Genomic DNA, 288,358 nt, shown 5'->3' on the forward strand with positions numbered 1-288,358 from the left:
ATCAATTTTTCATTTTTAAAAGAATGGAACAATATTTAAAAATTTTAATTTATCGTTTTAACTATTTTCAAGTATATAGTTTAAAAAGTGTTAAAGAGAGTCATGTTGATTACCACATTGATTTACCAATTGGTGTGGTAATCAACCTTCAGGATCTTTTTCAACTTGCAAAACTGCAAGAACCTCCAGGAAACAACTGCCCACTTCTCCCTCTCTGCAACCCCTGGCAAGCACTCTTTCTTTCTTTCTTTCTTTCTTTCTTTCTTTCTTTCTTTCTTTCTTTCTTTTCTTTCTTTCTTTCTTTCTTTTTCTTTCTTTTTTTTTTTTTTTTGAGGTACTAGGGATGGAACCCAGGGGCATTCTACCTCTGAGCTACACCCCCAGCCCTATATATATTTTTGTTGTACTGGGTGTGGAACCCAGAGGTTTTTCTACCTCCAGGCTATCCTTCCAGCCCTATTTTATACTTTATTTGGAAACAGGGTCTCACTAAGTAGCTGAGGCTGGCTTCGAACCTGTGTGATCCTCCTGTCTCAGCCTCCTAAGCGCTGGGATTAAAAGCATGTGCTACCATGCCCAGCTACTGTTTTTTTATTTTTATTTTTTATTTTATTTTTGCCAGTTTGGGGATGGAACCCAGGGGTATTTGACCTCCGAGCTACACCCTCTGTTCTATTTTTTATTCTTTTTGTGTGTGTGGGGGGGGGTCTGGGGATGGAACCCAGGGGCATTTGACCTCCAAGCTATACCCCCTGCCCTATTTTTTTATTCTTTATTTTGAAACAGGGTCTCACTGAGTTGCAAAGGGCCTCACTAAGTAGGAGCTGAGCCTGTCCTTGAACCGCGATCCTCCGGTCTCAGCCTCCCAAATGCTGGAATTACAAGCGTGCGCCACCATGCCCAGCTTATTCTTAATTTTTGAAACAGGGTCTCACTAAGTTGAGGAGAGCCTTACTAAGTAGCTGAGGCTGTCCACGAACCACGATCCTCCCATCGCAGCCTCCCAAATGCTGAGATTACAAGCTGTGATTACATGCCCCGCTACCCTCTAATTTCTGTGTCCATGAGTTTGACTGCTCTAGATACCTCATATAATTTCAAACAATATGTGTGTTCTTTGGCGACTGGCTTGTTTGACTTAGTTTAGTGTCTGCAAGGTTCACCCCCGTTACAGCAGTGTCAGAATTTCCCTCCTTTTAAAGTCTGCGCAGAATCCCATGATACTGCGTGTACCACACTCATTCTGCTTGCCCGTTCGAGTTCTGAAGGACACTGGGGTGGCTTCCACCTTTTTGTTAACGTGAATAAGGCTGCTATGAACATGGGCGTGCAAATAGCTTTTTAATAATGTTAAACTAAACGAGTCCCCGGTGAACACTTTGGTACATATACCACTTTGTACACGGGCGAGGGTTTCAAATGCAGGATAATTACTAAAAGTAAAATAGTGGGTCACAGAAAATGTGCAGTGCATAATTTAATCAACATTACCTCAGTGTTCTCTACAGAGGCTGGGCCCTCTCCTTTGCCTCACCAACACTGAAACTCTTCAGTCTTTGTCAGCATAATAGACCCAAAGTGGAATTTCCATCAATAAGAATGAAATGAACCATGTGAAACAGCTTTAAATCTATGAGTTTGCAGTAGTAGTAATAATAATTATTATTATTATAATAAAACAAAACAAAACTAAAACTAAATAAAGAATACAAAATAGGGCTGGTAGTGTAGCTCAGAGGTAGAGTACCCTTGGGTTCAATCCCCAGTACCGGAAAGAAAGAAAGAAAGAAAGAAAGAAAGAAAGAAAGAAAGAAAGAAAGAAAGAAAGAAAGAAAGAAAGAAAGAAAACCATCTTCCCCATTCAGATAGTAGCTCCAGGATTACACAGGGAGAAGACGGAGGCGTCGAGCCCAGCTCTGCACACACAGAGCACTCCAGGCCAGGATTGGGCTCCTCCAGCCACAGGATGCCCCACATGGACACTTTCCTTTGGGGACAGCTTCCTCCCTCAGCATGGGTGTCCCCGACCCCAGGGAAGAAAAGCAGCTTAAAGACCAGGTTAGGACAAAAGGGAGTGGCTCGGGACAGTGCCTGGGTGCTTCTTTACACGCCCCCATTTTAAAGGAGCTTCGTTTCCTCCTCTGAAGCAGGCACTGCAGTTGGCTTCCTTTCTCAGAAGACACGGAGGCTCAGGGAGGTGAGGACTCTGCCTGGAAAGGACGGAAGTGGGAATTCCAATCCAGGACCCCGACTCTAAAGATGGGGTGCGGAGGATGTTGGGAAGGCCTCAGCCACCACTGTGGTACTTCTGCTTTTAGGGGCAATTGAACCTCAGTATGGCCTGACCGCTCCTTCCTGTTTTCACTTAGACATCACTTCCTCCTTCCCTAAGTCCTCTTTGGGCTCGTGCTGCACTATGGGGCTTCTTCCCTGAAACACTTGTTCATTCACTTAACAAGTATGCACTGGGCACCTACGTGTGCAGAGCTCTCTGTAGCGGTGAGCACACAGGGACTGGCGCCTTGTGCACACAGCGCCCGGGGCCTGTTACGGAGCTTTGGGGTGAAGGCCTGGGCTCCGGGATCCCGCAGACCAGGCCTGGCCTCCTGTCCCAATGGCTCAAGAGGACAAGTGGTGGGTTGCAAAGGGCAGGAAAGAAATTTTAATCAGGGTGGCCACGCTCAGAAGTGCAGACGCAGAGGCTCAGTGACCACAGATCTGCCTTCCAGGTTTTGCGGGAACTGTGAGGTTCTATAGAAAAGGAGAGCAAAGAAAAAGGTCGGGTGTGGCCCGGTCTGGCTGGCCGTTATCAGGACTGGTACTGCCAAGCTCCAGCCTCGAGGGTGGCCTCCGTCCCTTCATGGGTAGCTAGCTGTCGTGGCTCTGCGGGCGTGGTTGTCGTGGGTGATCAGCCATTGCTTAGGTAGTTTCAGTCCCTTGCCATAAAGAGGCTTATCAGTCAGACCTGTTCTGGACTTCAAGGTAACTGCAAAAGTGAGTGGCTCAGAAGGAGAAGGGCAAGGCAAAGGGGGTCAGAGAGGACAACAAGGAGTTGATTTGGGCTCAGAGGCAGAACACCCCTGGGTTTAATCCCTAGTAACAGAGAGGGAGAGGGAGAGGGAGAGGGAGAGGGAGAGGGAGAGAGAGAGAGAGAGAGAAGGAGAGAGAGAGAGTTGCCTTTTAAGATTTTAAATTTTCCCTCTTCAGAATCTTCAAAATGGGGCTGAGGTCTAGCTCAGTATAGCCTACCATGTGTTTAAACCCTTAGTTTGCCGGGCGTGGTGGCGCACGCTTGTAATCCCAGCATTCGGGAGGCTGAGAACAGAGAATCACGGTTCATGGACAGTCTCAACTACTTAGTGAAGCCCTCGGCAACTCAGTGAGACCCTGTTTCAAAATAAGGACTAGCTGGGCGTAGTGGTGCATGCTTGTAATCCCAGCGCTTGGGAGGCTGAGACAGGAGGATCGCTTCGAACAGCCAGCCTCAGCTACTTAGTGAGGCTCTTAGCAATTTAGTGAGACCCTGTTTCCAAATAAAATATAAAATAGGCCTCGGAGTATAGCCCAGAAGTATAAAAAGGCCCTGGGTTCCACCCCAGTACCGTAAAAAAAAAAAAAAAAAAAAAAATAGGGCATGGGGTGTAGCTCGGAGATCAAAACCCCAGACCCACAATAAATAAATAAATAAACCCTTAGTTTAATCCCCAACAAAAAGAAGAAAAAAAAACCCCGCACCTTAAAATATGGGCTGTGCGTCCTTTCTTTTAACTCGCATTCTGTAGCTCCTGGGCCTCCAAGGGCCCAGAGTTTCCATATCCAGAGGGGCTTTCCCGCATCACAGTTTTCCTTTGGACACACCTAGTTGAGTTCCGGGGTGAGTCATTCTGGGTGACTCTTCTCCACCCTCACGGCCGAGAGAGAAGCTTTGACTGACTCCAGTTTCACAGTGAAGCCCAGGAGGCAGGAGGAAACGAGGCCTCACCTCCAGCCCTCCCGCGGCGCCAGCCCTGAGCAGCATCACTGAGTCGCAGGCAGTAGGAGGCTGGGGAGCAATCCAGGGCCCCCCCTTCCCTGGTTGCACCGTCAGTCATCAAGTAGAAACTCCTTATCAGCTGACAGTTCTCACCCAGCATTGGCAAAGAGTATTGAAACCTCCACCTGCCGGCATCTGCCCCGTCGCACCTCTATCTGTGTCTCCTGGAACAGCAACATGCCAGTCAGCGCAGAGTGGTGCCAATGGTGGCCACTGTTTAATGTGCACCTGTTACCTGCAGACGCCGGGCATCAAACCCCTGAGTCCTCACAACTGCCCCCTGAGACGGACAAGCCCACTTTGCTGAGGGTCAACTGGCTGATCCCACAGCCAGAGCAATTTTCATATCCACGGCCCACTTGTGCCAGGGCAGTGGGACAGGTTGCCGAGAGACCCAAGAAAAGACTTGGAAACCGTGTACAAAACATGATTGATCACGGAAAGCTTCTAAGAGATCATGTCTGCCCCCAGAAGTGCTCGGTGGTGACAGACCGACAGTCCTCCTCACACAGGATCATGTCCTGTGGTGGCTGCACCCCGAGGGCACCGGGCACTGACGGGCAAGGATGCGATGGCGTGTCTGCTTCCTACGGTGGCCTCAACTCCACCCTGGGCACCACTGACAGGGGGTTTTAAATGTTGGGCTGCAGAAGCGACATTGCCAACCATTGCTTGGGCTGCCCGTATGAACAGCATCCCAAGAAGCACCCGTCCTGCCACGTGTGCAAGAAAGTAGCTCTCTACAGGTAACACCAACTTTCCCTGGTTCTCAGCACGTGAGAGAAAGCTGGGTCCTTCCAGACAATACGTGTCCACACACTCCAGTCCACCTTCGCCCCTGCTCTTACTTTAACTGGGCTATGTTTGGGGGGATAGAAAGAGGTCATTCAGGGTCACAATGTTTTACTATCCGGGTGTGTGTGTGTGTGTGTGTGTGTGTGTGTGTGTGTTACTGGGGATTGAACCCGGGGGCATTCCGCCTCTGAGCTACATTCCCAGTCCTTTTATTTTTTTATTTTGAAATAGCATCTTGCTAAGTTGCCGAGAGGCTGGCTTTGAACGTATGGCCTGCCTTCCTCAGTCTCCCAAGTAACTGGGATTACAGGTGTACACCACTAGGCCCAGCCGTTATTACACTTTTTGTGTGTGCGATACTGGGGATGGAACCCAGGAGCATTCTACCTCCTAGCTAAACCCCCAGCCCTATTTTTTATTCTTTATTTGAAATAGGATCTCACTAAGTTGTGGAGGGCCTCACTAAGTAGCTGAGGCTGTCCTTGAACCATGATCCTCCTGTCTCAGCCTCCCAAGTACTGGGATTACAAGCGTGTACCACTAAGCCCAGCTCATTATTATACTTTTAAACTTCCCAACACCAAAAGAGAGAAGCCAGGAGTGATGGAGCACACCTGTAATCCCAGTAATTGGAAGGCTGAAACAAGAGGATTGCAAGTTAGGGGACAGCCTCAGTAGTGTAGTAAGACCCTGTTTAAAAATAAATAAATAGGCTGGGCGTGGTGGCGCACGCTTGTAATCCCCGCGCTTGGGAGGTGGAGACAGGAGGATCGCGCTGGTTCAAAGCCAGCCTCGCTGGTTTAAGAGACCCTGTTTCCAAATAAAAAATATAAAATAGGTCTGGGAGTGTAGCCCGGAGGTAGAAGGGTTTCCAGGAACCCCAGTACCACCAAAATAAATAAATAAATAGGACTTGTAATGTAGTTTGGAGATAGAATGCCCTGGGTTTAATCCCCAGTACCAAAAAAGAAAGTGAGCACATGAGAAAGAAAATTCTAAAATAAGTGTTGGTTGTGAGTATCCCTCTCCCACCCACCCACCCACTCCTCCTGTCTCCTGTTCCAACTCTAGGGTGACCGGTTCCTTCCATTTTGCTTGGGACTTGTTCTGACTTAGTACTCAAAAACCTGGCATCCTAGAAGCCCACCTCCAGGCTGGGGCAAACCAGCGTGGGCAACCGCCCTTCCCAATACTATAGTCAGAGAAGTCATAGCAGCTCAGACCAGATGGTATCCACTGGTGCTCAAGATGGGTTGAGCTCAAAATTTACACAGATGATTCAAACTTGTGAACTTTTTGTGGACATTGGATACAGATAGCTCAGAGGCATAGAAAACTCGGGGAAACCAAAGGTGAGTCCCATAATGACTTAATTTTGAGTCCTCAATGACAGAAGCTGTCTTAATCATCTTTGTGTCACCCTCTATCTTCGTTTATTTTCTGTTGCTGTAACAGAATGCCTAAGATGGGATAACTCACAAACAAATGAGATTTATTTTGGCTCACGTCCAAGATCAGGCTCTTGCTAGAACAAACTCATTTGCAGAGAAAGACATTAATTCCCATTAGCTGCCCAGTCACCTCTTAAGGGCCCCGCCACGTCTCGATCCCTTCACATGGAAATCACATTTCAACATGAGTTTGTGGAAGACAAACCGTATTCACACCTTAGCACCCTCCACCCTCAGAAAGGTGAACTGTTCAATGCCTAAATACCACATCTAAAATTCTACCATGCAAAATGACCCCTGGTCCAGGCCTAGGAGCTTCTTGTTTCCGTGAATCTCCAGGGCTGACTTTTTACAGCCATATGTTATGAAGGACACCAGCCTGCATCTAAATCTGGTTTGGGGATGACTTTTCATCAAGCTCTGCCTTGAAGGGGAACCATCCTGGGAAAGGATGCCTGCCTGGAGGATCCGCCATGAGTCACTGTTAAGGACTGACACCTGCTCAAACCCGCTGTCCTCACCCTGCCTTCGGACTGGTGTGGATTCCAGTCAATTGATAGGTCAGTGGCTGAAGCGTGATGGCCCAGGGGGCTCTGCTCCCAGGAAACTCCATGCAATCCACTGGGACCCTATTCACAACCAGGTGTCGCCCAAACTCTCATGCTCCTGACGTATGTGAAAGGCGTCAAATTCAAAATGGAGTTGCTTACCCTAACACAAAACGAAGCCAGGAAGTTAGGAAGGAAGGATTCTCCCACACCATTGCCAAGGGTTACCATCACAAACGACTGCCAGAACCACAGCCTTGCACAAAGGCTACTGCAACGTACACAGCAAATACTCTGCAAGGATGTCTGAGGTCTATTCAAGCTCAGACAGGTGCCACCCTCGTTATCCTTGTGGCCAAGGATCATTGCTTCAAGAGATCTTGCTTAATCCTCATTTTACCTTTAATAACTTCCCTTGTCTCTGCCTCTTCGAACATGCCCACGGTTTACTATGACACAAGAACTCCCACTCCGCTCTGGTGTTCCCGAATAAACATCAGTGTTCTTTAGAGAACCTCTCTCCGGTTGTGATTTAGGTTGACAGGTGTGAGTCAAGCAGGGAGTTCCAGAACACAGGCAGAAGTCCCCGTCTCTGGGAGCCTGAGGGCAGGGCCAGGCATTGTTCTCTGTGTTCTGAGCTAGAATGGTGCCAGGCTGTTCCTTCTCCAGCCACGTGGAGAAGTGCTATAGGAGCTTGACCAGGCGCCACTCGGTGGTGTCCAGCAGCCCTGGCTGTGCCTCTCACCTGCTGAGACTTGGGCAGGTGACTTACCCTCTCTGAAGCTCGGTTGTCTCGTCTGTAAAAGGAAGCGATAATAAGGGGTTTGTGGCTTTAAGGACCCAGTGCACAGAAAGGGGATGTGGAACGTGAGGCCTGATAGAACTCAGCACCCGCAACCACACTCTTGTTTTATAACTGTTGTGATGCAACAGAAGCACCCACACAGCCCCGTTCCAAGAGAAACATACACCTTTCCAAGTCATGAAACACGGAGTTTTCATGACACGTAATAAGTTTCAGCTACTGTTATTAAAAGCTTTCAAGTTATAATCCCCTCCCTGTGTCTCCGAGTCACCCAGCTGTCCTGGAAGACACTCTTGATGAAATGCCACGAGACACATTAGCAACGTTTCTGCCCCATGAGACACATCTCATTAGCAACGTACTGGGATTACAGATGTGTGCCACCTGGCCATGGTTTTGACAAATGTGTGTCCTGAGTTCATTTGCCAGGAACCTCAGACAAATGCAGATTGGGGGAGATTCAGCCAAATAACTGGCCTGTACACTTATAAAATGTCAACGTCATAAGAGACCAAAGCGAGTCAGCTGCAGTGGCACACGCTTCTAATCCCAATATTTGCGAGGCTGAGATAGGAGGATCACAGGTGTGTGGTTCAGCTACTTAGTGAGGCCCTCTGCAACTTAGTGAGACGCTGTTCTTTTTTTGTTTTGTTTTGTTTGTTTGTTTTTGGTGTTACCGGGGTTCTTGGAAACCCTTCTACCTCCAGGATACACTCCCAGACCTATTTTTTATATTTTTATTCGGAAACAGGGTCTCTTAAGCCAGCGCGGCTGGCTTTGAACCTGTGCGATCCTCCTGTCTCCACCTCCCAAGTGCAGGGAATACAAGCATGCGCCACCACGCCCGGCTGAGACGCTGTTTTAAAATAAAGAATAAAAAAGAGGGCTGGGGGTGTGGCTCAAAGGTCGAATGCCCCTGGGTTCCATCCCCAGTACTGAAGGGAATAAAAAAGAAAGACCAAAGAGTTAACTGAAGAACTGTTCAGACTGAAGGAGCCAGAGACAGGATGGCCAAGCCAACGCAGAGTCTTGGATTGGGTCCTAGACCAGAAAGAAGAAAACCGCCGTAAAGGATATTATTACACAGTAGTAAACCCGGCGTGGTGTGCGCGCCTGTAATCCCGGTACTTGGGAGGCTACGACAGGAAGATCACAGGTTTGAGGCCAGCCTCAGCAGTGTAGGGAGGCCTTCTACAGCTTAGTGAGACTCTGTTTCAAAATAAAATATAAAATAAGACTGGGAGTGTAGCACAGAAGTAGGATGGCTCTGGGTTCAATCCCAACTACCAAACTAAACCAAACTAAAACCCAAAAAACCAATCAAACAAACATTTGGTAAAACTGGAACAAGATTTGTAGATTAGATTAATATCATCATTGTTAATCCTTCTGGGGATTTATTTTTTTGGGGGGGGAGGTACTGGGGATTGAACCCAGGAGCATTCTGACCCTGAGCTACACCCCCTGCCCTATTTTATTTTTTATTTTGAAACATGGCCTCACTAAATTACTGAGGGTGATCTTGAACTTGCTATCCTCCTGCCTCAGCCTTCTAAGTACTGGGATTACAGATAAGTGCCACCAGGCCTGGCTTAACCCTTCTGGTTTTGACAAATGTCCCATGATTATGTAGGAAAATGTACTTGAAAAACACATCCTGAAGTAAGGGTAGCGTCACAATGTCTCCAACTTACTCCTGAATGGGAAAAAAAATATGTATGTGTAGTAAACCAATGATGGGGGCCACGGAGATGAACCCAGAGCCTCGCCCATGCTCTGCAAGGGCTCTACCCTGCGCTACACCCAGCCCTATGGCGAACTAATATAAATAAGCCAACGTGCCAAAAATGTCCCTTGAGGAGTCTGGGTAGAGAGTATATAAAAATTGTGTGTACTGTTCTTGTGATTTTTATGCACATCTGAGATCAACTCGAAATAAAAAGTTAAATGTGAAAGGTAAGTGCGGTCAAGAAGCTAACAAGCCTTTATAAGAACAAGGGACCGGTCGGTGGGCGAGCAGCTCCTGCTGGGAGCAGGTGCCCCAGCCCCCGGCTGGGGGAAGCCCAGGCCTCAGGCCCGGCTCCTCGCCACGCCCCCTGGTGGTCAGCCTGGAAACGCCGGCTTGACAGATACTAACAGGCCGCTTTGCAATCGCCAGGCAGCAGGGAGGCGTGCACCAAAAGCTCCCAGAAAGGCAGGGATCCAGTGGGGTGCAGCCAGTGGAAGGGGGTGAGGCGGGCCCCGATGGCATTTGTGCCCTCTAACCTGACTGCCCCACGATGGAGTCAGGAGGAAAAGTGTTTTAGCACTGAGGAAGGAGCCTCCCACCACGGACAGTGTTCCTCGACGGCCAGAAGAGGGCGCTGCCCCTCCCGTGTCCGCCTCTGACCCCCACCGGCCAGCTTTACCCGGGCTGAGGGGCTAGTTGTACGTCTCGGGCAGGATTCTTGTGAGGTGAATGAGCCAGGCTCAGGTCCAAGGGCAGGTCGATTGTGTATTTGTCTAAGATGCTTGTGGATTTATTTCTGCACACTAAGTTTTTATTTATTTTTATTTATTTTTGATACTGGAGACTGAACCCAGGGGTGTTGTACCTCCAAGCTACATGCCCAGCCTTATTTTATTTTTATTTTGAAATACTAGGATCTCACTAGGTGGATGAAAGTCTCACTACTTGCTGAGGCTGTCCTCAAACTTGCGATCCTCCTGTCTCAGCCTCCTAAGCACTGGGATTACAAGTACTGGGATTACATGCACCACCATGCTTGGCTAACGTTTTGATTTTTGCTGCACTAGGGATGGAACCCAGGGGCATTCTACCTCTAAGCTACACCCCCAGCCCTATTTTTTTCTCTTTTTTTTTTCTTTTTTTTAGTCTTTTTAAATTTTGAAACAGGGTCTCACTGAGTTCCAAAAGGCCTCACTAAATAGCTGAGGCTGTCTGTGAACAGTGATCCTCCTATCTCAGCCTCCTGAATGCTGGGATTACAAGCATGCACCACCACGTCCGGCTTGATCTTTATAAAATGTGGCATTCAGTTTTTACCTGAATTCCTGGTTTGTTTGCTGCTCCCCTGGGCCTGCAGACCTGCCCGCCCACTCATTGCAACAGCACCAGTTCAGCCTGCAGTTGGCGGGACAAGGTCTAGAGACACCTGGGCCCTTTGGTACCGGTGAGGAGAGGCCTGGGAAAGGGACTAGTCCTGGGAACCCAAATGCCAACCTCTGATGTTGCTTCACAGCCTGATTCCTTGGTTGCCAAGCTCCATTTCCTCATCTGTAAAGTGGAGATAGAACAGTTATATTCCTGAGACAAAATATCAGCCCAGCTGATTGCCCTGAAGGGCCAGGCATCATGTGGAATCTGCCCTCCAGCTATCAACTCACCAAATCTTCAAAGCTCTACCCTGTACGAGCATTGTTATCCTCAGTTTAAAGGTAAGGAAGTAGGCACGGACAGGGTTATTTTTCCAAGGCAAAATAGCCAGTAAGTTCATATGCTTTAACCTCCAAACCAAGTCATTCCAACCCTCCTGGGATCACATTTGACCATGTCTGAAGACAGTTTGGCTTGTCACAACTGGAAGGTGTATTGGCAACTAGTGGATAGGGCCCAGGGATACCACTAAGCATCCTGTCCTAGGGGCACAGGACAGCCCCCTAACAACAAAGAATATCCAGCCCAGCACTATAACAAACACCTGAGCTGGTCAGCTTATAGAGAAACGGTCTTTTGGCTCACAGTTTGACGGATTCAGCCCATGGTTGGTTGGTTGCGTTGCTTTTGGGCCTGTGCCGAGGTGGTCCATTATGGCGGGAACATATAATGAAGCAAGGCTGAGACACCGGCTCAGGGCTGTGGCAAGAAAAGAAAGAAAGCTAGTAATTGTGATCCCACAGTCCCCTCCTGAGCCATGCCCCCAGTGCCCTAAGACCTCCCACCAGTCCCCACCTCCTCAAGTTCCCACCACCTACCTGTACTGTCACACTGGGGACTAAGCCTCTAACACATGGGCCTTTGGGGACATCCAGATGCAAGCCTCAGCAGGACCTGCAATGTCAGTGGTACCAAGGCAGAGGAGCCTGCCCTATGCTTTGCTCCTAGGCAGGCGTAACAGAGTAGTTAGCACTGAGCACTCCATAAGGAGATGCCCAGCGGCTGTTATTGGTACCTTTTGTCCTGTGGCCAGGGGCTCTCTACAGTTACACTAGGAGGCTGAGTCCTCTGGTGTGGCACCCACACAGTGATGCAGAACCAGGCTCTGAAGTCAGTCAGAACATTACATCTCACACCCAACAAGAGGCACCTGCTCCATGCCCATCCCATCATGGGCAGGGCAGACACGTGGATGTGTGAGCCATGTAGCAGGGAGACAGACATTAAATGAAAACACACACACTCACAGATAATAATGCATCATGATACAGAGGCCCCGGGTGCCATGAAAGAGAATAAGAGGGAAGACCCCAATGGGGTGAGGAGGGCCAGGAAGGCGCCCCTGAGGCAGTGCCTAGAGCTGAGAGCTGGAGGTGGAAGGAAGAGCGTTGCAGGTGGAGGGGACAGCCATGCAAAGGCCCTGAGGTGGCAAATGAACACCAGACAGTGTGGGGGGAGTAGAACTCATGATCCTGAAAATGTGAGTGGGTAGAGAGCCAATAGGAAACTTGGGTCTTTCTGTCAAATAAGAGCCTTTGAATAATTTTAACTGGAGCAGCAACACAGTCCGGTGCCCCTCTTGAGATCCAGGCACAGTCTCATGTGGAGGATGCCGTGCGGGGCTGAAGCCCGAGCCCAGCTGATCTCATCAGCTGGAACCCATAGTAAAAGGCGAGGTTGTCACAATTACACAACCTTAAATAATGCATCTTCCTCGCCCAACCCCAAGCCGGTTGTGAAACGTGATGAGGGAGCCCTTGCACGCATTACAGGTCATTACTGGGGCTCGTCCCTTGTCAGACAGCAGCAGTCGCTGGGGACACGTGTTTTGGCCACGAGGCTATCCTGGCCAGCAGCGGAGACTTTCCCACAGGCCCCTTGTTTCTTCTTGCTCAAGAGTGACTCAGCCTGTGACACCTTTGCTCCTCTTAGAATCTCCATCCTGCCTTCCTCAGATACCTTCCAAGGTGTTCACACCAGGGCGGTGTGAACGGCTGGGGCTGCTGTGATGTTTGGCCCCGTGTGCCTGAGACTTCAATCTCCATTTCTGCCCCTTAAATACAACATTCAGGGGGCTCGTTGGTGGGAACGTACTGGCCAGGATGAGAGCTTGGGCTCCAAGGGGATCTGACTCGTCTTGCAGTCAGGGACCTATTTCCCAGGGTGGATGTTGCATAGTCATAGGAAACATGTATGGAAAAGGGCTTAGTGCACAACTGTATTGTCCTTAAATAAGAGAAAGCTGGGTGTAATGGCTTGTCTTTGTAATCCCAGTGCCACGAAGGCTGAGACCGAAGGATCACAGGTTCAGGGCCACTCTCAGCTACTTAGTGAGGCCCTGTTTCAAAATAAAGAACAAAACATAGGGCTGGGGGGGTGTAGCTCGGATGTAGAATGCCCCTGGTTCAACCCCCAGTTCTGCAAAAAAAAAAAAAAAAGGAAAGAAAGGAAGGAAGGAAGGAAGGGAAAAGGAAAAAACCCCACCCCGAATGACCCCTTTCTGTCCCCCAAAACCTAGCCAAGTTAAGGGAACAATAGGAACCGACCTGGACCAGGGTGTACAGAGCCTCGTTGTTTGAAGAACCCTGGCTTCTCTCTGCACGCTGAGAACCAGGGCAAGGTGGTGTCATCCGTGGAGAGCTACTTTCTCACATGTAGTCAGGTGGTTGTTCCCTGCACTGGTCTTGCAGGTGAATGCAGGTGATGCCCCTGCGCTGGCAGCCCAACTTACAAACCCTCTGTCAGCGGTGACGAGGGTGGATCTGAGGGCGCTGTGAGGACACCCGCCACTCGTCCAGCGGGTCAGCCTGGACACAGCGCCTGGAGGGAGGGAGGTGCTGCTCATAGAGCGCCTTGAGGGACAGAGGTGGCATCTGTCCAGAGCATCGCCACTGGGCCTCCCCTGTGCGCATTTCAGTAAAGCCTTTGCCTCGTAAACCATCTCCAGGTTCCTGTCCTGGCACTGGGTGGTGCACATGACAACAGTCTCTCTTCTCTCCTCCTCCTCCTCCTCCTCCTCCTCCTCCTCCTCCTCCTCCTCCTCCTCCTCCTCCTCTTCTTCTTCTTCTTCTTCTTCTTCTTCTTCTTCTTCTTCTTTTCTCTCTCTCTCTCTCTCTCTCTCTGGTTCTGGGGATTTAGCCCAAGGGCATTCTACCTCTGAGCTACACCCTCAGCCCTTTTTATTTTTTATTTTGAAACAGGGTCTTGCTAGGTTGCGGGGAATCCTGCTAAATGGCTGAGGCTGTCCACAAAGCTGTGATCACAGGTGTGTGACACCATGCCTGGCTTCCCTTTCTCTCACAGAAGAATTGTCTTTGCCAAAGTCCACAACTATAACCTGATTGGATTTCACATTTCTTTTGTTTTTCAGAACTTTGTATCAGCCTTCTTAAGTCTCTAAAAGTCATCTTACTTGGGCTGTAATTCTACAATTTTTGCAGAACTTTCCTTTTTTGGGGAGCGGAGAGGAGTCACAGGACTATCACAAACGTTAGAATAATACCAAATTGAACCAGGGGCTGGTGCCGGCCAGCTCCTGACTACAGCTGGCTTATGCAAAAGTAGCACAAGTAGCTACTTTTTACCCCTTACATCCCAAAGGCAATCCCTGGCCCATCCTAGCAGATCGACGATCACCCTCCCTGCCTAAAAAATTATGTAATTCAAACTAAACTTGGCCTTAATTTAGGCCCATCAGGGTGGTTAGAGGATTGCTGCCTGGCTGTGTGCGGATACAGCTGGCCACCAAATCCCAGTGACTTAGACAAAACCCAGCAGGATTTCCCACTGCCCTCTGCTTCATTGTCTTCCAGCAAAGGTCCCGCCCCAGGTGCCCTCAGGGTGGACCACTTCCGAGTTGACCAGCATCAGGAAAAGGCCCGGAGTTTGCAATCTCAGCAGAGATGACCTGAGGTCAGAGCTGGCTCCGGTGGGGATGTCAATGGCTTTGGAGAGGATGCTGCCTAAATTAGGCATGCCAGTCTCCTCGGCAGGGCGCCAAACACAGGGGCTCCTACAAGCCTCGCGCAGTGTCTTCATTTCCTTGGGGATTAAAACCCATGATCTTTGGTTCCTCGGAGAAGTGAAAGTAGCTAAGAGGAATCCAGTAATTCCTGTTATCTGCAAGCTTCATAAGTCACTTGAGCCGGGAGGTGGCAGGAGCCTACACGCCCGCTGCTGTCTCTTCTCCCGTCCATCCCAAGCCCGAACAGCGCCAGGATGTCCCGGAGCCTGGGCACCCTGATGCTTCTCCTCGCCCTCCCTGGCACCCTGGCCCTGAAGCTCTGCTCCTTCAACGTGAGGTCCTTTGGGGAAAGCAAGACGGGAAACAGCAAGGCCATGGACATCATCATGAAGGTAAGCTGTCCTTCGGCGGGGCTCGGGAGGACTCTAACTCAACATTGCCCTTGGGCTGAAGGCAGCAGCTGGCTTGGCATTGGGTATCGATAGGAAAGGAAATGATTACAAGAGCCGTGGCCCCTCTTGGGGACTCCTGCCCTATTCTAAAACTGGGGTGATAGCTGTGCCTCCCACAGGAGTGTTCTGAGGGCTCCCCAGATAGGGGGAGGTAAAGCTCTTAACACCAGCATCTGGACGGTAGTAAATTCCAGGTAAGGACCTCGAGGCTGTTTGGGTGATTTCATGACTGCCGGGCACCATAATTACCTGATTCTGTTTCATCATCCTTTTGATCAAGGATCATTATCCCCTATGCAGAGATGCTGAGCAAAGCAAGATGAAGTAGCCGGGCACAGTGGCACACCTGCAATGCCAATTCTTGAGAGTCTGAGACAGAAGGATTGCAGGAGCGAGGCCCTCAGCCATTTAGTGAGACCCTGGCTCAAAATAAAAATTAAGCTTTCCCCCGACTCCATCTCTAAGTGCATAACTTCCTCTGCACTTAGATAATGCTGTCCTTGGGTGACGTGGCCGGTGACTGGGGACACCGCTCACATTTCTCTGGAGTCCGTCGACCCTCTTGGTCCCATAGGTTAACTTACTTAGGATGCTGGCAGTGGGGTTATTGCCTTAAAAACCCCAGAGGCCCCATGGTGGGGTGGACATGACAGGAGCCCTGGCACCGTGAGAGCCAGGGGTCGCTTCACTGCCATCTGTCTACATCCTCCCACAAAATGGGGGGCATTGCCTCCAGCAGGGGCAAGAAGGCGGAGGGCCCAGTGAGTAGGACCCGGCACCCCTGGCACAAGGCAGGAATTGGTGTTGCTAGGCAGAGGACTCAGTGCTTTCTTCCTCAGCAGTCCTGAGCCCTGTCGACCCTGCCCGTTGGACGGTACCCAGGGCCTCTAGATGCCGTTGTTTAACCAGGTCGGCTGTGCCAAGCGTGTGGGTGCCGGACATGTGGCTCCGTGGGGAGCTCTGCCATGCAGGGAAACTATGTCCTCACATCTTCACCCATGGCCGTGTGGAGCCTGGGAAGCTGCCACGTTCCCATCACCCCGCACCTGTCCATCCCAGGAGACATCAGCGCAATCTCAGCACCTGTCTCTTTGTTCTGTGATGATTCCATTCTTACACACAGCGCCTCTTTTGTGCTGCCAGAGCCTACCAAGCGTGTCTGAAGTCTTTGTCAAGAATTATTCTCTCTGTGGGGTGTGGTGGCACACACTTGTAATCCCAGAACTTAGGCGCCTGAAACAGGAGGATCCCAGGTTCAAGGACAGCCTCCGCAACTTAGTAAGACTCTCAGCAACCTAATGAGACCCTGTTTTCAAATAAAATAAAATAGGCATGTAGCTAAGAGGTAGAATTCCGCTGAATTCAATCCCCAGCACCACATTAAAAGAAAAAAAAAAAAAAAAGAATTACCTTCACCACCAATGCCACAAAAGCATCCTTCCCGCCAACAGAGCTGTCATAAAACCCTGCCAGAGGTGCCCTACAGAGCAGTTACAGTTAAGCCCAAAATGCCAAGCTTTCAAAAATGAACTTTTGGGAGTTTAAGACAAGAGGATCATGGGCTTGAGGTCAGCCTCAGCAATTAATTAATTAATTAATTAATTAATTTGTGGTACTGGGGATGGAACCCAGGAGCATTCTACCTCTGGGCTACACCCCCAGCCCTATTTTTTTATTCTTTATTTTGAAACACGATCTCACTGAGTTGCAAAGGGCCTTACTAAGTAGTAGCTGAGGCTGTCCACAAACTGCGATCCTCCTGTCTCAGCCTCCCGAATGCTGGGATTGCAAGTGTGTGGCACCACACCTGGCTACCCTCACCAATTTAATGAGACCTTCAGAGACTTAGCGAGACCCTGTTTCAAAATAAAAAATTAAGCCAGGCGTGGTGGCGCATGCTCGTAATCCCAGCATTTGGGAAGCTGAAACTGGAGGATCGCGGTTTGTAGACAGCCTCAGCTACTACTTAGTGAGGCCCTTTGCAACTCAGTGAGATCCTGTTTCAAAATAAAGAATTAAAAAAAAAAAAAAAACTAGGGCAGGGGGTGTAGCTCAGAGATTGACTGCCTCTGGGTTTCATCTCCAGACCCTCAATTAAAATAGAAATAAAAATAAAAATAAATTTAAAAATAAATAAATAATTAAATAGGGCTGGGGGTGTGCCTCAGAAGTAGGATATCCCTGGGTACAATCACCAGTACCACAAAATAATAATAATAAGGCCAGGCGTGGTGGCGCACGCTTGTAATCCCCACGCTTGGGAGGCAGAGACAGGAGGATCGCGCAGTTTCGAAGCCAGCCGCGCTGGTGTAAGAGACTCTGTTTCAGATATATAAAATAGGTCTGGGAGTGTAGCCTGGAGGTAGAAGGGCTTCCAGGAACCCCAGTACCACCAAAAAAATAAAAATAAAAAAAAAATAATAATAATAATGGAATTGATTCCAGGGTCCAATGACTGAGCACTATTATAATCCAAAGCTTTTATAGTCTTATTTAATATAAGGAGGTGGGCAGTATATCCTCCAGTTGAAAAAGGAGAAAACTGGGGCTGATAGGGGTAGGCGACTCCTCCGGGTTTCAGGAACCATGGGCACCCAGCCATTCCCTCTGGGATGGCTCCTCCTCTTTTCCCCATTGGATTGGTCCCTTGGGGGGCAAACATGAGAAGGTTGTGTCATTCTGCCTCCGCGGGGGAGGCTGGAAGGCAAGGAGGCTGCCTTCTGCCCTGGGCTTGCCCTCCCTGCCAGGGCCAGGTGTCCCGGTGCCGTCCCTGCCGGGTGTCTCCTGCTGATTCTTCAGTTTCCACCCTCAGAGCAGAGCCTGTGTACCAGGCCTGCTGTACGCTATCCAGCCTGACTTCTGCTTCCCAAGATGGCGCCACGGGAGGTGGAGGTATTGGTATTTTCTCAGGTTACAGCTAAGGAATGTGGGGGACCCAGGGAGGTTAAGCGGCCTTCTTAGGGTCACATGGCTGATGAAGGATAGAATCGAGATACAAACCCCAATGCCACTTGATTCAAAGTCCATAGTTAGAACCACTGGGCTAATCATTCCAATGCCAATTTTGTAAGTAAATATATAAATCACTTGGGAAAACATCTGGGAGGCAGCCAGACACGGTGGCGCACGCTTTTAATCCCCGCACTTGGGAGGCTGAAACAGGAGGATCACACAGGTTCAAAGCCAGCCTCAGCTACGTAGTGAGGCTCTCAGCAACTTAGTGAGACCCTGTTTCCAAATAAAGTATAAAATAGGTCTGGGAGTACAGCCTGGAGGTAGAAAAGCCCCTGGGTTCCACCCCCAGTACCACACACAAAAAAAAGTCTGGGTGGTGGGGCTGGTTTTTTTTTTTAATTGTCTTCTCTGTCTTTTCAGGACTTTCCAGATGTTTCACAACAAGCAACATTATTTTTATAATTAGAAAATTACAACCAAAACTTTTTGGGGTGTGGTGCTGATGAGTGAACCAGCTAAGCATTGTGTATTCTACCACCCAGGTTTATCCTCAGCCCAACAAAATCAGTTTTTAAAGAACTGAATAGGAGCTGGGTGTGGTGGCACATACTTATAACCCCAGCACTCAGGAGACTTAGCCAGTAGGATTTCAGGAATTTAGTGAGACCTTGTTCCAAAATAAAAAATTAAAAGGGTAGGGGGTGTAGCTCAGAGGTAGAATGCCCCTGGGTTCAATTCCCAGTACCAAAAAATGAACAAAAGAATGTCTTATTATTACAGGATTAAATAGGAAAGTGAGTAAAGTGATTCCCCTGCTTTCTTACAATGCAATAAGAAAAATTAAAAACAAGAAGACAGATCAGCGATGGTGGCACAGGTCTATAATTCCAGGACTTAGGAGGGGAGAAGGGAAATCACAGGTCTAAGGGCAGGCTCAGCAAGTCCTGAGACTCAGCAACCTAGAAATCCTGTTTCAAAATAGGGCTGGGAGTGTATCTTGGAGGTAGAATGCCCCTGAGTTTAAACCCCAGAAACACACACACACACACACACACACACACACACACACACACTATATATATATATATATATATATATATATATATATATATATACACACACATATTTGTGCCCAGCTGGCTCTAGAATGTTTCTCGCTCCCTTCTCCCTTTCTTTCACTCGTATCAGATGCTATGGCAGCAGCGGGGCATCAAGTTATACATAAAGCCGAGTCTAGCTGTGGCCTGGCATGCAGTAGGCCCACAATGAAATTTAGTTGGATGGATGGACCAGTGGATGAGTAGGTGGGTGGAAGGAAGGAAGGAAGGAAGGATGGATGGATGGATGGATGGATGGGTAGGTAGATGGGTAGGTGGGTAGGTGGGTGGGTGGGTGGCAATCAGCTACAGTTACAGGAGAATTCCGACAACGGAATCTTGAGCCATTGCTCATTGCAGTGCAGGTTCTTGTCTATAGGAAATCTTTCCAGAGATACCAAGAGAACAGGCCAGGGGAAGTGGACATCAGTCACAGCTGGAGATACGGGGCTCAGAAGTGCGTGGTAGACAAGGAAGGGGTTGTAAACAGGAACCCAGAGGCCGAGCTTTCCCAGCAAAGGGAGCCTGAACCCATGGCCTATATTTGCTTTGCGCCAATGGGTCACACAAAAAAAGGGCCCTTGGTCCTTGAAGAGGCGCGATCACAAGCACATGCAGATCTTCTTGGCTGGCCAGTGTAGTGGTCAGGAGGGCTCTGGTAGGGCGAGACCCACACCTGTCATTCCAGTACTTAGGAGGCTAACACAGGAGGATCTCAAGTTAGAGGCCAGTGTGTGGAAACTTAATGAGACCCTGTTTCAAAATAACAAATAAAGCGGGGTGTGGTAGTGCATTTTGTAATCCCAGACTCAGCTCCTTAGTGAGGCCCTCCACAACTTAGTGAGAGCCTGTTTCAAAATAAAGAGTAAAAAATAGAGTTGGGGTGTAGCTCGGAGGTAGAATGCCCCTGGGTTCCATCCCCCAGTACCGTAAAATAAAAAAAGAAGTATTGGGGTGAGCTCAGTGGTAGAGCGTTCCTAGGTTCAATCACAATACCATAAAAGGAGGAGGACTTTGGGGTGCAGGGGTCCTATTATCCCACTTTCTCTTAGTGTTCAGATTATTAATGTTCACTGTGAGCCTCAGAATAACCACCTGTATGTTAGGAATATTAAGAAGAAATATTGCTGGGTCTGGTGGCGCAGCTTGTGATCCCAGCATTCAGGAGGCTGAGACCGGAGGATTGCGGTTCACGGCCAGCCTCAGCTACTTAGTGAGACCCTCTGCAACTCAGTGAGACCCTGTTTCAAAATAAAGAATGAAAAATAGGGCTGGGGGTGTAGCTCGGAGGTAGAATGCACCTGGGTTCTATCCCCAGTAATGCCAAAAAAAAAAAAAAACATAACTTCTACTGTTTCATAATGCCCTGTCCTTTTTTTTCTTCAGCACATTAGATTGATGTTTTCCCATTGGGGAGACTTGGGTTGTTTCCACTGTTACTGTTGCAATGCATCTTCCTCTTTTTTATTTCTTATTTTTTGTGGTACTGAGAATAGTACCCAGGGGCATTTTACATCTGACCTACACCCCAGCCCCCAACCCTATTTTATTTTTTTATTTGGAAACAGGGCCTTACTAAATTGCAGAGGACCTCACTAAGTTGCTGAGGCTGACCTCGAACCTGGGATCCTCTCGTCTCAGCCTCCCAAGTACTGAGATTGCAAGCGTGCACCACCATGCCCAGCTGCGTCTTCCTCTTTGATCTGTACAAGTGATAATAATGATAATCAGCATCGTCTACTCTATGTTTTTACATGGCCGGCACTGTTTAAGTAGCCACTTAATCCTCCAGCAACCCTGCAAGACCCCACGAGGGATGGACTATTATCATCTAATTTATAGATGAGGAACGGAGGTGCAGAGAAATAGACAGTCTTCAAAGTAGGAAAACGGAATCAAAGAGTGTGTACATTTTTACAACTCTTCCAGAAAGATCTGTGACTAACGCAACAGGCGGAGCGTTCCATGATCCTCTGGGCGGAAGCAATTCCTTCCCCAACACGTCAGGCCCGTGACCCTTAGGCAAATTCTGTTTGTCTCTCTAGTTGTAGCCAGTCGCTGCCGTTGCCTCCCTCCCTGGACTCGAGCCTGTGAGAGCCGGGGCTGGTCCTTACCAGGTGGGCACCGTGGGCTTTTCAGTCTCCATCTGAGCTCAGAGCCCGACTCCCGCCCATCCTGGCAGTTCGACTGTAGGTGGTCACTGCGCCGCCCTGAGCTTGGCTTCCCCCTGTGTTCAATGAGCTGATGACCACGGTCATCTCGCGGGGCGTTGTGAGGCTCCGAGTAAGTTCATAATAAACGTTAGCGCTGGCCCGGCGTGGTGGCGCACGCTAGTAATCCCGAGGATCCCGAGGATCGCGCAGGTTCGAAGCCAGCCGCGCTGGTGTAAAAGACCCTGTTTCCAAGTAAAAAAAAAATATATATATAATAGGTCTGGGAGTGTAGCCTGGAGGTAGAAGGGTTTCCAGGAACCCCAGTGCCACCAAAAAACGAAACAACAAAAGAACAAAAAAGTCAGCTCTGATCATTCTACCTTTTGACGGCTGTAGAATCCAGCTTTGTCCTTTTAATTGTGAAGGCCTTTACTGCGTGTTATTGTTGCTGTTAGGAAGTTATTTAAGTAAACCACAGCTAGGGTATGTGAGGGTCTGATTCTAGGCTCTGGGCCTGCATTGTTGGGTTCAGATTCCACTATGGCTACTTTCTAGCTGGGTTACTGTGTAGTTGACTTGATTTTCCCTTGTATCTGCCCTCTCTTTTTATTTATTTATTTATTTATTTATTTATTTATTTATTTATTTATTTTGCAATACAGGAAATAGAACCCAGGGGCATTCTACCTCCGAGCTACACCCCCAGCCCTATTTTTTATTTTTTATTTTTTGTGGTACTGGGGTTCCTGAAAGCCCTTCTACCTCCAGGCTACACTCCCAGACCTATTTTTTACATTTTTATTTGGAAACAGGGTCTCCTAAGCCAGCGCGCACGGCTGGCTTCGAACCTGCACGATCCTCCTGTCTCTGCCTCCCAAGCGCGGGGATTACAAGTGTGCGCCACCATGCCCGGCCTCCCAGCCCTATTTTTTATTCTTTATTTTGAAATAGGGTTTCACTGAGTTGCAAAGGGCCTAAGTAGTTGAGGTTGTCCATCAACTGCGATCTTCCTGTCTCAGCCTCCCCAATGCTGGGATTACAAGCGTGCATCACCACACTCGGCTTAATAAAAAGTCTTATAATTTCTCTTTTTTCCCCTTGTACAGGAGATTGAACCCAAGGTCATTCTACCTCTGAGCTATACCCTCCAACCCTTTTTATTTTTTTGTTTAAAAGAGAATCTCGGCTGGGCATGGTGGCACAAGCTTATAATCCCCGTGCTTGGGAAGCTGAGACAGGAGGATCGCACAGGTTCGAAGCCAGCCTCAGCTACTTAGTGAGGCTTTCAGCAACTTAGTGAGACCTTGTTTCCAAATATAAATATAAAGTAGGTCTGGGAGTATAGCCCGGAGGTAGAAAGCCCCTGGGTTCCACCCCCAGCAACACCAAAAAACAAAACAAAAAAAAACCAGAGTCTTGATAGGTTGCTGAGGCTGCCCTCAAGCCTGTGATCTTCCTGTCTCAGCCTCCCAAGGACTAGGGTTACAGGTGTGTGCCACCAGACCTGACTATCACAAGGCTTCATACTTTGCAGAAAATGGCCTCACCCTCCTGGGAATTCTCTGTCTGCAGGTCATCAAGCGCTGTGACGTCATGCTCCTGATGGAGATCAAGGACAGCAACAACATGATCTGTCCCCAGCTGATGGAGAAGCTGAATGGGTACGTGGGGCCGGCCAGGGCAGCCAGACCCGGGAACTGAAGGCGATGTGGGAGCCGGGGCTTACCGCGAGCACCGGCTCACAGGGCCAGGCTCCCCTCCCTTAGGCTGGGCCTGGGAACCGTCAGCTGCTGGGTTGGAAATGAGAACATAAATAGAGCGGAAACAGGCGAGGGGATGGGGCCGATGGAGAAATGAAAGCAGCTGACAAAAAGATGAGCTAAGTCCTGTTATTCATTTCTTTTGTGGTTCTGGGATGGAACCCAAGGGACTTCTGCCTCCAGGCTATACCCCCAGCCCTTTTTATTTTAAAGCAGGGTCTCACTAAGTTGCCAAAGTTCTCGCTAAGTCTCTGGGGCTGGCGTCATACCTGTGATCCTCTGTCTCTGCCTCCCAAGTACTGGGATTAGAGATGTACCACTCCATCTGGCCCCTTATTACTTTTTGTTTTGAAACAGGGTTGCACTAAGTTGCTGAGGCTGGCCTTGAACCTGCGGTCCTCTTATCAGAGCCTCCCAAGTACAGGGCTTACAAGTATATGCCACCTTGCCCAGAAGAAGTCCTGTTTGTTTTTGTTTTTGTTTTGTTTTTGTTTGCAGGTCTGGGGATGGAACCCAGGGGCATTCGACCTCCGAGCTACACCCCCTGCCCTATTTTTTAATTCTTTATTTTGAAACCAGGTCTCACTGAGTTGCAGAGGGCCTCACTAAGTAGCTGAGGCGGTCTGCGAACTGCCATCCTCCAGTCTCAGCCTCCTGAATGCTAGGATTACAAAGAAATTCTGTTATAAAAAGAAAAGAAAAAAAATGTTGGGATGCCAAAGATGTTGGGGTGAGTTCTTGGCTCAGGAACTCGGGGTCTGCAGGGTCCTTGGCTGACGTGATGGAAAAGAATTTGACATAGAGGTTTATTGGGGAAAAGGGGAGGAAATACACATTCAAGAGAGAATGCGGGCCCCTCAAGATGAGGAAGGCATTTTGGGGAGTTCAGGGTTCTCTTCTTATAGGGGACTTTCGTGAGGGGTGGGCTAGAGAAGGTATGTGAGGATGAGCTCAGTTCGGTAGTCCCTAGGCGGTTTATGGTGGGCAGGTGGTCTGGCAGCCTTAGGGTGGGTGAGCTCAGTCCAGTAGTCCCGAGGCGCTTCCTGATGGTCTGTGGTCTGGTCAGCCTTAGGGTGGATGATCTTGGGTTGATTGGGGTCCTCATTAGTTGATTGACGGATAAGCTGGGATATCCTAAATTATAGGGGTTTTTTTGAAATATTGTTAACTCTAGGATCTACAGGTTTCCCAAGAATTTATGGGAGAGTCAGGCCTGGGAAAGAGAACTGGTTTGTGGACTAGAGGCTGAAGCATTTCAGCTCCAGGTTCTTATATCAAAGTTATACTTTTCCTTCCTGTCTCCTTTCTACCTACTTATTCCTTCTATCCTACAACAAAAAGACTGAGCCAGGCATGGTGACGCATGCTTGTAATCCCAGTACTTGGGAGGCTCAGACAGGAGGATGGCAGGTTCAAAGCCAGCCTCAGCTACTTAGACTCTCAGCAACTTAGTAAGACCCTGTTTCCAAATAAACAATAAAAAAGAGGTAGACAACCCCTAAGTTCCATCTCCAGTACCACACACAAAAAAGAAAGAATTGAATGTTAATAAGAGAAGAAAGGGTCAATCAAATTATGGCATGTCCACAAGCTGGGATATTATGTTGCTGTTAAAAAAGCATGCATACTACAAGCCAGGTACAGTGAGCCATGCTGCAATCCCAGATACTCAAGATGATGAGGCAGGAGAACTGCAAGTTCCAGGCCAGCCTGGGCAAGACCCTGTCTCAAAATAAACTAAAAAGGGCTAGGGGCGTAGTTCGGTGGTAGATGGTTATATAACATGTGTGAAGGCCTGTGCTCAACCCCCAGTGTTGCAAAAAGAAATGTCGATTTTATTTTTATTTATTTTATTTATTTATTTATTTATTTATTTATTTATTTATTTTTGCGGGTCTGGGGATGGAACCCAGGGACATTTGACCTCCCGAGCTACACCCCCTGCCCTATTTTTTTTTTTATTCTTTATTTTGAAACCGGGTCTCACTGAGTTGCAGAGGGCTTCACTAAGTAGCTGAGGCTGTCCGCGAACCACGATCCTCCAGTCTCAGCCTCCCGAATGCTGGGATTATAAGCGTGCACCACCACGCCAGGCCTAAGAAATGCCTATTACAAAATAATTTAGAGCTAAATGTTTCATTATGGAAGCACAGCTACAATATGTGATCATTTGACCTGATAAGGTTGACTTCGCCCGGAAGGATGAGCTGTAGCCCCTCAGAAGGGTTTCTGAAAAAATAAGAGCAGGGCTGCGCTGGGGACGTCGCTCAGCTCAGTGATAAAGTGCTTGCCTAGCATGCTCAAGGCCGTGGGTTCAATCCCTAGTGCTGCAAAAATAACAAGTGAATAAGCCGGGCGTGGTGGCGCACGCTTGTGGTCCCAGCATTCAGGAGGCTGAGACAGGAGGAGCACGGTCCACGGCCAGCCTCAGCTACTTCATGAGGCTCTCTGCAATTCAGTGAGACCCTGTGTCAAAATACAGAATAAAAAAATAGGGCTGAGGGTGTAGCTCAGAGGTAGAATGGCCCTGGGTTCCATCCCCAGTACTGCAAAAATAAATAAATAAAAGTAAATAAACAACAAATAAAGGTCTGTCAGATGTCCCAGTTCCAGTCAACAGTGGCCCTTCTTACTGGATTCAGAAGTTATGATGGAAGCCGGGCGTGGTGGCTCACGCTTGTAATCCCAGAGCTTGGGAGGCTGAGACAGGAGGATCGCATAGGTTAGAAGCCAGCCTCAGCTGGTTTAAGAAACCCTGTTTCCAAATAAAATATAAAATAGGTCTGGGAGTATAGCCCGGAGGTAGAAGCCCCTGGGTTCCATTCCCAGTACCACCAAAAACAAAAAACAAACAACAACAACAAAAAGGTTAAGATGGAAATAGCTGCTCCACACATTGCTACTGGGGATGCGAAGGTGGCTTAGAGCTAGGGGCGTGTGCAGCAGGGCTCTGTCCATCCTCTAAGACTCAGCATGAAATCCTCATGTTTCCTAGAAACTCAAGGAGAAGCATAACGTACACCTATGTGGTCAGCTCTCGGCTCGGAAGAAACACGTATAAAGAGCAGTACGCCTTTTTCTATAAGTAAGTATAATCTCTGCTCCATGGATCAGGATCCACCTAAAACTGTGACCCTGAATGGAATCAACTACCTATCTTGTCCTCAAAATAGGATTTTGATCTCTACCCAGTTCTCAGTATCAATCAAAACAATGGATGTCAAAATTGAAACTAACACGGCCTGACGTGGTGGCGCCCGCTTGTAATCCCAGCATTCGGGAGGCTGAGATCGGAGGATCGCAGTTTGCGGACAGCCTCAGCTACTTAGTGAGGCCCTCTGCAACTCAGTGAGACCCTGTTTGAAAAAGAAAGAATAAAAAAATAGGGCAGAGGGTATAACTTGGAGGTCAAATGCCCCTGGGTTCCATCCCCATACCTGCAAAAAATAAATAAAAATAAAAATAAATAAAAACAGACTAAAAAATAGAGCTGGGGGTATAGCTTGGAGGTGCAATGCCACAAAAAAAAAAAAAAAATTGGGACTAATGCAAGGTACTCAATCTTTAACCAAGGAAACACCAGCCTCTTCGTAGCATCTAATTTGTCGGTTGCCCCATGGTTTCCTGGGTCAGTTCTTAATTCTTCACTGTCAAGTCCTGGCCCCGGGCTGGAAGCCCACGCCGTCCAGCAGGACTGACTCCTGAACTCCATGGTCTCGTTGCCTCTCACTAGTAACCCAAGTCTGACCCTTCGCTTGTGGGTCGGCTTGGGCCCTGCCGACTTGGCCTTGTTCTCAGACACAAGATCCTCCCAGCTCCAGAGCCCAATCTGGAGGCTAATAGGGATGCAGGGATCTGAGCCTCTACTTCTTAAAAAAAAAAAAAAAAAAAAAAAGGAGGCTCAGCACAGACGACTTCCTTTATTCTCTTGTAGGGAAAAGATGGTATCTGTGAAGGCAAAATACCTCTACCATGACGACCAAGATGGGGACAGAGACGTATTTTCCCGGGAGCCCTTTGTGGTCTGGTTCCAGTCTCCACACACCGGTGAGACCCACAGGCCTCTTGTCTGTGACCTCCCTGGAGCCCGGGAATGCGCAGCCGGCTGAGCACCTGTGTGCAGTGCTCCGGCTCCCGCAGACCTCCAGGAGGGCGGGGGTCCAGGTGCCAGCGTGGGGCTCCCCTAGTGCCTGAAGGGAGAGCACGCGCTGCGGTCCAGTGGCGCCGGCGGGCTTCCCAGATCACCAAGACTGGAGGCCGCGCCAGCCCGATCCCCGCTTCTAGGGCCAGTGATAACTACACTCTCATTGGAGCATTTAGGCTCATGGAAATGATTTGCCACAATCCCTTGGTTCCTGCCAAGTACACTAGGCCACCATCTCCTCCTCCTCCTCCTCTTCCTTCTCCTCCTCCTCCTCTTCCTTCTTCTCCTTCTTCTTTTTGCGGTACTGGGGATGGAACCCAGGGGCATTCTGCCTCTGAGCGACACCTCCAGCCCTATTATTATTTTTAGTCTTTATTTTGAAATAGGGTCTCACTGAGTTGCAAAGGGCCTCACCAAGTAGTAGCTGAGACTGTCTGCGAACCTTGATCCTCCTGTCTCAGCCTCCCAAATGCTGGGATAACAGCGTGCACCACCACACCTAGCAGTCCTTCATTTTTAAAAGCCCCAGTGATGGCCACCAAAGGTGAATGCCAGCCGAGCGTCTCTCTCCCTGCAGTCCCTGGGTAGCATCTTGTCACAGACTGCCAGGAGGGAGGGGATCCGAGGCAGTGCACTCTGAGCTCTGGCAGCCATGCTATTGACCTCTGATAAAGTACCTGTTTCCCGTAATCCTTGCAACACACTACAGGTAGTAACCAGGATTATCCCCTCTTTACATGCAAGGCAACTTGAGATTCAAAATGGTGCAGTCACCTATCTGGGGCCTGGCACAGTGGTGCACGCCTGTAATCCCAGTACTTGGGAGGCTGAGACAAGAGGATCACAGGTTCCAGGACAGCCACAGCAACTTAGTGAGACGCTCAGCAACCTAGCGAGGCCCTGTTTCAAAATAAAAAGGACTGGGGATGTATTTTGGAGATAGGATAGCCTGGGTTAAATCCCCAGTACCAAGACAAAAAAATAAAAATAAAAAGGTACTACATTTGTTTTATAAATTGCAGCTGCATAGAATCAAATATGTTTTTAGTACCTACTGTGTGCCAGGCTCTGCTGAGGCCACCAGATAAAACAGACAAGGTCCCTGCTCTTGTGAAGTCGTATTGCAGTAAAGGAGATAGATCATGACCAAATAAAGAATGCTGAGCTGGGATAAATAGCTCAATAGTGGGGTGCACGCTCAAAATGCACAAGACCCAGCAGGGCGGAGTGGCTCGTGCCTGTTATCCCAGTACTTAGGAGGCTGAGACAGGAGGATAGAAGGCTCGAGGCCAGCCTCAGCAACTTAGCGAGATCCTGTTTCAAAATAAAAATATAAAATGGGCCATAGGTGGCACTCAGAGGTAGAAAGCCCCTAGGCTCAATCCTCAACACCAAATAAATAAAGATATTCAGAGTTACATGTACACCTTTATTCATACACACCAGTATAAACATCTGAATCATGGAGTTAACTATTTCTGCCCAGAGTTAATTAGCTGGGGAGGAGCACTTTAAAAAAACAACCTGGGGAGAAGAAAGGGGCCACCGAAGGTAAGAAGTGCCTTCAGAAGGTGTGCGCAATGGCCTCTTTGTCATACACACCACTGACATTCAGCTGGCTAGGAAGACAGCCTCCCCACCCCAGTAATTAGTCCTCAGAGAGTCCCGAGCCTTTGTGGACTGCTCAGTGAACCTGTTTGTTCTAAGCCTCCAGCCTCCCTCTGCCCTCCCCCCCTCCACTATTATCTGGGACAGCACCGCCTCTTTGGAGATTTTAATTCTCGTGCCAGGACAGCTGCGTCCCATTGATCTGGGATTAAAGACAAAGGAGTTAGCTATTTTACTCATTAATTTATCCATCTACCACTCACCCACCCTCCCACTCATTCATTCATGTGTTCAGTCAGCAAACTTTGTGTGTGTTGGGGGAGTGGGTGCTGAGGGTTGAATCCAGGGGCATTCTACCCCCAAGCCACACCCCCAGCCCTTTTTATTTTTTGTTTGGAAACAAGGTCTCACTAGATTGCTGAGAGTCTTCTAAGCTGCTGAGGCTGGTCTCAGACCTGGGATCCTCCGATCTCAGCCTCCCAAGTGCTGGGTTTACAGGTGTGTGCCACCAGGCCTGGCTGACAGACATTTGTGAGCGCCTCCAATGTGCTGGGCACCATGCTGGGTTCTGAGGCCAAGAGAGTGAACTCAGGTGCGAGTGGGCTAAACGCTAAAGCAAAGGAAGTGACTTTAGAGCATTAGGCGCACCGATTAGGGGCGTCAGGGTCCTAATCATCCCCCCCACCTCACATGGGGGGATGAGGAGGGTGTTACGGTTTGGGGGAACCATTCCCGGGGACCTCTGTTAGGCTCCTGGAAACTTCCCCGTAGCCGCGGGTCCTTGTCCAGAACTAGAATCAGTGTAACACTAGTCCAGACTCTCGCTGAAAACTTAAATGAGTTTATTATTATAAAGACATAAATACAGGAGACAGTTACAGCCCCATACTATCCATACTATCCAGGGATAGTATGGGGGGGGGGTGGCCCGAAACGAAGTCACCGACAATTCTGTTATGGTTGTAACTTATGACGCCATTAGAAAGAGGGAAAGATAGGGCTTAAAGCACTGCGCCACAGAGTGACAGAGTGGGAAGACCCAAAATGGAGTCACTGAAGATTCCTGGACACAGGGTATTTTTATAACCAGTCTTCTGACTCGGCGAGATCTGCACTTTCTCCGAGGCAGGGGGTCAGGTCTTTTGATAGACCAACTCCGTCTCTGGCACAGACCCCCACACCTTTTGATACACTCCAAAATGTGTTAAGTTGCTTATGGAAGTCTGGGATTCCCCGACATCCTTGAGAAAGTCGGCTTCTCTTAGAGATGTAAAAAGACCCTAGGCTTTCGGGCTCCTTCTATTCTCTTGCTAATTGCCCGTGGCGCCTGGAAATCTGCAGCCCTTTCCTTGAAGCTCCTGGCTTTTTACTACTGGAGATATATTTTGAAAATTGGAAATATTTCCCAATACTGATATATTAATACATTTTGACGCCTTTTCCCAGTACTGGTACAGAGGGGACGCTGAGCTGTGACCTGAAAGAGCCAGCCCTGCAGAGGCCTGGGAGAGGCTTTTTTTTTTTTTTTTTTTTTTGTGTGTGTGTGTGTGTGTGTGTGTGTGTGTGTGTGTGGCACTGGGGATGGAACCCAGGAGTCTTCTACCTCCAGACCTATTTTATATTTTATTTGGAAACAGGGTCTCACTAAATTGCTGAGAGCCTCACTAAGCTTCTGAGGCTGGCTTCGAACCTGCGATCCTCTTGTCTCAGCCTCACAGTCCTGGGATTACAAGTGTGCACCACCATGCCCAGCTCTGAGAGACTTATTTGAAGGGGGGGAGGCACCAAGATCACAAAGCTGAGAGGCAGGGAGGGATCAGAAAGAAGCTGAGGAGCAAGGCAGAGGCACAAGGAGAAGAGCTGGAGGGGAGGCTGGAGCCGGAGCCTGTGCCCTGGGGAGGAGACACCCCACAGATCCCCGTGAGGTGAGAGAGGGTGGGCGTTATGGTTGTAGTGGTGCTGTGGGCCCTTTTTCCTCTATTCAACTCAAATTTGTTGAATAGGGAAATTAAAACTAATAGGTTGGTGTAGCTTCAACAAGTCTTTATTACAATATTGGTAGGAAATAGAAAAAGAAGAGATGTAAAAGCAAGTGTGCCTGGGCCTGCTGGAGAGCCCGGCAGCGGAACTGGCCCCCTCTCCATCCCCAGCCCATAAATAGATTTTGTGTTGATACGTTCTTGTCATCATTACCAAAGCACTGGGCTAGTAACTTTTTTTTTTTTTTTTGGTGGTACTGGGGTTCGTGGAAGCCCTTCTACCTCTGGGCTACACTCCCAGGCCTATTTTATTTTTGGAAACAGGGTCTCTTATGCCAGTGCAGCTGGCTTCGAACCTGCGATCCTCCTGTCTCCGCCTCCCAAGCGCGGGGATTACAAGCGTGCCCGGCGCTGGGCTAGTAATTTTTTTTTTTTTTTTTTTTTTTTTTTTGCCAGGTTTAGCCTCTTTTCCTCTGGGCAGTGCGCTTACCGAGTGCAGAGCTCCATAATCTACCTTGTTTCTGTCTCTATTAATTTAGCAGGATTGGTTGCTCATCAACTACAGGGGCTTTGAAGCAGCAAATGGAGTTTCCCTTTCCTATAAGCAGTCCAGGTCACAAAGAAAAGGAGATAAACAGAGGCCCTGGCTGTCTCTACATATTTTCAGGGCTAAAGGCTTCATTTGTCTCTAGGGCTTTTAGAGGCTAAACGCCTTAATTTCCTTTGCGTTCTTACTATAGGTTAGGCATTAGGACAACGTCAGAGAGGGGAGCTCTGCAGTGAAGCGCCACCGCCCTCCCTGCCTGGGCGCTTACATAGCACCCAGGCTCTCACAGCTTTTTACATTTTGGAAATTAATACCAGAGCAATTTTCCAATACTGGCACAAAAGGACCCAGGCAGAGAATCGGGAGCGCCCAGGAGGAGGTGTCAGGTCACAGGCAGGTTCCCAGGTAACAAGGGCAGGTCCGCACCTGCCACTCAGGCTCTCTCAACTCCAACTGGTGGGGGTTCTGTTCAGACGCTCCACAAAAGCCATTTTATTTTTGAAATAGCTTTTGTGGAATCTATTCTTGATTCCAAAAGGAGTATGAACTGGCAAGCCTTAGTTTTTTAAAATTAGAAAAATGTTTCCCTTAGTGTAAAAATCCAAAAGAATTGCAATTTTAAAAAAGTAGAGCCGGGCGTGGTGGGTGGCGCATGCTTGTGATCCCAGCATTCAGGAGTCTGAGAGCAGAGGATCGCTTTTCACAGACAGTCTCAGCTACTTTGTGAGGCCCTCCACAACTTAGTGAGACCCTGTTTCAAAATAAAGAATAAAAATAGGGCAGGGGTGTAGCTCGGAGGTCAGATGCCTCTGGGTTCCATCCCCAGACCTGCCAAAAAAAAAAAAAAAAAAAGTAGAACCACGTGGTGTCCCAAGGTTGTAATCCCAGTACTTGGGGAGGCTGAGACAGGAGGATCACAGGTTCACAGCCAGCTTCAGCAGCTCGTGAGACCCTCTTCAACTTAATGAGACCCTGTTTCAAAATAAAATAAGGATGGGGGTATAGCTCAGAGGTAGAATGCAATCCTTTGTACCACAAAAAAAGTAGAAAACACAACTATAAATATATGTTTTTAAGAATTTACCAATTAAAAAAAGAAAAAGCAAGAAGCCAGGCATCATGGTGCACACCTCTGCAACTTGGAAAGCTGAGACAGGAAGAACACAGGTTTGAGGGGGCCTCAGTGACTTAGACCCTTAGCAACTTAGTGAGACTCTGTTTCAAAAATAAAAAGGGCCGGGGTGTTGCTGAGAGGTAGAATGCCCCTAGATTCAATTCCTAGTACCCCCAAACTAAGGAGGAGGAGGAGGAGGAGGAGGAAGATGAGGAGGAGGAAGATGAGGAGGAGGAAGAGGAGGAGAAAGGTAAAGCAGAAGAAAAACAGACTTGCAAAGAGAGAGCTAGAGGGGAGCCCTTAGCGCAGGCCAGAACCTCTGTCTGTGAGCACCGTCTTAGCTGTTAAGGGTAACTAGGAGCAGAGTCTTTCATGCACTCAAAATAAGCAGCCCAGTGACCCCAAGATCATCGGGGTCTCCGCACTGCTGACACAGGCAGCCACTCACGTGGCCTGGCTTCCTAGCAGAGCCAGTGGGTGCCGGGCAGGGAAGGTGTGACCCGTTACTCTCCTGTCCCCCAGCTGTCAAGGACTTCGTGGTCGTCCCCCTGCACACCACCCCAGAGACATCCGTGAGAGAGATCGATGAGCTGGCCGATGTCTACCTGGATGTGAAACGCAGGTGGAAGGCGGAGGTGAGGGCCTGTGGGTGTGCCAGTCCCCAGGGGCAGAACCCCAGGCGGGCGGGCCGGGCACGGCGTGCCACTCCACAGCATCTCAGGCTTTCCCTCAGCCCTAGACGTGCCTCTTGTGGACACAAGGGGCCAGGGAATTCATGCTTCGCACTGTTGACAGTGGCTGTCAGCAGGTGCCAGTGACGGCAGCGCAGGGCGCTGGGCTGAGGCTGCACGCGGATGAGCCCATCTCATCCTCCCAGCGATCCCACCAGGTGGCCACTTCCATCGGCCCACTGCGCACCCCGAGGGAGTGAGGTGGAGAGAGGCCGGGTGTTTTATTTTTAATTAATTAATTAATTTATTTATTTATTTATTTTGTGGGTCTGAGTATGGAACCCAGGGGCATGCGACCTCCAAGCTACACCCCCTGCCCTATTTTTTATTCTTTATTTTGAAACAGGGTCTCACTAAGTTGCAGAGGGCCTCACTAAGTAGCTGAGGCTGTCCGCAAAGCACGATCCTCCGGGTCTCAGCCTCCCAAATGCTGGGATTACAAGCGTGCGCCACCACGCCTGGCTTCTAGGCCAGGTGTTTTAGTCCCAGGGACAGGCTCTCCAGATGGCTCTGAGGAGAGGCAGTTTTGCCTGCCATCCGGCCGTGGCACCTGTAGCTGTGTGCCTGGAGGCTTCCCTATCCCTCCTTCCTCCTCTCGCCAGGATGTAAGTCCTGCCAACCCCCTCCCTCCCACCATTCAAGGTGCCAGGTGAATGAAGGTGGATACCCCTGGGGCACACTGCAAAGAATGAGGGCCGAATCCCATTGCTTGTGTGCAAACAGGACAAGAGAAAGGCTTCATTCATTCATTCATTCATTCAACAAGAGTATATTGAACATCTACTGAGCCGCGTCGCTGGGGGCATCAGTGCCCAGACGTGAACAGGGGGACTCATGATGAGGGGTCTCCTGCGAGGACAAGAGAGAGGTCCTTGGCTTCACTGCTGAGAATGCCCGGCCGCGATGGCTGGGGTAGAGCACAGTCCTGCCACCCGCTTCTCCAGGACTTACTGTTGCCTCTGCCCCCTGCCCCAGTGCTCTTGGGAGATGCGGGGTTGTTTGTTTGTTTGTTTGGGGTGTTGGAGACTGAACTCAGGGGCATTCTGCCTCCCAGCTGCACCCCAACTTTTTGTTGTTTTTGAAACAGGGTCTTGCTAGGTTGCTGAAGCTGGTCTCAAACCTGCCATCCTCCTGTCTCAGCCTCCAAATTTCTGGGATTACCAGTGTGCACCACCACACTCAGCTAAGATGCAATTTAAACTTAATGCAATTTAAACTTTATAAAACACTGCACACTGTCCTGGTGCGTAGTGAAGGCTCTGCAAATCACGCCCAAAGATCACTCAGGTCAGGGCTAACACCCTGTCCTCAACCGCGCCCATTAATCTCAGGGGAAATGTGATCGCTGAGGTCGCGATGAAATGTTCTGGAAGAAAACTCATAGTCAGCAACCACCGCAAATAGCAGCACCGACAGGGAAATCGGACACTTCCTGTCTATCGTGGAATGATAAACTTCTGTTCCAAGAGCCTCCCAGGGAAAAATACTTCCAACACAGCAAGTTGCCGTTGGTGCTGGGGTGGGGAGGAGCAGCTCACCCTGGGGCTCCTCCGCTTTCTCCAAGGGCTGAAATTGCACAGGAATAAGTTTCCAACCACAAAACAATAGGGGGAGAGAGAGTGGTGCCAACGCGTCAGCTTGGCGCCCAAGGACACCTTTCCTGCTTGGAAACCAAGCTGTTGACTCACTCCTGTGCCTGCGTGTTTCTGCGGTACTTGGAGCCAGAAACAAACCTCCTAGTTAGCTGAATCCTTCCATCCTGCCACCTCTGCTCCCTGAATTACAGAGTCAAGGTGACGAGGCACAGGCCGGAGTGGTGAGGAAAACCTCCTCCTTCCCCTGCAGAACACCCGCCTTAGCTGGGCAAGGTGCCCGGGCCTGTAATCGCAGTACATGGGGGACTGAGACAGGAGGATCGCAGGACACGCTGAGGAGAGCCCAGCTACTTAGTGAAACCCTTGGCAACTAGGTAGCTTGGAGGTAGAATGCCCTGGGGTTCAATCCCGAGACCCAAAAACAACAACAAAAAGAACCCACATATAGAAGACCAGGTGGGTTAAAGAACACAAAGTTGCTAGCTCGCCGTTCTTTAGGCTAGAAAGGTCTGTGAGCAGGGCTGTTTCTCCTGCTGGGCCCTCCGTTTGCCTGCGGATGGCCCTCTTCTCTCTCCACAGCATCCCTGTCTCCCTCCCTCCTCTCTTCTCGTCTCGTCTTCTCTTCTCTTCTCTTCTCTTCTCTTCTCTTCTCTTCTCTCTCTCTCTCTCTCTCTCTCTCTCTCTCTCTCTCTCTCTCTCTCTCTCTGTCCTAATCTCCTTTTCTGTTTGTTTGTTTTGGTTTTGTGTGGTGCTGGGGATGAATCCAGGGCCATGTGCTTGTTTATGCTCTACCACTGAGTGGACCCCATCTCCTCCCCTGTTTAGAAAAGCGCCAGTCCTATTGGGTTAGGGCCTGCACACGTGACCACATTTTACCTTAACTACCTTTTTTTTTTTTTTTTTTTTTTGCAGGTCTGGGGATGGAACCTAGGGCATTCGACCTCCAAGCTACACCCTCTGCCCTAATTTTTATTCTTTTATTCTGAAACCGAGTCTCACTAAGTTGAGGAGGGCCTCACTATGTAGCTGAGGCTGTCCACAAACCCCGATCCTCCGATCTCAGCCTCCCAAATGCTGGAATTACAAGCGTGTGCCACCACGCCCGGCTCCCTTAACTACCTTTTTAAAGATCCTATCTCAGCTAGGTGAGTACACACCTGTAATCCCAGCATTTGGGAGGCTGAGACAGGCAAGTCTCTCAGTAACCTAATGAGACCTTGTTTCAAATCAAAACATAAGAAAGGCTAGGCGTGAAGCTCAGAGGTAGAATGCCCCTAAGTTCAATCCCCAACAACACATGCACACGCGCACCCTGTCTCCACATACAATCGCAGTCCACCACCCTGGGCTCAGGACTTTAGCATGAGAAGGGGCTCAGCCCACAGCAGCCCCCGCTGTCTATCGTGTATGAGAGCGGAGTGGCTGCTGCCAGTGCCAGGCACAGCCTGAGCAGCCGCGTCCACCTAATGATGGGTCTGAAACATGCCTTTCAGAATTTCGTTTTCATGGGTGACTTCAACGCTGGCTGCAGCTACGTCTCCAAGAAGGCCTGGAAGAACATCCGCTTGAGGACCGACCCCAGGTTCGTTTGGCTGATCGGGGACCAAGAGGACACCACGGTCAAGAGGAGCACCCACTGCTCATACGACAGGTAGAGCTCGTGGGCCCGCAGTCGCTATAGCGCCTGCAGCGTGCCAGCCTGCTCCGGGAGGGCCGAGGGCGCGCCAGGCTGGGGAGCGGGCCCTTCCACTTCAGGCTCCGCGCCGGGCTCCTGCAGCGTGAGCTGAACAGCCCGAGCCGCAGCCCTGGGCCCTGGAGCTTAGCAGTGCCAGCGTTGACGCCAGGCAGGCCCCAGTTCAAATCCTGATTCTACCACTTAAGGTATCTATGACTAAGAGGCTTTTAAGTCTTCCGTGTCCTTGTTTGTGAAAGGGAGAGTGCGGCGGCGTCTCACTCGGGGAGCCATGACAAGGACTAAGTGAAGGGACATATATAAAGCTGCCGGCACCGAGCCTGCGGTGTGCAGTGCTCGGGCTTCCCCACGCCACCACAAGGATGCTGTACAGCTCCGTCCCCTCGCTGGCCATTAGATTATAACCAAGGGTTGCGATCATAAACACTGCAGAATGGACGCCCCATGCAGATATTTTGTGCAAATATTGATGATCCCTCAGGGTGCAGCCATAAAGATGAGAGCAGCTAGTGCGCTTTCATAGCTGCTGCTGCTCATTCTAAATGCAAATGCACATGTTTGAACGCTGGCCTTCCTTTGCACTTTTATAGTCCAACCGGGCTGGGCGTGGTGGCGCACGCTGGTAATCCCAGTACTTGGGAGGTGGAGACAGGAGGATCCAGGTTCGCAGACAGTCTCAGCTACTTAAGCCCTTTGCAACTCAGTGAGACCCTGTTCCAAAATAAAGAATAAAAAATCGGGCTAGGGGTAGAGCTTGGATGTAGAATGCCCTTGGGCTCCATCCGCAATACCACCAAAAAGAAAGAAGAAAGAAAGAAAGAAAGAAAGAAAGAAAGAAAGAAAGAAAGAAAGAAAGAAGAAAGAAACAGAAAAAAGTCCATCTGGGGGTTTTCCGGCGCTGTCACTTTTGCTTCTTTAATCTGGAGGGAAGTGGGAGCGCCCAAGCCTGTGAACATCAGCTGTCTGCAGCAGAGACCACAGCAGGGAAGCCCCTGGGAGTTTGGCCCGCGGTGACCACAGTTCCCAGAGCTCAGCCAGCTGCTGGGGAGCACGAGGTGGCACAAGGTGACCCCTGCAGCAGAACCGCCCCGTGCCTTCGCTTCCCAGGCCCTGGGGCCAGGCTTCCGCTTCCATCCCCAGGGCTCCTCTGTTCCTCTTGAGGCTTTCAGGGCTGCTGATTTCTTTTCTTTTCTTTTCCTTTCCTTTTTCCTTTCTTTCTTTCTTTCTTTCTTTCTTCCTTCCTTCCTTCCTTCCTTCCTTTTCTTTTTTTTTTTTTGCAATACTGGAGATGGAACCCAGGGGCATTTTACCTCCCAGCTACACCCCCTGCCCTATTTTTTATTCTTTATTTTGAAACAGGGTCTCACTGAATTGCAAAGGGCCTCCCTAAGTAGCTGAGGCTGGCCTCCAACTCCAATCCTCCCATCTCAGCCTCCCGAATGCTGGGATTACAGGCCCGGCTTGCTGCTTCCTTTGAAGATGGCATTGCTTCAGCTTGCCAAAATGGAAACCCAGGCCAGAGGCGGTGATGCACGGTGGTAATCCCAGTACTTGGGAGGGTCACAGGTTCAAGGCTGAACTCAGCAATTTACCCAAGATCCTGTTTCAAAATTAAAAGCAGGGCATCAATCACCAGTTTATAAAAGAGAGTGGGGATAGAAAAGAAAAGAGGAGAAACCCAGGTGGGAAGCTGCAGTGTGAGTCCCTGCTCACCCTGAAGGGCCTCCAGCCAGGCTGGGAGGGGCCCTTGATCACTCACATGTGCAGCTCTGGGACCTTGGGCCAAGTCCCTTCTCTAGGGAGCTGTTCTCCCTGGCCAAAACGGGAGCGACTGAAAAGAATGACGCAGAAAAGCAGTCACGGGACGGAGGTCCATGACAGATGGGGGTGGGGAAGGAGACTAAGAAAGGAAAGGACCCTGCTCACATACATGCGCGCCAAAGGATGTGAGGTGACACAGGGTGTGTGTGTGTGTGTGTGTGTGTGTGTGTGTCTGTGTGTGTGTGGTGCTGGGGATGGTTCCCAGGGGCATTCCACCTCTGAGCTACACCTCCAGCCTAATTTATTATTGTATTTTGAAACAGGGCCCAAGTTGCTGAGGCTGCCCATGAACTTGTGATCCTCCTGTCTCAGCATCCCAAGTACTGGGATTACAAGGGTGTGCCACCATGTCCAGCTTAGAGAGGATTTGATAGAGAATATATGCATATATATTTATATTTATATACACATTTATATTCTTTATGTAGAATATACACATATTCTGTATGTTTAAAAACATATATATATGTGTGTGTATATATGTGTGTGTATATATATGTATGTATGTATGTATGTATGTATTACTGGGGATTAAATTCAGGGAATTCTACATCACCAGTCCCAGCTTGAGTAGTTTCTTATTTTGGTGCTCTAAAATTTCTGGGTTTCATAATTATATATATCAAATATAATTATAAAATTATATATATTATATATTAAAGTTATATATATTATATATAATTATATATATAACTTTTATGTTTTACAAATGATATTTTTAAAATGGGCTTAGGCCAGGCACCGTGGAGCATGCCTGTAATCCCAGTGACTAAGGAGGCTGGGGCAGGAGGATCACAAGTCGGGGGCCATCCTGGGTAACTAGTGAGACCCTATCTCAAAATAGAGAATAAGAAGGTCTGGGGTGTAGTTCAAGGTAGAATGCCCCTGGGTTCAATCCCCAGTACTATACACGCACCAAAAATTTTTGACTTATACATACTCATCTCAATTCCAGTCTTTGTTCTGTGTTCAAATATTTGTTGGGCACCCCCATGTGCCACACGCTGGGGAGCACACAAAAATGGCCAAGGCCAACTGGGTGCGGTGGTATATGCTTGTAATCCCAGCACTTGGGAGGCTGAGACAGGAAGATCACAGGTTTATGGCCAGCCTCAGCTACTTGGTGAGACTCTATTTTAAAATAAAGAATAAAAACTAGAGCTGGCGGTAAAGCTCGGAGGTAGAATGCCCCTGGGTTCCATCCCCAGTACCACACACGCACCAAAGAAAAAAAGTGACTTAGACACAATTATCTCAATTCCAGTCTTTGTTCTGTGTTCACATGTTTGTTGGGGACCCCCGTGTGCCACACGCTGGTGGACACGTCCAGACGCCCAAGGCCTGCCTGGGCCCTGCAAAAGCAACATGCACAGCACCCCTGCGCACGTCCCTGCACCCATGGCACCCCTGCGCACGTCCCTGCACACACAGCACCCCTGCGCACGTCCCTGCATCCACGGCACCCCTGCGCACGTCCCTGCACACACAGCACCCCTGCGCACGTCCCTGCACCCACGGCACCCCTGCGCACATCCCTGCACACACAGCACCCCTGCGCACGTCCCTGCATCCACGGCACCCCTGCGCACGTCCCTGCACACACAGCACCCCTGCGCACGTCCCTGCATCCACGGCACCCCTGCGCACGTCCCTGCACACACAGCACCCCTGCGCACGTCCCTGCATCCACGGCACCCCTGCGCACGTCCCTGCACACACAGCACCCCTGCGCACGTCCCTGCACCCATGGCACCCCTGCGCACGTCCCTGCAGACATCAGAAACAGGAGAGCCTCGAGTATGCTCTGGTTTCTCCTTGCTCTGAGTCTTAAACAAATGGCTTTCACAAATCTCTGACTTGCCATGAAAAGTGTACATTTGGGTAGAGTCAGAAGTGTGGTTAACAATCTAAGAAACTCAAACCACCAGAGAACAGGAAGGGCTCAGAGGAGGGACCATGTGGACCCTGCTGGCTTCACCCGCTTGGGCCAAGCTGGAGTCCGGTCCCAAAACCCTTTGGACTCCCACACCCGATTGTGTCATCAGTACACAGCACCTGTGCTGTGAGCTCTCTCTAGCTGCTTCTTTAATTCCATTCATTTAGCCCGGCATGGGGCTCATGCCTGCAATTCCAGTACTTGAGAGGCTGAGGGAGGAGGATCACAGGTTCAAAGACAGACTCTGCAACGTAGCGAGACTCCCGGCAACCTAGTGATACCCTGTCTCAAAACAAACAGAAAAGCAGCCAGGTACTGTGACACATGCCTGTAATCTCATTACTTGGGAGGCTGAGACAGGAGGAACGCTGGTTTGGGGCTAGCCTCAGCTACCTAGCAAGTCCCTCGGCAATTTAGCAATACCCTGTTTCAAGATTAAAAAAAAAAGATAAACTGGGCGTGGTGGCACACGCTTGTAATCCCAGCATTTGGGAGGCTGAGACTGGAGGATCGCGTTTCGTGGACAGCCTCAGCTACTTAGTGAGGCGCTCGGCAACCCAGTGAGACCTTGTTTCAAAATAAAGAATAAAAAATACAAGGCTGAGATAGAATACCCCTAAGTTGCATCCCTAGTACAGCAAACATAAATAAAATAAGTTGGGCTGGGAGTGTGGCTCAGAGGTAGAATGCTCTTGGGGTCGATCCCCAATACCAATAAATAAATAAACCCATTGCCAGGCGTGGTGGCGCACGCTTGTAATCCCAGCACTTGGGAGGCTGAGACAGGAGGATCACACAGGTTCGAAGCCAGCCTCAGCTACTTAGTGAGGCTCTCAGCAACTCAGTGAGACCCTGTTTTCAAATAAAGAATAAAATAGGTCTGGGAGTATAGCCCAGAGGTAGAAAACCCTCTGGGTTCCATCCCCAGTACCACACACACACACACACACACACACACACACACACACAAATCTATTAACTTCTTACTGAAATTAATTTGTAAAGGAAATGTACTTCTACGGTAAGAAAACAGCATCGTTTGCCATAGGTTGAAGACATCAAGACAGAGGCCCAGTGGACCCTACCTGTCTAGTGTTAAATTTTGACTTAGTGAGTTTGCCTATAGAATGCCGGGAGGTAGAAGCGTACTCTCTGTCCAAACTCGGGCTTAAGGAGGTATTAAGGCTAAGCCAGCAGCTGCCTGAGAATTTTTCAATAATCTCATCAGGAAACAGAAAATGAAACACATTTCTCAGCATGCAAGTCAGTGCTGCATGGCGGAGCGTCCACGTGTCATATAAAAGCTGTTCTCACAAGCCAGGTTCAGTGGTGCAGACCTGGAAGCCTAGCTACGTGGCGGCTAAGGCGAGGGGTTTGCAAGTTGGGCAATCCAGCAAGACCCTGTCTCAAAAAGAAAAAAAAAAAATAGAAAGGCCTGGGATGTAGCTCAGTGAAAGAATGACCTTGGGTTCAATCCCCTGATACAAAACAAACAAACACAGAAAACCATTTTTACACCACCAGGGACACCTGCCAATAACGGGAGACACTGTCCTGGGCTCACAGGGCCGCGGCAGGCACAGATTCTATTTAGCCGTCGCTGCCACTGTCTGCTGGGGTGACAGGGTAGAGGCAGCTGTGAACTTGAGGCACCTTCGAAGGGTCGGGCTGCCCAGTCAGCTCCAGAGGTCAAGCGCAGACCTCGGTCTCAGCTCAGAAATCAACAGTGTGGATTAATGTGACGGTCTTCCCTTCCCTGGCTCCAGGATCGTGCTTAGAGGAGAAGAGATCGTCAGCTCTGTGGTTCCCAAGTCCAATGGCACCTTTGACTTCCAGAAAGCCTACCAGCTATCTGAAGAGGCGGTAAGGCTGCCATCTCCTCTGTCTGTGGGCTGGTATCATTCTTTGACACCACATTGGGCCATTTGGACCTTAGTCTCTCAACCTACAAGTCCATGATTTGGGGACTTGATGTTTCTGATGGGGCTGGACCAAGGCCAGTGCTCACCAGCGCTGCTGGGCGGCGGTGGGCATTTCATCTTCCCTCTCTCTTCTTAAATTTGCTCATCACTAGAACGACAGTATGTCCCAGGCATCGTCTACTCCCCAGATCTAACTCCCTTTTCTCCTTTCAGGCCCTGGAAGTCAGCGATCACTTTCCAGTTGAATTTAAACTACAGTTTTCAAGGGCTGTTACCACCACCAGAAAAAAATCTGTTCCTCTGAAGAAGAGAAAAAAAGCCAGTCGCTCCTAGATACAAGGGCACCACTTCCTTAACCATTTCTTGCCTCTAAATAAAATGACTCAAACAGGCACGAATCACTCCCTGTACACTCAAGAAATAACGCTGGTCCAGTGGCTTTCATTTTCCTCTCGAGTTAATTCTGCCTTGAGCCAAATTGGGAGGAGTGTCTTCTGTTATCCCTCCTGGCACAGGCCTCCCCTGAATGGCCTGAAAGGAAACCTCCGAGTTTGGCATGGTGGCACACACCGGCAATCCCAGTGCATGGTGTGCTGAGACTGGAGGACCACAGGTGTGAGGACAGCCTCAGCAATGTAGTGAGGCTTCCAGCAGTCTAGCAAGACCCTGTCTCCAAAAAAAATTTTTTTATGCCAAGCATGGTGGCACACACTTGAAATCCCAGCATTTGGGAGGCTGAGACAGGAGGATTGCGAGTCACAGACAGCCTCAGCTACTTAGTGAGGCCCTTTGCAACTCAGTGAGACCCGGTTTCAAAATAAAGAATTAAAAAATAATAGAGCTGGGGGTGTAGCTCGGAGGTAGGATGCCCCTGGGATCAGCCAGCACCACAAAAATAAAAAAGAAAAGGAAAGGAAAGGAAAGAAAAGAAAAGAAAAAAGAAAGGAAGACCTTCCACTTGGAGCTAGAGCCCCATCCACCCTCACTGGTCCCTGCTTATACCTCCCAGTGGGAGGCTGCAGGGGGACAAACGTCAGCTTTCTGTCCTCACAAGGGACTCTACTCCCAGGAGGTGAGCAGAAATGCCAGGGGCTCCGCATCACCCTGACTTGGGCACTTCCCTGTTTTAAGACTCGGCCCCTCCCACCTGAGGTCCTGCCATCTCATCAGGATGGAGGCCACTCCCAGCTGGCCTCCCTGCCTCCAAAATGCCCTCCTCCACCTCCGTGGCTCAAGCTCCAGTGTCACCCTTCACTGTACCCGCCCCGCCCCCTCGGGGCCCTTGTCCTGAGCACCACGGTGCAGGGTGAGCTCAGCGCTGGGCACCTGCGGGTCTCTGTTCCCTGGCCTCTCACCCTGTCGGCCTTGCTTTGTCCTTGTGCTCCAGCAGGACGGGCCTCCTGCCTGCCCCATGCTCTCCCTCCCTCGGCACTTGGCCCCTCGGGGTAGCTGCTCTGGGCAAGCCTGGGCTCCGTGCCGGCCCAGGGCTCTGGGTCTCCACCGCAGCTCGCCACCTTGTGTTTTTTGCCAGGGCTGCTATCAGCACTCCTTGGGGCATAACAAGGGCCCTGGAGCTGACTGGGGCTCAGATTTTTTCCTGCAAGGACGTGCCTTTGTTCCTGCCCCACAACAGGGGACACACAGAGGCACAGACACCTGCCAGCTGTCATTCTGGCAAATTCTTCCAGGCAAGAGGCGGGAAACAGGGATTGTCCTCACAGCCCCTAAGGTCGCCAGACCTCCCGGACATGAAACCCTGGTGGTTTGGGACGGGGGTGCGCCCTGGTCACTCTTGTCCTTCCAGCTGAAACCTGGTGTGCACCAGCACCCCAGAGAGCCAGGGACCATGCCCATTCACAGCCCAGCTGCCAGAGTCTGTCTCCACAGAGCGGGAAACCCGCATTTTAACAAGCGCCTGCCCCCTGGCGGTAATCATCTGAAGAGCTGATTTTGACTTTTAAATCCTATGACGGGCATAAAGCGTTGAGTGTGGGCCTGACACCTAGGAAGCGCTCCATAAATGGAAGCTAAATGTTTATTAACAGGTCTTTCTCTGCCAGGGGAGGCAGCAGTGTCTCCATTATTTACTCCGAATGAAGTTTCGCCATAGACGGAATCACGCCAAGCTTCTAGTCGTTTGTCGTTGCCACGGCCGGTATGTTGGCACCTGAGTCTTGAGGAGGGGGCTGCCCCCACTTCTAGTCCTTGGTCCATCCTCTTCCTGGTCAACATCCCTTTCCTGCCTCAACCACAGTGACCTTCGCCCTGTCCCTGCACGGGTGGGACGCAGCAAGTTGACAAACCAGGAAAGGGTGAGGAACTGGAGGTCAAGTCCCTCCTCCCTCCCGGGCCGGGCGGGGCGTGGGTGTAAGCAGGTCCCGGGGCGCGCACCTGCGTCTGCGGCCGTGTCTCCTGGTCGTGTCCTGAAAGGCTCAGCATTCTGAGCCCCCCCCCCCCCCCAGGTCTCCCTGAACCATCCTGAAGGAGCAGCTGAGCCGCAGGACGGGCACCCGTGGCTTCGAGCTTTAGGATTCAGGAAAGCTACCGAGAACAAGTCAAACTAAGGGAACAGAAGATAGGTTATAAGTGCATACATATGCGCGCATGCGCCTCTCCCAAGGACCCCTTCCCCGGCACATTTCAGTAGCCTGCGTGGCCCCGCTGCATGGTTGAGCCCCATGGAAGTGGAGCTCTCTGGTAGCAGGAGGGAGGATGTGTTTGTCATCTGCAAAAACTTCCATCGCTCCTCCGGTCTCTAGGAAGCCTTTACTTCAGCCGTTGAAAACCTGGGAGCTTCGTTTTATTTGTCTGAGCTATTTGCTTTGAGATTCCTGCCTGTTCTGAGGTCTCGACAAGACAAAAGTAACAAATAATAGAAGGTCCACTTTGTTCCAGGCGAGCTCCAAGGAGGTCTGCGCTGTCTCATTGAATTCCAACCCGGCACCAAGCGGGGAGGCCTGATGCCCTGCACCTTCTGTGGACGAGGAAAGCGAGGGCCAGAGAAGTCAACAACGTGCCGGTGGTCACTCAGCTAGGGGGCAGCAGAGCCCAGGGCTAACTCATCCATAGGCACAGGCCTGGGACCCACAGTAATTTGGGGGGGACACAGAATGATAAAGTTGTAGTTGACGAAAACTTCTAATATGCAATATGAATATGTTTTATTTATACCAATATGGTTCTAAAATATGATTTTTAATATTTTTTGATGAAAGAAAGGACCTATGAAAAGAAAAGTATCTGGGGATCCAAAAAGTCATATTGAGGTGCTGGTGGACCCAGAATTCAAATCCAGGGCTTTTTGCCTCCAAAATTCACGTTCTCACTAGTCTAGTCTAATCCTTTTTTATAGGTAAGGAAATTGAAATCCAAAACCACACAGCAGAGAATGAAGTCCAGCGGGCCACAGTGCGGCCCGATGGCTCCCTCTGGTGGCCTTTCAGGGAACTTCCCTTCAGCTGCAAGGGAGCCAAGGACTAGAAGACCGGAGCCGGCTGGAAGCCGCTCCAGGCTCAGCAGTGCAGGGCCGGGCCTGGGAGCTCTCTAGACTCACCGGAATCCCACATCCAGATACACACACCCCTCCCCCAGAGTAAAGCGCTTAGATTAACTCTGTCCAGTACCAACATATGGTCAGCTAATATGCCATGTGAACTCTTCTAGAAGCCACCTTAAAAAAAGGAACAAGTAGCCGGGCGTGGTAGCGCACGCTTGTAATCCCTGTGCTTGGGAGGCAGAGACAGGAGGATCGCGCAGGTTCGAAGCCAGCCGCGCTGGCTTAAGAGACCCTGTTTCAAAAAAAAAAAAAAAAAAAAGCATAAAATAGGTCTGGGAGTGTAGCCCTGGAGGTAGAAGGGCTTTCAGGAACCCCAGTACCACCAAAAAAAAAAAAAAAAAAAAAGGAACAAGTGACATTAGTTTTTAAAATTTAACCCAGGAATCATCAAACTACAGTCTGTGGGTCAAATCGAGTCCAAGATCTGTTTTCCTTTTTTCAAATGAGGTTTTATGGGAACACGGCCATTCCCACTTGGTCGTTATATCATTCATTACCCATGGTCGCTTTCCCACCACAAGGGCTTTTGTGCAGAGGTGGGGACGGAGGGTCCCGCAGAGCCCTGATGAAACCAGGGGACCTGCCTACCCATGAGCGCTTTGGTTTTGCAAAGAGCTATGCGCAGGGATGGCTATTTGGGTTTCCTACATGCTCAAGGCCACCATCCTCCCCCTTCTCTTCTCTCTTCTCTCTTCTTCCAGTACTAGGGATTGAACCCAGGGGAGCTCTACCACTTAGCCACACCCCAACTGTTATATTTTTTTTTTTTTTTGAGACAAGTTCTAAGTTGCCCAGGCTGACCTTGAGATCCTCTTGCCTCAACCTTCCCAGTAGCTGGAATTACAGATGTGTGCCGCTGCACCCAGCTAGGCCAGAGCCTTCTGAACCATGAGATGCTGTGGGCACCAATCCCCTGCGGACCTTTATGGGCCTTTACATGTTCTGAGATTCTGAGAACACTTCCTAAGAAAAGGAGGAAGTTCCATCAAGATGGTCCCTGTAGCCCAGGCGTAGATGTCAGAAGGAAGGTGTTAGCTGAGTGTGTTGACACTCACCTATCATCCCAGTGCTTGGGAGGCCAAAAGGAGAATAACAGTTTTGAGGCCAGCACGCAATAATAGAGTGAGGCCTTGTTTCAAAAAAAAAAAAAAAAAAAAGAAAGAAAGAAAAGGTCTGGGGGCATAGCTCAGTGGTAGAGAGCCCCTGGGCTTAACCCCAGCGCCACACAGAGGGGAGATGTTGTGAGTTGAATTGTGTCCTGCCAAAACAGATATTTTGCTATTACTTCTGAATGTGACCTTACTTGAAGACAGGGTCATTTCAGAATTTGGTAGTACAGACAAGATCATACTGGAGCGGGTGGGCCCTAATCCAACATGACCGATGTCCTTATGAAACAGCCGTGTAGAGACAAACCTCAGGAGGACCTTTTTGACAACTGGACAGAGTTTAGAGTGATACAGTGGTGAGCCGAGGGAGAGTGAGGGCACCGGCAAAGCCCTGGAGGCCAGGAAGAGGCAAGGCAGGCTCTCCCGCTGAACCTCGATGCTTGGGCCTCCTGTTTAAGCCACCTGGTTTGAAGAGGCCTGGGGAAACTAATACAGGAGGGGACCTTGAGTTTAGCATGGTGGCCGTGCCTCCAATCCAGCCCCAGGGCAGTCACAGAACACATCAGGCCCTGTGGCCAGGATGGGCTAGGTGTTACAGAATCCCTTCTCTTCTTCCAGGGCACATGGTATTATAGTTCAGATCTGGAATGTCCTGTAGAAGCTCTTGTGCTGATGACTGGTCCCCAGTGCAGCAGTGTCCAGAGGCCCCGGGGCTTTGGGGAAGCCAGGGCTGTGAGGACTGTAACCTGCTGGCTGAATTTTCCATTTGGTGGATTAATAATTCGAGTAGTGTCCTGGGAGGAGGTGGAACCACAGGCTGTGGGTCACAGTTGGAGGAAGTGGGCCCTGGGGGCCTGCTCTTGGGGGCTGTATCTTTTCCCTGGATTCTTCCCTGCTCTTTCTCTCTGCTGCCGTGAGTGGAACAGCTTTCCTCTGCTGTGCCTTTCTGCCATGATCTGCCTGCCTCAGAACTGCTGGCCATGGACCGACACCTCTGAACCTGTGAGCCCAATTAAACCTTTCCTCCTGTAGGTGGCCCTTCTCAGATGTGTCTCACAGCCACAAGAAGCTGACTAGTACACACGGTTCTAGGAGCAAGCTATCTTCTGGTCCTAGAAGTCACGTGACTTGTTCCTGCCAGTAAAATGAGAGCGCGTCGTTCAGCTCCAGGTGAAGGCTGAGGCGGTTAAGAATAGGTGTTTTCTTCATGCTCTCTGTCTCTCTTCCCTCGTTCCCCAGTTGGTTGTAGAGGGCTCCAGGGAGGACTCTGAGGCCCTAAGCAGTGGCTGGGCCACCGATGGGAGACGCCTTCCCCCTGATCAGCGTATGGAGGGCTTTAAACTGTACATCAGATCAGACTGTGATGTCAAAAATACGTCTTTATTGGTGCAAGCGACTAGTATTCAGGACCTTTTTGTTATAGCAGCGAGGCAACCCTGACTGATGCAGGCTTTGGGGGTGAGAAGAACTGTAAACTCCTTCTCCCCTAAACTGTGGCATACACTGGGAACAAGCAACTCTGCTGTGGGTCCTCCAACAGAATGTAGAGATATAGAAATCAGGGAGACACGTACCTCCCTCAGCACCTTAGGGCCTCCCTCAGCACGCCCTCCCCTGCCCAGGTGTGCAGGTAGAGGCTCTGCTGTTTCCCCAGGAAAGAACAGCCTGTGCCTTGCTCTGTTGGTGACAGTGGAACAGGGGCAGCTCTGCAAGGACGCAGGTCCCCAGGCACAGACAAGACACTGGGGTGGGTGGCAGGGATGTCCTGCAGGTGTGCCTGCCCTAGAGGCATGCTCGCAGCCCTGTACGGTCAGCCTAGGAGTTAGGGCTCAGCCAAACATGAAGAACGATGTCCCAGGATCCAGATAGGGTGCGAAGAAAGAATGCTGACAGCCCTTCCCCGCCAAGGTCACATGACCCGGTCCGTTCGCCGTGGAAAGTGGAAGATGCCATTTTTGTCATAAAAAGACTTTGCGATGGGCTGGATCCTGGCATGAGTTGGCACCCTGGAGTCCTTCATGGCATCCCCTGGAAGACAGCAGAGGCCCGGGTGACCAGGGGACACCACCCCCTGCCAGCGCCACCACACCCAAAGAGTTAGGACACATTGCTTCAACTGTTAGAGCGGGCGAACACTTCTATCACTTACCACTGCCCTTTTCTGCCCCCACCTTAGGACCCCCAGACGTCCCTCTGCTCCAGTTCTGATGGCTCACACCAGTTCAGCTGGGGCTCTAGACCCTGCTTTGGTGCCTACGCAGGATCTGTCCCGATGGGTGACATTCACGTCACCCCAGTTGTTAACTGTGTGGACCCCATCCCCTCCCCACACTCACTCCCCCTTCATCACATCTCTCTTGATGACTGGGGAGCCCTGCCACCCACCACTGCACACCAAGACCTCCAGGGTCTGCCCGAGGCCAGACTATCTCCCCCAATGCCCCAGGCGGCAGATCCTGCCTGTTGAGTCAGTAATAACAAGAGCAATAGCAATAGCACTGATTGAGCCCTCACCCTGTGTCAGGTGCCAGACTCTGTTTCTACATGTATAAAAGGGCATGTGGGAGCCGGGCGTGGTGGCGCACGCGTGGAATCCCAGCATTCGGGAGGCTGAGGCAGGAGGATTGCGGTCTGCAGACAGCCTCAGCTACTCAGTGAGGCCCTTTGCAACTCACTGAGACCCTGTTTCAAAATAAAGAATAAAAACTAGGGCTGAGGGTACAGCTCGGAGGTGGAATGCCCCTGGGTTCCATCCCCAGTACCGCAAAAAAGAAAAGAAAAGTGCATGGGCTGCCTTGGCTGCCCAGACAGTGCCTCCAACCTGTCTTCCCCTTGTCCTTCAGCACCCACTTGGGTAATGAAGCCCCTGCCTGTAACCACTGGGAAGAGGAGAAGTGGTCAACGGAAGGTCTGTTCCCCAGCTGACCCCTGGGCTGGGTTTGGGTTTGGGACTTAGACTTAAGAGACTTAGAGAATGTTCCAGAAATTCTGGGAGCAACTACAAGCCTAAGCAGACCCTGCTTCAAAATGAAAAATAAAATAGGTCTGGGAGTGTAGCTCAGAGGTAAAATGTCCCTGAGTTCAACCTCCAGTACCAATAAACAAATAAATAAATAAAATGTGTATGTGTGGAGGAAAAGTCTCCCTGTCTCACCGAGAAGCTGACACGGCCCCCGTAGCCAGGGGCAGCCTTCCTGACATGGGCACTGATGCGCCAGGGTCTGGGTTGCTGGATGAACACAGGCTGCCCAGTTACACTTAAATTGCAGATAAGCCGGGCAAGGTGGTACATGTCTGTAATCCCAGTACTTGGGAGGTTGAGACAGGAGGATTGCAGGTTTGGGGACAGCCTCAACAATTTAGCAAGTCCCTCAGCAACTTAGTGAGACCCTATTTCAAAATAAAATAAAATAAAATAGGGTTGAGGCTGTAGCTCAGAGGTAAAATGTCCCTGAATTAAATCCCAAGTATATACGATACACACCACCACCACCACTTCAGATAAACACAATTTTTTTTTTTTTTTGGTGGGTCTGGGGATGGAACCCAGGGGCATTCAACCTCTGAGCTACACCCCCTGCCTTATTATTATTATTATTTTTTTTTATTTTTTTTTTTTTTATTATTATTATTTTTTTTTGGTGGCACTAGGGGTGGAACCCAGAGGCTTTCTACCTCCGGGCTATACTCCCAGACCTGTTTTATACTTTATTTGGAAACAGGGTCTCACTAAGTTGCTGAGAGCCTCACTAAGTAGCTGAGCCTGGCTTCGAACCTGAGCGATCCTCCTGTCTCAGCCTCCCAAGAGTGGGGATTACAAGCGTGCGCCACCACGCCCGGCTCCCCTACCCTATTTTTTTTTTTTTTTTGGCACTGGGGTTCCTGGAAGTCCTTCTACCTCTGGGCTACACTCCCAGGCCTATTTTTATATTTTTATTTGGAAACAGGGTCTCCTAAGGCAGCACGCACGGCTGGCTTCGAACCTGTGTGATCCTCCTGTCTCCGCCTCCCAAACTCAGGATTTACAAGCGTGCGCCACCACGCCCGACCCCTACCCTATTTATTTTTTATTATTATTATTATTATTATTATTATTATTATTATTATTATTAGTGGTGTGGTACTGGGGTTCCTGGAAGCCCTTCTACCTCCGGGCTACACTCCCAGACCTATTTTTACATTTTTATTTGGAAACAGGGTCTCTAAGGCAGCGGGCGGCTGGCTTCGAACCTGCGCGATCCTCCTGTCTCCGCCTCCCAAGCGCGGGGATGACAAGCGTGCGCCACCACGCCCAGCTTAGTCTTTATTTTGAAACAGAGTCTCACTGAGTTGCAGAGGGCCAAAGTAGCTAAGGCTGTCCGCAAACCATGATCCTCCAGTCTCAGCCTCCTGAATTCTAGGATTACAAGCATGTATCACGACACCTACTTTTATTTATTATTTATTTATTTATTTATTTATTTTGGTGCTGGAGGTTGAACTCAGGGACATTCTACTTCTGAGCTACACTCCCAGACCTATTTTATTTTTCATTTTGAAGCAGGGCCTCATTAGGTTGCTGAGGTCCTCACTACATTTTGAGGCTGCCCGCGATCCTGTGACCCTCCTGTCTCCGTCACCCAAGAACTGGGATTACAGGCATGTGCCACTGTGCCTGGCTTCACAATTTTTTATTATATGTTCCATGCAGTATTGGGGAGACACCTACTCTAAAAAAACGATCAGTTATGTGTTTGTGGTGTATCCCCAGGAACACGTCTCAGGTGCTCAATAAACACTTGTTAAATGGATGAATGAACTAGAATCCAAACCCAGGCCTCCGGATTTCAAAGCAGGCCTCTCTTCAGAGTTAGTTTTAAGGGCAGAGCTGGAATTCAGGGACTGGCTCTCCCTTTCTGGGCTGTCCCAAACAAAGCATCACGTGCTGATCCTGCTCGCAGGGGTTTTGTGAAGGTTAATTCCTATCCCGGTGCCTTTTCATTCGATTTCCCCCAAACGCTGTGACCTAGAAAGGAAAGTACTAGAAACAGAGTCTCACTGAGTTGCAGAAAGCCAAAGTAGCTAAGGCTGTCTGCAAACTGTGATCCTCTGGTCTCAGCCTCCTGAATTCTAGGATTACAAGCATGTATCACCACGCCTACTTTTATTTATTATTTATTTATTTATTTATTTATTTATTTTGGTACTGGAGGTTGAATCTGAAAAAAATGATTCCCATTTTTTCAGATATAGAAACTGAGGCTCAGAAATGCCACGTTTCTGGCCTGAGATCACACAACTCAAAAGTAGCAGAACCAGGATTTTTTTTTTCGGGTCTGGGGACGGAACCCAAGGGCATTCAGCCTTCGAGCTACACCCCCTGCCCTATTTTTTATTCTTTATTTTGAAGCAGGATCTCACTGAGTTGCAGAGAGCCTCACTAGGTGGCTGAGGCTGTCCACGAACTGCGATCCTTCACTCTCAGCCTCCCCGATGCTGGGATTACAAGCGTGAGCCACCACGCCCAGCCTCCCTGCTCTATTTTTTATTCTTTATTTTGAAGCAGGATCTCACTGAGTTGCAGAGGGCCTCACTAGGTGGCTGAGGCTGTCTGCGAACCGCAATCCTCCACTCTCAGCCTCCCCAATGCTGGGATTACAAACATGCGCCACCACGCCCGGCTCAGAACCAGGATTTGATCTCAGACCCCTGATTCCAAATGGGGTGTTCATTCTTAGTCCATGTTCACTCAGTTGTTCGTTCGTGGTACAGACAGCGAGGACCAGCCCTGAGCTGGGGCTGAGGGGCTTCATAAAGTGAACCAAGGGGCCTGGGAACACGCAGGGCTCTCCAGGCCCGATGGACAAGCAAGGACCGCGGGCGGCACAGCGGCTCAGGGCCACTGTCATGGGCTCAGCGCCTCTCCCCCGAGGACTCCTGGGGGAGGTGATGTGAAACCCGGACAGGTGGAGGGAGGGGTGGGGGGCACTCCAGGCCAGAGACCAGGGCGCACACAGGTGGGAAGGGCCCCGGTCTGCTGGGGGATGGCGAGCCAGTTCCACAGGCCCAGGAGAGAGGTTGGTGAAGGTTGAGACCAGGGAAGGAGGCTGGACCTGCCTGCCAAAGGCTTGGAATGACAAGAGGATGGTGGCCTTACCCACGTGCCAGCCATACTCCCAGGATGACAGGATAGGGTACCGGAACTTCTCCTGCGGTGCCTGCCGATGCCGCTCCTGGAGGTACAGGGCCCGGCCCTGGCCATCGTGAGAGATGCCTCGGAAGAGCAGCTTCAGGGTGTCTGGAGGGGGCCGCCTCATCGCAAAGCCCTCCGGTCCACTGTAGCCTGCTGGGCTCTGCGTGGCTCCTCCGGCCTCCCACGATCTGGCTGCGTTGGGGGGAGCACCCTGGACACCCGCTGCCCTGGACGCCGGGGTCTGGGCCCCCCAAGGCTCTGGCCTTCGCACCTGCACCTCCTTGCTGACAAGAGAGCCCGTGGCAGGTGCTGGGTCCACTACCGCGGCTGACCGGGAGGGGGCCTGCTGGGGCTGCTTTCTGGACCTGGTCCGCTCTTTCAGGTACTGGTGGCCATAGCGGATGTGCCAGGCGACCCGGGCTGCGAACTCCTTGTGGATCTGTTCCTGCCAGCAGGCCTGGCTCTGGGAGGCGGGCATCTCCCGCATGGCTGGGGGGCAGCGGGGAGGGGAGAGAGAAGAATTCTTCCCATGGCTCTGCAGCCTGTGTTTGGATGACTGGTGTCTGTCTCCAAGGAAACGAGCAACCAGTGAGGAGCCGGGTTGCCAAGGCCCTGCTGGGGGAGAGAAGGGGTTGGGCTGCAGAGGGGACTCTGGCCACCCACTGGCAGAAGGACGACTAGTCTGGAAAAGGGAGTGGAGCCTGGCCACAGCCCACCTGGGGTGTTCGGCAGGGCGCCTGCTCTTCCCCAGAGGGATTCAGGGCCCTTGGTAGTACCTGGGGAGCCGTAACCCCCATTCCATACAGCAAACCCCTACACCCCTACATACATCCGCTATGTGCCAGGCACCCCTGGGTCCAAAGAGAGGCCCAGCCTCCACTGCAGGGAGCCCTGGACACAGTGAGGGCTTCGCCACGGCAACTGTGCAGACTCTGCCACCTGCAGGTTGGGGGCCTCATCTGGATGTGGGGAGCGCAGAGGGAACTCCCCTTATTGGAGGACTTTTGACAGTGTGTAAACTGCTTGAGGCTGGTTAGCTTGGAGGATGTACTGCTCACACCAGCTGTGGATTTTCAAGCACCTGTGGCTGTCACACTGTGGCACCTGGAACATCTGGAAGCACCGCCTTGCTCCTCCAGGCTCCTGGCCTCCCTGCATGGCCCGTGCAGCCTGTGGAGGAGGCAGGGCTCCACGCCTGGCCCAGGCTGGTGGCTTTCCTACTTCATCTCACTGATCTCACAGTGATTTGCAAACAGGCTGTCCAGCCTCGCTCCCCACGGGGAAAGTGAGGCCCAGCAGTGTTACGTGGTTGTGCTGGAATCTGCTGTAAAATCCGAGTCCTTGTGTCACAGACACAGATTCCCCTGAGAGCACCCGGGCTCTGAGCTGGACAGAGGTGGGTGAGGACAAGTGGAGCCCACAGCCCTCCACCCCAAGGTCCCGCAGTCCTGGGGAGGGTGGGCCTGGGCAGCGGTGGGGGAAAGTAAGGCTTCCTGGAGACAGTGACCTGGAACAGGCCTGTTTGGGAGGAGTGAGACCGGGCTGGGAGGAGACTTGGGGAACTGGGAAGATGTAGGGCAGACGCCTAGCTCCTGTGAGCACGGAGGCTGGGCCTTGGCTCCAGGCTCCTCCCTTCCTTCCTTTCCTGACTGAGGGCCTACTCTCCCTGCACCTATAGGCCAGCCAGCTCAGCGGCCCCTGCCCTCCTGCACATCTCCAGGGTATTTCCAGGGGGTGCCCGGCACACAGTAGGTGCACAAAATGTGTGCCTAAGGAAACGTTAGATAGACATGTTCCACCCTGGCCCAGTGCAGGGGACTGGTGGGCTGAGGGATGGAGCCAAGAGTTCGGAGGGAGTGGCAGGGCTGAGCAGGATGAGATTAAATAATCATGGCAGGAGGATGGGGGATCCTAGGACCCTAGAAAGCTGGCCCAGGCCTCCCAGTCCCTGCCGAACACACCAGTGTTCATTCATTCAAGTATATTTGTTTGCTCTTCTCTGGGATTCAGGAACCCAGCCTTCCCCTCTGCAGGAACTGACTCTTGTTCAAGGCAAACCTTGGTCTCTGGGGCAGAGATAACCCTGGTGGGTCTGGTGCACAACTCCAAAGGGTAAGGGATTTAGGTGGGTGCAGAGGTGTCCCCAAAGTGCTGCCTTCCAAAGCGGGCCCAAAGACAGGGGTGCCCACCAGGAGAACTGGCTCGGATTCTGTTTCCTGTGACTGCAAGTACCACAAACGTCCTGACCCTTTCCTAAATTCAGTTGTGAGTCAGGTGACCTCAGGCAAGTCACTCAATTTCTCTGAGCCCCAACATACTCCTCTTTAAAAAGAAAAATCCAGCCAGGCGTGGTGGCGCACGCATGTAATCCCAGCATTCGGGAGGCTGAGACCGGAGGATCGTGGTTCGCAGACAGTCTCAGCTACTTACTGAGGCCCTTTGCAACTCAGTGAGACCCTGTTTCAAAATAAAGAATAAAAACTAGGGCTGGGGGGTGTAGCTCGGAGGTTGAATGTCCCTGGGTTCCATCCCCAGACCCGCAAAAAAAAAAAAAAAAAAAAAAAAAAAAAAAAATCCATACATCCATATATATGGATAGTAAGACTCAGAGCCTAGATTTAGTGTTGTGATGCTTTTCTTACTCTAGAAAATGAACTCATTTAAAACACCTCTAACAACCACTGCCCCTGGTGTGCTAAGGAAAAAGGTGTCAGCTCTCAAACCAGGGGACAGGGCCAGGGGCTGGAGCTCCGAGTCATCCGAGTCATCCAACCACGCGATTCCCACCCATCAGGGGCCACTTTGCCAAGCCAGAGCTCAGAGCTCTGTGGTCAGCCCACCCGTCCACTCCATGTGGACCTTAGTCACGGGCACCACGTGCAGCCCTGAGCCGGCACCTTCACTGTCAGTGAGCCTGAGAACGCTCCATGGGGTCCTGCTTCCCCCTTGCCTTGCAGAGGAAACCGAGGTGCAGCTTTCTGTAAGGGGCCTTCTGGAGGTTGTGGAAGCCAGAAGGGGAACCCTGGCCTGTGCCGATAGGCGCCAGGCTGAGCCCTTCCCCACAGGCACTGTGCCCTTCCACGGGCCCCTCCAGACCGCTCTGGGGTGAGGTCAGTTGTTCCCAGGTCAGTGGGGGTCCGAAGCCAGGCTTGCTTCTCCTCAGAGACATTCTACCAGGGCTAGCGCCAGCTTAGCCCTAATAATGGCCACAGCCTGGGAGGGCAGCCTGGCCAGGAGGCAGCATCCCAGAAACTTGGGAGGCTGTGGTCAGTGAAGAGGGGAACCTTACGCCATCAAAGGTTTGCAGATTCTTTGTGCTGGGAAGATAAGCAAGTCCAAAGTGTGAAAGGCCCTGGGGTAGTCCTGGGATCCTGGGATGGGTGGCACAGACCAGGATCCTAAATCTCCATCTCCTGCCTGCCTTTGTGAACTCTGGGGGAAGAGAAAGGCGTGAGGGGTGGGTCCCCCTAAATTCCACGCACATGAGCTGGTCCCTGTGGGCTTGAAGGCCCAGACAAAGCCCATCACAAAGCAGAGAAGGATGCCTTTGTTTGAAAAAGTCCCTCCTACCATGTGTTTGGGCAGCGCCCTTAGAACTAAGCCACAGGGAAAAATGGAACCCAGGCTTGCCTGGGGCCCTCACTCCCTCCAGTGTGGAATTTGTGAAAAGCAGGAGGAGGAGGACAGGGGGGAGGCTGAAGCCAAATAGTGTGTATTTCTGGAGTCTTCATTAGTGAATTACACTGATTTCAAAGCCCCTTCCCCCTCCAAGTTTCTGGAGACTTGAAAGGACTCTCTTCCTTCCTGACTATACTGTGATCAGGGAGGTTAAAGGGCTACAATATATGATCTTGCTCCCCATTTAAAATATAAACTTAAGCTGGGCACTGTGGTGCACACCCGCAATCCTAGTACTTGGGAGACCGAGACAGGAAGATCGCAGGTTCAAGGCCAATCTCATCAACTTAGTGAGGACTCTGTTTCAAATTTTAAAAATGAGAAGGATGGGGGCTGTAGCTAGAGGTAGAATGCCCCTCGGTTCAATCCCCTGGTACAAAAAAAGTGGGGTGTAGCTAGAAGGGAGAACACCCCATAGCTCAATCCCCAATACTAAAAAAATAAAATACAAACTTGAGGCCTGAGAAAAACACTCACTTTGTCATCAACCCTAATTCTGCTCATTTTTAAGGCTGAGCAATTTTCAAGAGAAATTAAATCCCTATGTGCCCAACTCATTTTACACCAAACCCTCAAAATATGGCTTTTCAGGCCTTTTGAAGTCCTGAACTAGACAAGTGGTCATGAGCCCCTGTCTCTAAGTGCATGGAAAGGAGCACAGGTTAATTGAAGGTTTCCTTCTTGGTGGGGGCTGGTGGGGAGGAGGCGCCTGCAGCCTGTGAGGCCTCTCCTGTTCAGGGTCTCTGCAGGATGGCCGCCTGATTTTGGCATAAGAGCAACACCCTGCCGGCTCCTGATAACAACAGGCAAAGTCAACCAGTGAAAGTCACAAAGACCGGGCACCTGGCCAGTTCAGGGGTCAAGTTTCAAAGTTTTCAAGGTGTTTGCAAAACAACAACCTGTTTCCATGGCAGCAGAGTCCAGGTGCAGATAAGAGCTGCCCTCTGGGTCTAGTAGCCATTGACCAGTAGAGAGGTGTGCAGACCTCCACGGATACCTCCCTCGAAGCAACAGGCAGGCAGTCTTGGCTTTGAGAGGAAGTGTGCCTGGTAACACCACCATAGGCCCCTTACAGCGGGGCTACCACAGGAGCATGGCCTTCAGGGGTGCTGGTCACAGAGCCTGAGGCGGAGGACTGTCCTAGCAGCTCCCAGTGGGATTTCCCTGGATCCTCACCACCTTGCAGAGGTGACCAGCGAGTGACAGACCTAGTGTTTAAACTCTGGGACATGGAAATGTTTAAACAAGAACCTGCCAGTCCACGCTGTGAACTTACAAATGCCCGTGTCCCCCAAAACCCAGCCAGGCTTCAAGGAGGCAGGGAATCAATAGGCGTGCTCTAGTGCTCCTCTGTGGGCAAAGAAAGAAAAGTCCTGCAGCAGAACCTGAGTGGGCTCCCCCAGCCCACAGACCCACTTGGGCTGGGAGTCCTGGCCAGCCCTTCAGGGCGCAGGCGCAGGGGAGGGTAAGCCTCCCTGCCTCCCTCCTGTCGGAGGTAAACACACCACCATTCTGACCCATAGCCAGGTGTTAGACTTGTACCCAGCCCCGGTACAAGTCTGGGGCCTAACAGTGACTTCCTATCACCAGGGCCTCTGCAGGGGGCACCTTCCTCCTCTGCGCCTCCCCGTGGGCAGAGTTCCCACTTGGGGCCAGAAAGGCCAAGTGGCCAGGTGTGGTGGTGCACCCCTGTAATCCCAGCACTGGGAGGCTGAGTAGGAGGATCACAGGTTCTCAGGCAGCCTCAGCAACGTACATAGACCCTCAGCAACTTAGCAAGACCCTGTTTCAAAATAAGATATAAAATAGGGCTGAGGGTGGCATGCCCCTGGGTTCAATCACCAGTAAACACACACACACACACACACACACACACACACACACACACACAGCCAAGTGAGCTCTGAGCCTGTAAACATAGAATGTAAGCTCTAACCAAGTTAGCCTTGTTATCCCTAAAATGGAGGCTCAGTAGGAGGCAACCACCAGGCACATCCCAGGCATTCAACCAGAAGCTCTCTTCCTGGCAGAAAAAAGAAAGAGGAGGAAGGGGAGATGGTGACACCAAAGACTAGCCTTGTTTACCTAGGGCAGTGGGGTGACAGGTGACAGATTCTTGTTTGGGAACATTCCAGAAAAATAAAAGATTCCAAAGTAATCAGGAAAAAAGGCTTTCCCTCCCCCAAAGCAGATTTAAAAACTGCTTCCTTAGTTGGACATGGTGAAATGCCTGTAATTCCAGGCCTTGGGAAGCTGAGACAGGAGGACTGCAGGTTGGTGACCAGCCTCAGCAACTTACATGAGGCCCTCCATAACTTATTGAGACCCTGTTTTGAAATAAGAAATAGGGCTGGGGGTGAAGGTTAGAGGTAGGATGCCCTGGGTTCAATCCCCAGCCCTACATGCACAGCCTGTGCCTGGGAGGACTCCGCAAGCCAGTCTCCCCAGGGGGTCAGGCTGGTGTGGGCCGCCTACCCTCTTCTCAGGTCCTGAGCCCTGTGGGGCCGCCTGGCCTCCCAGGAGAAGGAGCCACTCCCCTGCAAAGCCAGGTCAGGCTGACTGTCAAAACAAGCTGCTCCTCCCGTCCCCTCAGCCGGGGATCCGGAGAGCTGGTCAGAAACTCGAAGAAAAGCCATCGCCCCAGGACACTAGGGGGATTTCCAGAGCGAATGCTTTTAATTAATAAGTTATGAGATACACTTTACAGTCAGCATCTGATTCCAGTTTGGCTTCATGTCCAAGTTTACGGGGCCTGTGGCCCCTTCACATCAGGCTTCGGGCTGCTCCAGTTTCTGCCGGGTGGGCTGTCTCCATGTCGCACCAGCTCCCTGGGGTGCGGAGCTCCTGCCTTCCCCGCCATCCCCGAGGCAATGGCTGCTTCCTCAGGACTAGCAGCAAACCAGGAAGTCTGCCGCCCAGACCAAACTGTGCCGCTGGGCCCCGCCACTGCGTCCTGCCCAGGATTGCTTTAACTCAGTCACAAAACCAACTCAGGTCTAACTAAAGGGGGCGTGCAGAATGCTCTACCCCTGATATGCTGAATTCTGCACCTGCCTATCGCTTTACAAATGGCGTCAGAAGACATGGGGTCATGGCCAAGTGTGGCCACCACCCGCTACACGGCTTTCAGTTGCTTCTGCCAAATGGCAGAGACCCTGGAGGAGCTGCTGCCCGTCTCTGCCCCTCAACAACCCCCCAGGTGCAGGCCGAAGGTTGCAGGAGCTTCATTCTTTCCTGTTAGTTGTTTCACAGAGTGACCCGTGGGGCTGGCTGGGGCATGTGGGTGTTACACCACGTGACAGGTCACCTGAAAGGCTTTGGTAAGACCGACCAGGCTGACGAGCAGCCGGAGCACATGTTAGAAACAAGGGCTAGCATGGTTAGAGGGCTCTTTGGAGAGTGGGGTGCGGCCGGCCACTGCACTTTCCTCCAGCAAGTGACTGGAAGCTAAAGCTGACCCACGGCTGCCAAGAGGGTCACGTTTTCTGACTTTCATAAGGAAACAGCCACCCGAGGGCAGAGGCACCAGGAAGCCACTGGCCACCAGTCCCTTCTGCCCTGGAAGGACGGCAGGAGGCCGCAGAGCGTGGGGGATTGGTAAGACGCAGTGTCAAACGGTGGCAGCCATCAAACAGCCTTTCCCTATGGAGTTCTGGCGCTGGAGGAGATCATGCTGATTTTTAAGCCACTTCCTTCGCTAAATGACAACCTAAACTAGGTCTCCTCTTAGCATCCCCCTGCCCCCGTCCTGTTGCATAGATGCTGGAGAGCAATCCTGCAGTGTCGGCTGGTCAGTTTGGTTTTTTTTTTTTGGGTCAGTCTTGCCCATGGTTGCTGGTCCCGATGGGAACAGAGTGCGCTCTGGATCTTCTCGGCCCACTGGACGAGTCTGCATTCCATGTTTCCCAATGCATCCCTCAAAGGTCAAGAGGAGGACTGTTTCTGAAGGCACTTGAGAACGGCAGCGTGTGGGGACGGGGTTTCGGACCCCCCACAGGCTGGAGGACATTGTATAAAATGAATTACAAACAAGCGACAAAAGCAACTGTTAAGAACTCCTCCCGGATTTGATGCGAGCTGTCCTAAGGCACCGTGACATGGAAGGGGCTGCCGGGGATGTGCTCTTCCCCCCACTTAACAGCCAGGACGTACTCTCCCCTCTCCTTGACGACGTACGTGACGTTGTACTGCTGGTTACCCACATGTTTCATGGAGACCTCCTCACAGGGGGTGGTGGGCCCATGCACCCCAATCAGCAGCATATTGGAACCTGGAGGCGAAAGAAGGTAGTTACCCTGAGTGGGAGGAGAGAGGAGGATGGAGGGCCGAGGGCCAGAGCCCGGGGGCTGCCTGCGGAGCCTCTATAATGATGCCGGGCCCCTAGACAGGTGGGAGTGTGCAGTGATACCATCAGAGACATCGTCTGTGGATTCAAAGTCCTGCCTGGGTGGACTCCACCTCTCCCCACCTTACCTTCCCCATCTGCACACTAGGCACAACAGCACCCATCTCATGAGCGGGTTGTGCTAATTCACAGGATATTCAGAGTCAAACACTTAGCACACAGGAAGCCCTACATAGGTGTTAACTGTTAGGATCTTCTTGCTAATTCTCACAGGAACCTTAAGGAGCTATTATGATTCCCACTCGAGAGAAGAGGAGCCTTGACTTTTCCAAGTGAATTAGTACTTTGTGCAGGGTCACCAGCTAATAAGCTTTGTGAGTGAGCCAATGGGCCAATGAAGAAGCAGAGCTGGGTTTCTGGCCCTGGCGCTGGATGCCAGACCCAGGCAACTGACCCCCAAATAAACACCCAAGTGGCAGAAGGAGCCAGATAACTAAATCAGTTTGCTTGTCTATACCAGGAACACCACCACCTTTCCTATCCACCTGGGGCCATGCAAAAAAATAAAGGGGCAAAATATTAAGTGCAGAACAGGACAAAAAACATGGTTGCTTGCAAATGGTGGGTCTCAGCAGGGGAGGCCAAAGTGTACCTGGGCTCAGCCTGCCCTGGCCCCTGCCGCAGCCACCCCAGCGGACCCAGGCTGCCTACCGGCTTTGCTGCAGTCCACCAAGAAGGAGCTCTTCTGGCCCACGAAGGCCTTCGAGAGTCCTGCTCCCTTGGAGGTCACCTTGCTGGCGTCTGAGGATGACTTGGGGATGGCACTGTAGCAGGTCTCTGTTGAGGACCTGGTCACTGACTCCACCAGGATGGATGAGGTCTCACTGGCTGAGCCTGAGCTGACCAGGCGCTGACCTAGACGAGGAGAGGAGGAGAGAGATGGGAACGGCTAGAGGACAGGCAGGTGCCCCATGCAGAAGTCCCCAGAGCACACAGACCCCAACACCTGGATACAAAAGAGACTATACTCGCATCTCATACCCACAGTGTCTTTTTTCTTTCTTTTTCTTTTGTGGTTCTAGGGATGGAACCCAGGTGCATTCTACCTCTGAGCTACACCCTCGCCCTATTTTTTATTCTTTATTTTGAAACAGGGTCTCACTGAGCTGCAAAGGGCCTAAGTAGGTGAGGCTGTCCTTGAACCATGATCCTTCTGTCTCAGCCTCCCAAATGCTGGGATTACAAGTTCGCGCCACCACACCAGGCTTCCATGGTGTCTTCTAAACTTAAAACCAGGATCTGGCATTCTAAGCAAATAGATCAGTCTTGCCTCGGCTGACAAGGCCGAGAAATCCCTCCCACATAAAGACATGTCATCTTGTTCAATGTACATGTTTCTATTCAAATAAAATACTCTGTGTACAAGTAGTAGGGAATATTGGGAGGACATAAACAAATAACCAAAATTGATTGTATATATGAAGGAGAATAATTTTCTATGTGAGTATTCTAATTTTTCTGTAATAAATCTATATATTTATATAATGAAAAATTCTGACCCTTAGAGGGGGTTTAACAAAATATTTATGGTGGTTACCTCTGGGTGATGGATTATGAAGTTGTTTTCACTAACAATTTTTCCGTGTGTGTGTGTGTGTGTGTGTGTGTGTGTGTGTGTGTCACTGAGGACTGAACTCAGGGGCATTCTACCTTTGAGCTATAACCACAGCCCTATTTTTACTTTGAAAAAAGGTCTCATTAAGTTGCTGAGAATCTCACTACTTGCTAAGTCTGTTCTCAAACCTGTGATCCTCCTGTCTCAGGCTCTCAAGAACTGAGATTACAATCATGTACCATCATGTCCAGCTTCCCAATGTTTTGAAGGACTATTTTCATAAATTCAATAGGTTATAGCAAAGATGAAGGTTAGAAATAAGAAGATTTTTCAGGCCTTGATTAAACAAATACCGAAGGGCCTGAAGCATGTAAGCATTTCTTCTCTGCTGTTAGACACAGAAACTCACATCGCATGCTCTACGTCCTCGCTCCCTCACCCTAAGGACTCACTTTCCTAAGTTTTGGACACCCTGGCCTCTGACATGCCAAACGATTTCATTACTTTCAAGATTCTTAGTCTGACAAGACCCATGCCACAGGGCGGAAGAGTAACCCCAAGGGAGGATTTGACATTACCTGTCACCTTAGCCTTGAATGGACTGCCCACGATGTGGTTGGGCCCGCCATATTTGACGCCAATCAGATAGTTTCCTGGAGCCATAGGTGTGTACATAACTTTGTAGCCCTCTGGGGTTTCTTGGCAATCCATTTTAACCTTAGAGGGGCCTTCAATGGTGACAGACAATGTCCCTGGGCCTGCTCGGGTAGTGTTGATGAAGAATTCGGACTGGATGCCTGGGAGAAAACGAAAATGCACATGGATGGTTTGGAGGGATGAGGGTGGCAGTTTGGGGGCTTCCTAGGAGAGGTAAAGCAATGGTGGTTTGCACAGAGGGCTCACCTTGGTGCAGGGGAAACCACTGGCCTGAGCTCTAAGCTCTGGCACAGAGAACGTCAGGCCCTGGGAGGTGGTAACTCCCTTACCCAGGGAGAGGGAGGTGTGAGGCCGACATTTCGCCCACTGCCTGGACATCCTGTTCTCTCCTCTGGGAATGAGCCGTGGCGTCTTTATGAGCCTGAAGGGCTACTCCAAGTTCCAGGCTCACTCTGCTCTAGGTGGGAAGGCGAGGCATGGGCCCTCTGACCTCTCCTTTCTCCTCTGGGTGGACTTGGAAAAGCCAGGAGCCTAGTGTCCCTCCCCTCCCGTTCCTCAAGGCTCCTCAACCCAGGCACTATGCCGAATTCCTGGGCGGTGGCTGTGACCGCCAGCCCACTCACTTTGCCATGAATACCCACAACAAGACAGCAGCTCCTGCTCACTGAGCGCCAAGGCCCTGTGCAGGCAGCAGACCCTGTGCTGGGATTGTTTTACAAGCACATTTGGGGGCCCTTCCCTGGTGGTTCTGGGTTCACGTCTGGCCCTGGGGCTAACTAAGGGAACTTTGAGCATCTGCCATCACGGTGTCACCAGGCAGTGGTGAGCTACACTGAACAAGTCTGCACGGCTCCAGTGCCAGGCCCATCCGGTCACTGGATGGAAAGTGGGGCGGCCTCAGAGGCCCAACTACAACCTGGAGACACCTGAGCTCTGGGTTGTCCTGGACTGTCTGGCACAGACATCCTGCTTGTGACAAAGACCAAAAGGACTGTCTCTGATGACCCCAGAGGTTCTCCTGCCCCAGCCCCCTTCACGGAGCCCCCCTCCTCAGCCCTTTCTGGGTGGGGGGGGGAGGGGGGCTGCCAGGGTGTCAGGACACCAGCCCCATGCCCCCAACAGTGCCCTCTACAGGGAGGCTCTGGCACCACACCGGGTTTTTGCCAGAGCAGATATCACCCTACAGCTGGGAAATATTTTGCTTTAATTATAGCTCCTGGGCCAGAGAAGGAATTATTGTTCTAGTTATCAATAAAACAAAGGAGTTGCTATTGTGTGTGCCCCTCCCCCCCAAAAAACCCCATAACCTAGCTGTTTCTGGAAGCTCCTGAGGCCCCTCCCATGTCCCTCCAGCCCCACCATGCTCTAGCTGGTACAGCTAAGAAGCCCCTTAAGCAGCGGCTTCGAGGGGCCTTGTGGGGAAGGGGTGTGTCCAGGAAGTGCCTGGGAGGCATTGATAATGAAAGATATTTTTAAAGTGAAATTGAAAAGACTGGGCTGTGAGAAGAAAGAAGCTCCGCCCTTTTTAACAAGCTGCTTAATTCCTGAGAAAAATCAGTTCATTCTGACTATGAGAACCCCAAAAGGCAGGGAAGAGGAGATGGAAAAGGAAACCCGGGGGTGACGGGACAGGAGCTGCCTGGTGTCAGTGCCTTTGGTGCTCAGAACAAACTTATTTTCTGGGTTCCCTGATTATTCCCACTCTTCAGGAACAGACGTGGAGGCACAGAGAGGTCAACGAACTCGTCCAGGGTTTCACAGCTGGACCAGCAGGTCTAGGACTCGACCTAGGTTTTTTTCCAACCTGCAGCTAAGACACTTGCCTGAGAGAAGACAAGAGAGAAAAAGCCCACATGCGGAAGTCACCACCACCTCCGGCTCTCGCCGGTATCTGACATGGGAAGGTGTGCTGGGCATGGCGTCTCCCCCCACGCCCCAGGGTGGCCGAGTTCCTGGGAATGTGGCACAGGCTGAACACTGCAACTCAATCTTGAGGGAGCAGAGAGTCGAGGAAGCGAAAAGAGCTCATGGTGCACACTGGGCCCTGGACCATTCGATCAGGAAAATCACTCGGCTGCTCCACGCCTAGACCTCCCCAGTCTGACGCATGACCTCCAGGCCTGAGCGGAGAGTCCTGCCCCAAATTCTCCTCATTCCCTGCTCTTCAATCTGCAGAATGGACCATTTAAAGCTCCAGCCAAAAGATACAGCAAAGCCGCCCAATAAAAACAAGGGATGTTTGCTTTGTTCCGAAGGTCAGAACGCCGGGCCCTTCGGCAGCACAGCAGATACCTTTGCGTTCCATTCACACCACAGCTGTGTAATCTCTGGATGGATATTTGGGGAAAGGCTTGGGAGCAGGAGGGCTAGAAAAACAAGACACCTTCCCCTTGACAAGAGCAATATTTACACAGGGTTTGAAACAGGCGTGCTCTGTCCGCCTCCCCTCCAGGCTGGGAACAGCTTCTCTCCAAGATGCCTTCCCCCAGCAGCGCAGAGCACAGCCTGAAACCGGAGCTCCCGGGAAGGTGTGCGGGAGGGCCTGGGCACAGCTGGCCTGAGCCAAAGGGAGGGGCGATGGCTCCTGGTGCCGGAGACCCTGCAACTGCTCTGGGACCTGGACCATCAGGACTCAGGAGGCCCCTGCTCCAGCCTTCCCTGGGTGGCTTGCCAAAGGCCAAACGCCTGCACTGCTGCCTGTAAATCATTGCTGGGCAGCTGGGAGGACAGGGGTCCTAGTTTAGGACACCTCACAAAACAGGCTGGGGCTACGTGGGTGCCCCTAGGTTAGCAGATACCTAGGGTGATGGCAAAGTCCCGAGTCCTGGTCCTGTGTGCTCTTGGCTGAGTGGTCTGAGGCATGAAAGAACCTCGCCATGGTTCTCTTTCTTCAACTATAACACGGACATCACCTAAGGCCCCTCACAAAGGGCAAGGTGTGGCCCAGAGTCTTGCAGGGAGCCAGGGATGGCCTGGGGAATACAGTAGCACTAGCACCTCCCCCAGGCGGCCTCGCTGGGACTGCTGCTGTGGCTAGCATCCCTGGCAGTGTGCAGCCGTCAGACACTGCTGAACACGGCAGGCACTTAGGAGAGCTGCTTTGTAGGACTAGATGTTGTGTAACCATGGCCAGTCACCCATCAGCCCACAGGGAGGATAATCATGGCAAGGTGGGCTTGGCCGTGGGAGCCAAAAGGGGACTTGAGAAGCCAGGGGACAGCTTTCCCAAGAGGGCCCCGGGGAACACCAAATGCAAAACAGCCCACACTGTGGACTTGCTCTGCAGAGGTGCCTGAGAGTCAGCTCCCGGGCCCAGCACCTTCCTAAACAGTGACGCCCACCCTTAGCTGACTGTACAAACAGCTTTGAGCTCAGAGTGCAAATATTAGCAGTAGCCACCAAGAGGGGGATGGAGCTGTATGTCTTGACATGGAGAGATCTGGAGGATGTCAAGGAAAAACAGCATGCTGCTCACCATCTGTGCAGTAAGATCACTTCTGTTAAAACTGTGTTTGCCTGTCTAGCGAAGCAGCCAGGTAACCAACCTAGCCCACAAGCATGAAGACAGCCGAGGACAGGCCAAGGGCGTGGAGGGCCTCTGAGCTGGAGCAGTTCACGCCTGGTCCTGGGTTGTGTGTGGGGGGGTGAGTCCTACTTTATCTCCTCCCTTGTGGTCTCATCTGTGGCAAAGATTACAAATAAGTTGTAAAGGGTCCAGGAGGCTTCGGAGCCCTTGGATTCTTTTAGGGTCATAGAATAAAAGGCCGTGACAGATCCTCGCTGCTCTGAGGTATTTCTGAGAACCCTACAACTAGAGAAGTGACAGAGAGGCAGCTCCTGGGAGGCGTGTGAGATGCACCATCGATTCTGTGCAGGCAAAGACTCCTCAGAACTGATGACCCTGGGCTGCTTCCCGACTAACAGCATCTTGTCCCCAGGGTCAAGGAACTTGGCAAAGGAAGGCATTTGGGCCCCAACGCCCAGTAATGAGGTGTGATAACACGGCCACAGCTCTCACTCTGGAGCTATCGGGGGTCAAACCACATCTCCCAAAACAAGCGTGGCTGGGAGGAGCCACTCAGACGTGAGCTCCGGTTTCGCTGCAGCGTGTGCAAAAGCTGGAAGCTTCTCCAGGCCTTGGAGCTTTCCACCTGGCTCTGCCCCGGAGCTGGCCCAGTTAGGATGGGAAGGCAGCAGTGTTTACCTGTGGTGCCCCCCTCGAGCCCTGCACCGTAGGCAGACACCAGGGCAGGATTCCCCACTTGTCCGGGCTCCCCGACACGCACTTTGAAGGGGCTTCCGACCACGTGGCTCCCGTTGAATTTGACATCGATCGTGTGGACGCCGTTCTCGTGGGGGATGAAGCGGACAGCGTACTTATCTAGGAGAAGAGCAGAGGCACAGGGTGAACGGGGCAGATGAACACCCTGGAGTTGGGTGAGGACACAGAACCAGGGCCTAACCTGAGCTGCCAACACTGTCATTTAAAGATGCAGTTCCACTGGGACCCTGGCGCCTAACGCAGTAGAGCTTGAAACCACACGGGCCGATCTGTGTGTCCCCAGTCAGCCCTGTGTGAAATGCGCCCAAGTTTCACATTCAGTTTCACACTCTGGCCCCAGCTGGGACATATCCTTTACGAAAAGCTCATTGCTCACAAGATTTTGCTACTTGCCACTCCAAGGGGAGAAAATGGTTCCAACTGGCATTAGCACTACTTAATTAAGCTCGAGGCCAGCAACCATCCTGCAGGGCAGCAGTCAGGCTTTGTTAACCCAAGCGGGCACCTAGAATCCATCCGTGGTGCAGCAGTCTGGATGCTGAGCACCCGCTTGCCCCTTCCTCTCGCTCCTTCCGCACCTCTCCTGGCTCCTGCACCCTCATCTCCTTCAGAATCCACATTTCCCACAGCTCCACCCAAACCCTCTCCCTCCTCTGGTAACACCATACCAGAGGAGAGTATGGTGCCTACAGATGAACATTGACGGAGCTGCCGACCCCTCAACCTTCATCACTGCACTTTGACCAGCCAGCTCCCAGCTGGGGACCCTGGCCCCTAAGCCACTGTGCTCCAGGGGAAGTGACGCTTTCACGCCCATGCCCAGGTGTAGTCCCTAACTGGAGGCAAAAGACCCTTCTGTCCCCAGCCAATTGGCACACGGCCATTAGCCATGGGATGTGACGTGGTCATGGGCATGGGCATGTGTCCCCATGGAAGGGGAGGCTTGCTGGAGACCTCTGGAGATGCTACCTCTCAGGCTTCTGAGAAAGAATCCTGACAAGAACCTCTCTCTCTCTCTCTCTCTCTCTCTCTCTCTCTCTCTCTCTCTCTGTCTCTGTCTCTGTCTCTGTCTCTCATACTGGAGATTGAATACAGAGGTATTCTGCCTCAGAGTTATACACCAGCCCTCCATGTGTGCCTGCATGTGTGTGGTACTGGGGATTGGTCCACGGAGTATTCTACCTCTGAGCTACCTCCAGCCCTATTTTATTTATTTTTTAAATGTTGAAACAGGATCTCACTAAGTTGCAGAGGGCCTCATGATACTGAGGTTGGCCACGAGCAAGCAATCCTGTCTCAGTCTCCCAAGTACTGGCATCATACGCGTGTGCCACCACACCTGGCCCCAGCCCTTTATAACTTTATTTTGAAACAGGTCAATGAAAGTCTCAATAAATTGCTGAGCTATCCTCACACCTGCAGCCCTCTTGTCTCAGCCTCCCAAGTACTGGGATTATAGGCATGCACCACCATGGTGGCGTGAAGATTGGAAATTTGATTTTGCTGTGGACATACTGCCACCAAAAGGAACACCAGCCTCAAAATGAGGCCCACGAGGCAGAAGAAAGTATAAGATCTCTGGGGCCTCGGTGACCATGGGCGAATGACAAAGTCAAACTGTAGTTAACACCCACTTCAAATCCTGAGCCTCCAGCTCTGTGAACTGGACCCCTTTATGAACTGGTCTGAGTTGAGGATGCTGTAATTTGCAACCAGCAGCATCCTTTGGCACTCCGATGATCTCAGATGCCCCCAGGGCATCAGACACCGTCCAGGGCTCGAGGACACCAAACTTCACTTGCTGCTGAGCTTGATGCTACAGTGATCTAATAAATATCACTACTCGGGCACTGGGAGAGATTTCAAAAGCCATCTCAAGGTCAACAGTGAACATTAAGGCCCTGACCGTGCTTGCCCGGTCGGTCGGCTGTCCCTAGTTCTGTGAAATCTAGTATCCTCTTCTTCAGCTACGTATTGCCTCTATGAATTCACTCTCTCACTTCCTACGCCAGCTGAGCACAGGTGCTGCAGTTCTCTGGCCTCGGTCTCCCCCTCTATTTCCAGCGCCTCAGATTAATTCAGCTCTCTTGGATGGACTACCCAGGGATCAAAGCTTGCAACTCTACCTTTTTGCTGTCCTAACACGGTCTGTGATGGGGCCAGACTCTAACCAATATCTGAGGAGGACACCACCACCCTCATGTTTGTCCCTTCTGAGCTCCTCACAGCCCTTCCTGCCCAGTGGGAGAAAAAGACATGAAGGTGAACACAGAACCTCGATTTCTACCCCACAGGCCACAGAACCGTGTACACAGCAAATGCCCAATGGGGGCAGGTCTCCTCCTCACGCATCAAAGCCCACGTTATATGACATTTCCTCTGAGAAGGTGCCCCGAGGTTGCCAGGCTGCTCCTCTCTCCTGCTCGGACCTCTTTGCCATCTGCTTCTCGGCTCTCTGCAGTCCTGGTGGCCGCCTGGGATCACCCCCAGGGAGCTGCGGGCTCAGCCTCATTCTCACTAGCCCTGAGCTGCTCTTTGAGGGCAGGGATCATGTGATCCTCAGCCTCACCCTTCTGCCAAGTCTGACGCTTAATAAATATTCACGGGAGAAATGATCTTGTTAGTCGATTGGTAGCAGAGAATTCCATCTACCAAGACACAGACAAGAAAATCTTGGGGTAGTAAGCCCCCAGAACCTCGGTGCTCTTTTTTAACTTTACAGATGAACACTGATCTCCCTTTCCCTCAGAGCAAAGTGAGATCTAAGTATACTTACTCATGCCATAAGGTCTAATGACAATCTCTAAGGTTTTGTTAAAATGAGAGAAAAATCACAATGTCAAGTGGGAGGAATCTGAAAAATGAACAGAAAATTTAAAAAAAGAGAAGATGGAAAAATAAAGGAGGAGAAAAGAGTGAAGGAAGGAGGAGGAGGAAGAAGAAGATAATAATGATGATGATAATAATAATAATAATAATAATAATAAGAACAACAACAACAACAACAACAACAACAACAACAACAACAAAACATGCCAAAGTAAAGAGTCTCCACGTTCCCGGTACATGTTTATATCTAATTTAGAAATGCTGTCTGGCAGGGAGGACACTGGCTAGTCCTCCTGGGGCTGCGCATTTGCAGCAGCGTCCCGACGGCTTCATGCTTACCTGGCTCCAGCTCAGACACGTGGCATTCCTCCACAGCTCCCGAGGGGCTATGCACCTTTGCATCGATCTTGCCTTTTGCACCATTCAACCTTATAGCAAAGGATGCTGGCTGGTTAACTTTTAGTCCCGATTCCTGAGAATTTAATATATTGGACAGGTTATGGCCCTTGGCATCCCTGCTCAGTGGCAGACACTGACCCGACACAGGACTCCGGATGACAGTTCTCATGCAAATAAGCGCAGAATAGATTTCTATATAACATGTGACAAGAGAAGAGTCAGCAGGTTATGTTCCATATTTCTAGTATAAAATATAAGAAAACAGAGACACACACATCTGCCTGGTTGGGTACCCAAACCGTCTTAATCCAGGCCAGAAGAGTTGGATCCTGGAGTTGGAGACTTGGGGGACATTCTGGTCAAATGGATAATAGACTGCGCATCCCAAGTAAGACCTGGATACGGCAGAAAACCCTGTATCTTCCAAGGCAAAATAATAAGGACTCCCTTGTACGAGGAGCCTGGCAGTAACATAATTGTGTGCTCACTAACATAGTCTTAGGTCATTGCTCTTTTATATCTTAAGAGTAGAACAAAGAGAACTTACAATAAAATCATAAAGAGCGATTCATGTAGGATAGGCAGTTCTGTGCATTAGTTTCCAATAAAATCGTAAAGGGCTATCCAGGCAAGACAGATAGTACTGTGCAATAATTAAGAATCACCTGGTCCTATATTTACTACTGTTTCCTAGCAACATAAATACAATATTAAACCTCTTTGGGTCTGTTTCCTCATCTGTAAAATGGACATAATCAACTGTTCTATTTCAGAGATCTGCTCTGAGGACCACATAAAGTTATATGTGTGAAACATTCATCACAGAGCATAGCACATATGTAGAAAGGCTCCAAAGCATCAGCTTATTATTAAATATTAATATGCTTTTAGAAATTGCCTGTAACTTCTAAAAGAGAAAAAAAAAACTAGCAATCAAGTGTAGCTTTTGCTCTTCTCTGGGTCAGTTTCACCCCCAAAGCTTTGTTTTGGACGCTATTCTCTCCTGGGAGGATACGCCTAGGCCTTTAAGTACTTAGGAAGAAGAAAGCTGAAGAGCAACGTTTTATATAAGACTGGCCAATCCACAGCAGCAAATCTCACACCTCCGCTCCTGTGGTTTAACTTTGGTTGGACAGCCACACACCTAGGACCATAAAGGAAGCAGCAGGTTCACACGTCCTGTGCAGGCGAATCACCTGGTGATCTCATAAAAATGCAGATTCTGATCCAGTGGTTTAGGCGAGGACCTGGGCTCCTATATTTCTAGTAAACTCCAGGTGGTGCCAAGGATGCTGGTCCAAGGAGCACATCTTACTAGCAAGCGAGGCCCTAAGCCTGCATTGTCCAATTGGGCGGTCACTAGCTACATGTACACAAACACATATTAATATACAAATAATAAATACAAAAACATGTAGCCTATACATTCATGTACCTGTATATGGGCTACAAATTACATTTTCAAATTTAAAAGCACTTAGCTGGGCATGGTGGCACACACCTGTGATCCCAGTGCTTTGGAAGCTGAGCACAGGAGGTTTGAGGCCAGCCTCAGCAATTTAGAGGCACTCTGTTCTCTGTTTCAAAACAAAATAGTAAAAGGCTGGGAATTTTGCTCAAGAGGAGAAAATACCTCTGGCTTCAATCCCCAGTACCAAAAAAAAAAAAAATAAAATAAAATAAAATAAAAGACATTGTCAAAGTGAGGCATGGTAGATACATTTGTAATCCTAGTACTTGGGAGGCTAAGACAGAAGGATCGCAGGTGTGAGGCCAGCCTCAGCAACTTAGCAAGATCCTGTTTCAAAATAAGTGGTAGAGATGTAGCTCAGAGGTAAAAAATCCAGTTTCTCAGTAGCCACATGTGCCTAGTGACCATCATACTGTACAGTAATGATAAGAAATGCTTAGACTGTGCTGTTGGACTGTGCTGCCCGAGGCCATAGCCCGGGAGGGATGACACAACCCAAAATTAAGGACTCTTTGATCTCCAGATCATCCCATGCTTTCCCTCCCCTCAAAATGCCAGCCACTTCAATTTCTACAAAGTTTCAAAGGCAAGACAAAACTATATGGGCCTTTCTTGCCTAACCAGCACCAGATGTTGCTGTGGGGACCTCCGTTAAGGATCTGATAAATAATTTACATATCCCTCAGAATCAAATGACCCAGAGGATGGGGTGGAGCCACAGGTCCCTCGAGCTGTAGCTGTTGGTTGCAAAAGCTTGATAAACAGCTCACTATACACTTACTGAAATATTTACGACCAGACTGTGATAGGACAGCAGAGTTTTCTGGAGAGGCTTTCTCCAAATCAGCTCAGTTTGGACAGAACCATTCATGTTACCTGAATCCAGGTGGCCACTAAATCCTCAAGAGGGAGATAATTATGTCTCAGAAGACCCCAAAGAAATCTTCGAGATGCACAAAGGAGCGCTTTGCCCTCAACAAATGCTAAGTTCATCTCCCTCCGTAGGCTTTAGTTAAGTTGGCCAAAAAAGAAGCTTCTGTTAACAAGCCTTTAAATGAAACACAAGAAAAACATCTAGCCCACGGCGACCAAGTCAGTACCCCTGGTACACTCCAAACGAGGCCTCTTCAATCGGTGGACTGGATTCTGCTTTGGGTTGTGTCTGAGAACCCAGTAAGACTAATGTTTGGAACAACTAGCAGTGTCGCCATTCCCCCAGAGTGAGATTAGAATCTCAGCGGAGAACTGATGTATGGAACTCACTGCAGTATCGCTAATCTGAAATACCAGACTGGATGTTCATCGATCTAGTATTTTGAAGAGCTGGAGGCAGCTGAAGGCTACTTAGAAACCGCCTGATTCAGAAATCATATTTAGGGATTCTGTTATTATTCCACAACTTAACTGCTACTCCTGCATCAGACAATGAATTATTTTTCTGTATGTATCCTCAGCAAAAGACTCTGAGGATAATAAAAAAAAAAAAAGCACCTGGTAGCTCCTACTTTGGTTAAAGGTGCTCGTGCCATCTGGAGTTAGGTGAGCTGTACTGAGATGCGGCTGAGTTTTGCATCTCCAGTAGGTTGGTCTATGCAACCTCTGTCCCCAGGTCAGGGTGGAAACTGAGGCAGCTTCAGTCAATAGCACAGGATGGAGCCACAGAGACCTTACTCTGCGGCTTCAAACTAGATGGCTCTTGGCTGCCATAGCCACCCTAAAAATGAGCTCAGGAGAACTCACTAGCCGGGCTGCTGCAAGGATTTACTAAGGGGGCATTGACAGAGCACTCAGCATAGTTCCTTGTATATTTACTATTAAAAAAATCATCCTGAAAGAAAATAACTATCTTAAGGAAGCCAACAACGATAGGCTGAGCATCGCGGGCCTGTTAAGTTTCCTGTTTTGTTGTGAAAGCTTTCCTTCTTAACAGGCTTCCTTTGTTTCTCTTAAATACTTAACAGCAAACATGAACTCAAACACTGAGGTGACCTGACTATTTTCATGTGCCCCAACTGACTTCCGTTAGTTTGCTGGAAGTTGGCCCTGCCACAGCTGAAACGTGGCCAGGCGCCTGGGCACCGAAGGTTGAAGTGGCCTCAGGAGTCCAGGGGTCTCACTGGTCAGCCGGTGGCCAAGGAGACGGATGCTTCCTTGCGTCTCACCTGAAGACTCATAACAGTGAGGCGGCGGGCGTCGTCGGAGGGCGCGATGACGGGCACCAGGTAGGGGCTCTCAGGAATGTGCTCATCGTTGAACTTGATAGACACCTCGTAGTTACCTGTTGGGACAGGAGAGCCCCATTATTTCAGAGAGTTTGGAAAGATGCTTCCAGAGTGGCATCCTGCATCTTACCTAGGGATAAAGTGTTGAGGGGGAAAGCAGAGGGGGAGATCCAGCCCTCCTCCATGGCCATAGCTGATTGGTTGAAAGAGCCAATATGGTTTTCTTTCTTCTTCTTCTTTTTTTCCTTTCTTTGCGGTACTGGGGGTGGAACCCAGGGGCATTCCACCTCTGAGCTACACCTCCAACCCTACTTTTTATTCTTTATTTTGAATCCATGTCTCACTGAGTTGCAAAGGGCCTCACTAGGTAGCTGAGGCTGGCCGCGAACCGCAATCCTCCGGTCTCAGTCTCTCAAATGCTGGGATTACGAGCGTGCGCCACCACGTCCGGCTCCAATATGATTTTCTTAGCTAGGTAAGGAACCTTTACCCTGAGTCTATGGGGGACCCAAACAATCTGCCTATAGAATCCAGGAGATCTGTAGAATTAAATAGGAAAAAGAAACAAAATAAAATATATCTTTACTTCCACTAACCTCTAACTAAAATTTAGCATTGCTTTTTCTTTAAAAGTGTTGAACAGCTGGGCATGGTGGTGCATGCTTGTAATCCCAGTACTTGAGAGGCTGAGATAGGAGGATACTGGTTCGCAGACAGGCTCAGCTACTTAGTGAGGCCCTTTGCAACTCAGTGAGACCCTGTTTCAAAAAATAGAACAAAAACTCGGGCTGGGGGTGTGGCTCGGAGGTAGAATGCTCCTGGGTTCCATCCCTAGTACCGCAAAAAAAAAAAAAAAAAAAAAAAGGTTGAAAGTGCTGACAATAATAATAATAATAATAATAATAATGACAGTATAGAATAAGTACACATGACTATTATCACCATAAAAAAATCAGAGGGATTTTTATACCATTTTAAGTTTTATAGGTATCTTGATATGTCATTTTATACGTAACATTACTTTGAAATTAGGGTCATAATTAAATATATATATATATATATATATATATATATATATATATATTGTGTGGGGGATACTAGGGGTGAAACCCAGGGGTTTTTCTAACTCTGGGCTGTACTCCCAGATCTTTTATATTTTTATTTGGAAACAGGGTCTCACTAAATTGCTGAGAGCCTCACTAAATAGCTGAGGCTGGCTTTGAACCTGTGCAATCCTCCTATCGCAGCCTCCCAAGTGCTGGGATTACAAGTGTGCGCCACCACGGCCAGTTCTGCTAACTATATTTTAACACAGTTGTATTAATAACATTTTGATAACTAATTTCAGTAGATTTCCTTAATAATCTGATGTGTTTTTTATGTTCTAAAATATTATTCTCCTGGGCATGGACAGCCTCAGCTACTTAGTGAGGCCCTTTGCAACTCAGTGAGACCCTGTTTCAAAAAATGAAAAGACTAAAAAATAGGGCTAGGGGTGTAGCTTGAGAGTACAAATGCCCCTGGGTTCCATCCCCAGTACCACAAAATAATAAATAAATAAATAAATAAATAAATAAATAAATAAATATTATTCAAAGAATAGTCCCATAGGCTTTACTGGGTGCCAAAAGGGTCCCTGGCACATAAAAGGTGAAGAAAGGCAGCTTTAGGCCTCAGCTTTAGGACCGAGACGCTGTCCTGGACAGCCATACCAGCCATGGGCCATGGGTAGACAGAGCATCAAGGTCAGAGAACAAAGCATTTGAAAGACAGAAGCAGAGAGGCCAACAGAGAAAGACAGGATGTAATGCTAACAAGAATTCCCACCCCTCAAGGCCCAGCAACTGGATTCCTAGAAGGCTGTCCCATGTGTGACCCCCACACACAAATGCCTTTGGTACTTGATGTAGATTGATGAGTTTCTCTTCCTGGCAACCTAGCCATCCCTGACAAGGAAAATGTGCTTGGTCAATCCTTGTGTACATACCAGGTTCTTGGGCAATATAAGACACACCGCAGGACCCATTTTTATGGTCATCAAATGTGATCTCAGCCTTACTGGGGCCCTCGACAGCAATGGAGAGGCCTCCAGCGCCTGCTTCCCGGGTCCAGATACTAAACTCAGCTGAGAAGAAAGAAACACCCATTTAGTGACTGAGCCCAGGTGAGCCACCGCCCCTCCTCTTACTCAAACCTGAGGGTCAGGTGTGGCCCCGTCAGCCCCTTTCTCTAACCTTGCACCAAGCCCGGCAGGGAACCCCTGTGGCTTCCTAAGCATCGTCCACGATCACCAAGTCCACAGGAAATCGGGAGTCTTTGCAACATCCCAGACCAGGTCAGAAGAGAATGAGCATGTTCAGACCTTCCTACCAGCAGCCACTACAGGTAGGGACCCTTGTTACTGTTGGGTTTGCAGCACTTTAGCAGTTTCCACAAAACATCAGCGCTATTCCCCTCACATCTTAGAGACTCAGACACACACTAGTAAGTTTCAGGCCCTAAGAAGTCCCCATAAGCCTGCTCAGCTTTGGGTAAATGAGTAATTCTCAAACCACAGGAGCCTTGAATAAGGAGTGGGTCTCACCCCCCATCAGATGTCTATATTTAGAGCAAAGGGTAAAAATGCCCACATCATCGACCTCAACACTCATTCTCCAACCCGCCGGAACACTCACCTGGGACTCCTGCTTCTCCTCTCTCCAGGCCGGGGCCCCCTGCACGCACCTTGTGGGCGCCCCCTTCGCCCAGCGGACCCACAGTGAACTGGAAGGGGCTGCCGGTCACGTGCTGCCCGCGGTACTTGACGCTGACCGTGTGCACACCCATCTCCTGGGGCACAAAGCGGACACAGTGGGAGTTCTTCCCCATGGGTACAATCTCTGCCTCAGTCACACGGCCAGAGGGGCTGGTGACATGGGCTGACATGTCGCTGCTGTCGATTTCTGCAAGGGGCAGAAGGTTGGGAGAAAGAGGAGGGTTAGGGTGCGGGCCCAGGCAGGCAGGACGTGCAGGCAAGCAGTGCAGGGCTGGGCAGGTGCAGCCTGGTGCACGTGGGGTACTCAGGCTCCTGCCCTCCAGTGCACACAGCATTCAAGGAACACTGACACTCCTGGCCCCTCCCCTCCCCTCCCCCTGAGTATTTTATCAGCTTTCTGGCTGGAGTGGAGGTAACTGCACATGGCAGTTTCAAACCAGAGCCTGAGCTGGCAGAGCATGTATATAAAAACCACAGGTGCTCAGTGCTACCAGGACGAAGCTCACGTGGCCATCTATCATGCTTAGATGGGCTCTTTTCCATGGGTGGAGAAGACAAGAGTCCTCATCCCTTGGGGTTAAGACGTGCTGGGACTTCTTTGAGGCAACAAGACAAGATGCACTTAGAGACAAAGGTGAACACGAGTCAGTCCCGAGGGCCAAGGGGAAACCATGCGTGAGCAAAAGCTTTCAGCAAACTGGAGGCCAGAAACCACTCTTTCAGAGTGATGTCCAGTGACGCCTGGGCTCACTAGCACCAGGACACAGCCCGCACATACGCCGTGAACAGCACGCATCATGCTAACAACTGTGCCACGCGGACATGGAGGAGACAGGCGGGCGGCACGCAGGACAGAGAGCATCGCCATCACCTAGAGCCAGTATGAAACTGCACCCTCCAGCCCTACAGGATGTGGGTTGAGCAGTTCATGACTCTGAGCCCTGAGGACAGAGAAAGGGAAGGAGGTGAGAACGGTCACACCATGTTCCAGGTTGAATGTCTGTGCCCCTCCAAAACCCCTATGTCCAGCACTACCCTCCAGTGTGGTAGTCTTAAAAGGTGGGGACATTGGGAGGGGAGCAGGATTAGATGAGGCCTCATGAAGGCAGAGCCCTCAGGCGGGGACTAGTGCCCTTAGAAGAGTCCCGAGGGAGCTTGCTTCTCTCTGCTGCCCACCCTGCGAGGACACACGAAATCAGCCATTTTCAACCCAGCAAAGGGCCCTCTCCAGAACCCGACCATGTCCGCCTCCTGATACGATTCCAACCGCCACAACGGCAAGAAATAAGTGTCAGTAGGTTGCACCTCATTTTATGTAAACTGACTAAGCCTGAGTCCTGAGGACATGTGGAAGCTGATAAGCCCCCCAAAGAGAAAGTACCATCTGGATAATGAGGGGAAATGTGTCTCCCCCAGAGAATCTGCTACCAAGTAACTGAAAGAATAACAGAAGTGAAGTCAGAAGAGATGTAAGTCAAAGAGCCAGTGCCCTCAACGCACAAAGATAATTGCTAGTTCCCTAGGAAACAAATAAGCAAAGCAAACAAAAACATAGTTCATGTCACTAATAATCCAAAAAGTGAAACAAAACTCAACACCATATTTTTCCAGGAGATTGACCAAAGTGAGAAAGAAAGGACGGTGCCCAGTCCTGGTGCAGAAGAGGTAGAAAGGGGCACTAATTCATTCTGGGCATCTGTTGGTTCTGCCAAGGTGCTGCTGTATATGAAGTGCAATGCCCAGTACTCCCCTCCTCCTGGCTACCCATCCTCCCTCCAATGTGGGGTACAGGAACTTATGATCATAAGCAATCAGTGCAGCTTTTAAAGTGATCCTGTCTTAGCTGGGCGTGGTGGTACATGTCTGTAATCCTAGTACTTGGGAGGCGAAGACAGAAGGATCTCAGGTTTGAGACCAGCCTCAGCAATTTAGCAAGATTCTGTTTAAAAATAAAAAATAAAATAGGGCCAGGGGTGTAGCTTCAGAGGTAGACTATATGCCTGGCTTCAACTCCCAGTACCACAAAAAAAAAAAAAAGAGAAAAATTAATAAAGTGATCTTGTCTTGACCCTCTAGGAATGAGGTTTTTGCCATGTTCACACATGACCCACATTGGTGTATCCACACAAGAAGAACCCAAGTCTGCGAAGGCAAAGTCATAGGAGAGACAGGGGGCATGGTGTAGAGAAGACAGCCCCTCCAACAGACGACACATGAGCTGCATTTAAGACTGCTTAGATTTTCCTTCTCTGCAGAATTCATACAACTCCTAAGCCAACAGGCAGAGGAGCTCAAAGCCCCTCACCGACACCATGAATTCTCTTTGGAGGATTCTTTATAGAAAGAACTTGGGCAACGATTCAGACAGACTGTGTGGCCTATTAATTGCTCAGTGGCCGCAAGAGAAACAGTTCTTCATCGTAAGGCTGGATGTGGCCCACCCAGTTCTGCGGCGCGGCCCTCATCCTAATTTTAGGCATGAAAGAGAGGAGTGGAAATGTTAGAAGGCCGCTGCTGAGCGGCCACCTCTTAAATACTTCCAGATACTGGCATGGGCAGGATCAGCGCTCTCACTGGTGTTATTTATTCTCTTTGACAAATAGTAAATCAAGAGACATATCCATGTTTCTCCCATGTAATACAATAAAGATATTTTCAAATGGAGGAAGAAAAAAGGTAAGAGGTAAACGAATTTATTTATTTCCTTTTTGCAAACTAGGTCTCTATGAAAGGAAACATAAAAGAAAGTGAAATGAAGTACAATGGTCAGCAGAGGCGACTTGGTTAGCGTGTTCTGGGTCACACTTGTAGCCAGTTCCCCAAAGAGCCAGCAGCCCTGCCCCACAAGCCCTTGTACCTACCTGGGATTTTCAGGTTCAGGTCACAGATGCTCCCGACAGTGGCCACAGAGGGGGCCCGGCTCGTCCGGGTGATGCTCTCCTTGACCCTTCCCTCGCCACTGATCTTCACAGTAAAGGGGCTCCCTGCAAGACCGAGAAGGCCCTGTGAGCAGCGCAGAGGTGGGGTACTTGCAGAAAACCCAAGCATCATAGAGAGAGGGTGGAGGGGACACATACCAGGCACATGCTCATCAGCAAATTTGGTGGAGACGATATAAACACCAGGCACAGTAGGAAAGTAGGAGACCTTGCAGGTGCCATCTTCCAAGTCCTCTGTCTGGATGTCCACCTTGCTGGGGCCTTCCACAGCCAAGGATATGCCACCGTACCCTGCAACACGGCAGCCCCCGGTTGTTCTGATAGCAAGATCCTAGCAAGTCGAGCTCAAAGAATGTAAGGGGGACCTCTGACCCTTGAAATGCAAACTCTTTCCAGATAGCAGGAAAAAAGCACCAGCAGCTCCTGTTCAGACAGTCAAAGGCTCTGAGAAGTCAGGGAGTGGTGTAACTTCTGAACTCGGTGTTCATCAGAGAAGCCTTTCCTTGAAGATATATTCTACAACCACATGTCTCCAAGAATAGCACTCACTGCCCTCGAAGCTTATGCCGACCATGGTCCTGAGAATGTGATGATTTAAACCACCTGGAATGTGATTTTCCAGCCACCTCAAATCTGAAGGTTTAACAAGAAGACTCTGCAGAGAACATCTGCCCGTTGGGACCAGAAAGTCTCAAGCCCTCTCCCCTGTGAATGTGGCTTGTCTAAAATTCACCAATGAAGGTGAAGATACTAGAATGTGGTGTAATTGGGTGAACTCAGACCATCTCAAAGAGAAATAGGGAGACGACACATGAAAATACTGCTCAGCAGAGCATAACCTGGCCCAACATTCAACCCCATGGGTTGAGTCGAGGAGACCCTGGGAAGCTGAGAACAATGGGTGTAGATAATACAACAGCTGTTCTGAGCTCTTGGGGCTCCTGGCTCAAATGGGACCATGAGCCCTGTGAGCTTCAGTTTCTTCATCTATACAACAAATACCCACTTTCCCCATGGTCATGAGACTAAGATGGTAACAGAGGTAAAAGGAGCTATGGCTTCAAAGATACTCAGAGAGAAAAAGAAGTTGGTAGGTTGAAAAGATGAAGCAGTCTGAGAACAAAGAAGCCAGTTCCCACAGCTGTGGGTACGAGCTGGAACCTCGCCACAGACCTGCATCCCTGGTGTCCACGATGAAGTCGGACATCTCGAACGTCCGGCCCTCCGACAGCCCTCGGCCGTAGACTTTGGCTCGGCGCGCGTCACCGATTTCGGACTGGACCACCATAATGGACACGGGGCTGTTGGCCACATGGTTGCCATTCTTCTTGATACTGACCAGGTGTTCGCCCACCTCCCGGGGGATGAAGGAGATGCCTGGACCAGAACAGATTAGGAGGAGATTTGTAAGGAGGAGAGGGGATGGAGGAGAGGAAGCAGGGATGGGGGATGGCAAACTCTCAAAAATGGAAACTATGGCTTCTTTCCTAAAGTCCCAACAAATCAGTGTCCCAGGATATCAATATTGAAATGCAGACTTTGGGTGTATGACCCAGCAGGCTTAACATATCACACTCAGTATACCGCCATTTTACCAAAAATGTCCTCAGGAGCCCATCTCCCACCCGTGATGAAGGCAGCCCGAGCTCACCGATATGGTTGTTGGGCAGCCTCTTCAGGAGACAGGGCTCGTCTCGGCCAGACGGGGCCTTGATGCTGGCCGTCAGGGTGCTGAGGTCAGTCTCGCTGATGTCAAGCAGGAAGTCAGCAGCTGAGCCCAACTTCACCTGGGAGCACCGTCTGCTGTCATCTGGGAAAGAGTCCCCAACAGCTCTGGTTATGAGAGCTTACCCGGGTGCTCCACCTCGCTCCACGTGCTGTTTATTTACGTGTGTGTGTGTGTGTGTGTGTGTGTGTGTGTGTGTGTGTGTGTGTGTAACCTAGGGGCAAGCTACCTCTGAGCTACATTCCCGGCCCCTTTTTTCAATTTTTTGTTTTGAAACAGAGTCTTGCTAGCTAGGTTGCTGACAGTCTTGCTTCACTGCTGAGAGAGTTGCTACATGATTGAAGCTGTCCTTGAACCTTGGGACTATAGGCATGGGCCAGCATGCCCAGCTTTCACATGCCATTTATGTTTATATATTCCACATGTTGTGAATAGGTACCCACAATTCATTTAAAGGGGAATTAAGTACCCACAGTTAAGTGACAAAATGTGCCTCTGACAATAAATATACCCGGCTCAAGGGAAAAGGAGGAGCTCGCAGGAGCTGGAGATGTGAATCTTCGTGGCCCACTTTGAAAGGATTCTTTGGCAGTGGAAGGCACCTCCTACCTGCCGCCGCGCCCCTGGCATTTCTAGGTAAGCACTGGTCATGTTCCACACACTGCTGCAGGCTGCTTCGGACAGGTCTAAGCACCTTGGGGCAGGAACCTCGCCTTGTGCATAGTCCTCACAGCCCACTGAGATCATGATCCAAACCCAGCAGGCAGAACAGAGGGCAGGAATGGGAATGAATCCCAGAACACCCGGTGTGGATGTGACTAGGCTCCCACCACACCGAGGCTCGGCTTTCTTGCCTATAAGTGGAGCACAGGAAGCCTATCTGGCAGTGATGCCAAAAGCCTTCTCTGAGCTCGTAGGCTCAGGCGGTAAATATTACCTGCATGCCTCCATCCAAGGGGCCAGTCTTTTCACAATAAAGTTATCCTGGCATAAAGTAAACACTCTGTAGATGGCAGCCCTTTTTTTTCCCCAGGGTTACAGCTGAGTTTAGTCAGCCTGAAGGTGGACCCGCACCCTGGCTCCTCCTTAGAGTCTGTGTAAAACCTACACTCAAATGCATGCCTAGCTTGACACCAAGAGCAGCTATTGGGGCCACGGTACCACAAGGAAGGCCTTGGCAAGCTGGGTGGCTCTACCTGTGATCTTGGCCGTGAAGGGGCTGCCAGGGATGTGCTTGTCATTGTACTTGACCAGAATGCTGTAGTCGCCCGGCAGTGTGGGCAGGTAGGTCACCGTGCACGTCCCATCTTTGTTGTCAATGCAGCTGATTTCTGCCTTCGAGGGTCCCTCGATGGCCAAGTCAAGACCGCCTGTGAGTGGGAGCAGAGAAAGAGGACAGTCAGGGAGTTTCCTCATCTCCACAGAGACAATGACTCATTCAGGGCAGCCCCGACGCTAGGACAAGAGATCAACACTCTCCTGTGAGGCATCTGTAAGAGAAGGGGGGATGTCCACTGGGCAGACACCCCACCATCTGAATTGCTCAGATGTGTGAGACAAGGGTGAGACAGAGCCCTGCAAGCCAGCCACACAGACAGGGACAAACCCAGACGGTCCCTAATGCCATCGTGGAATGCCACACGTCCAGAAATCTCCAAGAATACAATGGACAGATGATACAACTTTCACGGAAATGAACCAATAAGCAAGCCATGAGCCGGGCGTGGTGGCGCACGCTTGTAATCCCCACGCTTGGGAGGCAGAGACGGGAGGATCACACGGGTTTGAAGCCAGCCTCAGCTACTTAGTGAGGCTCTCAGCAACTTAGTGAGACCCTGTTTCCAAATAAAATATAAAATAGGGCTGGGAGTATAGCCCAGAGGTAGAAAGCCTCTGGGTTCCACCCCAGTACCACCAAAACAAACAAACAAACAAACAAGCAAGCAAGCAAGCAAGCCAGCCATGGGAGGTTCTATGGCTACATGTGCAAAAAGAACGTAAGTAAAACCCTCAACAGAACACAAAATCTCAGGTGAACTGCATAAAATATTTCCCAGCACAGATTAGACTTCAATCAAAACACAAGACTTAAATATTTCTGAGCATGGTAAATAAATAAACTAATTAATTCTGCACTGAGCAGCTCTACAGAAGAGATAGATTTGTATGAGGAAAAGATAAAACAAATGCTACCACTCAGTTTCTCTTTCTCTTTTCTTTCTTTGAGATGGGTCTCACTGTGTTGCCCAGGCTGGTCTTAAGGGCCTGGACTCAAGCATTTCTCCTGTCTCAGCCACTCAAGTTCTAGGACTACGGGGGTGGCGATGGTGCCTGGCAATAATTCTTTTGTTTCCTCCTCCTCCTCCTCCTCCTCCTCCTCCTCCTCCTCCTCCTCCTCCTCCTCCTTCTTCTTTTTTTGCAGTACTGGGGATGGAACCCAGGGGCATTCTACCTTCAAGCTACATCCCCAGGTTGAGTTGCAAAGGGCCTCACTAAGTGGCTGTGGCTGGCTGCAAACCACGATCCTCCTGTCTCAGCCTCCCAAATGCTGGGATTACAAGCGTGCACCACCATGCCTGGCTCAATAATTTCATTTTTAAAAAGCTGCCCTGAAAACATATCCCGTCAACACTGCAAACAGAAGACCAGAAGCATATAAACATGTAAACCACACGGTACCTTCTCCTGCATCCTCAGTGACGATGGTGAAGGTAGCGGTCTTGTTGGCCACTCCATATACCAGGCCTGGACCATATGCCGAAACACTCCCGCTGTTGGGGTAATTCACGTAGAACTGGAGCGGGCTCTCTGGGTTTGCCAAGGAAAGAAACAAAATTGGGATTCATCATGAATACCTTGAAGGACAGGTATCTTGCTGGATGAATACCCTGAGGAAAAGGCATTTTAATGTTCCCCAATCGCAGGCAGGTTCTGCACCTCCTGAGCAGAGGCAGAAGACAAAGTGCACTTGACTATGCCATTCAAAATGCGAGGCCTTAGCAGCTGAGGGAGTCCACCCCTAGCAATGAACTCCACCAGGACCCTCCCTGTCCAGACACTTTAATACCGCGGTGCCCACATGCAAACCAGGAAAAGACTCCAGTGTTCAATATGACAGGGCTGCAGGCCATTTAAAAGATAAAGCGGATCTGTGTGTACTGAGATTATTCATAATGTATTACATTAAAAGGATAAAAAACAAGTTGCTATATCATGTTAATACCGTTATGCCAGTTCTAAAAAAAAAAAAGTGGAACACAATCGTATGCATGTTAGTAAGTACAGAGAGAAACATCTGGAAAGACGCATATTCAAGGCTGCAGTGGAAGAGGAGAGCCAGAAAGATGTGGTTTTACTCTCCCTACATCTGTATCTTTAGAATATTTATTTTATTTTTATTTTATTTTATTTTATTTTTGGTGGTACTGGAGTTCCTGGAAGTCCTCCTACCTCTGGGCTACACTCCCAGACCTATTTTATAATTTTGAAACAGAGTCTCTTAAGCCAGCGCGGCTGGCTTCGAACCTGCGATCCTCCTGTCTCCGCCTCCCGAGTGCGGGGATTACAAGCGTGCGCCACCACGCCCGGCCTCTATCTTTAGAATATTTACAGGTTTTGCTTTAAACACGTACCATGTATAAATATCAATGTAAACTAAAGTCCATGCCAAACTCAGCATAGTATTTGCAACTCCCATCCCAAGGCGTAATTTCCCTAATATTTAAGTTGCACTTAGAAACTGAGATGACAAAGGAGCGGATAACTGAGTAGTGAAACAGATCAAGGATAAAAATGCTCATTTCTCAGAAGAAGAATCTGAGTAGCACTTAAATACAGGGAAAGTTGCTGATCTCATTCACAAGAGAAATGCAAATAAACACCGAGGTTCTATTTCTCTCAGTTCTCAGACTGGCAAAGATCCAAAAATCTGACAACACACTCCCTGGCCAAGCTTGGAGATGGCAGGTGCTCTCCTCCACGGCCGGTAGGCGTGTGGACAGAGCAGCCCGAGAAGCGGGATTAGACAAGACCTGTCCAAACCACAGAGTCCTGCACCTGTGCCCCACACAATCGCTCCAGGGACTCAGCCCCATAGGTACAATATGGTCCACACGTGCTGAGATAATGGATGCTGAAGGCTGCTCGCTGCAGCAGACTGTGGGAAGGGCCAAAACATATCGGGTGCAACCAAGTGGCGGACGGCTGTGAAAATTTGTGCAGACCTGGTGAGGCCACGATGCACGTACTGTCAGTGAAAGCAGCAGGGACAGGTGGGTGTGTAGAGTACCTGCTGTTGGTGTTAAAAGGAAAGTGGGATGAAAAATCCACATTTCCATTTGCAGTAGTCTTAAAAATATTTGGAGCTAGGAATGGTGATGCATGCCTGTAAAGTGAGCACTTGGAAGGCTGAGACAGGAGGATCATAGGTTTGAGGAAAGCCTCAAAATACTAAGTTTAAAAATATCCAAAAAAGCTGGGCGTGGCCGGGCATGGTGGTGCACGCTTGTAATCCTCGCTCTTGAGAGGCAGAGATAGGAGGATCGTGCAGGTTCAAAGCCAGCTGTGCTGGCTTAAGAGACCCTGTTTTCAAATTTAAAAAAAAAGTATAAAATAGGTCTGGGAGTGTAGCCCAGAGGTAGAAGGATTTCCAGGAACTCCAGTACCACCAAAAAAAAAAAAAAAAAAAAGCTGGGCGTGGTGGTACACAATTGTAATCCCAGTACTTGGGAAGCTGAGACAGGAGGATCGCAGGTGTGGCCAGCCTTGATTACTTAGTGAGGCCATTTGCAACTTTAGTGAGACCCTGGTTTTGAAATAAGGAGTAAAAAATAGGGCAAGGTATGTAGCCTGAATGTAGAATGTCCCTGCGTGCAATCCCCAGTACTGAAAAATAAAATCTAAATCACAAAAAGAAAAAAAAAAGAGCAAGACTAGCACTGTGCTGACAACGGTGAACTCGAGCTGGCTTCCCCCTTGAGGGCTGACGCTCCTCCCTCACGGCTCTTCTCCAGCTCTGACCCTGCCCCACACGCCACACAGGCTCCCGAGGGCCAGACTGGAAAGCCCCTCGCTGCACCTCAGATTTTTCTCCCAGCTTGACTGCTGGCCATATTCCGTGTAGTGACAAAGAAAAACAACCAGGAACCCACGGGCCTGCACTGTGACCCAGCACGCTGAGCGCATCACCTCAGGGTGCACTGGCTGGCTGCGCTGGGGTCCCGGGCTGTTGGGTTTCACGGGGACGCTAGCACTTGCCGCCGAGGGCCACGTAGTACACATGCTGAGTGGATGCCGCCTGCCTCCTGGACCGTGGGGCCCTGGAACCGCGGGGTCCTGGAACCACGGGGCCCTGCTGGGCTGGCCAGCCCAGCCGCTCAGCCCCACTCACCCGGGATGTGGCTGCCCATGTATTTGATGTGCATCTCGTGGAGCCCGACCTCGGTGGGGGCGTATCTGACGGTGACCGTTCCGTCCTTGTTGTCCACAATCTCAGGTGTGGCTGTCTTCCCGGAAGGCATGTGGACCTCTCCTGTGGAGCACAGGGACACGGGGCCATAAGCCTGCCGGTAACTTTCCCCAAGAAGCCGAGCACGATCCACAGATGTCCTCAGAACAAAGATTTACAGACTGGAGACGACGCGGGCTGCCTAAAACACCAAGTCCCGCAGCTGGAACATAGGCACCTATTTGCTTTTTTTGGTTCCCCTGGGCTTCCACAAAACACAGCAGGCAACTCTTAAGTAAAGGGTTTCTTACAACTGGCAAATTAGAAGCTCAAACAGGACTTGAGAGGACTATGAAACCGGCAGGATAAATAGAACATGCACTCCAAGAGAAGCAGGCCACCAAAAAAAGGCTGTGGAGAGAAAGGAGCTCTTGTGCAAGACCTCGGTGACAAGATCAGACGGCAGGCGGGAAGGTGGGCGAGCGAGGGAAGGCAGGGAAAGGGCGCGAGTGGACACCCGACGGCCATCAGGAGGCTAACCACAGCAGTTCTTGACTCCAGGGAATCCCAGCTCTCTCAAGAACGGAATGCCGGTGAAAAGTGGGTCTTTTCAGAGAAACACATTTCGCAATCTCAGGGGCTCATGGACCAACTGTCCAGAGCAGGAACCAGGGCAGTAGGTCTGAGAGGAGCCCCGGGGGACAGTGAAGCCACTCCCCAGCATAGCTTTGGGCTGCGAGTACAAGCAAACATAAGCCAGATGACTTTTTAAGGGCTTACCCGTGATTTCTCCTTTCCTGACTGCAAATGGAATGACCAAGTCAAAAGGCTTAAACCCTAGTCCATTCATGTCGCTCACTGGGACATAGGCCTCTTCAGTCACCTAAAAACAGGAAGCAGTGGTCACTCACTGGGTCAAGGGCACAACAGCACGGGCCAGTGGGGCGGGTGGGGGGCAGGGTTGCTGGGAATTCTGCAAGCCAGCGAGGCCAGGATTGGGGGAGATGGCTGCTCATGCAACGTGGGCTTTGTCTAACTAGCCCCTGATCCAGAGCAGACCCTGAAGGATTGGAGAGCTCCCAATGACCAATTACTAGAAGTCCCTCAGCAGGCTGCTTGTAAAATTCCCAACAGTGCCCATGGGAGAAGTGGAAAAGTGAGAGACAGCCATGTCTGAGTCCCAAGAGGGTCCACCTGGAGAGGTTTAGTGGCTGTAGCCTGGAAAGGAAGGTGCATTTTAAGTGGCAGAGAATAGCAGTGGTGGCTTTGCCCCTGAATAGAAAACACATGTGTAAGAGGCAGCTGAGGCAGCAGAAGGCCTGCAGACAGCTGTCCATCTTGTCTTAAAACACGGAGACAAACTGCACCGAGCGTGATCACAGACATGACGGCTGGTGATTCGTGGAGCGCACATGGGTGACGCGAAGGTGGCTCTTAGAAAAAAAGCAGGATCATCGTGATGGGCTGATCAGTGGGAGGGACACACCCATGACCAGGACACCAGAGGGCTTAAGCAACCCCAGAAGCAGGTGGCAGCTTTTCTGAAATGAAGGCTGAATAAACACAAACACACAAAGGAAAAACAAAAACAAAACAAACAACAACAAAAAAAAAACAAAGGTGTACCCAGGGCCTGAATCCAGGGGAACATGCATTTACCGGTGCCTCCTCCATGGCTGTGACTTCCCCATCCGTGGCCTGGTCAGTGGCAAATGGAGATTAGTTGGGAATCACATTGTAGGGATATTGTAACTCAATAGATTCAACAACCTGAGTGAGAGCTGACTCCTGCCCATGGCTCCACCTTGCAGGGAGGCACACGCTCTAGGGAGAGGGTAGGTGGTACTACCATTTTGCAGGGGTGTCTTCATTTCAAATCCCAAATCCACATATCCTTAGAACCCTCAACTCCACTCTTAGTAAGCAGGTCTGTACTGGCAGAAGACTCCTTAAGTGGTGTGTGCAAGGGCTTTTATTAGAGCCATCTGTGACAGACTGAAGCAAGACTAATGTCTGTTGGTGAGGGGCTCGGTCAAATAAATTATGACAGCACCTTCAAGGAAACCAATTGGCCATGTTTGATGACTTAATAAGGAAAGGTATCTATGACATAATGAGGGAAGGACGCAAGTTGCAAAGCAACATGGGCATTATAATTCCATGCATGAAACTTAGGAGTCTTTTGTATAAGAGGAGAAAAAGTGACTAGTCACCTCTGCAGCATGGAGTCAGCAAAGTACTCCATGTTCGTCTCCTGGGGTTAATGTTTTTAAAGTTTTAAAAAAATTCAGGGGCTGGGATGTAGCTCAGTGGCAAAGCGCCTGCTTTGCAGGTGTAGCGCTCTGGGTTTGATCCCCAGTTCCAAAAAAGACGAAAAAAAAAAAAAAAAAAGAAAAGAAAGAAAAGAAAAAAAAAAGAATCCCTTAAAAAAAAAAAAAACCTAAAGTTTTAAAAAATTCACACACACAGTCACACACACACAAAAAACAGCCAGGCGTAGTGGCACACACTTGTAATCCCAGCATTCAGTAGGCTAAGATTAAAGGATTGCAATTCATGAACAGCCTCAGCTACTTAGGCCCTTTGCAACTCAGTGAGGCCCTGTTTCAAAAAAGAATTTAAAAATAGGGCTGGGAGCTGGGCGTGGTGGCGCACGCTTGTAATCCCCGTGCTTGGGAGGCAGAGTTAGGAGGATCACACAGGTTCGAAACCAGCCTTGCTGGTTTAAGAGACCCTGTTTTTAAATAAAATATAAAATAGGTCTGGGAGTGTAGCCTGGAGGTAGAAGGATTCCATCCCCAGTACCACAAAAAAAAGAAAAGAAAAAAAAAAGGCTGGGGGTGGGTGTAGCTTGGAGGTAGAATGCTCCTGGGTTCCATTCCCAGTACTGGGGGGGAAAAAAAGCAAAATCAAACTACTTAGACTTCATGCTTTAGATTCAACTCCTTCTGCCATATCAAAAGGCAAGAATCTCCCGCTACGAATGTTTCTGTGCTCAGGTTCACTTTTGTGTGTGTGTGTGTGTGTGTGTGAGAGAGAGAGAGAGAGAGAGAGAGAAGAGAGAGTGTGAGTGTGTGTGTGTGTGTGTGTGTGTGTGTGTGTGTACACTACAGACTTTGCAGGAAAGGCTTTGATTAAACAGCAGTTTCATGAGTTGCTATTGTTAGAAATAGCCCTTCTGTGGTCTGTTCAGACTAGGGCTGATGCAGGCTCACATCAGCCAGAGAAAGATCGTTCAAGGGCAAGGCTATGGCCTTTGATTCAGGACGTCTCAAAAGCAACAGGCAGTTAGCTGCTTGTCCACAACTAACACACTTAACTGAACCAGCATGTGGGGCTTCTTGAGACATGTACAACAATGCAAGGCCAGGTATTCACGTCCTTTTGGCCTTAAACCGATAAGGAGCTGGGTACAGTGGTGCACACCTCTAATCCCAGTACTTAAGAGACAGGAGGATTGTAGGTATGAGGCTGGCCATGGCAACTTAGTACGACCCTCAGCAACTTAGAAAGACGCGGCTTCAAAAATAAAAACGAAGCCGGGTGTGGTAGTACACACACATAATCATAGCGCTTGGGAGGCTGAGAAAAAGGGATCACAGGTTTATAGCCAGTCTCAGCAACGTAGTGGAGGCCATCTGCAACTTAATGAGACTCTGTTCCAAAATAAAAAATAAAACAGGGCTGGGGGGTGTAGCTCAAAGGTACCACAAAATTAATCAATTAATTAATTTTAAAAAGGACTAAAGATATAGCTAGGAGGTAGAATGAAGACAATGGGTTTAATCCTCAGCATCAAAGACAAGAAAACTCTAAGGAGAGGCGGAGAATCTACCCAACAGAAGCCAATGAAGAGGAAGTTAATCCATCTAGAAAAGGCTGGGGACATCATGAAATGGGAGAACCAAGTCCCAAACCGGGTTCCGTGGGGGATTAACCCTTTCTGCCTTGACCAGCAATCAGGAACCAGTGAATGTCCACAAAGTAGCCTTATTTGGCATGTACTCAACTTATTCCTACTGAGTCTGGAAGCCTCTACTTGAGGCCTCTGGCCCACCTGCTAAAATGATCCACAGTAATTCACCATGATTTTCTAACTCGGAGGGTCTGAGTCTCTTACCCCTAGCCCTTTGCACCAGCAGGAATCGTGACTTCTGCCCTGTGGTTGTTCTTCCATCCTACCCAATTCTAGCCAAAGAAAAAACTTGCTATGAGAGGAAAACAAATTCTTAAAACTGCAACTGGGATCTTTCTGTGTAAACAAGAACATAAACTGTCAAGCTGCAGGGCTTTCTCCTCTGCAGGAGAAAAACACTCCCAAACGGACATCGTCCAAAGTTGACAAGTGTTTACATGCTGGAGATATTAAAGAGCCTTCAGGCCTCTGGCACGGTGTTTACAGATAAACAAATGTCAAGGGAGAGGAGAAATGCTACAACAGATTATAGACTGTTTGCCAGAATGTTTTTAGGCTTCTGTTTGGAATGGAACCTTCATATCCTTCTCCATCAGTGCACGACATAATTAGAAGGCACTTTGAAGGCTGCGGGCAAGGCCGGGTCATCAGGGTCTATGAACCTGTGGTCGATGGAGGCTGCTCTGTGCATCAAAGGACACGAGGAGGGACACAACAAGGCACCTGGTGTCTGTCTCCACCAGGCACACCTCATTTGTAAAAGGGCCAGCAGGGCTTGGTTCTGAGGTTACATGAGGTAATTCTCCTGAGATTCTAGCCCCCTCCTGGTGGAAGAAGCTTCATAATCAGAGAATAGCCTTGGAAGGCTGAGATAGGAGAACTGTAGGTCAAGGGCATCCTCGGTAAAATATCAAGACTCTGGGAACTTTGTGAGACCCTATTACAAATAAAAAATAAGAAATCTGGGTGTAGCAGTGTACCCTTGTAATCCCAGTACTTGGGAGGCTGAGACAGGAAGATTGCAGGTTTGTGGTCAGTCTCAGCTACTTAGTGAGGCTCTCAGCAACATAGTGAGACCCTGTTTCCAAATAATGTATAAAATAGGTCTGGGAGTATAGCCCAGAGGTAGAAAGCCCCTGGGTTCTACCCCCAGTACCACCAAAAAAAAAAAAAAAAAAAGAAGAAGAAGAAGAAAATTAAATAACACATGCTTGTAATCCCAATATCTGGGAGACTGAGACAGGAGGACTGATGGTTCGAAGCAACTTAGTGAGACTCTGTTTCAAAATAAGAAATAAAAAAAAATGGGGGTAGGGGTATAGCTCAGAGATAGAGGATTCAATCCCCAATACCACAAAAAAGGAAGAAAAACTAAAGACTAAAGACCCTAATTATATGCTAGCCCAGATGTTCACATGATGGTTTTCTTCTCTCCCAGATGTTCCTCACTTCAAAAGACAAGGTATTTCCCCATGTAAGTAAAGTGTGAATCATTCTAACACACAACCACAGATACTTGGAGTCCTGTGATCTGAGAGTCAGGTCTGCAGACAGAAGGCCCTCAGGACTCACTCTCCTCCAACCATGGAAATGGAGGGAGGGGATGTAGGAAAAACTTGCAAAGTAAAAATGGTCATGTTTACCCTACTGTTTTGTAAAAAGTATGTTTTCCTGGAGAGCATTGTTTTCTAAACTGGACTTGGGTCAGGGAACTGCCTAAGCCCATCAGCATGATAAGATATTTTAATGGCTCATGAGATTTTCCAAAAATCCCTCAGAGCCAAAAGTCCTCTGCATTCCTGGAGGTTATGGCAGGCCTCTCCAAGGTCATGAAGGGGATGCCCCGGCAAGGTTCAACAAATGGCTGCTGTTATTACATCTACTAAAAACTGCATGCTCCAGAGGATGAAATCTGCTCACCATCACAGTGAAGGGGCTGTTGGGAATATCAACGCCACCGAAGCGCACGTAGATCACGTAGGTGCCCGGCTTGGCGGCTGTGTAGAAAATGTCATAGGTGCCATCCTCATTTTCGATGACATCAGCCTCAGCCTCAGTGCCATCTGGGGTCAGAATTGTGCAGGTCACTTTCCCCTTCCCGGCGGTCTTGGCGTCCACCACGAAGCCCACCTCCTCACCGGTTTTCACGGTGGGAGCAATGCCGGGACCTGGAGAACATTTTAGGAGAAGATAATGAAGCATCGGCCACAGACGCTTACTCAGAGGTCCAAGAACAAATCACACTCTTTTGTGCTGCCTGTGTCTGTAAATGTTAGAGCTTTAACCACTGCTGCATGGAGGGACAGCCCAAAGACCACTTGGGAAGGGTCCCGGCTCCAGGCAGTGCTCCATCAGTTCCTCAGTAAGTAAGAGGACCTCCAAGCCCCGAGTGCTCTACTCAGCTTTTGCTGAAGGGGAGCCCTGGTGTGCCCACATTCAAGGGTATGGAAATGGAGGTCAATGTTCAGTGGCAGACAAATTAGCCATTTTCTTAGCCATTTTCTTTTTCTCTTTCTTTCCTTTCTTTTTTTTTTTTTTTTTTTTTTAAATAGTTCTGGGGATTGAACCCAGAGGCATTCTCCCAGCTACACTCCCAGCCCTTTTGTTTTGAAACAGTTTCGATAGGTTGCTTGAGGGTCTCACTAAGTTGAGGCTGGTCTTAACCTATGATCCGCCAGCCCCAGCTTCCCAAGTACTGGGACCAAAGGTGGGCCCTAGCACGCCTGGTTGAGCATTGTCTTAATAGCCAGGTACATGTAAAGGGAAGGAAGACACAGTCCCTCCCCTCAATGCCAACAAGTTAACAAGGCAGATGTAGGCCATAGGCCAATGCTAGGCATGACAGTTCTTTTTTTATATTTTATTTGGAAACAGGGTCTCGCTAAGTTGCTGAAAGCCTCACTAAGTAGCTGAGGCTGGCTTCGAACCTGTATGATCCTCCTGTCTCAGCCTCCCAAGCGCGGGGATTACAAGCGTGCGCCACCACGCCTGGCCTAGGCATGACAGTTCTACCTGCCAATGGAAATGCATGGCAGGGACTGAGTTACAGAAAAAAATATTCAATGGTTCCCCTCACAAATGTCCTGCAGGACACTGTAGGACAGTGGGTAGTGAAGGTAGGACAGGGTGGAACCGTGTTTAGGGTCCTTATTTCAAGAGAAGTAAACCTATTTTGCTTCAGAGATGGAGATTCATGTTTTGAAATCTGCCTGAGCAACAACCCTGAACTTCAGGAGTGGTTCTTAGACGCTGAAACAACTGTGACAATCAGCTAGTCTCACTGAAGAAACTAAAGGAAAAATGAGCCTCAATATCCAAGGAGCGTTACGGAGAGAAAAACTCTAGATCCCTTAGTGCGTTTCTCTGATGCTGACCTGAAATGGTGTTGAATGATTTTTTTTTTTTTTGGGGGGGGTGTACTGGGGCTTGAACCCAGGGGCATTCTAGCTCTGAGTTACACCCCCAGCTATTTTCACCTTTTGTTTAGAAATAGTCTAAGTTGCTGAGACTCTTGCTATGTTGCTGAGACTGTTCTCAAACCTGTAATCCTGTTTTAGCTTCCAAAGTACTAGGATTACAGGTGCACACCACCATGACTGGCTCTGGAATGAAACCTTCCACTCATGAAGGCAGACATTTGCTTTCCTCATAGGAGTCAGTGACCATCATAGCTGAGACCTCCACCAATGTACCCACTTCAAAGTGACCTAATCGCTACTGTCTACCTGCCTCAGGACTGTGCTCGGCATGCTTCGTGTCTGACCCTCATCTGATCTTGGCAGTAACCCTGTTTAACCATCTCTGGCCCTTGGAATAACTTCTTGAACCTAAAACAGATCTTCAACCTATGTATGATTGAAGCTCAGAGAGACCAAGAGTGACAGGATCACTCAGCTGCTAAGCGGAAGAGAAGGGCTAGAACCTGGCTTGTGACTCCAAAGCCCTCACTCCTGCCCTTGATGCGACCCCGCACTCACCTGTGGCCAGGCACTTGCTGGCATCGCCTGACTGCATGGCCCGGATACGGTAGGGAGAAAGTGGGATGTCGTCCCCGCCATAGGTGACCCCGATCATGTAGCGGCCAGTCTTGTCCGGGATATAGGTGACGGCATATGTGCCGTCTTTATTGTCGTGGACAAGGGCTCTTTTGGGTTTTCCTTCTTGGTCCTGTGGATCACAGAGAGATGCTATTTAGGATGCTGTTGACAGGTAGAAACCAGTCATGGAAAACGTGGGCCTATTTTGCTCACTAAATGTCTTTAGTGGAAGGAGAGAGAAGTGGCTTAATATTACCTGTTTCTCTGAAATGCAGGAAAGTAAGGGAGAAGTTCATGTTCGCAGGCTGCCATGTCCACTCTCCCCTTCTGCTTTACTAACAGAATCCTCATTCTTAGGGAGGATGTGAAGCTCCACGTTCTAGCACTCTTGCCTCCAGGTACAGCCATGTAACTCACGACTAACTACTGCCAAATGGACAGGCTGGAAGTCTTCCGAGGAAGCTGCTGAGAACAGCTGATAGAGCAGGAGGGCCCCCGTTTTCCCAGCTGCCTTTCTTCCTCTCTCTGGCCGGCCACCTAGATCTGATGGCCACTGACCCTTGTGGTCCATGAGGAGACCCTCAGGACAGAAGCCATACCCCAGGAGAGGTGAGGATGGCTTCCTTCGTGAGCCATGGAGCACCTAGGGGCTCAGCTCTGGCTTCTTTAGTAAGAAAGCCCATGTGTTTAACCCACTCTCATTTGGGGGTCTACTGTGATATATAGAACTTAATCCTACTGAGTCCCATGGGTAGTTTAAAATGTTTAAGGTTTGGCTTCAGAAAATGGCTCAGAGTTACCGTTATCTGGACAGCAAGCAGTCCCTCCCCAGCATCGCGGGCGTCGATAGCAAACTCTACAGGCAGGCTGGCTGGCACGCCATAGGAGCTGAGGCCAGGGCCGCTGGCAGTCACCTTGCTGGCATCATATGTGGGGAGGACCTTGACCTTAAAGGGACTTAAAAGAGACACATACACACATACCTGGTCAGAAAGGATCAACCCAGCTACATCCAACTTCTCTTGTGGTTGGACAGAAAGGAGGATTTCAATAGGAGCTGAGATAGTTTAGTCAAAGTGCCCTCAGTCCAGCAGAAATTTAGAACCATGAGGCACCAGACATCATACAACAGATAGTTTGGGGGAAGAAGGGCTTCCAAGTTAGTTTGGAAAACATGTGGTTAAACACACTCCATCCATTTGTATCAGGCTAAGACAGTCACCAAAATGGAAAGAATATTGAAACTCCAGTTTTAATTATTTTATCTTATTTTATATCTGTATTTCTTCCTTTTTCTTTTTCTATGGTACTGGGGATTAAGCCAAGGGGCATTCTACCTCCAAGCTACACCCCCAGACCTATTTTATTTACTTGGAAACAGAGTTGCACTAAGTTTAGAGGAGGGCCTTGCTAAATTGCTGAGGCTGGCCATGAACCTACAATCCTCTTGTCTCAGCCTCCCAAGTACTAAGATTACAGGCGTCTGCCACCACACCCAGTTTATATTTATTCCTATCCTGTATTTAGTATGCTTTTGTAGCACAAAATTCTTGTATATTAGTAAAGCAATATACAAATGTAATTTATAAATTATGTAATTCTTTCTTTTGGTACTGGGGTATAAACATTGGGGTACTCTACTGCTGAGCTATACCCAGTTTGTTCTTTCTTTCTTTCTTTCTTTTTCTTTCTTTTCTTCCTTCCATTCATTAGTTTTGAGACAGCATCTCTCTAAATTGCCAGGTTGACCTCAAACTTGCAATCTTTCTGGCTTAGCCTCCCAAGTATTGGGACCACAGGAGCACACCACCCTGTCTGGCTAAATTTTGTATTTCTACATAGCTAGAGCTATATGTAATTAATCTCTGTATATAATGGTTTTATGGAGGGTATGAGTATAATTTTTCTATCTTATGGGTTAAGAGTTTTCTTTGCAAGTTTTAGCTTTTATTTTTTATTTATATGTGGAAATAGTGAAAATGGTATACATTTGAACTGTGCTTGGTGCCCTCCCCGCCCTTTCCAACAATGAGTATCCAGGTTAACCATGCTACATTCGTACTTTTAAACATATTCAGGTGTAGCTCCTCCTTTAATCAACCTCAGCCTTCTTCCTCTCCTCTCCTCTTCATTCTAGCTTTGATGAGTTTTCCCCTATATTATCTGGAGTCCCTCTGGTATCCCCAGTGCTCCCTAGTTTGGGCATATTAGAGAAAACACATGTCCCTTCTCTTTCTGTGCTTGGCTGATCTCACTTAACATAATGTTCTCCAGATCTTTCCATCTTCTTGCGAATGGCATGATTTTATTCAGAATGGGAGAAGATCTTTACCAGCCACCACTCTGATAGGGGTCTAATATCCAGAATATACAAAGAGCTCAAAATACTCTACACTAGCAAAACAAACAACCCAATCAAGAAATGGGCAACTGAACTGAATAGACACTTCACAAAAGAAAAGATACAAAGGGCCAATAGATACATGAAAAGATGTTCTACACCATTGGCCATCAGGGAGATGCAAATTGAAACTATGCTGAGATTCCATCTAACCCCAATCAGAGTGGCAAGCATAAAGAAATCAAATAACAACAAATGCTGGCGAGGATATGGGGAAAGAGGAACTCTTTTACACTGTTGGTGGAAGTGCAAACTAGTTCAGCCACTATGGAGATCAGTGTGGAGATTCCTTAGAAAACTGGGAATGGATCCACCATATGATAGGGCTATTCCACTTCTGAGTATTTTTCCAAAGGTGATGAAATCAGAACTACAGTAACATATGCATACCCATGTTCATTGCAGCACAACTCATAATAGCCAGAATATGGAACCAACCCAGGTCTCCATCAACAGATGAATGGATTGCAAAATTATGGGAAATACACACAATGGAATTCTATTCAGATATAAAGAGTTTTACAAAACTAAACTTTGAAGGTTATGCCAAAGGTGAAGAGTTTATTTAATTTTTAAAATATTAATAGAAACAGGGAACAAGGCAGCTATCCAAAATCCTTTGAGAACGTTTACTGTCAACCAAACTCTCAAGTGAAGCGGCAAACTACCTTTGTCTTAATTAGAAAACTACTTGCAGGGATCCCAAATGGAAGCCTCTGGTAAACGCATATATTCCTTGTTTTCCAAAGATCCTCAACTTCTTAATTTCAGTTCATCTTTAAAAGCTGGAATGTGGTGGTGCATGCTTGAATCCCAGTACTTGGGAGGCTGAGACAGGAAGATTGCACAAATTCGAAGCCAGCCTCAGCTACTTAGTGAGGCTCTCAGCAACTTAGTAAGACCCTGTTTCCAAATAAAAAAAAATAGGTCTGGGAGTATAGCCCGGAGGTAGAAAAGCCCCTAGGTTCCACCTCCAGTATGACAAACACTAAAATAAATAAATAAATAAATAAATAAATAAATAAATAAATAAATAAAATAAACAGAGATGAAAGGAAGAACAGCCAAGCCCAATATATAACACGTGTTTGGACCATGCAGATTCTGGGTAAGTTTTCTGACTGGATGAGTGTTGGACTGGAGGGGCTGGGCCACAAGAGCAGCGCCTGCCAGCCCTGCAGGTGGGTGGGCTCGGGCTGGAGGGCCATTCCTCAAGCGAGGGCGGCACTTACCTCCGAGGGATCTCTTCATCAGCGTATTTAACTGAGACCATGTAGGGCCCCTCCTGGGATGGGGTGTAGGTCACTGTGTGTGTGCCATCCCCATTGTCCACCACGTTCACCGGCTCCACCAGACCTGCAGGTGGAGGTAAGAGGGCTGAGTGGCTGCCTGCCCCGACCCCACCCACCCCCGGCCTGAAACAGAGTCTGAAACAGAACCGCATCCATCCCCGAGAGCTACTGGTTTCCACTGATGAGTAACACAAAGGCAAGCAGGCCATAATCACAGGCCTAGGATATCACAGGATCTCAGTTCATGGTTACAGAAGTGAACCCCAAGAGCCAGCTTTAGCTCTGTGTTGGCTAAAGTACACTCAGTCTGTCCTGGAGTATAATTAAGAGGACTGCCCGTGCTTGCTGCTGCAGGGCATATGGTGAAGGTGCATGTTGCAGACATGCTATACCCTTTCAAGCTGGTTAGGCATGCTTGCGATGTGGCAATTTTACTCTAGAGCTGAGACAGTGCCAACAAGACCAGAACCCTGAGCAACCAAAATTAACCAGTGGCCAGTCAAGACTTGGGGCCATCTTTGAGCAAAGACCACCATGGTGCCAGCATACTGGGGTGTGGGGACTGAGCAGGTGAGGAGGCCAATCTCATGGGGAAAGGGGACATCGGTGGGGTGCCTGTGGGGGATGCTCAGAGATTACACTGAAGCACAAGCAAGGCATGCACCTGGGCGATGGATCCCAGGTCCCAGCTCTGAGTGCGAGAGTCAGGGATGGGTCAGCAGCAGGGGAGGTTAATCAAAGCATGGCATGCTCATTAAGTAAAGCAGGCGAGGCAGGTCAGGCCAATTTTAGAGGTGGGGCCAGCAAGAAGCATAAGGTTACATAATCTAAAGCAGCAGCCAAAGGGAAAATGCAAACCTGTCTCCATAAAGTCACCCTTCGGGTCCCCTTTAAAGAACTCTGAAATGGCTTTCAAGGGGCTGCGCCATGACTGGGAATCCACCTCATCAGCTAAAATTGAAAGGCTGTTACTTGGGAGTTCTCCATAATAGAATAAGATATCTAAGTAAAGCGTGCGCACACACACACACACACAGAGTTTTGAGGCTCAGTAACTTCACAAAATCAGAATCTAGCCCCATGACCTCATTTCCCCCAAACCACTTCTGCCCTAACCTTCAAAGGGCCTAACCTCACGCTCAACCCCATTAAGGAGAAGGTTCCTCTTCAAAGGAGGAAGGCCCTAATTGGCACTTCTGCAAGACAGAAACACACCACAGGGAGAAATTTAGATTCTTTAAAAAAAAATTAAGTGCACTGCCACATATCTTGGGGATAGGCATGTCTTAAATGCTGGGAGAAGAACCAGGCATGGTAGTGCACGGTTAGAATTCCAGCATTTGGGAGGCTGAGACAGGAGGATCTCACAGATTCAAAGCCAGCCTTAGCTACTTACTGAGGCTCTCAGCAACTTAGTAAGACCCTGTTTCCAAAAAAATTATAAAATAGGGCTGGGAGTGTAGCCCAGAGGTAGAAAGCCCCTGGGTTCTACCCCCCAGTACCACAAAAACAAACAAACAAATAAATGCTGGGAGAGAAAATGTGGTCACTGGGGAAAAAGGACAAGGCACACGCTCCAGGGCTTTGTCCCCAAATGACCAGTTGGCAATACCAACCCTGAATTCCAGGCTGCCAACAGGGAAGGGGCCAATGACCAAAACTCATTCCTAAGAGACTCTCCATCTCCAGGGTGCTGAGATGATGATAAAGCTGTAGATGGGGCATCCTCAAAGGTTCTAGCATGTCCCCACGAGCATGGAAGCATCTCAAGGAGAGTTATCACCTCCTACCCACACCCCTCTACACAGCCTGACCACTCTGCAGCTTCACAAGTGCTGCAATGCTCAAGCAGCAGCACCAGTTTTATGTGTAAGAGCCCATCCACGACTTGCTTCAGCTAGCTACTTGAAAAGTGAATCGTAAAAAGAAATTTAGGAAGATGTTATTAAGGGTGGAGGGACACAAACTCCAGAAGAAATAACAAGCCTGCCTACTTTTAAGCAGGAACTTCTATTTAGTTAGATTATGAGCAATAAAGCAAAGAAATTTAATACTATGTTCATGATCATAGTCAAAAGCAAAGTACCTGCTCTGGGTCACAGCTATTCATACCCAGGTAGGTGAACATCAGGGAGGCAGGATGCTTACTCACCTCGTGGGCCCAGGACCCTTACTTCCAGTGGGGCCAGGCCGGCCTTGCTACTGTCCACCGTGAAGGACTGCAGGATACGGGCTCGGACACCAGAGCCCAGCCCAGGACCAGCAATTTTGACCTTGCTGGGGTCCACCACATCCTTCACAGGAACCCTGAAGGGGCTGCCTGGAAAAGAGGTCATGGGGTTCTGAGCAGCTGCACCTGGAGACCTGCTTTGTACACCCTCAGAATTGCACTGTTGCTCCCCTGGGGCAGCTCCTCTTTCCTCGGTGTATGCACACACTCACTGTTGTCCACAATTGTGCAGGGCACCTAGACATGTAGACACTGTGCCAGGTGCATGGCCCGCACTGGTTGACAGCCCTTAAGGAAACCACAGTGCAGAAGGACCAGGTAAGCACGTCACTCTAACAGCCTAGGTCACATATGTTAGGAGATGTATGAGGTAGCATGTATGGGAGACAATGAACCTTGTTTGCAGGAGAAAAGAACAAGCTTTCCAGGAATATACAGGCTGAGACATAAGAGAAAGAGAACAGCTATCACCCAGGGGAAGTAGATGGACAGGTGCTTCCAGCAGAGTGACCAGCATGTGTACTGGTGCAGAAAAAGCTGTTAGAGGAACTGAAGGAGGAGCTGAGCGGTGGCAGGACAGTGAAGCGGACCAGAAAGGGTAGCAGGGCTGGAAGGCCACACTCGACCTCTCTCCTACAAACGGTCCAAGGGCCCCCTGGACTCCTTTCCCTCCAACAGAGCTGGCACCTCCCCAACACACAAGGCTCCTTGGTTCTCCCGCCAACTGGTGAAGCCTTGCTTCTCCCTGAGAATAAGGTGTGGTGCTGCTGCATGGCTCACCCCAAGGGAGAACCGAAGGGCTCCCGACTATTTGATGGTGCCTGGTGCCATGGCCCACATCTGTAATCCCAGCACTTAGGAGGCTGACACAGTAGGACTGCAGCCTTGGCAACATAGCAAGATTCTGTTTCAAAATTAAAATAAAGGACTGGGGATGTAGCTAGAAGGAAGAATATTCCAGGGTTCAATCCCTAGTACCAAAAAAAAAAAAAGAAGATTGATGAGCAGGGAGAATACAGAGATCAGGATTTATGAGAGAAGCACCAACAGAGGAAAAAGGGCTGAGCTGGGAACCCTAATGGGACTCCCCAAGGACAGGAATCTCTCTGGAAACAGGAGCTCCAGCGTCCCCCAGGCTGCCAAGTCTGTTATCAAGGGCTCCACACACCCCTGGCCCTGTGCAGGAGTCCTCCACTTCCATGACACCTGGCAAAGCCAGGTATTAAACTGCCATAGAAGCCCAAGACTCTCTGTTAGGTGCCCTAGAAAGCTTACACTTTGGAGATTTAGGTGTGGTAAGTAACAAAGACCACAGCAAACACCAAGACCCTGGGTTTTAACAGCAGCCAGTTTTCCAGCTAAGTGAACTAAAAGGCTGACCCTAACAAAGACAGAGCAGTGCTCCCACTCTGGTTACTTTACAACGTGATAGTTCAGGACTTCAATGTCAGGACAGTCAGAGTCTCAATTGGAAGTTGTCTGAACCCAGCAAGAACAGGCAAAAAGAAGATAAACTTAGGTGGGAGCTGGCAGGTTTCAAGCATTATTTGTCAGGCAGTCTCCTGCTCCCTGCCCCAGGCAGACATCACCAATTGATCCCGGCACCTCTTCTTCTCCACACCCTGTGAATCCCTGTCAATCTAGTGGTCTAGGCAGCCACCACCAACAGACCACAGGGGGACCACCACAGGAAACCAATAAACCATAGGAGTGAGACAGGACACTTTGAATAAAACCCCATTAGAGGTTTGTACCAGGGCAGGAAAAATTGGGCTCATATTAAACAACCCAGAATTCCCAAGAAACCAGATTAGAAGCTAGAAGGCCACTAAATGTCTCAGTATCTTAGGAGACCTCAGCTAAGGAGCTTGACACTCAGATAATAACGAATACCATACTAAATTTCTCTGCCTGGGACAGTTCTGGAGCTCAAGAGAAACTTGATTCAGAACTGGCATGTAACCGTCCAAACCACAAAGAGACCCCATCTACTTCTGGAGGGAAAACTCCAACTGGGACTTTTTTTTGGTGGTTGTTGTCGTCATCCTCAACAATATCCATTTGCCTCATGTTCAAAGGTCAGCCCTAGGGGTCCAAACAATCTCATTCCTCTGCAATGGAGTCCTGAGGCTCATGGCACCAGCGATTTCCCCGGAGTCAAAACATCTCTGTTATTGCTACAGCTAGCTCATCTCCACTGCCGCCCTCCTGGTCAGGGCCACAGCATCATCTCGCCAGGGAACAGCCTTCAGTTCATTTTGGGGGCTTGCTCAGCTCTCTTTCAAAATTCCAAAAGGGACACAGGACTCTATCCTGTCACCGAGATCCATTTTCCTTACCCAAGTTTCAGTTGCATAAATGCTAGAGAGTTATCTTGCCCATGGCTGAAATCCCCTAGAAGGGTGAAGAGTAACTTAAAATATCTCTACTAAATAGGCTGCCAGCACAGGCTTGAGGAGAAAGCTGTCACACTGGATAACTTAAGTGAACAACTGAGTAGAATTAATTTGAGGTGAATGTCAATGCTTTCAGATCCATGAGAAAGAAAAGAATAACCGTGAACTGCATGCACGTTTGCACGTAGTAAGAAGGAAAGGGGACAGAATCAGAAGAGTATGTCAGTGGTCACTACAGCTTCCTGGGAGTCAATCCAGAAACCCAATGGTGTGTCCTGCAGCCCACCCGCTCCCTCTTAGCATTACACTGGCTTATGGGAGGAAATGACATGAACCACTAAGGTTCTTCCCACAACTGAAGAACCGGCATGGGGCTCTGCTCTCTTCTCACCGCCCCTGAGACAGGGCATAAGCTGCTCAGGCCCATACCACAGCACACACTTGCACACTCTTTGAGAGGGGGAAATGATCATTCTAGTAAGCAAACACAACTATGGCCTACAGGGAGGTCCTTCTCTACTTATGTCCCTCCCTCCCTTCTTCCTCTTCTTCCTCCTCCTCCTCTTCCTTCTTCTTCTTTTCCTCTTCCTCTCCCTCCCTCCCTGCTTCTCTCTCTTTTAGGTACTGGGGATTAAGTCCAGGGAACTCTACCTCCAAGCTATATCCCCAGCCCTATTTTGAACCACCATGCCCAGACATCATGTTTCTGTGTGGTTTCAAACTTTACAGCAATGGTTTTCAATCAAGGATGATTTTGCCCCCAAGGATATGTGACAATATACAGTGACATTTTGGTTGCCACAAATGAGGGTAGGGGGGTGGTAGGAGTTTGCTATAGGCAACTAGTGTGGGTAGAAGCCAGGGATGATGATAAAATATTCCACAAAGCACAGGACAGCTCTCTCAAAACAAAGCATTTAGCCCGCCCAAATTGTCAGTAGTACTAAGGATGAGAAATTCTATTTTATGGTTGAGTGTGTGCAATATTACTAAATAGATAGGAAAAGAATATACAGAAATCTGAATTAGTGTGTTTCTGATGGCTACCAGGAAAATGAATGTAAAGAGGTGGGGGGGGTGAACATATATGTAAGGTGAACAAGAACCAAACACAAAATAGAGTGGATTTTCAACTTTTTAAAAAACTGGTTTCTCCTCAATCAGGAACTAGATTCACCAACATATGAACAACCATTTCCAGCCCAAACTCCTAAGTCAATGCTTGCTGTCCATGTTGCTGGTTCTACGGGGAATTGGAATATTCTTAGAAATAAATGTAGCCCTCAGGAAAATCCTCCCTTTGTAGCTGCTGTACCAGATTTTTCCTACTCAGAGATAAACAAAATCAAATTTATTTTCATGCAAAGTCAGTTATTCTTTGAGCTCCCGTTTAAGGGATAGCTTACCAGGGATGTGGGCTCCTCCGTAAGTAATATTGACATCATAGTCTCCTGGAGCAAAGGGGACGTACTCGGCACTGCAGCTGCCATCTTTGTTGTCTCTGCAGTTAATCTTCGACTCTGATGGTCCTTCAACTGTTATGCCAAGCCCACCAATTCCTGCCCCCCTGGAAAGAATGGAGGAAAGTGAAACGTGCAGAGTCCATCCTAATCTGTTGACTGCCAGAACTCATTTAAAACCCCTCTGTAAGTAATGATCCTATTTAGTCAACCAGACTCACTCAACAAATGTGATAAGACCTCTCACATAAAGAATTTCTCAATAGTACACCATGATACAGCTCTGACTCCTTATCTGTCATTGTTTTTTCTTATCTAATTACATTGGTTAAGATTGCAAATACAATGCAGATAAATGCCTGTGGTGTTTGGTTTGCCGAGGACAGTAACCAGGGCTTTGCACATGCTGAGCACGTATTTTACCACTGAGCTATACCCCTCAAACTGCCTTTGTAGTCAAATTTATTAGGAATATTTATTTTATTCTTTATTTTTTGTGACACTGAGGATTGAACCCAAGAGTATTCTACCTCTGAGCTATACTTTCATCACTATTTTTTATTCTTTATTTTGAAACAGAGTCTCACTAAGTTGCGAAGGGTCTTATTAAGTTGCCGAGGCTGGCGGCAAACCTGTGATCCTCCTGTCTCAGCCTCCCAAGTCCTGGGATTACAAGCGCGCGCCACCACGCCTGGCTCCAACATCCCATCTATATATGAGCTTAGCCATACACTTCTGTATTCAAATCAAGGTGCTTCTACTCTTCCTTATTTGCTCAGCAGTTTTATGACTATTTTCAAACTGTTTTTGATATTCTTTAGTTATTATATGTGGTCTTTCTCTGTAACATAAGTCTCTAGAGAATAAAATGTCTCTTGCACATCATGAAAATAAATTTCGCCAAAAGCTGGAAGACCGTAACACATATGTTGGGTACAGTAGAGGAACTGAGGGCCTTGCCCACCTGGTAACCACAGTGAAGAGATTAGGTTTGTTGGTAAAAGCCTCTTTCAATCCAGGACCCTGGGCCTGGACCCGAGAGGGCTGGCAGCCTTCAGTTACAGCGACTTTGAAGGGACTGTTTGGGATGGGAACGTCATCATACGTCACCTCCACAACATGGAGACCTATTCAAAACAAGCAGAAAGAAATATTTGTACACAATCACCTGTTAAAAATGATGCTCTATTTCAGTGGGTTATCTGACAAAGTCTGTGTGCTATAATATGTTATATTAAAGGAACAAGTTAAAAATGGTATTGTTGGTATAAATTTAAAAATTTTAAATGTAGACTATTTATACATAATGTATTGTACCACTACACTCCAAGAAAAAATCAGTATGGCCATGTTCAAGTCAGTCATTCTAAGCATACTATCCTAACTTGAGAAAACCATCCAGCATCAACCAATAGACCATGGGAAGCCCATGAAATGGAAAACAATATTCATCTACCAAAAATCGAAAATATAGCTGGGCATGGTGGTGCAGGCTTGTAATCCCAGCATTTGGGAGGCTGAAACAGGAGGATCACGGTTTGCAAATAGCCTCAGCTACTTAGTGAGGCCCTTTGCAACTAAGACCCGGTTCCAAAACAAATAATAAAAAATAGGGCTGGGGTTGTAGCTTGAAGGTAGAATGCTCCTGGATTCCACCCCCAACACCACCAAAAAAAAAAAAAAAAAAAAAAAAAAAAAAAAAATCAGCCGGGCGTGGTGGCACACACTTGTAATCCCAGCATTTGGGAGGCTGAGACGGGACAATCGCAGTTCGAGCTACTTAGTGAGGCCCTCCACAACTTGGTGAGACCCTGCTTCAAAATGAAGAATTAAAAATAGGGCAGGGGGTATAGCTCAGAGGTTGAATGCCCCTGGGTTCCATCCCCAGACCTACAGGGGAAAAAAAATGAATGTGTGTGTGTGTGTGTGTGTGTGTGTGTGTGTGTGTATATATATATAAAATATGTATATTTACAGGGATTATATACTCAGGTAATGGGAATGTGTGTTGCTTTAGTTTTTCCTTGATGCTGCTTTACCGAAAATTTTTAAAATTCCTAATAACATTCAGGGAAAAAATATACCACAAAACTGCACAAATGAACCTATATGTCATGACATCACCCTCCTACCTGCTCAGGTGAGGTGGAGGCTAAGCCCTAGCCCACTTCAAGGGATATGAGCCAGGCGCTTAGCAAATGGTGGTTTATTGGGGAGGACAGTTTCAAATTTCCCTGTGACCTTTGCTGAGAAGGGCCAGCACAGAGGTCAGGGGTCAACACCAGCCACCAGGAGGAAATGGCCAAGCATAGCTCTGAACAGGGTCATATCCACAGAGAGGGCGACTCACCTTTCTCAAAGGGCGTGTACTCCACCTGGTAGGTCCCATCAGCGTTGTCTGTGACAAGGCACTCCGTGGAGGCTCCAGAGGGGTTGGCAATGTGCGCCTTGATGTGTTCACCCCCTACCTGGGTCAGGGGCCTCGAGTCCACCGTGAAGTCTGTGGTAGCCTCCCGAAACACATCTGCAGAGTGCACCCAGAGATCAGAGTGTCACCAACACCTCTGACCCTGTAGCAAACCCCAGAAACCCAAGGGCTCTCTGGCACTAGGACACATTAAACCTAACCTCAGTGACAGCGGAAAACTGGATTCTTTGACTCTCTTTGACCCTCAAACTCAGAAATATCTCTTCTCCTTCCAGTCTGGTCTTAGCCTGTGATGGTACACCCTCACTCCAGGACAAGTTACGGGCACAGGCAGACCTGTGCTATGTGTAACACGTGTGTTCCTAGCACCATCACAATTTAAACTTTTTTTTTCCAGCAAAGTGTCAACAATGAAATGTGTTGTTTCTATAGAAAAATCAAGATTATTGACTTTGGCACAAACTGGGAAAACTTACTGACAAAGCTGGACCCTGTTCCCCATGGAGAAAGAGAAACAGGGCCGGGCAGCTGAGCAGCCTCTAGGAAGGCAATGGGCACCCCTCCCCCCTTCACCCGTCACCACACAACCACTCCCCGAGGGAGAGGCCACAGCTAAGCACCTTGCCTGGCCCCTGTGGGTGGTTGTGTTCACACCCCTGCCCTGGGAGTCTCTGGTGGCCCTTACAACCCAGCCCCTCTCTCTCTCTCTCCTTTTTAATGAAACCCACCTTTTCCTTCTATTCCTGGCCCAAAGGCTTTGACCCTGCTGGTGTCCACAGCGGGCTCCACCTTGACCCGGGCGGGGAAGTGGGGCACGAGCTCGCCGCCATACTTCATGGTCAGCGTGTACATGCCGGCGGTCAGCGGCACGTAGGTCACCGCGTAGGTGCCGTCTTTGTTGTTCTGGATACAGACTTCGGCTTTAGCTCCTGAGTCCGAGATGGCTTCCAGGCCCAGTGCGCCAGGGCCTGCTTCGGAACAGTCAACACTGAGGACCCCGGCTTCTCCCACTTTCCCATGCTCCAGGCCTGGTCCTGACACCACAACTTTAGAGGGGTCGAATGGCATTTCAATGTCCGCTTTGAAGGGGGACCCGGGTATGTGGACCTCTTCAAAGAGAATGTTGACAAAGTACTCCCCAGGCTTCGTGGGGAGGTAGGAGACAGAGCAGGTTCCATCGCCGTTATCAGAGCATTCGATTTTGGCCTCGCATGGACCTTCCACGGTTAGGCCCAAGCCTCCAGTGCCAGCTCCTTTGGTGTCAATGGTGAACTCGGCGGGCTTGCCCACCAGGCCACCTTCAAGGCCGGGACCGTGAGCCTTCACCTATTGAAGAAGAATAAAAGTCAAATTCCCCTGGCAGCGGCATGGCTGCTCAACCAGTCCGGCTTTCTATGCCCAGGGCTGAGCCAGCACGAAGGGCCCCTCAGGTAAGCGGTCCTTCTCCGGCCTACTGCGTCACTTTCACACACACCCCCAGTGACTCAGAGCCACAGTGCAGGCCACACCATCAAAGGCTCGGAACGCGGCGGCAGCTTGAAGGCAAAGGCAGACCTGGCCCTTTGGCAGCAGGAGCCGAGATGGCAGTCCCTCCCGCAACACTCCACTCTCCACCATCCCTGGCTCTTCTGAACCACAGGGCTGGAAAGGAGAGCTATGTTCTGGGTTTCCTGGGTTGAGGGCTCACAGAAGGGCTATCACTGGAGGCGGCAGGGCCTGCTATACCTCCTTCAATACATTTTGCATAACAAAAAGTTAAGCTGCTTCTAATAAGAGGTAGGGATAAAGCGTTCAAGTCTGATTAAACAACTAAGTCAATATGTATGTGTGTGTGTGTGCATGTATGCATGTTTTACTGAGAACTGAATCCATGCGCATTCTACCCTTGAACAACACACCAGTCCTGTCTTATTTTAAAACAAGGACTCACTAAATTATGGAGGGTGTTGCTAAGTTGCTGAGGCTGGCTGTGAACCTGCAATCTGCCCATCTCAGCCTCCCAAGTACTGGGATTACAGGCATGCGCCACCAGGCCCAGCTTTAGATCAATTCTATAGACTCACACCATTCAGAACACCAGAAAAAAAAAAAAAACAACTCCAAAACTCCTGAGTGAGGGCTATGAGGTAGAAATGTTGAAGAGAAGCACCTTTTTATGTCATGTAATCACAGCCGGCTCAGTCTGTGAGCCAGATGTCAGGCCTTGTCCTCAGACCATGAATTACCATGATTACACTAACAAATGAAGGAAGAGGGACATGGACAGGGAATCCCTCGCCAAAGTCTCCAAGCCAGACAGCAGAGCGTGTCCCAGCTGCCCAGAGATGCTTCACGTGGACATAGAGGTGGACAGTCAGCCTCTGAGAACTGAGTTTCATCACAAAATGATATTTCAAGGTCACTGTCAGGCAGGACCAGAGAAGGACTGTAGTGTCATATTTGACAGCAATGGAACAAGTTCTGGAACAGAAATTCAAGCTGACCTTGGTGGGATCTGGCGGCAGTGAGGCCTCCACTGTGTAGGGGCTCCCGGGCACTGGATGTCCATCGTAGGTGACGTCGATGGCAAACAGCCCCTCCTCCCGAGGGATGAACTTGGCTGTGCTGCTCTCCCGGCCCGCCACGGGCGCCACAAGGCACGGCACCACCTTCCGAGAGGGGCTCAGGATTGTCACCTCCAGCTTCCCTTGGCCTCCTGCCCCCTTGGTGTCGATGGCGAACTCCTGATCCTTCCCAACCTCGACCCCTGAGAAAAGGAACAAGTCAAAGTGACAAGCTGCCCCTATGTTTTTAGTAATGGGGTTTGAACACAGGGGCATTCTACCCCTGAGCTACATTCCCAGCCCTGTTATTTTTTATTTTGAAACAGGGTCATACTAGCCGGGTGTGGTGGCACACGCTTGCAATCCCAGCATTTGGGAGGCAGAGACGAGAGGATCATGGTTCGTGGACAGCCTCAGCTACTTAGCAAAGCCCTTTGCACCTCAGTGAGACCCTGTTTCAAAAACTAAAAAGACTAAAAAGTAGGGCTAGGGGTGTTGCTCAGAGGTAGAATGCCCCTGGGTTCCATCCCCAGTACCACAAAAAAAAAGAAAGAAAGAAAGAAAGAAGAAAGAAAGAAGGAAGGAAGGAAGGAAGGAAGGAGAAAAAGAAAGAAAAAGAAAGAAAGAGAGAAAGAAAGAAAGAGAGAGAGAGAGAAAGAGGGTCATACTAAGTTGCTGAGGCTATCCTCAAACCCATGATCCTCATGCCTCAGCCTCCCAAGTACTGAGATTACAGGTGTGCACCACTGTGCCCAGGTGAACTGCCCCTTTGCAACAGCAAGAACCATCATGAGTGGAGAGTGATGAATATTTGGACATGAGGCTTTAACCTCAGCCTCTACAAGAAGCAATGGCTGATGCCTAGGAAAAGAACCAAAACAGAGAATAACTGCATTTCAGCCTCAATAACAATTAGCATAAAAATAATGATTAATAGAACTATCAGCTACCATTTATTAATGGTACCATTATTTATAGTCCAGGCACAGATACAAAGCATTATTTCCTTTTTCTTTTTTGTTGTTTTGTTTGTTTGGCTTGCTTTGCTATTGTCAATTGAACACAGGGACATTTTACCTCATTGCTACACCCACCCCCAGCTTTTTTTTTTTTTGAAACAGAGTCTCAATAATAAGTTGCTGAAGCTGGTCGCAAACCTGCAATCCTCCTATCTCAGCGTCCCAAGTACTAGGATTACAGCATGCGCCACCATGTCCACCTATCTCTTTTGATTTTCACCAAACTCCATGAGGTGTCTATTATTAACAAATTGTCCTGGCAGATGGGGAAACCGAGGCTCAGAGAGGTTAAGTAACTTGTCCAGGGTGGCATATCCACTAGGCCACAAAATGGAGACTCAAGTCTAAATTTATCTAATCCTTACAATCTGCTCTGTTGATCAGGAAGTTATAACCTAACACTGTTTCTCTTTTACTTACTTACTTTTGCTGATCATTTTATATCAAAGCACCCTCATAGGTCCATCCATAGTTTATTTACTAATTCTTGGCAAGAAATTTCAATCCTACAGCCACACCTCCTCCCAAGAAGGCCTAAGTCTCAGAGCTGGCAAAGCAGAGGCCCTGAAGCACATCCTGAGAACTGACTCCCGCTGGCTTTCCAAAGGTCTTTGCAAAGCAAGTCCGCAGGAAACCCAAGTGTTGCAATTGACAACAACAGGGAAAGGACTTCAATCAAAACAAAAGCACTGGGAACACAGGATCTAGCCACTGCCCAGGGAAGCCTTGACTCTGGCAGGAAGGGACTGCCATGCCGCCGCTGCTGGACCACAATAAAGGAGTCCCGGAACTCCATGTGCCCGGGGGAAAAAAGCTTTTCCTAATCAGCATCATGCTTTTCCTGTTCTGGAGTCAAAACTCTATGTGTCCTGGGGAAAGGAATAGCAAGGAAATAAGTGAAAGGGCTGGGCAGAGACTGTGCATATGCGCGCCCTGGCCGGCCCGGCCCCAGCCACGAAAACCAGCATATGGAGCTCCTGCCCTGCGGCCTCTAGAGCGGGAGCTGGCCCTGTCCACAGGCTGTGCTTCTGGGTAAGAGGTCAACGGAGGAGCTCACTGAAGGCACTGCCGAGACCCAAGAGAAACCCTCATGGGGACGTGGCAGGCCTGGCCTGGGGTGGGTTGAGGATGGAGGTGCAGCTGAGTTGGAGCCCCGGCATCCTTGTGGATGTGCACCGGCGAGGTGCATGCTGTATGGGCCCCAGCAGTTAAACCAAACGAGGGGATCCAGCTGTGAACGATTTCCAAGACTGCTGCTGATTTCAAAAGGCAGGCTGGGGTTGGGGCTATAGCTCAATAGTGAAGTGCTTGCAAAGTATGTACAGAGGCCTGGATTCTAAACCCAGCCTTGCAAAAAAAAGAAAGGAAAAGCTTGCTAAAGACATATGGGTATGTCAGAAAATCTTTAATGCAAGATAAATATTGCCAGTGTAGAAGGAGAGGACCCAAACTACCAACTTTGGTCAACCTTGGGAAGGGGAGACGCCATGGTTAAAATGGAATTCACTCTTAATTGTAATTATTTTTTAGATGAAAAGTGGACTTATATATTACTTGTGTAAAAAAATGACTTTAGAAGCACATGGGAAGTGTCTGAAAGTGCATGGCAGGTCTATCTGGCTTCATGTTACACAGCTCTCTGCTTTTTACATTTGAAATTTTCCATAATAAAAAAAAAAGGAAACTCTCAACATAAACAAAATAAGCTTATATTAGTAAGACTCCTAATAAGAACCCTGAGAAGGGATAGATCGCTGGGGGGGGGGGTGCACTGTGGTCGTGGTTTCTGAGTGCTGGGCGTTCGTGCCTGACTAGAGACCTCACAGTGGACTCAGATGACAGAGAGAGATGGCACAGCCAGAAACTCAGGCAAAAGTGAGGGCCCCAGCCGGGCGTGGGGGCGCACGCTTGTAATCCCCGCGCTTGGGAGGCTGAGACCAGAGGATCGCGGTTTGCGGACAGCCTCAGCTACTAAGTGAGGCCCTCCACAACTCAGTGAGACCCTGTTTCAAAATAAAGAATAAAAAACTGGGCTGGGAGTAATAGCTCAGAGGTTGCATGCCTCTGGGTTCCATCCTCAGACCCCCCCCCCCCAAAAAAAAGGAATTCTCCAAGAAACAAATGATCTCTTAAGAGGCTTTGCAGTGGGACAGATTAGGGTTTGAACCAGGGCTGTGGGGTGATTCAGCTCTGTGACCTGCTGCTTGCCTCTGAGCCTCACAAGCCTCGGTGTTCTCCTGTGTCTGGCAGGGCTGGGTTAGGGAACACTTAGACTCGTGGGGATATTGTGATAAATCAGGCTGGCACGAAGTCAGGCCTCAGTAAGTGCTGACATTGTTATAGGCGCGTTGCATTAAAGAGAGAAGCGGGGGCCCTCACTTTTTTTTTTTTTTTTTTTTTTTGTGGTACTGGGGGGTGGAACCCAGAGGCTTTCTACTTCGGGCTATACGCCCAGACCTATTTTATATTTTATTTGAAACAGGGTCTCACTAAGTTGCTGAGAGCCTCACTAAGTAGCTGAGGCTGGCTTGGAACCTGTGCGATCCTCCTGTCTCAGCCTCCCAAGCGCGGGTATTACAAGCCTGTGCCACCACGCCCGGCAAATTCCTTCTTTTCAAGGACTCTAATGGCAATCATGTCTGCTGATCTTCAAGGACCCATGTCCCCTCCACCCGACACTTACTGTTTTCCAGCCCGTTGATTTTTATCTTGCTCAGGTCCAGCGGAGCAGCGACGCCCACGGTGAAGGGGCTTTTAGGGATGGGATCACCACCATAGGTTACCAAAACCTGCATGCTGCCCTGGAACAAGAAAGAGAGAGAGAAAAAGAGTGCACTTCTGGATACCAATACACTAACCCTCTGGACATCATTTCTCGCAGAGACAGAGGGCTTGACTTCCATGATCTCAAGAGCATCTTAGATACATTTCTTTAAGCTTTTGACCACATGGGAAGAATGACAGAGAAAACATAAAATAAGAGCAGCAAATAACAACAGGGGCAACTTAATAAGCCCTTACAATATGCTAAGCATTTTGCTACATTTCTGCATTTCCTTGATTTAACTTCAACACAGTGTTAAAGGGTTGTTATTATTATTCCCCCATTGTTTTCAGGAGAGCAAAATAAGGCTCAGCAAAGTTAAGGAACAACATCCCTGGTAAACATGCCACTGGGTTTCATACCCATGACACCCAAACCCGCTCCCTCGTTCTTCTGCCACACCACCTCCCCACCCAACGTACAGCCAACCCTGGCCATGGGTACAGCCACTGGGCCTGGGGCCTCCAAGCAAACAGAACCAGCGTTCCCATGTCCCGGCAATGAGGATCAGGCCAGCCACTAGGCTGCAGAAGGGATTTGCAAACTGGTTCACCTGAACTGTGCTTACAGTAGTACACAGGATTTAAATGCTGTTTCTAGAAGTGTGAAGGCGTGCTGTGCCACGGGATTGGCAGGTCCCCTCGCTGGTGGCCCCAGTGGCCACAGAGGCAAGGGACGGTCACATGTGCTGCTGTTGTTCTACTTGCACGGAATCCTGGCAGCTCCCTGAAGGCTCCCCTCTCTCCAGAGTCTGCCAAATCCCCTCCTTCTACTCCAAGGCTCTGAGGAAGCCCACCGCAGTCTCCATAGATAAAGAACCCCTCACCTCAATCGCCCGGCCTTAATGTAAGGGACATGAGAGGAAAAGAAGAGAGTAGACGGGAGAGTTGATGCCCCACACACAGGATCCAGCCAGCTGGCTCGCGGCGTGCAGGCCCTGCGGAAAGCTGTCCCCAATCCATCAAGTGTTAAAAGGGTCTAGCTTTTGGCCTATGAATACTTTCTCACATTCCTTTTGTGATAACGAAAGAGGGAAAAGCCAAATTGGGGGGGGGGGTAGCTGCATCAATGAAGAGAGAAAATAGATTTTCTAGGACTTTTAATTCCGTACACAAAACCAACAGGGCCCCATACTTCAATGGTATAATATTTCACAGTAAAACATGCACAGGTTGAATTCAACAGGGCTGGGAGTCGACTGGGGAGGAGTGATTTGTCGGGTCTTTCTGAGCTTCATTGTGCTCACAAGCCCCCTGCCCCAGGCTAGCCAGGGGTCCTGGAAATACCTTCTCCCCAACACCTGTAAGTTTTCGGGCCACTTTTCTGAAGTGCTAATGGAAAGAAATAAAAGTCCCCTTCCAGCTAAGCCCATTCAGCCCATAAAACAGGTATGTTCTTTTACCAGACATTAACAAAACAAAAAGGCAGATAGGAAATTAACTATATTAAACAACCTAAGGGAGGGGGACCCGCAGAGATTTACACCTCTGGTGCCTGTAGCACTGTCAGCTTCTCCCGAGGCCCCGCTAGAAAATGGATGATGCTTTATCCCACAGGGCTCTGTGCATTCAAGCAAGATGCTGCTGGCTGCAGGCCAGTTTCAATCTATCCGCTACAAGCGGCTGAGAACTGAGCCTTCTATGTAGACAAGGACCCGAACCCAACAGCTCCAAAGAGAAAGGACTGAGAGCCAGCCACAGCACCTGCTCCTCCAGAGCCCGTAGCCATGGCCACCGCGGGCAGGACATTTCAAGGTAGGAACTGTAGCCTGTGAGGCTCCGTGAGCTCGCTGGGCTTCCTAAGGTGCCACAAGCAGCACTTGGAGTCTGTGACTCCTCGTGCTCTTGACAGCATTTAAGAGAGCTGCTGCCACCAGCCTCTCCAACTGTTCTGAGCTGGGGAGCTTGAGAAGAGAAATGTTAGCCACTTAAGGCCACAGATAACCAAAGGCAAAGTCCTGGGGAAAATAATTACCTTCCTATAAAATCCAGCCCTTGTCTGACTTGTGGGAGGCTCCTCAACCCCAACCCACAGGTCTACTCCTCAGTGGCACAGAGAGCTCTGACGACTGCGTCCAGAGAAAGATGAACACATCCAGTGCATGCGCCTCCCTTGTCCACCCAGCAGGCGGGCACCCGCAACTGTCCCTCAGGAACCCTGCAGGGGCTGTGGCTGTCAAGGTGTCGGGGGCAAAAGCCAGCCCACAGGGCCTGGGCTCCTCACGCCAGCAGCTCACAGTCTGTACTGAGGGGGAAGCACCAACCCAAGGCCAGAAAGTACCCATGCTGCTCTGTATCTATCAAGCACTTGCTTCTGTAAAGTTCTAGCCCGTTATTCCTCCAAAATACCATTAGAGGATTTGCCCATGGGCATCAGCCCTTAAAGCAGGTCTCCTCCTCTGTGTTGGGGGCAGAGTTCTGGCTGACCCAGGCCTCCAAACCACATCTAAGACTGTAACTCACAGGCATGCCTCCTTCACCTGACCTTGGGCTTTAGCTGCTCCCCAGAATGAGAATTCAAAGGAGAACGAGACCGTGCCAGCCCAATTTTTTTTTTTAACCAGATTACAATGTTCCTAGGCCATCCCTGCTAAATCAAGGCACCACATGGTCTACGCACTCATTCAGCCACGAATCCACATGGAGCACTATGGCGCCAGGCCCGGGGCTCGGGGCTGGGATGAGAAGAAGCACGTCAGATGTCCTGTCATCGAGCAACTCATGATCCGAGAGGAGAGATGTCATCCGTGTTCTTTGCCACAGAGAAATATGCAGAATTCCAAGTGCCCCAAATATGAAACTATAAACCTCATTCTAAATAAAGAACATGAAGGCCTTAGGGGCACTCTTAGAGCCATTTACACTACAGGCTTCAACTGCTACTAGGATTCGGCCAAGCCCCTTGATATGTCCTGGCCAGCATTTAGACAAACAGCACCAAGAGGCTGGAAGCCTGCAAGCAGTCCCCAAACCCGCCACCATCAGAGAACTGGAGGAGCCTGACCTTGGGGTGACTCTGAAGAGAGAAGCCTCCTACTCTAGCATTACTTAGTGCAACGAGGCTGGACCTGGGCTCTGGACCTCTACCTGGACTGACAACTGGGACACCCAAGACAATGGGTGGTGCCATCCTTTCAGGGCACAGGGGAACTGACCTTGTCCCCAAGCCTTCAACTTCTTATCCTTTGTGTATGTGTGATTCTGGGGATTGATCCCAGGGGCATTCTAGCTCTAAGCTATAACTCTAGCCCTTTTTATTTATTTTGAAACGGGGTCTTGCTAAGTTGTTGATTATTTTAGTAGTTGCTAGGTTGTTGAGATTTTACTAAGTTGCTGAGGCTGTCCTTGAACCTGCGATCCTCCTATCTCAGCCCTTCAAGCACTCAGACTTGGGAGGACCAAGTACAGGTGGGTACCAACACGCCTGGCTCCTGCAACTTATTTTCTAAAGGCTCAGACTAAACACAGGAAAGTATATAGGTGCAGGACAAAGCAAAATTTGCAAGATGTTTTTAGAAGCAACTGTGACCTTGTAATCTTGGTCAGTGCGCAGAGCCACTTTCTGGTGTCTTCTCCTAAGGACTGTGGATAACTGGCCACACGGATGATGTCAAGGTGGCCAGTTCTTATACTTGCTGGTAAGGATCCCATCAGCCCTCAGACCCATCAGCAAGAAATTAATTACCTACTTTCCACTGAATAGTCTGATGAGAAAATAATATTCTATGTATAAAAGTATTTGTTTTATATTTACAATAATGAACACCTCATTAGGAGTTTTTTTTTTTTTCTTTCTTTCTTTTGCAGTATGGGGAATTGAACCCAGGGGCACTGTACACCTGAGATGCACCCAACCCTTTTAATTTTTTAATTTTGAAACAGGTCTTGCTAAATTGGCCTCAAATCTATAATCCTATCTTGGCTTCCTAAGTACTGGGATTACAGATGTGCACCATCACACCTGGCTTACTGTTTTTATTTTGAAAAAGGGTCTCACTAAATTACTTTGTATTGGCCTTGAACTTGTGATTCTCCTATCTCAGCCTCCCATGTTCTGGGACAAATGGCACATAGCTTGAATGGTACACTTTAACATGATTAAGATGGCAAATGTTATATGTATTTAGGGAGAAATGGGTCATAGGAGGAACTCTAGATGAAAAAGTAAATCCTATAGAGGAGCAAACAAGATAACCTAAAGAAGGAGAAAGGAGGGGGGAAGAAGAAAATCTCTAAAACACACAATGTACTTGAACATATCGAAGTCAACCACTAAGCCAGCAAGGGAGGGAGGGACAGGGAGGTAATGGGGTGGGAATTGGGTAGGGGTTAAAGCAGTGATGTGTACATGTCTGTACACACAAGTTTTTTACCCCATTATGATGTATGAATATAATGCACTAATAAAAATTAAAAAAAAAATAGGGCTGGAAGTGTCGCTTGGAGGTCGAATGTCCCTGGATTCCATCCCCAGTACCGAAAAAGTAAAATAAAATTAAATAAATAAACCCTCAAAAAAAAAAAAAAAGATAAATTTTTAAGGTTTTTTTTTTTTTTTTTTTTTTTTTTTTTTTTTTTTTTTTTTGGTCTGGTGGTACTGAGGTTCCTGGAAACCCTTCTACCTCCGGGCTACACACCCACACCTATTTTTTATACTTTTTTTTTTTATTTGGAAACAGGGTCTCTTCGAACCTGCACAATCCTCCTGTCTCCACCTCCCAAGTGTGGGAATTACAAGCATGCGCCACCACACCCGGCTGAAATTTTTAAGTTTTTAAAAAAAGAAACGTGAACTTGTACAGAGAGAGTGTTTTTTTAGGCTCTTATCACAATAATAACCACAGTAAAGCAGACTAGATGGTAAGTTCCATTTTCTGCCTTTAATAGCCCTGAAGGCCTTGGAGACTAAAGGCTGCACTGGCTCTTTGAGAAAAGACCCCACTAAAACACCTCATAAAAAGGTAGGCCAAGCTAAAAAAGACTGGTAAGGAAAAGTGCAGGTGTGGCAGCTCTTTCTCTGTGAATAATTAAAGACTGAGAGGCAGCTCGGAAGGGAGGGGAGGGAAGAGAAGAGGGAGGGAGTCCGTCTAAGAGAAAGGGTAGGTGTTAGGTCCTAAATAGGAAGAACTCTGCAATTATCTGATAAATCTCAAAATGGAGATAGGGCTTCCAGGCTGTTCTCTGAGAATCCCACAGGCCATTCTGAGGGTCAATGCTTCCACAGAAGGAGAGAACGTGGGGCCTGAGAGGCACCTCCCAGTTCTCACCCCTGGAGTCCAAGCCCGACACTGTGTGGGAAGAGGCAGGCAGGACCCAGGCAGGACCCTACCTGCTGAGTGGGTGTGTACTTCACGGTGTGGGAGTAGTCATAATTATCAATGATATCCAAGTCCTTGACAGCGTCGCCCGGAAGGGGACTGCAGAACTGCACGTTGAGTGGGGCTTTCCCGGCTCCCTTGGTGAAGACAGTGAAGTGGGTCGGTTTCCCATTTTCCACGCCTGGAAGGACATACCAGGCAGTGAGGAGACAAGGCCAACAGAGAGGTTTCACTTTAGAACCAGTCTGACAGGCTCCCCAGCACCCATCTACCATGGCGGAGGGCCAGCAGCAGCACGGCCACATCAGAGCCCTGGAGGAGGGAAGTCTACCCTCCAGGTCTGGACCACAGAGGGCCTGATGGCCTCGCCTGCACCCTCTTACCTGCTTTACTGAGCCCGGGGCCTTCAGCCTTCACTTTGCTGGCGTCGTGAGAAGGGTCCACTTTCACTCTAAAAGGGCTGGCGGGGATTTCCTATAGCAGAGACACTGTCTCAGAAGGAAAGGCCCTGAGCAATGGCCAGAGCCTAGCCTTCTGCCCAAACACAAAAGCAAAAACCCGACACAATGCACTTCAGCAGGTGGTAAGCAAACTTTGTTACTGTAGGCAAACCCCACATCTTCTAGCATCAGGAAAGCCAGGGCAGGCCACTCGCTATGCCTGAGGCTGCTGGGCAGCACACACGAAGCTGAACACCTGAGGCCTTTAACACCAAATATTGGGTATCAAAGATGAAAAATTACTCGCTAGAATAAAACCCAAACCAACAACATGTATAGGGTCTGCGGGACGGAAATAGTCTCCAGGGACAGCTCAGAGCTAAAGGTTGGGGATGACAGGAGGTAATAAGCCACAGAATGACTATAATTCTTCAAATGAATGTTATAGACCACCAGAATGTGTCAAGCTGTCACCTGTCCAGGACAGACAAGTGAACTGGACGGAGCATTCTCCCAAGGTTCCTGTTTTTATGTAACTTAATTTTAACCATCAAGATTTCAAAATTTCCTTCTTTAGAGTATTGTTCACCCTGACAACATGATCACACACCTGATACTTCAAAAATGCTTCTCTCTATAAAAAATTGTAGGGTGAAGGCTAGACCTATTTCAAATGGGTTAAAGTGGGACATATCTAGAAGTTGCTTAGGTTTCCATCCAAAGCTTGATGGGAGAAATATGAAGTTAGTCTCCTTCCAGAACCCTGCTTTCAAACATTCAACACACAGCCTTGCTTCTTTTAGACAGTGGTAAAAACTTTGTACTGAGTTTGTTTTGTTTTGTTTTGTTTTCCCTTCTTGCTTTTAAGAAACCAGAAAACTATTGAGCAGTGTTCTCAAGACACCTTCCTTGTTGCTAAAAAACAATAAAGGAGAATGCACACAAGTGACCGGAAAAGAACGCAGGTCGGCTCTCCTCTGTTCCCTCCCAGGCCCAACACACACCTGCGATGCGAACAGAACTTTGATGGTGTATCGCCCAGCAGCAGGAGGTACGTATTTGACTGTAAATGTGTCATTGGCATTGTGAATAATGTCAAAATCCACGTCTTCCTCGTCCTCACTTAACACCCGGGCATCGCACTTAATGCCAACACTGACATCACCTGGAAAAGGGCAGATTATTAGCACCAGTTTACAAGAAACAGCATGTCCTGTGCAATAACTTCTAGCTCAGGCTCACACCCAAAAAAGCAATAGGAGAATTTCCAATAGAAAACCCAAGAAAGGAAAGTATACATTAAAGGGAGCAAGAGAAAGGAAGGAAGGCAAGCCTAAGAAAGGGAAGATGATAAATCAGAGTTTTAGAAAAGGAATGAAGGATTAGCAAAGATATACCACCAAGGAACTGCCACAGTGCTCATTCAACTAAATGTTCTGATGGACAACTTCCTGGTTCAAAGTTCACTACCCTCCAAACCTTATGAAAAGAACTTTCTCCTCCAAATAGCAATAATCGGAAGCCCACTCTCACCTTCCCCAGCCTCCGTACAGTCCACTGTGAAGTGAGTGGGCTCATTGGCCTTCAGCCCACTTCTCTCCACGCCTGGACCAAATACTTTGACCTTCTGGGGATGGCTACCTTGCCCGATGTTGACCTAGAGAAGACATGGGGAAAGTGATCAAGTTCTCTTCCTCACGGACTCAGCCAATATTATTAGAAATGTTCCTTTAGAGAAGTCTAGAGCACTCTGCACTTCAGGCCAGTCCACCACTAAAAGCCCAACAAGGATGGGTTCTCTCCACTTATCCACCTTGGCCATCAGGAATGGAGTACAGACACGGTGTACCACCAGGCTTTGGCACACAACAGCAGGGACTGGCCTCCCCACCTACCCTGTAGGGGCTGTGTGGGATGTTCACACCTCCCCAGACCACAGCGATGGTGTGCTTGATGGCCTTAACCGGAGTGTATGAGCAGGCGTAGGTGCCGTCCATCCGGCTCTTCATCTGGATGTCGATGGGCTGGCCTTCCCCATCCTGAAAAAGACACAGAATTAGGAACAGAGAACAGAGGTGACCTTCACACAGTCTCCACCAAATGGGACCACCATGGCCTCCTGAAATGCCCAAAGTACGACCTACTTATCCTGCTTACCTGCTTCACGGAGCAACCACAGTGTGCCATGCTCTCACAATTCAACAACAATGACTCGCAAACTATTCCGTGCTTATTTTTTTCTTTTTCTTTTTTGAGACAGGGTCTTACCGTGTGGTCCATTTTTATTCAAACTCCTAAAGCTCAACTAATCATTGTGCTTCAACATTGACTCTCAAGTGCCAGAACGACATGCACATATATCACTGCCTGGCTCGTTTGTTTTTAATTATTAAAAGCAAACGTTCCCACCCTTTGAAAAACCATTCAAATACTTTTTTGTTGTCATTTCTGTGGTACTAGAGATGAATGCAGGGGCACCCTGACACGGAACTACAGCCCCAGCCTTTTTTTTTTTTTTTTTAACTTTATTTTTTAGATAGTCTTGCTAAATTGCCCAGGAATGCGATCCTCCTAGCTTAGCCTCTTCTTTTTTTTTTTTTTTTTTTTTTTTGTACTGGGATTGACTCCAGGGCCTCATGCACGCTAGGCAAGTGCTCTACCACTGAGCCACAGTCCCGCCCTCACTTAGCGTTTCTTAGTTTCAATTCCTGTCCTTAAATCCTGTGTCCAATTTCAATTAAATTAGATAAACATTTTTTTAACTTTGTTTACATACTTTCCATCAAAGCCTAAGTAGAGTTAGCCATATTAAAAGTCATTAAAGGTAAACCTGAAACAATCAAGTCTCCTTTCTACAGAATACAAATGATGAAAACCACCCTGTTTTCATGCCAGCCTCGTTTAATTCTCACAACCCCACGAGGTAATATTCTCATCATCCCAAATGTGTGGACAAGAACACTGAAGATCAGGCGCACTGGGAATCTTGCAGTTACACCAGGCTCTGAGCGTTACCTGCACAGGTGTGCCCTCCTCCCGCCACAATTTACCTGCGCAAATATCTTTAAGGGAGCTTTTCCAGCATCCTTAGGATCCACAGTGAACTCAGCTGGGTTGTTGACGATGCACCCAGATTTCTCCAAACCCGGCCCGTACGCTTGGACCTGGGGGAAAAGAGCAGCCATGATTCTCTTTCTCTGTCATTCTCCACCCAACTAAGCCCTATGAGAAGACCAGCAACCAGTGACTAGACAGAGAACAAAACGACTTGTGCCTGGTTTGACAGTATCCCTGTAACAGGACAGCTATGAGAGGCAAGTTGTTAAGAAGATTGCAACTTAAAAACAAATAGTGCCATTCACCTCTTATAAAGGAGAAAACTCTAAAACTAGACCCAAACTAACCCAGGCACTCTGCCTTATTCTCAGCTGATGGAGGGAAGGTCTAGAAAGTGGGGCAAGAAACTCTAGCTCAAGGCTCTCACTTTAAGGAGACACAGAACCTTTAACCAGAGATAAGATTCCAAAAGTTTGCAGTGCCCAGAGAGCAAAGGACTAACAGTTAGTCAAAGAAAGGTAGCTAGCAGCCGGAATTGATGTCAGCCTCTGGAGAGCTGCCCAAGCAGGCCGACAGAAGCCCACGTGAGGGTGCGGGGTCACCTCTTGCTGGCCAGGTAGGCTCGGACTTAATGCTTTATCAGCCTCCACAGCCAACCTCAGAGAAGGGATGGGGGTGCCGGGAGACAATCTTTATCAATAGAGCATCTTAAAATATTAGCTACAGGCAGTGGCAAGACTGAAATTCAATGCGCCAGATTGCAAGAAAATAGTGCCCCCTTCACAGGTCAGGCACTGTGCTAAAGGCTGACTTTCTCATCTGACCTTGAATCTTCTAGAAAAAACACTATTAAAATTCCCCCTGTTTTGTGTGTGTGGTACTGGGGATTGAATCCAGAGGTATTCTATCTATGAGCTACACCCCAGCCCAATTTTATTTCTTATTTGGAAATAGGGTCTTGCTAGGTTGATCTGAATCTCACTACTTGCTAAGGCTGTCTTCGATCCTCCTGTCTAAGCCTCCCAAGTGCAGGGATTACAGGCGTGCACCACCATGTCTAGAAAAATCCCTGTTTAATAGGAGAAGATAGTAAGAGGCAAGAAAGTTTTTTGTCCAACATTATAAAAGTGTTAACATTCCTAGCAGGATTCAAATGCAGGACCACTTCCTTCCTAAGAGCTAAATGGCTCCTCTCCACCATCTCTTTCCATGCTTATGGCAACTGTCCAGGTGTGGGGGCTGAGGGGTGCCAGGGCCAGGGAAGACTCACCAGATCTGGGTTGTAGTCTCCACTGGCAGGGTGAATGAAGGCCATGTATGGGCTGTCCTTGATGTCCTCGTCATCGCACATGATATGAACAGCATATTCTCCGGGCTCCTTGGGCCAGTATTTGACATCACACGACCCATCATTCTGGTCGTCGTACTCAATCTTTGCCTGGGAGGGACCTTCGATGGCAAACCCTGGAGGACGGGGTGGAAGAGTCCCCCTGGTTTGCATCTATTCTACAACACTGCCAGCTCATTCCCTCTGCCTCACAGGAAGCCAATATTGGTCAGAAGACCAAAATCTGTGTTTTTTCCATAAAACCAGAGTCTCTGGGTCTTCATTAGAAATAGAAATTTTGGATTAGATTCTTTTTTTCTTATATCATCTCAGGGAAGGGGATGAACCAGCAAACCTTTGTGTTGGCAATATGGCACCATGTGTCAATAATCTTAAACAGAGACCCATTCCTTGCCCAACCAAACCCACATGTGTGTGTGCGCATGTGTGTGTGTGTGCGCATGTGTGTGTGTGTGTGTGCGTGTGCGTGTGTGTGTGTTACTGGGAATTGAACATAGAGGTATTTACCTCTGAGCTATACCCCCAGCCCTATTTTATTTTTTATTTTGAAATAGGGTCTCACTGAGTTGCAGAGGGCCTTACTAAGTTGCTAAGGCTGGCCGCAAACCTGTGATCCTTCTATCTCAGCCTCTGAGGTACTGGGAATACAGGCATGTGCCACACCCGGTTTGGGCTTTTGTCTCAAGGATATAACGAGAATAGGCACTCAGCATTGTTTATACAACAAAACCCTGGAAATAACTGTAATGTACAACAATAAACCTATCTATACCATGGAATTCCATAGAAGCCATGGAAAATAAAGGCATATCGTTTATCCGGCACATAAAGATATAAAAGACTCCCCTAAGTAGTTCAGTTTATGTGGCAAGTTGACATTCATATATGTATGTACAGGAAGGAGGTCTAGAAGGATTTAACAAAAGGTTAAATATTATCTCCAGACCAGAAGAATATTTCACTATGATTAATCTTTCTAGTAGGGAAAATGAAATATAATTTCTTATTTTTCCCTCTTTTGCATAGTGGTCATTAAACCATAGTATAAGGGCCAAATCTGGCTCAAGGTCTGTTCTTGTAAATAAAGTTTTACTGGAGCAGGGCCACATGCATTCATTTACATATTTCCTACAGATGCTTTCAGGCTACAGTGACAGAGTCACATAATTGAGACAGAGACCATTTGACCCACAAATATTTGTTATCTGGCCCTTTATGGAAAAAGTTTATCGACTCCTAATCTAAAGTCACATGTTAGCCGGGCGTGGTGGCGCACGCTTGTCATCCCAGCATTCGGGAGGCTGAGACAGGAGGATCGTGGTTCACAGACAGACTCAGCTTCTTAGTGAGGCCCTCTGCAACTCGGTGAGACCCTGTTTCAAAATAAAGAATACAAAATAGGGAAAGGGGTGTAGCTCGGAGGTAGAATGCCCCTGGGTTCCATCCCCAGACCCACAAACAAAAAATAAAAAATAATATAAAGTCACATGTTACAGATGGATATATATAAAATATGTTCAAGTTATGCTTGGAATTCCAAATTTCAACAAAATTCATTCTTTCTTTCATCTAAACTAAGAGGCAATCAGCAATATTTGCAAAGTACACACTAAGTTCCAAGCACTGTTTAGATGTAAAACCCATACAGACCTAGCGGATAAATGAATGTTGGTGCCAGAGGCAGTAGTTAACGAGAAGGGCAGGAATAAAACGAGACATAAGATTCTCTAGCAGCATCCAGAGGCAATCATAAGGCCAGGAGGCTAAGGGTGGGGAGGCTGGGCAAGACCCCAACACGCAGCCTGACTCAGGCACACATGCCCTGCAACACTCAGCCCTCCAGAGATTGCTGCTCAGTTGTGGCCACGTACCCAGAGACCCCACTTCAGGGCCGATGGACTCCACCACGAAGTCTGCCGACCGCCCGACAATCCCACCATGGAGGCCAGGACCCCACGCGCGGACTTTCTGCATGCCTGCTTCAGGGCCAACTTGAACTTCAAAGGGACTAGAAAGAAGGATATGGAAGAAGTATTAAAATAAGAGCAAAGAAAGGGCTAACGACAGCCACAAACTATTACCGAACAAACTCCTTCTACTTGCCTGAGCCTTTCATCAAACTCTAGGCAAGCTCTTCCTCAACACAAGTCCCCCCACTGCCATTGTTATGTCAACAATATAATGGTAGGGGCTGCCCCGGAGCTCAGCGGACACTAGGCTGGGACTCCTTGTGCCAGCCTGCTGCTCCCTGACATTTTGTGTGCAGGGGTCTCCAGAATGTGAGCCCAGGGGGCAAGAAAGTCCATGCTTCTCCATAAGCTACTTACGCCATATTAAGAAAAATACATTGAACTGACTTTATCGTACACAGAAATGGGTTTGCTTTAACTTAAAAAACTTTGTGAGAAGTTTTTTGTTTATTTGCAGTACTGGGGATTGAACTTCCAGCCCTTTCCATTTTTTTAAATTTTGAAACAGGGTCTAAGTTGCTGAGGGCCTTACTAAATTGATGAGGCTGGCCTCGAATCCTCCTCTATCACTCAGCCTCCCAAGTATTGGGATTAAAGGCGTGCACCACCCTGCCCAGCTTATTGTGGGAAGTTTTTTAAAAGTCTGCAGGAATAATGAGAACTCTACACAGTATCCCTCCAGCCCCCATTCTCGGTTTCACTTTCCAAAGCTCCAGTTGCATGCAGTCCAAAATAAGTACAGGCAGCAGGTCAGCAGCAGTCAAGGCTCTATCATGATGCCCACATCCTTCTCTTGATCGCACCATGATGGCGTAGAGAAGAGCAAGTCCAGTGTAGTAAGATGCATTCATAAAGACTGTATTCATCTAACTTTTATTACAGTGTGCTGTGATCGCTGTTCTCTTATTATTAGTTGTTGTTAATCTCGTACTGTGCCTATTGCATAAACCGATCTTAATCATGGGTATGTATGGCTAGGAAGAAACCAAAGCATACACAGGGTTTGGCACTGTGTCTCAGGCATCCGCAGTGGGGTAACCCTCCTGGATAAGGGGGGGGGGCTACTGTAACACTCAAAATATTTCTCAAGGCAGACTAAATGGGTTGGAGTGTTAAGCTCCCCCCAGGAGAGCAGAGAGGAAGCTGCGCCGCCCACAAGGCAGTGCTGCAGACGGCGTCCCTCGGTCCCTGGCGGCACTCATGTACGTGGTTTTAATGTAAACCATAGCAGATTGTGCCCCTGTGGCATTTGCGAACAGAGGCATTCATTGAAAAGCATCTCGGTTTATGTGAGGGTATACAGACATGCAGTCCACTTGCTCGACTGCTCTCCTCTGGCTTCCCTGCCTCCCACCAGTCCCAAACCACCAGTGTTTGATTTAAAGCAAGGCAGCTGAAACCACAGCAACTTTCTGCTGCTTTTGAGAATGGGCCAAACGTCTGTGTGCTACGCTGGAGGAGGGGAGGGGAAAAAAAAAAAAAAAGCTTTCAACAAAGCAGATCTCTTTCTCTCTGCAGCCTGAGAAGCAGCAGCCCATGAGTCAGCCCTGGGCCCAGCACAGCTCCAAAGAGGACAATCTCCAGCATCTCCTGCAGCTCACCTCTTTGGAATGTGGTGTCCCCCCCATGTGATGGCGATGCTGTATTTCCCTGGGGCACTGGGGTAATATTCAAATGCATAGACCCCATCCAGAAAGCCTTTCTGCTTCACCAGCTCCTCCAGGCCCTCTGTGGGAAGGAAGCACAATCTTTACAATGCAATTCCAGGCTTGCGATGAGAGCCAAGGAGACAAGAACAGAAAGGCGCTTCAGAGAACGGGGCCCCCAAAAACCTGGGAGAGGACTTCAAAGCTTAAAGCAGACCCATCTCTGCTTCAAAGTGTGAGAAATGGAAGATTTCCCAGCTCAGTGGCTTTAGAAAGCTCTCCCAGCTTTGAGATCCTCAGCCTTCTGGATCTACATTGAGAGATCTATCCCCTCTCAAAATTTCCCCAAATTGTAGCCACCCCACTCAGCCTCCTACACACATGAAAACTGGGGAAGGAGGGAACACTTATGAATATCTGGCTTGAGTTAAGCGTCCAAGCATATCTTTTTCCACTAAAGCTGGACACCAAACGCAAGCAAGCCCTCGTGTATGCTATCTATGAGAGGACAGGTTTTAGATGCTATGCCACAAACTCCAGACCTAGCCATCAGGCAGGAACTTGTTTTATGTTGAGCCCTGAGGTTTGGCCAGGACAGCCCTCGAGTCAAGCAAGTCTCCAAGGTCGGAGAGGGTGGGAGGGGGATGCCTTCTCAGCTCCTGTTGCAACAGGCCGGGAGGGAGGATAGCCCTGGAATTCCAGGTCTGGGCAGTATAGAACCCTGGCTACCTTCTGGGCACAGACTGCTCCACAACATGGTGCTGTGAGATCAGATGTTAACTTTCTAGAGCTCAGAACCCTCCTGCCCCAGTCTGACGCCAACACAGAGGTGAGAGCAGCCCTGTCATGGCAAGCTCAAACTCCAAGAGCCACGGCACTAACAGCAAGCAGTACTGCCCCAGCATGACCGCACAGCCGGAGCTGCTTCTCTGTTCTAGAGTAAAGGCTGAGAAAGGTGGGCAATGCTCGTCCCCAGGTCTGCTTCCTCCTTCTGCTAAGGAAGGAACAAGAATGGGCTACTAGGTATAACCTGCTTTTACAAAGAATGTTTCATCTTAGGGAATTTTGTTTTCCTTCTAGAAGCACTGGTCATAGTAGTTGGTCTAATTTTTCTTCTTTTTTCTTTTTTTGGTGTATGTGGTTCTGGGGATTGAACCCAGGGTATTCTACCTGTGGTCTACACTCAGCCCTTTTTAAAATTTATTGTTGTTTTGAAACAGGGCCTTGCTACGTTGCTGAGGCTGTCCTGGAACCTGTGATACTCCTGTCTCCGCCTACCAAGTATTGGGATTACAGGCAAGAGACACCAACCCTGCCCTGATATAATTTCATAGTCATAAAATGTAACCTGAAATCACTGGCATTGGAGACTTGCTGGAATTCTGGGTAGGGTGCCTACAAGCCATGTAAGCTGGAGCCTAGATCTCCTCCTCAAGTAAAAACTGGGCTACTCTGAGCTGTTGTTCACAAACCAATGTTTGCCCAATTCCTTTAACACTATTGCTTTCTCCACTCCCAGAGGTCTCGATGTAATGTGAGGCTGTCAAACCACCCACTATTCTAGCCTCCATCCAACGCAGACATTACTTATCAATCCCTGCTCCCTTGCAAACAGAGGACAGATCATTTCAAATCTTAGAGCTTTCTGGGATGAATCAATCAGGAGTGGCCATGGGATGAAATCTAGAAGGCATGACTACAAAGTTAGCCAAAGTCACACTGGGAAGGGGAAAGGAAGGCGCACTTACTAGGCCCCTTCACGGTTACGCTGAGCTCCCCACTTCCGGCAGATTTGGTGTCCACCTTGAAGTCTGCAGTCTCTCGGATGCGGACTCCTTTGGGCTGTAGGCCTCGGCCGCTGGCCCGGCAGGCATTTGGACTGCAGGCTACAAGAACAGTTTTGACATCAGTTCAGCCTTTCATGCTTTAGTTGGAGAAGAGAAGGCCAAGGTTTGGAGCCACCCGCCAAGAAAATGTTTGCTTTGCACAAAGAATAGGCAGCAGTTGCCTGAGACCAGGGGTGCCCTTCAGGGAGCCAATCGGCCAGCAAATAAGAACACAGCGTAAGTACCTTTGTCCAGCCACAACACAGAGGACTGGGGGATTAGGCCAGGAAAACAGAGGAGCACAGCAAATGTACACTGTGTGTCTGACCCCAGCATTCAGCCTTTTTTTTTGGGGGGGGGGGCTTGGGACAAACTGCTGGACACTATTCAAACCTCACTGCCCTCTTCAAGGGCCCAGTAATGGGGAAGATTGGGCTTTTTCAAGTTTACTTGGAAAACACAGTGCTTGAAAATGTCTGTCAAGGTTCCAAACCCTGGGTCAGCCATTTCTAAAAGTCTAATCATTGTTACTGTCTTCTGCATGAACAGCCAGGCAAAAAACAGAGTTCAAAAAGAGACTCCCGGCCAAGGCAGAACAACCTCTGCGTGCCGGCGGTTACGAGGCCCTTGGAGTCTCACTGCCACAAAAGCACAAGTGAGCAGTGACCGCCACTTCTGACGGGACTCCTGGGTCTACTTTCAAAACATAAAGTTGCCAGTCTGAAAGGTAAGGACTAAGGAAGCTTCTAATAGTCTTTGTGTGTGAGGTCCACAAAACTTCTGTCCCATGGGGTTAGTCAGAAAGTTGATAAAAGACGCCTCTGTGCCCTAAGAATTCCTTGTCCAGTACAGGCAAACTGCTTATTAAATAGAAATGGGGAATTAATGAGTAAAAAGTCCTCTTGTTTACTGTGTGGCTTTTCCTTTCCAATTCCCACTCTGCACAGGTAACAGACAGCTCTGTATACACTGGGGGTCACAGGGCCCAGAAGAAGAGACTCCACAGCCCAGAAGCAAGTCCGCAGCTGGCTTCTTCTCCTGCAATGTCTTCTGCTGGCTATTTGGCAAACACCTGCTACCCAAAGAGCCACACAGAGGCTCTGGAGTTAGAGAAAATACCAGATGGCTCGTGGATGAACACAAGATCATGGTGGCACTCTAAGGCAAACAACACTGGTTTTCCATTGTGACCCAAATACTAAGTTGTTCTTTAAATTTATTTTTTCCAGAGTGGGGGTTGAACCCATGTCTTCATGTATGCTAGGCAAACATTCTGCCACTGAGCCATACCCCCAACCCATTTTTATTTTATTTTGAGATAGAGTCTTATTAAGCTGCCCAGACTAGCCTCAAACTTGAGATCCTCTTGCCTTGGCCTCCCAAGTAGCCAAATTGCAGGGGTGTGTCACTGGAGGCAGCTAAGTTTTTTTTAAATAGAAAACCATTTTAGTAGGAAGTAGAAAATCAAAAGGCCTATTAATTAACCACTGCATATTATAAGTGATGAATGGGATGAATGTGCCAGGAAAGAAAAACCCAGTCTACAAGTGAGAGCGGGCTGGGAAACACGTCAAATTGGAATGCTGTTCCTAATTCTCTCCTTATAATATAAAGGGTCTTGTTTATGAAAATGTTGAGGTTGTTTGTATTTTCCTTGTCAAAGAGAGAAAAGTTGGTCACACCAGAAATAAGTCACAACAGGATGACAGGACTTCCTCTGAGGGTTTAAACGTGTCTTGAAACACATACACACACTCATGGAAATTCTGAATATGTGCAACAGTCTCAACATCAAAAGGGTAACTGCTCGGTTCATGTAAACACCGAGTGGAGCTGAAGAGCTTGAAGGAAACCACCAGATCCTCTGCCACCTTGCGAAGCCTTAGATATGTTTAAACGCAATTAGAGAGTAGGCCTGGGGTCTGGCTCTACAGGCTGTAATAACACCTGCACAGGAATTTCCTGAAACAAATCCACACAGACAGCACAGGCTCAGCTGACATTCACAAGCAGCACAAAGAACTGGCCAAGACACCGACCCGAGAAGCCCTTACCAAGCAAGAGCCTCTGGCCTAGTGCTCACAACTCGGAAGCCAACAGCCTCAGGGTCCAGGCTGGCCCAGAGGCAGGATTCGGAAGCGGAAGCCAAGTCTGCAGGCGCAGATGTGGAGGACAGAACAGGAAAGGAAGGCAAGTATTGGTTAGAAAAGGCAGCACAGTTGGGAAACAAGCAAACAAAACAAAACAACAGAGCAACAAGGGGGAGAGTCTATGTTAGAGAAAATGCAACCTCCTGGTTGCATTTGGAGTTTAGCGTGGTGGTTAAAGACATGGTCAAGAGCGACCACAGTTCTACTTTTACTGATACCTTGTACTGCCCACGGCTCAGTGTCTCCGCCTGCAAACTGGGGCTAGCATTAGCACCTGCAACACACAGCCTGGTGTGGCCATTAGATGTCAACTCCTAACCCATTACATGAGTTAACACAAGTTAATATACTTAGGTCTCTGCGTGGCTCAGATACTAACTGAGCATCTCTTTTCCAAAGTGCTTGGAAGCAAAAATGTTTCTGACTTCAGGTTTTTTTTATTATTGCTGTTTTTTGTTGGACGTGGAATTAATGTTTTTTGTTGCTTTTTTGGAAAGGAGGGGGAAAAGGGTTGTTTTGTTTATTTTGGAACTTTTTTTTGGGGGGGGGCTGGGTCTGGGGATGAAACCCAGGGGCATTTGACCTCTGAGCTATACCCCCTGCCCTATTTTTTATTCTTTATTTTGAAACAGGGTCTCACTAAGTTGCAGAGGGCCTCACTAAGTAGCAGAGGTTTTCCACGAACCTCAATCTTCTGGTCTCAGACTCTCGAATGCTGGGATTACAAGCGTGTGCCACCATGCCCAGCCTGGTTGAACATTTCTAATCAGAAAATCTGAAATGCACCAAAATCTGAAATTGAACATCATATCAGTTCTCAAAATATTCTGAGCCACACATGGTGGCATATTCCTATAATCCCAGTACCTGGTAGGCTGAGACAGTAGGATTGCAGATTTAAGGACAGCCTCAGCAAGTAGTGAGACTCTCATCAACCTAGCAAGACCCTGTTTCAAAACGACAATAAAATAGTGCTGAGGGGTATGGTTGGAAGTAGAATGCTCTTGGGTTCAATCCCCTGTACCACACACACACAATAAAAATTCTGGAGTTTGAAGCATTTCCAATTTCAGATTTTTGGATTAGGGATGCTTAACCTGTGCTATGGATTGGGTCTAAAATATTTCCCAAAGGTCCATGAACTCAAGTCTTGGTCTCCAGCCAGAGCTCCATTAAGAGGTGGTGGCCCTTTAAGAGGCTGGGTCTAGTGGAAGGAAGTAGGTCACTAGGGGTATGCCCTTGAAGGAGACACTGGGAAAGCAGCCCCTTCCTGTCTCTCCCTCTGCTTCCTGGCTCCCAAGAGGTGAGCAGCTCTACTGCCCTGCACTCCGCCATGATGTACCGTGGCACCCCAAGGTCAAAGGCAACGGGGCCGAGCAACCAACCACGGACTGAAACCATGAGCCAATATAAACCTTTCCTCCTGTTAATCTGCTTATCTCCGGTGTTTGTGGCAGTGACAGAAAGCTGACTAACACAACCTATATTAGTATTAATATGCTGAGGAAAATAAGTCACTCAAGAGAACAGAGGAGAACTCAGTGTTAGGATCCAATCCCTTCCATGGCCTCAAAGCCCAGCTGCACACAGTAAGTGCTCATGCCAGAAGCCGATAGAATTGGCCATGCCAACACTCACCTTCCCCAACTTGCACAACAAAGGGACTCTTGGGAATGGTGTCCCCAGCAAAGGAGACCTTGACCACATGGGGGCCAGGCTGCACCGGTTTGTACACACATCGATACACCTGGTTTCCTTTGTCTTCCACGAGCAATTCCACTGTGTTCTTCCCCTGGGGATCTTCCACTTCGACGCCGATGTCACCCACGCCAGCTCCTGTTCAAGAACAGCATCCCGTGAGCCCAAGTCCTGCTCTCACAGAGCCTGCTGCAGACTAGTGCAAAGTGCAAACAAGAACGGCAGAAGCCCAGGTGGGGGTGTGCCTGTAATCACAGTACTTGGGAGCTGAGTCAGGAGGATCACAAGTTCAAGGCTAGCCTCAGCAACTTAGAGAGACCTTGTCACAAAATATAAAAAATAAAGAGTTGAGGAGTATTGTTCAGAGGTAGACTAGCCCTGGGTTCAATCTCCAGTACCAAAGAAAAAATGGAGTAGGGAGATGCACTCAGGAAGGTCACTGGGATGTTCATTGCTATTATCTTAGGGTGGTAGGGGAAATTGCTGAACTTTTCCTTCTTTACATTTTCTATTTTCTACATCTTAAACGTTGGGAATAAAGCTAACTAGCCAGGTGGTGGTGAACGTCTGTACTACTAGTACTTGGGAGGCTGAGACAGGAGGAACTCAGGTTTGAGGACAGCCTCAGAAATAGACGTTCATCAACCTAGTAGGACCCTGTTTGAAAATAAAAATAAAATAGGATGCCGGGCACGGTGGCCACACTTGTAATCCCCGCGCTTGGGAGGCGGAGACAGGAGGATCGCACAGGTTCAAAGCCAGCTTCCCTGGCTGGCTTAAGAGACCCTGTTTCCAAATAAAAGTATAAAAAAATGGGTCTGGGAGTGTAGCCCAGAGGTAGAAGGGTTTCCAGGAACCCCAGTACCACAAAAAAAAAAAAAAAAAAAAATAGGACTGGGAGTATAGCTCGGAGTTAAAGTTCCACTGAGTTTAATCTCCAGTACCCCCCCCAAAAAAACTATTTTTGTTGTTTATTCAATTTATTTTATTTATTTATTTATTTGTGGTAATGGGGATGGAACCTAGGGGCATTCTACCTCTGAGATACACCACCAGCCCTATTTTTTTATATTCTTTGTGTGTGTGTGTGGTCCTGAGAATGGAACCCAGGGCTTTCTACCTCTGGGCTACACTCTCAGATCTATTTTATATTTTATTTGGAAACAGGGTCTCACTAAGTTGTTGAGAGCCTCACTCAGTAGCTGAGGCTGGCTTCGAACCTGCGCAATCCTCCTGTCTCACCCTTCCAAGTACTAGGAGAATTACAAATGTGCGCCACCATGCCCTGCTTTATTCTTTATTCTTTATTTTGAAACAAGTTCTCACTAAGTTGCAGAAGGCCTCACTAAGTAGCTGAGGCTGTTGAAGAACCGCAATTCTCCTCTTTTAGCCTCCCAAATGCTGGGATTAAAAGTGTGCGCCACCATCTCCAGCTGTTGTCTGTTCAATTTAAAAGACAACAGGTTGGGTATCTCAAGCCTTTGGTTCCTGGGAATTATATTCCCAAGGTCCAATCCACCAAGGAGAGGCACCTTACCTGCTGTGTAGATGTCAAAGTAGGTGGGCTTGTTGGCAATGTTTCCTGCAACTTCCAACCCGGGGCCTTTCGCAGTGACTTTACTGGCGTCTCCCTGGGCCTTGTCAACATTCACTTCAAATGGGCTCTTGGAGATGTGCTGTCCTGCAAAGAGGACTGTGACCTGCAGGTGACAGAGAGGTGAGATGCAATTCCCTCTCCGTGTCTAACGAGACACTATTTTAAAGCCTTGTGCAGTGACTGTTTTCTTCCCACCCCTCAGGACTGCACACACAGACAGCTGCAACCAGGCACATGAAACCACGTGAAGTCTCCCAAATGGAACTCACACCAGGAGATATGGGACACAGGCTCTGTCCGGAACATCATGTGTTTTGCAAACTAAAAACACATCCAAAGCCAGGCGTGGTGGTACACGCTTGTAATCCCAGCATTTGGGAGGCTGAGACCGGAGGATCACAGTTCGCAGACAGTCTCAGCTACTTAGTGAGGCCCTCTGCAACTTAGTGAGACCCTGTTTCAAAATAAAGAATAAAAAACAGGGCAAAGGCTGGGTGTGGTGGCGCACGCTTGTAATCTCCATGCTTGGGAGGTGGAGACAGGAGGATCGCGCAGGTTCCAAGCCAGCCATGCTGGTTTAAGAGACCCTGTTTCCAAATAAAAAGAAAATATAATAGGTCTGGGAGTGTAGCCCTAAGGTAGAAGGGCTTCCAGGAACCCCAGTACCACCAAACCCCCCCCCCCAAAAAAAAAAACAAAAAAAACAAGGCAAAGGGTGTAGCTTGGAGGTCAAATGCCTCTGGGTTCCATCCCCAGACCCGCAAAAAAAAAAAAAAAAAAAAAAAATCCACTACCATCTTAGCCTTTCTAGCAGGACACAAAGAACTGTGTACACATGAATCTCTAGACGTGAGGTCCTTAGGAGGGCTACAGAACAGGTCCCTGCCCCCCCCCAATACTATGCATAGCCCCAAGATTTCAAACCCAGAAGCAAAGTGGTTTTCAAGGGACCAATATCATTCTTAGGTACATGGGTCTGAGACAAAGTACAATGATTTCCATCTAAAACTTGAGTCTTTGTTTTCACTGAGGAAATATTTCAAGGGAATTGGGTTGGGTTTCATGTGAAAACTCTTACTTGGCTAGAATGAGCTAATTACATCATACATGTTCACCATTAGGACTTTTTTTTTTTTTCCAAATGTATGACGTTTTAAGAGTATAAGAAAAATCTAAAGCCAAGACTGCAGGTGAGTTCACAAAAGCCCAAGGCAGTGAGCAGAGTCTGTTTCAAGGTCTGGGTGTGCTACAGGGGCCTTCGCAGGCTGTTGAGGACATTCTTCCAATGCAGAGCACACTCCTGGGTCACCCCACTCTCCTGCAACACAGGCCCCCTTAGCCCTGCCCCACAGCCCACCTGGGTACCGGCCCAAACAGACTCAAGAGGATGCTGAGCGGAAGGGCCTGTGGCCCAACTGCAGCCTTTTCCCTTCACTATGGTCAGCTGGGCTCCTCAGTCCCCAGCCCCCGTGTGGACAGACCCTCCAGACCACCTCAAAGGGGAGCAGTCAGGGAAGCATTAGGACAGTAGCCCGCAGCCTAGTCACTGCATCATGTACACTCCAGGCACGGGGCTGCAACCACGAAGTTCCTCTGTGGGGCTATCAGCTGTTCAACATTGCAAACAACTTGCCCTTGTGATTTAAACAATGCAGATGTATTAGTTAATATTCCCAAGTGATTCATGGAGATTCCACATTTCCTACAAAGAGCATGGGTTCTTTAATAACCAGAAGTTAACTTAAAATCACTCTTATGTTGGGGATATAGCCCGGGGTAGAGCGCCTGCCTAGCACGAGAGGCCCTGGGGTGAGGGTGGGGGGCAGCACTCCTCTTCCTGAGACCTCTTTCTTCTATGTGTATCAAAACAAGCCCAGAGAGCAGTCCAAGCCACAGTGCATCTTACTTTGTGCAGCCCGGTGACCCTGGGCAGGTATTCCACCGAGTATGTCTTGTTCTTGTCACTGTTGGGGGTCACCTGTGCCTGGAAGGGAAGACGAGTAACAGTTAGAGAAGGTGCCTGAGAGTAAAGACTGTGGAAGTCCTGCGGCACGCTGCCAGGTGAGGGACCCTGGGGCACTGGCCAGTCCCTGCCCGGCCACTCCTGCAGAGGACCAGCCCAAAGTCACAGCGATGGCACGGCAGAGGCAAGACTCTCACCATCTCAGGGCTGGCACTCCAGAGGGGAGAATACCAAATAGGTAGTTTACACCTTTACTGGCTCCATAGTTATTAAGAGCTTCTTTGCCAGGTGTGGTGGCGCACACCTATAATTCCAGCACTTGGGAAGCTGAGACAGGAGGGTTGCAGGTTTGTAGCCAGCCTCTGCAACTTAGAGAGGCCCTCGGCAACCTAGCCAGAACTTGTTTCAAAGATAAAATAAGACTGGGGGTACAGGTCAGAAGTAGAATGCCCCTGGGCTTAATCCCCAGTACCACACACAAACACACATTATAATTAATTAATTAAAATAAAAGTGCTTAAAAAATGCTAGACCTAGCGTTAGGTACCAAAAATGAAATAGTAAGCAAGTTGGGCAAGATCCCGACTCCAGAGGTAAAAGAGACAGCACAGCAGTAAGCTTAGAATTTCAAAATGAGCTAAGTATAAAATATGATCCTACAAAAATAAGAGGAACAGAAAGAACAACCCATGCCAAGGCCCTGCAGAAGCCAGTCTGTGTGGGAAGAGTGTGGAGCCAGAATCGCCAGTCCCCAGCGCCTCTCCCAACCGGCCTTGCCTGAGCCACGGCATCCTTCCCTTGAGCACCTGAACACCATGTCCTGGGGAATCGATTTGTGTTCTGTTTCAAGGCACTGCGCTGGGGCAAGTTACTTCAGCCACTGTGAGCCCCTGTCACGGTGCTTTTGGTCAAGAACATTTTGGTTGGGAAATGGAGGCAAGGTTCCTGGCCCTGTTAAACCCCCAGAGCTCCTGGGGACACGGGACAGGCGAGGCAGCATCCTCCTACGTACCTCCTCCTTGTTGCCTTCGGGGTCCTCAACAAACACCATCACGTCTCCCTGGCCAGCGCTGATGGTGTCCACCGTGAACTTGGCTGGCTGCTTCACCATGTTTCCCATGGGCTCGATCCCTGTCATGGGTTGACACAGCTCATTAGAAACCTGGCCGTGGCACTGTGACTCTAATCATGATTAAGTGATCGTCTTTTTTAAAACAGTTGGGTTTTGTTTCAGAAAGTATGCCGTAACTCGTCAGTTCTATAAGAAACAAATAGTCTCAACCTGCCCATTAAAAGGGAGAAGCTTTGAGCCAGGCGTGGTGGCGCACGCTTGTAATCCCCGCGCTTGGGAGGCAGAGACAGGAGGATCGCGCAGGTTCGAAGCCAGCCGCGCGCGCTGGCTTAGGAGACCCTGTTTCCAAATATAAAATGTAAAAAGAGGTCTGGGAGTGTAGCCTGGAGGTAGAAGGGCTTCCAGGAACCCCAGTACCACCAAAAAAAAAAAAAAAAAAAAGGGAGAAGCTTTAATTTGGTTCCAATAAATAAAGTACAATAGTGGTCGTTATAGGAATGTAGTGTGTTAAAGAAATGGCGCGTTGTATTTTTGCAAACAGAAAAGAAAAAGCCACTTATCAAATAATATGAAGTTATTAAATTTCTATGTTAATTGCCAAATCATTTAAATTTCTATATTCCCCAGGCCTCAAAATAGATTGTAGCTGCCAGAACTCTAATTTTAATTGGAGAGCTAAATAAGTAAAGTTTATAAGTACTAGATTTCTTAATCATATTTTGATTAGAAAGGAACAGGTAAATGTCGTTTTAGAAAAAGTTTTAGAATATAGTTTTAGAAAAGAAAAATAGTATACATTTGTCAAATATACTTCTTTTTTTCATTTTTATTTTTTATTTTTTTGAATTTTTTATTGGTGCACTGTATTCATACATCATAGTGGGATACAAAGAAAACTTTTGTAGACATACATGCACACATCACCCAGTCAGCCCCCACCCGATCCCCACCCCGTTCCCTCCCCATCCCTCCTTCCCATGCTTGGCTTAGTGGTTGACATCTAGTATTATAGCAATTTATCCAAAATTAAAAATGATAATCTCACATAACAGTTTCATTTGTCTGATACCAAGCTTTTGATAACTTAAAGATAACATTTCAATATTTCTTTTTGCTTTCTTTCTTACCAGAGAATATTTTTTCTTTTTTTTTTTTTTAGGTGAAACTATCATATATTTATATATTTATTTTTCAGAAAAAAAATCTATCCTAATATGGAATATGGACTCTAGATACCCAAAACGATCTCGAAAAAGAACAAAGTTAGAAGATGTATATTTTCTGATTTCAAACCATATAAAGCTACAATAATTGAAACAGTGTAGTACTGTTCTAAAGGCAGATATATAAACTATTGGAGCTAAATAAAAGCCTAGAGCTAAATTCTTCCATATATTGTCAAGTTATATTTGACAAGGTTTCCACGAACATTTGGTGGAGGAAATAATAATCTTTTAACTAAATATTGTTGAAAAATTAGAATTACATGAAAAAGAATAAAATTGGACCCTTACCTAATCCCATATACAAATATTAACTCAAAATAGATAAAAGACCTAAATATAAATCTTAAGACTATAAACTTTTAGAAGAAAATCTGGGTCATAAACCTCACAACACTGAAATTGGCAGTGATTTCTTGGATATGATTTCAATGGCACAGGCAACAGAAGGGTAAATGAACTCCCTAAAAAATAAAAAAAATATTGTATATCCAAAGACAATGTAAACAGAGTTAAAAGTTACTGATAGAATGGGATAAAAGATTTCCAAATGCTATATCTGAAGGTATATTAATATTCCAACTAGAAATCCTAAAATCTCTAAAACACATAAAGTACTTAAACATATCAAAGTCAATCACTAAGCCAAGCAAGGGAGGGAGGGACGGGGTGGGAGAGAAACAAGATTTTCCATCCAAAAGACAACTAAGATTAGTTATCTGTGGAGATTCATTATTGATGTTAAGTCTTTTACCTATCTATTGTTTGCTTTTATTGTTGTTAATTTTTAGGATTTCTAGTTGGAATATTAATATACCTTCAAATATACTTCTTGCCGGCAAAGAAATGGTTAATAATTTGTTGAATTTTTAAATGAACTTACTTCATATTTGAGTAAAATAGAAGGACTTTTTTTTTTTAATTTAAGTACCAGTCGGACATGGTGGCACACGCTTGTAATCCCAGCATTCGGAATGCTGAAACAGGAGGACTGCAATTCAGGGCCAGCCTCAGCTACTTAGTGAGGCCCTTTGCAACTCAGTGAGACCCTGTTTCAAAATAAAGAATAAAAACAGGACTGGGGGTGTATCCCAGAGGTAGAATGCCCCTGGGTTTTATCCCTAGTACTGGGAAAATTAAAAAACTAGATACCAAAGGTAGTCTAGTTTAAAAAAATACTAATAAGTGTTGGCTTTTATAATTTTACTGTAACATCCTTATACTTTTGTTTTTGAGTGTATCTGTTTCTCAAGTAAACTACTTAGATAATTTTCCATACCTATTTCTTTCTGATGCAGAGTTCAGGCTAATTAATATTTTATCGCATCTAATAAAGTATTATATGTTTGCAGCCTAGTGGCTTTTCACTGTAACAGTCTTGTGATTTCATATGCTATATTCTTCAAGCAATAAAATTCTAATTTCAAAATAATTTTGTTTTGCCAGGCGTGGTGGCGCACGCTTGTAATCCCCATGCTTGGGAGGCGGAGACAGGAGGATCGCGCAGGTTCGAAGCCAGCTGCGCTGGCTTAAGAGACCCCGTTTCCAAATAAAAAAGTATAAAATAGGTCTGGGAGTGTAGCCCAGAGGTAGAAGGGTTTCCAGGAACCCCAGTGCCACCCCCAAAAAATTTCTTTTTGTTTTAAAACAAAGAACAAAACATAGGGCTGGGGGTGTAGCCCAAAAGTAGAATGCTCCTGAATCCCATTCCCAGTACCTCAGAAAAAAGAAAATTCTGATTATTTATTTATTTATATCTATCTATCTATCTATCTTAGTGGTGTTGAGGATTGAACCCAGTGGCATTCTACCTCTGAGCTACACTCCCAGCCCTATTTCATTTTACTTTGAAACAGCAGCTCACTAGGTTGGTGAGCGTCTCACTACCTGTTGAGACCATCCTCAAACCTGCAATGCTATCTCAGCCTCCCAAGTACTAGGATTACCAAGGGTGCACCGCCACACCTGTCTTCTGATGAATTTTATTTAAAAAAATATATATAATAATCCTCCACTAAGTTGTGGAGGACCTCACTAAGTAGCTGAGGCTGTCTAGGAACCACGATCCTCCTGTCTCGGCCTCTCATATGCTAGGATTACAAGCCTGTGTCACCATGTCCTGCCCGACTCCTAATGTTTGGTCTTTGACCCAGTTTGTGACACAAAGCTCTCAAATATTCTTGGAATTTTGTAGGTGATACAATCTTTTGTTCTAATGAGGCAGCTTTTGGTGGACTCTGGAATATGGGCTGGCCACCAGAAATACCTGTGAACTTTCAGCCTAAACCTCAACCTCTTAAGAAGAGGAGCTGGTGATTGAGTTGATATCAGTCACACCCCTATAAAAATCCTATAATATACAGGGGTGGTAGTGTACACCTGTAATTCCAGCTAGTGGAAATGCTGAAGCAGGAAGATCACAAGTTCAAAGCCAGCCTGGGCAATTTAGTGAGACCTTGTCTCAAAATTACAAAATAAAAAAGGACTGGGAATTAGCTCAATGGTAGAGGCCCCCTGCGTTCAAGCCCCTAGCACTGAAAAAAAAAAAAAAAAAGCCCTAAAATGTAGGACCCGGCAAGCAGAAACTCCTGATCTCAGTCGGGCGTGGTGGCGCACGCTTGTAATCCCAGCATCTGGGAGGTTGAGACAGGATTATCACAGGTCCACGACAGGCCTCAGCTACTGAGTGAGGCCCTTTGCAACTCAGTGAGACCCTGTTTCAAAATAAAGGTCTGGGAGTGTAACTAGGGGATAGAATACTCTTGGGTCCCATCCCCAGCACCACAAGAAAGAAAGAACGAAAGAACGAGAAGGAAGGAAGGAAGGAAGGAAGGAAAGAAGGAAGGAAGGAAGGAAGGAAGGAGAAAGTCCTGTTCTCAGGACCTTTGCAAGTCTCACCCTATAGACCATTTCATTTGCTGCTCTTTTGTATCCTATATTATATCACAAATTAGTAAACAAGCAAAGTATTTACCGAGGTCTTCAGGCCATACAAGCCACTGGTCCTAAGGAGGAGGTCACAGGGACCTCCCATTTGTAGCCAAGCCAGACAAAGGTTGTAAGTAACCTAAGGACCCATCTCTTGCCACTCACACCAGAAGCCAGGGCAGTATAAGGACTGAGCCCTGCGCCTGCGGCGCCCATCCTAACTCCAGGGACACAGCGCTGGAACTGAAGGGAATTATAAAGCACCACGTTGCTGTTCGCGGGATTAAAATAAGTTTTCTCCTTTGGTTGTGAGAGTATAGCAGTTCTTATATAATAAGCTTTCATTCCACTGGGACAAAGGCCAAGAAGAATAATTGCTGGGCCATTATTGTAGTTGCACTTTTATATTGGGTGTTTTCTTTGCTTTTTATAGTACTGGGGTTAAACCTAGGGACTTCTTATCTCTGAGCTAAGTCCTTAGCCCTGGGCTCCTCCTGTCTCTGCCTCCCAAGTACTGGGATTACAGGTGTGCACCACCATGCCTGGATCGATTTTTTGTTTTTAAAGAAACTGCCAAGCTGGACATGATGGCACACATTTGTAATCCCAGTGCTTGGGAGGCTGAGACAGGAGGATCACAGGTTCACAGCCAGCTTCAGCTATTTAGTGAGGTCCTCTGCAACTTAGACCTTGCTTCAAAAAAAGAAGCAAAATATAGGGCTGGGAGTGTAGCTCAGAGGTAGAATGCCCCTGGGTTCAATCCTCGGTTCCACAAAACAAAACAAAATAAAAACAACTGCCAAACTATGTCTCAGAGTGACTAGACCACGAGCCAAGTGTGGTTGTGCGTGCTTGTAATCCCAGTGCTTGAGAGGCAGACAGGAGGATCCCAGGTTCCCCCCAGCTCCAGCAATTCAGCGAGACTCTGCTTCAAAATAAGGAATACAATTGGGCTGGGGTGTGGCTTGGAGGTAGATCTCCTCTGAGTGAATCCCCAGTCCCACAATTCCATCCTCTGCATCCTTGCCAGCATTTGGTGTGATCACTTTTATTTTAGCCACTCCGGTAGGGTTTTAATTCATAGTTCTCTGCTGTCTCGGGGTACAGAACAGCTTTTCCATAGGCCTCTTTGTGTTGTGTAGTCCCTTTAGCGAAGCAGTGCATGTCCTTTGACTACTTTCTGATTGGATTGTCTGATGGGCTTTTGGTTACTCACAACCTTTGTTTGGCTTGGCTACAAATTGGAGGTCCCTGTGACCTCCTCCTTAGGACGAGTGGCTGGTATGGCTCGAAGACCTCGGTAAATACTTTGCTTGTTTACTAATTTGTTGTTTATTTTTTCAACTATTGTGTTTTTTTTTCAACTATAGAATTTTGTTGAGTTCCTTAGACGTGAGAGATGCAGGCGTTTTACTGGATATGTGGTTTGCGAGTATTTTCTACCAGCTTGTCTTTTCACCTCTCATCTGTAAAAGGTTTTAAGTTGTTTCAAATGTTTTTCAAAACTAAAAAAATACAAATGTTTCCAGGGATGGTGGTGCATGCTTGTAATCCCAGCATTTGGGAGGCTGAAACAGGAAGATCTCAGTTCAAGGACAGCCTCAGCTTCCTAGTGAGGCCCTTTGCATCTCAATGAAACCCTGTTTCAAAATAAAGAATAAAAGAATAGGGCTGGGGATGTACTCAGAAATGTCTATGGATTCCATCCTCAGTGATGCTAAAAAAAAATTAATAGTAATAAAAATAAATAGAAAAGTTTGAAAGTTTCTAAAAGTAAACCCTAGCCCCTTGTATCGTAAGTGAATCTGATGGTGACAAGAAAAAAACACAATCTCCTTTTCAATAACTTCATTATTGAAACCTTCCAGCAGCAGCCTGTTGAACAAGAGTGGGAAGAATGACTGTCTTTGCCTTGTTCCTGATCCTAGGGAAAACATTTAGTTTTTCTTTTTTCTTTTCTGCTACTGCAAATTGAACCCAGGGGTAGTCTGCCTCCAAGTTACACCCTAGCCCTGTTTTATGTCTTAATTTTGAAACAGGGTCTTGCTAGGTTGCTGAGAGTCTTAAGTTACTGAGGCTGGCTTCAAACCTAGGATCCTCTTGTCTCAGCCTCTCCTTCCTGTACCAGGATTATAGGTGTGCACCACCTTGCCACCTCAGTCTTTTCACTATAATAATGTTAGCGATTTCCCACACTGACCAATATTCTAAATCTGTGGTATGCTACTCTGTATTAAATTGAAGAAGTTACCTCTCTGTTCCTCTTTCCCCCCCCCCCCGCCCCCGTGTGGCACTGGGGATTGAACCCAGAGGCATTCTGTCTGGGCTACATCCCCAGCCCTATTTTATTCTTTTATTTTGAAACAGGGTCTAAGTTGTGGAGGGCCTTACAAGTAGCTGAGGCTGGCCACAAACCTGCGACCCTCCTGTTTCAGCCTCCCAAGTGCTGGAATTACAAGCCTGTGCCACCACGCGTGGATTTCTGTTCCTCTTTTTTGAGTTCTTATCACAGACAGCTGCTTTTTCTGCGTCGGTTGATATGGTCATGTAATTTTTCTCCATTAGCTTGTTACTATAATATGGTAGATCATGTTGACAGATTTTCTAACAGTGAACCAGCCTTGCATTGCTAGAATAAAACACTTGCTCATGATATGTAATTTTTTTCTTTTTGTTATTAAATTTTATATGCTGGTATTTTGTGATGGGCTTCTGTCTCTATACTCTGAAGGATATTGGTCTGTAGTTTTCTTTTTTGATATGGCTTTTTGTTTTGTTATTAGTTTGATAAAGTGCATTGGTAAGTGTTCTCTCTTCATTCATTTTCTGGAAGAGATTGTATAAAGTTGGTTTTAATTCTTCTCTACATATTTGGTAGAATCCTCCAGTAAAACTCTCTGGGCCTGGAGCTCTTTTTCAGGAGCTTTAAATTTTACAAATTAAATCTCCTTAGTGGTTATAGGATCATTCTGCTTGCCTACTTCATTCTGGTTGGATTTTGGTAATTTGTGGTTTTTCAGGGAAGTATACTGTAGTTAGCCACATTTGTGCTTACCGTGTTCTTTCTTCCTGTTATTCCAACATTTCTTCTTTTATTTAAATTTCCTTTCTGTCTCAAGAATTTCCTTTAAAAGGCCATCCTTTCAGGGTAGATGCTGACACATTCTTTTAGTTTTCCTTTGTCTGAAAATGTAGTGATTTCTCCTTCATTCCTAAGATATTTTCCCTAGATACAGGATTCTGGGTTGACAATTCTTTTCTTTCAGCACTTGAAAAATATGCTATTTCCTTTTGGTCTCCATACTTTTGAATGAAAAATCTACTATCACTCTGTTGGGTTTTTCCCCTTGTAGAATGTGGCTTTTAAAGTTTTATTGTCTTTTTTTTTTAAGTATATCTAAGACATGTCGTTTTGTTTTATTGTTGGAGGATATTTATTTATTCTGTTTAGGTTTTGCTTAGTTTCTTGAATCTACACTTATATTTCTTCCCTAATTAATCTTCAAATATTTTTTCTTCAAAGTCATTTTTTAGTTTCTCTCTCTCTCTCTCTCTCTGGCACTTGGGATTGAACCCAGGGACATTCTACCTTTGAGCTACCCTCCTAACCTTTTTATTTTTGGTTTTGAAACAGGGTCTCAATGGGTTGCTGAGTCTTGCTAATTGGCTAGGGCCATAATGGTCCAGACCCAGCCTCCACATCCTGGGATTCCAGGCCTCCAGCTAGCATCCCTTTCTTCTCCGGTCTCCTCTTACATACACAAGGTGTTCTGAGATGGCCCCACCAGTCCTGAGGCTCTTCGTGGTTTCAGTCTACTCTCTCTTCCTCAGTCTGGATGGTTTCTATCGTCCCATCTCCCAGCTCCTGGGTTCTTTCCTCTGTCCTCCATTCTGCTATTAAACATATTCAATGAGCCTTTATTTAAGCTGCTGCATTTTTAGCTCTACAATTCCCATGTTGCTGTTCTTTATGTCTTCTCTTTCTATTTGATATTGTTCATGTTTTTTTTTCCTATGTGTTTCAAGTGTTCATAATTGAAGGCTTTTTTTTTTTTTTTCCCAGTATTGGGATAAAACCCAGGGGCATTCTACCTCCAAATTGCACCGTCCCAACCCTGTTTTTTATTCTTTATTTTGAAACAGGGTCTCACTAAGCTGCAGAGGGCCTCACTAAGTAGCTGGGACTGGCCACCAACCTGCAATCCTCCTGTCTCAGCCTCCCAAGAACTGGATTACAAGCATGCGCCACCACTACCACCTAAAGGCTTCTCTAAAATGGCCACTTTAAAACTGTCTGATGACTGTAAGCTTGCTGTCATCTTAGCACTTTTTTTTTTTTTTTTTTTTTTGGCTTCATCTCTTCCTGGCCCGTGGTATGACAAGTGGCTTTTTAAATTTAAAATCTGAATATTTGGGGTATTATATGTTGTGAGTTTCTGGATCTTATGTAAACTGCCTGCTTTAGCTGGCTCTGTCAGGAGTAGAAATTAAAGCCAGAGGCACTCTACCACTGAACTATACTCCCAGACCTTTTTATTTTGGAACAGAGTCTCAATAATTTGCCAAGGCTGACCTCAATCTCGCCATCCTCCTGTCTCAGCCTCTCAAGTATGGGGATCACAGGGATGTGTCACCATGCCTGGCTGAGCTGCCTTTTAATGATGCCCTCCAAGCAGGGAAGGAGTCTAGGATCCCCATCCAACCGCCAGGTGAAGGGGGTCCTCGCTTGTGGTGGGTGGGTGAAGGGACATCAGCTCTCCACAGTGCTGGGAGCACCTCATTAGCGCTCCTTGCACGGCTTTGTCTGATAACATTGCCTACTTATTACCAGATTGGTAAAGACCCAGGTTCTCAGTTTGTTTTCTGGGATGAGGGGCAGGGGAGCTTTCTTCCTGTGGTGTTTGGCTAGAGCAGACCAGTTATCTCTGAAGGTGCTCTGCTTGCTAGGCTGCCCTTTCTTGGTCTTTTGGCTAGAGAGAGCAGCCTACCATGGAGGCTCTTGGTACTTGTGCCCATTGGTATCATCCAGGTTGTCATCTCCGTGGCCTCAAATCTGGATCTGCAAAGCTCGAGAAAACCCAAGGAACTCACTACTATGTCTTTGGTTGAGTCCCACGTCCTTCGCTGCCTGCCTTCTTTTCTTTCAATCTGCTTGTTTGTCTTACATATGATGCCCAGAGGTTTTAGTGGTACTTAGCAGGAAGAACTAGAAAATGTCCTTCTACTTCATCCACCCACAAGCAATTGTTCAAGTTTTACATTTATTTATTTATTTATTTATTTATTTATTTATTTATTTATTTATTTATTTATTGCGGGTCTGGAACCCAGGGGCATTCGACCTCTGAGCTACACTCTCAGCCCTTTCTTTCTTTCTTTCTTCCTTTCTTTCTTTCTTCTTTCTTTGTACTGGAGGTGGAACCCAGGGGCTTTCTACCTCTGGGCTATCCATCCAGAACTATTTTTATATTTTATTTGGAAACAGGGTCTCACTAAGTTGCTGAGAGCCTCACGAAGTAGCTGAGGCTGGCTTTGAGCCTGTGTGATCCTCCTGTCTCAGCCTCCCAAGTGCGGGGATTACAAGCGTGTGTCACCACGCCCAGCAAGTTTTACTTTAAAAAAAAAAAAAAAGCTTTTTATTATAAAGAATTTCAAACCTACACAAACTAGAGAGAACCATCCAATGACCCCCAGGTTCTCTCCCTTTCTCTCCCCCCATTCTTTATCTCCCCCCCCCACCATTCTTTCTCTCTCTCTCTCTCTCCCTCTCCCTCTCTCCCCCCCTCTCCCCTTTCCTCTCCCTCCCTCCCTCTCTCTCCCTCCCTCTCTCTCTCTCTCTCTCTCTGCTGGGGATAGAACCCAGGGGAATTCTACTCTGCCCTACTCGTTTTTCTTAGCATCCCCACCACGCCTCATCCATCTTACTTGTCTCACAGTGCCTCTCCGTTTCTTCTTCCTTGCCATAAATCTGTTTTAGGACATTGACTTGTCTCTCACTATATGCTGGATAAATTCCCCATACAGTTAGGTGAGAAATGCAAAATGAATAAAGTTCATTTCAATCCAGCAAAAAAAAGACTATTAAAAAATGCCTCAGGCTTTGAAGAATAAAAGAGACTGTCAACCAGGAAGTGGGCTTCCACGTTTTATTTTCTACATTTCTCTCTCTCTCTCTCTCTCTTTTTTTTTTTTTTTTTTTTTTTTTTTTGGTCTTCAGGTCTGAGGATGGAACCCAGAGGCATTCTACATCTGAGCTATACTCCCAGCCCTATTTTTATTCTTTATTTTGAAACAGGTCTCACTGAGTTGCAAAGGGCCTCACTAAGTAGCTGAGGCTGTCCGTGAACCTGTGATCCTCCTGTCTCAGCCTCCCAAATGCTGGGATTACAAGCATGTGCCACCATGCCTGGCTTCCCCTCTCTCTCTCTGTAATGGAGAATGAATCCAGACACATTCTATCTCTAAGCTACACCCACAGCCCTTTTTTATTGTCTTTATTTTTGAAACAGAATCTTGCTAGGTTGCAGAGAATTTCACTATTTGCTAAGGCTGTCCTTGAACCTGCAATTCTCCTGTCTCGGCCTCCCCAGTACCAGGATTACAGGTGTGTGCCACAACACCCAGCTCTACATTTTTCTTTTACCTAAAATGTATGTAATGATCAGGTTATCCAACAGACTTAAATGTGGCCTACAATATTGATCAACATCCACTCCATCTGACTCCTATAGCCTGAGTAACAACTTACTGCAGCTTGTCAAAGGCTGGGTTGGGCTCGGGGCCCCTGGCTAACCACGGCTGGTTAGGAGGCTGAACCACATCCCCACACTCCGTAAACTGCGGAGCCATGGTGACCATGGCGGGCCCCTTCGGCAGCTCAGACTGAAGGCTGCTCACGGCTTGCTGTGCAGTAAACACTTCATACAGAGCATGAGTTCTGGACAAGGTTCGCTTAGCTCATGGGTGGATGCTTTCTACAAACCCAAGCCCACAAGGGAGCCTGCCACACAAAGACCTGTCTGTGGCTCTGGGTTCGGTTCACCCCAGCTCTCTGGCCCTTCAACCCACTCAGACTAGGCAAGTCGAGGCTCCTGGAACGGGGCTGCAAGTGCTGACTGGCTGCCAGTGGGGATTTATTCAACATCCAGACGATAAAATAGAACCAGCCTTCCCAGTCCTTGTCAGCTACCGGGTATAGTCCCTACTCCTGGTTCAGGTGGTAGAAATGCATCAATTAGCCATCTAGAAGAAAGCGCAAAACTGCCCTCCCAGCCCCACCCACAGCCTCCCCGTGGCCCTGTCACCTAACATGACCATTGTGTCTTCTTTCCTTAAAAGGAAAAAAGTTAAATACAGAATTACCGTATGATCAGCAATTCCACTTCTAAGTATATGCTCCAAAGAATTGAAAGCTGGGACCCATGTTCATAGCAGCATTATACATAATAGCTAAGAGCTGGAAACAACCCAAATGTCTATTTACAGAAGAATGGGCCAGGCGTGGCGGCGCATGCCTGTAATCCCAGTACTTGGGAGGGTGAGACAGGAGGATGGCAGGTTCGAGGACAGCCTCAGCTAGTAGTAAGACGCTCACCAACCTGGCGAGACCCTGTCTCCAAATAGGAAAAAAAAATTGAGCTGGGGGCGTAGCTTGGAGGTAGAATACCCCTCGGTTCAATCACCAATGCAAACAAAAAACAAAAAAACAAAACAAATAAACAAATGCATATGGTAAAATATTATTAGTCAGCCATAAAAAAGGAATGAAATTCGGATACATGTTACAACAGGAATGAACCCTGAAAATGTGGGCTAAGCAAAGTAAGCCAGACACGAAAGCAGAGATGTTACATGATTCCATTTCTGTAAGGTACCTACACAAATTCAAAGCAACAGGAAATGGGCTAGCAGAAGTGCAGGGAGAAGAGAATAGAGAGCTACTGTTTAATGAGTGTGGTGTTTTAGTTTAGGAAGTTGAAACAGTTCTGGCAGAGAATGAGGGTGATAACAGCACGGCACCGTGGATGAACTAAACGCCACAGAGCTGCACGCTTTAAAACAGTGCCCCGGGGCCGGGCACGGGGTGTAGCTCAGAGGTGGGATGGCCCTGGGTTCAATCCCCAGTGCCAAAAGAAAGTTAAGATAGTGAACTTGATGTTGTGTATGCTTTACCACAATTTTTAAACTGCAAAAAATTATATATATGTGATAAAAATTATACATAAAATTTCTTTGCAGACATATATATATATGAGAAAGAAAATAAACTTGTCTCTTCCCCAACACTTACAAAGAGGCAGAAGAAGGAAATGGCAGTGACCAGCCACATTCCTGAGCCGTGGCCGAGTGCTCATTTTCTAGAAAACGGCAGTGTGAGAGGAAGGCGTCTCTCTTTAACAATGAGGAAACCGGACAGCCAGCAATAAGGTGGTTACCAACAAGCATTTCACGCCTCGATTAGATTCAATGCGTTGCGGTCGTTTTTGTTGACGAGGGCATTATGTGGCTGTTTGTTGCTTTTTGCATCGTAAGGAAAGCAGACTCTTTAAATGCAGAGGTTCCTCATTCCAGCCGCCGCTTTGCGTTATGACTCAGAGAAATCAAAGGTGGTCATGCCAGCCTTTGAGCCTGCAAAGGCGAGGAGGACTTCCAGCAAAGGCCCCTGTCCCTGCAAACACCATGAATGCCACACAGAGCCTCCCTGGGCAAGTGGGGCTGCTCGGCACCATCAGGATCTCCGGTGGGCTGAAACATGCCAGAAAAGACACACGAAGCCAGGCCCAGGCATGGTGACACACACCTGTAATCCTAGTACCAGGGAGGCACGAAGCCAGGCCCGGGCATGGTGGCACACACCTGTAATCCTAGTACCAGGGAGGCTGAGAAAGGAGGATCACAGATTCACAGCCAGCCTCAGCACTTAGTGAGGCCCTGTTTCAAAATAAAATAAAGACTCGGGGTAGTCTGAGGTAGATACAGAATGCCCCTGGGTTCAATCCCCAGTACCCTCCCCCCAAAAAAGGACAAGACAATTTGAATCTAAACTAGATATTAGATGATGCAAAATTACTGCCAATTTTCTTATGGGTGATAATGAATACTCTGATTCCATAAGAGGATAACCTAGTCTCAGGAGAGGCTCACCGATGAATTGAGGCATTTACCGTCACCATATCCGCAGCTTATCTTCAAGTAATTCAGTTAAGTGTGTGTGCACACACATGCAGACATATATAAACACAAAAAGGAAAGCCTAAAGAAAACTATAAAGTCAGCATGGTAACAAGAGTAGATTCTGGGATAGGACATAAGATACTATCTATCCCACCTATTCTTATAAAATTAAGGGAAAAAAATAGCACCACTTTTCTTTCCAATAGGAAAAGGAGTAAGCCATCACCCACTGTGCTGACCTTTACCAGAAACCAAATGTGCAGCCATGTTGGCTGTTCTTATAAAAGCCAGCATGTACAGCGAAGTTATGGAGCCAGCCTAAAAGTCCAAAGTCCATCACAGGTGACGAGATAAAGAGAATGTGGTGTGTGTGTGCGCGCCACACACAATGGAGTTAGTTTGGTTTTTTGTTTTTTGTTTTTGCAGGGCTGGGGATGGAACCCAGGGGCATTTGACCTCCAAGCTACACTCCCTGCCCTATTTTTTTTTTTATTATTATTCATTATTTTGAAGCAGGGTCTCACTAAGTTGCAGAGGGCCTCACTAAGTAGCAGAGGCTGTCTCCAGCCTCCCAAATGCTGGGATTACAAGTGTGCGCCACTACACACGGCTCACAATGGAGTTTTTTTGTTTTTTGTTTTTTGTTTTTTTGGTGGTGGTGGTACTGGGGTTCCTGGAAGCCCTTCTACCTCCGGGCTACACTCCCAGACCTATTTTTACATTTTTACTTGGAAACAGGGTCTCCTAAGCCAGTGCGCGCGGCTGGCTTCGAACCTGCACGATCCTCCTGTCTCTGCCTCCCAAGCGCGGGGATTACAAGCGTGCGCCACCACACCCGGCCAAACACAATGGAGTTTTAAGCAGCTATTAAAAAAAAAAAAAAAAAGAACCAAATTATGCCACTTGCAAAAAAATGGATGAAACTTGAGAACATTATGTTAAGCGAAATAAGCCAAACTCAAAGTCAAGAGTTACATGTTTTCTCCATCTGTGGAAGCTAAAAACAAAAAAGGGGGGAAAGGGAAGAGGGGTCTCATGAAAAGAGCAAGGAAGCCAGCAGGGCAGAGGAAGGGGAATGGGGGGGGGGGGTGTTGAGGGGTACTGGTGAACTAATTAACCAAATTATATTATGCACATGTATGAGATCTCATTGTTATATATCATTATTATATATCATCATAATGTACCAATTAAAAAATTAAAGGACAGAAAAGAAAAAAAAATAATGATAAATAAAAGCTAGTGCTGGGCGTGGTGGCGCGTGTCTGTCATCCCAGTACTTGGGAGGCTGAAATAGGAGGATAGTAGTTTCAAGGCCAGCCTTGGCAACTGAACTAGACCCTCAGCAATCTAGTAGACCCAGTCTCAAAAGCCAAAAATAAAAAGGGTTAGATGGTGTCGTTTGGGGCTAGAACACCCCTGGGTTCAATCCCCAGTGCCACAACAAAATAAAAATAAAAGCTAGAGGCTTTTTTTATTATTGACTTGAAGTCAGATGCCAAGCAGAACACCAAAGGTTTGGGGGATGGCTTCAGCCCGCTCTCTTGATCTGAGCAGCACTGTGTCCTGCGAGGCTGAGGGTGAGTCGTAAACAGGATGTCTCAGCAAGGAAGTGTCTACCAGGGGTGACAACAGCTCCCACGGCACCTGGAAACCAGAGGCAGCTTTTGCCTAGCAGGAGAAATGAATCGGCAGCCAGATGACCCGCCGCTTGCCCTGCCCCCGTCGCCACCTGGCCACCAGGGAAGAGCCCCCTGGCTCCCACCGCCCAGGCTCCGACGCCTCTTCTGAAAAACTGGAAGCAATGGCCCTTTCATGGTTCCAGGGTTATTGCACAAACTCAACAAAGCAGCAACCTCTGCATTCTCTATTGTATTAAAGCAGAAGCACGTCTTAAACCACTGGATGACAAGCTGATTAAGAGGGAAGGTAGAAATAGATAGATCTTTAGGTTAAAAAAAATTCTTGAATCCCATCCTGTCTTCTCAGTTCTGAGAAGACCCTCCGCGAAGCCAGGAGGTTAACAAGCTCCAACGTCAGAGGCCAGGCCTCGAGCCCAACAGGTCCAGCACATACCTCGGCCGTAGGCCCTGGCTTTCTTCGGGTTGAGCTTGGGTTTCAGAGGCGCGCCTGGCTTCAGCTTGGCTTTGGGGAACTGGGACAGGTACGTCATGACCGAGTGCTCATCCACATCCGGGTGAATAATCTCCTCAGGAGTGATGACCTAGAACAACACGGTGGGTGAGCCCCCACTGACACGGGCTGCAAATCACCTCTTAAACAAATGCTACAAATATTACGAAGCTGACTCAACTTCTTGTGTAAGTGAAATACATTCAACCGAAACCTCAGGATCCATTTCTTCAATCTTTAGAGGTATCACCAACCCCTCTGGAAGGGCATCCTTTCCAGAAAGTTCTGCACAAAATTTCCACAGATTCATATTCTCCTCCTCCCCCCCCTAAAATATTCAACTCACTTCTCCAGTCAAACTTTCTAAAAAGGATAGAAGAATAAGCTACAGCAAGTCAGAAGGAAGAAGAAACAAGGGGCAAGCGCACTCAGGATTAGAAAATATTATAAAAAAAAAGCACATAGGTAGCCGGGGGTGGTGGTCCCAGCATCTGGGAGGCTGAGACCGGAGGATCGTGGTTCGCAAATGGCCTCAGCTACTGAGTGTGGCCCTTTGCAACTCAGGGAGACCCTGTTTTAAGATAAAGAATAAAAAATAGGGCTGGGGATGCAGCTCGGAGGTAAGAATGCCCTGGGTTTCCATCCCTAGTACTGCAAAAAAAAAAAAAAAAAAAAAAGATAAACCAGCCTATTCTTTCGCTCATATATTAGGCTATGCTGAGTACTGTGCCCAGAGGGCTAGAAATGAAGATTCTGAGCCTGGTTTTCAAGGGGACATAATTTCCAGTTCTCTCTCTGTACACCTTCACCACAAACCCACCTTAGCAAGCTTCCTGCTACTCGAGTGTCAGAACAGCTGTTTTAGGTTTACTTGCAATACTGCATATTGTACTATTCTGGGCACGATGACCAGACAGCTGATCTCTACTGTTATTATTTATTATTTTATTATTATACTTTATTATTAGTAATAAAAATTAATAAAACCAATAAGAGACAACACAGACACATATTATGTGGTTTCAATATATCAGGAGCTTTTTTTTTTTCTTTCTTTTTCTTTTTTTCCAGTACTGGGGATAGGACCCAGGGGAATTCTACCCCCGAGCTACACCCCTAACCCTATTTTTTATTCTTTTACTTTGAAACAGGGTCTCACTGAGTTGCAAAGGGCCTAAGTAGCTGAGGCTGTTCTGAAATGCTGGGATTACAAAGCGTGCGCCACCACGCCAAGCAGCGTTTTTTGGGGTTTTTTTGTTTTGTTTTGTTTTTTTTAATGAGGAAGGGGTGGCTTTTTCCTGACATCCAGCTTAAGGGCCACAGTTAGGTCCACACTGGACAAATGGCCTTCCTGGCAATGGTGTCAGCAGCCTCAGGTCCACCACATGACCCAGCCCAACAGCACACAAAGTCCTCACTTTCCAAACAGTGATGCCAAGCAGGTAAGCCACACCTCCTTGGAGCAACAGAGGGCTTGGTCTCCTGAGCCAGGTTAACCAAATGCAGCAAACAGAAGGACCTCTGCCTGAGATAAAAAGCGACAGAAGGCATTCTGATGATTAGTCTGCAAGAACAAAATAGCGATTTGGGTTTGAATAGCTGCCTACATTCCATTCTATATAAATAGCTGGACATGCTCAGCTTTGGCATTTCTCCCCAGCAGCTCCTTTACAAACTTTACAGTGCTAACATCACATGAACGTCAAAAGGAGATCATTTTAGGTTTAAGAGAGTTGAAAACATATCACACCACTTCCTGAGGTTAGATGAGCCAAGAAACAGGGCATGTAGCAGAGACATGATTCCAAAACCAAACCGAAGAAATAGGCAAGTTTGTCTCTCTTCCAAGGAATCCTGTTACAAAATTCTCCACGCTCAGCTCTAAACACCAACCCAGACCTTAACAGAGCCTCAGTTAAGGTAGCCTCCGTTTTTGGCTACCTGTAACTTTGACCAGGGCTTTGACCAAGGTTAACTGTTAGAGGGAGATTTTAGACGGAAAATACTGGATTTTCTTTCCTCCTGGGAAGAATGGACCTCAAATAAGCAAGGTGGTTATCATAGATGGTATCTAATACTTTTTCTAAGTCCTCTTATTACTCCTGTTAGAAGAGTATGGGCAATACAAATCACTCTACAATTTCCAATAATGATGGATTATTATGGTTTATATTTTTTAATGTTCTAAGTCATTTGTGTATGGTAGTCCATGCCTATAATCCTAGTATTTGGAAGCCTGAGACAGGCAGATCACAGGTTCAAGACCAACCTCAGCTATTTAGCAAGGCCTACGGCAACTCTTGAGACCCTCTTTCAAAATAAGTAATAAGCTGGGCGTGGTGGTGCACGCTTGTAATCTCCGTGCTTGGGAGGCTGAGACAGGTTTGAAACCAGCCTCAACTGGCTTAAGAGACCCTGTTTCCAAATAAAATATAGGTCTGGGAGTGTAGGCTAGAGGTAGAAGGCCCCTGGGTTCCATCCCCAGTACCATCAAAAAAAAAAAAAAAAAAAAGTAATAAAATAAGGCTGAGGGTATAGCTTAGAGGCAAAACATCCCTGGGTTTAATCCCTCAGCATAAATAAATAAATAAATAAATAAATAAATAAATAAATAATATCGATAATTTTTCCTAAAATATCAGATTAAAATTACTTTTATGTAGGTAAAAAATGATCAAATACTAGCAAATTTTTAATTGCTCGATACAACAGTTATGGTCCACATTTGCTACATGGGGTTTAAAGATAACATTAAAAATATCTGGAGCAAAGCCGGGGTGGTGGTACATGCTTGTAATCCCAGCATTCGGGAGACTGAGACAGGAGGGACTGCATTTCATGGACAGCCTCAGCTACTTAGTGAGGCCCTCCACAACTTAGTGAGATCCTGTTTCAAAATAAAGAATAAAAAATATAGGGCAGCCGGTATAGCTTGAAGGTCGAATATACCCAGAGGTATAGCCTTGGGTTCCATCCCTAGACCTGTAAAAAAAAAAAAAAGAAAAAGAAAAAGAAAAGAAGAAGAAGAAGGAAGGAGGAGGAGGAGGAGGAGGAGGAGGAGGAGGAGGAGGAGGAGGAGGAAGAGGAATCTGGAGCAGAAAGAACAGAAAATTTCCAAGCATGTGTCAAAGAAGAGTGACTTAAGACTTCTGGATGATCTACGAGCACCAAAGTCCATGACGACATATTAATATGGGTAAACTGAGGAAGACGGGAAAATGCCAAAGGCAATGTTCTTTGAAGGCTGAATGACAAGGTCAGACTGCCTGTCTGACGCAGAAAGAGATCCAGAGCACCAACACCAGCCCGTGGGCAGGAGCAGTGGGGTGGACGTGGCGGGTATGTACGCACCTGCGGGACACCCAGCCAGTCGTCAGCCTGCTGCATGGCTTCTCGGGCATTATCCACAGGCTTCCGTGGGTCCCAGGATTCCCAGTCTGGGCACAGACCTGTTAACATAATATAAAAGGAACTGTTAGCATTAGCTGACCAAAGAGATTAAAAGAAGCCATGTGCCTGAAATTAAACCTACTTGGTCTCTTAACTCAGAGAACAATTTCCTCCAAAATCTCAGTAAATTATGTGTGGTTTTTGGTTTTGGCATTGGGGATTGAAGCCAGGGACATTCTACTTCTGAGCTACACACCCAGTCCTTCTTAGTATTTGTTTATTTTATTTTTTATTTATTTATTGTGGTTCTAGGGAGTGAGCCCAGGGAGTTTTACATCTGAGCTATATACCCACAGCCTTTTTTTTTTTTTTTTGGTGGTACTGGGGGCAGAAGCCAGGGGCTTTTCTACCTCTGGGCTACACTCCCAGACCTATTTTATACTTTATTTGGAAACAGGATCTCACTAAGTTGCTGAGAGCCTCACTCAGTAGCTGAGGCTGACTTTGAACTTGTGCGGTCCTCCTGTCTCAGCCTCCCAAGCGTGGGGATTACAAAAGTGCGCCACCATGCCCGGTCCCCCAGCCCTTTTTTGGAAACAGGGTGTTGCTAGGTTTCTTAGAGTCTCACTAAGTTGTGGAGGTTGATCTCAATCCTGGGGTCCTGTCTCAGCTTCCCAAGTACTGGAATTATAGGTATGTGGCACCATCCCCAGCTAAATTATATATTTTAAATATCACAAATAGGTGTGTCCCAGGGTTAAAACTCTTCTACATTAATAAAGACATCTCGATTATTCTGCTTCCTTCTTCTATTAAGACAGGGATTACCCATTCCTTGAAGGTCTGCTATAACAAACAGAGCCAATAGAACTGTTTGGGCCAGGTGCCGTTTTGGAAGAGAGATTGTTTTTTCTTTTTACTCCATTCTTGGGTGTATCTAAAAAAAACTGCGCTAGCATTCCATGCAATTCAAATATTTACTTACTCAAAAGCATAATGGTAGAATTACTTTAAAAGCCTTTATAAGCACAAGTAGTATAGGACTGGAGTAAATATCTTTAGATTTATACTGGGAAGAGATATGCTCAATTGTGCCCTTACTTTCAAGTAAGAAAGAAGACATTAGAAAATAAACTAATGCTGTGCTTCAAGTTTTTCATAGAAGGCACCATCGTACAAGCTCTCCAGGAAGGAACAGGCCTTGAATCGCCACCTAAGAGGGCCATATGTTTTTGCCAAAGCCAATGGGAAACTAGGCACTCGGAGTCATTCAAATGACTCCGAGCCTGTTAAGAACCACTACCTTGCTGGGCATGGTGGCGCACGCTTATAATCCCAGGGTTTGGGAGGCTGACACAGAGGATCACCAAGGTTCAAAGCCAGCCTCAGCTACTTATGAGGCTCTCAGCAACTTAGTGAGACCCTGTTTCCAAATAAAGTATAAAATAGGTCTGGGAGTATAGCCCAGAAGTAGAAAAACCCCTGGGTTCCACCCCCAGTACCACAAAAAAAAAAAAAAAAAAAAAAGAACCACTACCTTACTAAACACTAATGTGCCAGGACATTAGAGGAGAGGAAATGGTAAATGGAAAATATAATTATCAGAGTAGGTTTTTTATTAAAAACAATTTTAGGGGGTATGTATAAACAGTAGTTCTGGTTTTTCTATTGACTGTGTACCAGCAAACTCTACCCATTAATCTAAACTTTCGGTGAGGATAATTACAATCTTGTGTACACTCAACCACTCAAAAGGAGCCCCTCAAGGCTGGAAAAGATTCCAACTGGGTCTTCACCAAGCACTATTCCACAGTGATGCAGAGAGATAAGGGCAAAGAAAGCCATATATAGTCAAGCCAGTGGTTAATAAAAATGAGAACTTTCCACTCAGTGGAAGTTTTGAGATGTTCATGCCAAGCCACCTAAGAGGGCCACATGTTTTTGCCAAAGCCAATGGGAAACTAGGCACCAGTGTGGAAAGACATGGGACTTTGGGGTCTGTAAGTAAGACCCGAGGCCTCTCCAAGCACAAGCTCTGAGCCTTCACTGGGAATTCAGATAATGAGTGGATTCCATCTACGGCCATACCTAAAAAAGATCTGCTGTCGGAAGGGTAAATAGTGATTTTAGTTCTATTAGCTGTTATACAGTAGGCTAAAAGAAAGAGACACACACCAACCACAGCAAAGCCAGCTTTCCCACTGAGAACCAAGAGGTCCAGGGCCCACACACTCCCACCCCAAAGAGATGGTTCGGGCAGCCGTGGCGCTTACCTGGAGCGCAGCTGTCTACCAGGGCTCCCAGGGCTTTGCCGTCTTGCCAGTTCTGGTTGAAGTTGGTGATAGGTAAGTAGGGGATCTTGTTCTGAATCCATCCCAGCAGCCTCTGCTTGGGCGTCTGCTTCTTGGCATCATCGTCCCCTTCATCCTCCCACACAGGCATGGAGATGGAATAGTGGAGAATCAGCGTCCACACCAGGCCCAAGATGAGCTTCAGGTTCCCATCCACGATGGCTTTGCTGTCTGGGGAGACAGACGCACAGGCTTGGTCATTCGTCTGAGTTACACAAGCGTGAATCACGCTCTCTGTAAAAAGGTGAGTGATGTTCTCATCCCTTAGAGAGCGGTACTGGGACAGCGAAGGGTGAAAGGAGGCAGTAACACGGAAGCTGCTTATAGCACCTGAGGTTGGGAACAGATGAGATACGACTCCATTGTATTGGTTTACTGGTGTCACTGGGTCGTGACAACGCGTTATCTTATTGTCTTTATTTTTACATAGGTTGAGAATTTTCCATAATAAAATCGGTTTTTAAAATTTAAAGAAATCAAATGAGAAATATAGACAATAAGCTAGGCGTGGTGGCTCACACCTGTAATCGCAGTACTTGGGAGGCTGAGATAAGAGGATCATAGGCTGATCACAGCCTAGCTAATCAACCTAGCAAGACCCTGTTTCCAAATAAGAAATAAAATCAGGCTGGGTGAATAGCCTATAGGTCCCTAGGTTCTACCCCCAGTACCACACACAAAAAAGAAAAAAAAATACACACACACACACACGGGTTGTTGCATCACAGAGATAATCACCTGCTAACCTGGTGGTATAAAGTCTACCAGATCATATGTATATTTGCATGTATCCACTAATGCTACACATATGCCAATGTGTTTGCCACCCTGAATTTATATTCTATGACGTGATTGTTGAGTTTGGGGGTTTAGGAGTGGGTTTTTGTTTAAACATAGTTTATAAGTGTTGGGGATTGAACCCAGGGCCTCATGCATGCTAGGCAGTGCTCCTCTACTGAGCTATATCTCCAGCCCTACAATCTTTTTTGTGGGGAGTGTAGTTACTAGGAATTGAGCTCAGGGGTGCTCTACCGCTGAGCTACATCCCCAGCCCTTTTTATTTTGAGAGGCTGCCTCAAACTTTCGATCCTCCTGCTTCAGACTCCCAAGTAGCTGAGATGCACTACCACGCCCAGCCTACAATTAGGTTTTCTGTTGTTATTGTTCACAATACTGAGAATTGAACCCAGGGACATCCTACCTCTGAGCTGCGTGCCGGCCTTGAACCTACAACCCTCTTGTGTCAGCCTCCCCAGACAGTAGGACTGTAGGTTCAAGACCAACCCTGGCAACATAGCAAGCCTCTCACCAACCTAATGAGAGGTCACTAAGGTTCAAAATCAAAAAATAAAAAGGGCTAGGGGTATAGTTCCAAGGCTGAATGCCCTTGGTTAAATCCTCAATACCACCAAAAAAAAAAAAAAAAAAAACAAAAAAAAAAAACAAAAAAAACTGCTCATCTACACTGGACAAATAAAGATTATCATGAACTGGAGAGTGTGTGTGTCTAGCCAGAGTAATGATGGTGGCCTGGCTTACTGACTGGTCTCTTATATTTCACAGGTTTTAGAAGGAGTAGGAAGTCTCATCCAAGCAGACTCAAACTTCCCCAAGCTATGTATTAAGTGCTTTTCAAAAGCAAACCTGCAGATTTAATGTGTAACTCAAAACAGAGCCAATTCATTGTATTTTTATACATTTTGCTCTAAAGGAATGAGACAAGAGCCCTTTTCAAAAAGATTTTGGGAGAAATACGACCCAGATAAAGTGTGAGCCAAATTTATGAAAAATACAATGCCCAGACTTGTGTTTCCAATGAATTCAAGGTGGGTGTCCAGAAACAGGAGAGCCCCATTACAGTCTCGTGAGGATAAATTCTGCTCTTCTAAGAAGCTGGAGGGAGAAAGTCCTCCTTCTAAAAGTGATTTTGACAGGTAAAGGGTTCAAATGCTTGACCGAACTCTAGAAACAAAGAAAAGATGGCAGCTTGCCCAAAAGGCCTCCCCAGTTCCCATCCAGGAGAAATAGGAGACCCCCCTCCCCGTTTGAAAGGAAACACTACCCAGCATCCCAGCATCAGTGTCTGACAGTCACTGTGGAGTGCAGAAGTTTCAGACCAGAGTATTCTCTGAAATGTTTATACTGACTGCACACATGCCGCAGAAATGTCACAGGAGGGAGAGGCTGATCGCCGGAAGCCTCTCCAGCTGAGAGGACTTGAGGGCCTCTTTCAGCAACAAGATAAGCCAGCACGGCAGGCCCACCCCACGTGGATTCCAGGGGCTGGAATCGGCCTCGGGTTCCTGCCCTGACTCCCACGGAACTTCCCTGGCTCTGGACAACACCGACTGGCTAACCACACACCCTTCCTCGAACTGCTTAAACGTGTCCAGTGTTGCTTTTAAAGTGAGGACAGCGGCTTTCTTATTTATTTGTCTTAGGCTATTCAAGTTCATTTGAGCAACTGCAAATTCTGGGATGGAATGTTTTGACGTCGTTTCAGTACATCGGTTCTTTGGTCCTTGTTAAAGAACATTCCATACATGGAAATGGAGGTGTTTACGGGGTAGAAGCTGGCTATTTTGAGGCTCCCTGCAGAAGCATCGTGGACCTGTCTCCTTGGTGGGTCCCCCCAAGTCGAGGGGATGATAGCTTTCCCTGGCTTGCTCTCACTGGGGGCCACATCTACGCAACTACTGTATGTCTACTACGGCCAGCCCTGCCCTGGCCACAGAGCTCCTGGAAGCCAATTCCAGCATCTTCTTTCTTGGCTGCCAACAATCTACCGGTGTGGCAGGGGTGGTAATCCAAGAGGAGAGAGACAAGAGGTCACCCTTTGGCCACAATATGGCTAGCTACGTCAGAAACAGCTGACAAAAGACTGCAGGAATCAAGGAATAACAGAGTGCGCAGCTGGGACAGACCCCCAAGGCCATACTCTGCACTACGCTATGGCCTTCTGGGGAGCAGAACACAGCCCTCTGCTTCTGGCCTCAGCTACACAACTCTCGGAAAGGCTGCAGGGAAGGGTGGTTGCAGTAACAGGCTCTGGAACAGCCGGCAACTCAGTTTGACTTGTTGCTGTGAATGACCCATCCCCCTCTCTGAGCCTTATTTTTCCTTCTCTCTCAATTAGGAATAAAACTAGCCACAGGATTGTGGTAAGGGACAGGAAGACTAGAAGCTGCCAAGAGTTCAGCACAACGTGTGGCACACAGTAGGTACTTAGGAGTTATTACCACTCTCTCCTCCTGGACTCATTCACCTAGTATTTTTAAGTACCTGACGTTCCAAATACTCTTCTCTAGAGCCAGAAGGCAAGAAAGCATAGTCCAAGTATTGTGTGCAAGCAAGAAAGAAAATAAGTGCACGGTGAGTTGACGCGCAGCTGAGATGTTCAATTTGCCAATCTCTGAGCCAAACAGCTCACTGGGAAGGCCACACTCTCCCGTACCAAGGGGACGCGACCTACCACACACTGCAGTGAACCTGGGACACACCGGTCCTGCAAGGAGGACACTTCTGAGCTGCGTGAGCAGTTTCAAAGTGTTTTGGCCTGAGACCCCCAGAGAGGCACCCAGAGGCCACCCAGGAGCCGAACTCCTGACAATGTATCTGGCCTTCCTGAGAGAGGACACAGCCCTACCAGAGCCCATCGCCCATGCTGGACAGTGTTGAGCACTCCTTTCACTGCCCCAAGCTCACTCTCCGGCCTTGGCCTGGAACTCCCTTCTCATCCTGTCCCCTCTCCAGGCCTGGCCGATGGCTATTCTACTCCTCACTTCACAAAACAAGCATGGGTCCTCCGGTAAGCGCCCTCTTGGCACACGCCTGCCTCTTCCAGGCACCTCCCACAACGTGGTGAAGTGACCCACTGTGACACATCTGCCCCAGGTGACAGCCCCTCAACGTCAAGGACCCAGATGGTTCTGCTCCCAAATGCTCCTGCCTGGCTCGGGAGAGGGCATGGACTCACGCACTCAGCTCCCTACCCTCTCACCTCCAGATTGTACATGCAGGACGCAGGCTGGGCATGGTGGCGCGCACCTGGGATCCCAGCCACGTGGAGACCAGCAGCACAGGGAGACACCCATCTCAAAATAAATACACATGCAAGGCTCTTCAGGCAGAAACCCAAACTGCTCCAGACTAGCCCGCTGAACACCCTGCGTGCACACAGCCTGTGGCCCGCAGGGAAGGTCAGGGAACACTTGGGAAGGGGCACCTGTGGGCTGGGGCAGTGCTGGACCTCCAGCACAGGACTTCTGCAAGGCCCAGTGGTCACATGACCAGCACACACACCCTGCTGCTTGGTTTTCGTCAAATGTTGGTGCTGCTACCATCCTTAATTACCACTACTCAATTCCACGGGCTCCTATCAACCTGGAAATGAAAAGGAAAAAGGCAGAGCCCTGCAGGTTTATGGGAGCTCCCTGTCAGCTGGGGTGAGCCTCACCCTGTCAGTCAACGCCCCAGGAAGCAGGACCCATTGCCCCGACATCCCAGATTAGCTTTGCAGTTTCTCTCCTTCCTGCCTTCTTTTGGTCTTCTGCCCCCCCAAACAAACAAACAAACATGGATTGAATTATCCTTAGGTGTCCAAACAAGAGGACAGCCTGAACTAAAAAGAGGCTGCTGACCACTCTCCTCGGTTCCTGAGTAGACCTAGAGCGGATGCTGCCGTTCAGAGCCTAGATTACAGAGGCCCCATCTGTCAGCTGCCCAGAACCAGGGTCATGTTGCCAGGGAGACAGCCCTTCCATTCATATAGCAGATGATGGGCTGTGCACGTGGCTGAGGCACCCTGAGGTCCTCGGGCAGGACGAAGGGACCAGGCCAGTCTCTCTCCTGTACACAGGGTTTCTCTCTGAGGGCTGATGGGACAGGCAAAAGCTCACAACCAGGTGACTTGCAGCCCTGGTGACTGAAGCACATCGTGGCAGAGGCCACTCTGCGGCCACTCAAAGCCTCCTCCACGCATGGGCTCCCAGCTGGATGGCTCTTCCTGGCCTCTGGTGGTGGAGCTGTCTCACCAATGGGCAGTGAGCAGAAAGGCGCCTTTCACCACACAGGGCAGGGGGCAAGGACCCTCCATGCACTCTCCCCACTGCCAGCCAGTCGTGAGAGCTGAAAATACCACACGTCACGGTCTTTCCACCAGTGTTCTTGTTGTTTTAAACCTCTTTGTTATGCCCGGTGAACTATAACAATTTTATGTTCTGGGCTCTGGAAGACTTGAAGTCATGTGGGGCCTATTTTAATTCTTAAAGAGAAAATACAGAGCACAATAAAGTAAGGGTCGGCTGGGGCACTGGGGTCAGCTGGGTTTCCGGTTCTCTTTTCCTGCTCATGTACTGCTCAGGGTTGCAAAGGATCTGTTTCGATTCATTTTTATATATCACTAAGTCAGGGTTTAGCTAATAAAGAGTTCATTCAGAAGGTCTTTTACTTTTGTAATTTTTAAGGAGACGATAAAACAGAGCCTGGTGCTGGCACGGGATGTGAAGTCTTTGGCTGTACTGAGAAGGCCGCTGAGGCCACATCTGGACTCAGCAAGAACGACTGCTGAATTGGCTTGCCACGCGTGCCATGAACATGGTATGCAGCGTGGAAGCTCGGGGAAGATTACCATGCAGATTGGCAATGCCTGGCACGGGGGCAGTGGGGCCAGGAATTCTCTGCAACAGAATTATTCCCAAATCTCCAATTTGAGATTTCTATTATAGGCCCTTAACACATTCCTTATGCTTAACCTCACACTTCAAATTTCCTACTTTTCAGACTATTCCTTCTGCTCTCTCTCGCATGCTGCATAGTTTTTGCCTGAAAGAGACAGAACAAGCTATTTCATAAATACTTGATTTTCTTTCTTTCTTTCTTTCTTTCTTTCTTTCTTTCTTTCTTTCTTTCTTTCTTCTCCGTGGTATCAGGAATTGAACCCAGGAACATTCTACCTTTGAGCTACATCCCCAGCACTATTTTTTTATTCTTTATTTTGAAAGAGAGTCTTACCAAGTTGTAGAGGGCCTAATGAATTAGCTAAGGCTGGCTGAGAACCAGTGATCCTCCTATCTCAGCCTCCCAAGTACTGGGATTAAAAGCATGCGCCACCACACTCGTCTTGATTTTTATTTTGGCACAGAGAACTTGGCAAGCTTTCAGATCATAAATCCTATGATGGTGTGTTGCCTTCCAATTTATCTCAAAGACCCTTACCAGGCTGACTGGTTAAGAGGCATTGCTTTATTTAGAAATTCCAGTTTCAGCCAGGCACAGTGGTACACCCCTCTAATCCAGGTGCTTGGGAGGCTAAGATTAGTGAATGGCAGGTTCGAGACCAGTCTCAGCAGTTTAGCAAGGTCCTCGGCAATTTAGTGAGGCCCTGTTTCAAAACAAAAATAAATAAAAATGGATGGGAGAACAGCTTGGAGATAGACCATCCCTGGATTCAATCCCCAATACTACAAAAATAAATAAAAGTTACTTTTTTTTGCAGTACAGGGAATGGAACCCAGGGGCATTCTACCTCTGAGGTATACCCCAACCTGATTTTTTATTTTATTTTTTAGGGGGTGGTACTGGGGATGGAACCCTTCTATCTCCGGGCTATACTCCCAGACCTATTTTATATTTTATTTGGAAACAAGATCTGAGAGCCTCACTAAGTAGCTGAGGCTGACTTCGAACCTGCGCGATCCTCCTGTCTCCGCCTTCCAAGCACGGGGATTACAAGCGTGCGCCACCACGCCTGGCCTATTCTTTATTTTGAAATAGGGTCTCAATGAGTTGCAAAGAGCCTCACTAAGTAGCTGAGGCTGTCCTCGAACCTGCGATCCTCCTGTCTCCACCTCCCGCATGCTGGGATTACAAGTGGGCACCACTGCACCCGGCTTAAAAATCCTATTTTCATCACCCAGTGGCTTTCTTTTCAATGTCATTTTTGAAAAGTTTTTATTATCCAGGTATGCTAGTACACACCTGTGATCCCAGTACTTGGGAGGCTGAGACAGGAAGATCACAAGTCCAAAACCAGTCTCAGCAGTTTAGCAAGGCCCTCAGCAACTTAGTGAGACTGTTTCAAAATAAGAAATAAAATGGGCTGGGGGTGTAGCACAAAGGTAGAATGACCCTGAATTCAATCCTCAGTACCCCCAAAATAAAGTGTGTGTATCAGTACCACCAAAAAAAAGGATATATATATATATATATATATATATATATATATATATATATATATGTAATATAACCTTGTTAGAAAACCATAGAAAGAAGGAAAAAGGTGAGCCCACGAGGCCGCCAACAGTGGCCGTCGGGCCTGGCTCAGCTTCCAGCTACCACCACTCTTGAGACCAAGAACGTGTCCAGCTGAAATAACACGCACTGGCTGTGAATGGAGCCTCGTGACCTCTGACTCCAGCTCCGTCTGTCCTGCCTGGTGGCCACCTCACCTAACATGCAGCTCGCTCCCCCGGGAGAGGAGCCAGGCCCACCCATGCCATGACAAGCAGAGAGGCAGGAGGGAGCCCGCTGAGGAGAGAGAGCCTCATCTGTCCTCTGTCTATACCATCAAAACCAGGACAGCCAGCCATGCTTTCTCTCTCTACCAGACCTCTCCCCTGGCCTGCTGTGACCAGAGCACAAAGAAGAAATGTTTACATCTGCTGCTTCTCTAAATCTGCACTGTGTCAGTTCAGGCTGATGAGCTGGGTCTGAATGACTACGGTTCCGGCTGGGTGTGGGGTCCACGCTGGTAATCCCAGCACTCGGGAGGCCGAGAAAATAGAATCGCAGGTTCGTGCCAGCCTTAGCAACTAAGTGAGACCCTGTTTCAAAATAAAACATAAGCCAGGCGTGGTGGTGCACGCTTGTAATCCCAGCACTTGGGAGGCTGAGACAGGAGGATTGCTCAGGTTCGAAGCCAGCCTCAGCTACTTAGGCGAGGCTCTCAGCAATTTAGTGAGACCCTGTTTCCAAATAAAGTATAAAATAGGTCTGGGAGTGTAGCCTGGGGATAGAATCTAAGCCCCTGGGTTCCATTCCCAGTATAATGAAGAAAGGAAGAAAGGAAGAAAGGAAGAAAGGAAGGAAGAGAGAGAGAGAGAGAGAGAGAGAGAGAGAGAGAGAGAGAGGACAAGCAAGTAAGCAAGCTGGGGATGTAGCTCAGAGGTAGAATACACCCACCCCCACCCGGGTTCAATCCTCAATTCCACAAAAAAGAAAGGAAGGAAGGAAGGAAGGAAGGATGGATGCAGTCCCACAACTAATGAGCTGCTGGTCTAGGGAGGTGAAGAGCCTTCTCCGACTCCCAGGCAGGGCCTCTGGATTTGTTCCTGCCCAAATCATACCTTCATCCCTAACCCACCAGACTCTGAGAGAAAAAGGGCAGAAGAGTAGTTTGTAGAGGGATTACAAGGCACAAGAGGAACAGACAGGAGTCAGAGCTGGATTATTTTAGTCCTTCTGTCTCAACCAAGATCTCAGCCTCTACTATGCCTTGGGGATTGGAGACCCTAATGATCACGGCCTTGTCCTTCCACCCAGGAGGGCCCCGTGCGTGCATCCATCCCCTGCTGGCTCCTTGGGAGAAAATGCAGCCAGGCCCTTGTGAGCAAAACCCAATTTGGGAGAAGGGAGTGGTGGTGCATGCCTATAATTCCAATATGTGGGAGGCTGAGACATGAAGATCACAGATTTGAAGCAAACTTCTGCAACTTGGACAGACTCTGTTTCCAAATAAAAAATAAAATAGGACTGGGGGCGTACCTCAGAAAGATAGAATGCTCCTAGGTTCAATCCCAGCACCACCCCCAAAAAAAAAAAAAAAGCCCAATTTGTTCTGCCTACTGAGAGCTAAGCCCTGTGCTATATACATAATATATATAAGTTAACCTGGCTCTAAAACATTCCACCAAGAGTTGGCAATGAAAAAGGGTGTGTCTCCATAGGACAAGACAGTGATGACTTCTTTGTTATTATTATTATTATTATTATTATTGTTGTTGTTATTGTTATTTGGTGGTACTGGGGTTCCTGGAAGCCCTTCTACCTCCGGGCTACACTCCCAGACCTATTTTTACATTTTATTTGGAAACAGGGTCTCCTAAGCCAGCGCGCGCAGCTGGCTTCGAACCTGCGCAATCCTCCTGTCTCTGTCTCCCAAGCGCGGGGATTACAAGCGTGCGCCACCACGCCCGGCTTATTTTTTTTTTTTAATTTGGTGGTACTGGGGGTGGAACCCAGGGGCTTTTCTACCTCCAGGCTATACTCTCAGACCTTTATTATTACTATTTTATACTTTATTTGGAAACAGGGTCTCACTAAGTTGCTGAGAGCCTCACTCAGTAGCTGAGGCTGGCTTCGAACCTGTGTGATCCTCCTGTCTCAGCCTCCCAAGCACTGGGATTACAAGCGTGTGCCACCACACCCGGCATGACTTTTTTTTTAACTAAAGATTAAACCCAGGGCCATTTACCTCCAAGATAACCCCAGCCCTTTTTTATTTTTAATCAATTAACTAGTTAATTAATTAATTTATGGTACTGGGGTTTGAGCTACATCCCCAGCACTATTTTATTCTTTTGAAACAGGGACTCACTCAGTTGCGAAGAGCCTTACAAGTTGCTGAAGCTGGCTGCAAACCTGCAATCCTCCATGCCTTGGCCTTTTTATTTTTTATAATAGTCTTGCTAAATTGTTGAGGCTGGCCTTGAACTTGTGATTCTCCCATCTCAGCCTTCCAAGTACCAGGATTACAAGAATGCACCACCACACTTGACTCGAAACTTTGGTTTTCTAACCCCTATACTAAGCTATGGTTTCTTTTCTTTTTTTCTTTGTATAACTAAGACTGAAAGTAAAAAAAAATAATAATGAATAGGATCGGTATTCGTCCTTCAACTCAAGCTTGTAAAAGTTGCGCTTGGTTTGAAAAGGGAAAAATCAGTTTGTATTTCCCCTAACTCACCTCATGTCACAACTCATGCAAGCCTGTTACAGAGATGGCAGCCTGCCCAAAGACTGTAAAGTCATAAAAGGAACAAAACTCCCAATTTAAAGCCTTGAATAGGAATCAAGCTGAGGGAAATTCCAAATAATTTATAACTGCTGGCTCCCACCACCACTAACAGAAAGAGGACGCGGTTGGAGGAAAGATAAGAGGCCACTGTGCCTGCTTTCCCTTCGTGGACACTTTTTGGATGTCTTTAAAGTCTTCCAAGATTTTATTAGCTCAGCTGACAGCTAGAATTTATACCTCCAAATATGGACCTTTCAACCCACAGACACTCATCTCACCCAGTCACAAGAGTGTTGGCTGCAAAGAACTCTGGGAAACCTGGACCACCTCCCAAGCGTAGGTCTTGGTAGCCAGGGGACCATACACAGGTCGATGCCCTGTGTTCCATCTCCCCAGAACGCTGAGGGTAACACTGGGTTCACCTCGTAAGCTGTTGTGACATCAGGCAGCAAAGGAAGTAGCATGCTGCCTAGGGAAGTTCAACCCTGTCAACAGGGCCTACCGTAAACACTATCAGAACATAAATGCACTTAAGTTTAGGTCTAACAGTGCTCCACTAGCACTGTAAAAAAGATTCAGTGCCATCCTATTCTGCTTCAAGATTGCTCAAAGCCCAGTGCCCCAGATCTGCCTTCCAACACAGACAAACATTCCATCTCCTAAACGACCACGAAGGCCCAGGGGCGCCAGGATTAATGCTGATAGAATCAAGATGTTCTCTGCTCCAGGGGCTGCTGAATGAACTGGCAGTTTGCTAAAATCTGCAGGCCACCCGACTCCTCCAGCAGATTCCTGAGCAATCTGCAGGGGCCAGGTCAGGCCACTACTGACAGAAAATGAAATGCAAGGTCAATAAATTCAATTTGAAGCGCAAAGTATTTAAGAAAGTTCCATAATGTGATCTCTCTTTCTAATGGGGGGTGGGAGAGGTTTTGGAATGAAAGTCATCTTGAGCCATTAAAGCAGTTTCTTCTAATAATAGAAGGTAGGGGAAAACCAGAAAACAACTTAAATCCCTCCCAGACAATAAGTGGTTAAACAAACTTTACATTCGACCAAGAAAATAACAGGCTGCTGCAAAAAGAACGAGACATTTGTTCCAATAGGGACAGGCATCCGTGATGTATTAAGTAAGAGAGGGAAGGCTGCAGAGAAGTATGGATCATGCGATCCTGTCTTTAAAAAGCCTGACTCAACATCTGAACAAAAAAGCTAGGAGCACGCACACACAGTCCTTCCTGGCACCCTTAAGAAAGAAGAGTGAGGAGGCGCCAACAGAGGAAGACTGACTTTTATTAGTCGATATTATTATCTGCTTCTGTGTTATTTAAATTTCAAGAATTTTAAGGAGCTCTTCTCTCTCTCTCTCTCTCTCTCTCTCTCTCTCTCTCTCTTTTTTGGTGGTGGTAGTGGTAGTGGAGACTGAATCCAGAGGTATTCTACCTCTGAGCTACATCTCCAGCCCTATTTTATTTTTTTATTTGGAAATACGGTTTCATTAAGTTGCTAAGAACCTCTCTAAGTTTCTGAGGCTGGCCACAAACCTGTGATCCTCCTTGCCTCAGCCTCCCAAGTACTGGGATTACAGGTGTGCGCCACCAAGCCCTGCCAGAAAACACTTCATTTAAACAAAGTTGCTTGTTGGGAGCTGTAGGTATTAATATAGAGAAATCAACAGGCTTTATCCAGCAGTGTGCTTGGGAAATTTGCATTTGAGTAAAGCGTGCTGGGGAAATTGCGTAACTGGGCTCACTTGTGGACACTCTTTCTCAAAGAGATAAGAAACTGTTTGCCAACCATGCAGTTATTTCTGGGTGGAGAGGCAGGCCAGGGGGTGAGGAGGGCTGGGAGCGCAAGGCCCTCACCCAGCTCTCTGTGATGTCCAGGACTTTGCCGGCTCACCTGGCTGTCTTTCCAAGGCTCTCCTGTGCTCACTTTCTTACAATCACTATGCAAACACCTCCCATTCCTCCTCACCGACACACCCCTCCAGGACAGGCAGGCCCTGAGCCTCAGAGAGGACCCTTGCCATCTCTACTGCCTGAGGACTGGAAGATGCTGAAGATTACCCGCCTTTAGGCCATGTATTCAAGCTAACAACAAAGTCAACCATGTACCTTCCTGACCCCTTGAAACCCCCTTCCTGGCACCCTAGGAGCACTTTCCACGATGCAGAGGCCCCACCTGAAATTGCCCCCACTGAGTTCTCACAACTGCTTTAAGAGGGACAACGGTTAGCTCCATTTTCCAGATTTAAAATAAAAAAAATGAATGCGTATTCCCAAAGTCATGCTGCTCCTAAGCAGGGCCGCAGGGATTTGAACCCGTCATCCCACCCTGGAGACTGGGGCAGGCTGGTGAAGGAAGAGGCCCAGACAAGGACACGATGGTGTTGCCAACGCTTCAAAACTGAAAAGTCGAGGAGCGGGACACGCTGAGGTAACATCACCCTCCTTAAAGAGATGTATCTTTGTGCCCCTGAACTCTGTCCCGAGATACCCTGTCATGGCAGTCAGATAAACAGACCAAACACAGAGCCTGGCTGCTAAAAGGGAAACACGTTCTAGCATTCCTGAGGTGCACTGTCCAGCCGTGGGGCGGGCTAGTGACACACATGACTATCCAGCCAGCAGCCCTCTCCAGCCAGCAGCTGCTGCGTGACTGCAGACAGGCGGTGCAGGCCCCGTCTCTCCATGGCGCTGCCTCACCTCCAGGCCCTGCACTCCCCGTGCACACCAGTGCCAGGCCCAGGCTCACAGTGCACTGCCTGAACTTGGCATAGAGGAGCACTGCCCTGCGTCCCTGGACCATGCGTTACCAGGCCTCCCATCCCAAGTGCTTTCCTTAAATCACCCAGTGACCTCCTTAAATCAACTCGTTTTTTTCCTTAAGCCACTGTGCCTGTGAAATCACAGGTTTGAATCAGTGGCTGCATTTTTTAAATACACCTGTTACATGTTGGTTGTGTCACACACTGGGCATCATCTCAAGCACCATGTCTTAGAAAAGACTGCACCAGATGCTTGCTGGCATTTCCACCCTTCGCAGAAAGGGTGTCTGCGAAGCCAGGCATGGTGGCACGCACCCGTAATCTCACTACTTGGGAGGCTGATACAGGAGGATCATGGTTCAAGGACAGCCTCAGCAAGTAGTGAGTCTTGTCAACTATTGAGACCATTTCAAAATAAAAACAAAAAAAACTGGGGGCATAGCTCAGAGATAGAATGTCCCTGGGTTCAGTTCCCAGTACAAGAACAAAAAGGGGTGGGGGGTTTCTGTGGCCAAGTAACTGGCAATACACCAAACAGACAAATATATATGTGTGTGTGTAGGTACATGTACCAGGGATTGAACCATGTACCAGGGATTGAACCCAGGGGCATTCTACCTCCAAGTTATACCCCAGCCCTATTTTATTTTTACTTTAAAGGGTCTCAGCCAGGTGTGGTGGCACAGATTTGTAATCCCAGTACTTAGGCGTTTGAGAAAGGAGGGTCACAGGTTTGCAGCTCACATCAATGATCTCATGATGCCCTTTGTAATTAAAGTGAGACCCTGTTTTAATAAATAAATAAATAAATAAATAAATAAATAAATAAAATCAGGCAGGGGGTATAGCTTACAGGTAACATGCTCCAGAGTTCAATCCTCAGTACCATCAAAAAAAATTTTTTTTAATACATAAAACAGGGTCTCCTGAAGTTGATGAAAGTCTCAGTACTTGCTGAGGCTGTCCTAAGCCTGCAATTCTTCTGTCTCAGCCTCCCAGCACACCACCATGCCCGCTCAATTTTTTTTTTTTTTTTTAAGAGTCTCACTCAAACCAGGCACGGTAGGTAGCACATGCTTGTAATCCCAGCATTTGGGAGGCTGAGACAGAAAGATCACTGTTTGAGGACAGCCTCAGCTACTTAGTGAGGCCCTTTGCAGCTGAGTGAGACCCTGCTTCAAAATAAAGAATTTAAAATAGGGCTGAGGTGTAGCTTAAAGGTAGAATGCCCCTAGGTTTCATCCCCAGTACCACATTAAAAAAAAAAAAAAAAAGTCTCACTCAAAGCCAGGCGTGGTGGTACATGCTTGTATTCCCAGCATTTAGGAGGCTAAGACCAGAGAATTGCAGTTCCCTGACAGCCTCAGCTACTTAGTGAGGCCCTTTGCAACTCAGTGAAACCTTGTTTCAAAATAGGGCTGGGGATATAGCTAAGAGGCAGAATGCTCCTGAGTTCTATATCTAGTACCATTAAATAAAAATAAATAAATAAATAAATAAATAAGGCTGAGGGTATAGCTTGGAGGTAGAATGCCTCTGGGTTCAATCTCTAGTACTGCTTTTTTTTTTTTTTTAAGGTTCATTTAAGTGGTCCTCCTACCTCAGTCACTCAAACAGGTGCCTGCACCCAGGCCTGATTCTGAACAATGTTTAAACTGCTGCAGGACTTCTCAGAGCCTTTGATATGCATATGTAAGCTGATAATCTTCAAAAAAAGGGCTACAACATCATGAATAATTTTTTTTTTTTTTTGGCCCGGGTCTGGAGATGGAACCCAAAGACATTCCACCTCCAAGCTACACCCCCTGCCCTATTTTTTATTCTTTTATTTTGAAACCAGGTCTCACTGAGTTGCAGAGGGCCTCACTAAGTAGCTGAGGCTGTCCACGAACTGCGATCCTCCAGGTCTCAGCCTCCCGAATGCTGGGATTACAAGCGTGCGCCATCACGCCGGCATGAATAATTTTTATGAGGAATTTTCAAACATTACTAGACATTGGAACTTTATAAAATTCTGTCTCAAAGGAGAGTAACATTATACAGAAAACACTTTGGGGAATTCTACCTTAAACTTCTCTTCAGATCCTCCACAAACGTTTTTCCCAAACATGTCTAGAATCTGGGGGATTCAGTTTAATAAAATGGGCAGGGGTGGAGAGAGAGAGCCAGGCAAGAGCCATGAAGGAGGAACACAGGAACAAGAAATACAGCTTGCTCTAATCTACCACTGTTTCTGGGAAGGTGGCTAAGAAATGAGAACCTAAGCCAGGCGTGGTGGCGAACATATCCCAGCATTTGGGAGGCTGAGACGGGAGGATCGCTGTTTGCGGCCAGCCTCAGCTACTTAGTGAGGCCCTTTGCAACTCAGAGAGACCCTGTCTCAAAATAAAGAATAAAAAATAGGGCTGGGGGTGTACCTTAGAGGTAGAATGCCCCTGGGTTCCATCCCCAGACCCCAAAGAAAGAAGAAAGAAAGAAAGAAAGAAAGAAAGAAAGAAAGAAAGAAAGAAAGAAAGAAAGGAAGAAGAGAAAGGAAGGAAGGAAGGAAGGAAGGAAGAGGGAGGGAAAGAGCCCTGCTACTTGGAATAAACAAGTTTTATATAGAAAGAACAGAAAAAAGCCGGCTCTGAAAGTATCATTCCTAATTAAGGGTGCTAAAGGGAAGCACACCCTGCGCCCACCCCTCAACCACAGTGCTTATGAGACTTGTGATAACCAACTCAGTTGAAAATCACATTAAGAAACATCTTATTGTTCCAGTGCAAACTGTCATTTTAAACAGCAGGCAGTGATTTAGAGGAACCCAGACCAAAAACTTCTGATGTCATACTCTTCACCACAGACAACATACTGCCAGGTGGGAAGAGGCAGAGAGGGAGCCTCGTCATCTGCATCACACGTACGTGGGCAGAAAGCGTTGTCCCGATGGGGGCAAATGGCATATCCAATTATGAGGCTGGAAGGACCTTCAGAACCTCCACCCAACTACACAGTTACTACTTAGCTCTAACATGCAAGGAGGAGAAAGGGGAAAAACCTAGTAAAAGTCAGGAAGAACTGTTTCTATAATAAATGTAATGTGCCCCGGTAGCATCCCTAGTGCTGCTTAAGAATAAAAGACACGCCAGGTATGATGGTGCATGCCTATAATCTCAGCACTTGGAAGGCTGAGACGGGAGGATCACAGGTTCGAGGACAGCCTCAGCAAGTAGTGAGACTCTAGAGCCGTGCGTGGTGGTACACACTTATAATCCCAGCATGTGAGATGCAGAGACAGGAGGATCCGGGTTCACAACCAGTCTCAGCTACTTAGGCCCTTTTGCAACTCAGTGTTTTAAAATAAAGAATAAAAAATAGGCCTGGGGATGTCACTCGGAGGTCTAATGCCCCTAGGTTCCATCCCCAGTACCGCAAAAAAAAAAAAAAAAAAAAAAAAATTAAAAAAAAAAAGGTTGGCTGTGTAGCTAGGAGGTAGAATGTCCCTGTGTTTGATTCCCAGTACCACCAAAAACAAACCAAAAAAAAAAAAAAAACACTTCAATTAAAGCCAGGCATGGTGGTGTATGCCTATAATTCCAGTACTTGGGAGGCTAAGACAGGAGGATTGCAGGTTTGAAGCCAGCCTCAGTAACTTCCTGAGGCCCTCAGCAACTCTGTTCTCAAATCAGAAGTAATAGCAAGACCTGTTTCCGAATAAAAAATAAAAATAGAGATAGGGGAGGTAGAATACCCCTGGGTTCAATCCCTAACACCAAAAAAAAAAAAAAAAAAAAAAAATTCTTTCGAATTACTTTGTAGCGATCCACATAAACTAACTCATTCATTCTCTTCCTCTCTGGCTGTGTTTTGTTGTATTTGACATGCAAGGCTCAGGGGCCTTAAACATCCCTGCATCCTGTGCTCTGCTCTCCTGCGTCCCAGCTTCTGCGAGGACCCAAGTCTTGTCCCTCCAGGTCTTCCCACGGGCTGCTCCCTCAAGAGTCAGTCTTCTCTGACATCTGTGACCCACTCCCACGTGGGGCCTCCCACAAGATCTACTGGGACACTAAATATCTGAGACATTTACATTTAGCAAGACAAGCAGCCATCCTAAACAGCCCCCAGTTTCCTAGGACCACCATTCTGACTCAAGGACTCATGCAGAGGCAAGATGGGCGTGAGGGTCTGTGAACCAAACAAGAAACAAAGTTAAATCTTTTTGCTTTTAGCATTTCTTTCCATGATGAACAATAAACCATAAACATAACATACACAATAAAACACAGGTGTATAAGCGGTACCTGCGCTTCCAACATCAATGAAATCAGATCTTTCCCTATCATGTCACAGTGCTGGGGAGAGCTTGAAATCCTTCATGCCCACTGTTGTACCAAAATTATGGCAACAAAGCCAGGTGTGGTGGCACACACTTGTAATCCCAGTATTTAAGAGGCTGAGAAGGGAGGATCATGGGTTTGAGACCAGCCTCAGCTATTTAGTGAGGCCCTCTGCAACTTAGTGAGACCTTGTTTCAAATAAATAAAAAAATAGGGCTGGGAGTGTATCTCAGTAGAAAGCCCCTGGGTTCCATCCCCAGTACCTCCCCACACAAAAAAAAAAGTATAGTAATGAAGCCAGGCATGGTGGTGCACACCTATAATACTAGCACTTGGGAGGCTGATACAGGAGACTCACAGGTTTTAAGACAGTCTCAGTAATTCAGTGAGACTCATCTCAACTTAGCAAGACCCATTTCAAAATAAAAAAATAAAATAGGGCTGGGGGCCAGGCGTGGTGGTGCACGCTTGTAATCCCAGCATTCGGGAGGCTGAGACTATAGGATTGTGGTTTACGGACAGCCTCAGTTACTTAGTGAGGCCCTCTGCAACTTAGTGAGACTGTGTCTCAAAATAAAGAATAAAAAAAAGGGCAGGGGTGTAGCTCGAAAGTCGAATGCCCCTGGGTTTCATCCCCAGACCCGCGCAAAAAAAAAAAAAAAAAAAAAAAAGGGCTGGGGGCATAATTCAGAGGTAGAATGCCCTTGGGTTCAATCTCCAGCACTATGAAAGAAAAAAAAAATTATAGTAATAATTAGACTCACTGCTCTTTCCTATTAAACATTTTAATACAGATGTACATTCATGACTATATACAAAATTCTATTTGTAATAACTGTTTCAATATTAGTTTCCTTTGTAACCAATACATATGTTATTTTGATTGAACACAGGGGCACTGTACCTCTGATCTGTACCCCCAGGCCTATTTTATTTTGAGAAAGGGTCTCACTAACTTGCAGACAGTCTCACTACATGGCTGAGGCTATCCTTGAACCTGTGATCCTCCCGTCTCTGCCTCCCAAGTACTGTGATTACAAGCATGTGCCACCAACCCTGCCTCCATATAAGTTATTTTATGCATAAAGTAAGAGTGCCATCTCCAGACAGCCCAACGGGTTCAAGGCACATGAAGTTATAAACAGTGACTTCAATTAATAACTTCTGGAACTACGAGGTGCAATTCAAGGATGGATACGTTGCCCAAAGGAACAACGATGAGTGAGACAGTCATGTTAGGGCAAGACGTGAGTCTCTTTCATGGATACCCTTGGAGGTCACTGTAATGGCTCTCCCCACCAACCGGCCCTCTCATCTCCACCTCAGTTATCTGATAAGCCATAAATCCACTCAGCTGGGTGAATCACTCTGGGAGGCTGAGACAAGCAAGATCACAGATTCAAGACCAGCTCTACAATGTAGTGAGGCCCTCTGCAACCTATTAAAACCCTGTTTCAAAATAAAATATAAAATAGGAAAACAGGGTTGTGAGTATAGCCAGAAGTAGAATGCCCCTGGCTTTGATCTCCAGTGCCAAAAATAAATACATACATACATACATGCAACCATTTATGTTACCCCCAGCTTGAACTCCTTAGCCCTTAACCACACCACAATACATACAGCAAAGGCTGGAAATTTTTTCATGTAAAGGAGAAAGTAGTAAACACTTTAGACTTTGTGAGCCATATATTTTTTTTCAACCATTCAAATCTACCACTACCATGAGAACAGCCATAAACAATGTGTAAATGAATAGGTGTGACCTCTGTTCCAATGAAACTCTATTTACAAGAGTGAGCAGAGGGCCGGATTTAGCCTCCAGGCCTTGGTCAGCCCACCTGTGCACCCTGGTCTAATAGCACCACTGTTCACTAGAACTTTCTATAACAATGGAAATGCTTTACATGTATACAAATATAGAAACCACAGTCTACAAATGGCTACCCACTGATGGAAATGTAGCTAATGGGATTAGGGAACTGAATTCTAAATTTTAATTATTTATATTTTTTATTTTTATTTTGTGGTACTGGGGATGGATTATGAATTAATTTTGCTTTAGGGAGACTATAAACTGTGGAACAGCAGTAGATCCTGGCCACAGTTAGGCTTTTAGAAAGTACTGATGCCTGAGCTCCACCTCCAGAGGTGTGTGTTACTGGGAATTGAACCCAAGGACATTCTACCTGCAAGCTACACCCCCAACCCTATTTTTTATTTTTATTTTGAAACAGGAAAGCCGGGCATGGTGGCGCATGCTTGTAATTCCAGTGCTTGGGAGGCTGAGACCGGAGGATCGCGAAGGTTCAAAGCCAGCCTCCACTACTTAGTGAGGATCTCAGTAACTTAGTGAGACCCTGTTTCCAAATAAAGTATAAAATAGGTCTGGGAGTAAAGCCCAGAGGTAGAAAAGTCCCTGGGTTCAACCCCCAGTACCACAAAAAAGAGAGAAAGAAAGAAAGAAAAGAAAAGAAAGAAACAGTGTCTCTCTAGGTTGATGAAAGTCTCACACTACTTCCTGAGGCTGTCCTTGAACCTGAGATCCTCCTCTCTCTCAGCTCCCAAGTACTGGGATTACAGGTGTGCACCAGGTGTAATGTGGCTTGTTTATTACATTTTTTAAGGGCCAGAATTTAGATGAACGTGTAAAGTCAAACTCTGATAGACCCACAGCACAGAGAGGCTGGACCACCTGGGTTGACATCAGATTCTCCCCACTTGACCTCACTCTCCCAAAACCTCAGTTTCCCTCAACTTTAACATGTGCCGACAGTGTCTTCACCTGCCAAGAATGAGGCATGCTTAGCACAGTCCAGAGACATAAATGGGAGCCGGGCATGTGGTGCAAGCTCGTAACCGGGCTTGTAGTGGTTCAAGCCTATAACGGAAGCTTCTTGGAAGGTCGGGGTAGGAGGATCTCAAGCTGGAGGCCAACCTGGGCAACTTAGCAAGACTCTGTTTCAAATTTAAAAATGCAAAGGGGCTGGGAACACCTCTAAGTTCATTCCCCAGTATCTAAATAAATCAAAATAGAAAGACAGACAGACAGACACCTAAATGGCAGCTCTTTTGTGCATACAAATTTCACTGTGAACACATAAAATGTAAAAGCCACAAAAACTAGACGTGGAGGGGCAGAAGTGCCAGTCCTCTACCTCATGACCTTTACCCAGTATCTGGGCTCCATGGCATCCTGAGTGTACCACTCACCCACGAGGAAGGACTTCCTCCTACACCTGACGCCAACACCCAGGTCACGTGGGACCGGTCGGCCACACCGCGGGCTCAGCCGTGCGCTCTCCAGCTGCGTGCTGCAGCCCGGCTCACAGATGACAGCCTGCCATCCACATTGAAGTCACGGTCACTGCACTCAAAACAATCTAGAAGCTGAAGGTTTTTTTGTGGCTTCTGGCTTCTCTTGAACAGATAAGAAAATGGGCCACTCATTAGCCCGTCTCCCTGACCCAAGGCCCTGTTTCCCCTCCGACAGTGTTACTCACTGGGCCGAGAGCCAAATGACCAGGCTGCTCTTATCAGACCTGCTTGGGAGAAGGAAGAGAGGCAGCCACCCCTAAGGGGATTCAAAACAGTATGCTGGGTTTTTTTTGGGGGGTGGGGGGAGTACTAGGGACTGAACCTAGGACATTCTACCTCTGATAGATCCCCCCAGCCCTTTTTTTTTTTTTTAAACAGTGTCTCCTTAGGTTGCAGAGAGTCTTGCTAAATTGCTGAAACTGTCCTACAACCCATCATCCTTCTGTCGCCTCCCAAGTGGCTGAGATCGTAGGCGTGGACCAACATGGCCAGCTCGGGCCATTTTAGAGCTAGATATGAGATGGCTTGGCAACCAGGCAGCCTGGCTTGAAGAAGTTCTTAATTTGAAGGAATTCCAGTTACCTCATGTATTGGTATTGACGTACTTGGCATGGTTTCTCCTCATCATTAATTTTTCCTAATTATAAGATATTCCTCTACAATCAATATAAATTTTATTCCATGAGTGAATGTAACAATGAGTCTATGCCCTCACCCCATCAATCGGAGCCTGCTCCCCAAACAGCCAGGGTTACTGGGTGCCAATACTTGACACATGATCTCGGTCGATCCTAAGCTCAGAAATGGCTTGTCCAACGTTCTTCTCAAGCCCCGACGCTTCTGTTGCTCACAGAAATCACTGGAGTCTCAACCTGGCTACGTATCAGGGAATTTAACAACGCCTGTCTCCCCCCCACAAAAAAAAAAGAAAAAGACTATCTCTTGGGGTAGGGCAGGGGGTCAGTAGCTAACAAGCTTTCTAGTTGGTTCTACAGTGCAACCAACGTATAGAATCGCCGCCTGCAAATGGACCTCACCAAAATCACAAAGACCCAGGAGGAAGCCTTCTCTTCCTACGCTAACAGGCTCAAGGCAGATCCCAAGGAGGAAAATAAGGGGGAAGAAAGTGAGTACCGCAGCTCCAGACCCGGTGTGCATGGGAGGCCTCCTTTGGTGCAAAGGAGGGAGCCCCTTGTCCCAAAGCAAGGAAACCACATCCCAGGAAAGGAAAGGATGCCAGTCCCCAGGATAAATATGCTGTGGTGGTAAACAGTGGGCTGAAGGACACTGTTTCAAGTTTCTCTTTTCTTTTCTTTCTTTCTTTTTTTTTCTTTTTTTTTTTTTTTTTGGTACTGGGGATGGAACCCAAGAGCATTCTACCTCTGAGCTATACCCCCAGCCCAATTTTAAAACAGTATCTCAGCCGGGCGTGGTGGCACATGCTTGTAATCCCCTTGCTTGGGAGGCGGAGACAGGAGGATCCCGCTGGTTCGGAGCCAGCCTCGCTGGCTTAAGAGACCCTGTTTCCACACACACACACAAAAAAAAAGGTCTGGGAGTGTAGCCCGTGGGAGTTTATCCCGGAGGTAGAAGGGCTTCCAGGAACCCCAGTACCACCAAAAAAAAACCAGTATCTCACTAGGTTGATGAGTCTCACTACTTGCTGAGGCTGTATCTGAACCTGCAATCTTCCTGTCTCGGCTTCCCAAGTACTGGGATTACAAACAGAGGTTTGGAGAGGCTACACCGTATGCCCGGGCCCTGTGCTGAGGAGTGAGGAGTCGCCCGGGAAGGACACACAAGATAAGGGAGCTGGTCTCAGGAGCTGCCCAGTGTGCCAGCCTGGTGACCTGGTGGCAATGCTTCCAAATCCTAATCTGATAAAGAAACCAGACAGAAAGGAGAGAGGCCAGAACTTCAGAACAAGCTCAGAGCTTCCTCCCGCACCAGGAGTTCCCCCTGGCAAACTGCAGGTGCCGAGGACTTCTGAACACAATGCCTAGTGAGACCCCAAGAGGCTAAAAAAACCTCACTGTAAAACCCAGTCCAAGAGGAGAACCCCCACACCCCCAGGCCCTCTTTATCCAGAATGTTTTATGGGAGATTTCAAATAAAATTAAGTGACTGTAGTTACCATGCTCAGCACTTGATTTAAGCCGGGCCTCCCTCTAGTCTGACAGCCTGTTCATGTGCAGCAAATGGCCCCTAAAAATTAGGGGAAATTGTAAGGCTCTTTCTATTTCTTCCAAACCACAAGGTTAAACAGGGTTTTGTGAGTGTCTAAATCTAGAGGGCTCGCCCCACCTGGTGGGGATGGGTGACTCCCTCTATAAATGGTGGGATGAGAAAGACGGTGGGGACCCAGATGGTCAGAAAGTAAGAATCTTCTAGAACTCCCCTACAACAGCCTAATGAACAACTTTCATATCCGCCTCCCCTTCTCCCCAATTTAAAGGCCCCACTCAGGGCTACAAAACAGTCCTGACACCCTCTTTGCAGCTCCTGGAGCATTTGCTGGAAAACAAGCCAACTTTTCCAGGGCCTTGGGCCAACGGTGTAATCACAGGCCCTGCCAGAAGCTTCTGATTGTTCACCAGAACTCAGAAACCTGGCCGGGCTGGGGGCTGCACGCAGGGGGGAGGCTCCAACAGGCTTCCTGTTGTAATAAATTCCTCCACACCCCACCTGTGAAACTCCATTTCCATTTATTACCAAAACTGGAGCCCTGGCTTTGGAGCTTTTTCCTAGGACCTGGAAGCAGGCTTTTCCAGCTGATGACGTCACTGACAAGCTCCTGACAATGGCTCCCTGGGGCCTGAACCTCTGCTAATACCTAGCAAGAGCACATTCCTCCTGGGTGAGGTCACAGTTAGCTAATTGCTAATCTGCCCCCACCCCAGTGCCCAAAGCCTCACAGCAAGGAGCTCTCTGCAGTTCAGCAGCAAATACAAAGGAGGGCATCTCTGAGCAGGTGGTGGGACCTAGGGTTGTCAGATTTTACAAATGAAAATATAAAACATAGCCAGGCATGGTGGTGCACCCCTGTAATCCCAGTACTTGGGAGGCTGAGACAGGAAGATTACAGGTTCACTTGGCCAGTCTCAGCTACTTAGTGAAGCCCTCCACAACTTAGTGAGATGCTGTTTCAAAAACAAAGAATAAAATAGGGCTGGGGGCCGGGCGTGGTGGCGCAGGCTTGTAATCCCAGCACTTGAGAGGCTAAAACAGGAGGATTGCACAGGTTCAAAGCCAGCCTCAGCTACTTAGTGAGGCTCTCAGCAACTTAGTAAGACCCTGTTTCCAAATAAAGTATAAAAAAGGTCTGGGGGTATAGCCTGGAGGTAGAAAGCCCCTGGGTTCCACCCCCAGTACCACCAAAAAAAAATAGGACCGGGGGTGTAGCTCAAAGGTAGAATGCCCTGAGTTCAATCCCCAATACTGCAAAATAAACACACACACACACACACACACACACAGAATTTAGGTAAAAAATAAATTAAGTTTAGTATCAGTATGTCCCAGCCAGGCGTGGTGGTGCATACCTGTAATCCTAGTACTTAGATCACAGGTCTGAGGACAGCCTCACCAAGTAGTGAGACTCTCATCAACTTAATGAGATCCTGTTTCAAAATAAAAATAAAAAGAGCTGGGTATGTAGCCCAGAGGTAGGATGCTCCTGAGTTCTGTCCCCAGTATTAAGGGGTGGGGAGGAGGCTGCTAAGCAATGTGTAAGGGAAATCACTCTAAGAAACTGAGCCAGTGGCAGGGGAGTGGAACAACATCCCAAAAGGTTTCTGCATGCTCACTGCTCCAAAGTATCCTAGGTTCACATAAAGAAGCCAAAACTAGAAAGTAGAGGATGCCTTTTCAGTGTGATTTATGCAAGAAAACCCACTGGCCTCCAGCCAGTTCGATGTTTGTCAGAGAGAATGCCTTGGCCCTCCATGAGAACCTGGGTGATCAACCAGCAGGAACACTGTGTGGAGCACAGAGGCACGCCCTGGGCTGGAGCGCTGCCTGAACAGAACAGAAGCGCATGTCGTCCTTGTGGAATGAGTCTCCCCAATTAGGTTTTATCTCCTGAACAATAATATTGTTGAAAGTGACTAACAGTATCCATTCATCTACCACTCCTCTTTTGGCTAAAGTAGATCAGGCATATCCGTATGTGCGAGGCCCCCTAGGTTCAGATCCCAGCACCAAAAAGAAAAAGAGAACTGGAACTGCATTCAACCAACCTGTCTGTGCATTCACTATGACCCAGACCTCGAGATAACCACACTTCACAAACTCTAAGCCAAGACCCATTATTATTCAGATTTCACAGAGGAGGAAACTGGGGCTCAGAAACTTGCCCAAGGCTATATTGCTGGTGGGAGGTGTGGCTGGGATTAAGAGCGGGCTCTGTCCCTCTGTGAGCTGGAGTACTCTCTTCCAGCAAGGAGAAGGAGCCTGTCCTGGTTGTGGATCAGTTTAGAAGACTGTCAAATACCCCAGCTCTTACAGGTAAAGAAGCCTCCTCACCTGGAATCTCCTCTACGGCTTCATAGCAGCTGGGTATAAGGAAGGATGGGTTATTCTCTGGAGCACCAAATCCACTTTGCTTTTGCTTAAAGTAAATCCTTAAACATTTTCTTTTTCTTAATCATCCAAATCACTCGTATGTGTGTGTGTATGTATGTGTATGTGTGTGTGTATGTATGTGTGTGTGTGTGTGTAGATGCACATGTACATGTGTGGTACTGGGGACTGAACCCAGGGGCATCTACCTCTAAACTACACCCCCACCCTTTTTTGTTTTGTTTTGTTTTGGAACAGGATCTCTGGCTAGGTTGTTGAGAGTCTGGCTAACCTGTGATCCTCCTATCTCAGCTTCACAAATCCTGGGATTACGGACGTGTGTTATCATGCTCAGCTCTAACTCTTTATTTCAGTCAAAAGGAATAACTTGTAACACATGAGAATGGCCTGTCTAGCTTAGAAGGGTGATTTTTTTTAAAAGTCTATTGGATATTAAGGGTACCAATTATAATCCTAGCATGCAACCTCAGAAGGTTCTCCAAAACATTTTTGTAATTAATTTATTTTTTAAAAGATACACCTGCTGGGCATGGTGGCGCATGCTTATTATAATCCCAGCATTTAGGAGGCTGAGAACGGAGGATTGCGGTTCACAGACAGCCTCAGCTACTTAGTGAGACACTCCGTAATTAGTGAGACCCTGTTTCAAAATAAAGAATAAAAAACAGGGCAGGGGGCATAGCTCCGAGGTCGAATGCCCCTGGGTTCCATCCCCAGTACTGCAAAAAAAAAAAAATATATATATACACACACACACACACACACACACACACACACACACACACACACGCCAAACTATTCCTGGTTATGGGATATAGCCACTTCTCACAGGAGTAATACAAAATAACTGTAACATCAAAATTTGGTAAGCTATAAAAGCCATTGTTTACAATGGAAATGGAAGTCAATCGTCTTTCTTTAAAAAAAATGACACACCCATTAATTGCTCTTCACATAAGAGATGTGTGTTGCCAGTGGGGCATTATAATTGTAAGATGCTATTTCCCCCAAAATAGGTGAAAACTGTTGGGAAATAGGACATCCATGCTATTTCAAAGATTACTTATTAATTATAATTACAGACTGCTTAATAATTCCACTGGAAGAACGGTGTCCCTTCAATAGAGAGCTGGCAGGCTCCACTTGGACCAAACGATCTCACTTAGCATCACTAATAACAGGACAAATTGAACGGCATGCCAGCTGAGGTGTTGCGTGGGAAATGCCGGAGGTAGAAGAAATAAAAGAAATAAGTAGAAAGGAGACATAAGGAAAGAAAATGTAACCTTCATATGAAAGCCTTGCGCTAAAGTTCCTCACTCTCTATACCAGGCCTATCAAGTGTCTGGGAAATTTAAATATATCTTTACACATTCACCTACACTGCGCAGATAACAGAGACCCAGAGGACCTGACAACCAAAACAGGAAACCCACTCACTTAATGATAATTATCTTGAACACAAGTACCCAGGGCCCCTAAGATGACCAAAACACCTAAATCATCTTGGGATTACCAGACTAATGTTGTCCCCGCATACCTCCCCTGCCCACCCTCCTCCAAGTCTCCTATATAAGAAGAGCTATGAACCCCCCACTCTGAAGGGGGCCCCCATTCTTCCTTGAATGTGTGTTTCTTGCTTTCCTAAATAAACCTCTATCTATGTCTCTGACTGACTCATGCTTTAGTTCTCCCTCATGTAAGCCAAGGCCCCTACCAGTCTTGAGTTCAACTCTCTTCCACGGGAACTCAGGACCCTTCAGGGAATCCTCTCGCCTCCTGGGACAGTACCTATGACTTCTGGAAGGGCACTTGCCAAAAATACTTAGCCTGAATTACTCATGATGAAACAGACCTAGAACATGGAACAAGCCACATCATCACTACTCCAAGTGTGGGCAGCAGACCAGCAGCGTGGACATTCTCTGAAAACTTACCAGAAAAGCAGGCTCACAGGCCCCCAATGGCTTCCAGAATCAGAATATGCATTTTTACCAAGACCCCGGGTTAGCGGGCCTTATCTACATAAAGGATTTATGTTTGAGAAATAAGGCCTAGCTTCTTCAAAACTGGCCTAGCTTCTTCAAAAATGCCGACGTTATCTAGCGAGGTGGCACAGACCTGCAATCCCAGTATTTGAAAGGCTGAGGTAGGAGGATCGCAGAGGGGCAGCACTAGAGACTGAACCCAGCACACATTAGACAAGTGCTCTACAACTGAGCTACATGTCCAGTCCCTTCACTTCTGTTTTAAACAACACGGTTAACTGAACTTCGGTGAGCCAGAGAGAATAAGCAAACCTGGATCAGCTTACCCAAGATCAGATTGCAGGTTCACAGCACAGAGTTCCTTCCTTCAGATGGCCTTGAACTCAGTAACAGGGAAACTCAACTCATACTCAGCAATCGCTCATTTAAAAATCATAAAGGTTACAGCACTCTCAATATGTTCCACTTATAAAAAAATAAAAATTAAGAATTAAAATCATAAAGGGAGCCGGGCGTGGTAGGGAACACACCTGTAATCCCAGAACTGGGGAGGCCAAAACAGGAGGATCAGGATTCAAGGCCAGCCTCAGCAACCTAATGAGACACCCTCCAACTTTGTGAGACCCTGTTTAGAAATAAAAAATAAAAAAGAGCCTGCACCGCTGGGCCTGGCTCCCTTTGCCCAGTTTTAAAATATGCCAAACGTGGTGGCTCACACCTATAATCCCAGTACTTAGGAAGATGAGACAGGAAGACCACAGGTTTGAGGCCAGCCTCAGAAAATTAGTGAGACTCTGAGCAACCAGTGAGACCCTGCTTCAAAATAAAACATAAAAGGGGCTGAGGGTGCCAGGTGAGGTGGCACACACTTGTAATCTCAACACTTGAGCAGCTATGGCAGGGGAATCACAGGTTTGCACCAACCTCTGCAACTTAGTGAAACCCTATTTCAAGCTAAAAATAAAATAGAAGCCAGGTGTGGTGACACACCACTGTAATCCCAGTACTTTGTAGGCTGACAGAAGGATTCCGGGTTCAAGGACAGCCTCAGCAAGTAGTGACTCTCATCAACCTAGAGAGACCCTGTTTCAAAATAAAAATATAATAGGGCTGGGGGTGTAGCTCAGAGGTTTAATCCCCAGGACCACAAAAAGGTAGGGGAGAGGGGCTGAAGTTGTATCTTGAAGGCAGGATGCCGCTGGGTTCGATCCTCAGTACAAAAAAAAAAAAAAAAATTTCATAAAGATGTGAAAGAAGATTCATTTCTAACACTGATTGTGGTGAGGACTTTTTTTTTTTTCTTCTGGTACTGGGGATGGGACCCAGGGGCATTCTACCAGTGATCTACATCCCCAGCCCTATTTTTTATTCTTTATTTTTGAAACAGGGTCTTGCCGAACTGCAAAGGGCCTCACTAATGCTGGGATTACAAGCGTGCACATACCCGGCTTTGGTGAGGGTTTTTATGGAGGTGACCCTGGCACTTTGGGGCTTTCACTTAAGCAACATTATGATCCATCCCCAAATGTTAATGCTGGGGGCCAGGCTAGCCGCTGACCTACGGATTTGGCCATCGGGGCTTTTCATATGTGGTAGAGGTCAGGATGGTGAAGAGGCACGTCCCTTCTCTTGGGTTCATCCCTAAAACTCATTTCTTGTCTTCTGGGCAGCAGAAGCCAGACACTGGAGCCATACGGACAAAACTCTCCGTGGAGCCAAAGGCAGCACACTGGGTAATGAGCACTGATCGGCGTTTGGGGAAATCCTTGGCCGGAGTGGACTCTTTGATTCAGTTTTTCCAGGCAAAGCCAGCCCGAGTCATGCTGACTTGGTTCTGGAAGGAAGAAATTCCCATTCATGCCTCTCAGACGGTGCTGTCTCCTCTGCAGGAAGGAAGGGCCCACACTTGGAGGGGAGAGGCCAGCTCAGAGCTGTCCCAAGGTGCAGGAAGCAGCCATCCACGTCGCGAGGGAGCAACTCCATCTGACATTTTCCTAGCTTGGAGAGAAGCCCTTGGTACTATTTATGATCCAACATTTTGGACTTAAGAGAATGCCTCTCAGCCAGACAAGGAGACACATCTATGTCTCTGTCCCTACGGGCCATCTGCTTATATCCTGGTCTTCATCTTTGTCTTTTAAATCATGGGGACTGAATGCAGGAGCGCTATACCACTGAGCTACACCATCAGCCGTTTTAATTTAATTTTACTTTATTTTATTTTGCAGTACTAGGGATGGAATCCAGGGGCATTCTATCTCCGAGCTATACCCCCAGCCCTATTTTTTTATTCTTTATTTTGAAACGGGGTCTCACTGAGTTGCAAAGAGCCTAAAGTAGCTGAGATTGTCCACAAACCACGATCCTCCTGTCTCAGTCTCTCCAATGCTGGGATTACAAATGTGTGCCACCATGCCCAGCTTTTTTACTTTTTATTTTGAAAGGGTCTCACTAAATAGCTGGGGTTGGCCTCAAACCTGTGATCCTCTGTCTTAGCCTCCCAAATACTGGGATTACAGGCATGTGCCACTATGTCCAGTTTGGATAGTTTTTTGTTTTTTTGTGGTTTTTATTTTGAAACGGAGTTGCAAAGGGCATTGCTAAGAGCTGAGGCTGGCTGAGACGGTGATCCTCTGGTCTCTGCCCCCAGGAACGCTAGGATTACAAGCGTGTGCCACCATGCCCGGCCCTTGGATAGCTTTTTGATTTCAGGCACCCGTCTCCCTGAAGGTCCAATGCGGGGCTCCCTGCAGGTTTGTGAATCTAGTTCTTGCAGGGATTCATGGTTGCTTCTGATGCCTAGTACCCGGGTGGGCATATGTGACATCCCCAAGCACAGGGACTGGATCAGAGCAAGGCACATGATTCAAGGGATCCCACAGTGAGTCCTTGGGCTTTCAGGGGAGTTAAAGAATGACGCTTTGAGCTCGCCTCTTTCTCCTCTTCCCCTCTCCCTTTTTCTGGCTGTGCTTGGGTCTGGAAGGCCTAAAAGCCCAGAAACCACTGTGCCACCATGTGGAGCCCAAGACTGAAGGCGACGCTGTGGAGATGAGGGGCGAGGTCACACTGTGGCCGCTCTTGGAGACCGGCTAGGCGGTCCTGCCCTGGGCTTCAGCTTCTCAGGCTAATGGCTCCCTCATTTGTCTTTACGTAGTTTTAAATGGTTCCCGCCATTTGACACACAATAAAAAATAAAAAGAATCATAAAGCTCTCCTAACAAAGGATTTTTTTTTAACTTAAACTAGTGAATTTTTCTCACAAAGAATGGTGCCTAAGCTGGGCACAGTGGCACATACCTGTAAACCAGCTACTTTGAAAGTTAAGAATGGAGGATCACAAGTTTGGACAACTTAGTGAGACTGCCTTAATATAAAAACTAAAAAGGAACTGGAGATGTAGTTTAGGAGTAAAGCACCCCTGGATTCTATCCCTAGAACTGGGAGGTCCATATAAATCTCAAAATAACCTATGTAAGTAAGGCATGGTGGTGTATATACCTGTAATCCCAGTACTCGACAGGCTGAGATAGGAGGATCATAGGTTTAAGGCCAACCTCAGCAATTTAGCGAGACCCTGTTTCAAAAATAAAATAGGAAGGCTGGGTGTGGTGGCACACACTTGTAATCCCTGTACTTGGAGGCAGAAGTAGGAGGACTGCAGGTTCTCAGCCAACCTCAGCTATTTAGTGAGGCCCTCTGCAACTTAGTGAGACCCTGTTTCTAAATAAAGAAAAAAAAATAGGGCTTAGAGTGCAATTCAGAGGTAGAACACCCCTGGGTTCAATTCCCAGTACCACAAAAATAAAATTTTAAAAAATAAATAAATAAAATTAGGAGCCAGGCATGGTGGCAAACACTGTATAATCCCAGTACTTAGGAGGCTAAGACAGGAAAATTGCAAGTTTGAGGAAAGCCACAGCAAGTAGTGAGACTCTCATCAACCTAACAAGACCCTGTTTCAAAATACAATAAAAATAAAATAGGGCTGGGAGGAAGCTGAGAGGTTGAATGCCTTCATTCAATTCCCAATACTACTACTACTACTACTACTACTACTACTAATAATAATAATAATAATAATAATAATAACAACAACAACAACAATAATAATAATAAAAAAGAGGGTTGGCGGTCTAGCTCAGAAGTAGAATTTGGGGGCCGAGACCGGAGGATCACGGTTCAAGGACAGCCTCAGCTACTTAGTGAGGCCCTTTGCAACTCAGTGAGACCCTGTTTCAAAAATAAAAAGACTAAAAACTAGGGCTGGGGTGTGTAGATTGGAGGTACAATGCCCCTGGGTTCTGTCCCTGATACCAGGAAGAAAAAAAAAAAAAGCAGAATGCCCTTAAATTCAATCCCCAGGACCACAAAAATAAATAAATAAACAAACAAACAAACATAGCCTATCTAGTCTATAGCTGCTTTAAGATTATTTCTCAAAATTATCTAACAATGCAGGAAAAAGCCCTTGAAGCTTCCCAATTGCCTCCCGGCCCATCAGAAGTCTTGAGGTGTCAAGCGACTGTGGTCAACAGCTCAACCTGACTCACTCTTGGACCTCCTGGGATTAATTCCCTCCAGGCCCAACTGCCCACTGCTGTTAACATCCCCTGTAAAATAACCAATAGGATGAGAACCTGAGGACCGCGCTGTAGGACACAGGAAAGGTCCTAAAAGGTGGGAAAGCGTCAGCGGCGCACAGGGAAGGCCCTCTCCCTTCCAGAGCGGACGCATAGCCAAAGCCGCCTCTCCAGGCCAATTCGGGGAAGCAGGCTGGCACAAACCCGGAGTTGCTCGGGACTCTAGAAGACTTCAGCCGCAACTGCAGAAACCCACGTGCACCAAACACAGCTGCTCTGAGAAAGCAAAACTGGTCCTTGAAGGGGAGGAGAGGGAATGGGGTCAAATGGGATAAGGAAGAAATGAACCAGTTTACCAAACCAGCCACAGAAAGAATCAAAAGAATGCTAAGATCTCTAAAATCTCTAATGAGCCTTAGTTCTCTCAAAGCAGTGCGGGCGCTCAGGCAATCCCCAGGCCACGGACCCCTGACCAGGCCCTTGCCCAGTGTGGTGTGTGCCTGGGACCACCCAGCTGGCTGGCAGGCCTCCTGAGGGGCAGCCCACCAAGAGAAGCCAAGCACGCTCCAGGAAGGACCTGTGAGGTGGGTCTGAGGAATCCAAAACCACAGCCCGGATGAACCTGGGCAGGCACACGCTGCTTTCACCTCTTTGCTAAAACAAGGGGCTACTGATCCCACGGCCATCTGGCTCAAGGCAAATTCAAAGTGTATGTTAATTCCCCCGGCTTCTGGACATGCCAGTGGATATGTTACCTGCTACTTGGAAACTGATTTAGGGATGAGATGGTGGACTTGAAGGAGGACTGGTCAGGAAAAGAAAGAAGACCTCTGGGTGCAGGCACGAGCCCACGGGGCCTGTAGGTATCAGACAGCCCAGGAGCCCTGGCCAGGTGTCCTCTGACTCACAGCCTAATCTACACACCTCTCTGGCTGGGATGGACGCACACTCCTGAGGACTCTATGCTGGAAATCCCTGCTTACACATCTCCTTTCATAAATGAGACAACTCATACAAGCTTATTGTAACAATATAAAATGATACAGAAAGAAAAAAATAAATCAAGTTAAATCCTCTGTCCACAGAGTCACCACTGGTCTGTTCTGTGGGGTCCAGGTAGATCTGCTGCTAGCCCAGGCTTCACTACTTGCTCACACACTAGATTTCCTCCTCTGTGAAGCTGGGTCAGCACCATACCTCAGACCTCGAGCAAGCAATAACCAGGATGAAGCCAGGAGCTGAGCCCCCAGTTCAGAGGCTAAGCGTTCAACTGCAGGGTTAGCACCCATGCGACATTCTAATTAAGTTTCCATAACAACCAAACTTTCTGGAAACAAGCACGTATATATTTTGTAAGCAACAAAAAATGGTAAAGATGTATGAAACACTCCAGGGGGGTGGGGAGAGCCAGGTGTGATGACGCACACCTGTAATCCCAGTACTTAGAAGGCTAAGACAGGAGGATCACAGGTTCGCTGGGGTCCTCAGCAACTTATGGAGGTTTCTAGTTTTTAGTTTCAAAACAAAAACTAAAATAGGGCTGGGGGTGTAGCTCAGAGGTAGAATGCTCCAGGGGTTCAATCCCCAGTATCACAAAAAAAGATCAGATAAGGTCAACTCCTAATATATGAAAGGGATGACGGCAGTATGTTTTAAAGAACATGTCTTCAGACCTGGCCCTACCATACACCCTTCCCATGAGGTCTTTAAGGCATAGGACACAAGGCCCTCCCTTCCCCCAACTATGGAAAAGGCCAAGGGCTCCACAAGAATAAGAGGTAAACAGCTATGGAGGCCACTCTAGGGGGGAGGAGAAACTGTCCTCATGCTCCCCCCTGCTGCTTCAGCTCCTGCCCTCCTTGGGGGATTCCTCCCCAGGCTGGCTTTTGTTCCAGCATTTCCTCACAGTATGGGATTTCACCTCCTGGCCAGAAATAGGTACCAGAGTTGTACAACTGAGGCCAAATTCTGAAGCTCCCCACCCACCAATAAATCAAGGTAACAATCTGGGTTAAAAAGGAGACTAGGCCATAAACTGGTGTCCTTCCAAGAGCAAATCAGAACACACCTGGATTCCTAAAGAGTGAAAAGAACCCCCATAAATTTCCATCTTCAGAGCTCAAAAAGGCTTGTTCTATTCTGTCTATCCCTGTGTTTCTGGTTACCTAGCAACTTGAATTTCCTACCAGAGCAAAGTCTGGTAGGAAATGCACAGAGCTGGGAACAAGGCATGGGGTGGTAACCTAGGTTCAGACCAGCCCCGGACAGCTATGAGCAGCTGGGCATCACTTTCCCTAGCTATGACATGGAATGTCTGCGTTGCCTGACCTTCCTGAATGTAAGCTGCAAAACAACCAACACACCATATCCCAGTAAGAATTTGCTCATGAGTATTACCACAATCGCAGGTTCAAGGCCAGTCTCAGCAACATAACAAAAACCTGTTTCAAAATAGAGAAAAAACAAATAATTGGAGTTGTAGCTCAGAGAGAGAACACCCCTGGGTTCAATCCCTAGTGGCCAAAAAAGGAAAAAGTAGAATCATTTTCCTATATGATTTTTTTCACCTTTCAAATCTTAACCCAGAAAAGCAAGAAATGAGCCCTCCACGTCAGTGAGACCACTCTATGATCCTTATGCAATTACTTTTTGTTGCTAAGGATTGAACCTAGGGGTTTCTACCTCCAAGAGACATCCCTGTCCCTTATTATTTTGAAATAGGGTCTCACTGAGTTGCTGAGGGCCTGGCTATGTTCCTGTTCAACCTTCTGTAGAATCCTTCTACCTCAGACTCCCAATTACAGGCATGCGCCACCATGCCCTGCTATGCAATTACTTTTGACAGTAAAGGAAAGCACCATAGATTGGAATCACAGCACCAAGCTGTCCAGCAGCATCTACAGAGACTCTCTGTCCCAGGCGCTGAGCCATCTGACCACGAGGGGCAGGACAGACACAGCAGGTGCCTGCAGGTGCCTGCAGGTAAGAACAGAACTTTCAAATTCAACCATTCTCTAAAACTCAAATTAAGCCAAAAAGAAAGCCAGTCTTAATTATGCTAAATAGACATTGGTAGCTCACATACTAATTTCTGTTTTGTAACAGTAGGAGCAAACCTTAGGCTGTCTTCAATAACCATCTTAAATTTAACATTGTTGCTTTCATTGAGTGAGTGAGTGAGTGAGTGAGTGAGTGAGTGAGTGAGTGTGTGAGTGTGTGTGTGTGTGTGTGTGTGTGTGTGTGTGTGTGTGTTACTGGGGATGGAACCCAGGGGCTTTCTACCTCTGAGCTACGCCCCAGCCCTATTTTTTATTCTTTATTTTGAAACAGGGCCTCACTGAGTTGCAAAGGGCCTCCCTAAGTAGTAGCTGAGGCTGTCCACGAACTGCAGTCCTCCTGTCTCAGCTCCCCAAATGCTGGGATTACAAGTGTGCACCACCATGCCCGGCTTTATCTTTTTAAAGAAACAGCTGCCTGTTCTTTCTGGAAAGTGACACTGGTGTTTTATTTATGATCAGGTTCTAAGTTTCCTTTTGAAATAAAGAAATATAAAAATAAGAAATATAAAGAAAAAAATACTCAAGCCAGGCATGGTGGTGCAGGACCATAATCCCAGTATTTGGGGGGGGCTAAAACAGGAAAATCCCAGGTTCGAGGCAGCCTCAGAAACTTGGCAAGGGCCCTCCCCAACTTAGTGAGACCCTGTTTCCAAATGAAAAATTAAATTGAGTTAGGGTGTGTAATTTAGAGGTAGAGTGCCTCTGGGCTCAATCCCCAGAGCCACAAAAATGAATAAATAAGTGAATAAATAATAAATATGAATAAATGAACAAATGAACGAATGAATAAAGAAGGGCTGGGGGGCAGGCGTGGTAGCACAAACTTGGGAAGCTAGACAGGAGAATCCCAGGTTGTGGCCAGCCTTAGAAGGCCCTCCGCAACTTAGTGAGAACCTATTTCAAAATAAAAGAATAAAATAGGGCTGGGGATGTAGTTCAGAGGTAGAATGCCACTGGGTTTCATTCCCAGTACCACAAAAAATATAAATTAAATAAAAAGGGATGGGAGCTGGGCGTGGTGGCACACAGTTATAATCTCAGCATTCAGGAGGCTGAGACAGGAGGATCACAGTCACAGACAGCCTCAGCTACTTAGTGAGGCCCTTTGCAACTCAGTGAGACCATTTCAAAATAAAGAATGAAAAATAGGGCTGGGGGTGTCACTCGGAGGTCGAATGCCTCTGAGTTCCATCCCCAGTATGGAGGGGGGGGGAGCTCAGGGTATGGCTCTAAGGTAGATATTCTTAGGTTCCATACCCAGTATCAAAAGAAAGGGAAAAAAAGAAAAGAAAAAAAAGAAAACTCAATACTGGCATCTCAAGAAATCACAATGGTGATATACGCAAGCTAAAGGGCTCAGAGGCTGGTCTGGAGGATCGTGTCACCAACAGTCTCGTGGCCATGTCATGATTATAATTTATATGTACAGTGCTGTGGGAACACAGGGAAGAAATGACTAACTCTACATGGGGAGCTGGAAGCCGACTTTGCAAGAGAAGAGACATGTGAGCTAGTTCTTCTTTTGTGTGTGTGTGGTACTGGAGAATGAACCCAGGAGCATTCTCCCCTGAGCTATACCCCCAACCCTTTTAATTTTTTATTTTGAAATAGGGTCTACCTAGCTGGACGCGGTGGCGCACACTTGTAATCCCAGCATTCTGGAGGCTGAGACTCGAGGATCACAGTTCGCGGACAGCCTCAGCTACTTGGTGAGGCCCTCTGCAACTTAGTGAAACTCAGTTTCAAAATAAAGAATAAAAACTAGGGCAGGGGTATAGCTTGGAGGTCAAATGCCTCTGGAGTCCATCCCCAGACCTGCAAAAAGAAAAAAGAAAAAAGAAAAAAGAAAAAAGAAAAGAAAAGAAATGGAGAGCTGGGCATGGTGGCACAAACCTGCAATCTCAGTATTTGGGAAGCTGAGACAGGCTATGCAGGTTCAAGGTCAGCCTCTGCAAATGAGTGGGATTTGACTTCAATATAAAAAATAGAGCTGAGGGGTGTAGCTCAGAGGTAGAATGTCTCTGAGTTTAATCCTGAGTACCACAAAAAAAAAGGAAAAATAAATGGCACAAGGTGTGGCGGCACACACCTGAAACCCCAGGATCAAAAGTTCCAGGACAGCCTCAGCAACTTAGGCTTTTAGCAACCAAGGGAGACCCTGTTTCAAACCAAATAATAAAACAAGGCTGGGGTGTAGCTCAGAAGCAGAATGCCCCTGGGTTCTAACAGAAGAGGAGCGGGGACCAGGACCAGGTCCTTCACCTCCAGGACCAGGGAGGATCATATTGAAAAAGGCACTAATGCCAAGCCGGGATCCATGGGCGAGAACCTCAAGTGACCAGTGATGCTGTCACAGAGCAAGGGTGCACGCTTTCTGCAGACCCTGATTCCGGTTTAGTCCTCAAAGTTTACAGATAAAGAAATGGGGCCCAAAGACTCAGAGCTGCTGAGGAACAGAATCAGAAAAAGAACCAGGATTTCTGATTCCCCATGTCCTTCTTCTCCTCTGTGCTCCAGGATCCTCTTTCATCTGAGTCAGAAGCAGTTAAGCCCGTGGATTTATTTATGAAGAAAAGCAAATCTGTTCTAAGACTTGAGTCAATTAATTAAGAAGCTTACATTTATGGTCCAGACAATTAGGCTTTGTGGCATGAGGGCCCTGGTGAGCTCACCACTGAGGAAAGGTGGTTTCGTGTGAAAGTACATCTCTGCACTCAGCTGGTCTCAACAAGAGCCTTTCCCATGTTGCCACTAAGCAGAGCCAACTCAGCTGTCCAGGGAGCGAGGCTGTCTCCTTCCTGGGGCTCTGATGAGCCGCTCTAACCGTTCAACTAGAAATTCTCAAAGCTTCTGCTTTTTCCTTCTAACAGAATCTTCCAATCTGGGATAACACTCAAAATGACTGAGGCTGCTGGCTTGTCAGAAGTCCAAGCCCTATAACCACAATCTTTTTTTAGTTTTTAATTGGGCAGCATCACTATGGCTGAGCTACATTTTCCTCTCCTTCAACACAAACCCTGGAAGGCAATCAAGCCCCTTATTCCTCACACATTCAGCCTTCCTTTCAACTCTTCCTCCTAAGAGGCAGGCAGCGGTGACTGCTGCCCTCACTAAGCCATCAGTCTGCACCCCGTTCTGGGGAACCCAAGTCTGCGAGATCAGACTACCTGGTATTTTAAAAGGCACGAAAATTATGCCACTTAAATCTGAAGTCTGATTTTATTCCATACCCACGTCTAAGTAACACCATTTAATTATATAGCCAGCTTAAAGGAAACCTCAAGCACTCTACAATTTACACACGTGTGCATGCTGCCCCCCCCCACTTTGATCTGTCTGTGAGGTGAAGAGGAAATCTCACTTCATGGGTGTGGAAGAGGTGCTTATCCTAAGTCACCAGTCAAGAAATATACAGCCATTGGCACCAGCATTTCATAAAATAAAGGGAGCTTCTAAAGAATAAAAAGGAGAGCCGGGCATGGTGGCACATGCTTGTAATCCCAGAATTTGGGAGGCTGAGACGGGAGTACCGTGGTTCGCAGGCAACCTCAGCTACTTAGTGAGGCCCCCTTTGCAACTCAGTGAGACCCCGCTTCAAAATAAAGAATAAAAAAGTAGAGCTGGGGTGTAGCTCAGAGGTAGAATGCCCCAAGGTTCCACTCCCAGTCCTGAGAAGGAAAAAAAAGAAGAGGAGGAGGAGGTGGTGGAGGAGGAGGTGGTGGAGGAAGAAGAGGAGGAGGAGGAGGAGGAGGAGGAGGAGGAGGAAGAGGAGGAGGAGGAAGAGGAGGAGGTGGAGGAGGAGGAGGAGGAGGAGGAAGAGGAGGAGGAGGTGGAGGAGGAGGAGGAGGAGGAGGAGGAGGAGGAGGAGGAGGCGGCGGCGGCAGCGGCGGCAGTTCATGCAGCAGTGACCTAGTGTGGAAAGCCTGGCATTCTCATACTCTCTAAGATGTCAGGCTGGAAGGCAGAACAGATAATCAGGTTAAGACAATCCCAATAGTGGAACAGTGTAGCCAGTGATTGGTTGAAGAGTGGGCAGGTGACATGGGCTAGACCAATCACAGCGAACCTCATGGCTTTCCTGGTACTGATGGGTCCAGGGCCTGCCTTCTTGTTCTGGGAGGTGTGGTATGTGGTTGTGAGGTCTGGAAAAGTTACACAAGCCTTTGATTCAGGGACAACAGAAAGTCATAAAGGAAGGTAGCCAAGGCTCTCTGGTGACATAGAAACCACCAGGTCAAACTGCCTGAACTCCCAAGCTTTTCAGTTGCTAGAGTCAATGAGCTCCCCTATTGGATAAACCAGATTTTCTTAGGTTTCCTATGACTTGGAACTATATGCATCTTAACACATTTACATTCAAAGTCCATCTCTGTTTTCTGAGTTCATAAACATCTTGGTGCCTCAGTTTCTCCATTTTCCCCATTTGTAAAAATGGAGATAACACCAATCTGAGAGGAGCGTTAGAATTAAGCCGGATAAGCTGGGCATAGTGGTGCACACTTGTAATCCCAGTACTTGGGAGGCTGAGACAGGAGGATCGGGGTTCGCGGCCAGCCTCAGCTACTTAGTGGCCCTATGCAACTTAGTGAGATTCTGTTTCAAAATTTAAAAAATTAAAAAATAGGGCTGGGGGTATAGCTCAGAGGCAGAATGTCCCTGGGTTCAATCCCCAGTACCACAAAAGAAATAAAAAAATAATAATAAATGAGTGAATAAATAAATAAGGCCAGGCGTGGTGGCACACGCTTGTAATCCCAGCATTTGGGAGGTTGAGACAGGAGGATCACGGTTCACAGGCAGCCTCAGCTACTTAGGCCTTTTACAACTCAGTAAGATCTTGTTTCAAAAAAATAAGGAATAAAAAATAGGGCTGGAGGTGTAGCTCAAAGGTAGAATGCCCCTGGGTTCCATCCCCAGCACTGCAAAAAATAATAAATTAATTAATTAATTAAATTTAAAAAAAAAAAGAATTAAGCCCGATACACCCAGGCACAGTGGCACACACTTGTAATCCCAGTGCTTGGGAAGCTGATATAGAAAGATCTCAGGTTCACAGCCAGCCTTAGCAAACTTGTGAAGCCATGTGCAACCTAGTGAGGCCCTGTTTCAAAATAAAAAAATAAATTAGGGCTAAAAAGCCAGGTGTGATGGCGCACATTTCTAATCCCAATATTTCGGACACCGAGATGGGAGGATCACAGGTTCGCAGCCACCCTCAGCAACTTGTGAAGCCCTCAGCAACTTAATAAGACCCTATTTCAAAATAAAGAATAAAATCAGGCTAGGGGTATAACTTGAAGATAGAATGCCTCTAGACTCAATCCCCAGTACCACAAAAATGAAATAAAATAGGGCCGGGTGGGTAGCTCAGAGTTAGACTGTCCCTGGGTTCCATTCCCAGTACCCCCCCAAAAAAAAAAAAAAAAAAAATTAAGCCAGGTACATGATGTAAAGCACTAACCTAGCTGGCACAGTCCCTGGCACACAGCAGGTATTAGTTTACCTGCCTGTCCTTGAATGATGGCAGAGAGGTTGTGTTTTTTGTTTTGTTGTTGTTGGTTTTTTTGTTTTGTTTTGTTTTGGTTTTGGTTTTTTTTGGTGGTACTGGGAGTGGAATGGAACCCAGGGGCTTTTCTACCTCTGGACTATACTCCCATACCTATTTTATACTTTATTTGGAAACAGGGTCTCACTAAGTTGCTGAGAGCCTCACTCAGTAGCTGAGGCTGGCTTCGAACCTATGCGATCCTCCTGTCTTGGCCTCCCAAGCGTGGGGATTACAAGCGTGTGCCACCACGCCCGGCCTCGAAAGGTTGTGTTTTGTTTTCAAGAAGCATCTACTCTGTTAGTCATGTGTTAGGATGATGGAGATTTTTCTCTGTAGTTAGTTATAGAAACTGTTGACAGTGAAATAAAAGCCTTTGTGATAGAAGACAGATAAATAAAAAAAGAACCAAAGCCACGGCTGCTTTCAACAGTTTAAAACACATTTTCTGCTGGGCATGGTGGTGCACGCTTGTAATCCCAGCACTGGGGAGGCTGAGACCAGAGGATCACGGTTCATGGACAGCCTCAGATACTTAAGTGAGGACCTCTGCAACTCAGTGAGACCCGGTTTCAAAATAAAGAATAAAAAAATAGGGCAGGGGGTGTAGCTCGGAGGTAGAATGCCCCTGGGTTCCTTACCCAGACCTGGGGGAAAAAAAACATTTCTACTGGGTGTGATGGCACACACCTGTAATCTCAGTACTTGGGAGGCTGAAACAGGAGGATCACAAGTCTGAAAGCCAGCCTCAGCAACTTAAGACCCTCAGCAAGTTAGCAAGGCCCTGTTTTCAAATAAAAAATAAAATAGGGCTGGGGAATAGCTTGGAGGTTCAATCCCCAATGCCAGAGAGGAAGGAAAAAGAAAGGAAGGAAGGAGTATAGCTCAGAGATAGAATGCTTCTAGGATCGATCCTCAGTACCAAAAACAAAACAAAAAAAATACTGTCTTTAAAATAAAAAAATAAACTGGGCTTGGTAGTGCACACGTTAATCCCAGCGCTTGGGAGGCTGAGACAGAAGGATCGCGCAGGTTCGAAGCCAGCCTCAGCGACTTAGGCTCTCAGCAACTTAGTGAGACCCTGTTTCCAAATAAAGTTAAAATAGGACTGGGAGTATAGCCTAGAAGTAGAAAGGTCCCCGAGTTCCACCCTCAGTACCACAAAAAATAAATAAATAGATAAATAAATAAGCAAATAAATAAAACAAAATTAAACTTAAAAAATAAGCCAGGCGTGGTGGCACATGCTTATAATTCCAGCATTTGGGAGGCTGAGGCAGGAGGATCGCAGTTTGCAGATAGCCTCAGCTACTTAGTGAGGCTGTTTGCAACCCAGTGAGAACCTGATTCAAAATAAAGAATAAAAAAATAGGGCTGGAGGTATAGCTTAGAGGTAGAATATCCCTGGCTTCCATGCGCAGTACTGAAAAAATAAAATAAAATAAAATAAAATAAAAAAACAAACAGGCATGGTGGCACCTGCCTGTGATTCTAAGTACTTGGGAGGCTGAGACAAGAGGATCACAGATCAGCAACTTAGCAAGACCCTGTTTCTACTTTTAAAGACAATGCCACTATTTCAGCAGACTCTTGAAATATTTCTTTGAAAAACATCTCCTTCACTTGAACAAAAAAGCTGATAACTGGCCGGGCATGGCGGCGCACGCTTGTAATCCCCGCGCTTGGGAGGCGGAGACAGGAGGATCGCACAGGTTCGTACTCAGCCTCGCTGGCTTAAGAGACCCTGTTTCCAAATAATATAAAATAGGTCTGGGAGTGTAGCCTGGAGATAGAAAGGCTTCCAGGAACCCCAGTACCACCAAAAAAAAAAAAAAAAAAAAAAAAAAAGCTAATAACTGGAAGCTCCCAGAGGCAAACTTTTGAAACTGTGTCTCTGAGAATCCCAAGCCTGCCTCTCTCACAAACAACAGGAGAGCCTCACATTCTACGGTAATTAGCTCAGGTGTTTCAACACATTTGAGGGTGGGGGGAGAAATCCAGCTAAGCACGAATGTCTTTTGTCGTAATATCATATCATGGCATCTCGAGGATGAGCTATATTCTCTCTTGCAAGCTGGGTCCAAACTTGTCTTTAAAACAAACAAAATAATAATCGCAAGGCATTCTTCCCTTCCTCTGGTCAAGCTGAGTAATGTATTATTCTGAAATGCTCTTTTGTTTTGTTTGTGGTGCTAGGGGTTGAACATAAGGATATTCTACCTCCTAACTATACCCCATCCCTATTTTATTTTTTATTTAAAAACCACTAAATTGCTGAGGCTGGCCTCAAATCTGCACTCTTCCTGTCTCAACCTCCCAAGTACTAGATTGCATGTGTGTGCCGCCACACCAGGCCTCTTTTCTTTCCTTCCTTCTTCCTTTCTTTCTCGTCTTCTTTTCTTTACTTTGGACCCAGGTTCTCACTATGATGCCCGAGCTCGCCCTAAACTTCTAGGCTCAAGGGATCATCCCGCCTCCACCTCCCAGATAGCTGGTACTACAGATGTGCATGCGTATACCCAGCCAGTACTTTTTTATTTCATACTGGGAATTGAACCCAGAGGCATTCTAACTCTGAGCTATACCCCTAGCCCTACTTTATTCTGAAACAGTCTCAGCAGGTTACTGAGGGCCTAAGCTGCGGAAACTGGCCTTGACCTGGCAATCCTCCTGTCTCAGTCTCCCAAGCACAGGTGTGTCACCACATCTGGCTCAGCCAATATAATTTTTTTTTTTTTTTGCAGTACTAGGGATTAAACCTAGGGCTATTCCTCCTCTGAGATATATCTCCAGCCCTATTTTTTTTTTTTTTATTCTTCATTTTGAAACAGGGTCTCACTAAGCTGCAGAGGGCCTCACTAAGTAGCTGAGGCTGGCTGCAAATTTGCGATCCACCTGTCTCAGCCTCCCAGGTTGCCCCCCGCACCCACCCTGCCCTATGTGTATATACACATACTGTGGTTGTTCATGCTTATATTGGTTTTTCCTACTTCTCTGCCTCTCTCACTCCTCCTGCCCTTCTGCTTCTTAAGGTCACCTCTCAAAATAAAATACCTCTAACACTTGATAGAGGTCCCTGTGCCAGCCCTGCTCTTAGGAAAACCCAAATTAAGCACAGTTCTAGTTCATTTATTTTTATTGCTCTGTATTTCATTTCAATGATGCAATTTATTGTAAAATGATTGGAAAAAAATAAAATAAAATGACTGGGGCATCATTTAAAAATCCTGTCTTAAACCAGGCGTGGTGGTCCACTCTTGTAATCCCAGCATTTGGGAGGCTGAGACAGGAGGATCATGGTTCAAGGGCAGCCTCAGCTGCTTACTGAGGCCCTTTGCAACTCAGTGAGATCATGTTTTCACATAAATAAAGAATAAATAATAGGACTAGGGATGTAGCTCAGAAGTAGAATGCCCCTGGGTTCCATCCCCAGTACCACAATAAATAAATAATAAATAAATAAATAAATAAATATAAATTTTTTAAAGTAGAGCCCTGGGTTCCATTCCCAGTTCACACACACACACACACACACACACCAAATTGGAGGGGATTATTTATAATTTCTTTGTTTTCTTTAGGCAATAAGAATATAGGCAACTTTTTCTCTCACCATCAATATTCTCATTTTTATAGGGAAAAAGTGTGTGTGTGTGTGTGTGTGTGTGTGTGTGTGTGTGTGTGTGTGTGTTTAGAGATTCAACCCAGGGAACTCTATCTATGAGCTAAACCCAGCCATATTTTTTTTTTTTTTTTCTGGTACTGGGACTGGAACCCAGGGACATTCTACCTTCTACCTATACCACCAGCCCTATTTTAATTCTTTATTTTGAAACAGGATCTCACTGAGTTGCAAAGGGCCTCACTAAGTAGCTGAAGCTGTCGGTGAACCGTGATCCTCCTGTCTCAGCCTCTGGAATGCTGGGATTACAAGCAGGCGCCACCATGCCCAGTGCCCTACTTTTTTTTTTTTTTTTTTTTGGTGGTGCTGGGGGGTGGAACCCGGGGGCTTTCTACCTCTGGGCTATACTCCAGACCTATTTTATACTTTATTTGAAAACAGGGTCTTACTAAGTTGCTGAGAGCCTCACTAAGTAGCTGATGCTGGCTTTGAACCTGTGTGATCCTCCTGTCAGCCTCCCAAGCACATGCACCACCATGCCCTGCTATTTTTTTTTTCTGAAAGAGGAACTTACTAGATTGATGAGAGTCTCACTACTTGCTGAGGCTGTCCTTGAACCTGTGATCCTCCTGTCTCAGCCTCTCAAGTACTGGTATTATAGACGTAAGCCCCACACCCAGAAAACACACACACACACACACACTCACACACACTCTCACACACACACACACACACACACACACATACACACACTTTTAAATTGAAAAATTACTTCCAGCCAGGAAAAGATAAGAGCCACAAAAATTATATACAATATACAATTGACATAACAGGATTCCTGATTAATCAACATGGAAGAAGAGGTCTTGTGGGAAATGGGAGTCCTAGCAGGGATCCAGGGATAAGAGAAGATGTGGGTGCATCCCCTGCATATTATAAACCAAGGATGGGGGAGGTACAGCAATGGAGGAAGACTCCAGAATAAATAAGACTTTCCTCTCACCTGTCTCATGTATGTAAGCATGTGAGTCCTCAAGCATGTAAGCATGTGAATCCCACTTTTCAAACACTTTCTAAAACAATCCATCAGCCTCCAGCCCCTTCTGCCCTACCTCCAAGACCCCTTATAAGAGACTGGATACACTCCTCCCAAAACTATCATTGGGCCCAATAGAGTGACTCCACCCCCAGTTCTAGGGAAGGTCTCATTGGTCAGAGGGTAATCCATTTCCCATGCCGGTCAGGTATTGGTTCAAAAACAGCTCTGTGATTCAACTTGGGCCAATGAGATATAAGACGAGTTTTGCCTCCAGGAGGGTTTGTCTTCCAGGAGGGTTCTCCCAGGAACAATCTCTTAACCTCCCAGCAACTCTCTGCAACTGAAAAACCACCAAAGAACCAGATTAAGGATTAATAAAACAACAGAGCAGAGGCCTGAAGGACCAGAGTCCTAGGTGACATCAGTGAGCCTGGACTCCCGAAACTTATAACCCACGCTCTGGGGCTTGCTGGCATAAACCAGGCAACTTCCTTCTCCATGAGCCAGTTTTTCATCAGTTGCATGCAGCTTAAAGAGTTCTAATTGCCTCATCTCCCTCGAAGGCTCCTCTTGCTATCCATTTCACCCCGATTCAACCCAAACTCCACATGCCAGAAGCTGGATGTGGTGGCGCAGGCTTGTAATCCCAGCCTGTGGGAGGCTGAGACAGGAGGATCTGGGTTCACGGCCATCCTCAGCTACTTAGTGAGGCCCTTTGCAACTCAGTGAGATCTGTTTCAAAATAAAGAATAAAAAATAGGACTGGGGGTGTAGCTCAGAGATAGAATGCCCCTGATTCCATCTCTAGTGCTGCAAAAAAAAAAAAAAAAAAAAAAGAATATTCTCATGCCAGGCTGCATGATCTAACCAACCCCAACTCTGACATCCCCTTTGCCTCACACACTACCAGTAGAATTGTCTACACCTGACTCTTTTTTTGTTTTGTTTTGTTTTTGCAGTACTGGGGATGGAACCCAGAGACATTCTACCTCTGAGCTACAACCCCAGCCCTATTTTTTTTTCTTATTCTTTATTTTGAAACAAGGTCTCACAGAGTTACAAAGGCCTCACCAAGTAGTAGCTGAGGCTGCCCTCAAATCGCAATCATCTTGTCTCAGCCTCCAAAATGCTGGGATTACTAGTGTGCACCACCACACCCAGCTTTACACCTGACCCTTTCAATGAGAGACCTGTGGAGTTACCTATGAGCGCTTCCTGTCTAGCTCCCATATAGAAGTACTTCGCCAAATGTAGGTCATTAAACCTGCACACACACCCACTCTTGCAGGTAGAGACTATGATTATCCCCTGTTTACAGATGAGAGCATTGAGCTCCAGAGAAATCATGGAACTCAACCCTAGGTCCCACAGCAAATCCCAGACTCAACCCCAGAGCTGCCTGGCTCTCCTTCTCCGTGTGTGTGTGTGTGTGTGTGTGTGTGTGTGTGTGTGTGTGTGTGGTGGCGCTACTTCCAACCTACATGCCCAGCCCTATTTTATTTTTTATTTGGAAACAGGATCTCACCAAATTGCTGACGGTCTTGCTAAGTTGCTGAGGCTCGCCTAGAACATGTGATCCTCTTGTCTCAGTCTACCAAGTACTAGGATTACCCAGCTCCAGATCCTCGTTTTTTTTTTTTGGGGGGGGGACAATACTGGGAATGGAACTCAGGGGCCTTCTACCTCTGAGCTATATACTCCCAGCTCTATTTCTTTTTTTAATGGTGGTGCTAGGGATGGAACCCTTCTACCTCCGGGCTACACTCAAAGACCTATTTTATATTTTATTTGGAAATAGGGTCTCTTAAACCAGCAAGGCTGGCTTCGAACCTGCACGATCCTCCTGTCTCCGCCTCCCAAGCGCTGGGATTACTAGCGTCACCCGGCTTTTTTTATTCTTCATTTTGAAACAGGGTCTCATTGAGTTGCAAAGATCCGCACTAAGTAGCTGAGGCTGTCTTCAAACCATGATCCTCCAATCTCAGCCTCCCGTATGCTAGGATTACAAGCATGCGCCACCATGCCTGGCTCAGATCCTCATTCTTTTTTTTTTTTTTAACAATTTTTTATTGAACATAAGTAGTATACATTTACACTATATTTGGTGCCCTCTCCCCCCCCCGCCCCTGTTTTCTCTCCCCCCCCCACCAATGGTTGTCCAGGTTAACCATGTCTTATTCATAATTTTACACATGTTCAGGTGTAGACCCTCATTAATCAAGATCGGCCTTTCTCCTCTCCTATCTTTCCATTAAAACTTAGCTAGTATTTCCCCTCTAATATCTGGGGTCCTACTGGTATCCTTTGTGTTTTCTAGTTTGGGCATATTAGAGGCAGATCCTCACTCTTAACCAGGACTTCCCTACTAGAAACTCCCAAGAGTAAATAGTGCCCCAATCTACCAAATGGACAGAAAATCGCTCAGCCTCATATCCCAATACCTCAAAAAATGCCATCCATTCCTAGAGATTAAGAGCATGAAGCATTTCAGAAGTGCATTCCCGGTGTGTACCTTGCTTTGCAGAAACTACAAAACATGCTAATCTGAGGATGGGGATGGAAATGGGTTTGCAGAGAATGTATCAGGGCATCTTGTTTTATCTTATCTAGTTACAATGAACACAGACTCCAAGAACCCAAAACTCAAATCAGCATTTAGGGGACAAGGATAGTTATCTCTAGGCCCATTACATAAACCTCTGTGGCCTGCCCTGCCCTTCATTTCCATTCATTCTACTCCGAAGACTGCCTCTCTCCACCACTAGCAACCTGAGGTCAGCAGCAAAGTCCCAAAGCTCCTCTCTATCCTCCTGGCCCCTCAATGCCCTGGCACATGTTAAAGGTTGCGCAAATATTCAAAGTGTCTAGACAGTAGTCCCTCCTTCTCCATGGGGATCCATTCATGCCCCCCCCCAGTGGATGCCTAAAAACCACAAGTAGTACTGAGCCCTGTAATTTAATGCCTTTCCGTCTTATCTAAGCAGTTATCATGCACAGCAGCTGTAATTTTTGTCGTTCAAGGTGCTTCGTGTAAAACTAGCAAATTTCTTTTTCCTTCTTCAGGAATAAATTTGCTCTCGCTTTAGATCTTAGCACGCTCAGCATACAAGTTTTTGTCTTGCCTTATCAACCCAAGAACTTTCACCTTTTCACTTAAAGGAAGCCCTTTTTGGCTATCTTTGGCATATGTGAATTGCCAGCATGGATGCTCTTGTGCTTGGGGCCATCATTAGGCAAAATAAGAGTTACCCAAACACAAGCGCTGTGATTCCGCTAGAGAGGGCTGGCTCCTGCTCTGGGAAGGATGGAGCAGGTGGAACATCTCACCACGCTGCTCAGAACTGTGCACTATCTAAACTTATGGACTGTTTATTTCTAGGCTTTTCCAGTGTGTGTGTGTGTGTGTGTGTGTGTGTGTGTGTGTGTGTGTGTTGTCCTGAAGGTTGAACCCCAGGGGCTTTCTACCTCTTGAGTTACACCCCCGACCCTATTATATTTTTTATTTTGAAACGGGGTCTCGCTAAGCTGCTGAGGCTGCCTTTGAACCTGCAATCCTCCTCCAGCCTCCCAAGTAACAGGATTACAAGTGTGCGCCACCACACCCGGCTCCACTTAGTATTTCCAGACTGCAGTGGACTGCAAATTACTAAAACCACCATAGAAAGCCAAACCATGAATAAGGCACACCAGGTATACTGCTACTCCGAGCTAGTGGTGACACTCTGGGTCACTGCATCACAGAGATGTGATTCCCTTTCCAACGCCAATCCTTTCTCAGTCCCTCTGAGGTGGTCAGGGAGAACGTTACCTTTAACACTTCTCCATCACTTGCTGGTTTCCCTTTTTAACCTAAGACAGGAAGCTTCATGCTGAGACCAGGCAAGGCTGGCGGGGACCCGATGGCACTGTTTGGGTTTATTTATGGTTACCTTCCATTTACTCAGTGACGCTGCTTTTCCATTAGGATAGTGAGGCGAAGTCTCCTTTTCAAATACATCTGCTGTAAAAGTGAGTCAACTACAGGGGAAATTAATATTGAGTGCAAACTAACATAGAGACAGCTACAGTGACACCTATAGCAAAATAGGAAGGGTGGTTCCTTTACAAATAATCGAAGTTTGGGAAACACAGACCTGTCCGGTTCCCCCGTTTTACAGGTAGAGAAAGGGTTCAAGCCAGGCCCAGGGATGCACGCCTGTAGCCCCAGTCCATGGAAGGCTGAGAGAGGAGGGCTGCAGATTTGAGGCCAGAGTCCTAGTGGTGCTAGAAATAAGAGTGGAAACGAGAGTCCTGCTATTGCCTGAGACCTGTGATCTCTTTTTGCATGTGTGCTGGAGACTGAACCCAGGGGTACTTTACACCAAGTTACACCCCCAGCCCTTTTCTTTTTCTTTTTTTTTCCCCTCGGTACTGGGGCTGAAACCCAGGGGCATTCTACCCCCATGCTCTACCTCCAGCTCTATATTTTATTATTTTGGAACAAGGTCTCGCTGAGTTGCAAAGGGCCTCACTAAGTAGCTGAGCCCAGCCCTTTTCTTTCTTTCTTCTTTCTTTCTTTCTTTCTTTCTTTCTTTCTTCCTTTTTCTTCTAATTTTTTGACAAGGTCTCACTAAGTTGCTCAGGTTGGCCTGGAACATGCCATGCTCCTACCTCCGCCTCCAAAATCACTGGGATTCCAGGTGTGCAGCTTGAGACCCTCCATCTTGCCAAATCCAGCATGCCCTGGACTTTTCCGAGGGCCAGCAACTGGTCTGCAGGATAGTGGGTTAACACCTGCTGATCTAATTGATAACACCTGAGAGTTGCCTTGAATACCCAGAGAAATAAAAGCTATTGTGCAAGTGTCTACATTTTGCCCAGTGCCATGGAAAAAGCACCTGAGCTGACTAATTTCTTCCCATTGTTAAACCAAAGATGTGCGTTAGTCACTCACTCATTTAAAACTTTCACCAACTCTACCTTTTGGAAAGGTGTTGGGTGCTCCCTGTCTGCAGCAGAGATGCCCTGAAAAGCCACAGTATTAGAAATATGGAATCAGAAAGCCGGGCGTGGTGGCGCACGCTTGTAATCCCCGCGCTTGGGAGGTGGAGACAGGAGGATCGCGCAGGTTTGTAGCCAGCCATGCTGGTTTAAGAGACCCTGTTTCAAAAATATAAAATAGGTCTGGGAGTGTAGCCTGGAGGTAGAAGGGCTTCCAGGAACCCCAGTACCACCACACACAAAAAAAGCAAGAAATATGGAATCAGAGTCGTCCGGTGTGGTGGCACACACTGTAATCCCAGTACTTAGGAGGCTGAGACATCAGGATTGCAGGTTCGAGGCCCGCCTCCACAATTTAGTGAGACTCTGTTTCAAAAATAAAGAATAGAGTTGAGTGTGGTGGCACACACTTATCATCCCAGCATTTGAGAGACTGAGACAGAAGAATCGCGATTCATGGACAGCCTCAGCTACTTAGTGAAGCCCTTTGCAACTCAGTAAGACCCTGTTTCAAAATAAATAGGACAGGGGGTATAGCTCGGAGGTCGAAAGCCCCTGGGTTCCATCCCCAGACCCGCAAAACAAGAAAAGGAAAGAAAAAGAAATTAAGAATAAAGCTGGGTATGGTGGTGCATGCTTGTCATCCCAGCATTTGGGAGGCTGAGATAGGAGGATGGCGGTTCATGGACAGCCTCAGCTACTTAATGAGACCCTTGGCAACTCAATTAAACCCTATTTCAAAATAAAGAATAAAAAATAGGGCTTGGGGTATAGCTCGGAGGTAAAATGCCCCTGGGTTCCATCCCCAGTACTGGAATAAAAACAATAAAAAATAGGGCTGTGGGTATAGCTCAGAGGAAAAATGTCCCCGAGTTCAATTTCCAGTACCAAGAAAAGAAAGAAGAAAAAAAGAAATATGGAATCAGCAGGCAGCTTGTGTTCAAGCGGCAAGTGGGGGCTACATGTGGTTTATGTGAGACTCTGACAGATCTCTACAGCCTGGCAGGGCAGCACCAATCCAACGCCTCAACAGAACTGGAAAAGCTGCGTCTCCACCCCCACATCCATCTGGCCTCAGGAGCCACAGCCTCCTCTGACTACCCTGTCCCAGCAACCTGGATGTACAGGGCAGTTCCCAAGGACTACTATAAAAAATATTGTTGTCACCCAGCTCCAAGACCAGAGGTTGGAAAGTGCTGGAGTTAGGGCCGCACCCAGGGTAGCAAAGATCCTGGCAGGTGGTGCGGCAGCCCCAGCAAAGCAGAGGATCCAGATGTCCAAGGCACAGGATGAGAAGAATGAGAAGGGAGAGCAAGCAGTGCCCAAGGCCTGGGCAGGGCTGAGCCAGGCTGCTGGATGGGCGCAGCCTGCAAAGGTCCCTCCCTTTGCTCCAGATCAAAGCACAAGGCAGAAGGCACAGCTGGTCCCTGGTGCCGCCGGCCTGCCCACACCCCCTCTCCAGCTCCTCCCTCTTCATCCCAAACCCTGAAAAGAATTAGCACAAAGGCTTAACTTTCCAAAGGTAAATGGGAGGCCTGGGGACTCCCAGCAGCAACCCGCAGCAGCAGAGTTCACTTCCTGAGCACTGACTGTGAGCCAGGTACAGCGCCCGACTCTTTACCTCAGAACTCTGTAAGGGGGTAGCTCTTTTGGGGCACTGGTTTGGGTTTGGGTTTGGGACAAGGTCTTTCTATGTCTCAAACTCACAGGGCTCAAGTGATCCGCTTCTTTGGCCTCCCTCCTGAGAAGCTGGGGGCTCACCCACCACCACCAGAGCATTCCGGGTCACGGTCGCCTTCTGCAGAGGGGGGCGGGGGCAGCTTCCCGGACTCAGCCAGCTGCAAAGGGGCAGAGGCCAGGCTGCACCTAGGACAAACACTCAGGACCAGGAGGTGCACAGCACACCCAGGGTCCAGGCCTCCACAAGGTCTTCTGTAGGGGTGGTCCAAAAGAGGCAAAAACAGGAAAGGGGAGGGAAGACATTCCAAGAAACAAAAGGGAAGGATTAAAGAAAGGGTGGGTTCAACTAGCAGCACCGCAAATAGTGAGACAAAACAATAAAGAATAAAATGGGGAGAGAACAAAGGAACTATTTAAATCAAAATCCAGAGCCAGGCATGGTGGCCCAGGCTTGTAATCCCAATACTTGGGAGGCTAAGACAGGAGAAACATAGGTTCAAAGCCAGCCCCACAACCCAGTGAGACCCTGTTTCCAAGTAAAATACAGAATGCCTCTGGGTTCAAAATTCAGTACCAAAAAAATAATAATAATCCCTAAGCCAGGCATGGTGGCACATGCCTGAAATCCCAGTACTTGGAAGGCTGAGGCGTGAGGATCACAGATTCAAGGCCAACCTCAGCAAATCAGGGAGGCCCTCAGCACTTAATGAGATCCTGTTTCAAAATAAAATATAAAATCAGGCTCAGGGTACAGTTCTGAGGTAGAATACCACTGGGTTAAATTCCCAGTTAAAAAAAATAAAATAAAATGTTGCATCTGTTTTCTACCCATAAGGCAAGGTTGCCCAGAGGACCAGAAAATGCCACTGACCCCTGATCTTTACCCAATAGTTAGTCAAACTATTATAATTACAAAAGTTCAGCTGGGCATGATGGTGCACGCCTATAATCCTCATACTTGGGAGGCTGAGACAGGAGAATTGCAGGTCAAGAATAGCTTTAGCAAGTAGTAAGACTCTCATCAACCTAGTAAGACCCTATTTCAAAATAAAAATTACATATGGCTCTGTACCACAAAAGAGAAAGAGGAGGAGGAGAATTATAAAAACTCAGATGACTTCTTCTGAAAATAATATTTTTAAGTATGAGGCATCTCTGACCAATTTTTGGACATATTTCTACCTTTACCTCTCCCCTACCTAGATAACTAATTAGGTCACTTCTTCCTCCAGACAGGGAAAGCCCAGGGTCAATGGAGAGAGGGTTCCAGAAGGGAGGATGACTATCAACTGTGTGTGTGGGTGTGGGTGTGCGTGTGGATGTGGGTGCACCTGTGCGTGTGTGCAGGGGACTGAAGCCTGCCAGGGACATTCTACCTCTAAACTACACTACCAACCTTTTTTTTTTGAAACAGGGTCTCGCTAAGTTCCTGAAAATTTCACTAAGTTGCTGAAGAACTCATTAAATTGCTGAGGCTGACCTCAATTCTCTATCCTCCAGTCTCAGCCTCCCAAGTACTAGGATTACAGGCATGCATCAGCACACGGGGCTCCATGAGTAACTTGCAATCCTCAAGGCCGAGGCCAAGTGCCCAGTATTGGAGGTTGTAGCCCTGACAACACCAGGAAGAGAGACAACTGCCCAAAGTCTCCCAGCTAGAAAGTGGCAGAATCTATCTGACCCACACTCCTAAGCATCCAGGAAGAGACTCCATCTGTATTCAGAAGTATTGCCGGGCGTGGTGGCGCACGCTTATAATCCCCGCACTTGGGAGGCTGAGACAGGAGGATCACACAGGCTCGAAGCCAGCCTCAGCTACTTAGTGAGGCTCTAAGCAACTTAGTGAGACCCTGTTTCCAAATAAAATATAAAAAAGGTCTGGGAGTATAGCCCGGAGGCAGAAAGTCTCTGGGTTCCACCCCCAGTACCACCAAAAAAAAAAAAAAAAAGTACTTTCCGTTACCCAGAAGTCTCCTTTGCCTCAAGCAAGGATGAGATGGGGTGGTTGCACAGGCCTGTGTCCTGGGGCTAATGGGACAATGGTACCTCCAAATGACCAACTCCAGGAGGACCACAGGGCTGCAAATAATGTTCAGACTTCTAAAAATTCCCAGGCAGGAAAGGGTGAGCCCAGCTGCCTAACTACATCCTGTGAGGGTCACTTTTGGAACATGTTTAAGCTGTGGGAGGAGCTACACAATCAAAAACTAAATGAGTTTCTACTGGGCTCACCAAGAGACAAGGTCACAGTAGTTATCAACATAATAACTGTTATTAACAGGCCCTGGCATTCCCAATAAAAGTAGTCCTAAAAACTTAAGACACAGAAAGTGGCTGCAACACCCTGGCTCCATGGTTGACCAAAACATATTTCTGGACCAAGGGAGATTTCCAAACCATAATGAAACCCAGTAAGACCTCCAATTTTAATGGTAACCAACACTCAGCAGAAACACAGGAGTGAGTCTCATTACAACCATCAGCATTACCGAAACGATTTCACAAGATGTTTCCAATCCACAGTCTCTTTTTCCTGAGAAAATGAATCCCCCCCCTTCCCCATTCCGATCAAAACTTTCTGAAAATGCTGGTTGTGGTGCCGCACTCTTGTAATCCCATGTTGAGAGAGAAGGACCATGGTTCACCTCACCTACTCAGTGAGGTCCTTTGCAACTCAGTGAGACCCTGTTTCAAAGTTAATAATAAAAAAAAAATAGGCCGGGCGTGGTGGCGCACGCTTGTAATCCCCGCGCTTGGGAGGCGGAGACAGGAGGATCGCGCAGGTTCGAAGCCAGCCGTGCTGGCGTAAGAGACCCTGTTTCAAAAATATAAAATAGGTCTGGGAGTGTAGCCCGGAGGAAGGAGGGCTTCCAGGAACCCCAGTACCACCAAAAAAAAAAAAAAATAGGGCTGGCGGTGTAGCTTGGAGGCCGAATATCCCTGGGTTCCATTCCCAATAACCGCAAGGAAAAAAAACTTTCCTTTTTTTTTTTTTTTTTGTGTGTGTGTGTGTCTGGGGATGGAACCCAGGGACATTTGACAACTCCAAGCTACATCCCCTGCCCTATTTTTTAATTTTTATTTTGAAACCGGGTCTCACTGAGTTGCAGAGGGCCTCACTAAGTAGCTGGGGCTATCTGTGAACTGCAATCCTCTGGTCTCAGCCTCCCGAATGCTGGGATTACAAGCGTGCGCCACCACGCCGGGCTAAAAACAACTTTCTGAAAGTAAAACTGTAAATCAAAGTAAAATTTCCTGAAAGAAAAAGATTCACTGAAATCTGTCACAGTTAGACACTCTTCTTGATAAGCTTTCCTATGTTCTTTAATTTTTTTTTTTGCAAAGTTAAGCGCTACAAATACATTTAATAAATAAAAGATGCACTGGAAGTGAATTTCAAAAACATGCTGAGTAGTCAGGTGCAATGGTGCATGCTTTTAATCCCGGCACTCGGGAGGCTGAGACAAGAGGATCATGGGTTTGAAGCCAGCCTCAGCAACTTAGCAAGACCCTGTTTTCAAAAAAATTTTGTGTGTGTGTGGGTCTGGGTTTGGAACTCAGGGGCATTCGACCTCCAAGCTACACCCCTTCCCTATTTTGTATTTTATTTTGAAACAGAGTCTCACTAAATTGCAGAGGGCCTCACTAAGTAGCTGATGCTGTCCACTAACCACAATCCTCCTGTCTCAGCCTCCCGAAAGCTGGATTACAAGCGTGCACCACCACGCCGCCCGGCTCCTATTTCAAAATTTAAAAATAAAAAACACCAAGCATGGTAGTGCACACTTGTAATCCCAGTGAGGAGGTAGAAAGGAAATAGGCAGATAGGGAAAAAGCCTCGGTAGAAACCCTAACCAAAAGCGGTCTTGCAAGCGGTGGACAATGACCTTTAGGGATCAGCAAGGGGGCTTTCCCTCTCGGGACCCCCTCCCCTTTTGGGGAGCTGTTCTCTCTCTCTCTCTCTCTCTCTCTCTCTCTCTCTCTCTCTCTCTCTCTCTTTCTCTCAGGTCGTGTTGGCCCTGAGAGAAGGCAGAGTGCATCTGAGGGCACCTGGCTCGGGCGACTCTCGAGTAGTGACCTGAAGGCCTCTGCTGGACATCTAGGCTCACCAGGCCCCTAGGGTGACCTGCACCTCTTTTCTGGCAGATCGCGTGGACTCTGGGAGAAAGTAGTTTGCAACTGATGGGCACTTGGCTCGGGCAACACTCGGGTAGTGACCCTGAAGGCAGCTACTGGACCCCGGAGTTCCGACCGCCCCTTTGGGGTGTTTGGCCACTTTTCTCTATTCCCTTTTGGCAGATCACGTGGACTCTGGAAGAAAGCAGCCTGCACCTGAAGGCAATTCGGCTTGGGCTACTCTCAAGTATTGTCCTGAAGGCAGCTGCTGGACCCAGAGTTCCAGCCCTTTTGGGGTGTTCAGCCACCCTCCCCCATTCCCTGCTGCTTCCAATAAACCTTTTACTCCCCTTCCTGAGGTCTGCGGGTGTCATTCTTAACTCACTGTAGACAAGAATTCTGCAAGGAAATGCTGAGTTTCTTCTCATGAAACTCTGTTTCATCTTTGATGAAACACCGGGTTTCCTCTCAAGAAGCCCCCGTTTCATCTTGAGGGCTCAGAAGAAACCCGTTTCACCAGTACTTGGGAGACAGGTTTGCAGCCAGCCTCAGTTACATAAGTGAGGTCCTCTAAAACTTAGTGAGATCCTGTTTCTGAATTTAAAAAAAAAAAAAAGGACTGGAAATGCAGCTTGGAAGTAGAATGCCCCTGGATTCAATCCTCGGTACCACAAAAAAAAAATAAGATAAAATAAAATAGGGCTGGGGGTGTAGCTCAGAGGTAGAACACCCTAGGTCCAATCTCCAGTACCACAAAAATAAATAAATTAATACAAAATATTGAGCTGATGCCTTTGTTTAGGAAAAGCAGTAGGACAGGAGGATTAAAACCTTCAGAAGATCTAGGCACGGTGTAATTGGAACCCCAGTACTTGGGAAGCTGAGACAGGAGGACAGAAAGGTAAAGGCCAGCTTCAGCAACTTACAACTTAGTGCGAACCCTGCTTCAAAATAAAAAAATAAAACAGGGCTGGGGGTATAGCTCAGAGGTAAAATGCCCCTTCAGAAGAAGGTTTGAATAGTAGCCAGCACATACTCACTGGCCAACCTGGGCATGCCTCCGTTTCCTCATCTGTTAACAGGGATCATAATAGTTACATCTCAGCACTACAGTGAGGTTTCTTTTAGCTATTATTGAGAAGTGTTTAAAAACACTTCTAATATTCACTATGTCCTCAGTATCTCAGTATACATGCACTATTTCTTTTGGTAGTGGTGGTGGTGGTACTGGGATTGAACCCAGAGATGTTCTACCTCTGAGCTATATCCCCGCTCTATTTTATTATTTGTTTTGAAGTAGGGTCTCACTAAGTTGCTGAGGGCCTCAGTAAATTGCTGCAGCTGGCCTTGAACCCGCAACCCTCCTATCTCAGCCTCCCAAGTACCAGGATTATAGGTATGTGCTATCATACCCAGCTCAATATATGCACTATTTCTAATCAAATTATCACTATATTATTGTGATTCTCAGTGGCTTCCTAGTAAGTTCATTTTCTGAGCTTCAAAACAGTTGAAGTAAGTCAGAAATGTTCAGAGGATGAATAAGAAGTGCTGAGTTATTTGTTCTGCCTTGTGAGGATGGAATCCAGGGATGCCGGGCCCTCTACCACTGAGCCACACCCCAGACCTTTTTATTTTTTAAGTCAGGCCTCACTCACTAAGTTGCCCAGGTTAGCTTCGAACTTGCTATCCTCCACTCTAGGCCTCCAAAGGGTGTGCACCACGAGGCCAAGCAAATGCCGAGTTCTGTACATGGAGCATCACAGTTCCAAAGACCAGGTATTCTACTGGAACATCAGACCCAGCTGTTCATAAAATCATCCCACTGGCTGCAGCAGACCACTAATCTGCATTTCTAAACAGACACACTCAAAGAGGTTGGTGTATCCGAATTTTTTTTATTTTATTTTGGTTGTTTTTGTGGTGGTGGTGGTGCTGGGGCTGATTTCCAGGGGCCTTCTACCTTTGGGCTATACTCCCAGGCCTACTTTTTATATTTTATTTGTAAACAGGGTCTCACTAAGTTGCTGAGAACCTCACTAAGTAGCTGAGCTGGCTTCAAACCTGTGTGATCCTCCTGTCTCAGCCTCCCAAGCACGGGGATTACAAGCGTGCGCCACCACGCCTGGCGTTGTGTACCAGAATTTTTATTCTGGAGACTATATAATAAGTTTGGTGGGGGGTTTGTATTTGTTTTGTTTTTGCTTTTGTGTGTAATGCTAGAGATTGAACCCAGGGGCATTATACCTCTGAGCTGCATCCCCAGGCCTTGTTTATTTTTTATTTTGAAACAGGGTCTCAGATGTTTCTGAGGCTGGCCATGAACTTGCGATCGTCCTGTCTTGGCCTCCAAGTACTGGGATTACAGGTGTGTGCCATTGTGTCCGGCTTAATAAATTACTTATTAAATTCCTGCAAAATGCCAAGTTCAGAGCCACAGAGGTGAACAGGAGAAGCAGCCCCAGCCCCTGGAGAGAGAGAGAGAGAGAGAGAGAGAGAGAGAGAGAGAGAGAGAGAGAGAGAATGAGAATGATAAGGAGGTTACAGAACCAAGTCAGCTGCCAGACAGTGCTGAGGAGGCCTAGCCTCAGCCTCCAAACCAAGAGTGAACAAGAGCGCCCAGCACAAAGGACACAGGGAGAGTCTGACTAAGAGGGGCAGGCCCGCAGGAAGTGTAATGTGAGCCTGGATGCCTTCCTGTAAAAGGCTCCCAGGTGCCAGCTGGCCGCCTTCGGTGGATGAGGAATGCCACCACGCCGGCGCTTTCCAGCCCAGAGCGCAAGGCTCCTCCACTCCGAGGGCCAGAAGCCCGGCCCAAGACCCCCGACCCACCAGCAGCGCGTCCCTGATCCTCCAGCGTGCACCTCTGTCTCTTCTGAGAAATAGAACCCAGCCCTCTGCTCAATTACCAGAACTGCCAGGTCACACAGAGGCCTTTTAGGGTCTCTCTGCCCCCGGGGTCCCCCGAGCTTGCCCACTCCTCCTTGCCCCTGGCCACTTGAGCACCAAGGGACCAGTGATTTGTTCTTGGGCAAGAAGTCCCACCCCAGCAGTGCCAGACTGGCTGTAGATGCCAGCTCGTTTTAGCTTCCCTGGAATCTGATAAGTGGCTTCCAGGGAGGCGCGGGGAAGTCAGGGTGATTCACAGGAGAAGTGAAGGACCAGCATGATAAGAACTGGACTGTTCTCTTGGGGTCACAGGCGAGATGGAGGAAACTGATAGGAGCCACTGAAAGCCTTCCCAGCCCAGCCTCCAGGGGGGCCTGCGGCTCAGGCAGCCACAGAGGAACACCACTTCTGTCTGTAGTAGCAAAGCTGCCTGCTGCCGACCTCTCTTGAGTCTTCACACTGACACAGTCCCTGCCGCAAATCCCCACCCGTTTCCCTAGATGGTGCCAGTGCCAAAATTCCACCCTGTGTTCCAAATAATTCCAACCTCATTGGTTGCCTTTCTATCTGAAAGGAAATTCCAGAAAAGTTGTCTGGCATGGCAAAAGCTGACCGGCCTTATGAAAATACCCTGAAAGGTGACCCATTTAGTCAAAAGGGCTTTCAGATCTCCATGAGAAAAGGAATTCATGCCAGCATAAAGAGCCTTCAGAGAGGGAGAACAGGAGTGTTGTGTCAACGCCCAGACCTTTCAACAAGCCAGCCCTGAACTGCTGGGGAGGCTGAGCGCTGAATGGCCCGGCCTCAGGAGGCAGAAGCCCTGGGGATCTGGCAGGCTCTGCCTCCCTCCCACGGCGGTGCTCAGCAAGAGATCTGCTCACAGAGCCGCCTGAAGACCATAAGGCCACTTGCTCGGAGTGCCAGCAGGCTGCACACGGCGCTGCTTGAGGCTGCCAGACTGATCAAGGCCGTGCCAAGCCTGGGAGAAAGGCACCCTGGGCTCACCAGCACGCCTTCCCACCGGTTAATGTTTAAAGGTGGCAGGAGGAAGGGATGTGGGTGCGGTCACTTCTGACGGAGCACAGCTGGGCCAATGTCCATGGTCACCAAGGATCTCCTGGTGGAGCGGGCTCTCGACAACAACCCCCACACACCTGCCCTGTGGTATGCAGTGCGCTCCCCTCCAGGATGCAGGATGGCAGTCAAGAATTCTAGGGCCCCCTCCCTCCTCACACGGGGCTCCCGGTCCTCACGCAGCAAGCCCCGCCCCCCCACACCTCACAGGGACCTTTAGCTGATTGCTACTGCCCACACCGCAGTGACACCGCTGCCCTGGGAGCCAGACAAGGCAGGAAAAGACTCGAGAAAAGCCCAGAAAAGGCTTCTTGCTAAGCCGGGTGTGATGGAGCACACTTGGAATACCAGTTCTCAAGAGGATAGGTTCGTGAACAGGCTGGGCAACTTAACAAGACCCAACTTTAAAATGAAAAATAAAAGGGCTGGGGCAAGCTGGGCGTGGTGGCGCAGGCCTGAAATCCCAGCATTTGGGAGGCTGAGACTGGAGGATCGGATCGAGGCTGAGGTTCAATCCTGTTTTAAAATAAAGAATGGCCGGGCGTGGTGGCGCGTGCTTGTTGTAATCTCCACACTTGGGAGGCAGAGACAGGAGGATCGTGCAGGTTCGAAGCCAGTCTCGCTGGCTTAAGAGACCCTGTTTCCAATTAAAAATATAAAAACAGATCTGGGAGTGTAACCCGGAGGTAGAAGGGTTTCCAGGAACCCCAGTACCACCAAGAAAAAAAAAAGAATGAGAAATAGGGCTGAGGGTGCAGCTCAGAGGTAGAATGCCTCTGGGTTCCATCCCCAGTACAGAAGAAGAGGAGGAGGAGGAGGAGGAGGAGGAGGAGGAGGAGGAGGAGGAGGACAGGAGGCGGCGGCGGCAAACAATAACACAGTAGCTTCATATATAGCTCAATACATTAATGATACTAAGCGGGCATGATTAAAATAGAGTGCTGGGCATGGTGGCGCAGGCCTGTAATCCCAGTACTTGGGAGGCTGAGACAGGAGTATCATGGGCTCAGGACCAGCATCAGCAATTCAGCAAGACACTGTTTCAAATTTAAAAAAAAAAAAGAAAAAGGGTGCGGGTATAGCTCAGAAGTAGAAAATCCCTGAGTTCAATGCCCAGTACCCCAAAAACAAAACAAAACAAAAAAAACTGGCACAAACCCCACGGTTGCGTCTTGGTACCTGGGCAGCGCTCTCACCTGCCGTCCCTGGGTGAGTCCCAAGGAGAACCATCTGGCCTCTAGCTGTCTTTCCCTAGCAGCACCCCCCCCCCCGAACATGGACTCAGTTTTCATGAAAAATGAGATGAGAGCTAAGAAATCCAAAACAATCTGAAGCCCCTGAACAGGACGGCACAGGAGCAGGGTACCAGGGTACCGGGATTGAGCCCGGGGTAGTCTATCTCTGAGCTACACCCTCAGCCTGATTTTTAATTTCATTTTATTTTATTTTTTATCTTTTATTTTTTGATGATACTAGGGGTGGAACCCAGGGGCTTTTCTACCTCCAGACTACACTCCCAGACCTATTTTATACTTTATTTGAAAACAGGGTTTCACTAAGTTGCTGAGAGCCTCACTAAGTAGCTGAGGCTGGCTTCGAACCTGTGCGATCCTCCTGTCTCAGCCTCCCAAGCGCTGGGATTACAGGGGTGTACCACCATGCCCAGCAGTACTGTTATTATATGACAACCTGAGCCCATTTCTTGGCCACTGAGCACATTTAATGAATAACTAGATTTACAATAGTAATGTCAGATGGCTAATAGAGTGTGATGAAAGGCAATTGTAAGCATACAAAGGCAGGAAATAGCACCCATTTAGTTTGAAAAGGCTCGTTCCATTGGGCTTATTCGAATATATTGGGTAAACTGGTTATAACTACAGACCCAACACCTTAGGATTATCAATGATGAAAATTAAATGTAGAATAATAGTAAGGGGAAAAAAGAAGAAAGAAGAGGTGAGGGGCTGAGGGTACGGCGCAGGGGTAGAGTGCTTCCCCAGAATACACAGGCCCTAGGGTTGATCCCAAGCACTACAGAAGGAAGGGAGGGAGGGAGGGAGGGAGGAAAGGGAGGGAGGGAGGGAGGGAGGGAGGGAGGCAGGGAGGGAGGGAAGGGAGGGAGGGAAGGGAGGGAGGGAGGGAGGGAGGGAGGGAGGCAGGGAGGGAGGGAAGGAGGGAGGGAGGGAGGGAAGGAAGGGAGGGAGGGAGGAAAGGGAGGGAGGGCCATCACAAGAACCCTAAGGGCACACAAGATAATCTACTATAGCCAGGGCACCAAATTTTATATTTAGATTTCTTACCAAAAAGAAACTGAAAGGCCAGACCTGGCAACACATGCCTGTAATCTCAGTACTTGGGAGACTGAGGCAGGAGGATCATAGATTTGAAGCCAGCCTCTGTGGTTTTATTTTTTGTCTTATATATTTCCTTATGTTTTTCTGCAGTACTGGCAATGGAACCCTGGGGTGTTCTACCTCTGAACTATATCCCCAGCCCTATTTTATTATTTTATTTTGAAATAGGGTCCAACTAAATTATGGAGGTTGACCATGAACCTGCAATCCTCCTGTCTCAGCTTTCTAAGTACTAAGACTACAAGTGTGTGCCATCACACTCAGCTCAGCCTCTGCAATTTAACAAGACCCTGTTTCAAAATAAAAAGGGCTGAGGGTATAGCTCAGCCGCCTGGATTTAATCTCCTATATCAAAAAAAAAAAAAAGTGAAAGAAAAAGAGAGGGAAGGGGAGGAGAAAATACCAATCTGCTGGGCGTGGTGGCACAGGCCTGCAATCCCAGTACTTGGGAGGCTAAAACAGGAGGATTGCAGGTTCAAGCCAGTCTCAGCAATCTAGTGAGACCCTGTTTCAAAATAAATAAACAAACAAATAAAAGGGTGGGAGTAGAGCTCAGAGGTAGAATGCCCCTGGTTCAATCCCTATCGTACAAGGATGAAGGAGGAGGAAAAGAAAAACTAAGCCTCACTGACCCTTAATATACAGAGTGGCAGTGGTGTAGGTTGTAGCTTATGCGTGTGCACATATGAGAAAGGACCACATTCAGCTTTCCACTGACAGGAACAACAGACTCGCTGCTGAGACCAGCTTAGATGACCCATCACTTCAGCCGGGTTCACCCATCCTACCCTAACTTGCTCAAGGAGGACACCGGTTGGCAGCCTTCTGCCTCAGAAGGCTGTTATGAGCAGTCCTGCTGACCTGTCCACTGCCCCTGACTCAGCTACTACAACCCTGATTTGCTCTTCCCCTGGGCTCACCTGGCTGGCTGTTTGTAGCCTAATTCAAGCCAACTTTAGGTCTCAGCTAAAAAGGCCCCCTCAGCCACACCCCCAGCCCTATCCTATTTTATATTTTACTGGAAACAGGGTCTAAATTGCTGAGCATATACATATACGTGTGTGTGTGTGTGTGTGTGTGTGTGTGTGTGTGTGTGTGTGTATTTTTGGTACTGGGATGGAACCCAGGGGACTTCTACCTCTGGGCTACACTCCCAGACCTATTTTTTATTTGGAAACAGGGTCTCTTAAGCCAGTGAGGCTAACTTCGAACCTCCGCAATCCTCCTGTCTCAGCCTCCCGAGCGCAGGGATTACAAGCGTGCACCACCACACCCGGCTTAGTAAGCATATATATATATATATATATATATATATATATATATATATATATATATATATATATTGTTCTCAGCACCTAAGAGAGGAACTGTTACTCTTCTCTCTCTCTCTCTCTCTCTCTCTCTCTCTCTTTTTTTTTTTTTTTTTTTTTTTTTGGTGGTACCGGGATTCCTGAAAAGCCTTCTACCTCCGGGCTACACTCCCCAGATCTATTTTTATATATATATATATATTTTTAATTTTGAAATGGTCTCTTAAGCCAGCGCGACTGGCTTCGAACCTGCACGATCCTTTTGCCTCTGCCTCCCAAGCGTGGGGATTACAAGTGTGCGTCACCACACCTGGCTTACTCTTTCCCTTTTAGAGATGGAAACCCAGAATCTCAGAAAGATCAAGGCAACAGAACAGAGTTGTACAGCTATTTGGGAGATGAGAATCCAGGCAATCTAGCTTCAGGTCCTGAATCACCAGGCTGTATCTATCTCGCAGAGCCCCATGTGTACTGGCCTAGAGACTATGTATAGAGAGGAGGAGGATGGGACCCCTGGCCACGGAGCCGCCAGAGGCAGGGCCTCAACGCATCCACAGCCCCAACTAGCAAGGCGGCCACGCGAAACTAAAGCCGGCCCGCTCCGTTCAGCAGCATCGCAGGGCAGAACCGGGACTCGTGGGTGGGAGGGAGCGCTGGGAGAAAGAACCTGGCTCCGAATCAAGCCCTCCTTCCACAGGCTCTCCAAGAACGAGGGTGGCTGCTGACTGGCAGCTGGCTCTGCCGTTGTTGGAGGAGCTCCGCAGAGGCCCAAGCACCATCTGGAAGTGATTTGGCCCAGAGATTCCTGAACGGGGTGGGAGGTTGGAATGACCAGCCGCCTGGAGCTCCCGTCCAGCTCAGAAACAAAGCTGGTGTGAATGGGCCCAGAGGCAGCCATAACAGAGCAGGGGTCAGCGCCTTCCAGGGGACACCCTCCAGGCAGTTCATAACTCGACTTCAGCAAGTCCACCTAAGCTGGTCTCCCCGGAGCGGGGCTGACTCTGAGTGCCTCTCCAGTGTGCACACCCCCTGCCTGACTATGGAGGGCATTATCAGGAGGTACCTAAGTTAGTTAACAAGCACTCACATGGCACTTACTCTGTACCCTGAACTGTTCTAAGCACTCTTAAAATATTAACTTGTTTAATCTTTGTGTGTGTGTGTGGGGGGGTACTGGGGATGGAACCCAGGGGCATTCTACCTCCAAGTTACACCCCCAGCCCTATTAGTTTATTTTTTATTTTGAAACAAGATCTCACTGAGTTGCAAAGGGCTTCACTAAGTAGCTGAGGCTGTCCTCAAACCGTTATCCTCCTGTCTCAGCCTCCCAAATACTGGGATTGCAAGCATGCGCCACTATGCTTCTTTGTTTAATCTTTGTAACAACCTTTTAAGGAGGTAGTTACTATTTTAAGTGATAAGAAAACCAAGGCACAGACGTTTCCTTTTGGTACTGAGGATTGAACTCGGGGAGATTGTGCCTCCAAGCTATACCTCCAGCCTTTTATTTCTTATTTTTCATTTTTTATTTTGAAACAGGGTTTGGCTAAGTTGTTGAGACTGGCCTCGAACCTGTAATCCTCCAGTCTCCGCCTCCCAAGGACTAGGATTACAGGTGTGAGACACAAGCAGCTAAAGCACAATTTCTTAATAGCTACTTAGTAGCAAGTGGGATTTGAACTAAGACACTTTGGTCTTAACTCTATATAAGATAAATTTCATGCTACTGTGCTACCTTGTTGCAAATGGCCCAGAATTTGTTAATTCTGACAAGTCTTCTTACTTTGCTACTTTTAAAGTACTCTCTGAGCCTGCAGTGGTGGCACACGCTTGTAACCTCCCAACCCCCCACACACACACTTGGGAGGCAGAGACAGGAGGATTGGGCCAGCTTCGCTGGCTTAAAAGACCCTGTTTCCAAATAAAAATGTAAAATAGGTCTGGGAGTGTAGCCCGGAGGTAGAAGGCCCCTGGGTTCCATCCCCAATATCACCAAAAAAAATTAAAAAATTAAAAAAATAAAGTACTCTCTGAGGCTGACATGGTGATGCACACTTGTAATCCCAGCCCTTAGGAGGCTGAGACAGGAGGATCGCACAGGTTCAAAGCCAGCCTCAGCTACTTAGTGAGGCTCTCAGCAACTTAGTGAGACCCTGTTTCCAAATAAAGTATAGAGTGTAGCCTGGAGGTAGAAAGACCCTGGGTTCCATCCCCAGGACCACAAAAAAAGTACTCTCTGGAAGGAGACTACAATGCCCCAGAGACAGTTTAGGAAAGAGCAGAATTTAGGATTATTGGTACATTAGCTTGGTGATGGTGGCAGGACAGGGTGATAGGATGGAAGAGAGACACCACCCTGGTGACTGGCCAATGACCACAGCCAGCTCCTGCATTGGCCTGGTGCAGGTAATTAGGTAAACATTAGGGTCAGGCCACACGCACCCTCTGTAAAGGAAAGAATTCCTTTCTCGAAAGGTCCAAACCACAACACACTCCCCAAACTTCTAGGCAGCCTCAATTGTCTTTTCTGGGCTGGAAGGATCCTTTCTCTCCAAGTTGCTAGGCTGTCCAATATCAGGTTTTTGGAAAAACAAGTAAATAAAACTGCCAGCTCCTGGCAAACAACTAGAACAAAATATGCTGAGGACTCACTATGAGCTACCCGGGATATAACAAGAAGCTAGAGGAAATGTTCAACCCTGGGCTAGTGCCGAGGGCGGGCCCACCTTCCGCTAAACCACAAGCGTGAGTCAATGGCCAGGGATGCCTTTCCGTGAGCCCTGGGCAGAACAGAACAGTCGTCTGGCAGCTGTGTGGCCATCTCCTGTCTCACAGGTGGGCGCATGGACATGATTCCAATCATTCCCACATGATTCCTATCATTCCCACAACGTATATGGCTGGGAATTAGCCAAAGTACACAAAGCCCCGTATTCATTCAATACTACTTTCTTCCCTGATTATGGAGTAGAACATGATCTGCTGGGTAGCAGGAAACCTCAACAAACAAGAAGAAAGAAGAGCCACGGCTTAACGGATTCAGCCTCAACACAGAGAGGGACGCTGGCTAGGTACCTACTGGGACCCTCATCACAGCACAGTCCATCCTGTCACTAGCCAAGGTCTTGGACATCCCTGTTTTGTCCAAGGCTAAAGGCTCAAAGTGTAGGTAACCAGCAGCCACCACTATACTCCAGACCTGCAAAAACCCAGTATCCCGGGGGCCCTCTGATGGGGCGAGAGGGCTGTATTTTACTAATCTCTGACACTGAAAAGTCAGTTACGAGCTCAAATTCAGTAGCTTGGAAGACGCGGGTTCCAGTCACTGTTAACTTGCCAGCTGGATCACCTCGGGTTATTTCACTCCTATCTGCCATCTTTGTCTTGGTTTGGTTTGGGTACTGGGGATGAAACCCAGGGGCACTCTACCTTCAAGCTACACCCACAGTCCTTTTTAGAGTTTACTTTGAAACAGAGTCTTGCTAAGTTGCTGAAGCTGGCCTCAAAGGTGTGATCCTCACCTGTCTTAGCCTCTCAAGTACAAGGATTACAGACATGTTCCACCATGCCCAGTTGTTTGCCACATACCCCAGCCCTATTTTAATTTTGAAACAGGGTCTCACTAAGTTACAGCCAGCTGGCCTCACACCTGCCATCCTCCTGTCTCAGTCTCCTTTATACTATGATTATAGGCATCCAACACTGCATTGGACTTAGCAACCATTTTCTAAGTACCTAACATGTGGTAGGCAGGACAGGGCCAGGTCCCTTCCCTCCCAGCAACTCAGGATCAATAACTGCTTACAGCCAGGCGTGTATGGCGCACACTTGTAATCCCAGCTCTTGGGAGGCTGAGATCAGAGGATCGCACAGGTTTGAAGCCAGCCTCAGCTACTTAGTGAGGCTCTCAGCAACTTAGTGAGACCCTGTTTCCAAATAAAGTATAAAATAGGGCTGGGAGTATAGCCCGGAGGTAGAAAGCCCCTGGGTTCCACCCCAGTACCACACAAAAAAAATAATAATAACAACTGCTTACAGTCAATGATTACCATGAGCGTTCAATGTAGGTGGTTGATAGAACACACTTAACACGAAGTGAGTGTCCCCAGGAGGAGCAAGTATCCTTCTCCACACAAGCAGTGGATAAGTGAACAAGTCTAGGCTGGAGATGCCTCTTCCTTTGGGAGGGCCACTACCCCTAACACCCCCAGGGGCAGGGGGAAAAAGGCCTTCTGTTTCACCCCCACAGCGGTCCTGACACTTGGCTTCTGGTTTCTAGAGGCTGGAAAACCTGTTTGCTGTGAGATCTTTCTGGAGAATAACTAGGCAAGAGTCGTAAACGTGGTCACACCCTTTGACCCAGGAATGCCACTTTGGGGAATAAGGTCTGAGAAATAATTAAAAAGGAAACATAAGCCGGGCGTGGTGGCGCACGCTTGTAATCTCAGCATTTGGGAGGCTGAGTCAGGAGGATGGCGGCTCTCCGACATCCTCAGCTACTTAGTGAGGCCCTTTGCGACTCAGTGAGACCCTGTTTCAAAATAAAGAATAAAAAACAGGGCTGGGGGTGTAGCTCAGAGGTAGAATGTCCCTGGGTTCAATCCCCAGTACCTCAAAAAAAAAAAAAAAAAGTATCTAACTCAGGGTGGGAAGAGTTCTACCTAAAGAAGCTAAGAACCCCCAGGCCCCTCAGAGGAAGGGGAGCAGAGCAGTCCCTGGAATGTCGGGGGAAGGAAGCCTAAGGCCTGCGCCGGCTCAGGAATGAAAACCATGAGGATCAGGTAGAAAAACGGAAGGGACTAGTGAGTCTAGGAGACTCAGGAGCTCGGAGCTTCACGTTCGGCCATGCTGAAAGCAGCACTGTCTGTGTAAACAGTTGGTAAATTAAGCAGCCCAGGATTTTCTGGTGCTGTGGTTTCTTTCTTTTTTTTTTTTTAATTTTATGTCATGTTTGGGTACTCCTGGTTTACTTTAAGTTTCTTTGTTCCGTTAATTAAATAAATAAACTTTTTTTTAAAGTAAAAAAGAATGGATCTAAATGGAGCTCAGCCAGGCCTTGAGATTCCTCAGAGGAGAAAGGCTGGTTTCTGAAAATGAAAAACTCCAGGAGAAATGGAGGTTCTCCTTCCCCTATACAGGAAGCCCTCCGCCCAGGAAGACAGCAGCACCCCAGGCAGCTTCCCTCTGCACCCTCTGGAGGGGTGCTGCTAGAGGGCGGCAGGGTAGTGGCAGCTGGCTGGGCCCAGGAAGCAGGAAGCAGCCCTACCTGGCAGGACAGGTGTGGGGGAGGCGGGCAGGGCAGGGCGGAGGAGGCTCAGCCAGAGGGAACCCCTTCTCCACGGGAGAAAGTCCCAGCAGCCACACCCACCTCCCTTTCTCTCGGTCACTCAAGTTCTACAATGGAAGAGACCCCCAGACCACTCCCTCCCTGGTAAGACACACATATACAACACAGGTGTACACACAGGGTCTGCACACCCACACACCCTGCACACGCATGCCGCGTACACACAAACTCACTCTGTGTACACACACGCACCACACACGTGCTATGTGTGCACACATTTTCTACATACGCACCTAATACGCGGGTACACACTAAAACCCCCGCCCCTACAGTGGCAGTCCACCTCCTGGGTGGCCCTGTGGCCCTCAGGGAAGGCCCCAGCCACCCCCCCCCACCCCGTGTAAGAGACCTCGCCCTCAGTCTCCCGTTCCCCAGGTCAGCAGGAGGGGAACCCAGACGCCACACCCTCCCCTCTCTCGGGAAGATCCCGATGGGGGAGGAGAGAGGGACAGGCCGCGAATTCTCACCCACTTCCCTCAATTCTCAACTGGCCCCTACTCGTGCGACCGTGGCCCCCCTTATCTGTGAAACAGGCCTAAAGGCACCTCAGCTCCTGGGGGGTACAGGGGCTGGGATAACCTAAAGGCCGGGGACACGCAGCCGGCGCCACAGAGCGGTTACGAGGACCACCAGGGTCTCAAATGATCTCAGCCTGCCCAGCGAGGAGGACACACCCCCGCGCTCCGGCCCCCACCCACTCGGGCGGGGCGGGGCGGGCGGCAAGGCCAGGTCTCCACCTAGGCGCAGAGAGCGGTCCCTGCCCAGGACCCCGCCCGCCCGCGAGCCAGCGCCCATCGCGGCCAGGAGCGCCCCGACCTGGGGGACCCCGGCCCCCACCTGTGACCGCACGCGCCCCGGGCCGGAGCATCGCGCCGGGCCGGCACCGCGAGGGCCCGCGGCCACTCACCGATGGACACCAGCTTGATGCTCTCGCGCTCCAGGAACTCGAGCGCCACCGACACGTTCTCCAGCTGCATCTGGCGGAAGGTGGGCCGCTGGTGGTACTTGCGGTACATGCGCTTCTGGCTGAGCACCTCGAGCAGCGCGATGAGCCGCAGCCCGTCGCTCAGGTCGGTCTGCAGGTTCCCGATGCGCTTGTTCACGCACTTGAGGTGCTCGTTGCACCAGCGCGTGAACGTGTTCTGCTGGATCTTCTTCCACGGCGCGTCCTCCGCCAGGTCCTTCTCGGTCACCGGCATCCTGGCGGCGGGGAGAGCGCAAGGCGCAAGAGCAGCCGGGGACGGGCGTCGGCAGGCCCAGGGGCCGGGGCAGCGAGAACGGAAGCGGAGCGTGAGCGGGGCTCGAACTCGCTGCTACCCTGGCCGCGGCCGGAGCTGCTCTGCGGTCACCCGCCTCTGGGCGCGCGAGGCGCCTGGCCCTGCGCCTGCGCACTGAGCCGCTCCGCCGGAGGCCCCGCCCCCGCCCCGCCCCGGCCCCGCCCCGGGGAGCGCGCGCCCGGGCCACGCTCGCCCCCTGCCGCCTGAAGCGGGCACTGCGTCCCGGGCCTCAGGAATCCCGGCACTCTGGCAGGATGTCCTGCGACCTAGCCGCTTGCTAGCCCAGAGTGAGGGCAGTTACGGAGACAGGGGGCTGGACAGAAAGGGCAGGGACCGCGACGTGAGGAGGGGCACGGGCAGGGAGAGGATTCATTATCCGCCTGTAGGTTCAATAGGGTTTTGTTGAGCCCACCTATGTGCCAGGCTCTCTTAACCTGTAAGTAATGGTAAAAAAAAAAAAAAAAGGAGAAAGAAAGAAAGGAAAGAAAAGAAGAAAGAAAGAAAGAAAGAAAGAAAGAAAGAAAGAAAGAAAGAAAGAAAGAAAGAAAGAAACAGACATTGATGGTGCATGCTTGAAGCAATGGTAAAAGAAAGAAAGAGCCGGGCGTGGTGGCGCACGCTTGTAATCCCCGCGCTTGGGAGGCAGAGACAGGAGGATCGCGCAGGTTCGAAGCCAGCTGCGCACGCTGGCTTAGGAGACCCTGTTTCCAAATAAAAATGTAAAAATAGGTCTGGGAGTGTAGCCCGGAGGTAAAGGGCTTCCAAGAACCCCAGTACCACAAAAAAGAAAGAAAGAAAGAAAGTAAGTAAGTTTAAGCCAGACATTGATGGTGCATGCTTGTAATCCCAGTACAGAAGGATCGCAGGTTCCAGGCCAGACTCAGCAACATAGTGAGACCCAGTTTCAAAATAAAATAGGGCTGGGGATGTAACTCAGAAGTAGAACGCTCCTGGGCTCCATCCTCAGTAAACAACAAAACAACAACCACCACCACAAAGAGATTAATTTATTCTGTAACATCAAAGCGCTCATGGCCTAATGTTCTACTGTCATAAAAATCTTAATAGCAGAAATAAAGATGAACGATATTGAGCAAGGCACAAGAACACACACCTGTAAACCCAGTACTTGGGAGGTAGAGACAGGAAAATTTCAGGTTCAAGGTCAGTGTGGTGTGGTATATGGTGGGGAAATACTGGAGATTGAACCCAGGGGTATTCTAACTCTGAACTACACCCCTGGCCCTTTTAATTTTGTATTTTTAAACAGGCTCTCACCAAATTGCTGAGGCTGTTTTTGAACCTGTGATCCTCCTGTTTCAGCCTCCCAAGTACTGAGATTACAATCATGAGCCACCACACCCAGCTCTAGCATAAAATTTTTTTTTTTTTTTTTTTTTTTTTTTGGTGGTACTGGGGTCCCTGGAAACCCTTCTATCTCCAGGCTACACTCCCAGACCCATTTTTATATTTTTTTTTATTTGGAAACAGGGTCTCTTAAACCAGCGAGGCTGGCTTTAAACCTGCACAATCCTCCTGTCTCTGCCTCCCAAGTGTGGGGGGATTACAAGCGTGCACCAACACACCCAGCTAGCATAGTAATGTGTGTGTGTGTGTGTGTGTGTGTGTGTGTGTGTGTGTGTGTGTTACCGGGTATGGAACCCAGGGGCATTTCTACTTCCGGGCTACATTCCCAGACCTATTTCATATTTTATTTGGAAACAGGGTCTCACTAAGTTGCTGAGGCTGGCTTCAAACCTGTGTAATCCTCCTGTCTCAGCCTCCCAAGTGCTGGGATTACAAGTGTGCACCACCACGCCCGGCTTCTAGCATAGTAATTTAAGAAGATTCTTTTTCAAAGTAAATAAAAAGGGCTAGTGTTGTAATTCAGGGGACAAATGCCCCTGGGTACAGTTCCTGTCAACACACACACACACACACACACACACACACACACACACACACACACGCAATAGTGTCTGCTATGCACATTAGTTGTCTACTGCTGATGTAATAAATTACCAAAATTAGTGTCTTTAAAAACCACAAATTTCACACACACATTTGTAATCCCTGTATTTGGGAGGCAGAGTCAGAAGGATCACAGGTTTGCAGCCAGCCTCAGCTACTTAGTGAGGCCCTCTGCAACTTAGTGAGACCCTGTTTCAAAACAAAGAATAAAAAAATAGGGCTGGGTGATGTCGCTCAGAGGTAGAAGTTCCCTGGGTTTGATACCCAGTACTGCAAAAAAAAATTTTTTTTCAATCAGGCATAGTGATGTACACTTGTTTTCCTAGTATTTGAGAATTTGAGACAGGAGGATCACAGGTCTGAGGATAGCCTCAGCAACTTTGTAACATTCTCCACAACTTAGTGAGACCCTGTTTCCAAATTAAAAAAAAAAAAAGAAAAAGAAAAAAAACAGGAGCCAGGCGTGGTGGCGCACACTTGTAATCCCACATTTAGGAGACTGAGACCTGAGGATCACGGTTCATGGACAGCCTCAGCTACTTAGTGAGGCTCTCCGCAACTCAGTAAGACCCTGTTTCAAAATAAAGAATAAAAAATTGGGCAGGGTGTGTAGCTTGGAGGTCAAATGCCTCTAGGTTCCATCCCCAGACCCGCAAAAAAAAAAAAAAAAAAAAAAAAAAATAGGGATGGGAGTGTAATTCAGAGATAGAATTCCCCTGGGTTCAATCCCCAATCCCCAATACACCCACACAAAACAAAATCCCCACTAATTTCAGCACCTCTCACTTTGGGAGTGATGAATGTTCTCCCTTGTATATGTATTTCTTAGTTTTTTGGGGTTTTTTTGTTTGTTTGTTTCATTTCTTTTTTTATATGTATTTTGGTGGTGGAGGTTGAATGCAGTACCTCTGGGCTATATCTCCAAGCTTATTTTATTTATTTGGAAACAGAGTCTCACTAAGTTATTGGGGCTGATCTCAAACCTCCTGTCTCAGCCTCCCAAGCGCTGGGATTACACTCTCCCAGATCTATTTTATACTTTATTTGGAAACAGGGTCTCACTAAGTTGTTGAGAGCCTTACTAAGTAACTGAGGCTGGTTTCAAACCTGCATGATCCTCCTGTCTCAGCCTCCCAAGCGCTAGGATTACAAGTGTGCGCCACCACGCCTGGCTGGAAGACCCTGTTTTAAAGTAAAAATAAGAAGGGTTGGTGATGTAGCTTGGGATAAAATGCTCCTAAATTCAACCCCCAGTACATAAATAAATAAATAAATAAATAAATAAATAAATCTTTATGTCTCTTTAAAATAAAAACCAATTTCTTACCTTACAATTCTATAGATGTCTTGCTCAGATTTTACTCAACTACAGTCAAGGCACAGGCAGGATACATTCCTTTCTTCAGTCTCTGAAAAAGAATCTATTTCCCTGCCTCCCTAGCTCCTGGAAACTGCCTCATTCCCTGGCCTATGGGCCCTCCCCTCCTCATCTTCAAAGTCTGGCAAGTCGAGCAGAGGCCGGCGGTCTCCTGAGTTCGCCACCGTCACATTTTCCTGTAACTTTTGTAAGGATCCTTTGTATTAAATAGAGCCAGTTAGACCAGAATGGTTGCACTATTAATTTGTATGTTTGTTTTTGCTTTTGTTTTTGTTGTTTTTTGTGGTGCTAGGAATTGACCCCACTGGCTCTACCACTGACCCATATACCTATCCCATTGGGGGGGGGGGCTGGGTGTGTGTGTGCGTGTGTGTGTGCGTGCGTGTGCGCGTGCGTGTGTGTGCGCGTGGGTGTGCGTGCATGTGTGTGCATGTGTGTTGCTGGGGATTGAACCCAGGGCATTCTACCTCTGAGCTACTCTGAAGTACTAGGATCACAAATGTATGCTGCCACCACACCTGATTTTTGTTTTGTTTTGTTTTGTTTTGTTTGTTTGTTTGGTAGTACTGGGATTCCTGGAAACACTTCTACCTCCGGGTTACACTCCCAGACCTATTTTTATATTTTTTATTTGGAAACAGGGTCTCTTAAGCCAGTGAGGGTGGCTTCAAACCAGCGCGATCCTCCTGTCTCTGCCTCCCAAGCGCAGGGATTACAAGCGTGCGCCACCACGCCCGGCTACCTCCAACTGTTTTCAAAATTGTTTTGAAACAGGGTTCACTAGGTTGCTGAGGGCCTTGCTAAATTGCTGAGGTTGGCTGTGAATCTGTGATCCTCCTGTCTCAGCCTCCCAAATACTAGGATCACAAGTGTGAGCCACCAGGGCCAGCTGGGTGTGAACATCTTTGGAGACCATTATTCTGCCTACTACGCCATATATCTAGCACCTACTCTGTACATATCCAGATTCTATGATAGGTGAAAAAATATAGCAGAGACTCAAGCCAGATCTCTGCTGTGAAGAGCCTGAACAAAAGCTGGGTATGATGGCACACACCTCCAGTACTTGGGAGGCTGAGACAGGAGGCTCACAGGTTTGCAGCCAGCCTCAGCTACGTAGGCCCTCTGCAGCTAAGTGACACCCTGTTTCAAAATAAAATAAAATAAAATAAAATAAAATAGGGCTGGGGGTGTAGCTCAGAGGTAGAATGCCCCCTGGATTCAATTCCCAGTACCACTGTCCTTTAGCCTGAGACTTGTCTTTAGCCTTCTGATGGACCCTGAGCTGCAGGCTCTCTAGGGGCCAACCTCTGCCTCCCCCAGGCCAAGGCTCCCAGTTCATACACCCTCCACCCAAACTCATCCATCAAAACTCCCCAGCCAGTGTTTCCCTCAGTGACCTCCTCCTGCTAGGTGAGAGGAGATTATGTCAGCAGCTGCTAAGGCTCTTTGTGTGTGTGTGTGTGTGTGTGTGTGTGTGTGTAATTGGGATTTGAACCCAGGGGCATTCTGCCTCTGAGCTACACCCCCAGCATTATTATTATTTTTATTATTATTTTATTATTATTATTTTGCGGGTCTGGGGATGGAACCCAGGGGCATTCGACCTCCAAGCTATACCCCCAGACTTATTATTATTATTTGTTGTTGTTGGGTTTTTTTGCGGGTCCAGGGATGGAACCCACGGGCATTTGACCTCCAAGCTACACCTCCTGCCCTATTTTTTATTCTTCATTTTGAATCAGGGTCTCACTAAGTTGCCGAGAGCCTCACTAAGTAGCTGAGGCTGGCTTCGCGCCTGTGCGATCCTCCTGTCTCAGCCTCCCAAGTGCTGGGATTACAAGCGTGCGCCACCACGCCTGCCCCGCAAGAAACTGTACCAGTACTTTTTTTTTTTTTTTTTTTTTTGCAGTGCTGGGGATGGAACCCAGGCGTCATGAATGCTAGACAAGTGCTCTACCACTGAGCCACATCTCCAGCCCCTGTTAGTCTTTATTTTGAAACAAGGTCTCACTAAATTGCAGAGGACCTCACTAAGTAGCAGAAGCTGGCCGCAAACCACGATCCTCCTGTCTCAGCTTCCCAAATGCTGAGATTACGAGCGTGCACCACCATGCACAGCTTTGTTGTTGTTGTTTTTATTTTTTTATTTTTTATTTTATTTTATTTTATTTTATTTTTTGCGGGTCTGGGGATGGAACCCAGAGGCATTTGACCTCTGAGCTACAACCTCTGTCCTATTTTTCATTCTTTATTTTGAAACAGGGTCTCACTGAGTTGCAGAGGGCCTCACTAAGTAGCTGAGGCTGTCTGTGAACCGCGATCCCCCGGTCTCAGCCTCCTGAATGCTGGGATTACAAGCCTGTGCCACCATGTTTGGCTTTTATTTTTTTTTTGAAACAAGAGTCTCACTAAGTAGCTGAGAGTCTCACTAAATTGCCAAGGCTGACTTCAAAACTGTGATCCTCCTGTCTCAGCCTCCCAAGTACTGGAATTACAAGTGTGCACTACCACACCTGGCCATAATATATTTAATTAAATATTAGGGTGAACAATAATCCTGATTTGCTCAGGACTAAGGTATTTCTTAGGATGCAAGTCTCTTAGGGCTAAAATACCAGGAAAGTCCCTGGCAAACCAGAACAGGTTGGTCATACCACCCAATATCCAAAATAGTATCATTTCAATGTGCAATCAATATCTTAAAATTGTTTTATATTTTTACTGTTATTTTTACTGTTTTTGGTACTCTCAAAGCCAATGTGTATTTTTATTTATTTATTTGTTTATTTATTTATTTTTGTTACTGGGGATTGAACCCAGAGGCATTCTATCTCCTAGTTACATCCTCAGCCCCATTTTATTTCTTATTTGGAAACAGGGCCTCATTCGGTTACTGAGAGCCTTGCTAAGTTGCTAAGGCTGGGTTCAAACTTGTGATCCTCCTGTCTCAGCCTCCCAGGTACAGGGATTACAAGCATGCAGCACCACGCCCGGCTCAGTACTCAACGTGTATCTTATGCTTGTAGCACATCTCAGTCATACCAGCCACATTTCAAGTGCTCAGCAGCCACCTTTGGCTCCTGATGACTAGCCTACTGGATGTTGTAGAAAGAGAAGTATACCAGGTCATCTAGGTAATAAATTAGATGCCCACAATTCTCTGTCCAGGGTCCTGACCACAGGACCCCTCCTCATCCCTCTCTGTCAGACCCAGGTCCACACTTCAGGAACTCGGACCATGTGAGAGCTTTCCAGGTGAGCCTTCATTCTGTGGTTTCTTGGCACCTTGGGGGTCGCTGCTGGGGTAACATAATATTCCTAATAAGCAGCCAGGTGTGCTGTTTGTAATCCCAGTACTTGGGAGGCTGAGACAGAAGGATTGCTGGTTCCAGGCCAGTCTCAGAAACTTAAGGAGAGCCTCAACAATGCAGAAAGACCCTGTTTCAAATTAAAAAAAAAAAAAAAAAAAGAGCCATGTGTGGTGGCGCACGCTTGTAATCCCAGCATTCGGGAGTCTGAGACCGGAGGATTGTGGTTTGCGGACAGCCTCTGCTACTTAGTGCGGCCCTCCACAACTTAGTGGGACCCTGTTTCAAAATAAAGAATAAAAGATATAGAGCAAAGGGTGTAGCTCAGAGGTCAAATGCGCCTGGGTTCCATCTCCAGACCCACACACACACACACAAAAAAAAGGGGGGCTGGGGGTGTAGCTCAGAGGTAGAATAGCCCTGGGTTCAATCCCCAGCACCACACACACACACACACACACACACACACACACACACACGCCAGATTATGGTTATCGTTACACCTTTAGGAATGATCACCAAAGAGCATGCGCTAATAGTTCCACTCATTATTTATTTTTGTTTTTTCTCATCTACCATGCTGTGGATCAAACTCAGGGTCCTATGCAAGCTAGACCAGTGCTCTACCATGGTTCCAGATTCAGAAGTCCACTTGTTCCCAGCCAAATTTTATTTTCCATTTTGGAACAGGGTCTCACTAAATTGCAGAGGGCCTCATGAGGTTTCTGAGGCTGGCCATGAACCTGTGATCCTCCTCTCAGCCTCCCAAGTGCTGGGATCACAAGGGTGCACCACCACCACACCCAACCAGAAGCCCACTTTCCAAAGGGAATAGAGACTAGAAGCCAGCCTTGCAAAATGAATCCTTGCCCTCTCCAGGGCAGGCCTGGGGCCTCTTCACCCTGGGTGGGGCCTTCTCAGTTGTGATTCTACACCAGTGTCCACACCCTGTTGGCAAGAAAGAGAAGCAAAATGAGTTGGAGAATATTTGCTTGGCTTCCTCCACCCAGAAGGGAAGGGGCTGGTTTCCTATGCAGCTCCTGAAGGAGTGAGGGGCTGCCCCAACCCCAAGTCCTAGGCCCCACTGTGAAGGTCCTAGAACCAGCTGGGTGAAGTGCTGGGGAAAAGCCCACTGTTGGGGAGGGCTAGCAGTGAGCTGGGAGAGCAGGCCTTCCCCAAGGGGTGGCAAAGGCCATGTACTTTGCAGATCCAACAGACCCCACTAGTCCTGCCTTGAGATCGTCTGGGGCTGCTGGCAGTCAGGTGGCTTGAAGAGGCTCGGGCCCTCACCCCCACCCTCCTACTCCCAAGCCCCTGGCACACTGCAAAGCCCTTGCTTGTGAGAGCCACTCTCCACTGGACTCCCACGATGGGCTCTGTGGCTTCCTGCACTTCTCCTCTGTGATGCTCACAGCATGTGGTAGGTCGGGTCCCCCCTCCCTCCACATGACCCCTTGGCGGGGACAGGAGGTAGAACCCTGGAAGCCAGAAGCAGAGATATCGCAAGACTCCAAATGTCACGAGACTCCAAGCATCACGAGACAGACTCCAGAGGTCGTGAGAGTACAGATGTCATGAGAGAATTGGCATGCCTATAAAACATCGCGCTTCCGCTCCGCCACGTGACTCAGCCCGACGATTGGGACTATGCATGACTCTCCAAACGCGTGGCTCATTGGTCCCTTCCCCCACAGCCTCTGACTCCCCAAAGATGCCGGGTCCAAATAAAGCAGCAGCTTTTGATAACCTGGCTGGTATTTTACCTCCTTCGCGACTCCCCAGCTCCGTTTTCAATGTTTCACCATAGAGTGCCACTTCCTAGTGCCAGGGACTGAGCTCATACGCACCTTACCAAAGTTACCAAGGGTTAACTTTCTAATCTTCTCAAGGATGCAGCGAGCATTGCTGGTATTATGGTGTAGGCCTGTAATTCCAGTACTTGGTAAGCTGAGACGGGAGGATCACAGATTCCCAACTAGTTGTCATCCACAACTTAGTAAGAGCCTGTTTCAAAATTAAAAATAGGGCTGGAGGTGTAGCTCAGAGATAAAATGGTAAAATGCCCCTGGGTTCGATCTCCAGTATCACAAAAAAAAATAAATAAATAAAGTAAATAAATAAAGCCGGGGTGGTGGTGGTGCATGTGTGTAATCCCAGCCACTTGAGAGGTGGAGACAGGAGGATTGCAGGTTTAAGGCCAGCCTCAGCAAATTGGCAAGACCCTCAGAAACTTAGTGAGAACCTATTTTAAAATCAAAACTAAAAGGACTGGGGGTGTAACTCACAGGTAGAATTTCCCTAGGTTCAATCCCTAGTACCAAAAACAAACAAACAAGACACAGTAGCCATGATTCTGTTATCATCCTCATGTCATCGGTAGAGAAGCCGAGGCTCCAGAAAAAGCCATGCTGGTTGCTCAAGGTCGATAGGTACTAAGTGTCAGCATCTGGATTCAAGCCCTGGTCTGACCAAATCCAGAAGCCAGTTCTGAGCCACCAAGTTCCTCAGTCCCTAGGGACACACGGCTCTAAGTGCCCAAAGTTCAGCAGGGAGCGGGAAGAAATGAGGGCGCACCACCCCTCCCTCCCTCAGATGAGGGCGCACCCACCCCTCCCTCAGGGCAGAGAGACCTGGCTAGAGACCGGGCTGGAGACTGGGCTTCTAAGGTGCCACTGGACTCCCAGCCCAAGGTGGAATGCAGGGCCGCCTCTAGTCCCACGCCCCACCCCAATCTTGCAGGAATCACCAAAAGAATGCAAATGTCTGGGGCCCTCTTCTTCTGCCTCCTCTAGCTTTCACATTTTTAGAAGATTTATAAATGAATCAGGTCATTCTTCTTTCTTTCTTTCTTTCTTTTTTTTTTTTTTTTTTTGTACCAGGGATGAAACCCAGGAGCATTTTACCTCCAAACTACACCCCCAACCCTATTTTTCATTCTTTATTTATTTATTTTTTCTTTTTTTGGTGGTACTGGGGGTGGAACCCAGAGGCTTTCTACCTCTGAGCTATACTCCCAGACCTATTTTTTTATACTTTATTTGGAAACAGGGTCTCACTAAGTTGCTGAGGGCCTCACTAAGTAGCTGAGGCTGGCTTCAAACCCGTGCGATCCTCCTGTCTAAGCCTCCCAAGCGCGGGGATTACAAGCGTGCGCCACCACGCCCGGCCTCATTCTTTATTTTGAAACAGGGTCTCAGTGAGTTGCAAAGGGCCTCACTAAGTAGCTGAGGCTGTCTGTGAACCATGATCCTCCTGTCTCAGCCTCCCAGATGCTGGGATTACCTGCGTGCGCCACCACGCCTGGCTTTTCTTTTTCTTTAACTGCAGGCAAATGCTACAGAGCACTTTCCTACTAAAGCAAACTCTGTCTAGCCACCAATCACCGGCAAGTCCAGCTGCCTTCCTAGTGGAACAGCAATTTCCTTTGGGGCTACGAAGCCCCGTTGCTTCCTTATCCCCGTCTGCTCCGCCAGCAGCTCTAGTAGTATTTATTATTCTACAATTTCTCAAGAACAGGCGCTGTTTACCTAAAGGAGAGGAAGCGATGGCGGCCACTCTCTGAATTGCCAGGCAGCAGAGACTAACCGGCAGCTCAAAAAGGTGCAGTGGCCTGCTGAAGGTGAGGCACTGGCAGTCAGAACTCCGTCCAGTAGATCATCTGACTTCAAAGCCCAGCTCTACTGCTCCTCACTGTCCTCAGGGTTCTTCACTGAGCCACACCCCTAGCCCTTTCTGCTTTTTATTTTGAGATGGGGTTGCAATAAGCTGTCCAAGCTAGCCTCAAACTTGGGATCCTCCTACCTCTGCCTTCCAGATCACTGGGGTCACAGGTGTGTACCAGCATCCTGCGTATGATAACTTCAGTGTCCTCCCTGCGGGCTGGCGGCATGCACTACAGCCTGGCTTCTCAAGGTCCACTCCACCTGCCATGTTCCTCACCTGGGAGTAAGTAGGCTGTCTCAGGTGCCAGCTGCCTACAGAATCAGACACTGCAGCTTGCTGGGTGACTGGCACATGCTTGTAATCCCAGCGCTTGGGAGGCTGAGACAGGAGGATCACAGGTTTGAAGCCAGCCTCAGCAACTTAGTGAAGCCCTGTTTCAAAATAAAGAATAAAGCCAGGTGTGGTGGTGCACGCTTGTAATCCCAGTATTAAGGAGGTTGAGACAGGAGGATCGCGGTTCGTGGACAGACTCAGCTACTTAGTGAGGCCCTTTGGAACCTAGTGAGACCCGGTTTCAAAATAGAGAATAAAAAATAGGGCTGGGGGTGTAGCTTGAAGGTAGAATGCCCCGGGACTCAATCCCCAGTACCACAAATAAATTCAATAAATAAAAAAACAAACAAACAGAAGCTGCAGCTTAGCCAGCCCCACAGGACTCAGGTACTCATTCCAGTTGGATGAGTGCACTGTAGACCTCCATCAGAGGCACCACCTTGGTACTGCTTTCTTTCTTATTTCTTTTTTGTGGTGCTAGGGGTTGAACACAGTAACTCACTAAATTGATGAGGCTGCCCTTGAACCTGCCATTTTCCTGTCTCAACCATTAATCCCAAACCACTGGGAATGCAGGCATGTGTCACCATACCCAGTCACCCTGGGACGGACTTTCTTTCTTTCTTTCTTTCTTTCTTTCTTTCTTTCTTTCCTTCTCTCTTTCTCTTTCTTTCTTTCTTTCTCTCTTTTTTCTGTTTCATGCTCAGCTTTAGAATGATTTTTAAATTTTTTATACTTTTTTTGCGGTACTGGGGATGGGACTCAGGGGCATTCTACCTCTGACCTACATCCCAGCCCTATTTTTTTTATTCTTTATTTTGAAACAGGGTCTCACTGGGTTGCAAAGGGCCTCACTAAGTAGCTGAGGCTGTTCTTGAACAGCAATCCTGCTGTCTCAGCCTCCCAAATGCTGAGATTAAAACATGCACCACCACATCCAGCATAAATTTGCACACAGGCTGGGCATGGTGGAACACCCCTGTAATCCCAGCACTTGAGAGGCCAACAAGGAGGATCACAGATTCACAGCCAGCCTCAGCGACTTAGTGTGGCCCTCCACAACGTGGTGAGACCCTGTTTCAAGATAAAGAATAAAAAATAGGGCTAGGGGTGTAGCTTGGAGGTAGAATGCCCCTGAGTTCAGTCCCCAGTACTGCAGGAAAAAAAAAATTGTACACAGGCTAGGCGTAGTGGCACATGTCTGTAATCCTAGTACTGAGGCTGATACAGGAGGCTCTCAGGTTTGAGGCCAGCCTCAGCAACTTAACAAGACTCTGTTTCAAAATAGAAAATAAAGCCGGGCGTGGTGGCGCACGCTTGTAATCCCAGCATTCGGGAGGCTGAGACCGGAGGATCCCAGTTCGCGGACAGCCTCAGCTACTCAGTGAGGCCCTCTGCAACCCAGTGAGACCCGGTTTCAAAACAAAGAATAAAAAATTGGGCAGGGGGTATAGCTCAGAGATCAAATGCCCCTGGGTTCCATCCCCAGACCTGCAAAAATAAATAAATAAATAAATAAATAAATAAATAAATAAAATAAAACAAAATAGAAAATAAAGCTAGGTGTAGTAGTTAACACCAACAATCCCAGTACTTGGGAAGCTGAGAGAGGAGGGGTACAAGTTCAAAAACAGTCTTAGCATTTAGCAAGACTTTGAGCATCCTAGTGATTTCCTGTTTCAAAACAAAAAATAAGCCGGGCGTGGTGGCGCACGCTTGTAATCCCAGCACTTAGGAAGCAGAGACTGGAGGATCGCGCAGGTTCGAAGCCAGCCTCGCTGGCTTAAGAGACCCTGTTTCCAAATAAAAAAGTATAAAATAGGTCTGGGAGTATAGCCCAGAGGTAGAAGGGTTTCCAGGAACCCCAGTACCACCAAAAAATAAAAAAAAAGGGGGCTGGTAATGTAGTTCAGAGATAGAATGCTCCTAGGTTCAATCCCCAGTAACACACACACACACATACACATACACAATTTGGATTATACAAATATATTTGGTCCACTGTTCCCTTCTACTAACCATAAAAGTTGAGACCAGCCTGTCTATAGCTTAATCACATTTTTCCTTTCTGCAGTACTTGGTATTGAACCCGGGGGCTCATGTATGCTGGGCAGGCATTTTACTAACTGAGCTACATACACCACCACTTTTTTCTTTTTTTTTTCTTTTTTGTGTGTGGGTCTGGGGATGGAACCCAGGGGCATTTGACCCCTGAACTACACCCCCTGCCCTATTTTTTTATTCTTTATTTTGAAACAGGGTCTCACTGAGTTGCAGAGGGCCTCACTAAGCAGCTGAGACTGTCCACGAACCTGCAACCCTCCTGTCTCAGCCTCCCGAATGCTGGGATTACAAGCGTGCGCCACCGCGCCCGCCACCACCACTTTTTATTTTGAGACAAAGTGTCCCGAAGCTGTTCCCAGATTTGCCTTGAACTTGTGATCCTCCTGTCTCGGCCTCTCTACTCACTGGGATTACAAGTGTGCACCACCAATCCTGGCCCATCACATACTTTTAAAAGTGCCCAGGTGAGCCAGGCATGGTAGCGCATGCTTGTAATCCCAGTACTTGGGAGGCTGAGACAGGAGGGTTGCAGGTTCCCGGCCAGCTTCATCTACTTAGTGAGGCCCTTTGCAACTCAGTGAGACCCTGTTTCAACATAAAGAATAAAAAAAATAAAGCCGAGCGTGGTGGCGCACGTTTATAATCCCGGCATTTGGGAGGCTAAGACAGGAGGATCTGGGTTTGCAAACAGCCTCAGCTACTTAGTGAAGCCCTCTGTAACTTAGTGAGAACTTCTTTCAAAATAAAGAATAAAAAATAGGGCTGGAGCCGGGCATAGTGGCACATACTTGTAATCCCCGCGCTTGGGAGGCTGAGATAGGAGGATTGTGCAGTTTCAAAGCCAGCCTCAGCTACTTAGTGAGGCTCTCAGTAACTTAGTGAGACCCTGTTTCCAAATAAAATATAAAGTAGGTCTGGGAGTGTAGCCCAGAGGTAGAGAGCCCCTGGGTTCCACACCCAGTACCACACACACCAAAAAATAGGGCTGGGAGTGTAGCTCAGAGATAAAATGCTATTGGGTTCCATCCCCAGTACTGCAATAAATAAATAAATAAATAAATAGGGCTGAGGATGTGGCTTGGAGGTAGAATGCCTTTGGGTTTCATCCCCATCACTGCCACAAAAAAAAAAAAAAAATCATTCTAAGATCTAGTTAATGCAGAGAGCTGGTTTGAGTTGCCAGCTGGGCAGCTTCCCTGGGTGCCAGTCTACAAGGGGACCCAAATGGCGCTAGAATAAATGAAAACAGGATGTTTTCATGTTCTTTAGGTTTCCACGTGGGACACACCTGTTGTAACCGGTGATGGGGGAAATCAAAGCACTCTCCTCCCCAGCACTAGGCCTAATCATGGCTGTGCCATCAAGCCAGAATCCAGGCGGCGGCGCGTGCATGGAATCCCAGCACCTGGGAGGCTGAGACAGGAGGATGACAGATTTGAGAGCAGCCTCAGCAATTTAATGAGTCTCTCAGCAATCTAGCGAGACCCTGTTTCAAAATAAAAAAATACAAAGGGCTGGGGGTGTCGCTTGGAGATAGAATGACCAGTGGTTCAATCCCGGCACCACACATACAAAATGAGTATGCGAAAACTTCTTGGAGTGATGGATATGTTCATGATATTTTCACTGTAGTGATGTTTTCATGTATGTACATAAAGTGTACATACATGAAATGTTAAGTTGTATACTTCGGGCCTGGTGTGGTGGTGTGTGCCTGTAAATGAGGAAGAAGTGTCACAGGCTCCAGGGCAGTCTGAACAATTTAGAAAGGCCCCCCACAACTTAATGAGACTCTATTTCAAAATAAAAAATAAAACAGGGCTGGGTGTAGACCAGAGGTAGAGCACCCCAGATTCCATCCCCAATACAAAAAAAGACAAAGATGTTGTATACTTTATGTGCAGTTTACTATATGTCAGAAGAGAGAAAGAGCTGGGCATGGTAGCGCACACTTGGAATCCTAGTACTTGGGAGGCTGAGACAGGAGGATGCAGGTTTGAGGCTACTTTTTCAGTGAGGTCCCTCAGCAAGTCAGCAAAACTGTTTCAAAATAAAATACAGCTGTGGGTGTAGCTCAGAGGTAGAATGCCTTTGGGTTCAACCTCCAGTAGCAAAACTAAACTAAAATTAAAAAAAAATTTTTTTGCAGTACTGGGGATGGAACCCAGGGGCTGATTCAACCTCTGAGTTCCACCCCCTGCCCTATTTTTTATTCTTTATTTTGAAACAGGGTCTCACTGAGTTGCAGAGGGCCTCACTAAGTAGCTGAGGCTGTCCGCGAACCGCGATCCTCCGGTCTCAGCCTCCCAGATGCTGGGATGACAAGGGTGTGCCACCACGCCCGGCTATAAAATGAATTTTAAAAAAGGAAGGAAGAAAGAAAGATTGATTTACTTTTATGGGCAGAAGAAAGTAATAAGGTACATTCAAAGCCACACCACATAGAAATGTGTGTTCTTTGGCTGTAACATGTTTGCCATCTGAATCTAGCTCCCGCTGCCCGCCATGGCAGGGACAGGGGCATCACCTCAGCATGGAACATGCTCTTTAACTCAGTGGCTTTAAGATTCTCTGCCCCCCCCCCCCCAGCAGTTGAAGTGGGACCTCGCTGACGGGGAGTCAGCTTCTCACCTCCCTCCTCCTCCTCCCTGCGGAGGTTACTGGCCGCCAGGAATGTGATGACATGTTTCCCTTGGAGCAGACTTTGACCAGTGAGTACATTCCCAACTCAGACCGGACTCAGCCCTGATAGGAGACAGGCCCTTCCAAAACAACTGGACGGGGGTTCTCCCTTTCAATGCTCCCTTTCATGCGTGTGTGTGTGTGTGTGTGTGTGTGTGTGTGTGTGTGTGTGAGGGGGGGGGACTGGGGGTTGAAGCTCCAAGTTATATTCCCCCCAGCCCTATTTTATTTTATTTTTATTTTTATTTGAAGGGGGCACTGGGGCTGGAACCTAGGGACATTCTACCTCTGAGCTACATTCCCAGCCCTATTTTTTTAGTCTTTAATTTGAAACAGGGTCTCACTCAGTTGGGGAGGGCCTCACTAATTTGCTGAGGCTGGTCTCGAACCCTTGATCTTCCTGTCTCAGTCTCCCAAGTATTGGGATTACAGGCGTGCGCCACCATGCCTGGCTTCACTGAGCCTCTTAGTAAGAGCTTTCCCGGTGTAGCCTCTAGGGAAACCAAAGAAAAATGTACTATGTTGAGTCCAAACTCTTCCGTCCCCTCTCCATTTAAGACAGAGGGAAGCCCCGCTTGGGGCACACACCTATGATTTCAGTACTGGGAGGTTGAGAAAGGAAGATCGCGGGTTCACTGCCAGATCCAGCAATTTAGCGAGATCCTCCACAATTTAGTGAGACCCTGTTTCAAAATAAAAATAAAAGCCGGGGGTGGTGGTGCACACTTGTAATCCCTGTGCTTGGGAGGAGGCTGAGACAGGAGGATCGCGTAGGTTTGAAGTCAGCCTCAGCTACTGAGTGAGGCTCTCAGCAACTTAGTGAGACCCTGTTTCCAAATAAAGTATAAAATAGCCCAGAGGTAGAAAAGCCCCTGGGTTACACCCCCAGTACCACACACACACACACACACACACACACACACACACACACACAAACCCGCTGGGGTGTAGCTCAGAAGCCCAATGCCCCTAAATTCCATCTCCAGTACTGCAAAAATAATTTTTTAATTAAATAAATAATAAAATGGGTCTGGGTGTAGTACATGGTTCAGCCACCTACTAACCTCAAATCTGTGCTCTGTGAAGCCTATGCCAGTCGCCCTATATAAACTGAAACCCTGCCACGCCTCCCTTCACAGCCTCCTATCTGCCTTTCTTCTCCCTGGCAGGTACCATCTTCTAGTGTATGGTGTATCAGCGACATAAACTATGACTTATCTTGCTTTGATCCTGCCTTTCCAAGTAGCTCCATGAAAACCCCACACTGGCTGAAACATGCCTGGCATACAGCAGGTGCTTAATAAATATTTGATGTCACGCACCTGAATGGATCCTTGCTGGAAGGCTTAGACTGGCAGTCAGGCTCCGCTTCACTTTAATCTGTGACATTCATCGAGTTATTCCACCTCTGGGGCCTCATTTTCCTCAGTGACTGAGAAGAAGGAGTAACATCCGGTAGCTGGCAGAGCCCAAGGGAGAGGCAGTGCGCATGGGGAAGAACCACCTTCCAACGCTACAGAAATAAACCCAGCGAGGTGGTGCACACCTGTCATCCCAGTACTTGGGAGGCTGAGACAGGAGGATCACAGGTTCGAGGACAGCTGCAGCAAGTAGTGAGACTCTCATCAACATAACCAGACCCTGTTTCTAAATAAGAAAAAAAATCGGCCTGGGGGTATATGTTGAAAGTAGAATGCCCCTGGATTCAATCCCCAGTACCAAAAATAAAAAATAAACTGGGAATGGTGGTGCATAATTGTAATCCCAGTACTTGGGAGGCTAAGACAGGAGGGTCACAGGTTCATGGCGGCCAGCCTTAGCTACTTAGGAGACCCTGTTTCAAGATAAAGAATGTGGTGGTGCACACTTGTAATCCCAGCACTTGGGAGGCTGAGACAGGAGGATTGCAGGTTTGTAGCCAGCCTCAGCAATTTAGGTGAGGCCCTCTGCAACTTAGTGAGATCTTTTAAAATAAAAGAATAAAATAGGGCTGGAGGTGTAGCTCAGAGGTAAAATGTCCCTGGGATCTATTCCCAGTATCTCTTACACACACACACACACACACACACACACACACACACACACATACACACACACACACACACACACACTAGGGCAGAGGGTGTAGCTCAGAGGTAGATTGTCCCTGGGTTCAATCCCCAGTTCTGAAAAAATAAAAATAAATAAATAAATTTTATTATTTATAATAAAAAAGGGCTGGGGTATAGTTTAGAGGTAGAATACCCCGGGTTCAAACCCCAGTACCAAAAATCAATACGTATTTAGTAAAGCCACAGAAGCAGTGATAGGGTCTGCTTCCTGCCAGGTGTATGCCCAGCACTGGGGGGACGGGCATGTATCAGAACGTGCCTACCATCCCGGGACCTGCAGCCTAGCCAGAAGAGAGGCATCAACAATACTCAGCTAAGTGAGGACTCTGATCTCCAGCAACCATTGATCAAACTAAGCACTTTCATTCTCTCCTCACGCTGCAAATTGTATACCACCGCCAGCCTGATTTTCCAAATACACAAACTGCAGCAAAATCTTTTTTTTTTTTTTTTTCAGTACTGGAGATGGAAGCCACACCCCAGCCCTATTTTTTATTCTTTATTTTGAAACCGGGTCTCACTGAGTTACGGAAGGCCTCACTAAGTAGCCGAGGCTGTCCACGAACCACGATCCTCCTGTCTCAGCCTCCCGAGTGCTGGGATTGCAAGCGTGCGCCACCACGCTCGGCTGCAGCAAGATCTTAAGAGACAAATAATAATAATCCACATCTAGGCACATGCCCAAGAGAAATGAAGACATTTGTTCACACAGATTTGTACACAGTTGGGTTTTTTTTTTGGGGGGGGTCCACATGCTCTACCATTGAGCAATACCACCATTTTCTACACATGGTGGGTACTGGGCATTGACCCACTGAACTACACTGCCAGCCTTTATTATTATTATTTTATTATTTATTTATTTGTGTGTGTCTGTATGTGTTCATTACTGGGGATGGAACCCAGGGGCATTCTACCTCTGAGCTATACCCCAGCCCTATTTTGTTTTTATTTTTGAAACAGGGTCTCACTAAGTTGCTGAGGCTGGCTGCAAACACGTGATCCTCGTGTCTCAGCCTCCCAAATGCTGGGGTTACAAGTGTGTGTCACCATGCCTGACTTTTATTTTATTTGTTTTATTTATTTATTTATTTATTTATTTATTTATTTATTTTGAGGATCTGGGATGGAACCCCGGAGCATTTGACCTCCAATCTACACTCCCTGCCCTATTTTTTATTCTTTATTTTGAAACCGGGTCTCACTGAGTCGCAGAGGGCCTCACTAAGTAGCTGAGGCTGTCCGCGAACCGCGATCCTCCTGTCTCAGACTCCCGAATGCTGGGATTACAAGCGTGCGCCACCACGCCCGGCTTATTTTTTTTATTCTTGAAACAGGGTCTCACCAAGTTGATGAGGCTGGCTGCGAACATGTGATCCTACTGTCTCAGACTCCCAAGTACTGGGATTACAAGAAGGCACCACCAAGCCTGGCTGTTTTTTATTTTGAGACAGGATCTCACTAAGTTGCCCAGTCTGGGTTCAATCTTGTGATCCTCCTGCTTCCGTTTCCTGAGTAGCTGGGATCACAGGTGTGCGCCACTGTGCCCAGCTCCGTACAAGAATGTTTATAACAACATTATCCAAACTTGCCAAAAGGCAGAACTGATCCAAATGTCCACAAACGGGAGAATGAAAAAACAAAATGTGGTCCAGCCAGATAAGAGAATAGTATCTATCTATGAAAAGGAGTGAAGATGCTGATGCACGCTACAACGTGGATGAACGTAAAAAAACCTACGCTCCGCCGGGTGTGGTGATTCACTCTTGAATTCCCAGTACTTAGGAGCCTGGTACAGGAGGATCACGGGCTCATGACCAGCCTCAGCAATTTATAGTGAGGCCGTCCACGACTTCGTGAGATCCTGTTTCAAAATAAAAACTAGGGCTGGGGTGTAGCTCAGAGGTAAAATGCCCCTGAGTTCAATTCTTAGTACCAAAGACAAAACAAAACCCTGCGACCCTCCTGTGTCAGCATCCCATGTGCTGGGATCACAGGTGTGCACCACCATGCCTGGCTCCTCAAACTTATTTTTATTTTTTATGGTACTGAGAATTGAACCTAGGGACATTCTACCTCCAAACTATACCCCTAGTCCTTTTTATTTTGTATTTTAAGACAGGGTCTTGCTAAGTAGCTGAGGCTGGCCTTGAACCTGTGCTCTTCCTCTCTTAGCCTCCCAAGTACTGGGATTACAGAAGTGAGCCATCACAGTGGTCACAATCACTTCAAATTTAATAGTTTAAGAGTGGGCTGGCCGGGCGTGGTGGCGCACGCTTGTAATCCCTGCACTTGGGAGGCTGAGACAGGAGGATCGCACAGGTTCGAAGCCAGCCTCAGCTACTTAGTGAGGCTCTCAGCAACTTAGACCCTGTTTCCAAATAAAATATAAAATAGGTCTGGGAGTATAGCCCGGAGGTAGAAAGCTTCTGGGTTCCACCCCCAGTACCACAAAAAAAAAAAAAAAGAAAGAAAAAGCGGGCGTGGTGGCGCACGCTTGTGATCCCTGCACTTGGGAGGCTGAGACAGGAGGATCATGCAGGTTTGAGACCAGCCTCAGCTACTTAGTGAGGCTCTCAGCAACTTAGTGAGACTGTTTCAAATAAAATATAAAATAGGTCTGGGAGTGTTGCCTGGATGTAGAAAGTCCCCGAGCTCCAATCCCTAGTAACACACACACACACACACACACACACACACACACACACACACACACACAATTAATGGCTTAAGACAACACAAGTATATTCTTTTACAGTTCTGCAGACTAAAGTCAGAAATCAGTCCCACTGAGCCAGACGTTATGCCCCATGCTTGTAATCCCAGGACTTGGGAAGGTGAGACAGGAGGATCACAGGTTTGAGGCCAGCCTCAGCAAATAGTGAGACTCTCATCAACCTAGTGAGACCCTTTTTCCAAACAAAAATTAAAATGGGGGCTGGGCCAGGCATGGTGGTGCACGCTTGTAATCCCAGCATTTGGGAGGCTGAGACTGGAGGATCTCAGTTCATGAACAGCTTCAGGTATTTAGTGAGGCCCTTTGCAACTTAGTAAGACCCGGTTTCAAAATAAAGAATAAAAAATAGAGCAGGGGGTGTAGCTCGGAGGTCGAATGCCCCTGGGTTCCATTCCCAGACCCGCAAAAAAATAAAAAATAAATAAAAACAAACAAACAAATAGGACTGGGATGTAGCCCAGAGGTAGAAGGTCTGTTCCATCCTTAGTATCACACACAAACAAAAAGGAGGAGGAAGAGGAGGAGGAGGAGGAGGGGGAGGAGGAGGAGGAGGAGGAGGAGGAGGAGGAAGAGGAGGAGGAGGGGAGGAGGAGGAGGAGGAGGAGGAGGAGGAGGAGGATGAGGAGGAAAGAAACAATCCCACTAAACTAAAGTTAAGGTGTGGGCAGGGCTGGTTATTCCTGAAGGTTCCAGGGACAATCTGTTTCCAGGAGCATTCTACCTCTGAGCTACACCCCCAGCCCTATTTTTTATTCTTTATTTTGAAACAAGGTCTCACTGAGTTGCAAAGGGGCCTCACTAAGTAGCTGAGGCTATCTATGAACCTCCTGTCTCAACCTCCCAAATGCTGAGATTATAAGCATGTGCCACCATACCCAGTTCACCTACATTTCTTGGCTTGTGGCCCTTTCTTCTATCTTCAAAGCCAGCAGTGTCGCATCTTCAAATCTCTCTCACTTCTCTCTTCCCTTCCCTTCCCTTCCCTTCCCTTCCCTTCCCTTCCCTTCCCTTCCCTTCCCTTCTCCTTCCTTCCTTCCTTCCTTCCTTCCTTCCTTCCTTCCTTCCTTCCGTCCTTCCTTCCTTCCTTCCTTCCTTCCTTCCTCCCTCCCTCTCTGTCTCTCTCTCTCTTTTGTGGTACTGGGATTGAACCCAGGGGGAATTCTACCTCTGAGCTATTCCCCAGCCCTATTTTTAATTTTTACTTTGAAACAAGCTCTCACTAGGTTAATGAAAGTCTCCCTACTTGTTGAGGCTGTCCTTGAACCTACAATCCTCCTGTCTCAGCCTACCAAGTACTGGGATTCTACCATACCCAGCTTCAAATCTCTTTCTTTCTGAGCTGTAATCCCAGTATTTGGGAGGCTAAAACAAGAGGATTGCAGGTTTGAAGCCAGCCTCAGTAGCTTAATGAGGTCTCAGTAATTTAGTGAGACCCTGTTTCCAAATAAAATATAGGTTTAAGGGGTATAGCCCAGAGATAGAAGTTCCCTGGGTTCGATCCCCCATACCACAAAAGAAAAAATAAATAAGTGTCTTCAGTAGGCATAGTGGCACACACCTGTAATCCCAGCATTCAGGAGGCTGAAACAGGAGGATCGCAGTTGGCAGACAGCCTCAGCTACTACTTAGTGAGGCCCTTTGCAACTCAGTGAGGCCCTGTTTCAAAATAAAGAATAAAAAATAGGGCTGGGGTGTAGCTAGAAGGTAGAATGCCCCTGGATTCCATCTCCAGTACCAGACACACACACTCAAAACAAAACAAAACAAAAAAGATCAATATCTCTCACTTAAGCACATCTGCCAAGTGTTTTTTTGTTTGTTTGTTTTTTGTTTGTTTGTTTGTTTGCTTTTTGCGGGTCTGGGGATGGAACCCAGGGGCATTTGACCTCCAAGCTACACCCCCCAGCCCTATTTTTTTTTATTCTTTATTTTGAAACAAGGTCTCACTAAGTTGCAAAGGGCCTCACTAAGTAGCTGAGGCTGTCCGTGAACCGCAATCCTCCTGTCTCAGCCTCCCGAATGCTGGGGTTACAAGCATGCGCCACCACATCCAGCTTGTTTTTTTGTTTTTTGGGTTTTTTTTTTTTTTTTTTTTTTTTTTTTGCAGTACTGGGACTGGGACTCATGGGCATTCTATCTCCAAGCTACACCCCCAGCTCTGTTTTTTATTCTTTATTTTGAAACAGGGTCTCACTGAATTGCAAAGGGCCTAAGTAGTAGCTGAGGCTGGCTGCGAACTGCAATCCTCCCGTCTCAGCCTCCCGAATGCTGGGATTACAATCCTGTGCCACCTCGCCTGGTTTGCCAAGTGTCTTTTGCCATGTAAGGGAACACTTGCCCCAGGGATTAGAACAAGGTCATCCAGAGGGGCCATTACTCTGCCTGCCATGGTGGTAAAATGTCCAGGCTATGAGCCTGGGGACTGCTCCTGAGCCCAGGGCGTTCAGCCTCTAACTTGCCTCAGGACCAAAGGATTTACTTCCCTGTGTCTCAGAGTACAGAGGTCCAGCAGTCAGCGAGCCCAGCAGAGCAAGGGACCAAGAGCAAGTCAGACTGGCCTGGGCCGTGCTGGAGGGAGGAGACCGTTGGGCCTGAGCCCTAGCTGAGTCAATTTCTGCAAGTGGCCATAGTAACGGTCCCCACCTCTCAGTACTGGTGCCACAGGGTTGAGTCAAAACATACGCAGTGTAAGCTCAGTGCTTGGCACAGAGGAAGGGATCAGTAATGCTGGCAATCTGCTGGATGTGTGGTGCACGCCTGTAATCCCAGTACTTGGGAGGCTGAGACAAGAGGATCACAGCTTTGAGGCCAGATAACTTAATGAGACCCTGCTTCAAAAAGAAAAATAAAAAATAGGGCTGGAGGAGTAGCTCGGAGGTAGAATTACTCATCCCCAGTACCACAAAAAAATTTAAAGAATGTTAAAAAAGGGTAGGGGTGGCCAGGCGTGGTGATGCACGCTTATAATTCCAGTATTAGAGAGGCTGACACAGGAGGATTGCGGTTCGCTGCCAGCCTCGGGTACTTAGTGAGGCCCTCTGCAACTTAGTGAGACCCTGTTTCAAAATAAAAAATAAAAAATAGGGCTAGGAGTATGGCTTGAAGGTAGAATGTCCCTGGGTTCAATCCCCAGTACTGCAAAAAAAAAAAAAAAAAAAAAAAAATAGGGGTGTAGCTCAGGTAGAATGCCCCTGGTTTTCACAAAACAGAGGCCTGAAAACCTTGGAGTCCTGGGTAGAGGGTAGGGCTTTTGCCACTTTCTGAGATATTTGGGGCATGAATAATGCTCAGATTGTGGGGTGGACACAGAGAGGAAAGAAGGGAGGGGTTCCCAGAGACGGGGAAGGCCAGCCACTCTCAGCAGCTGGAACTTGAGGCCTTGGCCGCATCTCCCCACAGCGGCCAGGGCAAAGGCTGTCTCCCCTTCTGGGAGGCCTGCTGGGGTCGGGCGCATGGGAATAGGGTTGGTTTGGACAGGAGTCTGGGTTCTAGGGCACGGATTGCACCCACCCTTCCTGCACCCTGGCATCTTCCCAGTGCTGTCTGCTCTAACCCTGAGGAACCCAACTAATAAAATGTGTCCCATTGTTCAGAGCCTGGAATTTGGGATAGATCTTGACTTCAAATGAAGTCCAAAGAAGAGGGTGTGTGTATGTGTGTGTGTGTGTGTGTGTGTATGTTACCGGAGATCGAACCCAAGGGCATTCTACCTCTGAGCTACATCTCTAGCCCTATTTTAATTTAATTTTCTACATTTGTTTATTTATTTGTTTGTTTATTATTTATTTATTATTTTGTGGTACTGTGGATTGAACCCAGAGACATTCAACCCCCAGCCCGACTTTTCTCCTTTTCTCTCTTTCTTCCTTCCTTCCTTCCTTCCTTCCTTCCTTCCTTCCTTCCTTCATTTCTTTCTCTCTCTCTCTCTCTTTCTTTCTTTCTTTCTTTCTTTCTTTCTTTCTTTCTTTCTTTCTTTCTTTCTTTCTTTCTTTCTTTGAAGTGCTGGGGGTAGAACCCAGGACCATTCTACCCCTGAGCTACACCCCAGTCCTATATTCTATTCTTTATTTTGAAACAGGGTCTCACTAAGTTGCGGAGGGCCTCACTAAGTAGCTGAGGCTGGCTGCAAACCTGTGATCCTCCTGTCTCAGCCTTCCAAGTACTGGGATCACAAGTGTGCACCACCACGCCCAGCTCTGATTTTATTTCTTATTTGGAAACAGGGGCTCACTAAGTTGCAGTGGCTGGCTTCGAACCTGCAATTGTCCTGTCTCACCCTCAGCCTCCCAAGTACTCAGATTACAAGCATGCGCCACCGTGACTGCCTTTTTTATAAGGTGATTCTCCAACCTTGGGACCTTCATGGAAAAGTCTGATGCCAAACCTAAGTCAAGAAGCCGGGCGTGGTGGCGCATGCTTGTAATCCCAGCACTAGGAGGCTGAGACGGGAGGATCGCGCAGGTTTGAAGTCAGCCTCAGCTACTTAGTGAGGCCCTCTGCAACTCAGTGAGAACCTGTTTCAAAATAAAGAATAAAGCCGGGCGTGGTGGCGCACGCTTATAATCCCTGCGCTTGAGAGGCGGAGACAGGAGGATCACGCAGGTTCGAAGCCAGCCAGCCGTGCTGGCTTAAGAGACCCTGTTTCCAAAAATAAAATAGGTCTGGGAGTGTAGCCCGGAGGTAGAAGGGCTTCCAGGAACCCCAGTATCACCAAAAAATAAAAAATAAAAAAATAAAAATAAAAAAATAAAAAATAGGCCTGGGGGTGTCGCTCGGAGGTAGAATGCCCCTGGGTTCCATCCCCAGTACTGCAAAAACAAAACAAAACGAAAGTCAAAGGGCAGTGCACATTATGTTTTTATTTATTTATTTATTTATTTATTTTTGTAGTACTGGGGATGGGACCTTTCTACCTCCGGGCTATACTCTCAGACCAATTTTTATATTTTTATTTGGAAACAGGGTCTCTTAAACCAGAGAGGCTGGCTTCAAATCTGCGCGATCCTCCTGTCTCCGCCTTCCAAGCTCGGGGATTACAAGCCTGTGCCACCACGCCCGGCCACATTATGTTTTTAATTGAGTGAAAGTTAACTTTTAGGAGAGTAGAGGTCACAGGAAACTAAGCCTGTGAGGAAGCAGAAGGCTTGAGAGCACCACGCTTTCTTACAGTCACAAGGAAAACAAACGATGGAACTGTGAGCTTTGGGGAAGGCAAACCCCAGATCCTGACACCAGCCCCAGGTGAGCAGCAAGGCCTGTGGCTTTTTCCTGGTCAGGGAGGGAAGGCTGTTTGACCTTCTAGAATCTGTCTCCTTGGGTTGACAGTGTGCAGTTAATTGCTTTGTGGAAATAAAAGCAGGGCAAACACCCCACCCAGGGCAGGGACAGGATATAGATTCTTGGGGCCTGGCCTGTCAGGCTGGAGGCCACGCATCTGCGGATACCCCAGCCCCCAGAGGTATGCGTAGCCTGCGGGATGAAAGCTGCCTCTCCGCCTGGCCTCCGTGCACCATCCATTCATCTGTCCATCCATCTGCCCACACATTCGTTTATCTCCTGTAGTCACTCAGCATTTCTCTCGTGGCCAACCCAGCACCAGGGCCGGGGATGCAGCTGAGAGGGACGGGTCCTCCTCCTGGAGTGCAGTCTGGTGTGGACCTGGCCCAGGGCAGGGAGCGTGTGTGATCTGGACAGGCTCCCACGCAGGGAAGAGGGAAGGTCCATGGAGGAGCTTTCAGGAGCGAGAACCCAGGAAGGGAAGGCACGCTCCGGGCAGAGTGGCAAGCGAAGGCCACGGACCGGCACCCATGCCTATTTATTTTATTCATTTGTTTTTATTTTCATAATGTTTTTCATTGTCCTGGGGATAGAAACCAGGGTCACTTTTGCCCTCAGCCTATACCCTCAGCTCTCCCTTTTTTTTTGCGTGGTACTGGGATTGAACCCAGGGGGTGTGCTATCTCCAAGCTACACCTCCAGCACTATTTTATTTTTTATTTTAAAACAGGTTTCAGCCGGGCGTGGTGGCGCACGCTTGTAATCCCCACGCTTGGGAGGCAGAGACAGGAGGATCACGCAGGTTCGAAGCCAGCTGCGCGCGCTGGCTTAGGAGACCCTGTTTCCAAACATAAAGTATAAAATAGGTCTGGAAGTGTAGCCCGGAGGTAGAAGGGCTTCCAGGAACCCCAGTACCACCAAAATAAATAAATAAATAAATAAATAAATAAATAAATAAATAAATAAATAAAAAAAACAAAACAGGTTTCATTAAGTTGCAGAAGGTCTTCCTAAGCAGTTGCGGGTGGCTGTGACTGTGATCCCCCTGTCTTAACCTCCCTAGTACTGGGATTACAGGCAAAGCCCACCGTGCTTGGCTTACTTTCTATTTTGAGACAGGGCCTTTCTAAATTGCCCAGGTTGGCTTTGAACTTGAGATCCTCCTGGTTCAGTCATCACAATCCCAGCAGACAGGTATTTTTATGATCAACTCATTTACCAGGAGGTTGTGTTAAAAAAAATGGAGCAAAATATTTATGATTGCCTGTCTTTGCATAAAATACCTCTGGAATGATTCATAAGAAAATGGTAACAGTGGGACACTTTTTTCTTTTTGGTATGTTTTGTATTTCAAACCACAGGGATTGTATGCCTGTGCGTGTAAGCCATGATGTACAGACATGACCTTGTCCAGCTTCTGAGAAGCCAGGGTCATTCTAACTTCAAGTGACACCCCCAGCCCTATTTTATTTATTTGGAAACAAGGTCTCAGCAACAAAAAGTTGCTGAGAACCTTGATAAGTTGCCAAGACTGTCTCAGTCTCCTAAATCCTGGAATTATAGGTGTGCACCACCATGCCTGGCAAATCCTGAGGAGTTTTTTTTTTTTTTTTAAGTAAATTGAATTAGTAATTTTAAAATATTTTCTGACCAGCACACAATATTTTCCTAGTGGTGCATACCTGTAACCTCAGCTACTCAAGAGGCTAAGGCAGGAGGATGACAAGTTCAACGCTAGCCTGGGCAATTTAGGGAGACCTTGTTTCAATATAAAATTTTTAAAGCACTAGGGATGTATCTAAGTGGTTCTGGTTCAATCCCAGAACCAAAAGCAAAACCAAATCAAACAGACGATACCCTGCAGCCCTGGACTAATTATGAGAAAATCGAGAGATGGACCCAGATTGGAGGACATTCTATAGGATAGTGGACCGGTCCTTCTCAAGACTGCGGAGGTCACGACAAACAAGGAGGGACTGTCACACATTAGATGGAAGATCCGATGCCAGGCGTGGTGGCGCACGTTTGTAATCCCAACATTTGGGAGGCTGACACAGGAGGATCACGGTTTGCGGCCAGCCTCAGCTACTTAATGAGGCCCTTTGCAACTCACTGAGACCCTGTTTCAAAATAAAGAATAAAAGGCTGGGCGTGGTGGCAAAGGCTTATGAACCCAGCATTCGGGAGGCTGAGACAGGAGGATCGTGGTTCGCGGACAGCCTCAGCTACTACTTAGTGAGGCCCTCTGCAACTCTGTGATACCCTGTTTCAAAATAAAAAATAAGAAATAGGACTGCGGTGTAGCTTGGAGGTAGAATGTCCCTGGGTTTCATCCCCAGCACCACACACAAAAATAAATTAATAAGCCAAGCGTGGTGGCGCACGCTTGTAATCTCCACGCTTGGGAGGCTGAGACAGGAGGATCGCACGGGTTCAAAGCCAGCCTCAGCTACTGAGTGAGGCTCTCAGCAACTTAGTGAGACCCTGTTTATAAATAAAATAGAAAATAGGTCTGGGAGTGTAGCCTGGAGATAGAAAGCCTCTGGGTTCCATCCCCAGTACCACAATAAATAAATAAATAAATGAAAAAAATAGGGCTGGGGGCATAGCTCAGAGGTAGAATGCTCCTAGGTTCCATCTCTAGTACTGAAAAATAAAAGAGAAGGGAGATCTGATGACTCAGTACCATAAGGGTCCCTGGATGGAATTCTAGAATTAGATAAAACAACAACAACCAAAACAAACAAACAAACAAACAAACAAAAAAACCACCCCAACCCTGGTGAAATCCAAATCAAGTCCAGGATTCAGTTAAGAGCAAATGTGCCAGTGCTCTCTTCTTAGTTTTGGCAAACACACTATGGTCATAGAAGATGTTAATAATAGGGGGAACTGAATGAGGGAAGTGATTATACTACTTTGATAACTGTCTGCTAATCTGTAATGATTCCTAAATAAAAAGTTTGTTTAGAGCCGGGCGTGGTGGTGCACGTTTGTAATCCCAGCATTCGGGAGGCTGAGACAGGAGGATCGCGGTTCGTGGACAGCCTCAGCTACTTAGTGAGGTCCTCTGTAACTCAGTGAGACCCTGTTTCAAAATAAAGAATTAAAAATAGGGCAATGGGTATAGCTCAGAGGTTAAATGCCCCTGGGTTCCATCCCCAGACTTGCAAAAAAAAAAAAAAAAAAAGTTCATTTAAACAGGCCATGGTGGCACACTCTTGTAATCCCAGTACTTGGGAGGCTGAGACAGGAGAATCAGTTTTGCAGCCAGCCTCAGCAATTTAGTGAAGCCCTCTGCAACTTAGTGAGACCCTGTTTCAAAATAAAGAATAAAAAATAGGGCTGGGGGTGTAGTTTGGAGGTAGAATGCCCCTGGGTTCCATCCCCAACACCACACATTAATAATAATAATAATAATAATAATAATAATAATAATAATGTCCCAAGTTTTAGTGAGAACTAAATAAACAAGACAAGTGGCCGGCTGTAATGGAAGCTTCGTTGCCCTCTCGTTGGCCCATGGTGTGGGAGCACGGCGTGCGGGTTCGAGTCTCCTCTCTCTGCCACTGCACCCCACCTGTGTGAAGGGGCAGCACCAGGCCTGTCTCGGGCTCGGCCCAAGGAGAGAGGCCAGGCACCATCAGCCAGCTGATCAACATCCTGGTTACAAAAGCACAGGAGTGTTCTGTAGACCTGTATTTCATCCCATAATAATAACATAAGTGAACCAAGACAGTGGGATCCAACGGCTGCGTCTTTACCATCCCTATGGCTTCCCTTGCCGGCTGCTGCCTGCTCCTTCGCTGCCCACGTGTCCCCTAGCAACACGCGTGGCCATCAGCGATGGAGGTCCCTCCTGGGGCGTAAGCTCCAGGACTTTTTATTTTTTCGTCTTGTTGCCGAGGGCCTCACTTATTTTTGAGGCAGACTTTCAACCTGTGCTCCTGACCTCCTACGTACAGGGATGACAGGCGCAGGCCACCGTGCCAGCTCTGCCTGTCGCTGTGGCCTCAGGCTCAATTCCTGCCAGGCAGGCCGATTTGCGCTGCTTCTCCTACAAGGGCCCGGTCCCTTCCTCGCCCCACCTCCACTCACCTCCTGCGGAACCGCAGGGCTATCTTTTATTTTATGTATATTGTGACAGCACTTCTCATGTCGCAAGAGCCCCACAGAACCCCAGACGGAGGCTGGGCCCGCATCAGAGCTGTGTCAGCAGAACCGGGTGAAGCGTGGGGAGCTTCCTGGACCCCGTGATGACCTTTCTTCCCAGGAGTCCTCTTGCTGCGGGGGTCTGCGCATCGGTCCCCTTCTGATGGGCTCAGGCTTCTTTCTTTGGTGGGAATGGCCCTAGGGTAAGAAGGTCTAGAAGCCAGAGTTTGGGGGCCACATCTGCTACTGGCCAGCAGGTGCCAGCTCAACGGGGAGTTTTTGGATTTTAATTTGCCCACCTGAAACATGGGACAACTTGCCAGGATGGTGGTACACGCCTGTAATCCCAGTAGTTGGGAGGCTGAGACAAGAGGATCACAGTTTCAAGGACAGCCCCTGCAACTTAGGGAGGCCCTGTTTCAAAGTATGTCTCAGTCTCTCAAGCACTAAGAATCCAGGTGTGCGTCACTGCCCCCGGCTTCAAAGTGAAAAAAAAAGAAAAAAAAAAAAAGCTGAGGGTGTAGCTCAGAGGTAGAATTCCCCTGAGGGGCAAAAAAAAAAAAAAAAAAAAAAAAAAAAGACAAAACCAGCCATTCCACACATTGAGGGCCGGGGTCAGTACCACAGGTGTGTGACCCATGCTTCAGTAGGGACTGGCGTGATTCACATTCTGCCACTGCTGAAATTCTTCCTAATTTCCGATCGGGGCCTCATACTTTCCTTTTGCTCCAGGCTCTGCAATTCAGGTCACCAGCCTTGCTAACGTGCAAGTGTGAGAGAAATGGACTGGCAGGGAGGAGGGGCTGCAGGTCAGGGAGGGGCTCTGTGCTGGACAGGAGAGGGGACTGTGACCTCAGAGAGCTGGGAGGGAAGGTGACCTTTCCAGAGAGTCCTGCTGGACTGGGAGCCTGGCCTTTTTAATTCCTAAGAAAGGGGCCCGGGCGTGGTGGCACACACTTTAATTCTAGTACTTGGGAGGCCGAGACAGGAGGATCTTGTAATTCTAGTACTTGGGAGGCTGAGACAGGAGGATCGCAGGTCCTCTGCAACTTAGTGAGGCCCTGTTTCATAATAAAGAATAAAATATAGGCCGCCAGGTGTGGGGGTGCACGCTTGCAATCCCAGCACTTGGGAGTCTGAGACAGGAGGATCGCACAGGTTCGAAGCCAGCCTCAGCTACTTAGTGAGGCTCTCAGCAACTTAGTGAGACCCTGTTTCCAAATAAAATATAAAAATAGGTCTGGGAGTATAGCCTGGTGGTAGAAAGCCCCTTGGATCCACCCCCAGTACCAAAAAAAAAAAAAAAAAAAAAAAAAAAATCCTGCGGGGTGTGGTAACAAACGTTTGTAATCTTAGTATTTCAGAGTCTGAGACAGGAGGATCGCAGGTTCACAGCCAGCCTCAGCTACTCAGTGAGACCCTTCGCAAATTAGTGAAACCCTGTTTTAAAATAAAGAATAAAATAGGGGTGGGGGTGTAGCTCAGAGGTAGAATGCCCCTGGGTTCCATCCCCAGTACTGAAAAAAAAAAAAAAAATCCTAAGAAAGAAGTCCAGCCGGGCGTGGTGGCACACGCTTATAATCTCGGCATTTGGGAGGCTGAGACAGGAAGATTGTGGTTCATGGACAGCCTCAGCTACTTAGCGAGGCCCTTTGCAATTTAGTGAGACCCTGTTTCAAAATAAACTCTCACTTCCACCAGTGGCGGTGGGTTGGGGGTGTGGCTTTCCTAGGGGCAGTGAGGGGTGAGGGGGGAAGGGCGAGAGGTGAGGGGGGAAGGGCGAGGGGTGAGGGGTGAAGGGTGAGGGGTAAAGGGTGAGATGACTCCCTGCACATGCTTCCTGCAGCGGGAGGAATGCGGAAAGCGGGTGGGCTGCACACTGGCTGTGTTCATTGCAAGAAAATAAACCACGGAAGTGGGGTGAAGCCCCGCCCACCCTCCGGGGCAGGGCCCGCCCTCCTGGACCCCTGCCCTTGGCCATCTACCAGGGGCACCTGCTATTTGGGACTTCAGGCTGTGGGACTTGGAAGGGACACTAGCTTCAGCCTGGAGCTCCTCCCCTGTCCCTGAGGAGCGGACACCAGGCCTACAGGAGAAAGTGCTCAGATCTGGCTGGGCCTCGCCTCTGCTTTGGGCCTGAATCCCACTTGGAGGCTGGCCAGCCTCCTTCCAGCCCCGGGCTTCAAGCCAGACCTTCCTCTAGCTGAGGCCCCACCCGGGCACCTTTGCCCCCGCCACTACACCCTCCCAACGCGCAGGTCCTCAGGGTCCAAGGCCAGGCCGCCTCCTGCCCGCTCCCAGGATTACTTGTTGTCCTTGGAAGGGTCAGTGCTTGTGGGCCACAGTCTCCACATCCCACCGCGTCATATGCTGGGTGACCACCCCCTTCAGAGTCCCCATCTAAGTCCAGTGACATTTAGTAAGGATGTCTGGAGGCAGAGAGAGGTCAAATCATGGCCCCGGCCAGGGTCATCCTGAGACCTCCCGCATTCTCCAGCCTCAGCTTCTCCACCTAGAAGGTGAGGGCTGTTGTGGGTTGTTGAGATACAGTAGGAGTGAGAGGCCACTCGTGGCTGCCAAGGTGGTTGTTGTGACTGGATGTGGGGAAGGAGGACTCTGGAGCGACACAAGGATGCAGGACAGGAACCAACGCAGACGTGGGGCTTCCAGGGCCTGGGCAGTGTTCTAAGTGCTTGGTGCAGAATTCACTGAATTCTCACATCTCCCTGTGAAGCTAGGCTATTATTTTTTATTTTTTAATTTTTTGTGGTACTGGAGTTCCTGGAAACCCTTCTACCTCTGGGTTACACTCCCAGACCTATTTTTATACTTTTTTTTTTTTTTTAATTTGGAAACAGGGTCTCTTAAGCCGGAGCTGTTGGCCTCGAACCTGCGCAATCCTCCTGTCTCCGCCTCCCAAGCGCGGGGATTACAAGCCACCACGCCCGGCAAGCTAGGCTATTATTAACCCCCCTTCATACAGAGGATGATGCCCAGGTACACAGAAGGCCATTAAACGAGGCCCCAACATCATCAGGTGATAATAGGGGCAGCTGAGCCCAGAGTGTGGCTTCAAGGTTGTACCCGGGTCCACCATCCTGGCTGCCTCAGCCACCACTGCTGCCTGGGCTGGCTCCTCAGACTGAGGTTAGGTACCCAACTGCCTAAGGAGAAAAGACGAGCAGCCAGTGCAGTGAGGAAGATGTATGTATGTATGTATGTATGTATGTATGTATGTATGTATTATGGATATATGTATGTATGTATTATAATACTGGGGACTGAATCCAGGGGCATTCTACCTGAGCTGCACCCTCAGCCTTGAGGATTTCTACCTCCTACACCCTTACCCGTGTGTGTGTGTGTGTGTGTGTGTGTGTGTGTGTGTGTGTGTTTTACTGGGGATGGAACACAGGGGCTTTCTACCTCCAGGCTACCTCCTAGACCTATTTTATATTTTATTTGGAAACAGGGTCTCACTAACTTGCTGAGAGCCTCATTAAGTAGCTGAGGCTGGCTTTGAACTTGTGCAGTCCTCCTGTCTCAGCCTCTCAAGTACTGGGATTACAAGCGTGCGCCACCATGCCCGGCAACCATCAGTCCTATTTTTATTCTGTATGTGTGTGGGGGATACTAGGGATGGAACCCAGGGGCGTTTTACCTCTGAGCTATACCCGCAGCCATATTTTTTATTCTTTATTTTGAAACAAGATCTCATTTAAGTTGTACAGGGCCTGGCTAAGTAGCTGAGGCTGGCCGCAAACCTGTGATCCTCCTGTCTCAGCCTCCCAAGTACTGGGATTATAAGCGTGTGCCACCATGCCTGGCTTTTATTCTTTATTATGAAGCAGGATATCACTTAAGTTTTGGAGGGCCTCACTAAGTAGCTGAGGCTGGCTGAGAACCCGTGATCCTCCTGTCTTAGCCTCTCAAATACTGAGATTACAAGCGTGTGTCACCACGCCCAACTTGTTAAATACTTTAAACAATGTCTTAAATACATTTGCTTTCCAGGTAGCTAATATTTGCTGAACAAAAAACACACCCCAGGAATTATATGAAGAAATAAAGCGTATCACTTAATCCTCAACACAACCCTATGTGTTGGTCACCACTGTTCTCCCGACTTCACAGGTGGAACTGCACGCAGGCAGCTTACGAAGCTGAGCCAGGATCACACAGTGGGACCTGGCAGGGCAGGCACCCAGCCCAGGTTTGTGCCACTTCCCTCTCCAGATAGAGAAAGATAGGTCCCTGGGGGAGGGTGTCCCTGGGCCCACTTGGTTCTTTTCACATCTGGAAGGCAGCCCATGAATCTCAGCTGCAGGTTTGAGAGGCTGGGCGTGGGAGTGGCTCACCTCCTCCCGGGCTCTAAGGATTCATGCCTCCCTCCACCCACCAGCCATGCACCCCAGGCAGGAAGGGCCCTGGGTTGCCCTCAGGCCTGGTTTTCCTGGAAGGCAGGATGACAAGGGAGAGCCCAATTTACCCAGTGAATAACTGGGGGTTGAGTCAGCCCCAGACCTAGATGGGGCGTAGTCCTGCCTACCAGGGGGCTGGACAGGATGACTTCATGGGACCCTCCCCTCCAGCCTGGACATTTTGTGTGTGTGTGTGTGGTACTAGGGACTGGACCCAGGAGCATTCTACCTCTGAGATACACCCCTAGCCCTTTTTTATTGATGGTACTTGGGATGGAACCCAGGAGCATTCTATCTCTGAGCTACACCCCCAGCCCTATTTTTTATTCTTTTTTTTTTTTTTTAAGGGTCTGGGATGGAACTCAGGGGCATTTGACCTCCGAGATACACCCCATGTCCTATTTTTTATTCTTTATTTTGAAAAAGGGTCTCACTAAGTTGCAGAGGGCCTCACTAAGTAGATGATGCTGTCTGCGAACTGCAGTCCTCCTGTCTCAGCCTCCTGAATACTGGGATTATAAGCGTGTGCCATCACTCCCAGCTTCTATTTTTTATTCTTTATTTTGAAATAGGGTCTCACTGAGTTGCAAAGGGCCTAAGTAGATGAAGCCGTCCATGAACCACGATCCTCCTGTCTCAGCCTCCTGAATGCTGGGATTACAAGTGTGTGCCACCACGCCCGTTATTTATTTATTTTTTTTAGGTTTGAGGATGGAACCTAGGGGCATTTGACCTCCGAGCTACAACCCCTGCCCTATTTTTATTCTTTAGTTTGAAACAGGGTCTCACTAAGTTGTGGAGGGCCTCACTAAGTAGCTGAGGCTGCTTTGAACCTCTGTGATCCCCCTGTCTCAGCCTCTGAAGTCCTGGGATTACAAGCATGCGCCATGATGCCTGGCTAGGCCTGAACATATTAATTGTGTAAGACCCAAGCGGCGTGGGGGTGGCTGTAGCCACGACTGAGGTGGCATCACATCAGTGTTTGGGACCCATCTCTCCTGGGGCTTCTGGATTTTGCAGACTTTGTCTGGCTATTGTGCTTGTTCCCCTGTTCTATATCACCCCAGATGGAGACCATGTTTTTGTTTTGTTTTGTTTTGTTTTTGGTACTCGAGATTTAACCAAGGGGCGAATTACCTTCGAGCTGCACCCCCTATTTTTTGTTCTTTATTTTGAAACAGGCCCTCGCTAAGTAGCTGAGGCTGGCCGCGAACCTGCGATCCTCCTGACTCAGCCTCCCAGGTACTGGGATTATAAGCGTGTGTCACCACACTGGGCTGGAGACCGTGATCTATAGACAATTTTGTTTGGTCCTTTCACTGAAAAAGTAAAAAATGTTCTGGAGATGATAGTGGTGATGGTTGCACAACACTAGGGACGCCGCTGAATTGTACACTTAGGGCTAAAATGATGAACTTGATGTTATTTTATCACAATAACAAAAGGACAAAAAATAAAAATAAAGAAATACATTATGAGTCAGGCGTGGTGACTGCTTGTAATCTCAGTATTTGGGAGGACAGGAGGTTCACAGCCAGCCTCAGCTACTTAGTGAGGCCTTCTGCCACAAACAAAAAGCCATTATGGTGTGTGTGTGTGTGTGTGTGTGTGTGGTGGGGGGATAGAACCCAGGGATATTCCACCTCTGAGCTATACCCCAATCATATATATATATATATATATATATATATATATATATATATAAATTTTTTTTTCCGTACTGGAGATGGAACCTAGGGGCATTCGATCTCTGAGCTACACCCCCTGCCCTATTTTTTATTCTTTATTTTGAAACAGGGTCTTACCAAGTTGCAAAGGGCCTCACTAAGTAGCTGAGGCTGTCTATGAACCGCGATCCTCCTGTCTCAGCCTCCCAAATGCTGGGATTACAAGCATGTGCCACCATGCCCGGCACCCCAGTCTTATTTTTATTTTTTATTTGGAAACAGGATCTTGCTAAATTGTTGAGAACCTCACTAAGTTACTGAGGCTGGCTGAGAACCTGCAATCCTCCTGACTCATCCTCCCAAGTAGTACTAGGATTACAGGCCTGTGCCACCATGCCCAGCAACACCACAGAGTTTTGCTAGGTTGCCGCAAGTCTCATTAAGTTGCTGAGGCTGGTCTCAGACTGTGAGAACACAATTTTGTTGCTTAATATGTAGCGTTTAGTTAGGACAGTCCTAGGAAATGAACATGAGACCTGAACGAGGGGCAGCTGGCCTCAGGAGGATCCGGTTATGGTCTTCCAGGCAGAGGGAACAATAACTTCAAAAGACCCTAAAAGCCGTGCATGCAGTCCTGCTATTTGGGAGTCTGAGATGGAAATCACAGGTTTGAGCCAAGCCTCAGCAACTTAGTGAGGCTCTGTTTCAAAATGAAAAAGTAAAAAGAGCTAGTGATGGCTGAGACCGGAGGATCGTGGTTCACGAACAGCCTCTGCTACGTAGTGAGGCCCTCTGCAATTTAGTGAGACTCTGTTTCAAAATAAAGAATAAAAATAGGGCAGGAGGTGTAGCTCAGAGGTTGAAAGTTCTTGGGTTCTATCCCTAGTAACACACACACACACACACACACACACACACACACACACACACAATTCTGCTGCCCTGCTCCACCCTAGAACATCGGAGCCAGGCTCTCTGGAGGTGGAGCTCAGGCATCAGTACTTTCTAAAAGCCTAACTGTGGCCAGGATCTACTGCTGTTCCACAGTTTATAGTCTCCCTAAAGCAAAATTAATTCATAAAAACTAAACCATCAAATTAAATTATTAAGTTAAAACTTTGCCCAGACGCACTTTCCCCTGGCACAGTGTGCAGTCGCCTGTCACCTCACACAGCAAAGGCATCTGGGAAATGCGTGCTGGCCAGAGCCCAGGAAGAGGAGGAGAAAGAACATGGGTATTGGTGAATGCCTTGACTCTCTGCCACACAATATATATATATATATATATATATATATACTTTTTCGGGGGGATCAAACTCATGGGTATTCTATTTCCAAGCTCTACCCCCAGTCCTTTTTAGTTTTTGGTTGAAAGAGGGTTTCACTAAGTTGCCAAGGGCCTCGCTAAGTTGGTGAGACTGGTCTCCAACCTACAAGCCTCCTGTCTTAGCCTCCCAAGTACTGGAATTACAGGTGTGCACCACTATGCCCTGCTGTCCATTATAATTTTGTATTTATTTATTTAGTTAGTTATTTAGTTATTTGTGTGTGGTACTGGGGATTGAACCCAGGGGTATTCTACCTCTGGGCTATACCTCCAGCCCTGTTTTATTTTTTATCTGGAAAACAGGATCTCCCTAAGTTCATGAGAGCCTCACTAAGTTACTTAGGAACTGAGGTAGGAGCACAGCCTTGTCCCAGTAAAGAACTTTTGGCTGAAGAACAAGGGACCGAGAGAACAAAACCTCCCCCTCAGACCTCTTCCCAAGATAAACATAGTTTGGACTTTCTGGGCAATCACAACCACAGCGTAAGTCGTGTGTGTGTGTGTTTGTGTGTGTGTGTGTGTGTGTGTGTGTGTGTGTGTTACTTGGGATGGAGCCCACGGGCCTTCTACCTCCAGGCCACACCACTGGACCAATTTTTACATTTTATTTGAAAACAGGGTCTCACTAAATTGCCGAGAGCCTCACTAAGCAGCTGAGGCTGGCTTTGGGAACCTGCGATCCTCCTGTTGCAGCCTCCCAAGTGCGGGGATTACAAGCGTGCGCCACCACGCCCGGCCTGTAAGGCTCTTGACTACCAGCTCATAGAATGACGCAGAGGCTCTGCTTTTCTGCTTCCATAAACTGCTTACACTGGGTGAACATTTTCCACTCACTCTCTCTTCCTAAGAATTACCTTGGCAACTGTATGAAAAGCTTGTCTTTTCTGAGCTTGGGGCTCAGACCCGGAGCTTTGCTCTCTGAGCCTCACAGGTGAGTAAACTTGTTTCATCCTGATCTGGCCTCTGGGTCTGGCTCACTGGGGACCAAACTCTCCTGCCACAGAACCTGCAAAATTCCTCTCTCAATCTCCCAAGCACTGGGATTATAAACATGTGCCACCATGCCCGGGAATAATTTTGTTTTATAGATAAAGAAACTGAGTCTAGAGCTAGGTCCTGGGACTAATAGGTGGAGGAGCTGAGGGTTTAGGGTTCGAGGCCAGCCTCAGCAACTCAGTGAGACCCGATTTCAAAATAAAAAAGAAAATAGGGTTGGGGGTGTAGCTCAGGGGTAGAACACAACCCTGGGTTCAATCCCCAGTATCATACAAACATACATGCAAAAAAAGAAAAAAAAAGAAAAAAAAATGACAATTTTCCACATTTTACCATCTCTGCGTTTGGGTAAGTTCCACAGTTGCTGTGGGCAGGTGAAAGTCACAGTGAAACCACCATTGCCTGAGAAATATCTTCATCTACTCATTTCATCATACTTTTCTTTATATGTACACATAGATGAAATACATGATAACATTTCTTTTTTCTTTCTTTTTTGCTGGTCCCGGGGATTAAACCCAGGGGCACTTTAACACTGAGCCACGTCCCTTTTGATTTTGAGACAGGCTCTTGCTAAATTGCCCAGGCAGGCCTTGAATTAACATTCCTCCTGCTTCAGCCTCCTGAGTAGCTGGGATTACAGATGTGAGATGCAGTGACATTTTGATTTCATGGTGGAGTGAAAACATCACTGACTTATACTGAGTAGAGCCCAATATATGTTGCTGCTCAACACTCTACACAGCACAAGGCTGACAGCTCCCCACTGTGAAGAATTATCTGGCCCCCACTCCCAATAATGCTAAGGTTAACAATCCATGACCCAGCTGGGCGTGATGACTCTTGTAAATCCCAGTACTTGGGAGGCTGAGACAGGAGGGCCACAGGTTCGTGGCCAGCCTCAGCTACTTAGTGAGGCCCTCTGCAATTCAGTGAGACCCTGTTTACAAATAAAGAATAAAAAATAGGGCTTAGAGGTAGAATGCCTCTGGGTTCAACCCCCAGAACCACACAGACACAAAAAATGACCCAAGTTAGCACACTGAGAGCCTCCGGCATCCTTGGCCTGGCTGGAATGGCCAGCAGAGTGGGCGTGGAAAGTCGGTAGGGAGAGGAGCTGGGCGAGGACAGCAGGGCTCTGTGCCGGCCTCTGTCTCTTCTTCCACTCCCGCCCTTTATTCCAGGAGGACCTCTCAGTGAGATCCAGAATGAGGATGGGCATGCAAGCCTGGCTTGGCCAACAATGGTGATTGGTCCTTGGTGATGGGTTCAGAGACGGCTCCAAATAAGTCAATTTTTCTTCTGGGCCTTCTCTGGCAGAGGCTCTTTCTGTTAGATGAATGAAAGTTCTTACTTCAGACCCCCCCCCCCAATAAGCTAAGTCTCCTGAAAGGCCCTGGTCTGACCAGTTAAGCTACCATCCCCCTCTGACGGCACCTGGTCACTTACCTGGGAGACCTGCCCCCTCCTGGTGCCCTTGGCCAATCAGTGAAAGGGACATTCCCCGCTGACTCTGAGCCAATTACCTGGCCGCACGACCCCTTCCCATGGGACTCTAGCCATTTCTCCTAGCCTGTGAGCCCCCAATCCGTAACCCCAAGCCCCCATATAACACTGACCCCAGCACGCACTCCCTCTCTTCCTGGATTCTTCTCTCTCTCTCTCCCTCTGTCTCTCCCTTTCTTTCTCTCTCTTTATGTTTCTTTCTTTCATACCGGCCCCTCCAATAAATCTCTTGGCTACAAGATGGTCTCTGGTGCAGTCAGACTTTGTCCTTTCACTTTCTACTAGGGCCCAGCAGGACAGGAGCCCGGGGCATCTAAAGGACATCTTGGTTGCCATGTAGGGACCGTGTGTGATCTGACTGATAGAGCTGGGATGCAGAGGGCTCAGGGACTGCGTCAGAACCTTCCCTTTTTTGGAATTGCTCTTTGGTCTGGACTAGTAGAGCCTGGTCTCCCCCGCTGGGCGGGGAATTTCCTGGTCTTTTATCTCATCTTCCTGCCTCCTCCTCTTGGAGAGCCTGGAAGCATGTGCCAGACAGACGCAGGCAATTGCTGGATTGTGAACTTAGTTACTCACCCAACATCTGGCCTTGGAAAACACCTGCTCTCGGTCTCGTCTCATCTCACGGACAAGGGAACAGCCATGACTGCATCCTCGTGGGATCCTGGAGTGGGACAGGGGTTTGCTTGGGCTCCTCTAAGGACCTGTGGTCAGTTGGCTCCCGGGGACTCACAGAACTCCTAAAGCCCTCTCCTGCCCTGCTTTAATTTCTCTCTTTCAGTTTTTCAAGGGGATACCATGAATTTTATTTATTTATTTAAATTTCTGTAGTATTGAGGACTGATCCTAGGGGCATTCTACCTCTGAGCTAGATCCTTGTCCTATTTTTATTTTATTTTATTTTATTTTTGCGGGTCTGGGGGTGGAACCCAAGGGGATTCGACCTCCGAGCTACACCTCCTGCCCTATTTTTTATTCTTTATTTTGAAACTGGGTCTCACTGAGTTGCAGAGGGCCTCACTAAGTAGCTGAGGCTGTCCGTGAACCGTGATCCTCCGGTCTCAGCCTCCCAAATGCTGGGATTACAAGCGTGAGCCACCACGCCCGGCTTATTTTTATTTTAAAACAGGGTCTTGCTAGGTTGATAAGAGTCTCACTACTTCCTGAGGCTGTCCTCAAACCTGTGATCCTCCTGCCATAGCCTCCCAAGTACTGGGATTATAGATGTGTGCCACCAAGCCCGGCCTTTTTGTGATTTTTTTCTTTTTCTTTTTGCGGTACTGGGGATTGAACCCAGGGGCACTCTACCTGTGAGCTACATTCTTTATTTTGAAAAAGGGCCCCACTAAGTTGCCAAGGCTAGAACCTGCGATCCTCCTGTCTCAGCCTCCCAAATACCGGATTACAAACCTGCACCACCACGTCCGGCTCTCTGTGAATTTTAAACTGGGCTTGAGCCGGGAGTAGTGGCACACACTTGTAATCCCAGCGCTTGGGAGGCTGAGACAGGAGGATCGCGTAGGTTCGAAGCCAGCCTCAGCTGGTTTAAGAGACCCTGTTCCCCCCCAAAATATATATATATATATATCTTTATAGATATAGATATAGATATATAGAGATATATCTATATATAGATATATAATAGGTCTGGGAGTGTAGCCCGGAGGTAGAAGGCCCCTGGGTTCCATTCCCAGTACCACCAAAATAAATAAATTAATTAAAATAAAGTGAACTTGAGCCCCTCCCCGTGCCTCAGTTTCCTCCTCTGTGACGGACAGTAAGAACACCAGCCCAGGGAGGCAGGTGGGGGTGCAGGTTACTGGAGATGGCAGGCAAGGCACTGAATGTCTGGCACTTAGCATTCGGTCAGAACATTTGGGGAAGGTATTTTATTCTGGAAATATTTTCTGTTTGAAGGGTAAATAAAGAGGACCCGCCCTGATGCCCCTCCCACTCGGAGCTGGCAGGGTGGGAATCCTCCCCATGGTGGGGCCTCGTTCCCCTCCGCTGGCCTGTGGGTGCCCAGGGCTTGGGGTTTGCAGCCCCACCAGCCACACCCGGCCCCTCCCCTGTGAGTCAGCCCCACTCCTTAAGCCACAGCAAAACCCACAAATCACTTCCTGGGCCCCAAACCCAGGCCTAGAGCCAAGGTCCAGAGACTGGCCCTTTATGGCCCCTCAGGCCTGATAAGCTGGGCAGGAAGGCCTGAGTCAGCCGGGAGGAGCTGCGTGGCTGGGGCTGCCAGCAAGCCTCCCATGCCCTGGCCACTCAGCCCCAGAAACATCCTGCAGAAACCTGCTAAGAGGAGGAGCGGTGGGCCAGGAAGCGGGCGCTCCCTGGGCTTCACCAGGCACGATGGGCAGAGGCAGGACAGTGTGGGGAAGGAGGGTCGGTGGTACCCACCTTAGCCCCCGAAGGCCCCACAGGGAGCGCTCCTCAGCCTCCTGCCCAACGTGGGTCTGACCGCCCTCCAACAAGCTGCTGGAGCCACCTTCTGTTTACTTATTTATATTAGCAGTTGAACCAGAAAAAATGTCTTTTTGTGTGCGTGTGTGATACTGGGGATTGAACCCACAGGCATTCTACCTTTGAGGTACACCCCCAGTCCTTTTTTTTTTTTTTTCTGTACTCAGTACTGGGGATGGAATCCAGAAGCATTCAACCTCGGAGCTACACCCCCAGCCCTATTTTTAGTCTTTATTTTGAAACAGGGTCTCACTAAGTTGCAGAGGGCCTCAGTGAGTAGCTGAGGCTGTCCGCCAACCCAGATCCTCCTGTCTCAGCCTCTCAGATGCTGGGATTACAAGCGTGCGCCACTGGCTCACCCTTGGTCCTTTTTATTCTTTATTTTGAAACAGGGTCTCCCTAGATTGCTGCGTCTTCCTGCACTGCTGAGGCTGTTCGCGAACCTCTGATACTCCTGTATTAGCCTCCCAAATATTAGGATTATCGGTGTGCACCATCATGCCTGGCTCTGATGTTTTGTTTTGAAACAGTGTTTCAACAGGTTGACTAGTAGAACCTGTGCTCCTCCTGACTCAGCGCCAAGCACTGGTTGTGAAGACAGGCACCACTGCTCCTGGCTTGGAGCCACCCTCTTTCAGCCACATCTGCTTGACCCGCCCCAGCTCAGAATCCTGCTATAGCTCAACACTGCTCTTGTGGGAGAAGCTGGGTACCTTAGCCTATTGAGGCTGTTAACAAGATACCACAGACTAGGTGGTTTGTAAAGAGTGGAAGTGTATTTCCCATTCTTTTGGAGTCTGGGAAGTCCGGGTCTACTGGTGACCCTGCCCTTGAGGAGGGCAGCTTACTCCTGGAGTCCCAGCGTCCTCCTTTCTCAGGGCCTCTTTTATTTATTTATTTATTTATTTACTTATTTATTTTTGTGGGTCTGGGGATGGAACCCAGGGGCATTTGACCTCCGAGCTACACCCCCTGCCCAATTTTTTATTCTTTATTTTGAAACAGGGTCTCACTAAGTTGCGCGAACCTCAATCCTCCTGTCCCAGCCTCCTGAATGCTGGAATCACAAGCGTGCACCGCCACACTGGGCTCAGAGCAGTGGTCACATTGTCCCTGGCTGGGTGGGCCCTCCCAGGGGCCCCACCGCCTAATGCTCTGCTGGCCTTAGGCACTGGGTTTAACCCAGGCATTTCAGGGCCCTTCAACAGTCAGACCCCAGCACCAGGTGTTCCTGACTCCGGGGCCTCATTCCTGTCCTGTTCCAGGCACAGCTGCTCACAGTCCTGGAAAGGACCCCAGCCGGTGTCCACTACTGGGCAAGTGGGTGAGGGATTGAGGGAAGGCTTCCTGGAGGAGGCAGTATTTCAGTTGTCCTGGTATTTTTTTTTTTTACCTGTGGTTCTGGGGATTGAACCCAGGGGAAGTTTACCTCTGAGTACACTCCCAGTCCTTTTTATTTTTTTATTTGAAAATGGTCTCTCTAGGCTGATGGGGCTGGCTGCGAACCTGTGAACCTCCAGTCTCAGCCCCCAACCCCCCCGAGTACGGGATTCTAGGTGTGCACACGGGGCTTAGAGGCAGGAGGAGAGGAAGGCAGGTGATTGGGCTCTGTGTGCTCCGTGGCCACCTGAGCAAGGAGCCGCCCTTTCCCAGGCAGAAAAGCGCAGGAAGCTCAGCCCACACCACCACGCTGCCCTGAACAAGCGTCTCCCCTCCTCGGCCTCCTCCTCTGTATAATGGGTTGAGGCCGCCTGTCTGGCTGCTGGGCAGAAGGAAAGTCAGCGACGTGTACCAGAGGGCCCTGGGCCGCTCGCTCTGGATGGGACGTTCCTCCAGCCTGTGCCTTGGCCGCTTCCCTGGTCTGGGTCAGAGGGCCAGCGCTGGGGGAAATGGGCCAGGCCAACCCCGGACTTTCCAATTGTCCCTGGCTGCGCGCTTGCTCTGGGGGCCTGGAGGGAGGAAATTCTCTGCACAAAGACAGGAAGGCAGAGGCGCTCCTGGGGCAAAGGCGAGCTCTGTGTGTGGCGTGCCTCCAGGCAGGTGTGGGAGAGGCCGTCCCTGTCACTCTGCTCCTCGAGAGTACACATGGGGAAACTGAGGCTGGAGAGGATGGATCTGCCCTTGGTCACATCAAGCCCACCACTCCTAATTTATAACTCCTCTTCCTCCTCTTCTATTTTTATTTATTATTATTTATTTATTTATTTATTTATTTATTTTTGGTGGTACTGGGGTTCCTGGAAGCCCTTCTACCTCCGGGCTACACTCCCAGACCTATTTTTTATTTTTGGAAACAGGGTCTCTTAAGCCAGCGCGGCTGGCTTCGAACCTGTGCGATCCTCCTGTCTCTGCCTCCCAAGCGCGGGGATTACAAGCGTGCGCCACCACGCCCGGCTATTTATTATTATTATTATTATTATTTTTGTGGTACTGGGGATGAAACCCAGGGGCCTCAGACCTATTTTATATTTTATTTGGAAACAAGGTCTCACTAAGTTGCCAAGAGCCTCACTAAGTAGCTGAGGCTGGCTTCGAGCCTGTGTGATCCTCCTGTCTCAGCCTCCCAAACGCTGAGATTACAAGCTTGTGTGAGCCACCACACCCGGCCTTTTCCTCCTCTTTTATCTGTCAAGTTTAGTATCACTAACTGAGGACATCCAAGAAAAGCACCTTGAAGAAGGCAATCCCTTACCAATCATGATTTGAAGAGAATTCACTTTAAGCCAAGCATGGTGGTGCATGCCTGTAATTCCAGTATTTTATTATTATTATTATTATTATTATTATTATTTATTATTATTATTATTATTATTATTATTATTTTGGTACTGGGGTTTCTGGAAGCCCTTCTACCTCCGGGCTACACTCCCAGACCTATTTTATTTTTTGGAAACAGGGTCTCCTAAGCCAGCCGCGCACAATCCTCCTGTTTCTGCCTCCCAAGCGCCAGGATTACAAGCGTGCGCCACCACGCCCGGCGTGTAATTCCAGTATTTGAGAAGCTGAGAAAGGAGGATTGCAGGTTCGAGGCCAGCCTCAGCAACCTAGCAAGGCCCTCAGCAACTTAGGAAGACTCTATTTCAAAATAAAAATAAAATAAGGCTGGAGGTGTAGCTCTGAGGTAGAATGCCCCAGGGCTCAATCCCCAGTGCTATAAAAAAAGAAAAAAAAAATAGGGTGGTAGTGGTGGTAAGGGGAGGGGGTGGGCAAGCCTGAGAAGGGCCGGGGAGTTCAGGCCAACCTCTCACTTCAGCTCAGAACTCTCAGATGAGCTTCGGGTCAGGCCTGGCTCACGACCCACCAGCCATGCCGTCCTTCCACTGGCCGTAAAAAACAGTAGCAATGGGGGCGGCAGCGACAGTGGCCACTCTTTGAACCTGACCTGGACAGGTGCTGTCCACCTGAGAAGGGAAGAGAAGTCTAGATACAGATGGCAGGACACCCTTGCTCCCCCAAATTTAAGGCACTCACCAAGCACTGCCCGGCCCCGCTCTGCGCGGCTGGACCGCCAAGGCTGGGCTGGGTTCAGGCTGAGGCCTCTAGTCTGCCATGCTGCCTTGGGCGGCTGTTCCAGCCAGGCCCAGGCCTAGTTCTAGCTGGGAAGGGCTGTTGTTCTCCAGCCTTTTCCGCTGGGCCCCAAGCTGCCCTGCCACACTTACCATGAGCCATGGATGTTCAAATGAAAACTGAGAAGTCAGGCGTGGGTGAGAAGTCAGTACTCCCAAGTCAGTACTTGGGAGGCTAAGATAGGAAGATCACAGGTTCGAGGCTAGCCTCAGCAATTTAGTGAGGCCCTCAGCAACTCAGTGAGATCCCGTTTCAAAATAAAAAATAAAAAGCCCGGCGTGATGGTGCACACTTGTAATCCCAGCATTTGGGAGGTTGAGACCGGAGGATCGGGATTTGTGGACAGCCTCAGCGACTTAGTGAGGCCCTTCGCAACTCAGTGAGACCCTGTTTCAAAATAAAAAGTAAAAAATAGGCTGGGGGTGTAGCTCAGAGGTAGAATGCCCTTGGATTCAAACCCCAGTACCACAAAAATAAACAAGTAAATAAATAAATAAAAATAAAATGGGGTTGGGAGGTGTAACTTAAAGGTAGAATGCCTCCTGGGTTTAAACCCCAATACCACAGAGAGAGAGAGAGAGAGAGAGAGAGAGAGAGAGAGAGAAAGAAGAGGGAGAGAGAGAACAAAAGAAGAGAGAAAAGAAAAGAAGAAAGAAAGAAAATAGAGTTTCAAAGACTATAAGAGACTGGAGAAATCACCTTCCAGATCAGTCCCAAAATAAGCCGTCAGGAGAGCTCTTTCCTGAGAGCGGGCCAAGCCTGGAAGCAGGGCCCGGGCCTGGGCTGGCCTTTCCCTGCAAATCACCAGGGCAGGTGAAATCAGAGAGGTTTCCTTTGTCCTAATCAGGAACTGGTCTTGCCATTTTTTTAGGGAGTAGAAATTTTCCAGTGTGTCCAGCAAAACAGCCTGTTTCACCCCCAAATGCAGGACGCTTTAAGTGTCAGCAGGGGTAATTAGGATAATTGTATCGATCACAAACAGTGAACATTTAATCATTTTCCTACATGTGATCCCGGCATCATCTTATGGGTGTGGAGCGTTAGCGCCCCCATTTCACAGATGAGGCCCAGCGAGGTGAACAGGCGTCAGGAGTGACCCCTCTGGGAGTGAGCTAGGAGCGGGGCCCTGGAGCCTGGCTCCAAGGCTCCCTTCGTGCCCTGTGCAGGAGACACTTTCTCTTCCACTGAGTCTTACTTTCTTATTTTTTAGTTACTGGAGATTGACCCCGGGCATGCTCTACCACTGAGTTACATCCTCAGTCCTTTTTCAATTTTATTTTGAGACAGTCTTGCTAAATTGCCTAGAGTAGCCTGGAATTTGGGATCTGCCTGCCTCAGCCTCCCAAGTAGCTGGGATTACAGGTGTGTGCCCTTGTGCTCAACTGCTGACCCTCATTAACAAGCTGACGATCCCAGAATTCCAGGGACAGATCAAAATTGACATCAACATTACCTGTGGCTCTGTACTTTCTAGCACCCCAAACTGCCAGGGACCTGTGATGCTGACCTATGAGAAGTGAGTTTGGTTGGCTGGGCCTGGTGCACATGCCTATAATCCCAGTACTTGGAGCTGAGACAGGAAGATCACAGGTTCAAGAAATAGAAAAGAAAAAGAAAAAGAAAAAAAGGGCTGGGTGTGTAGCTCAGAGGTAGAACCTTTCTAGGTTTAATCCCTAGTACTGCAAAAAATAAATAAGTAAAAAGGGACTGGAGATGTAGCTCAGAGGTAGAATACCCCTGAGTTCAGCCTGCCATATCCCCCTAAAAAACAGTTTAAAAAAAAAAGAGAGAGAGAGAAATGAGTTTGGTGAGGTAGGTGCTGAATTCATTTGTGTCCCCTCTGAAAGATACGTCAAAGTCTTAACCTTCAGGACCTATGACTGTGACCTTATTTGGAAATTGGGACTTGGCAGATAAAATCAAGTAAAGATGAGGTCATGCTGAATTAGGATGGCCCTCAATCCAATGACTGGTGTCCTTATAAGGACAGGGAGATTTGGAGCCCACAGCTACACACAAAGGAAGCGGCGAGGCAGAGATGACGGGGAGAACACCGAGGACCGTGGCCAGCCGCTGCCGGCTGCAGGAGCTGCTGCCTCGGGGCCTCCCACCTCCCCAGACTTGATCTCACATGTGTGGCCTCATAAACTCCCAGAGGATGAATTCCTGTGGCTGGGTGAGCCGGGCGTGGTGGCACATGCCTGTAATCCTACTACTTGCGAGGCTGAGACAGGAAGATCACAGCTTTGAAGCCAGCTAACCCACTAAGATTCTGTTAAAAAAAGAAAAAAAGGCCTGAGGGTGTAGCTCAGAGGCAGAATGGCCCTGGGTCCAATATCAAGTGCCACCCTCCCCACACAAACAAACAAATAAATAAATAACAAGTTAAACCACTTGGTGGCAGTTCATTATGGCAGCAAACTAGAATAGTCACCCTCTCAAATCTCTTAAACTAGCTTTGTCATTTTGCTGGTTTCTCTCTGGGTTTAAACACTATATCCTTCTTTGAGCACCACCCTAAGGATGGAACCAGGGATATTCTACCTCTCAGCCACACCCCAGCCTTACTTTATTTTTTATTTTTATTTTTTATTTTTTATTTTTTATTTTTATTTTTATTTATTTATTTTTTGGTGGTACTGGGGTTCCTGGAAGCCCTTCTACCTCCGGGCTACACTCCCAGACTTATTTTTACATTTTTATTTGGAAACAGGGTCTCATAAGCCAGCGCGCGCGGCTGGCTTCAAACCTGCGCGATCCTCCAGTCTCTGCCTCCCAAGCGGGGGGATTACAAGCGTGCGCCACCACGTCCGGCTTTATTTTTATTTTTTTAAATAGGGTCTCGCTAAGTTGCTGAGGCTGGCCTTGCACCCGTGATCCTCTGTCTTAGCCTCTCAAGTACTGAGATTACAGATGTGGACCACCAGGCCCAGCTCAGAAGCCCCTCCCCCTTCTTTCTGTGGAACTGGGTCTGGAACCCAGGGGCATTCGACCTCCAAGCTTCACCCCCTGCCCTATTTTTTATTCTTTATTTTGAAACAGGGTCTCACTAAGTTGCGGAGGGCCTCATAAGTAGCTGAGGCTGGCCGCGAACCGCGGTCCTCCTGTCTTAACTTCCCACGTACTGGGATTACAAGGGTGCGCCACCACGCCCGGTTCATGAGGCTTCTTTTGAGAATTATACTTTGCTGCGGCACAGACCCAGACCTGCCACTGCAGCCGCCTCTGCTCACTGTCTGGTAAGCAACACCCCCTTCCAGCCGGCTTTTCCAGGCACTGGAAACATGGGGCCGAGTACCCAGACCCCATGGCTGGCTGTCTACCCAGAGCTTGGCAGGAGAAAAACAGCTCTCTGTCCTTGGTTGTTTTTAGCAGCTGGAGTACGGATCTAGCCTGGCAGCTGAAAGCTGGGAGGCAGAGGGCAAAGCGAAGGGGACACGTTGGAGGAGTGGGGCAGGGGAAATGTCATAGCCCATGCGCCAGAGGCCGGGGCCCAGCCACAGGAAGCTGGCTAAGGAGGCCAGCGCCAACCGTGAGGTCATTTCTGAGGCTGACTCACTGCGACTGGCAGAAGAGTGCAGGAGGCAGCAGGCAGCTTCCTGAACCAAAGGGCATGGGGTCGGCAGGCAGGTCTGGGCCCCCGAGGGCTGGGTCGGGTCGCCTCCTTTTTCAGGCTGCCTTCGGGGCCCAGGCACCGGGGCAGGTGCAGAGGGCAGCGGCGAGTTCCAGTCTCCCCTCCCTCCTTGACTCCACTGTGAGGCCAGGAGCAAGAATATGACCTTTGCTGGAAATGACCTTCTTCCCCATTAACCCTCACAAGGCCTCGGCCTCTGGAGACTCTGGATGAGAAACACAGGGCCTGACAGGGCGGGCACACAAATGTTAGAAACAAAGTCTCGCCGGGCGTGGTGGCTCATGCTTGTAATCCCAGCGCTTGGGAGGCTGAGACAGGAGGATCATGAGTCGAGAATAGCCTCAGCTCAGCTACTACTTAGTGAGGCCCTTCACAACCCAGTGGGACCCTGTTTCAAAAAAAGGGTGTGGGGGGCACAGCCCGGAGGCAGAATGCCCCTGGGTTCCACCCCAGTACGGATGCCTGTTACTGCTAGATGAAGTGTCATGTGACTGGTGGCAGTTTCCCTTGGAGGCAGTACATGAAACAAAACTGTATTTCAATGATGGCATGCTGGACTTATGAAATGTAGCCTAAAATTGATATCTGCTGCATATATAACGCTTGGACGCACAGAAGTACACAGAATAAAGGCTCCTCTGGATTCCCCCACAGCAGCCTCAAGGCAGCGGACTTGGTGAGAAAATGCACGTCTCCGTTCTCATTCTGTGTAACTGCCCAGCGAATCTCCCTAGGACAGTCCCCACGCCTCCTCTGCTTCGGGAGCGCCGCAGTACTGCTCAGCTAAGGACTGCAGCGCATTACAAACTTGGATTCCACTGGGGGCACCTTGCCTGCCCCGGGCCCTCCTCTAGCTGGACCCCCACCTGCTGCCCAGGCCTGCTCAGAGCACTAGAGAAGGTGTGGGGCTGCAGAAGGCCATGATTCAAGCCTTTTTTTTTTTTTTTGTAGTATGAGGGAATACCTCTGAACTAGACCCGCAGCCCTATTACCTATCTTATTATTTATTTATGTATTTACTTATTCATTGGTACTAGGTATGGAACCCAGGGGGTATTCTTCTTCTGAGTTAGACCCGCAGACCTATTTTATTTTTTATTTTCTATTTTGGTACTGGTGATGGAACACAGAGGCATTCTACCCTTGAGCTACACCCCCGACCCTATTTTATTTTATATTTTTGAGGTACTGGGGATGGACCCAGGGGCATTCTACCTCTGATCTATACCCCCAGTCCTATTTTTTATTCTTTATTTTGAAACAGGGTTTAACTGAGTTGCAAAGGGCCTCACTAAGTAGTAGCTGAGGCTGTCCACGGACCACGATCCCCCTGTCTCAGCCTTCCAAATGGGGCGTTACAAGTGTGTGCCACCATGCCCGGCCTATTTTATTTATTTGAAACAGTGTCTTGCAAGCTGGGGATGTTGGCACAGGCTTGTAATCCAAATACTTGGGAGACTGAGACAAGAGGATCACAGGTTCATGGCCAGCCTCAGCTACTCAGTGAGGCCCTCTATGTCTTAGTGAGACCTGTTTCAAAATAAAATATAAAAACATAGGGCAGGGGGTGTAGCTCGGAGGTTGAATAGTCCTGGGTTCCATCCCTAGACCCGCAAATAAATAAATAAATAAATAAATAAATAAATAATAAAAAATATACACACAGTGCAGCTTGTAGATTTACTACTTGCAAGGGACAAAAGTTGGGGTGGGGCGGGGCCTGAAGGACTTGGAAAGCGGTGTGCAGTCAGGTGTGCCTGGTCCTAGGACAGGTTTGGTTTGCTAGCGTGCTTCTGCCAGGAACCCTCACTCTCAGCCCTGTGCCAGCTTAAGCAAACAGCAAGAAGGCATTCACTCGGCCCACGGGAGATAGATAAATGGCTCCAGAAGCACGTGCCGCTGCTGATGAACAGGTAGCGGCCGTCTGGAGGTCCGGAGCGCTGCGTTGGGAAGGATTCCAAGAAGCACAGCAAAGGAGGAAGGATCTGTCCCAGGCTACCTGACTGCAGATCCGGAGATCCACCCTGGGCTGGTCTGGGAGCAGGCGCACTCGGGCACACACCATGGCCCCTCGGCCCCCACGTCTCTATCTAAACCCCCTTTCCCTGAGCCCACCTCTGCGACCTTAGGAGGAAGCAGAGCAACCTAATGGGAGCCTGGACCGAGAGGGAAGGGGAAGGAGGCGTGGCAACGCCAGCCTGGGAGACCACTGGCTATGAATGAGACTTTTGCTCTCCTGCCCGTGCGTCTGGAATTTTGTATGAAAAAACAATGAACTGGATGGAGGTGAAGGCATGTCCCGAGCGAGGCCGCCACGCACCCCCTCGCCTCTGAAAGGCCTGCTTTGTTGGGAGCAAAGCCAAGGAGAAGCTGGGGCCCGCGGAGGTTCGCGGGGCAGGGGTTCAGGTGTTCGGCTGACGGGCCGATGCCTAAGAAGAGCAGCTGTGGGCGAAGTCAGGCTCAGCCATATCCTGCAGTTTCACATCCTCCTCATCTTCGAAAGCCACCTCAGAGTGTGTGTGTGTGTGTGTGTGTGTGTGTGTGTGTGTGTGTGTGTGTGTGTGACTGAGGATTGAACCCAGAGGCATTCTACCTTCAAGCCACCCCTCCAACCCTTTTGTTTTGTTTTGAAATAGGTTGCTGAGAGCCTCACTCTGTTTCTGGGACGTCCTTGAACCTGTGATCCTCCCATCTCAGCTTCCCAAGTAGTGGGATTGCAGGTGTGCACCACCACGCTCAGCTTTATTTTTAATTTTAATTAATTAATTTATTTTTTGATGGTATTAGGGGTAGAACCCAGAGGTTTCTTACCTCCGGGCTATACTCCCAGACCTATTTTATAATTTATTTGGAAACAGTGTCTCACTAAGTTGCTGAGAGGCTAAGTAGCTGAGGCTGGCTTCAAACCTGTCATCCTCCTGTCCCAGCCTCCCTAGTGTGTGCCACGGTGCCTGGCTAATTTTTTTTTTTTTTTTTTTTTTTTTTTTTTTGGTGATACTGGGAATGGAACGCAGGGGCCTTCTACCTCTGGGATATACTCCCAGACCTATTTTATATTTTATTTGGAAACAGGGTCTCTTAAGTCAGCTGAAGCTGGCTTTGAACCTGAGCAATCCTCCTGTCTCAGCCTCCCAAGCACGGGGATTACAAGTGTGTGCCACCACGCCCGGCTCTGGCTGATGTTTTATAGTTTGCAAACTGCCTTCTCAACAGAGGGCTGAGGGACACAGAGCCCCGATTCAGGCGGCCTTCCCTCTTGCTGTGTGGAGCACTGAGCTGTGCCAGGCACGGCGGGCACCGTGTTTGTTCACCACTGACTCCATCCCTGAGCGTCCAACAGGCTGGGCGGGTGGAAGTCATGGTCTCCCGCCCGCCAGTGTAGGGACCTTGCCTGAGTTAGCCAACCATGGCACCAGCCTGTGAGGATGAAATGAGCTCCTGGGCCTGGCCTCCCACCGGAACCTTGATGGTGCCATGAGCTGTCATGGCTGGTGTAAGGCTGGGCAGTGTGGAGGAGTCTGGAAACACCTGGGTGGATGAGGCCAGGGCGTGGTGTGGGGGGCTCCGGCAGGCAGGCTGGGTGGGGAGGGATGCCTAGGGCTGGGTGCTGGTTAACGGGAGTCCAGGGAGCTTTACACACGCAAGTCCTGGCAGCTAAGGAGGGGGGGTCCACAGTCCACGCCTTCAGCCTCCCCGGGGCGTCACAGGTGGACCCCAGTCAGTGGCTCCCCGCCTCCCTCCGCCCCTGCTGCTCACTCACTCTGTCCTGGCCACAATGGCCTCTCCATCGTCCTCAAACACCCACAAGCTCCTGCCTCACGTGTTTGTCCGTGCTCCCCACTGCCAGAGGGTCTAGTGCTCCCGACTGAGCTCCCTCATCCCCTTCAGAGTTCTGCTCAGACGCCGCCTTCTTGAGGCCATCTGCAACCATGTCATATAAAACAGCAACCTGCGGGTGGTGGCCCGGCCCTGCACCACGGTGACATTCCTCCAGAGAGGAAGCCCGCGGTGTACTGTACGATGCATAGGAACTTGACACCCATCTCTCCACGAGGGCTGGAAAGCCGGGTGTGGTGGCGCACGCTTGTAATCCCAGCATTTGGGAGGCTGAAACAGGAGGATCATGATTTGTGGACAGCCTCAGCTACTTAGTGAGGCCCTTTGCAATTCAGTGAGACCCTGTTTCAAAGAAAGAATAAAAAAATAGGGCTGGGGGTGCAGCTCAGAGGTAGAATGCTGCTGGGTTCCATCCCCAGCACTGCAAAAAACAAAAACAAAAACCAAGAAAATGTCTTTGTGTGTAGGAAATATACACTAAAGTCTATAGGGTCAAAGGGAAACAGTTCAGAAAAATATGCGTGAGCTGGGCGTGGTGGCGCACGCTTGTAATCCCAGCATTAGGGAGGCTGAGACCTGGAGGTCTCACTCACGGCGTTTCACTCACGGACAGCCTCAGCTACTTAGTGAGGCCCTCTGCAACTCAGTGAGACCTGGTTTCAAAATAAAGAATAAAAAATAGGGCAGGGGTTGTAGCTTGGAGGTCAAATGCCCCTGGGTTCCATCACCAGACCCGCAAAAAAAAAAAAAAAAAGAAAAGAAAAATATGCGTGTATACACACACAGACACACACACAGACACGGGACAAAAGATGTACTATTGGTAAATCTGAGAATCTGAGAGAAGAGGAAATGGGCGTTCCTTGTGCCATTGCAAGTTTTTTGTTTTTGCTTATGTACTGGGGGTTGAATCCAGGGGCATTCTACTGCTGAGCTACAGCCCAAGCCTTATTTATTTATTTATTTATTTATTTATTTAGGTACTGGAGACTGAACCAAGAGGCACTCTACCTTCGAGCTACCCCCCCCCCCAGCCTGATTTTATTTGAAACAGCCTGATTTTATTTTATTGGAAACAGGGTCTCACTAGGTTGATGAGAATCTCACTACTTGTTGATGCCATCCTTGAACCTGCGATCTTCCTGTCTCAGCCTCCCAAGTACTGGGATTACAGGTGCATGCCACCATGCCCAGCACTTATTTTTGTAATAGTAGGGATTGAACCCAGGGCCTAGCACTGCTGGACAAGCACTCGACTGCTGAGCTACATCCCTGGCACCAATGGCTCGCTCTCGACCCTCTTAGGCTTCCTGGCATGAAAACATCCCGTTCTGAAGACATTTGATCAGAATAATGTGACAGAAGCCTGGAGTTGGAGAACTGCGTTTTGTAGGGGACTATAGGAGAAGTAGAGTAGGGAAGGAGAAATGAGCATTTTCGTACAGGGTCAACATCATGGAGAAAATCTGAAAGTCTTTAGGAGACACCTCCCAGGGCAGTGAATACACATACCTGCCCTATTGTAGCTTTATCATTTTTAAAAAATTTATTTTTAGTACTAGGAATAAACTCAGGGCATTCTATCTTCAAGCTATACCTCCAGCCCTATTATTTTTTTCTGGTACTGGGGATTGAACCCAGTGGCATTCTACCTTGGAGGTACACCCTCAGTCCTATTTTTTATTCTTTATTTTGAAACAGGGTTTCACTAAGTTGCAGAGGGCCTGCCTAAGTGGCTGAGGCTAGTGGAGTACTTGAGGATCATAAGTGCCCATAAAGCTGGGTATGGTAATGCATGCCTGTAATCCCAGTACTTGGGAGGCTGAGACTGGAAGATAGAGGATTTGAGGTCAGTCTCAGCAATTTAATGAGACCCTTAGCAACTTAGTGAGACTTTCAGGAACTTAGTGAAACCCTGTTTCAAAATAAAAGGGCTGATAGTGTAGCTCAGAGGTAGAATGCCCCTGGCTTCGATACCCTGCACATGGGTACACGCGCACACACACACACACACACACACACACACACACACACAGTTGATAGCCATCCTCCTTCTTTCTCCTCCCTTCTGGAACCCTCTCTCCATTGACCCTGGACCTTCCCTGTCTGGAGGAAGAAGTGACCTAATTAGTTATCTAGGTAGGGGAGAGGTAAAGGTAGAAATATGTTCAAAAATTGGTCAGAGATACCTCATACTTAAAAAGATTATTTTCAAAAGAAGTCACCTGAGTTTTTATAATTCTCCTCCTCCTTATCTTTTGTGGTACAGAGCCATATTTAATTTTTATTTTGAAACAGGGTCTTACTAGGTTGATGAGAGTCTTACTACTTGCTATTCTTGACCTGCAATTCTCCTGTCTCAGCCTCCCAAGTACAGGATTACAGGTGTACGCCATCATGCCCCGCTGAAATTTTGTAATTATAATAGCTTGACTAACTATTGGGTAAAGATCAGGGGTCAGTGGTATTTTCTGGTCTTCTGGTCAACCTTGCCTTATGGGTAGAAAACAAATGCAACTTTTTTTTTTTTTGTACTAGGAATTTACCCCAGGGTTATTATACGTCTGAGCTAAACCCCTAGCCTGATTTTTTTTTTTTTTTTTTTTTTTTTGCGGTACTGGGGATGGAACCCAGGGACATTCTACCTCCAAGCGACATGCCCAGCCCTATTTTTTATTCTTTATCTTGAAACAGGGTCTCACTGAGTTGCAAAGGGCCTAAGTAGCTGAGGCTGTCCGTGAACCGCGATCCTCCAGTCTCAGCCTCTCAAATGCTGGGGTTACAAGCATGAGCCACCATGCCCGGCTTCTGATTTTATATTTTATTTTGAAACAGGATCTCACTAAGTTGAGGAGTGCCTTCTTAATTTGCTGAGGCTGGCCTTGAACCTATGATCCTCCTGTCTCAGCCTCCCAAGTACTGGGATTACAAGTGTGTGCCACCACATATGACTTCAGCCCTACTTTTTTATTTATTTATTTATTTATTTATTTATTTATTTATTTATTTAGTGGTACTGGGGGTGGAACCCAGAGGCTTTCTACGTCTGGAAGATACACCCAGACTTATTTTATGTTTTATTTGGAAACAGGGTCTCACTAAGTTGCTGAGAGCCTCACTAAGTAGCTGAGGCTGGCTTCAAACCTGTGCGATACCCCTGTCTCAGCCTCCCAAGTGCAGGGATTACAAGCGTGCGCCACCACACCCGGCTTTATATTTATTTTATTTTGAAAGAGGGTCTCACTAAGTTGTTGAGGCTGGCCTGGAACCTGTGACCCTCCTGTCTCAGCCTCTCAAGTACTGGGATTACAGGAGTGTGTCCACAGGCCTGGCTCTGCCGTATCATTTAGTAGGGAGAGAAACTATGCCGTGCGGCTCCCGCAGCAGAAAGTGCTCAGGGGAGAGGAGGAGCGCAGAATCCTCCAGGGCTGAGGCAGGGAGAGGCAATGTAAACGATCCACAAGGCTCGTCATTCAAGCATTCAGTGCTCCCTCGGGACAGAGACAGCAGCAATTCTGAACTGACCAATCCCACTGCACTCTTTGCGGTTCACATCCTTTAGGGAGACACCTCTGAAAACCACCAGTGTCCAGGGCCGCCTCAGAAGACAGGGACGGGGCGGGAGCCAGGCTCAGCGGCCTGTCATCTTGGAGAAGCACATTCCAGGAACTGAAGAAGAATCATGAAAGCAGCTGCGGTCTTGCTTCTGAGATTAGAACCAGGCCAATGAGCTCACACTAGGAGGCACAGAACAAGGAGCAAGAGAAAGTGTACACGAGGCCGGGCGTGGTGGCGCACGCTTGTAATCCCAGCATTTGGGAGGCTGAGACAGGAGGATCTCTGTTTGCAGATAGCCGCTACTCCTACTTAGTGAGGCCCTTTGCAACTGTTTCAAAATAAAGAATAAAAAATAGGGCTGGGGGTATAGCTCAGAGGTAGAATGCTCTTAGGTTCCATCCCCATTACTGCAAAAAGAAAATAAAAAAAAACTTACACTAGGAAATGCACATGTTGGCCAGGTGTGGTGCCACATACTTGAATCCCAGGACTTGGGAGGCTGAGACAAGAGAATCAGAGGTTCAAGGCCAGCCTCAGCTACTTAGTGAGACCATGTTTCAAAATAAAAAACAAAACCTTTTTTCACTCTTAGACATAGGCACACCACAGAAGGATGTTACCATCAAGTCTGATGCACCTGTCAACCTTTTACTAGAGAAACATGCAGATGATGATGATGATGATGATGATTATTATTATTATATAATTTGTGGTGCTGGTGATGGAACCCAGGGGATTTCTACCTCCGGGCTACACTCCCAGACCTATTTTATATTTTATTTGGAAACAGAGTCTCACTAAGTTGCTGAGAGCCTCAGTCAGTAGCTGAGGTGGGCTTCAAACCTGTGCGGTCCTCCTGTCTCAGCCTCCCAGGTGCAGGGATGACAAGCGTGCGCCACCATGCCTGGCTCGAAACATGTAGATTATATCATATCCCATGGCACAAAAAAAGATGATTATGAATACTGTATGTCAGAGTGTTTGAAAAATGAGTGGCATCTATTGGGCGTGATGGATCTTATGGGACAACTTCATCCTTCACCACATGAATAGAGAAACCCCGGCGTCCATCACGTCATGCCAACACGAGTGTGGTGGAGTAAGTGCTGGCACTGGACACGATCCTCATCGTCTGTATACTCTTGGTGCTCTCCAGGATCTTAGGCTGTATGATAGTGTCAATGGTCGTGGGATACATTCAGAGTGTACAGAAAGAAGACGGTTCTTTTGCTGGAGACATATGGGGAAAAACTGATACAAGATTGTTCTTTGACACAGTGGCAACCTTGGCCCTGTTGTTACCAGATGTATGCCACTTATGGTGGGTACTGGCATCTCTATAGATATTGGAAGGCTTCACTCGATTGATGGAAAGTATGTGGCTTCATCTTAGCGTATCAGGATGAAGAAACTGGAGGTTTTGCAGACAGCCCAGGAGACGGTGGATCCTTTTCATACATTATTTGGCATTGCTGGATTGTCACTTTCGGTAGAGGAACAGATTAAACCTGTTAGTCTTGTTTTTTGCATGCCTGAAAAAGTGCTTCTGAGGGTTAATGTCCAAACCCAATTAGTGAGCTGGATTCCTTGATGGAAAAGAGATTGTAGTTTTGCCATCTCAACATTTCTGACTTTTTTTTTCTTGTGGTATTGGGGATGGAACCCAAGGGACATTCTACCTCTAAGCTATACCCCCAGCCCTATTTTATCCTTTATTTTGAAACAAGGTCTCACTGAGTTGCAAAGGGCCTAAGTAGCTGAGGCTGTCTTCGAATTGCCATCCTCCTGTCTCAGCCTCCCCAATGCTGGGATGACAAGTGTGTGCCAAGCTCGGCTAACATTTCTGACTTTGAAGTGCTTGTTGAACTTGTTTCTTCTTTCTGTTAATACTCTGTATATTGTGTTAAATTAATTTTAATTATAAAATTATACATATTGTAAAATAAAGACCTGTATTGCATTTTTACTTTTAGATTTTCTGAAATGCTGTTATTTATTTATTTATTTATTTATTTATTTATTTATTTATTTATTTATTTATTTATGTGTGTGTGGTACTGGGGATGAAACCCAGAGGTATTTATCTCTGAGCTACACTCCCATTCTTCTTTTTTCTTCTTCTTCTTTTTTCTTTTTTTTGGTGGTACTGGGTGTGGAACCCAGGGGCTTCCTATCTCCGGCTCTACTTCCAGACCTATTTTATATTTTATTCGGAAACGGTCTCACTAAGTTGCTGAGAGCCTCACGAAGTAGCTGAGGCTGGCTTCGAACCTGCGCAATCCTCCTGTCTCAGCCTCCCAAGCGCAGGGATTACAAGCGTGTGCCACCACGCCCGGCTTCTTTATTTTGAAGGAGGGTCTCACTGAGTTGCAGAGGGGCTCGCTAAGTAGCTGAGGCCGGCTGAGAACCATGGTCCTCCTGTCTCAGCCTCCTGAATGCTGGGGTGACAAGCGTGCGCCACCGCCCGGCTCTGAAATGCTATTATTCTGAGTGGTCTTTTGTTTATAGTTAAGTATGTGAGTTATTCAAATTTCTTCTTAGCTGTTA

The 288,358-nt window shown here is 48.0% G+C and overlaps 2 protein-coding genes across 5 annotated transcripts; one reads left to right on the top strand and one right to left on the bottom strand.

Annotated features, from left to right (window-relative positions):
- Nucleotides 1–15,007: 15,007 nt before the first annotated feature.
- DNASE1L3 (deoxyribonuclease 1L3) lies at nucleotides 15,008–42,593 on the top strand (the record flags this gene model as incomplete). Its single annotated transcript, XM_080715990.1, has 8 exons — nucleotides 15,008–15,145; nucleotides 22,983–23,071; nucleotides 26,166–26,255; nucleotides 27,105–27,217; nucleotides 33,085–33,197; nucleotides 36,382–36,539; nucleotides 42,105–42,201; nucleotides 42,474–42,593. 8 exons carry the CDS (start codon nucleotides 15,008–15,010, stop codon nucleotides 42,591–42,593), a joined length of 918 nt encoding a protein of 305 aa, XP_080572116.1.
- An 18,264-nt stretch (nucleotides 42,594–60,857) lies between these two features.
- On the bottom strand, nucleotides 60,858–229,075 carry FLNB (filamin B; the record flags this gene model as incomplete). 4 transcript variants are annotated; one of them, XM_080715992.1, is made up of 47 exons in its annotated part: nucleotides 60,858–61,045; nucleotides 61,832–62,035; nucleotides 63,314–63,532; nucleotides 67,597–67,773; nucleotides 70,843–70,975; nucleotides 74,536–74,651; nucleotides 76,583–76,720; nucleotides 77,271–77,537; nucleotides 80,212–80,334; nucleotides 80,428–80,580; nucleotides 81,463–81,666; nucleotides 81,941–82,099; nucleotides 83,212–83,385; nucleotides 84,695–84,823; nucleotides 87,405–87,545; nucleotides 88,242–88,344; nucleotides 89,088–89,159; nucleotides 93,298–93,545; nucleotides 95,355–95,544; nucleotides 96,215–96,371; nucleotides 99,048–99,171; nucleotides 99,966–100,058; nucleotides 101,260–101,427; nucleotides 105,140–105,300; nucleotides 106,158–106,320; nucleotides 107,544–107,717; nucleotides 108,350–108,947; nucleotides 110,105–110,367; nucleotides 113,867–113,984; nucleotides 119,336–119,505; nucleotides 119,708–119,798; nucleotides 120,769–120,929; nucleotides 121,298–121,421; nucleotides 121,660–121,803; nucleotides 122,815–122,928; nucleotides 124,092–124,285; nucleotides 126,041–126,177; nucleotides 127,741–127,867; nucleotides 129,534–129,671; nucleotides 133,400–133,597; nucleotides 134,997–135,159; nucleotides 136,963–137,040; nucleotides 138,032–138,150; nucleotides 153,493–153,640; nucleotides 156,901–156,998; nucleotides 159,213–159,461; nucleotides 228,784–229,075. In XM_080715992.1, 47 exons carry the CDS (start codon nucleotides 229,073–229,075, stop codon nucleotides 60,858–60,860), a joined length of 7,902 nt encoding a protein of 2,633 aa, XP_080572118.1. The 4 variants fall into 4 exon arrangements, with proteins under 4 accessions (XP_080572118.1, XP_080572120.1, XP_080572119.1 ...); XM_080715994.1 differs by lacking the exon at nucleotides 99,966–100,058 and having other exon boundaries at nucleotides 89,121–89,159; XM_080715993.1 differs by lacking the exon at nucleotides 99,966–100,058.
- Nucleotides 229,076–288,358: the final 59,283 nt, after the last annotated feature.

The sequence above is a fragment of the Muscardinus avellanarius genome, assembly GCF_963383645.1.
Source record: "Muscardinus avellanarius genome assembly, chromosome: 18".
Classification (NCBI taxonomy): Eukaryota; Metazoa; Chordata; class Mammalia; order Rodentia; family Gliridae; genus Muscardinus; species Muscardinus avellanarius.